The 288,358-nt window shown below is 39.0% G+C and overlaps 2 protein-coding genes across 11 annotated transcripts in view; both read left to right on the plus strand.

Moving 5' to 3' along the window:
- Positions 1-32,041: 32,041 nt before the first annotated feature.
- Positions 32,042-160,170, plus strand: LOC114471970 (retinoic acid receptor beta-like). The gene is made up of 8 exons (XM_028460976.1): positions 32,042-32,354; positions 48,952-49,100; positions 83,387-83,528; positions 115,604-115,764; positions 138,670-138,846; positions 149,459-149,663; positions 154,433-154,591; positions 158,842-160,170. Exons 1-8 carry the CDS (start codon positions 32,198-32,200, stop codon positions 159,081-159,083), a joined length of 1,392 nt encoding a protein of 463 aa, XP_028316777.1. The 5' UTR covers positions 32,042-32,197; the 3' UTR covers positions 159,084-160,170.
- Positions 160,171-184,831: 24,661 nt separating this feature from the next.
- Positions 184,832-288,358, plus strand: part of thrb (thyroid hormone receptor beta) — a 174,857-nt gene continuing 71,330 nt past the window's right edge. For 2 of the 10 annotated variants that reach the window (XM_028461382.1, XM_028461383.1), the window contains exon 1: positions 184,832-185,301. The gene's annotated coding sequence lies outside the window, so the exon portion shown is untranslated. Of the gene's footprint in view, positions 185,302-284,077; positions 284,097-287,983; positions 288,045-288,358 lie in introns of those variants that run through there. The other 8 variants (XM_028461381.1, XM_028461378.1, XM_028461385.1 and 5 more) reach the window with 8 other exon arrangements.

Below are 288,358 nucleotides of genomic sequence, written 5' to 3' on the forward strand. Positions count from 1 at the left end.
AGATTGTTTTACAGTGAGGGTGAGATGTGAAGTTGTAGAATATATTGTACTTATTAAGTTGTGTAATCAAGCTAGTATAGTGACAAGTGTGAAGCTTAGCTATAATGGTCGTGGCTGTGGACAGGGGGAATGAGTGAGTGGTAGTACCTAAAGCAGGTATTTGGGATTAACGTGTCTAACGTTAAGCCCAGTATGAGTTTTATCCCACATCCCAAGGTGTGCCAGTGCATCGTATACCAGTATATGTGCAAAAGACTGCTACCGCAAACCCAGGAACTGCCCCGGGCCCGCAGATGCAGCCAGGGAGCCCCAGGCCACCCCCCCCACGGATAAGCAACCCCCCAGACGCCCCCAAGATCCCAGGCTGAGAGGCAGCCACCGCCCCCACACACATATCCGAGGAAGCCCCTAGCAGCCGAGCACCCAGCGCATCCCGCCACCAACCCCAACCCCCCCGCCAGCATCCCGCCTCCCCACCCCCACCCACACCCAAGCATCCGACCCCCGAGGGGAGGGCCCAGAGAGCCTCCCACCCGAGACCCCAGCAGCAGAGCCAATGCCCACGCCCAGCAGACGGCAGGAGCTGCGCCGAACGGGCAGCCAGCGGGCACTCGCCGGTGGGCCCAGAGCCAGCAGGGATCAGACCCCAGGCCAGAAGGACCCGGAACGGAAGCAGCACCAAGAGCAATGGTTGTGGAAATGGTTGTCCCACCCTCCGGGGGGTGGTGTGTTGAGGTGTAATTAAAATTGGAGGGATTAGTAGGGCAGCCAGAGGTGGGAGTGCCGCCCCCGTGCCACTACTTAGTAACACAGGCGGCGGCCCTCTCCACCCCCAGCCCCACCACCCAGCCCCCCAAGGGTTGGGTATGTGAGTGTGGTGCAACAAGTGGGTGAGCCAGACCAACTGGGAGTGAGTGATGTGAAGTGCCCATGTTGGAGGCCTGTCTGGTAGGAGCCCGGCCCATCCGCATGGCGGGCCACCGGAGAGGGTAGATGGCACAGACGGGCACTGCGGGCCCTAGGGACGCGCCGAGCAGCACAACCGGAGACCCCCCTCCTCCCGCTCCTTTGCCTGCTCTCTTGTTGGGTTGGCCGTTGGGGGGCTCCTGTCGACCTGGGGTGCTGTGGCTTTCGCCTGGGGTGCGGGCTGGCTTGGGGGTGGGCCAGTCGGGGGGCCTGGGGTGGTGGTGTTTGTGGCTCCTGGCCGGGAGGTCCGGGGTGGGGGTGGCTACTGCTCTGGGGTGGCGCTTACATCCTGGGTCGCTGGGTGGCAGGGTGTTGCTGTTGGTCGCTCCGCCTGCCCGTCTGGCAGCTTTGGCTTTGTTCCCTGGAGTGCACCATCGCCGGGGATGTCGCTAGCACGGTTGTCCTCTGGGCTGTGCTGGCGTCGGGGGGTGTCTCGTGTTGGCCCGGGGGTGGCCTCCAGGGGGAGTGGGGGCTCTGCTGGCGGCGCTTACATCCTGGGTCGCTGGGTGGTGGGGTGTTTTGCATTGATACAACTAAATATATTACCAAAACCAATTACAAGCAAACCACATTAAAATTATGTTATGTTAATATATTCTAAAATCATGCAGATATGTTACAGTGCCAGACAGCATTCTACAGAGGACTACTAAGAGACCAAGCGCCCATACTACTGGTATACTATAAGTTATTAGTACATTAGTACATTTTCAACTGGAAAGAGATAAACTGATAATGATGCTCAATTCTTTGTCATCATTATCATGATTACCAGATTTAAACTTGTAAATGCATCATGCAAACAAAAACTAAATGCATCATGTTAAGAAAAGTGCTACAAACTAGACAGAAGAAAAGCCACATTTACACTAATATAATGCACCAAAAACCACCATATAGCATAATTTTTGCAAACATTTCCGGGGGAAAATCTGCTCTGCTAAATAACTGCATTATTTCCCATATCCACTCTTACATTGTATCACCATGTAATAAATGTTTAAGCTTTTGTTTTCGTCCCTGTCTCTCTTGTTGTGTCATCCTGATAATGTTTTGTGATAAGATAACATTTGTGTATGATGTTGTGCAGTTTCTTTATCAAAGTGCTTCTCTTCACAAACTGTCACATCCTGCATTGTCTTATCCTACAAGGTGAAACACTTTAACGTAAAAAAAAAAACTTACAAATGTAAGGACGGGAAGCTTTTTTTTGCTGACCACGCTTTACATCGACTGAATTACTTTGAGAGAAAAAGTCATGTCACTGCAGCAAGAAGTGTCTTATTTTGTGTGTGGAGGGAAAGGGGGAGGCCTGTTGGTATCAAGCTGAGTGAGGTTACATAAAATAGTTTTTAACCAAGAGTAACATCAGGCTCTGCTGGAATAATTTTGCATTACTTACTCTTTGTTGATGAAGGATTGTTCGGACAAAGAATTAACTATTTTTTTTTCTTTGAAAAAATCATTTTAACAATTTCTTATATAAGTGTGTGTTTCTTTCTCTTGTGAGTCAACAAACTTTGAATTATTCCTATAGATTTTTTGTTATTCTTTCCATACTTTTCCACATTCATTTTCAGTCTTCAGTGGATTCAGGTTGGAAGGATGTGGACACTATAGACAGTTTAATGACCTAACATGAATGTTTTTTTTTTACAATAAGTGGGAAAACAAAGATGTGCAGGTTAAGAACAGACTGGCTCCCTCCCCAGGGTTAGGGGAGGTTTGTTTTTAAGCCAGGCTCTGAGCTGTTGGCTGGTGGTGGGGGGTGCCAGCCAGGTTAGATTTTGATGTTCTTTTGTGGGGGGTTTGTTTGGAGGGGTGGTGCTCGGGGGCGGGGCCTTGGGCGGTCCTTCAGGGCTGGTGCTGTCGGTGGACTGGTGGTGGCGGCGGTGCCAATGAAACTAATAGCAGTAATAATTATTTAATAATTTCCATTCATTGCTCCACCACCTCACCTGACTATTAAAAACCACTGGGGAATATATGATATACTTCTCTTTAATAAAATCTATATGCACGCACATAAAGACATAAACACGCACTCACAGAAACAAACATATCCTTATATACACAGGCCATCTTTTTGTTTTGTTTTTATGTATACTAGTACAGTGCCCGTCGGAAGTATGTATTCATATAGTGGGCGCTTAAGTAGAGTTGTTCATTATGGGCATAATAACAACATACTCTGTAGCATTATAAAGGGGTATATTTGCGGGTACAAAGTAAAATAGCGTGTGCGATTTCCCTGGTACAATTCTATGGGACATGCGCAAGATAAACGTGTTTGTTTTTTAGTCATTTTAATATTTTTTTCGTTTGGTGTATTTTTCTGTAATGTAAGTTTTTTAGAGTCATTTTGTGTGTTTTTGGAGCCTTTATGTATATTTTTGTGCATTTCTGTTGTCGTTTTGTGTGCTTTTGTATAAATATTGTTTAGTTTTTTTGTTTCACGTCATTTGTGCATTTTTTGTATAATTATTGTTTTTTGTTGCAGTTGTAGTGTGATTCTGGAGTCATTTTGTATTTTTTTTTAGTCTAGTTTTTTGCATTTCTGTTGTGTTTTGTGTATTTTTTGTATAAATACTTAGTTTTGTGTATTTAGAGTCATTTTCATATTTTTGTTGTTTGGTGTGTGTTGGGGGGGGTTCCATTCTAAATTCATACGCACCAGTCCATCCACGTGTACCTGCCTAACTTTCACTAAACTTCTCTATTGTCAGTAGTTAGATGTAGTGGCAGGTGTGTCATGAGAGAAGCTGCAGTAATCAGGTGACCTTCACTGTGTAGCAACATGTAAACACTTAGATCTGACTCAGAGCGTAACACTACACTCACTACCACCCCATGGACGGGTGTCGTGACACAGACTGTAACCGGACTAAATGGTGGTCCGTTATACAACTTCCGGGTGAGGTCCGCCCGGTGTAAATAGCGAACGGTCTAACTATCATGAAAATAAACGTTTCGAAATATCATCACCAAATAAAGAACAGTAAAAAAAAGTATTTTTCCTCAAAAGGGAAAAGAGAAGTCCACGGGAGCTCACGCACGCACCGGAAGTGAGCTGTGCGCTAGCGCCCCCTCACACCTTGAGGTCAAAAGTTGAATAAGTTTCATTTCAGGGCCGTCCAGAAGTGATATAAAACTAAAATAAACATTTTGAAAGGACCAAATTACTCCAAAATAACAGATACTCACACTTGGGGTATTTGGAACCCGTCGACCGAGTTTCAGGTCGAACTGGCACCACGTCGGGGAGATATTTGCTCCACACACACACACACACATCCACACAACCACACAGACCTCCCTTGAATTATAGTATAGACGAGTACAGTGCCCGTCAGAAGTATGCATTCATGTGGGAGCATTAGGGGTATAATTGTGTATTTTTGTATCTTTCTGTTGTGTTTTTGTGCATTTTTTGTATTATTATAGTTTTTTGTTGCCATTGCAATGTGATTCTGGAATCTTTTTGTGTATCTTTTTTAGTGTAGTTTTGTGCATTTCTGTTATTTTGTGTATTTTTGTATAAATATTTAGTTTTGTGTGTTTTGAGTCATTTTCATATGTTTGTTGTTTGGTGTATTTTTCTGTAATGTATGTATTTTGGAGTCATTTTGTGTGTTTTTGGAGCCTTTTTATATATTTTTATGCATTTCTGTTGTCATTTTATGTTCTTTTTGTAGAAATATTGTTTAGTTTTTAGTTTTATTTTACTCATTTAGTAAATTTTTATTATAAATAGTGTGTGTGTGTGTGTGTGTGTGTGTGTGTGTGTGTGTGTGTGTGTGTGTGTGTGTCAGCCATCTCCTCCGTGCGTTATGTATCACACAATAGTAATATAATACTGTGTGTGTGTAAAAAAGAGAGACCCGAAAGTACCACAAAAAATAAACGTTTTGCAACACCAAAGTCGCAAATCTCTCTCAACGGCTCTGTGTGAGTTCACCATGGACATCCCGATGTAGTGCACGCACGCACGCGCATCAGCCGTGTGTGTGTGTTTGTTTACATTGTTTACTTTCTTAGCACATAGTAGAATATGAGAAGAAACACTCACCGTTGCGCAGAACAAACAATAATCATAGTGGACCCATCCGCTCACAAAAACGTTACATTCATCTGTCTGAAGAAGCAGAATGTTTGCGATAAGGTAACGACCATCAGCACAGGCACCGCCCACACTCATGGAGACGAAGGAGGAAGTGAAGTCTGTGACCCCAGATTTAAAGTAAGTTTGGAATCACGGGAATAATATTAAATAACTATGAAATATTAACTTAAATGACTTTTAGCGGTACAAAAACCTTTTTAATATCGACCTTTTTTTTTTAACCCAAACAACAGCAACACGGTGACGTCATGAACCCGGAAACCGGAAGATGACAGATACACACACTCGGGGCATTTGGAACCCGTGGACCGAGTTTCAGGTCGAACTCGGAGCGCGTCGGGGAGATATTTGCTCCCCACACACGCACGCACGCACACACACACACAGACCTCCCTTGCTTTTATAGGTAGATTACGTCAGCCACTGCTGGTTACAGAAAAACTTAACATTGACGCTAAAACATTTTGCAAATACATCTTGAGTCACTGTCAATCTTTACTTCATACAAAACTACAGTACGCAGGTTAAATCAACTATTCATCAGCATGCATGGCTATACTGTACACCCCCTCGACCAACAGAGAAAGTCCAGTGCCACCACTGGATAAGTTTGAGTAGAGCCCTGATAATAATAAAGATGATGATAAGAGTATAATAGTATTAGCGAAAATAGTAATAGTAATAATAGTAATGATTATAATAATAATATTAATAATAATAACCGTGGCTCAGGTGGTAGTGGGTCGTCTTCTGATCGAGAGGTTGGGGGTTCGATCCCAGTATGTGTCGAAGTGTCCTTGGGCAAGACACTGAACCCTAAGTTGCTCCCAGTGGTCGACTAGCGCCTTGCATGGCAGTCCTGTCCCACTGGTGTGTGAATGTGAGAGTGATTGGGTGAATGAGCTGATATGTAAAGTGCTTTGAGACTGCTTCAGTGTGGTGATAAAGCGCTATATAAAATCAAGTCCATTTACCATTCCATTTAATAACAAAGTAATATAATAAGAATCTAATAACAATAATACGATAAAAAACATTAAAAAATATTAAATAATGACATGGTAATATGATAATATAGCAATGCTAATAATAGAATGAGAATAAATATGATGATAATATAGCAATGCTAACAATACAAAGAGAATACCAGTAACTCTAATATAAAACATTAATAATTAAAACGGAGTTTAAAAATATAATGGTCATTATAATAATGCCAATAACATTAATACAGTAGCAGTACAATTATATAATAATAATAATAATGGCAATAACAAAATTACAAAGAAAATCCAGTAACTAATACAATAATAAAAACAATAATAAACATAAAATAATAGGATAATAGCAATATTAATAATAATACAATGAGAACACCAGTAACTATAAGATAAAAGAATAATAATAAAAAAAAAGAATATAAGAATAACAATAACAACAATAAAGTAGTAGTACAATTAGATAGGGATATAATATTAATAGAAGTCGTAATAGTTATAATAATAATAGCAATAAAATATGAGAATCCAGTAACTATAATACAATAATAAATATTAAATAAGGTAATAGCAATTATGATAATACATTGAGAATACCAGTAACTATAAGATAAAACAATAATAAGAAAGACGAATATGTAGTCACATTATTAATCTCTCCTTCTTTGGATGCAACGTCTAGGTTTATTACCTCGAGCACCATGTGATAAGCTTTAGCTTAGCTTAGCTTAGCTTTCTTAACTTCCGACATTAGAACTATGTGCATGTTAACACGGACTTTGCGGGTTTTTCTGCTATAAATGACTTTACTTATCCAGTAGCGATGTAACGATTAATCGCAAGGCAGTTAAAAATCGATTAATAGGTATCACGGTTGATATCGATTTTCTGAAAATTGAATCGCAGTACTTTTTTTAACCAGCAGAGGGCGCTATCCACAAGTGTAGGCGGCGGGCGGAGTCTGCTAATACTTTCTTTCTGGCCGCCTTCTACTCTTAAATATGTTAATAAATGATTCATTACCCCTTTAGCACCGACAGAATATCTGTAATATTACTTGAATATCTGTAAAAGTCACGTTTTTCTATTAGCTCTGTCTGCTAGCATAGCTTCTCTTCTTCACTGCAAGATATCTGCATGCCAACCGACCACTGTGTTACCAGCGCCCTCTGCTGGTCCAAACAAATATGACGTAAATCAGTGTAATCACGGTTTTTTTTTTTTTTTAAAGTCCAATTGTTAAGGCACAAAATACATTTTCAGTTGCACTTTTAAAAAGAAAAATAAATATTATGTAGTTTTGCATTGTTTATTATAGAACCAGAATTTAAATTAATAGGCTTCATTTTCATTTGTATTATTCCTTTATTTATTTCATTCAAGATTTATTTTTAGTTAAATTGCATTGTTTTGAATAGTTTATCAAGGGATTCTTTTGACAATGAAAAATAAAAGGAAAATAGTACAGTATTTTCTAGTTTTTTTCCCAAAAAAAAAAAAATTTGTCTACAGTCCCATTTTGTAAAATAAATCGTGAGAGAATCGTATCGTGAACCCAGTATCGTGAATCGAATCGTATCGGGAGTTGAGTGAATCGTTACATCCCTATTATCCAGCGTGTGATGCTCTGCTCCGGAGTAAAAGCCTCACGTGCTTCTGTTTTGCTTATGTGGTGAAAATATGAGCGTTTATAATGCTGTGTTCACGGATAAACATGCATGTTTACTTACCAGAATAGTACGTCTACAAACAATAATCATAGTGGAGCCGTGTTGTGGACCCTTCCGCTCACAAAAACGTTACATTCGTCTGAATGTTTGTCAGCACAGCCTCCGTCTACAGTCATGGAGACGAAGGAGGAAGTGAGTTCGTGACCCGAGAATTAAAGGAAGTTTGGAATAACTGGAATAATATTAAATAACCATCAAATATTAATTTAAATGACTTTTAGCGCAAACTACGACACGGTGACATCATGAACCCGGAACCGGAAGTAGCGCGCTCAACACTGCGCTCTAACCCGAAGGAGCCGTAATTATAAAATAAACGTTAATTTGACAGTTTTGCGACACCAAATTACTCTAAAATAAGATTAATTAACGTGGATGCCGATAGATTTTTTTTTTTTTTAGGTGTGTTTTCGGGGCCGCCCAGAAGTGAAATAAAATTAAAATAAACATTTTGAAATGACCAAATTACTCCAAAATAACAGATACACACACTCGGGGTATTTGGAACCCGTCGACCGAGTTTCAGGTCGAACTGGCACCGCGTCGGGGAGATATTTGCTCCACACACACACACACTCACACACACACATCCACACACACACACACACACACACACACACACACACACACACACACACACACACACACACACACACACACAACAGACTTCCCTTGAATTATAGTATAGACTAGTACAGTGCCCGTCGGAAGTATGCATTTATGTGGGAGCATAAGGGGTATATTTGCGGGTGCAAAATGTGGGTGTAATTTTCCTGGTTTAATTCTGTTGGACATGAGCATGATAAATGTGTTTGTTTTTTTTTTTTGTACTCACTTTTATATTTTTTTGTTTGGTGTATTTTTCTGTAGTACATGTTTTTTGGAGTCATTATATGTATTTTTTGTATCTTTTTTGGTGTAGTTTTGTGCATTTCTATTGTTATTTTGTATAAAAATTTAGTTTTATGTTTTTTGAGTCATTTTCATATGTTTGTTGTATTTTTCTGTAATGTATGTTTTTTGTGCATTTTTTGTATAATTATTGTTTTTTGTTGCCATTGTAGTGGTCCTGGAGTCATTTTGTGTATTTTTGTATCTTTTTTGGTGTAGTTTTGTGCATTTATTTTGTTATTTTGTATAAATATTTAGTTTTGTGTATTTTGAGTCATTTTCATATGTTTGTTGTAATTTTCTGTAATGTATGTTTTTTGGAGTCTGTATATTTTTATGCATTTCTGTTGTCATTTTGTGTACTTTTTGTATAAATATTGTTTAGTTTTTTTGTTTTATTTTACTCATTTAGTATATTTTCTATTATAAATACTGTGTGTGTGTGTCTACATCCATCTCCTCCGTGAACACGCATCAGCCGTGTGAGTGTGTGTCTACAGCCATCTCCGTGCACGCACATCAGCTGTGTGTGTGTGTGTCTACATCCATCTCCGTGCACGCACATCAGCTGTGTGTGTGTGTGTCTACATCCATCTCCTCCGTGCACGCGCATCAGCCGTGTGTGTGTGTGTCTACATCCATCTCCTCCGTGCACATGCATCAGCCGTGTGAGTGTGTCTACATCCATCTACTCCGTGAACACGCATCAGCCGTGTGTGTGTCTACATCCATCTCCTCCGTGCACGTGCATCAGCCGTGTGAGTGTAAGGGCTTTTCCACCGGGCAGGAGCTGGTGCTAACTTGGAGCTAGCGCGTGTTTTGGCTCTGGGCCATTCTGTTTCCACCAACATAGCTCCAGCTCTCGGAGCCAAAAACCGGGGCTACGCTGGCCCCACATAGCTTCTGGTCTACAGGCCAGCTCTGAAGTGGGCGGGTGGTAGGCGGGGTTATCGACGGACCTCCAAAAACGAAAAGTAGCCATTTTTTAAGCTGGCGTGCGGCTGGTTGCGTTAGCGCAAATCCGACAAAAAACATTTAAAAGTGAGTCCAAAGTAAGTCCAAGAAGACAGAGCAGTGGTCAGAGGAGGACAACATTGTTTCCTGGTACTGTGCATGTCTGAAGAGGTTCAGGGGAAGTGGACGGAGCCCCACGGACTGAACAGAACTACAGACACGGAGGAGCTCGTCCTGTAGAACTGTTACTAATCCTGGCAAGTTTGATTTCACCCTGTTGTTAAACTACTACCAATATGAGCTTGCTACAATATTCCCTCATCAATATGATGAACGTTACGTCTAACGTGGCGCAGGCTAGCCAGTTAGCTGCTGGTTAGCTAGGAAACCATAACAATACTTTAATATTCCTGAAAGCAGCAGCAATATATCATTAACCTGTATTCAGAACTTTCCTTATTGTTACATAATGATCATGTAATAATATTACTGAACTATGTGGTGACAACGTTTCAGAGTTGGATTTAAAGGTTCATCTGTAGCTCAGCTCGTCTTCATCTCAGAACAAATCCAGTAAGATTCATTCATTCTATGCAAACATGTACAATATTTTCTGTTGGTCCATCCTAAAATATAATTTGTTTATGAACAAATGAAACTATTACTAAGAACTAATATAGTTTTCTATTCCTGGAAAAAACCAGGCACATTCTTATTCAAAAAGCATTGTACACTCTTTATTGTACAATTGTTTTACTATATTTGAGTTACTGTCTTGAAGTTTGGGGAAATACATACATGACGAACATCCAACCGTTATTCATAATGTAAAAAAAAAGATCCATCAGACATAACGCAGGATACAGAGAACACACACATGGATTATTGTTAAAAACTCCAGATTTAAAACTCCAGATCTCATCAAACTCAAAACTGTCCAAATTATTTATAAAACAAGTAAAGGTTCACTTCCAAAAGCGTTGCAGAAAAGATTTTTAGAGAGAGAAGGGGAAAATAATTTAAGAGAACTACCTTTCAAGATGAAATATGCTAGAACAACAGTCAAAAGTCAGAATTTTTTGTGGCCAAAGTGCATGGGTCATTTGTTCAAATTGAAAATAATTTGATCATTGCATTGTGGGATGTGGAGTCTTGTAGATGGATGCATAGAAGTTATTTTCCTTATTTCTTTCTGTGATTTCTGCCAGAGTGACCTCCCAACATATTTCTGTTTGTTTCACTGAAAGTCGATGCAAATTACAGTTTTTTTTTTAAATTTTTTTATTGCTAACAAGCATTGGTCGAAACTGAAGTCACATGTTCAGAACTCCTAACTCCTATTACTCTCATCCCAAAAAGTGTTTACCACCAACAAAACACTTCATACACGTCTCACAAGAAGCTCATTCAACTACAACACTACCAAATAGTCACTCTGAGCTCACTGGCGTAAATAAAAAACGCTGAAGTCCAGACCAGAGAATACAGCCCATAAAGAGAAGGAACATTTTGGTGGACAAATTTTCCCGTTGCACTTACCGGGAAAGGAGAAATGCTGGTGTGTGCAGTATTTGGTTACGACTATCAATCATCTTGCTATGCAGATTCAGGCATCGACAAGGAAGCGGGTGTCTACGTTACCATGGCAGCCATCGGATGCCTTTAACCTCATCAAACCAACAGTTTAAAGTGCTTTTTCTTGTACCTTCAACTGCTAAATCACCTCTCATTCCAATGAATAGTCTTTCAGTGAACCCGTATCTGTCATTTGATTAGAGGTTCCCTTTAAAGAATATCCATTTTGGAAAATTAAAGGTAAAATGATTCAGAGGAAACTATGCACATAGACACATGCAAATCCCACATATAGGTGTCCTACTAAAATGACAATAAGAGAGAGTAAAGTTGATTCTAAAAGAAAGATGGACTGCCGCCCTGTCCAGTGTGTACCACTGCCTAAAGCCCAATGAGAGCTGGAGACAGGTGTTAAGAGCATACCTGTCGAGTATCCCGTTTTGGCCGCGAAACTCCCGTATTTACCCTTCTTTCCCACCATCGTCCCGTATTAGTATTTTCCCGTGAATATCCTCTATACCATATTAATGAAATAATAATTAAAAGATAAATAAATAAAAACATTGCTTTGCCTTACTAAACTGAACGCTGTCAATCAAAGAACTGCTACCTGAAATGGCCTGAGTGGTAGTTCTCGCGAGATTAGTGCCGACAGCAGTAACAAACCCAGAAACAAGTCAGAAGAGAGATGGATGAATGAAGACTTTCCAGATTCTTTTGCCTTTTTAGTTCAACGCTGGTGAGGCTGTGGGCCTCAACAGTAGGCACCAGTAAACCCCTGCTATCCTGAAAAAAGGAGCTAAATGGTCAGAAAATGGATGGACAGGTGGATAGAAAAGAAAAGAGGAAATAAAGAAAAAAGGGAGAACAAAACAAACGACAAAAGAAAGGACGAAATAAAGCGTGTAAAAAATGACGAAAGAAAGATGGAATAAAGGACAAAAGAAAGGATGAAGTGAGGTAAGAAAGGACGACAATACCTTAAAAGTAAGAACTTTTTTTCTTTAGTCTTTCAAAAATAAAGCCATTTTAATTTTTGTCACTTCATTGAAGTGTTTTTTTTTTTTTTTTTAAATACTATGAATCACTGAAAAATATTTCTTAGCTGCAGACATGGTGACTCCCTTCTTCTTTGTTTAAGTGGATTCGTTGCTGCCCCCGCAGGTCGGCAAAGGAAGTGTTTGTGAGGTATAAACAGTCTATGGTGTGGAACTGTCTGGATTTTTCAAAAATGGTGTCTAGTCTCACACTGACAGGAATTGTCAGTTTCACAGTAACATTTTAAATTTTTGCACTTTAATTAAGGAAATAGTATAATAGTATTTATTTATTGTTTATTTTATTTTAACATTTAGTTTGAAACTTAAAAAGCCCATACAGAGTTGAAAGTAAAACAAATAATAAATATGATACAAATAAATAAATAAAACTGTATTAATTAAGCATTTTTTTCTTTTCAAAATATATTGTATCCATCAGCGAATCGAATATTTAGTATCATCCCACCTCTAAGTACAGCACAAAAACAATACTGCAGTGCCAGCTGTTACTGACATATTCAGCTGCCGCCGTGAGCACACTCTGAAATCATGGTTTGCTGAAGAGAAAAGTGAATAGAAAGTAGAGCTGACACTGTGGATGAGTTTGACAAGTTATTCACTTAATGGTAAGGCTGGAGTGCAGTGTGCTGGTAAAAACAGCAGCCGCTGTCCGTGTGCACTCCCCGAAGCTGTCAGGCTTTGCCCGGCCTTATTAAATGATCAGCTACGATGTGTCTTGTCACGGCCTGGTGAGTTTTGGCAGTAGCCGCCTCCATGGAGGGAGCACTTGTGCTAGAAAGCAGCTTATCTTGATTGATGGCTTCATTATCACCTTCTAATTACAGGTGGATTTTCAGGTGTATTCATTACCTGCTCTCACTGGGGCTATGTGTGTGTGGGTTAGTGTTACACCAGCTGAACTGCAGGGGGTCAGCTGGTGTGTGTTTCAGCTGTGCTGCAGTATTCATGAGCCATGCTGGGATCAGTGTGCTGAGCTGGACTCACACAACATGCTGCTCTACCATTGCACTTTGGGCTCACCATCATTTTAGATGTTTGCAGTACTATAAATGTATTATAAATAAACATCACCATGACTACACATCCTGTGATGGGGATTAGTACCCTGGTCTTCATTAAAAGTTATTTTTAAAGCTGTAATAGGAAACCCGCCCTCCACGAATTGAATCAAGCCTTGCGGCAAAACATATGGATGTAAAGATGGGTTTTAATGCAGACCTGATAATGAGCTTTTCCTTGTAAACAGGCATGTGAAAACAAACAGGATAGGCCTCCCTTATCCAGAAGGAGCAGTTATTGGAAAATTATTTGACAGGAATGGATTTCAGGAACTTCATTATTTTACAAGGCAGAGCTTAAAACTTTTATTTGTTAATCCTTTTAAACTCACTTAAAGTTGCAGTATGTATGTTTTTTTTTTTGGCTAAATTTGGTCAAAAATCCATACAAACCTTTAATCATAATGTAATTTAAAGTGTTCTGAGAGGACACTGTACCTCTTCTCCTGGCTATGTATTCAAGCTTTAGAAAACAAGGGCCGTGATGTTCTTTTTTGGTCAATCAGAGATCTGTTTACAAACCAAGTGCTTCATTAACTCTTGTGGGCGTTGCTGTTGGTTCCTCGACAAAAGTCAATTGCCGTTTACTTCCTGAATATACTGAAGCCCCCACTGAAGTTCCAGCAGGAAAAGTTCCCATCGGGGCATTGGGCACAACAGTTACACGGCAAAGCTAGCCGAAAAAAAGAAGAACGATGTGGAGAGGTGACAGTCTAAAGGCACAAACACTCGAAATGGACTCATGGAGGTCCGTGCGGACTCAAAGCAGGCGTCCACACCTTGTACTGGCGTCAAAGGGAGAGTGATAACAGACGGAATATATCGCTTGTAAACCTTGGACACATCTAAGGTGGAGAGAACATGCACAATTAATTTGCTGTGTGGACGTGGAGTGGTGTAGGTCTGCTCTGACCTGCAGCTGGGTTACCTCGTTATCCCCCTCAAGTGACGAGACTTGCGTGATTTGAGCGACTAGGTCAAGTCAATTAAGTTGATCATTTAAACCGTAAAAGCGGAGCTGTCTATGATAAGTGCTGTATACATACAGCCGGAGAAGAAGGAAAAGAAGTTATCAGACCTCTCTCTCTCTTCTGTCACTGCTTCTACACACACGCACGCACACACACGCTGTTCCCTGATCATTGCTTCAGTGGAGCGATAAAGTGATGGAGTGACCAAAAAGCACCACTTAGTGAAAACTAGTAGCAAAAGCTTTAGCTCCATGAGCATATCACAGCCTGTGTTCATGTGACTGCCGTAAAGTGATACGTTCTCCAGGCATTCTCCAGGTCATATGATCTGGCCAATGATGGTCCGTCTTCTCCAAACTTACATGGTCGGTATTTCAATAGGGCAGCCCCACTCTGCACTCATCTGAGCTACACAAGGAGGCTATTCCTGTGCTGGGGTGCAACTGAACAAAAGACTCTATCCCCCATGGTTCGGAGCTTAGTAGTGGGGACCTGGAAGAGCCGGCCGCAGGATGATCTCAGGGTGCGGGTGGAGCTTTGGAGAGGGATGAGTTCTTGTAGGTATGATGGACCATGGCTGCTGATACATTTATGGATGAGAAGAATTTTGTATTGAATATGGAAGGGGACTGGGAGCCAGAGGAGGGAGTATAAAATGGGATTGATATGCTCATACGTGTGTACTTGCATTAGGATTCATGCGACACTATTCTGAATGTATTGTATATTTTGAATGTTTTTAGAGGTGTTCCCAGTATAAAGTCCATTACAGTAGTCCAGTCTTGAGGAGACAGAGGCATGGGCACATTTTTCTGCGTCGGAGAGGGTGAGGAGTTAACAGATCTTGGAGATGTTTTGGAGGTGGTAGAACAAGATCTTTTGGAGGTTTTTTATGTGTCGTCGAAGGAGTTGTTCATCAAACCTGACGCCAAGGTGGGTTATGGAGGAGAGAGCAATGACCTGGCACTCGAAGGAGTGCTGGGATATAGAGGAGTTGGTGATCTGGTGAGGGGTGCCAACAAGCAGTGCCTTTAGTTTTACTACAGTTGAGCTGAAGGAAGTTGCTGCTCATCCATGCCTGTATCCCATCGAGACAAGCAGCAACATATGAAAGGGCCGTGGAGGAGTTGGGGCAGTTCTGATGTACAGCTGTGTGTCATCAGCATAACAAAGAAACTACAAGTTGTGTCTTAAGATGACATGATCGAGTGGAAGCATGTATGGTATAAAAAGGATAAGGCCCAGGACTGATCCCTGAGAAACACTGCACGTACCAGGGAGAGGTCTTGACTTGCAGGCTCCAAGCGAAACACATTCGGTCCTGTCAGAGAGGTAAGATCTAAACCACTCCAGGGTGCTGCCTGACAGACCAACTGTATTGTGGAGGTGGTCTAGGAGGATTGTATGGTCTACGGTGTCCTACGTCAGCTGCCATCAGCAAGGCATCTGTTACCCTAAGCAAAGCTGTTTCCGTGCTATGGGCTGAGCGAAAGCCTGATTGGAACTTTTCAAATAAGTTCTGGCTCTTCAGATGATGTTGGAGCTGTGAGGCAACAACTACATTTAAGCAGTAAGGCAGGGAACACATTGCTAATTCAACGTGAAAAGAACCATAGTAAATCATACAGTTGATCCTAAGTACTGGGTGACTCACTTACTTTTCTTGCATCCCTGAGCAAACTGCGAATACTGGTAGGCAGGGGTGAGATGATATACTGAGTTCATGATATGATACAATAGCCGATAATCTCATTTCAATGGGTAGCGTGTAGTAGAGCGTGTGGCGTTTTATGTGATAAAGAATTTTATTGTTTTGGGAGAATTAACTAAAAACACTTCAATGCATCCGTCAACAGGACTCCACATCCCACAATGCAATGCACGTAACTTTTTAGTCCTTACAGTGGAGATCAAAACAAACTTTATACCTTTCACATCTTTTTTTTTCAAGCGAACAGAGGTGCAGGTTGACTCCTCCATTGTGTCCTGGATTGTGGACTACTTAACTGGCAGACCACAGTATGTTTGCCTGCAACACTGTGTCTGATAAAGTGGTCAGCAACACCGGGGCCCCTCAAGGGACTGTACTCTCTCCCTTCCTCTTCACCACCGACACCACGGATTTCAACTACTGCACTGAGACCTGTCATCTCCAGAAGTTCTCAGACGACTCTGCAGTGGTTGGTTGTATAAGGGAGGGGGACGAGGTGGAGTACAGGACTGCTGTGGACAGCTTTGTCACATGAAGTCAGCGGAACCATCTACAGCTCAATGTGACAAAGACCAAGGAGCTGATTGTGGACCTGAGGAGAACCAAGAGGGCAGTCAGCCCTATCTCTATCCAGGGGGTCAGTGTGGACATTATGGAGGAATACAAATACCTGGGAGTGGTGATTGACAATAAACTGGACTGGGGGAAGAACACTGACTCCCTCTACAGGAAGGGCCAAAGCCGCCTCTATTTTCTGAGACAGCTGAGGTCCTTCAACATCTGCAGAAAAATGCTGAGGATGTTTTATGAGTCTGTGCTGGCGAATGCGATCCTCTACGCTATTTGTTGGGGGAGCAGACTGAGGGTCGCAGACACCAACAGACTCATCCGCAAGGCCAGAGACATTGTGGGGATTAAAGTGGACTCTCTGACAGTGGTGACAGAGAGGAGGAGCCTGTCAAAGGTGAAGGCCATCTTGGTCAATGAGTCCCACCCACTCCATGATGTGCTGGTCAATCACAGAACCACCCTCAGCACCAGCCTGATCCAACCACGGTGCTCCACAGAACGCCACAGGAAATCATTCCTGCCTGTGGGAATCAAACTGTATAATTAATCACTGTAACCTCACAGCTTGATTATTGTAAATATCTAAATCATATTTGTATATTTGTATTTTTTTTTTTGTAAATATCTGTATTGTATTTGTATATAACTTGTATATTATTATATTATTATTATTATTATTATTTGCAGTGAGGGTGAGATGTAAGGTGTAAGGACGTGCTGGTGACGTGTGACGTGCTGACGTATCGATCATTTCCTGTTTACGCTCTACCGCTGCTTGCAGCTCTACCGCGCTTGCAGCGCTCTACTACTGTGTTCTGCTAACTCTAATCAAACTTGTTGTCATTGATATTTTAGCCTTGAAAACACTTGTTTTAATTTTTTACCGTAGAGTTAAACGTACGAAGGTTAAGTAAAAAGCAATCTCGCCTCTTATAGGCAGTGTAATCTCCTTTAAACTTCCTTTTGTCCTTAGCTTAGCTTAGCTTAAATTTAGCACCTATGGCTTTTCTCTCCTCTCCTCCGCTCTCCTGCCCGGTGTGTCAGATGTTTAGTTACTCCTCGTCCTCCTTTAGGGACAATGGTAGTTGCATAAAGTGGAGCGTACTGTTAGATATGGAGGCGAGGATCAACAATCTGGAGAAGCGGTTCCGCACCCCTGATACCAAAACCGAAGCTAGCAAGCAGGACCTAGCCGGTGCGGACCGTGCCAGCTCTAGCTTAGCCTCCCCCCCGGCCAGCAATGAGTGGGTTACTGTCCGTGGTAAGCATAGTCGAAGGTCAAAAAGCCGCTCGGGACACCACCATGTTCACGTCTCAAACAGGTTCTCCCCCCTCCGTGAGGACAACACACTCACCGGGGAACAAACTCTGATAATTGGCGACTCCATAGTGAGAAACGTGAAGCTAGCGAAGTCAGCGGGCATCGTGAGGTGCATCCCAGGGGCCAGAGCGGGCGACATAGAATCAAATCTAAAGTTGCTGGCAAAGAGTAATCGTAAGTTTGATAGGATAGTCCTCCATGTTGGCACTAATGACTCCCGACGTCGTCAGTCGGAAGCAACCAAAGTGAACATTGAATCAGTTTGTGCTTATGCTAAAACAATGTCGGACTCCGTAATTTTCTCTGGTCCCTTACCAAATCTGACCAGTGATGACATGTATAGCCGCATGTCATCATTTAACCGCTGGCTATCGAGGTGGTGTCGAGAAAACGAGGTGGGCTTCATTGATAATTGGAGATCCTTCTGGGGAAAACCGAGCATCTCTACTATCAGAAAACATGGCACAGTCACTGTTATGACATCTCATGAATGAGACCATGTTACAGAGGTGGAGTCCTCCACGCCCCTCTGCACTTGCCTTAGGACAGTTTCCCTCCCATTGCTATTATGATAGCTGTGTTCATCGCCATGGCAACTGTTGTGATGGTGGTGAATATTATTTTATGGAGACGGTGTCTGTCCCTCGACCCATATTTCACAATGATTTTAACATAAAATCAAATAAAAGAGCTATCAATTATAAAAATCTGAAAAAAATTAAAATCTCAAATCTAGAAACACCAAAACATAAAACCATTAGATGTGCTCTATTAAATATTAGATCACTGAGATCCAAATCTCTACTAGTAAATGACCTTATCTCAGAAAATAACTTTGATTTATTCTGTTTAACTGAAACATGGCTGTATCAAGATGAATATGTTAGTTTAAATGAAGCCACTCCTCCCAGTCATTTAAATACTCATATGCCACGAGACATAGGCCGTGGAGGTGGTGTAGCAGCTATTTATCATTCCTCTCTCCTAATCTATCCTAAACCAAAGGCCAACTACACTTCCTTTGAAAGCCTGGTTCTAAATTTATCTCATACCAAATCAAAAACCTGCCAGCCAGTCTTATTTGCGATAATTTACCGTCCTCCAGGCCCTTATTCTGAATTTCTATCAGAATTCTCTGAGTTTATATCAAACTTAGTCCTCAGTTCTGATAAAATACTGATAGTAGGAGATTTTAATATCCATGTGGACAAAGATAGTGATAGCCTGAGCTCAGCCTTTATGTTCCTAATAGACTCAGTTGGCTTTTTTCAAACTATTAATGAAGCTACTCATCGTTTAAATCATACTCTTGATCTTGTTCTAACATATGGCCTTGATATTAATGAACTAAAAGTCTACCCTGAAAATCCTCTGCTATTAGATCACTTTTTAATATCTTTTAACATTATCCTAGAGGATCTCGCACTGTGCAATAAAATAGTTACGAGTAGAAATCTGTCCAATAGTGCTGTGGCTAAATTTAAAGAGGCCATTCCTGCTGCCTTAAACTCAGTGCACCATCCAATAAATAACTATGATATTAATTATAACCCCTCTCAACTGGATCTGCTTGTCGATAGCTCTGCTAGTCTACTAAAATCCACCTTGGACTCAATTGCCCCATTGAGGGAAAAAAACTATTAAATGTCAGAGGAAAGCTCCGTGGTTTAGCTCTGAAACTCACACACTCAAACAAACAACCCGAAAATTAGAGAGAATGTGGCGCTCCAATAAAACAGAGGAGTCACGAATACTCTGGCAAGAAAGCCATAGTAAATACATGACAGCCTTACGACATAGTCGATCTACATACTATTCCTCACTAATTGAAGAAAATAAAAATAATCCGAGGTACCTTTTCAGCACTGTAGCCAGGCTAACACAAAGTCAGAGCTCTATTGAGCCCATGACTCCTCTAGCCCTCAGCTGTGAGGACTTTATGACATTTTTTAACGATAAAATTCATAAGATTAGAGATAAAATTAGCCACTCCCTGCCTTCACCTGGGCCTGCTGTACCATTAAATGTAAATAGGCCTAACCTAAACTGTTTCACACATATAGGACTTCAGGAACTTAACTCTATTATTTCATCCTCCAAACCATCGACCTGCCTTTCAGATCCGATCCCAACTAAGCTGTTTAAAGAAGTTATTCCCCTAGTCTGCCCATCTTTGTTGGAGACAATAAATATATCCCTATCAATAGGCTACGTGCCACAGTCCTTTAAAGTAGCTGTAATCAAACCCCTTCTCAAAAAACCTACTCTTGATTCCAGCACTTTAGCAAACTACAGGCCTATATCTAATCTTCCTTTTATTTCAAAGATTCTTGAGAAGTTGTGGCGGCTCAGCTCTGTGAATTTCTTCAAAACAACAGCCTGTTCGAGGACTTCCAGTCAGGTTTTAGAGCTCAACACAGCACAGAGACTGCTTTAGTTAAAGCAACTAATGATCTACTCTGGGCTTCAGATGAAGGACGACTCTCAGTGCTGGTTTTATTAGATCTTATTGCAGCTTTTGACACTATAGATCACTATATTCTACTAGAGAGATTAGAGAAATTACTTGGAATCACAGGGACTGCCCTAAACTGGTTTAAGTCCTACCTATCTGATAGGTATCAGTTTGTACACGTGAATAATAGGTCTTCTGTGTACACTAAAGTAAGCTGCGGGGTTCCTCAGGGCTCTGTGCTAGGTCCAATCCTCTTCTGTATCTATATGATCCCCCTTGGTAATGTTATGAGAAAATACTCTGTTAACTTTCACTGCTATGCTGATGATACCCAACTGTATGTATCAATGAAGCCAGGTGAGACAAATCAGCTATCTAAACTTGAGGGCTGTCTAAAGGACATTAGGGCCTGGATGGACCAAAATTTTCTTCTTCTCAACTCAGACAAGACTGAGGTCATTCCACTGGGCCCACGACACCTTAGAGAAACCTATGCTAGCCTAACTGCCCTAGATGGCATTACTCTGGCACGAAGCACAACTGTTAGAAACCTTGGGGTTCTATTTGATCAGGACTTATCCTTCAACTCTCACATAAAACAAACTTCAAGAACTGCCTTCTTTCATCTCCGTAACATTGCTAAAATCTAGATCTATCCTGTCTCAGGGCGACGCCGAAAAACTAGTCCATGCTTTTGTTACCTCTAGACTGGATTATTGTAATTCTCTTTTAGCAGGCTGCCCGAGCAAGTCGCTTAAGACACTTCAGCTGGTTCAAAATGCTGCAGCACGTGTACTGACTAAAACTAGGAGAAGAGATCACATTACTCCTGTATTAGCCTCTCTGCATTGGCTTCCCATAAAATATAGAATAGAATTCAAGATTCTTCTTCTCACTTATAAAGCCCTAAATGGACAGGCAACAGTCTATCTCAAGGAGCTTGTAGTGCCATACAATCCCCTCAGAACACTACGCTCTCAAAATGCTGGAGTACTCGTTGTTCCATTTGTCTCTAAAAGTAGTATAGGAGGAAGAGCTTTCAGTTATCAGGCCCCACTTCTCTGGAACCATCTACCAACCACGGTTTGGGGGGCAGACACCCTCTCTACCTTTAAGGTAAGGCTCAAAACATTCCTCTTTGGTAAAGCATTTAGTTAGGAACCAGCTCATAGCTCATAATTATTAAGATGCAATAGGCATAGACTGGCGGGGGGGGGGTCTGGCATGCTCGGTTGGAGAGAGGTTGGAGAGGGCGTTAAGAGAGAGGTCATTTAGGCTAGAGAGGGTCCCATTCCTCTCTCAAACACTCCCTCTATGTCTGCTTCTTCCCTTGTGTGTTTGCTCCTGTACTCCTTCTGGCTTTTGTCTTGCAGGTCCGTGGGATCCTTAGTGTGGAGTTACAGAGTCTCAGCGGCTCTGTCTCCACCCTCTCCTCTGCACACACCCAACACAGCATAACGTGGATGGCTGTTCATCATAGGAAAGGGATCCACACAAGGTTCCTGCTGCTTAACAGAAGGTTTTCCTTGCCGCCATGATGAATTCATGTTGGGTGTGGGATACATATGTATGTGTATATACGTATATATGCATATGTGTGTATCCATAAAATGAAGAGTCCGTCCTTAAGACTGCTCTACTGTAAAGTGCCTTGAGATACCATTGGTTATGATTTGGCGCTATACAAATAAAGATTGATTGATTGATATTATTATTATTATCTATCCTACTTTATTTTTTACTACTGTAATGTGTTGGTATCTGATCCCTATTTTAACAGTCTTTTACTTAATTATACACTTATTTACTGTTTATTCTTTCTTTCGTCTTTGTTAAATGTTTTATTCTTTTGTTTGTGATTTTTTTCTGTGGTTGTAACATAAGCAATTTCCCCCTGGGATGAATAAAGAAATTCTGATTCTAAAATGATATTCCATTCATTGATATGAGGCCTACACATCTTTATCTGATTAAAAAATATGGTCTCCAACAGCTTTAAACAGTACCTGTTGTCTTGTATTCAACAAAAAAATATATGCATATGCACTGTCCCATTGGTGTGTGAATGTGAGTGTGAATGAGCTGATATGTAAAGCACTTTGTGACTTCTGTCTGTGAAAGGTGCTATATAAATAAACATTACTTACTTACATTTATCTGAAAAAAAGTATTGAAGTACTTTTTTGCACGGTTTTACATCCATTGACACATTCATCGCACTTCACGTCATGTACCATGTATCATGCATCCAAATACTTTACATGTAAAGTATGTTTGTTTTATTGGTGCATTGATCCCCACATGGAGTTATACACTTTTGTAACCATACAAAATCAATAATAAATACTTTATAGAACCCCAAGCTATGGCTGGATGATCCCAGTTTGAGAACCACCGTCCTACAGGTTTCGAGCTTCTGCTGTAGAAACAGCTTTGTTCCAGTTGTATGGTAATTACTGAGCTGTTTATATATCATAGAGATGTACGATTTTAGCTTTTTTGCTGATATCCGTATGTCAATATTGTCTCCACTAAATTCACATTGTCAGAGGAAGTTCACGTTGCCTGGATTGCCGCTACCGGGGCCCCACCCTGGAGCCAGGCCTGGGGTTGGGGCTCAAGAGCGAGTGGCTGGTGGCCGGGTGTCTGGCCAGGCAGAGCCCGAAAGGATGACGTGCCCCCCCCCCCCCCCCCCTCCCCCGTAGACTCACCACCTGGCTACAGAAGGGACGTGGAAAGTCACCTTTTTGGCGGGGAAAAAGCCCGAGCTTGTGTGTGAGGTTGAGAAGTTCCGAATAGATCGGTCTCACCTTGACACATAACAAGGGCTCTCGAACCAGCCTTCTTGACAGGAGTTGGACTCTCTTCCACTCGGGCGTTGCCAATGGTGAGAGGTGTCGTGCCGACTCGGTGCCTGTACAATGGAGTTTATCTGGTAGATGAGAGGGTAGCCTCCCTCTGCCTTCGGGTGGGGGTACGGATCCTGACTGTTGTTAGTGCCTGTGGGCCAAATAGCAGCTCAGAGTATCTACCCTTCTTGGATTCCTTGGAGGGAGTACTGGAGAGTGCTCCTTCTGGGGATTCCCTCGTTCTGCTGGAGGACTTTAACGCTCACGGGGTTGCTTGGCGCTCCGGGGTGGTGCTCTTTGCTGGGGGGCGGCTCTAGCTGTTCTGGTGGTTGAGGTCGGCATCGGTATCTGCCGGCTGGCGGGTGGGTGGGTTCTGAGCCTTTGGCTGGGGGCTGCTGCTCCGCATTGGTTGTGTGTCGTTGCCTCTCTCCCGCGGTGGCGGCCACCGGTCGCTCTTGCGCCGGGGGGGGGGCATTGCCTCGTGGCTTGCGCTGTCCGGTGGGGGGTAGGGACTGGGCTGCTGTTCTTGCACCGTCTGGGGCTGTGGGGTCTTGCTGGGTTGTGGCCTGTTCGTGGGCTGGGGTGAAGGGGCGCCCCCCACGGGAGTTTGGCCCGGGGGCTCGCCCTTGGGGGTTCCCTGTTCTGCGGTGGTGCCCCTGGGCCCTGGCGGGGGTCTTCCGGGGCGGGTGGTGCGGGCCACGCCCTGCCATGCCGGGTAGCCCCGGCTTGGGCGGCGCCCTATGAGCCGGGCTCTGCAGTGTGGCTGGGCCCTTTGGTGGGGGGGGGGGGGGTGTTTTGGGCTCATCGTGCGAGCAGCATCAAGTTAAGGCGATCTGGTGCGCTCTGGGGTGCTTGGTCGGTGCGCCTGGGGGCCGGCGGGGCAGCTTGCAGCATGCCCTTGGTGCCCTCGGCGACTGTGGGTGTGGTCGCTGTCCCTGGGGGCGCTGCTCTCGGTGCTGCTTCCTTTCCGGGTCCTTCTGGCCTGGGGTCCGGTCCCCGCTGGCTGCCCGTTCGGCGCGGCTCTGGCCGTCTGCTTGGCGTGGGCCTTGACTCCTCTGCTGGGGTCTCAGGCGGAGGGCTCCCCGGGCCCTCCCCTCGGGGGTTGGGTGCTTGAGTGTAGGTGGGTGGGGGGACGGGATGCTGGCGGGGGGCCTTGTGGTTGCGGGTTGGGGTCGGTGGCGGGAAGCGCTGGGTGCTCGGCTGCTTGGGGCTTCCTCAGATGTGTGTGTGGGGGGCGGTGGCTGCCTCTCTGCCTGGGATCTTGGGGGCGTCTGGGGGGTTATTCGGCCGTGGGGGGGTGGCCTGGGGCTCCCTGGCCCCCACTCTTTCTGCTGGCCTGGCTGCATCTGCGGGCCCGGGGCAGTTCCTGGGTTTGCGGTAACGGTTTTTGCACATATACTGGTATACGATGCACTGGCACGCCTTGGGATGTGGGATAAAACTCATACTGGGCTTAACTTTAGACACATTAATCCCAAATGCCTTTAGGTACTACCACTCACTCATTCCCCCTGTCCACAGCCACCACCATTATAGCTAAGCTTCACACTTGTCACTATACTAGCTTGATTACACAACTTAATAAGCACAATATATTCTACAACTTCACATCTCACCCTCACTGTATAACAATCTATTCTTCCCCACCCTTTTCATTTCCTATCTTGAGTCTCTCCTCCCTGCTCACTTTCCTCTCCCCCTCCCCCTCCACTTAGGTGTAACACAGCTCTCCCTTTTTATATTCTCCCTATAATAAAAGATTTCTTACCCTTCCTTCTGGAGGGCTGGTGATGGTCACAATTAAGCAATAAAATAAATCAATTTATTTTATTGAAAAAACAAAACATGCATTGCTGTCTCATAATGATTGCACTTCTTGTAGTGTTGACCTTTGACAGCATGTGCAGACAAGGAAAAAAAAAGAAAAAAAGGATGACTTCTGGATAGCTCCGAAGAGGTTCTGGGCCATCATCCAGCATCTCAGGACGTGGAAGCAGTGCACCATCAACACTGTGTATGGTGCGGATAGTGCGCTGCTGACCTCGACTCAAGACGTTGTGGATCGGTGGAAAGAATACTTCAAAGACCTCCTCAATCCCAACGACACGCTTTCCAATGAGGAAGCAGAGCCCGGGAGTGGACTCTCTTATCTCTGGGGCTGAGGTTGCCATGGTGGGTTAAAAGCTCCTCAGTGGCAGGGCCCGGGGGGTGGATGAAATTTGCCCGGAGTTCCTCAAGGCCCTAGATGTTGTGGGGGCCGTCATGATTGCCATGACTCTGCAGCATTGCATGGACATCGGGGGCAGTGCCACTGGATTGGCAGACCGTGGTGGTGGACCCCCTTTTTAAGAAGGGGGATCTGAGGGTGTGTTCCAACTATAGAGGGATCACACTCCTTAGCCTCCCTGGTAAGGTCTATTTAGGGGTACTCGGATCCAGGTGGAGCAATGTGGTTTTCGTCCTGGTCGTGGAACTCTGGACCAGCTCTACACCCTCAGCAGGGTCCTTGAGGGTAAATGGGAGATTGCCCAACCAATCCAGATGCGTTTTGTTGACCTGGAGAAGGCATTGGACCGTGTCCCTCGGGCATTCCTGTGGAAGGTACTCCAGGAGTACTGGGTATCGGACTTCCTGATAGGGGCTGTCATTTCAGAGCTTGGTCCACATTGCTGGCAGTAAGTCAAACTCGTTTCCAGCGAGGGTTGGACTCCGCCAAGGCCGCTTTTAGTCACCAATTCTGTTTGTAACTTTCATGGACAGAATTTCGAGGCGCAGTCAGGACATTGAGGGGGTCTGGTTTGGGGGCTTAGAATTGCATCACTGCTTTTTGCATATGATGTGGTCCTGTTGGCTCCATAATGACGTGACCTTCAACTCTCACTGGATCGGTTTGCAGCCGAGTGTAAAGCAGCTGGGATGAGAATCAGCACCTCTAAATTGAGTCTGTAGTTCGATCGGAAACGCCGTATTCCTTAATCATCAAACTCTAACTCCCACGAATACCTCTGGGTTTTGTTCACGAATGAGGGAAAGATGGAACCAGAGATCGACAGGCGGATTGGTTCAGTGTCTGCAGTGATGCAGAGTCTGCACCGATCCGTCGATTGACGTTCCTACCCTCACCTATGGTCATGAGAATTGGGTCCTGACTGAAAGAACAAGATCGCGGGTACAAGTGGCTGAAATTACTTTCCTCCGTAGGGTGGCTGGGCTCTCCCTTAGAGATAGGATGAGAAGCTTAGTCATCCGGGAGGGGCTCGGATTAGAGCCGCTGCTCCTCCGCATTGAGAAGAGCCAAATGAGGTGGCCTGGGCATCTAATTAGGATGCCCGCTGGACACCTCCCTCATGAGGCGTTCAGAACTCGTCCCTCTGGAAGGAGACCCCGAGGAAGACCCAGGATATGCTGGAGAGACTATGTCTCTCGGCTGGCCTGAGAATGCCTTGGGATCCCACCAGAAGAGCGAGATAAAGTGGCTAGGGAGAGGGAAGTCTGGGCCTCCCTGCTAAGGATGCTGCCCCTGCGACCTGGCAATGATAAGCGGAAGAAAATGGATGGATGATATACAAACAGATGCCCTTCACCCAACCTAACGTTAGGTCACGTTTTATATTTCTATCCCTGTGGAAACAACAGGCTAATCCTACTTCAAATGTGTTGCTCTCCAGAAATAAACAGCACCTGTGAAAATTAAGGAAAATAATACAACTTTAGTTATGTAAAAATGTCATATTTGTTTTTAATATGTTGTCAGCACCACATATCGGTTTTTCAATATCTGTGGAAAAACCGACACCGATGTCAATCGATAACAGATCTCATTGCCTAATATTTGCAGAGAATATCACCCATGGCTGTGGGCTCAGTAGTAGAGTGGGGCGTCCAGTAACCGAAGGGTTGGGGGTTCGAATCGATGAATGTTGGTGGTGGTCAGAGGGGCCGTAGGCGTGAAATAGCAGACACACTTCTGTTAGTATGGCCCAGGGCAGCTGTGGCTACAATGTAGCTTACTACCAGGTATAACTAATGTGAGTAGTGTGAATTGTTAGCAGATGAAAGCTATTCAGCAGTATTGCTGTGTAATCCCAGGTTCAGAAAATAAGCACCAAAAACTGACGGGTGCCTGGTTTTTATTGAACACGCCTACAATCAACATCTGACAGTCAATCAGTCATTAAATAAAATAAAAATGAAAGTTGCCTATAATAAATCAAAAATGCTTTGAGGCTCCTTGAAAAAAAGTGTGATATAAATCTAAGCCATTATTATTATTATTATTATTAAAGGTGCAATCTGCTCTATCCCCCTCCCTCCCTGCTGTAACAATTACAAATCAAACATAATGTAAATCAAGCAGCAGTAATTACCTTTCAAGCAGAAAAGTCACCAATTCCATCTTCTACTCCTCCAGACCATACACTGTAAAATCACGGCGCTCTAGCTCCGGGAAAGGGGCGGGGCCTGTGAGCAACAGCTGCCAGGCAGCCCATCAAACACAATCCTGGCTCTGATTGGTTCTTTTTGCTCGGTCACGGTGCATTCTGGCAGTCTGCCAAAGGCTGCAGGAGCAGTAAGGGAAACTCAATCAGACTGTTTTCACACAAACTACTAGTTTGATGTAAAGCTGTCCTTACATTGTGACAGCTTTAGCAAATATGACAAAAAGTCACTTTTATAAGATTTGCAGACTGCTCCTTTAAGTATGTAAGAATGTAATTGATAATTTTTTTCATTTTTTTTCTTGGAAAAAAACATTATATGATATTTTTATTGCACATCCAGTGTTGTCTACGTATCATATTAAGAACTCTGTGTATTGACCCACCACTAATATTTATCACAGGTTATCAACAGGATGTATGAAATTTTCCATTCTTGGTGTGATTAGACGTTGCATTTAGAATGACAAATATGAGGTTTACTTGACATTTCTTTTTAAAAGCTAAAGTTGGTGATTTGCTATGAAAAACCATGTAAACTTGACATGAAAACATAAATATCTTTATTTTCAAACAAATTAAATGATGAGCTTTAAGAAAAAAAACCCAGATATAAACATTTATCTCACAAACATTTAGCTTTCAAAATGAAATGTTCTAATTTGAGGAATGCAAATGTTGTTTATAAATTGAAAAAAATCATATCACAAATATTTAGGCTTGACCATGTTCGACTCTCATCAATTATACAGAAAATGTGTGATTTTGAAACTTGAAAAATGAAAAAGTATGTGTAAAAAAACAGTGATAAGAAGTTGTCTCTAAACAGACTTGTTGGGAGTGTGTGTGCTGAAATGTGTTTAAAACATTAAAATATGTGATTTATAAAGTATTTTATGGCTAATGATAAAATGTTTCTAACCCCTGGAAGAGAAGCTGCAGTGTTTTAAACCATCATTATTCCATGTTGGAGCGGAGCCTTGTTAGAGCCTGATGTATAACAATGACCTAAAATGTCAAAAACTTTTTTTTTATACACACATCAGTAGTTCCCAACCTTTTTTGGGCCGTGACCCCATTTTGATATCACTAATTTCTAGCAATCCCAAATACAATTTTGTTTTCCCTCTAATTAGTTTTTGATCATGTTTGTTATGAAATATGGCTACAAATACATAGTGGCCAGGATTAGTGCACAAAGTGACAAGATGCACAGGCTCAGATATGTTTTATAATGCATTTATTTATTTTTATTTTTCTGCATTTCATTTGAACTACATTTATATTTGAGAAAGTGACATTTTACAATACAGTTGTTTAAGATTTTGTGTTTTAATTTGAAAAACAAAAATAATTTGAAAAAATATTTTTAATCAGTAATAATATTACTAGACACTTCAGGAGAGTAAAACCAAGACATTCTGATTATTGAGATTCAGTATTTTTAGTAATTTATATATATATATATATATATATATATATATATATATATATATATATATAGTATGAATTTGTTACGCAAAAGCATAATTGCTGCATTCCTGACTCAGTCTTGCTGCAATATATTACAGCATATACAATAATTTAGAATCATCAAAGTGCAAAGAATTCATTTTATAGTACAACACTGATTTACCTGACAGAAATCATTCAAACTTGAATGATAAGATGTATTTTATGTAATGCTCATTGTTGTTAGTATTTTGTATGTATTGAATGAGCTTCTTTTGTCAAGTGTCTGAAGTGTTTTGCTTTTTTTTTTTTTTTTTTTTTTTTTTTTTTTACCTTGTCTGCACATGCTTTCGAAGGTTAACACTACAAGAAGTGCAATCTTTTGACAGCAATGCATATTTTATTATTGCAATTAAATAAATTTATTTATTTCATTGCATAATTGTGACCGTCACCAGCCCTCCCTAGGGAAGGGTAAGAAATACTTTATTAAAGGGAGGATGTAAAAAAGAGAGGGCAGTGTTACACCAAGGTGAGGGGTTGGAGGGGGGTGGGGAAGTTAGCAGGGAAGAGGGATACAAGATAGGATATGGAATGGGTGAGGAATAGTTTTAAGTGATGCGATGTGAAATTGTGGTTGTGTATATTGTGTTTATTGTTGTGTTGTCAAGCCAGTTTGGTGACCAGTGTGTGGTTTAGGAATAATGGTGGTGGCTGTGAACAGAGGAAGAGGTGAGTGGAAATTCCATAAAACAGGTATTTGGGAACAACGTGTCTAAGGTTGAGCCCAGTATGAGTGTTATCCCACAGCCCAAGGCCAGTGCATCCATGACAAATGTATTTCCAAGTACCGCCACTGCAAAACCCAAGAGCCGCCCCCGGGCCCGAAGAAGCAGTCAGGCCAGCAGCAAGAGCAGGCAGCCTAAGGGCCCCCGGCGACCACCCCACGGCCAAGCAGTCCCCCGAACGCCCCCAAGATCCCAAGCCGAGAGGCAGCCATCGCCCCCCCATACACACCCGAGAAAGCCCCAAGGAGCCAAGGACCCAGCGCACCACGCCACCGATCCCACCCCCAACCCCCAGACCCCCCACCCCATCGACCCCCCCACCCCCCCACCCCACCCCCGCGCCTAACCCCCCGAGGGGAGGGCCCAGAGAACTCCCTGCCCGAGGCCCCAGCGGAGGAGCCGAAGCCCACACCCAGCAGACGACCAGAACCGCGCCGAACAGGCAGCCAGTGGGCACCCGCCGGCGAGCCCAGAGCCAGCAGGGGCCCGACCCCAGGCCAGAAGGACCCGGAACGGATGCAGCACCAGGAGCAGCCCGCCCAGGGAGGACGACCACACCCCAAGCCGCATAAGGCACCAGGGGGCCGCTGGGAGTCTCCCCGCCGGCCCCCAGGCACCCCAACCTAGCCCCCCACGGCGCCCCAGATCACCCTTCACTGATGCCGCCCGCGCCACGAGCTTCAATTCTTTTTTTTTTTTTAAAGCCAGGGCCCCCTCCAAGGGCCAAGCCAGACCGCCCCGCCGGGATGTGGCCCCCTATTCCGGCCCCCGACACCCTACCTCACGGGGCTGAAGTGTTTTGCTGGTGAGCTACACTTTTGGGGATGTGAGTATCTGTTGATCTGAGATGCATGATGGATATGCAGGCTGTGTTCAGAGTTTTGAACATGTGACTTCAGTGTAGATCAATGCTTGTTAGCAATTGAAGAAAAGAAAAAAAACACTGAAAAGCAATAAACCCTTTAATCCATAAATCATTGACTGACTCTGTGATGTAATACATTATTACACTATTAGGGGAAAATGTTCTGGCTGCTCCACAATGTAATACCTGAAACTTTTTACGTTTTGGGCTCAGCATCTTGTTATCATATTATTGACCAGCTGTAACATTTTGGGTTTTATTACATTTTTTACAACTCGAGTCTTGTTCAATTTTGGGTTGCTGTTGCATATCGAGCTCTAACTATGGAGGACCAAACCCACCAAAATTAAAATTAAATAAATAATTAAATAAACGTGGGAAAAAAGGAAAAATTAAAATTAAATACAAATAAATAAATATAAGTGGGAAAAAATACAAACGTTGAAATATAAATACATCATTAAATAAATAAATGCAAAGAAAATGAAAAATTAAAAAAATATTTAGTCAAATTATTGAACATAGATTGTTAAACAAAAGGGGAAAAATATAATGTACTTTTATTTTACTTTTATTTATTTAATCATTTATTTTATGTAAAAATGTTCTTGTTTTGTTCTTATTGCTACTTTTTTTTTTTTTTTTTTTTTTTTTTTTTTTAATTTTGGCAGCTTTGGGACAAGCCTTGTTCTTTGTCGTGCGTAAAGTGCAGTAGCAACAGTCCTAGCGCACAGACACACGTTGCTGTCCCACTACAACTGAAACTATGGGTTCATACTTCCCATCATAAACATTGTGATGGTTTGGTGTGCAGGTTCTCCTCCTGCGCTTCTTCTCTCCGCCTTGTTCTGCGCTGCGGAGCCGCAGTGATGTCAGCCCGCCTGGGTCATTTGAAGGTCAGCAGCCCGGGATGGGTTCACTCAAAGTTCACTGGCATATATTAGGCAATTCAATCTTTCATTCTCTATGGCAAACCAGTTGGGAATGAGCCGCGCGGGGGGACGCGGAGCCGCCGATTCGTCATCACGGAGGGGATCAGCGCTGCTTTTTAAACGCGCTCCTGCTCTTTATGGATAATAGAGAAGAGAAAAAGATCCTCCGGTCCGGGAGGCTTCCCGCTGCTGTCTGTCGGTGCACCGGGACCAGGACCGGGTCTGAGGCAGTATCAGTGCAAACATCCCAGAGAAGTCCCGTCACACGGAACAGGAAAATGAGCGATTTGGTCCCAAATTAGTGCTGATCCCGGAGCAGGACGAAAGAAAGAAGAGCTGAGAATTCTCCACAGCGAGAGGAAGAAGAAGAAGAAGAGGAGGAGGGGGAGGGGGAGCAGAGAGGAGTTTGATGGAGTTGTTGCTCATGTCGGTGATTTTTCTCCATAACGCACTGCACAAACAGAGCTGAAAGACGGGACGCCGACATCATGTTTGACTGCATGGACGTGCTGGCCGTGAGTCCCGGACAGATGTTGGACTTCTACACGTCCAGTCCGTCCTCGTGCATGCTGCAGGAGAAAGCCCTGAAAGCCTGCCTCAGTGGACTGGCGCACCGAGAGTGGCAGCACCGGCGGAGCGCACACTGTAGGTCACAACTTATTCATCTGCTTCTCCTCATTCTTCTGCTTTTTCTGCTGCTGTTACTGTGATGATTGTATAATTAACACAAAATATAATAATAACAAGTTGCCTTAAATAACCCTCAGTGGGTTAAAAAAAAAAAAAAAAACCTCAATCTATCACCGTAGAAATAGAAATATTAACATTTTGACAGAGGTTTCAGCTTTATTTTAATTTTGATAGTAAAAAATATAAAATAAATTATTATGACTAATGTTATATGGTGAAAATTGCCATATACTGTAGCTGTTTAGTTTTATTTATTTATTTATTTTATTTCCTGGCTTCGTGCATGTTGCGCCCGGTCTCGGGCTGATGGATGTCCGGGCCACAGGCTGACAGCAGAGCGACCTGCAGCTCTGACACTGATTTAGACAAACGAGCCACTTGTTCTCTGTGAGATCACAGGCCTGCTGTCACACTGTGACTGATGCACTTGTTTAGAGGATGATGCTTTTAAAAGGCAGTGCAGCGATTTCTGGGAGTTGTGGCTTTTAAGTAAAAAAAAAAAAAAAAAGTTGCAATGGTTAACTCTTCCTCTCTGCATGTGCAATAAAAACCTGCTTTTGTGTCAATCCTCATCTGACAAAACTCTCAGTGGCTTCACCTCAGCCTCTGCTCAAGGGCACTTCAACCCAACAAGGGAGTGTGCAACCTTTAACCTGCAGAAGAAACTCAAATGCAGTAATGAAGTGGTAGAAACCTGCAACCACACAATGCCCATGTTAGACTGTGTCGTTTTGAAATACTATTCTCATTAAGCTTAGGGACAACCTGTGATCATTTTAGATCATAAGAATAACCTGCTGCAGTAATATTTACATTTACGTACATATTCACACCTAAATATATGTTCCTTAATGTTCACTGACCTCGTAGAAATAAATAAATAGAATTTACATTTTGTTCCTACTCAAGTCATCTTCAGGTTGGTTTTTAGCTTCATTACCAGCCAGGAAACTTCCACAAAGATCATTTTCTCACTATTTAATAAGAAACTTCAGGGACATAGATGAATTTAAAACAGGTCAGATTTGTATAAAGTAATGAATAAATAATTACCCAGCAACATCCAAAAAAATTCATAATTAGCCTGGGGAACATATATATTTTACGAGAGAATTATAATTTTAAACAGCTTACCATCTATTCAACTCTAAAGAAATTAGAGTTTTCTGTTTATGGTGCTAAATTATGGTATACAAATTAAAACTATTTAAAAGCAACTATAAACCAACTTCTATAGATAACCAAAACTAATTTGATACCTCTTTTTTAAAATGATTTATCTAGATAGTTTGTATTTAAGAATAATTTATATTTAAGTGAAATTTTTTATTAATGATTGCATGATTTTATGGTTTAGGTTTTTATAGATAATCAAATTATATATTGGCAAAGGGGCTTTGCTTCAGTTCTTTCAGAACATGCACTTCATCAAATTGTACCTTTTTAACTTTTCTCGATTACATTTACTGTTTGTTTTGTGCATGTTTAAGGAAAAATCGAATTAAAATCAAAAACTCTTCTGCACAAAGCATTTATGTGTTGCCTATACACGCTGTATCAATTAAAATTCTGTTTGATCCCTGCAGACAAATTGATTTCTAGTAATTCACAAAATATATATTTTTTTAAATATCATCTAATCAAGTTTTATTAATTCATACTTTTGATCCTTTACATTTTTTAAAAATCAGATTCCCATGTTTATGCAGCATTAAGCGCTCAGCGACAGGGCCGTATGCAAAGTTTCAATACCTGAGGGGATTGTTTACCTTATTTTACAAGAAGACTGAATATTTTTTATGCCATAAAATTAGATGTGGTGAATGTAGTGCAGATTTTTATTTTTGTGGCTGTTTTTTTGTTTGTTTTGTTGTTTTTTTAATAATGGGGTGTTCATCAACGCTCTGATAGTCGCTTGCACACTTGCAATTATTTTTCCTATCAGAAGGCACCTGATAAAAGATCCTTGATCATGTTTAAGATTTAAAATAAACACAGTGTTATCAGTGAAATTAGTTTTAGAGTTACACAACAAACCAAACCAATTAAAGGGAGTCTGGCTTACGATGTAAAGCATGGCGTAACATATTAGGTAAGTTACCTTTAAATAGTCTAAAACCTGTTGATTATATTCTATTTTTCAATTTTATATTTATTTCAAACGTAGCTAATTTAGATTTTTATCACCATTCGTGCACTTCATATTTTCACATCCAAACAGTTATAAATTGTTTATTTTAAATGTTGTTATTAATGCACAAGAATAGAGACTATGTAAGGACTATTTTTCTTTTTTGGAAAAAAAAAAAAAATTAAGTTAATGAATATATTCAAAATGTGGTTCAGAGGCAGTTTAAAGTACCGATAGCATTTTCACCTGTTACAGTTGATTTTTACTTTTATTTATTTTTATTCAATGATAAAAGCATATTAAAGTAATGATTTAAACCTAAAAGTCATATTTGTTGCCAAATGTTTTATTCTGAAAAACTGATAAATGTGTGTATTTACCAATTTTGGTGTTTAAAAATCCTCCCCTCTCTTTTTAAGTCCCTACGCTGTTTAGGAGGAAGAGTTTTAAAGCATTTATGTTGGGCAATCCACAAATAAAAATATTTAAATAATCCTTATACATACCCTGTAACTATTAAACTCAGGATGGAACCGAGCCTTTGTTTCAGGCCTTGTTAGCTTCATCAGCCTTCATCAAGTTGAATATAGACGAGCCAACATGGCCTCTCAGTTAACATAATGTTTGCTTTACATCACTGCAGCCATTTAATTTTCAATAAGCCATCAAACTATACCCGAGCGGCTCGCTGAGGCGCATGCTTTTCATTTGCCGTGCAATTGGCGCCCATGCTAGCCTTTTTACGCTGGACTCGTGAGGTGTTAAATGAGAAGAAAAACCACTGCGTTGATCTTTGACTTTCACTGTTTCACAGCTTTTTTTCTCACTAAGAACTGATCCTGGGTGTGTATAGCCCCGCGCCGGCCTTTTGTACCCCCCCACTGCCTGGCCTGGCCTTTCCCTGTTTGAATGCGCCGCTATTTGAATAAGACTTAGATTTGAGAAAGACTCTCCCAGGGTGAATTTATTCCTTTATTTATTCAGAATAATGGAAACCTCCTGAGTGTTAATTAGCTGAATTGACAACAAGCGTACCATTAATGCGCTTCCTCTTCCAGTTTGGATGTTAATTAAGAGCGATCAAGGAGCTCCTTTGCACAGATAGAACAGGGGCTGGATAGCTCATAGATAGCTCATGGATAGCTCCAACCCTGCACCAGTTCTCATCCCATTACAATAAAAAGCCTCAATTATAAAGAAATCTAAATCATTTGGTCCCGCCTTGGTTACCCAGAGAGCATCTCTACGCACTATTGTATTTAGTGCAGCTGTGAACTATTTCCCCTCTCACATCTGTTTGGTTGATTTATTTTTGGAGTTTTCACTTAAGATAGAAAATACTTTGTGTTGGCTTTTCATTTTTTTTTCCAAATATTCAAACACAAACGATAAAAATGGAAAGTAAAACAAAAGTGAATGAGTCTTATGCCTGATACTTAAAATGTATTTATCGGTTGTATTAAGAAAACCTAGCTGTAATGTAATGTATAAACATTTGTTATATATTTATGTGTTGTAATGAACAAGTGGTTCAGAATGTTTCGACTGCTTTTAAATCTAAAAAAAAAAAAGCTCTGGTTCAAAGACATGTTTAGCTGTTGGTGTATTAGTTGAACTGGTGACCATTTTACCTGGTGACACGTTGTGGCAAATTCATTGCATATCCAATGAAACGCTGCGCAGAGTTTTGTGCAAAACCTGAGGGTGATTGTCCAGTTGTCGGTAAATAAAGGTTTTACAAATTCTGTTTTGGGACAATATTACACATTTCCAAGGTTTTTGTTGTTTTTTTTTATAAATTGTAAAATTGATAACAGGACGTTTAATTTGCCTTGTCTGCACATGCTGTCGAAGGTCAACAGTAGTATAATTTTTTTGTGACAGCAATGCATGTTTTATTATTGCAATTAAATGAATGAATTTATTTTATTGCATAATTGTGACTATCACCAGCCTTCCCTAAGAGAATATGAAAAGAGAAGGAAGTGTTACAACTAGGTGAGGAGGAATGTAACAGGGAAGAGGGAGTCAGGGTAAGAAAATGGGAGGGGTGGGTAAGAGTCGACTTTTTTAAGGCGAGAGTGCAATGTGATGTTATCGTTGTGCATATTGTGTTGTGTAATCAGTTAAACCAGTCTGGTAACAAGTGTGGAGAAATTGAAGCCGGTGACACAGCACCCAGTATAATGGTGGTGGTGGTGAACAGAGGGGAGGAGTGAGTGGTTATACCTAAAACTGATATTTGGGATCAACGTGTCTAAGGTTAAACCCAGTACGAGCTTATCCCAAAGCCCAAGGCCAGTGCATCCATGACCGATGTCTGTGCAAGAACCGCTTCTGCAAACAAAGGCGCCGCCCCGGGCTCGAAAGTGCAGCCAGGCCGGCAGCAGCAAGGAGCCAAGGAGCCCCAGACCACCCCCCCACGACGAAGCAGCCCCCCATAAGCCCCAGAGATCTCAGGCCAAGAGGCAGCCACTGTTTATTTTTGGTAGTAATTTAAATCCTGCCATGGTTCCCTTGCATACATGTACACATTTTAAAAGAAAGAGACCAAATCTTGCTCAATTGGAACTTAATTTATTTTCCACAAAGATATCTAAATAAAATAAAAGGTTTGTCAAAATGTCAAATTATTTCATAAATAAAATAAAACCTATTAATTCAATTCAAAATAAAGAAATTATGAGGCTCTAAGTATAGTTCACAAACTCAAAAAAAGTGGCATGCCAAATGTACATAATAGGTAGAAACCACAACCGGAACTATAAAGTGGCTGGGCGTTGATCAGAAATGGCATGACTAAGAACATATGGATGATGTTTAATGTACCTTCATAAACTGCTGACCTGAAATCAGTACAGTACTGTGATTTAAAATACCATTTTTTAAATATTTTACTTAGTAACGGTTGAGTGTATAAACATAATGAATTACTTTACCTTTTTAAAACGTACTTAAAGGTATTGTGGACGATGTTTAAAAAAAGAAACGCCCTCTCCACATTTTGAAAAAAAACGTGCATGCACAACACGCCTACGTGTGCGGGAGAGCGTGCACGAGCCCCGTGTTCCTCGTGCTTTGTTTACGAGTTGGTGTGGACATCGATCATACAAGCTTACCTTACAAAAGAAGATTTGCACTTTTCCCACTATGTCAGACTCATCACCGGTAAGTGAAAATCCATTTTCAAAGGACCCGGTGCTCACCGGGCACGAGCACATACGACGGCCTTTTGTGAACATGATTGACAATTAGGAGGACCAATAGTCTTGATGATCCACCCGGAAGCTAAACATCGTCTACTATACCTTTAAGTACAAGTAAAATGACTGATTTAGAAATATACTCAAAAAAGTAGAAGTATCCATAATAGCAACTCAATTACAGTATCATGAGTACTTGTAATCCATTACTTTCACCTCTAGTTTTATTGATATGGCCAATCAGTGTTCATGGCATTTTTGTGTGAACTTTGGGAGAAAAAAATAAAGGGCATAATGCCAGTTCTTAAATCCTCAACCAAAGTGTTTGGCTTGCAATAAGCACAGGTATTATCCAGTTTAAAGCCTGTTTATCCTGTTCCAGGCACTGCAGCATATCCAACCTTACGCATAAATATACAGCAGTGCTATAAAAACATTTCTTTAACTCACTAAACTACTTCTGGTAAAGTCAGAATCATTCAATGAAACAAGTGATAAAAAAAAAAAAAACTGTTGTAACGTGTCGTCTCAAGCTACATTCTGCTAGCCTGGAATCCATTTTAATTTCCTTGTATTATGTAATGCTTAATACAGGCGATAGTCTGGAAGCACACACAAGGCGTTTGAGTTCTGGGGGAGGCGGGCGGGGGGCTCTTCTTCTTGTGGTTTCAATGATATATCCAAGTCTTTTAAAACAGAGCAGAGCACAGCTGCTTGGCGCAGGGGATATGACAATTTTTCTTGTATGGCTCTGACTGGCTCAATCTACTCTGGATCGAGGAAGTGAGCAGAAATGACAGTATTAGACGCACTTTCTTACAAAAAGTAAGAGAGTGGGTGTTGCTTTGCCAGGCTAATATTCTACGCCCCGTTCAGTTCAAGTCCAAGACAGAGAAGAGCAACTTCTACCACAATCTGATGCTCAGATTAGCAACATTCATGTCAGCATTTAGGATAATGACCAATCTCAAGGATTCAAGGATTTTAAATTATCATTATGTGCATGAACATGTACATAATGAAATAAGATTCCCAAGTTCCCCATTAAGCCCTTGACGGTCATTCCATGTCATTTCAACAAATTTTAGGACATCCCAAGCAAATCATCTCAGGAACTACATCACATAGGAAACTGAAATTTGGTATAGTAATATAGCTCCACCTACTCCCTCAGAATATGAAAAAAGATCTGCTATACATCCTATGTGGTAGATATGCCAGCCCCTCAAAATTTGAAAAAAGTTTGTCTGTGTTTAGGTCTGGAACATGTTTGGGCCTTCAGTAAACTTACTGTATCATATGTCTCAGCTCTCTGTAATTTGATCAACTTTGAGCTATGAACATAGACTGTTCACATCACTAATGATTAGTTACATATATGCATTGGTTCTTGGGTCTCTTGAAATCCGAAAAAAATACTTTTTTTTCCTTTGTTTTACTATTTTCATTAGCCCATAACTGCATGTGGAAAAATCTGATCTCTGGTTTAATTTATAGTTTAAAGGTTACTCTTTCTTGCAATATATGCAATAATTGTTTTTCTGATATATATATATATCAGAAAAACAATTATAAATAAATAAAATAAAATAATTAATTAATAGAGTAAAGAATGATACTATCAAAGAATAGAAAAAGACCAGTAATATAAATAGAATATATATAAAAATAATACAAATATACAAAACAAGCCGAGCATTAACACGGAACAACAAAGGCTTTGTGTGTTTTTTGTTGTCACGTAAGATTTTGGAGTCATTGTGTGTATTTTTGTTTAGGGTTTTGTTTTTTATTCTTACCTCTTATAAAGTGATAGATTATCTCATCCTCAGCTTTATCTCTTCTATTCATGTCTATCCCGGTCTTTGTCTCACAGTTTTTATGAAAGGTTTTGCAGGCTTGTGCACACCTGTTGTGTTCTCTGCCACGTCTTTCCCCTCAGTGACCCTGGGGTCATCACAGGGTCAACGGGGTGAGTTCAAACACATGAGCACCAGTGAAGGTTAAGCCACAAACAGCCTTTCCATCAGGAACAGGATTTTAAGAGGCTGATGAAACGCAGACCCTCACCTCTCCTCTTCCATTTCCTCACCAGACGTCAACATTATTTTTCTTTGCTTTGAGTGTTTAAAGCTGTTCCTGGTATTCCTGGGTGGGGTCCATCAGAGCCAGAGTAGAAACCTAGCCTCCAGTTCGCTGTACTCTCTGTGAACTCTGACCATTTCCTCTGACTGGGCCCTCGCTAAACTAGCTGTACACTCAGCACTCTCATGTAGAGAGAGCAAATCCCTTTCCAGCTGATGGGAACAGGGAGGAGGAAGAGGAGGAGGGCACGAGTCATCAGCTGGGACTAATATTCCTCCACACAAACGCATAATCTTTCAGATTGGAAAATAATCCCTATGCATAAATTAAGGTTGGGTGATATATTGAGTTTTTAATAAATATTGATATAGTTTTTTAAGAGATATAGCATAGGTTCTATATCGTAATATTGTTTTTTGTCTTCTGTAGAGCCGTCAGTATGCCTTTTTCTCCTCTGTCTATCTTAACCCCCACCCCCCCCGCTCTGTTCCTGAGTGAAACTCAAACCACGCGCTGACCAAACACCCCCCTCCTCCTCTCACTCACCTCTGCAGCCGCAGTGACAACATTATGAGACACAGTCGAACGAAGAGTAAATAAAAAATGAATAAAAAAAAGAATAATGGTTAAAAAAATTGGAAATGATTTGGCGTCAGAGTGTCACTGTGTGCGAGTGAATAAGTGCATACACACTACACGTTTATTGTAAGCAGGGGAAACTCGAACTCTGCTTCTATTTGGTGGTAATAGAAAAGTAACATAAAACTCCGTCTATGAGCTCAGTACAAATCAGGAAGTAGGCAGGTCTGACTCAACTCTGACCTTACGTTACCATGGCTCCCTTACAGGGACAGTCAGAAGGCTATCAACGCATGTGTTAGTAGTGGTAACTGTTATATTATGATACTTTGACTAATAGTATCTGATAAATTAACAATTGTCAGTAATAATAGATAAATAATTTATAAGTAATTGTAATTATTTAAAAAAAAAACTGCAGCAGTTTGGTCAGCTGAAGTTGTTTTTAAAATGTGCATAAATGCACATAATTTGTGTTTTTTTTAATAAATGATAATATTGTTCTCTACACTTATGTTAATAAAGGTCACTGTGTGACATTTGGCATGTGGCTTTAACTGTCTTGAAATATTGTAAAATAATGGTTTTTGAGAGTTACTGTGGGGTTTGCCTCTGAAAAAAGAAACTAACAGGTACGCTATGCTATAATAGTTAGGAGAAACCCCCATTACATCACAGAGAAAATTTCAATATATATGGAGTATTGCCATTCGATTGTATGCATCAAAGCATCATCTCAAGGCAAGCGCAAAAAAAAAAAAAAAAAAAAAATATATATATATGTATATATATATATATATATATATATATATATATATATCATGATATAGCTTGAAAATATTGAAGTGAATGTAATGGGTTCCTGAAATTACTATAATTTAGTTGCTTTTATGGGTTCTTTTACTTTTTTGAGTATATTTCTAAATCAGTAATTTTACTTGTACATAAGTAAGTTTTAAAATATGTGAAGTAATTTGTTACATTTCTACAACCCAACCGTTACTAAGTAAAATATTATTTTTGTTTTAAAATGACCAACAGACATTGTGAAACTACAAAAAATGAAGCCAGACAGCAATCAACTGCATCACATCATCGCCGTCCAACCAGATTAAACGTAATGCACAGCACCAAAACAGCATTAAATGCCGGTTATTTTCTCAGTTTCAGAGTTGAATTTTTTTATTTTGAATTACATTAATTGGTGCTATTTTATTTTAAAAATAATTGTATATTTTGACAAAGCTTTTATTTTATACAGATACCTATGTGTAAAATAAATTAAGTTCCAATTGTGCAAAATTTGGTCTCTTCCTTTTTGAGTTTTACTATTTTCAAGGGAACCGTGGCAGGATTTGTTACCAAAATAAACATGGGGGGTGAAATTAACTAGCAAATTTTACTTTGAGTACTATTTAATTGAGCTACCTTGTACTTGAGTATTTTATGTATGACATTCTTGTACTTGAGTACATTTTCAAGTTCAGTACTTCTACTTCTACTAGGATATATCAGTGAAAAGAACAGACACAAATAATTTGCAGTGAGGATGTGGAGCGTCTTTCTGCTCTGATCAGCTGCTGCTTGTGCGTGAGCCTCTTACTTGTCCTCACAGCAACGAGTGATGCGTGTTTTCATGTCTCTGAAACATCAGAAAACTTTCCAGTAACACAAGAAGTCCCTATATTTGTCACTAGTCTCTATGAGTGTGGAGTGTCTCACTATTCAACATACTTCAGCTTTAAGTGTTTGAATAAAGAAATGTTCAATAAATGTTGATGAAATGTTAACAAGAGATGGTTTGAGGTCTTTGTTGTATGAATAGTAGCATTGATCAAGTGATGTTAAATAATCGTTACCTGAAAAATTGATCTTTGGAATAATAGAAAAAATAATTGTTGGATTAATCGTTTGGGACAGCTCTAATCTCTAAGAAGTGTTTTTACTTCATTCCGATATTTTTTCTTTTGTTTCTTTGCCAGACAAGGATGACTTGATGTAATTTTTGTTCTGGTTTTTTATGGTAACAATACTCTGTGAGACATTCAATCTCTTCAGTTTCCGTGAAAAAGCCAAAATTTCAACATCCACCATTGTTTTGCCAACAACTTTCAATCCGTAAAAGCAGCAGAAAAGTCACTTTGGCAGAGTTTTTTGGGCCACACTGGAATCAGTGGTGGATGAGAACAACTTTTGGATTTAAATAGAGATTCAGTTTAAAAAAAGGTACATTTACATTTTTTAAATTAAAGTGCAGCAGCTTTAAGTGTTTGAAATAGAGAAAAGCAAAGGCTTACATCCAGTGGCTGGAGCTGCTGTGAGTGACACATCATGGTACGCTGATCTTATTATATGATGGAGACCTGATGAGATATGCACGTCCTGAACTCTTTATCTCATCAGTCAGACAAATCCTGATTTAACCCTTTAATCCTCACATGTTTTGATGAAACAATCCCCTCACTTCATTTACTGCTGCACACACTGGGTAAGAGATAGCATTTACAACAGAATAAGGTTCCCTCAGTTGTGCGTAACTGTTTTCCATGTCTCGGACTGGCTGTTTAATGCTCAAATCCAGTGTGAGCTATGTGTATCAGCTTGTTGCTGGTGCCATTGGCCTCAGTCCTAGTGGACAGGCCAATCAGAGGGGTTGTTTTCTCTAGTCTTTTCCCCCCATTCAGCTTGCAGCCTCCACCGGGGAGTGTGTGCTTTCCTGTTTGACCCCACCGTCAGGTTCAGCCAGGGGCTAAGGGTTCAGTCTGCTGCCTCTGCAGCCACAAATGCTTCCAGAGGCGGCGTGTGCACCAGTCTGTCACCAGCCTTTATTCCTCTAATGGAACTCTGTGTGTACGTTAGCATGCAGCTAAGTCCACTCGCAGTTTTATCACGCAGAAAATTGAAAAAGGTGCATCTACTCTATCAGGTGCATCCAATGACCGCCCCCACAATGACACACACACACACACTCAGGTGTAATGCATCTGCCTTTATGCATCCCATCTGTCTGCAAGTGGTCACACTGCTGCTCAGAAGCAGCCAGAAGCTTGAAATAGACGGAGGTGCTGGATTTAGGTGCTGTTGTCCTCAGAGTGGGACCAAAGTCCTTTTCCTCTCCATATAGATGATGGTCACCACCTCCCTGTTAAGGCTGATACTCATTGTCAGTCCTCCATTTTCCTCGGCAACAGAAGTAAATAAAGTAACGTGTTGTAACATGTTCATTACTGTGGTACACATTTAGGAAACTTGCAACAAGATATCCAAATCACACAAACAATGGCTCCAATAACACACAACATGTGGAAAAATACATGAAATGACAGGACAGTATACTAAATAAGGACAAAAACACAAAAAAGGTTAGCAACAATACACAAAAATAATTAAAAAAAATATACAAAATGTCAACAAAAATACATAAAAAGCTAACACAAAATAACTAAAATACACAAAATGACAGGGAAATATACTAAACAAAGACAAAAAGACAGCAACAATACACAAATATAACAGTAAAAGATGACAACAAAATATAAAAAATGAATTCTAAAACACAAAAATGGCTCCATTAACACACAAGATGACAAAAATACACAAATTACAGGAAAATATACTAAACAAGGACAAAAACACAAAAAACGAAAGCAACAACAGGATGATAGAACTCCAAATTACAAACATATATCAAATGGGGACAAAAAAACACAGCAACAATACACAAAAATAACGGAAAAATATACAAACTGAACAATTGAAAAAGAAAAATTTCAAAACACAAAATGCACAAGAGCACTCAAAATGACAACAAAAAATGCACAAAATGACAGGAAAATATGCCAAACTACAGAAATACACAAAAGAACTCTCCTACCACACAAAACAAACCCAAAATATATTTATAAAAAGACTAAAATTTACAATATGACAAATAAACTTTTTCTTGTTTCCTGTGTTAATGCTCAGATTGGTTATTATTCCAAATGTTGACATGAATGTTAATAATGTGGCCCTCAAATCAGATACAATCACATTTTGTGGTGTCCGCTGTGATAAAAGTTGTCCATCTGTCTCTCTACTAAATGCAGCGCAGTAGTTAACATGTGATCTCCTGCTGGGAAAAACCTTTCATTATGTGTGAGGTTTACATTTTATCCCCTAGTTTTCTCTGGATGCTCCCGCAGTCTTATCATTAGCAGATGTTTATGTTTAGATTTTGTAAGATGAAACAGATAAAAATGCTAATAGTCTCAGAAGTAGCACACATGCTATAAATAAACACAGATATTTCAACAAGTTTTGTTTCACCAAAATCAATATAACTTTGAGTGTCATTACCAACTAAACAAAGATTTTGATACTGAAATGAAGGTTTTTTTGTTTTGTTTTTTTTAGAATTTCATGAGAAAATGGTAATAGTTCCTTGTCTTGTACTCACTCATGCTCTCTTAAGGGTTTTCATTGTACGTTTTTAGGGCCCTATAAAATCCACATTAACGGAATCGTGAACGGAATCACAGAATTGACCAATGAAAACTGTTGAATGCGGAAATTGACAGAATGTTGATGAAATGTTGTTACCGTAAGGGAAGGAACGTTTTTGCCGGGGACTACTCATTAGGTGCACCACCCGCCCCCCTCCCGTCCTGGCTGCTTCAAACGCCGTATAAACCACCCGAAGCTAACAAAAAACTACACAACTCATTCCTCACTCTAAAATACGGAGCCGCCATTGCCCGCTTAACTTTAATGTGTCTGTTTCTGTTTCTTTCGTGAAGCGCAGTGGTGCCCCGTGAAAACATGGTCAACTTCACCTGCTCAATGTGTTTAAATAACATCTCATCAGAGCTACAGAAGATCTGTGGATAAAGTTGTTCTGTTGTTGTGGACGAGACCATCAATACCAGGTATTGTAGAGTCTGAAATGTCGTAGGTTAATGATAACTTCTGATACTGTAAAACATTCTGACCCTTAGTGATGAAATAACTGATGCATCCTTGCATTCATTTGTTTTTGTTTAATCATTACGGTCTGGAATTATGCCATCAGGATCATTTAAATTAGGTTAATTTAAATTAAGTAGATCAAAATGTAATCAATAAACCTGATCAGATTCAGTAAACCATTGATCCCTGAGGGGGAATTGAGTGAAATTATTGCCGCTGTCATACATATTTATAAGCCATGTAAAGAACTAAAAAGCAGTCAGAATAATCTATGTCACTACAACTTATATATACCTTTTAATTGTATCTTGCTCATTATTTTAAATATTTTTTCTATTTTTGACATACATTTTAGTTTAATTATGGCTTTCTTTTTATTTGTTTCCTCACAAGAGTTAAAAACTAATATTTTCTGAAAAATGTATTAATATTGAAAAAAAAAAACACAAAAAATGGAATATAAAAACATTAATGTGGAAAACATTGGAATTTGGAAAAAAAATAAAATAGATTTTAGAGGCCCTACGTGTTGTGAGAGGTACAAAAAAATGTCTGTTACACCTCCTTCCCTATAAGATGGTTTTTTGTGTCCCATCTTTGGCAACGCTCCAGTACACTGTCACACTGTGCATCTGCTTTATGTGCAAGCTGCTCCTGCTCTCTGCCAGCAACACAGGACAAACCATTTGGAACATTCGGGCCCATGAATCGACCCGACTTCAGTGAAAACATGGGTCTGTCCTCAGCACTGAAACCAGACCTCGCTGCAGTCATTGAATAAGCAAAGAAAAAAACCCTCCAACATGAATGTGTTGAATGCCTCTTGAAATGGAGAGCATCAAAGTCGGTAACATGACATCAAGTCTTTAAATGTTCCAAATTTAAAGAAGTTTCCTAACATGGTCTCAGAATAATTTTCTAAGCTTGATAAGAAGGAGAACTGATATATTTCAAACATGGTTTTGTTGTAATTAACCTCAGTGTTCTCACATCCGTCCTCAGGGCTGGTGCTGTGTGCGCCACAGACTTGTTGAGTCTCCCCTCGAACATGGCAGCTTCGTCAAATGCGAAGCGGCTAATTTGCCATGCAAATAAAAGTAAGACAGGGTGAATGTAGTGGATGATTAGATTAAACCGACAGGGAATTCCATGCAGGGACGAGGATCCAGTAATTATAAGAACTCGTCTCTTACCAAGAGTAATTGAGTTTACTCTGATGAAGTACGGAAGAATGTAATCTAATCTGCTGACATGCTGTGGACTCCACTTACTATATAGATTTACTATATAGGTTTCTCTTTCTACAGGTGCAGATCCTTTTTATTACCGGTGTGCTAAAAGCGTGAATATTTCAAACCACTTGGTTTTGTACTATTTTTACACAAATTATTGTTTTTGTTTAATGTGTGGTGGTGATTCCATTTAACTTACTGTGTACAGTAGGCCATGTGTATCATCAAAGGACAAATTACCTTTTGTGCTGTGATGATTTTGTAGATGTGAAAAATAATTTTAAGTAAGGGTGTCCTGATCCACTATTGATATCAACAAAAAACAAGTGTCACATTATATCAGCCGGCATCTAAAATCTGCCATATAATATTGTTTTTTTGGATTTATTGAGGTTGTTTTTCAGGATCGTCTAATTCATAGTTTTTCAGTAATTATGTTTGTAACTAAGGATGCACTGACCGATCAGTGTCGATTTCCTTAATTTTGGGGGATTTGTGATTGGGCCGATCTTTGCATATGAAACTGATCTTTTCTACTTCCAGACAGGTCTGCAAGTCAGCCACTGGTGCGTATGTGTGCATGCGTCTGCCGGAGCACGGTCAACTTAGCATGTCGACAGTTTGGCAGTATTACACAAAAAAGAGCAAAGGATCGCAACTTACCAGTGTCATGCTAATTCATGTCATTACCCGTTGGCTTTTGAAAATGATAAACATACTGCACTTAATTTTTTTGTGGAATGTTTGACTTTTAGGAGATTTTGTCCTGTAAGTAATTTGGACATTTTTTCTTTTTGCACGACAAGGAAACTCAGGACACTTTATTGGTGGTTTAAGATGTTTTATTAGTTTGTCCTGTAGATTATTATTTTATCATCTACCTCAAACCTTGTGATTTTTTTGCTGTGCACTTTTTGACAAAGAGCAAGTAAAAAGTACATGGCTTACCGTCACCAAACCACAAAGGGTCAGTGGTTTACTATATGTTAACATCTAAAACTTGTATGGAAGAATAAAAGCTAACATGTCATACGTTGTGTGAAATAAATAATAGCATAAAACATCACTATTCACCAATCACAACTTGTGAAAAGCAGTATTTTTAATTATACATGCACACATGCACAAAATATATTCCATAAAATATCAGCCCATGAAGAATATGTAAATGTTATTACTGAAGCAGATTCTAGTGATGATGTATTCAATTTATTTTGTGTTTGTACAGAATCTGTTTATACTTTAAGTTGGGGATTGTTTTATTTATTTATTTTGTTGTTTTTATTTGTCGTAATTGTTATCATTACTGTGATAAATACTAGAAATTATTGGCATAAATGTTTTAGTCCATATCATGTCTGGGAGAGTTTCACCCTTGACACAATAAAAAAAAGCTTATTTGCCCCAAACAAAATGTAAAAGATTATCGCAACTTAGAGCAAATAATTGTACAATTTATCATCTTATTAGTCGATTAATCGTTTCAGTAATCGATGACTTGTCAACTATTACAACAGTCATTAGTTGCAGACCAATTTCAAAAATGTGAAAAATTAAAAACTAAAGAAAATGATGTGATTTAGTATTTATTTTAAAGTTCTCATTCATATCTGAGATAACTATCTCATGTGCAGTAAACAAGTTTGTATTGTTTCACAGGTATTGTTTAATGTTTTACAATAAAATAAGATTGGAACATTCAAGGTGTATGCTTTCCTATCTGTAACCCATTGGTTGATTATAGATGGGTCAGTTTTCCCCATACCTACTATTACAGACTATTGTTCTCTGTTTGAGTAATATCACTTTATCAAATATTTTCTATCATTCCACTCCAAGGTTTTGATCTCCACCAGTTTGTTGACAAACGTTCATGTGACCTTAATTTAGGAAAAGTTTTGCGCATTGCTGTATGTGATCAGGAACGTCGTAGAAGAATAAAGAGACAGTGCCAAAGTGGAACATTTTGTCTAAGAAGTGTTTTTAATTCATTCTTACTGTGATTTTTGGTGTTTCTTGGCTAGAGGAGTGGCTCACTTGACACCATTTTTGTTCCACATTTTTCAAGGTAATCCTCATTATATGATGTCACTACGCATAGTATTCGGCTATTTCTGTTTGCCAACAAATGCCTTGTTTATGGTAGAGATTTAAAAAAAAACCCATCAATTGGCAATTTCAACCTTCCACATTTGTTTGGGAGTAAATTATCTTTGATTTATTGATCTACGAGTCCTACACTATGTTTATCTGTTAAAAATGATCATTGCCAGCAGCTGTAAGGCTCCTCTCCGCTAGTCCCTTTACAACAAATGTTTTATGATAACCTCATTTGAGAACAACCCACTGAGTGTTTGCTTTTGTGATCCCTGCAGCCATTGAAACACAGAGCACCAGTTCTGAAGAGCTGGTCCCCAGTCCACCATCTCCACCACCCCCTCCCAGAGTCTACAAGCCCTGCTTCGTCTGCCAGGACAAGTCCTCTGGATACCACTATGGAGTCAGTGCATGTGAGGGCTGTAAGGTAGGACCAAACCTCCTCACATCAAACAGTTAAACTCCCCTATTCAGAAAAAAAGGCTCTTGTAAAATAAGGTTGGACTGAGATTGTTCTTTGTTATAATATATATATATATATATATTATTTATTGAAAGTACTTTTTTGGAATCTAAATGATTCAGATGATAACATTTTAACTGAATGAAGTAAAAAAACAACAGTACCCATATCTCGATATTTTCCCTGAAAATGGTGGTAGACATTATTAACTCAATATGGTTTTACAAGTAAAACAATACTGGGTGAAAGTCACTGGAGAAAAATGCCACAAAGGGTCATATATTAATCAGTAGCAGCACAACACCAACATTTTGTACCACTTTTGACTTTTTTCTTCATTTGGGACAAAATGTGTGGTAAGTTCTCTAGTGTGGCTGCTTTCAGGGCAGGTTTGAGTTGCTGAATGCAGTTTTTAGAGCACTGAGCCATTCAGTGCGTGGCTCCTTTAAGACAGTCACAAGAGTGTACAACACTCATAACTGAGGGTGTTAAATGAGGCCAGACATCTGCACTATGCCTTCAACGCCACTTTTCTGCTTTAGCACCATCTTTGCATTCTTCTAAAAACTAGAAACTTTTTTGAGATGACCATTTGTCAACAAATCCATTGTTTGTAATGGAGTCAGTCATTTTGACTGACAGTGTCACAAAAATCCCTGTAAACTGGAATTACAAGCGTTGAAATCTAACATCCAAGTGAAAAGTTAGTTTTTAATGGCCCTGCTGTTGGAAAATGGCCATAAATGAACAGCTTTGCTTACAGTGTAGTTGATATACTCACTCCATAGCAAGTGGTCAGGGTTGTGAATTACAATCTGTCAAACAACATTTTTAAAATGATGACAAATATTCGGTTAACAAGATCTACTGTTGGGCACACTGCCTTCCTGTATCACCACTGGCTGTAAAATGGTTTTCCCTTTTTACCCCATGAACCACGACACTATCTATCTATCTATCTATCTATCTAGATAGATAGATAGATAGATAGATAGATAGATAGATAGATAGATAGATAGTGCCGCTAACAGCATTAAAAGCTGTAGAAATGTCCACACGACTGCAGTTTTCTTGAGGCAGCACACATGTCCACACTCTTTTTAATCTTGTTATATCCAAACGTTAGCATAGAATAGGCTGTATGTCGGGTTCTGTTTGAATACAAACTTTTTGTACATGAGGATTCTGGTTCTGCCAATTTATAAAATAAATTATACACGTTTGAGGTTTAACATTTCCATAACTATTAACATTCAAGAAAACTATATACAAAACAAGTAAAACAAAGTATTTTGCAAAATAGTGCAATTTAAAGCTTGTAAACTCTGTATAGCTAAGTGTACTGTCAGAAAAGGTTAAATAAAAATAATAATAAAATATAATATTATGGGAATAAAAACAATGGTAAGATTAAACAAAAAAAATAGAAAAAACTACAACTACAAATCAACCCAAAAACATACTTTTTTAATGTTTTGTTGAAACTAAAAATGTACTCGTCTTGCCTTGGTGCGGGTCAAGTCATGAATCATGTCCTTGTTAGTTTTTCACCTATGGTGTGGTTTCCAGGTGGTGAATCCTCATAATTTATGAGGATGGCCACTCAGTCAGTGCAGCAGCGCTATATGAAAGTGATGATTTTCTTTTTCTTTTCTCGTGCTGCCCCCTAGAGATTGCCACCCTGGGCGGTTGCCCATGTTGCCCATATCAAAACCTGCCACTGACCATCTACAGTAACTCACTGCATTACTGAGTCTTGGCGAGTGCTCCAACCTCTATTTTTTCTTTCTTTGCTAGTTTATCTAACTGAAGACCAGAAACACCCCACACAAGCTGAAGTATTGGTGATACTGTCCCATCACCCATTAACTATTTCCATATCAAATGGCAAATTTATTTAGCCTTTTTTGGATTTTGCCTGTGACGTCTCTTATATTCCGTACAGGAGACGTGCAGCAGTCAGTCAGGGTAAATCCTGTCTGACTGATGTTTTCTCTCACCCATGCAGACTACAGATTGTTCTCTCTTCCTGGCCTCTGTTAATGCAGCGCTGGTATGTCTGGAATCTTTTGGAATGTTTGGCCCAGGGGGAGGTGATGATCAGCTCACTTACCAGGACCTGGGTCAAACCAAGTTCTTCAGTCACTCCCATGTCTTTTATGTGGCCAATAGAAGCCTCATCATAAACCCCTCATCATAAATGCCAGTCTGTACCTTTGACCCGATAGCTTCAGCTTTAAACTCTATAGCAGTGTTTCCCAAACTTTTTGCAGTCGCGTACCCCTTCAGACCTTTAATTTGAAGCTATGTACCCCTACTCCTGCATACTTAAAAAACATGATAATGTAATGTCATATACAACGTAGCCGACAGTGAAATGTGACTGAATTTTACCCAACCATGTTAAGGAATAATATATAATAAAATATAATAATAATCTGTAAATACACAAGGAAATAACTTATTGAGAACTATAACTTTTTGATTTACAGTAGTTCCTCACTATATTACAATGCATCTTTCGCGGCCTCAGTGTTTTGCAGATTTTTTTACAGTGCAATTTTGGATGCATTTTTTTTTTTACAGCGTATGAATGCACATTGTGTTCTGCTTCCTGAATGGCTAATGCTGCGTTCGGTGTTGATAAATGTGATGATGATCGTCTATTTGTTATTTTAAGTTTAAGTTAAGTTTGTGCAAACTCCTGAATGTATTTGTCTTGGCCACATCAGCAATTTGTGTCAGTCAAAAAAAAGGCATTAATTCATAGTTGTTTTTTTTTTAGTGTCAGCACATTCAACAGACACCTCAATGATGATTTTAGCACATTGTGTGTGTGAGAACGTACACACCGAGTTGAAATGTAAAATTCATTATCAGTGTTGTGCTAGTTACTGAAATAATGTAACTAGTTACCGTTACTAGTACTTCATTCACAAAGTAACTCAGTTACTATTTTGATCCCTTCGACCAAAAACTAATGCGTTACTGGAAAAAGTAACTTTTAGGTTCCTTAGAATTAAAGAATGTGCTATTTTTTGGGGTCATTAGTGTCCGTACAGCTTCATATCAGTGCTGTATTAATAAAATAATCCAGTGTTGATCAACTCTGTGGTGGAGCAATAGTGGTTTAGGAAGCGGGCTTGTAATCAAAGAGTCAGTGGTTTGAATCCCTCCTACCCCTACTGCTTCTGTATTAATATTGCTTTGGATAAAAGCCTCTGATAAATGACATTGTATTGTGTTTCTAATCCTTTGCATTCACAGAACTAAACTCTGCTCAGTATTAGTCTTTACAAACACCAATCTGACTGAAACAAGTATATTTTCAATGCCAGTTTATTTACCTGAGACCAGCAGAAACTGAAAATGTTACAATGAATTTTGAAATAAATAACACAAAACAAGCTGAATATTATTCAGAATCAAAGATCAAAAATTAAAGTGGCTTTACCATCATAAAAATGTTTGTGTTTAGCAACAATGTACAACATAAACACAAAAAACCTTCAAAAATAAATAAATGAAAACAATCTGAATTTACATTCAGAATACATTTTGACCAACTCTGCTTTATAAAAACCGCTATAAAACAATAAATTATGTGCATATTAAGCACAAAACAGCTGCTCCAAAATTAAAACAGCAATTTTTCAACCTTTGCTCAGTAAAGTAAAAGAAGCTGTAAGCATTCCACGTGCAGATTTTAATTCTTATAAAAATAAATATGGGGAAAAAAATCAAAGCATTTTTCTGAGCTATACAATGCAATGAATAGGACATGGTATCAGGCTATCGAGCTGCTGAAAGCAGGTGGCTCCACAGTATCGACAGGCTACATGTTTACAACAACATACTGTGCAATAGCTTTGCTGATCTGTCCCTGGCTAACAGTCACAGTCCGGTAAAAATCTAGCCGCTGTTGTTTTGGTGCAGAGGCTTCCCTCACGTCCACCAACGCAGCGTTAGCTTAGAGGGATGAAGGAAGATTGGTAAAATAATGCCCACATTTCCACTTTGAAAATCTCATCTTGCTCTCACATTTACTCGCCATGATTAGCGCACGTTACCACCGACAATGCTTCTTCTTCTTCTGTTTTACTGTGGTTGGCACGGCATCAAGCAAATAAATTTAGCACCACTGTAAACAGGAAGTACACTGCATCTAGCCAAGTAATGGCCAAACACACCATGTTGTAAATATAACTGAGTTTATTTCTTTAAAAAATATGCGTTAGAGTACTAGTTACTGTAAAAAATAGCGGTGGCGCAGTTTGTAACGCGTAGTTTGTAACGCGTTGTTTGTTTGTAACGCGTTGTTTGTAACACGTTGTTTGTAACGCGTTGTTTGTAACGCGTTGTTTGTAACGCGTTGTTTGTAACGCGTTGTTTGTAACACGTTGTTTGTAACGCGTTGTTTGTAACGCGTTGTTTGTAACGCGTTGTTTGTAACGCGTTGTTTGTAACACGTTGTTTGTAACGCGTTGTTTGTAACACGTTGTTTGTAACGTGTTGTTTGTAACGCGTTGTTTGTAACACGTTGTTTGTAACGCGTTGTTTGTAACGCGTTACCACCCAACACTGCTCATTATCCATTTAACCAGTTTGGACCGGGTACAAAAAACTCTGAACTGTCACAAAAACATTCTTCTTCTTCTTCTTCTTCTTCTTCTTCTTCTTCTTCTTCTTCTTCTTCTTCTTCTTCTTCTTCTTCTTCTTCTTCTTCTTCTTCTTCTTCTTCTTCTTCTTCTTCTTCTTCTTCTTCTTCTGTTTCCATGGGGAGAGCTGTTGTATGCAGTGTGACAAGTCCTTTCCATTGAACAGATGCAACCAAGCATGCAGAACAGCTGTAAGCTTTGAGCTCACAAGAAGAGCCCTTTACTCCCCAGTCAATGTGCCAATTAGAGCCACAAATGGACTGAAGGACAGACAAAGAGTGAGTGTGTGATTTTTTTTTTAGTTTGAACCCCAGAATCTTTTTCTCAAAGTTCACATAATACACTCAAATAATAATATATTTCAAATGATTACTTTTCATAAAAAGGCAATATAAAATAATCGCCTCATTCAAAAAGCTGCAATGTATTTGATTGAGAATTCAGCTAAATTCCCCAAAATCTTCTAGAAAATACCAAACAACATGCTGTGTTGTCTCACCTTAGTTGTTTTTTTTCTTCTGTTTTTGACGGATTGCTTTACTCAGTCCTCAGTGTTGTGTTGTGAAGTCTGTGTTGACTTTGGAGGCTTTTCTTGACTTTGAGTCATTACAAATGAGTCTGTGATTGTTGCATATGCATGTGCATCTGGAGGCCCATATGCCTCTTTGCAGATTTAACAATTCAAATGAGGAGATCAGATAGTACAGAGGCTAAAAGTGGACTGTTTAAAATTGGTTGTGTTTTATTTATTTTTTTTGTTGCATTACCTTTGACCTCTTCTTTTTATTTAACCGAGAAGAAAAACAAGAGTAAATGTTAATTTTATCCTGCTGATGATGGGTTGTTGCCAAAGTACAAAAGTACAAAATTGACTGTACATTAAGTCATTTTTGTGACTCTTTCACGAACTCTGAGAGACTGGGCTGACACATACAGTACCATAAGTAATAAATAATGCAAGCTTAGATCACTTTTTAAAAATGACAGAGATGAACCAACTATAAACACTGCATATGTATTACTGAGTTTTCCTTTCTTGGACTGCCCAACATTATAGAGATGAGATAATCGTACATGGTCTGATAATAATTGTAGCTTATGTCAAATTGTTTGCAATTATCACGTACACCTGTACTAACAGCAGTTTAAGTTCACAGTGAGAGAAATCAATTATTGTTATATATATCATATTATCAAGACATTAAAGGGTACCTGTACCAAATTTTGATGTAAAGCTCTATCAAAAGATTATATATAATATTATTGCAATTTTAGGCAAAAATGGAAATGTTGCCTGAGCTGAAACCTGAACTCACAATTTCTGGCAATTGGATATGTCACATGTAGACCGATCAAAAATTCAGTCAAAACAAGAATCCGAAAATACATATTGCATCTAGACAGCATGGAGATGTTGGTAATTTGTTTTAACAATTAGATATTAGCTCCATAATTGGAAACAATGATATCTAAAAATGCTATTTTTTATTTTTTTTATACCTCAGATGCTTGTAGTAGTCACATCAGCCTGTATTTTAAGGTATGAAATCATAATTTCAAACAAAACTACTTTAAATGTGTTTTTTGGATTAAAGTGCACATATTTTGTTTATTGATAAAAATGCTATTTTTAGATTGCTCGCATGAGAGCGAAATTCAGAATGCGGTTTTTGACATAAATGTTTACATTAATGTTTATAGTTAAACATTTTGAGACACTGTGGGTTAAATTTTTGATATATCAAAAATCTGTGTGTATTGTTTGTGTTGTGCTGTAGTGAGATAATAAGAAGAGATAAGAAGAGATGATAATAATTGTTACAGTTTTTGAAATAAAATAGTTATTGACTTAATTTGAAATAGATTTAAATGTGCAAAAGTTCCTTCAGTGTTGGGGCTACATTTTGGTGGAAGTTGCTAATCTGTAGCCCATATGGTTGATTTGTTATGAATTTCTACATTTTTCTTTAACTTTAGAGGCTTGCTGTAGCGCCACCTTTAGGGCGATTGCCCTGTTTTTGTAGTTGAGGCATTCTGGGATGGGACTGGACCTTTGTGCAAAATTTGGTGATACTTTGCACAAGAAAGAACATGCAGGATAACAATATTGCTCACCTCAGATGCTTGTAGTCGTCACATCAGCCCACATGGCTGCTCCCCATGATTGTATTTTAAGGTATGAAATAATAATTTCAAACAAAACTACTTTAAATGTGTTTTTTGGATTAAAGTGCACATATTTTGTTTATTGGTAATACATAAAATGTATTTTACATGTTATATATAGTATTGTTTCAGTGCTAAAGTGCAGGCTTACTAGCTATATTGATTTTGGAATAATTTGAATTAAACATCCCGACTTCCTATTTTTGTCAGATTTTTTTAGTTTGTTTATTTTTATTTTTCATCATGAAACCTGAAACTTACCGTCAGAGTTAGCACATAGAGCCAGAGGTAAGAAAAGAAAAGATGTTCTCTCCAGTGATTTACTTTGTGAATGCAGAACAGTTGAGGAAAAATACCCATCCTCAGGTTGCTTTGCATAAGCCCTGACATGTCCAGGAAGAGCAAAGGCATCAAATCTGTACGCGTGTCGGCAGCACTGACAGGTCTTTGGGGACCAAGACAAAACTTTGAGCCGTGAACAGCCCTTGTGCTCTCTTTTCTACTTGTTGGGTCCTGAGGCATTGACACAGTGGGATTAGTTTGATGGAACTGGTTTGACAAGCGAGAGACCATAACCTCTGCGAATAAAAACACACTTCTAAATGCTCACATTGGAAAGAAAACCCTTGCTCTCTCTCTGAACCCCCTGCCCTTTCTGCTTGGGGTTTATTTCCCCCCCTCCCCCCCACCACCCTCCACCCCACAAGTAGAGAGACAGGTCCACACAGAAACTTCAACATGTACTACAACTCTTACCTTTCAGGGTTTGCATCTTCTCCATGCCTGTGTGGGTTCTCTCTGTTTGCTTATTTCACCACAATCAACGTCATGTGAATGTTTAAACTGTATCTTTACTTCACACATGGCAAACTGGCAGCCCGGAGGCACTGGCCACAAAGTCAATAAATGGCATTGTATTGCAGAAATACAGTTTGCACAAGTTTGCCTTTTGTTATTTGTCAGTGGCTTTACTCCTTATGTTGATAGTGTTACTAATTTGTGTTTTGCTTTTGTGATATATTGATATATTGGTTAGATACAGTATATCGAATATCAGCTTTTTTAAACCCTCAACACTGGCCCCAAAACTCCCACATTGGTCAGGCTTTACAGTTACTACATGAGTCTATTCTGGTCTAAACTTGTTTCAGTAAATCCACACGTGTTTGAGGCGTCTTGCTTAATAACAACGGTATTATTATTATTATTCATGATGGAACAGTGAATTATTGAAGACTTTTTGTCTGTGTTGTGCTCAAAACCACAGCATCTGAGACCATGACTTGCCGAGACCAGAATGCACTGAGATCAAGACAAGACCAAGACTTTGGGGAGTTGAGACCAAGACAAGACCAAAGCCATAAAAATACATTTCAACAACCATGACGGTTGAACAGTTAAAGAACATTCTCACTTTAGTTTTAGTTTCTTTTAAATACATTTGCCAAACAAAAAAAGGTGCCTGCAACAGCATCAAAGCAGAACATGTAAAAATCTCAAATTGGTTTAACTAAATTATTGGGAAAAATTAACTCATATATGTAGTAAAAAGCCACTGATAAGTCCAGAATTATTTCAAGTATCTGAAAACAAGATTTGTATTTGTTGTACAGTAAGTGTTTAGAGGTATTTCTGACGAGGTCTCTGACTAGGTTTTTGCAGGTGTAGGCATGGGCCGATAACAAATTTTGCTGGACGATATATTGTCCCACAAATTATTGCAGATAAATTGTCGAATTTTTTTAGACCAAATTAGCCACTAATGTAATGATAACATATCATAATAATACAAGTACACCCTTTCAAATGCAATCAACTTGTATTTCTAATTAGTAGTTTTTACAAATGTAATTGGAATGTCAAGATAAAATAAATCAATTAAAAAAAATGACTCTTTGTCTCTGTTAGCAAAAAATTGCACTTTAATAAATATCACAAGCAAAAACAATAAAATAGACCATGTTTCTGTTAAGTAAAAAAAACACTTCAAATGCAAAACCACACACAACCAAAGCAAAAAATAAATGGTTTATCAATTCACTATCAAAAAACTAAATTGCACTTGCAATAAATATGAAACATTGAGGCACAGAGGTATATAGTTATGCATTCCTTAACAGGTAACACTTCCAATACAGTTAGAACTTTTATAAACAAAAATGCATCAGAAATGCTTCAGCTGTATTTAACATCAAATGCCTGAAAAAGTTCAGTAACAAAACAACTAAAAATTCAAGCTCACCTGCTTTGGCCACGCCTCCACCTTTCACTCCTGCTTGTGTGCAGCTTTGTGAAGGTTAGAGTCATCACAGGGCAGGTTAAAGCATGAATTGAAGATATTTATCATTTTTCCAACACCTTCTCCGTAATGTCACATTAATGAAGTTGAAAAATAGCAAAAATCAGTGCTGGCCTTGACGGAAAAACCCCAATCCGGGCTTCTGAATCAGAGATAAGACCAAGACCTTTAAAATGTGGTCTGGAGACCAAGACCAGTGTTGTAGTACTCGAGACCGGTCTTAGTGTATACTGTGATTAGTTTTAGGGTTGAGTGTTAGGTTGACTTTGATGTGAACCTCTGCCTTCCATTCTGACTCCTCATCATTAAGCCATACATCCACACTGCTCTTCATCTCTTTATTTACTCACTGCTGTCAGCCGCTATTGCAGGACGATGATGACAAAGATAGTGCTTTCATTGACAGTTCACTGCAGCAGTAGAGAACATGGATCTACTGGAGCCTTTCTCCCTCTGTCACCGTAATCCATACAACTCCTCTGGGCCATGACGCTCACTCCATAATGTGATTTGTCAATGTTGTACGACATAAAAGGAGCCTGAGCACTAATAGAGAGAGAAAAATCAAACAGAGGGTCAGCGTGGCAGAGGCGTGACAGGGAAAAGACATGTTTGTTGTGCCACAAATGTGCTCTCTTCAGCTTAGAGAGCAGTGTGCTCTGCTGCAGTGCTGCAGGAGCTGCTTTGTCTCTCCTCCAGGCAGTATGTGAGTTTGAGTGCATCTTCTAAAAAAAATACTTCAATGGTTCTTGTAAAGTCAGCATATTTGAAGTGTCCTTATCACTGCTTTAAAGGGAAATTTAAACACTAATCTACATTCACTTTTAAATCACAGGATGGAATTGTTTATTATCTTAGCAGCAGCAAAGTGTCAAAGTACCGATCTTTATGAACTTTGATTCAGTTATGTCAGATGGGTTCCTCAATTATCCTGAATTTCATCTGGATTGGATATGGATTACACATTTCCTCAAGATTTTTATACATTTTGGACCTACGGTATGGTATGATAACTGCCAATATCTGCTAAAGGGGATATTTGATGCTTGGTGGAGGTTTGCGCTCTCCGACTGCTCATGGTATTTATTAAATTTGATAAAAGCAGTAATTTTGTTGTAAAGAGGAGAGCAAACATCGTGGTCAGCGCTTGCTTGTCTGGATACGAACCAACATGTCTCTATTTCAATACACAAAGATGTCTTCTAAGCTTCTTCTAAGTAGAGTTTGAGATGGAGAAATAAGTGTAATGTTCTTGTGTCATGTCAACACTGTAGTTATGTGTAGCTCATTAACACGGACCAGAGGCGCGCCAGGCAGTATTAACTGGGGGGGCATTAGGAAAACTGCACAAAAACACTCCGTTTCGAGTAGCATCTAAACCCCCCCCCAAGTCACATTACTGGTGAATTGAAACGTTATTAATACATAAATAAATCAAAAACCAAAGAATGGATGTTACGTAAAACATGCACAGATGTTGTGTAATAAATCTACTGGTGCCCCTCATTTCTTATGATCAACTTCTGTGTGTGTTGACGGCTACTGTTTGCGGTATTTATAACGTGCAAATTGTTTTTTTACGACCCTAAAAAAAGCTGTAATTTTTTTTTGCAAAAGTGTCAAATGGTGGAAGTTCTAACACCTATTGTTCCTCTCACCTGCCTCACAGTTAATAGTCGGTCACTTGTTTATTTGGATACTATTTGGATCGTAACACCGTGAAACAAAACTACTGCGTGAGCAGATTTTTACGAGCTAAAACATCCACAGAGTTAATGAAAACATGAGCAGGACCAGAAAACTGCTGAAATAAATCCTAAACAGTTCTATAGTGTGAGGAGACCTGGTCCAGGACCTGTGGAGGGAAACAAGGTGCAGCGGACTTCAGTTCTCGCTCTAATTTCTCCATAAATATCACAAAAAAAAAAAAAAACAGAAAAATGCTGTTTATCTGGTATTTGTTTTTTCTGTATTTCTGTTTTGGTTTTAAATCAGAAAAGCAAAACAACCACACTGTTTATTTGTTATTTTGATTTGGTTTTAAAATGGAATAACCAAAGAACAAAGGGTACTAATGCTATGTAAACAGCCACAAAAACAAAGTTAGCTCGCTAACATACCATATGAAGTGGTCGCTACAGCATCAGCAGCCTGGGGGGGGGGCGAATGCCCCCCTCATGATGCCAACACTGACACAGACCCATACACCATGACACGTGGCTACACATCAGCAGCTTGAATTCAGCTTTTAGTCTGTCAGTGCACTTCATCACGACTGTACTTGGTCTGCGTTATAAAAATCATTGCTTAGATGGGATTAAACCAGCTTGAAATGTACAAAATGGTGCACGCTGCAATAAATGCAGAGAACAGGAAAGGAGAGCAGAGTTCATAGTCACTTTAATAAAGCAGAGAAGCTGCTCTTCATCAAGAACTGCAATGCACTTTGTGAGACAAGATATTTAATTTGACTCTCTTTCAGCAGCCTATTCAGTTATAGGCCTCTACAATATTATTTAATGTATGTGTGGGGTCAAGTTAAACATTTTATTTTATATTTTGCATTGTTGGATTGTCAGTGCAAAATACATATTTTCATGTCTTTAATTGATTTATTCTTTGAAGAATAAATATTAAATTATACAATTGCAATGTGTTAATTTTAGTGAGATTAGTACACATTCAGAGCTATAAATACAATGGGACTAATAATTTGCATAATTAATTAGTTCAGTGTTTCAGTTTTCGGCCTTGGTTTTTTCATTTTTGGTTCCAGCCAAGAATTAGCATTTTGGTGCATTCTCAATTAAATGTTTTTCCTATTGTAATGTAATGACTGAGTGATACAGTCTGTGCCTGGCAGTATGAGATGAGACAGTTAACCACAGACTGGTAACGTCCCATCAGAGAGCGAAGCGGTCCCGAGACGCTCCGATCACCCCTGGTGCCCCGTTCCCAGGTCTGGGTCGGAAAGACGAGTGCTGAATGGTGAGAAGAATGGAGCCACAGTGGGGTGCCTGTGGAGCACTGAGTGATCTGAAACCAGCATTTTCCCCCCTGCCTCGTCTTTTTATGCCTCTCGCTTGGTCTCCGGTTCTCTGTCTCTGCAGCTATTGAGAGCAGGCTGGGTGAGTCACACAGAGTCTCTGTGTAGCCATCTCTTCTTTTTTCTCCTCTTGTTCTCTCCTACGTTTGACTCGCTCACTTCTACTTTGCTCTTATTCAGGTCTCCTCTCTATCTCTTGGTCCATCAGTTCTCCTCGAGTGCTCAGCTACATTGATAAACACTGATTGGGTTTCGGGATGGGGAGGTTGAGACGAATGGCTTGTTTTTTTGTGATCTACCTGTTGACTACAGCTCTGTTTGGGCCTTATCAGTTTTTGTCTCACATTTGCCACAGAAACAAAGAGTGTCTCTGTTCAGCCAGGGCACCATGTTTCCCACTTGTTCTGAATTTTCAGCTGACATGGCAGAATAACTAAAACATCCTGTTTCTCATGACCCAGTCACAGTCAGCTTTTACCTTTGACAAAACTCACATTGCAAACACAGTCAGTCCTTAATCTTCTCACTGCAACTACCAGAGCTTGAAAAATTCATCTGGCCTTCCTACAGACTGTAAAATAGTTTAAAGCGCTCCCTCTGGCCTGATTAAGAATTATTTTTAGTGGTTAGCAACTTATTTCTTATTTTGCATTGTACTGTGGGATGTGGAACCCCGTGGACAGATGCAAAGTGTTTTTCTTCATTCTTACTGTATATTCTTCTTTTTCTTCAGCAGACAAGGAGGACAGTGATTTTCTTGACTCAATTTTTGTTCTAGTTTGTTCATTGTCTTTTCCGTGGCACCGCCTCACTACTTAAGACATACAGTTCAAATCTTTCCATGTAAACCCCAAAATAAACATTCACCATTGTTGTGTCAGTGTGTGTCTGACTGCGGTTTCAGTTTGGACCGTGGAGCAGAAGGGAGATAGGAACTAATCACCAGTAAAAAGCCCACATAAACTCTGGAAAACAAACACTATGAATAAATAGTTGCATCCCTGGTAAAAATAGTAGCTCTAACAACAGGTAAAATCATAAACTACTGATATTAAAGCCTGTACATGCAGTACGGGGACGCATTTACTCCGCCTCCGGGTCCTAGTGCCAGCCGTCCGGTGAAGCCTGTTCCTTTTACCACGTTTACTGAGGTTCGTGTGTGTTTAATAAGTCCGTGTGTGTCCGTGTGAAAGTCTGCATGTTTATGCTTCCGTCCATCCACTCTTTTCATTATATCTATGTCTTTTAAGGCTCTTATTAAATAGTCTTGCTGGAGTCCGGGCCGCCGCCATCGTAGATTATGTCGTCACCAGCGCGTCATCGCCGCAAGTCACGCAAGCGCAGAATGACCCAAATAAAGAAATAATAAATAAAGAGGTCTTGTATTTGTCTATTTTCTTTTTAAAGTGGTGTTTTTTTGTGGCTTTAGACTCCAATTACATTTATGTATATAATATGTTCCCCACAATATAAACAAGTTCACAATATAACTATTTTTTATAGTTTCTGTTTCCAGTGTACCCAGAATAATAATAATCTTTCTCAACAAGAATTGTTGATTGATTTGTCACATGACTGCTCCAGGGTTTGAGTTTGTTTTATTTAGTTTCACATCTGCCTGTAGCTCTTTGTTTTTTAGACTGATGACAACTTGTTTGTAGTTTTATTTCGGTTTTCAAGTTTCAGTTTTACAGTTACAGTTGGGGACTTTTATAATTGAATACTTTAGTTACATTACAGCAACCAAATTAAACTATATCAACTAAGTGAATTAAAAAAATGGCCTGTGTAAAGGTTTTTTCAAATGAAAATATTATCCTGTGAAATCTGTGACCTGTTGACCTGCACAACTCAAGGAATCGGAATCGAGAATCATCTAGAACAGGAATCGAAATCGAAATTGAGAATCAGAATTGTTAAGATCCAAACGATGCTCAACCCCTAATTTCGAGTAAATGTTTTTTTTATTTATTGATCTGGCCTACACTATGGCCACATTTCATTCTGACACTTCAGAGATTTCCCCACTGTGGGATGAATAAACAATACTCATAATTCCAGAGACACGCCATTGTGCTACTGACGATACTTGAGGTTTACTTCAAAACAAGAGCTCTATTTCCAAAAGCGCTAAAAAACGAATGAAAGACAAGAAGAGATGCCATTGTTTTGAAAAGGGGATGTTTGATTTTTAGCTTGAAGCTGATCCCAGAACCATTTTACATTCAATGGGACAGTTGAGTATGACTAGTTTGCCCACCGTGCATACTTAGGAAATGTTTCGATATAGTATATGTCCGGATATTTCTCACGTACCTAATCATTTCATAATATCTAGCGTGAACCCACCACATACTATTTTATTTTATTTTTATTTTTTTCACTTTCTCACTTTAAAATAATCTTCCCCACCCTTTGCATTTCCTACCTTGAGTCCTCTCTGTTCCCTTCAACCTTTATTTGCAATAACAAAACATGCATTGCTGTCTTAAAAAGATTGCACTTCTTGTAATGTTGACCTTTGACAGCATGTGCAGACAAAGAAAAAAAAAAGCTACATACTAATTTTGACGTCAAGCTTAGTATGAGTAGTACGTCAGTATGACATTTGCAACACGGACGTTGTTTTTATCTGATAAAAATTGATCGTCACAAGCAGCTTTAAGTTTCCACCAGCCTCCAGAACAAGAAAACGACCTCTCGACCATCTGAGCTATATGTATGTAATCAATAGCCGCGTCTGGTTAAACCAGGTAAACATCTCTCTCTCACACACACACACACACACACACACACACACACACACACACACACAGACACACTCTGGTGTACACTCCACTTTCCATGGCAGTGATAAGATGTCGACACGATTAAGAGGGAAAGCTAATCCACTGCCCTCCTCCCTCTCTCACTATTTGGCGAGACTGAATGCTCGGGCAACACAAAGTGTTCCTGAGTGTAGGAGGTAGGGCCCGTGTGAGTTGGACGCTCAGCGGATGATCGGAGCAGAGGGGGGGAGGGACGGGGAGGGAGAAAGAGGAGGAGGCCAGGTGCACAAGAGGTTGGATTGTCAATAAATAATTAACGGGCGCCACTTTCGTTTTTTAATCTGTAAATGAGAAGGCCTGCAATGGCGGTCTGAGGCTCTGACACCTTATCCCTGGCCCATTAAGATAACAAGATGTTGGATATCGATCTGAGTTAAGGTGCAGTTTATCAGCCCAGAGAGAAGTGGCCAAACCCCCCAGGTGGCCGAGTGTGTGTCCCCTGATTCACTGACGTGACAGCTGCGGAGTAGCATTAGCACACTTCTGCTATGAGACGTCTGCAGTCATCAACATTAGGATGATAAGGACGCTACACGGAGCTGTAAAATGACACCCTAACACACCATTAACGATCCCGATTCATGTGGTCATTTTGGTTGAAAGTTTTTGTGGTTGTGTCTGTATCAACTGGTGTTTTCTGTGTGTTTTCCGTGTTAACTTTGTATGGTTTTTCCCTTCACTTTAGGTCATTTTACCCTCATGGCATGTTGTTTTCTCTCTTTTTTCTGATAGTTTGTATATTAAATTGTAACTAAATTGTGTGTTCATTCTGCTCTTAAGCAGGATATACAATTAGGGCCGGATTCACAAAGATCTGAAATGAATGTAATAAATGGTAATCCAGTTGCTTCCCTAAATCCTTTAGTGATGCAGTTTCCTCACCTGCTGTGCAGAATTCACTAAGATTGCATCAATGATTACTGCACGAGTAGAACTGGTGGAGTCTGCCTCTATTTAAATCAGCGTTTTGCTCGTTTAATGTGGAGACGTCAGTGTGCACAAGCACTGACTTTTGCGGACGTTACATTTGAAGCAGATGGACTTCTCTGTCTGCTGCACAAACATTTAATAATGTAGAAAACAAAATAAACAAACACAAAAAACTTTAAAACCTAATAATATTTTTTCAACTAATTTAATGTGGCTGCTCCATTCGGTCCTGTAACTTTGCTCTGATCAGTGCATGCAAAATAGGCAGATTAGGAGTTAATACAGCCACACAGTCTGTAAATCAGTCTGCATTTTTTAAAGATGAACTACTGACCATCATCCAGCTCAGGTCTCAGCAGGACTGTGTCACACACACTCTTATATGTCACCAACAGTGATCATGCGTAAATTACGCATCTGATCTGCTGATTCTGGCCTGACATCAATACAACACAAGACTTTGACGGTTAAAACATGAACTGAAAGAAGATCAGTGGAGCTGTGAGTCTGATGCGATATCGATCCATGGTCATATCCATATATCCATCTCTCTCTCTCTCTCTCTCTCACACACACACACACACACACACATTTGCACCTCGTTCTCTGTTCTCGTATTTTCAGGTTCTACAACTATCATCACAAACTGTTCAAGATTTCATGAATCGTATTGCGTCCCCTCATTCATTTATTTGCATTCACTCCTCCCATATTTTTGCTCCCCCTGGGAGATCTGCCTATACATATTTATCAGAGGGAAATGCGCTAAATGGAATGAGAGCCCATTTGGAAGCGCATCGGCGGCGCACACCTGATTCCTTGGGGTTTGTACTCCTTATTAGCCTGTGGATTAACGTTTGCACATGTTTTAATACCACTAAACCTTTTGTGAATCTGGTCCTTAAGGTTTTATCTCTCACAAACCCACACTTGAAGATTATTTGATTTGAAGTCATCTTTGATCATACTGTGTGTGAGCTCCGATAATCGCAACGCATGCACTCACGTGCACACATGCGCGCACACACACACACACACACACACACACTCAGACTGCAGTCGCTACAGTCGCGTTCAGAAAGCACCTTATACAAATCCTGCATGAACAAACAGAGCAAGCCACGGAAATAAACTACTGAGGGCATTTAGGAATTTAAAAAAAGAATCGGAGGAGTTTTGTTGTATAATTATTAATCAAGTTTAATGATTACAATTGCCGTTTAAGAGCTAATTATCTCTGAATAAACTTCAGACTCCAGTAGGGCTCCTGCAATGACGGCGGTCTCCTGTCCACAGCAACTCAATGTTGTCTGAGGTCGCCTGCGATGATGTCGACCCATCATGTTGAGGCAGCGCTTGCCTCGTGGAGGACATGGCCAAATCAGCGGGTGCGTCGCTGCGCAGCCAAGCAAGATGCTCTAAGCTGACACGTGTGGGCTCTTAGCACTTTGTTGGAGACCCGCTGGGGTCACCTGATGTTTTTGATGGTTATGAGAGCCCCACTATCAAAACCATCTATTCTTGCAGCCAGAGTCTAGTTCAAGGGCCATATCTCCAAGCCATAGAGCAGGATGGAGAGTTCCTGCCAATTTACTGCCGCCAGAGTGGTTTCCAGAGAGACTGCAGAGCTGAAGCAGCCCGGGCTTTTCTTTGAGTAATGGGCCTCTTTTATCTGGCTGTAGGATGTGCTGAGCAGGATGGTATTGTCGGCATACTCCAGGTCAGTCAGATGGTAGCTGCCAAAGGACACTCCGGGCACCAGTTCGCAAACAATGGACATCTGATGGTCAATTATGCAGCTGAAGAGATCAGGGGCTGCCACACAGCCCTGCAGGACGCCACTGGAGATGGGAAACCAGTCGGAGTCTGTGCCATTAACATGGAAACAGCTCTGCGCGTTGTTGTAGAGTAGCTTGAACAGGGCAGTTATCTTGGGTGGTGCTCCATGGGTCTGTAGGATGCTCCATAGTGAGGTATGGCAGACGGTGTCAAAGGTGGTCTTCAAATTTATGAACCCGATGTAGAGATGGCAATCGTACGGAATTCATAGCTTTTCTTTATTAGCAGACGGACAACAGAGATGTATTCTGTAGTGGAGCGGTTGGGCATGAAGCCAGCCTGCTGGGGACGGCGGCTGCTTCTGATGGCTGGGAGAGTGAGCAGGATCCTGGTGAAGAGCTTGCCAGGGATGGAAAGTAGAGTGATACCTCTTTGATTGCCGCAGATGAGCCTGTCACCCTTACGCTTCCAGAAGGGTAGGATGACGCCTCTGGTCCAGTTGCAGGGGAGCCTCTCTGTCACCCTCACGTGGTTAAAGATGTGGGTAAGCCACTTGGCCATGCAGTCCCCACCGGAGTTCAGTAACTCGGCGGTTATTGCACATATGCCAGGGGCTCTTTTGTTGTTGAGTTTTCGTCGAGCAGCTTTGACTTCTTTGGGTGTGACAGGGTCTGTTCTACAGGCGTTGCTGTGGGCTGCAGCATTAGCAGTAGCAGAGATGGTGGGTTCAGCCGGGATAGTACCGTGCTGTAGAAAGAGGCTGAAGTGCTTTTTCCAGCTTGTGAGACAGTCCGATTCGGTGGTAATCAGGTTGCCACTTCAGACTACAGGATAATATTATAGAATAATCTTATGCAACATATCATAATCTGGTGTTTGTCATCGTTGTCAGGACAAAAACAGCCAATTGTTTTTAACCCGATTGTGCCCCATTATAAAAAATATCAATATCAATATCTCTCAAACTTGCTTTTAGGTGAATAGAAAAATCCTATTGCTATACCATATATGCTTGTCATGGTTTTAGATGCAATCCAAAGGTTTCCAATAACCAAATAATGAAGTATAAGATTCTGTCAGGATTAGTTCGAGTTGCTGTTTTAGTTCCCTTTAGTTAGTTTGGTTAAGTGTTTGGGTGACATGTGTGTGTGTGTTCTGTCTCTGGTCCGTGCCTCATTTGTGTGGATGTTGTCGGGTTTATGTCGTATGGCTGAGGTGTGTGTTTGAGTTTAGTTTCAGGGAAGCACGGTAGTGCGGTGCACTCCGTATTTGGGTGCTTTGTGCTTTCAGGGGTTAGTATGCGTGTGTGTGTGTGTGCGCGGATGTCTGTTGGTGGTCGTCTGTATGTTTGAGTTTGCGTTAATGTGTGTAGGTGCTTGTTTTGGTTTTGGGACGGCACAGCTGGGCCTCTGCCCGGCACCTGATTCTTATTTATTTTGATTAGTTTTTGTATTTATTGGAACTAGTGACACTGCCTCGTGTCAATACATCATTTTATGTTAGACCAGGGTTCGTCAGTCAGTTTGAGTGTCTTCAAGTCAATGTCAAGTTTAGTTCAGTTTCGGTTTCATTTTCGTTTTGCTGTGCTTCTCCTAGAAGTCCGTTGGTGTGCATGTGCGCTCTCCACTTTTATTCCTCAGGAGGTCTGCACAGACTTGGAGTTCCCCCCACTTCGGGGGGGCAAGCTTGGCAAATACTGTATAACCACTTTTGTGTCTGCCTGAGTCCCTGCATCTGGGTCCTACCACTTGTTTCTTCCTGGTTGTGAAAGATTCTAAATCAAATGTTGTGAAGCAGCTAATGTGTACCTGTAATCCCACTGGCAGGTTGATGGCATTCTTGACAATGAAAAAACAACAACAAAAAGAAAAGTAATTGAGAAAGAATTGAAATAATAAATCAACAATTGATTAAAAGTCAAGTGTCCCATATATTGTTTCTCAATGCAGTTGTGAATTGTGAATTTTTTCAAACCAACTTTCTTCAAAACACAAAAGAAGCCATTAAAAAATATTTTGGTTTAGCCCAAAATCTGCTTGTACAGCTTCTGTGAATAATATGCAGACCACCCTGGTAGAAGCACTTGAACTCTTGTGTTATGAGGACCGAGTGCTGCAGGGGGATAAGCTGAGCCAACCACAGCGCTTGTCTTCATCCTCATGTTGGTCCAGTGATTAATTCTCAGTGAGGGCCCCACAGCGGAAACCTGTGATCTGATCATTCATTTGGCCTAACAGCAGTACTTCCCACCCTCCCTGCTGCATCCCACTCTGGTAAACACCTCTGTACAACACTCAGCTCAAGGGTGACCTTTGATGGCAAATATATTATATGCTTCAAATGAGTAAACACACAGGGCTCATGCTGGCAAATGGCTGAGCGGTCTGTGGTCAATGCAGTTCCTCTGGAGGCAGGGGAGAGTGCAGTGAGAGGAAGAGGAAGAGGAGGGTGACAAATCCACTGCAGAGGAGGAAACACTGCAAGCAGCGATGAACGGGCGTCCCACAACCACACCCATGTTGGGAAGTGGCGCACGTTGAGGTGTGTTGCATGTCGGGTTGTGGCAGAAATTTTTAAGTGTTGGGACCAGTGACGTGCCGTCAGGGTAGGCAAGGTAGGCAGTGCCTACCCAAGGGTGAATTGATATTTTGATTATTTGTTTTAATTATGATATAATTATAAATTATTTTTTTTCCATTTCCAATAGCCTACAGTACCTATAAGTTTGAAAGTGTCCGCATTTTGTGCGTTTCATAGCCCAAATTACTAAACAGCGCTATTTCCTGGAACAGCTGCACAGTCTTTTTTTTTTTTTTTCACTCCGCTGTAAGGCAGAAAGAGGCCACACCCCTCCCAAAGGCACGTTGCTGCTCTGCCTCCGTTCTCATTGCGTGTTTTTACGTATTTACGCATGCGCAGTCAGGTCCCCAAGATGACAACCATTTACGTGCAAAGGCAGTGTAGAGAGCTGCCTTTGCACGTAACCGTGCTATGCTAAATGCGATACGTAAGTTCACAGTACATTAGTGAAAAGATGCCACGTGACTGCTGCTGCTACGTTCTCTAGCTCGTGGGAGGGATAACATTACAGGCAGGATGATAGAGAAACTTTTTTTTGAGGAAAAACGACAGCATTTAAAAAATGGGAGACCAACATCTGAGTTACCAGAACTTCAGCTAAGGTAAGGTCAGAACATGTTTCATACTTTTCACAGTGAATGGAACAAAAGGAAGGATTGACTTTGTGGTTACCCCTCACTGAGGCTGTTCTGAGTTGTTGTAACCATTTTCTCTGTGTTTCTGTGTTTTTAACACAAACAACGGATGTGCTGCCGTATAATGAGATATATCTTGTTGGGAGAGTATGGAGGCTATATTAAATAATTGTTTATGTTTCTTTAATGGTGTTTATGATGTTGATTTTGTTAAATGGCTAAATACTTGTTCATGTGAATCTTGTTGGGTTTTTTCTTTCTTATTATGAATTTTATATTTTGATAAGCGCATTGAGATGACTTTGTTGGAAATTGCTTTATACAAATAAAAATGATTTGAATTGAATTAACACTTGCCAGAAGAAACATATTTATTTATTGAAGGATATGCCCCTTGAGATGGAACATCTCGTTTTCGAGGGGGTCCTCAACTTACATAAAGTGACAGATACAGCAGAGCAGACAATACAAGAATTCAGTATTTCAAAAATAATAAATACAACAAAATATAGATAGACACACACACATACACACCCACACACACACAGTATACATTTAACAGTTGATCAAAACAGTAAATATTTTATACAAAAATAAATAAGTAATAATAGTGATATCATTAATAGTAGCTATCTAATGATAGTAAAAACTTTCATTAGATTAAATGAATAAAAAAGGTTTCGGTTACATAGCCTATAATCAAAAACAGACAGATATTCTGGAGATGGAGGACAAGAGCATTTTTGAACAGAGACAGAGAGGTTAGAGAGCGGATCGATAATGGGAGAATGTTCCAGTCAAATGCAGCTTTATATTTGAATGAAAATTTACCGACTACTTTTTTGACTCTAGGGACAACAAGATATGGTTGATCAGCATGACGCAAACTGTATGACGATCTGAAAGGAATTATATATTGTTTTAAATAATCAGGAAAACTTAAATTAATACATTTAAATCTAAATAATAGCCGGTGAAGCTGTCGTCTAGATGCCAGAGAGAGCCATGACAAATGTTCATACATTTGGCAGTGGTGAGTTCTGAAGGAACACAGACACAATCTACACAGACTATTGTAAGTGATATTAAGTGGTTGGAGAATCGTGGCAGTGGTGTTTTGCTAAATAATATCTCTGTAATCAATAATGGGAAGAATCAATTGTAAAATTATCCTTTTTCTAACTGAGTAACTAAAACAATTAACTGATTGATAAAGCAATTTTAAGCGATAAGAAATGTTGTTTGTAATAGTTTAAATATGAGTTTTAAATGACAGTGAGGAGTCTAGCCATAGACCAAGATATTTAAACTGATCAACAACTGGGACTGGTGACAAATCAGAAAAAGTAAGTTTATTCTCATTGGCTGAGATTGGGCGAACCCGCTTCTGGAACAACATAAAATTTGATTAAGAGTTATTGAGTAATAGTTTATTAGATTGTAGCCAGGATTGAACTGCATTGAAGTCATACTGAATAGATTGATTAATATCTGAGATATTAGATTTTGCAGAATAAATCACGGTGTCATCAGCATAAAGTTGGATGTTACAGTCATTGCATGCAAGAGGGAGATCATTAATAAATATTGAAAATAAAAGTGGGCCAAGAGTTGGAAAAATATCAAATTTTTTGCCAGTCCTAATATGCGTTAAAATTTTAAAGAATTTTTAAACGTGTTTAGTCCCTCAAAAATGCAATCACTTTTTTGTAAGAATAATAATAATTAAATTAGGGTGTGTTGTTTCTTGGGCCCTAATTAAAACTGCATGCCAGTGACCATCACACCTGCCATGCCCATCCATCATCTTCAGTGGTAGACTTAGCATTTTGGGGACCCAAGGCAAACTTTTGTGTAGGGGCTCTCCAACTTGGCTATATCATGAAATATTTGGCATTTTAGGGGTCAAGCAGCATTTAGTATGAATGAATGAATACATTGTATTTGGTTGTCCATTCAATGCTGAAGCAACTTGCTTATATGAGCCCTTAACAATTTAAACTATTTAAACATCTGTGGCATAAGTATGTTGGATTTGACTTGCTAAGTTTGGACCTACATTAACAAAGTATTTATTGAATTTGTTTGCAATTTCTTGCACACAATCTGTTTTTTTGCCATCGTCTTTGACTATGTATGTCAATGGATCTTTGTAATTATGGTGATCAATTACATTCAAAGTTGATTTAATGTTAGATTTATACTTTTACAAGTGTGCTTAATAGTTTTGCTTCTGCCGTCTTATAATGGTTATCAACTTTTTCTGAATTTTCTGGATACCTTTAAGTTTACACTAATGTTTAATTTATACTTTCCTCACTGGACAAAAATAATTATAGAGTGGCATAAATGTATTGAGAAAAGCATTATATGAATCATTTGCATCTTCAACATAAACCTCATAGTAGTATGCTCATTTGTTTCGTAGTATTGCATTTTTTTTTTTTACACTGTCTCCCCAGCAAACACATTTAAACGTGTGTGTGTGTTAGGGTTGTTCAGTTGGACCCATAAACAAACACAACACCCAAAGTGGGGGTCGACGTGAATTTATTTAACAAAAAGTGTCCTCTTGGCTTGGCTTGATCCTGGGAGTGGCTCCAGAGCAGGCTCGGGTACTAGAGGAATAAAAGTCCAGAATCAAAAATAAAACTTGGCAAAAGGCATAGACTTCATGATATCTCTAGAGCAGAAGTACCGCAGCATAGACGGAACAATCCAACGATGAGTGGAGGTGAGTCTGAGGCTTTTGTATTGCAGTGATGAGTAATTGGAGCCAGGTGTGCCTGCTCGGAGTCTACGCCCCACCAGGACCAAGCCTAAAAGAAAAACAAAGAGCCACAAGAGGGAGACAAAAACAGGCACATATGGCCAAAAACATAACAGGACCCCCCCTCAACGGACGCCTCCTGGCGTCCTACCAGGCCTGTCAGGGAACCAGCGATAGAAGTCCCCCAGTAGACCAGGGTCCAGGATAAGGCAACGAGAAACCCACGGCTGCTCCTCAGGGCCATAACCCTCCCAATCAACAAGAAATTGGAATCTACGCTCTCGGCGGCGCACATCCAGGATCCGACTAACCGTGAAGGCAGGGTGACCCTCAACAAGCCGGGAGGGAGGCGGGGGGACGGCCGGAGGCCACAAAGGACTGGACATGACGGGCTTGATCAAGGAAACGTGGAACACAGGATGAACTCGTAGAGCAGCGGGCAATTTAAGTTTGACAGAGACGGGGTTCACAATCTTCTCAATCTCGTATGGTCCCACATACCTCGGAGCCAGTTTCTTGCAGTCCACTTGGAGGGGCAGATCACGGGAAGAGAGCCACACCCTCTGTCCTGTTTGGTAGACCGGTGCTGCCGTGCGACGGCGGTTGGCAGTTTGCTGGCTACGAGCTGCAGAACGTGTGAGGGCAGAACGGACGGTATTCCAAACGGCTCGGCACCGACGAAGATGGGCCTGAACAGATGGGACAGCCACCTCCCGTTCTTGTGCAGGAAACAGAGGCGGCTGGAAACCAAGAGAAGCCATGAAAGGAGAGAGTCCAGTAGCAGAACTTGACATGGAATTGTGTGCATATTCAACCCAAGGAAGAAAAGTGGACCAAGCAGTAGGATGGCGGGCTGTCACACAACGAAGGGCAGTTTCGAGACATTGGTTTGCCCTCTCTGCCTGACCGTTTGACTGTGGATGAAAACCTGAGGAAAGGCTGGCTGATGCTCCAATGGCCTGACAGAATGCTCTCCATACTTGTGAAGAGAATTGAGGTCCACGATCCGATACGATGTCCACAGGGATCCCGTGTAAACGCAAAACATGTTGGACTAACAAGTTAGCCGTCTCCAAGGCAGATGGGAGTTTGGGAAGGGGGACAAAATGGACTCCCTTGGAGAAACGATCGATAATGGTTAGGATAACTGAATTACCTTCGGATTGGGGCAGGCCGGTAACAAAGTCCACCGCAATATTAGACCAGGGTTGTGAGGGCACCGGACGAGGATGCAGCAAACCGGCAGGAGGCAAGTGAGATGACTTGCTACGGGCACAGATATCACAAGCAGACAAACTCACGGACGTCAGAACCCATAGAGGGCCATCAAAATCTCGGTTTAATGAAGGTCATAGTGCGTTGGATACCTGGGTGGCAGCAGAGCTTGGAGGAGTGGCCCCACTGGAGAACTTGGGAACGAACTGAGGCTGGGACAAAAAGGCGATCCCTGACCGGGATCCGGCTCCGAGCGTTGGGCCTCTGTGACTGTGTCTTCAATCTCCCAGTGGGCAGCAGCAACCACACAGGAAGGGGGCAGTATGGTGCCTGGAACAGATTCAACAGGGTCAGAAGTGTAAAGCCGGGACAAGGCATCAGGCTTGCCGTTCTTCGGTAGGTCAAAGTGAAGTTGAACCTGCTTAAAAAAGGGCCCAACGTGCTTAGCGGGGGTTGAGCCTTTGTTCTGACCGGAGGTAAGAAAGGTTCTTGTGGTCAGTCCAAATGATAAAGGATTGCTGCGCCCCCTCCAACCAGTGTCTCCAATCTTGGAGGGCTGAAACTACAGCCAATAGCTCACGGTTACCTATGTCATAGTTTCTCTCCGCCTCAGAAAGCCTCTTCGAAAAAAAAGCACATGGGTGTAGCTTGTTGGTCTCAGCAGAGCATTGGGACAGAATGGCACCCACACCTAGATCGGATGCATCCACTTCCACAACAAACTGTCGACTGGGGTCTAGATGGATGAGTACAGGTGCAGTGGTGAACCTCCGTTTGAGCAGGTCAAACGCACTCTGAGCATCAGAGGTCCAGGTGAAGGGAATGGAGCTCGAGGTAAGGCGAGTGAGCGGGGCGGCAACTCTGCTGAAATCCTTGATAAATCGCCTGTAAAAATTAGCAAAGCCCAAGAATCTTTGTAAGTTCTTTCGGGATGTGGGGGTAGGCCACTCAGCCACAGCCTGAATCTTGGCTGGATCCGCTTTCAATTTGCCCTGTTCGATAATGAAGCCCAGAAAACTAACAGTGGGTCTGTGAAATTCACACTTCTCCGCCTTGACAAATAATTTGTTCTCCAAAAGTCTTCTCAGAACAAGACGGACATGCTGAATGTGCTCCTGGATGTCCCGGGAGAATTTGAGGATGTCATCGATGTATACAAAAATGAATTTGTTCAGCATGTCACGCAAAACGTCGTTGACCAGGGCCTGGAAGACAGCGGGAGCATTAGTGAGCCCGAAAGGCATTACCTGGTATTCAAAGTGTCCCAATGGCGTATTGAAGGCAGTCTTCCATTCATCGCCACTCCTGATACGCACCAGATGATAGGCGTTGCGTAGATCCAGCTTGGAAAAAACAGTGGCCCTGTGCAGAGGCTCAAAAGCAGAATCAATTAAAGGCAGTGGGTACTTGTTCTTTATCGTAACATCATTAAGCCCTCGGTAATCGATGCAAGGGTGCAAGGTCTTATCCCTCTTTCCTACAAAGAAAAAGCCAGCAGCAACAGGTGAGGAGGAGGGCCGAATAAGACCGGTGGCTAATGAGTCATGAATGTATCTCTCCATAGCCTCCCGCTCAGGTCCAGACAGCTTGTATAAACGGCTAGAGGGTAAAGGAGCACCAGGGAGAAGATCAATAGCCCAATCATATGGTCTGTGTGGAGGAAGTGAAAGTGCCTTATCTTTACAGAAAACCTCAGCCAAATCATGGTATTCAGATGGTACAATGGAAAGATCCGGGGGTTGTGTCACATTTGGGATATGGGTATGCACAGGAGAGATAGCTGAACGCAGACAGTTGGAGTGACAAAACACGCCCCAGGTAATTGAGCCCGTAGACCACTCAAACTGTGGATTATGCAAGGATAGCCATGGTATTCCAAGAACAATAGGAGCTAGAGGAGAAGGGAGAACATAGAGCCTAATAGTCTCCTTGTGATTTCCTGAAAGAATGAGCGTAATAGGGATTGTGCAATAAGTAACATGAGCTATTAGATGCCCATCCACAGCCTTAATTGTCCTGGGTTTGTCTATGGGCTCGGTGGGAATGCCAGTCTGCTTCACAAAATCTGCATCAACAAAATTCTCATCAGATCTGGAGTCTATTAAGGATATCACAGAAAATGGCTCACCATTGTACAAGACTGAAGACTGCAGCTGGATACGTTGTGGTGGGGGTTTCATGGCTCATCAGGACCCCCTGACTCACTGATGAGCTACATCTTTTGGCAGAAGGCTACATTGGCTCCGAACGTGATCCGAGCCCCCACAGTAGAAACACAAACGGGACTGCAGGCGACGCTGATGTTTGGCAGGATCAAGACGCAGACGTTCAAGCTGCATTGGTTCCTCAGTGGTGGAAGATTGTGTCTTGCTTGATTCCATCTCAAACTTAGGGGAAGCGGGTGCTTGGGGATGAAAACTAACTTGATTTCTTCATAACTTCATTTCGGTTATAAACTGCTGATACGACTGCAAAATCTCAGATTCGCTGTTCCATATAGCTGTAGCCCACTCAGCCGCCTCTCCGGATAGTAACCCAATTACATAAGCAATACGTGATCTATCAGAAGCATATTTCTGGTGCTGCTGTTCGAAGACTAGATCACACTTTAACAAAAAGCTCCCACAGGAACCAAGTTCCCCAGAGTATGGTTGAGGTGTAGGAATATATGGCTCACGTGCTGTTCGGAGAGTAGCAGGTTGAGGTGAGTCAGAGGCCTGAGCAGGTGGATTAGAGGTGGTCGGTGTGGCAGCAGGTGAGGCCAATTGAGCAGTGACTTGGATCAGCTGGGTTTGCACTTGCGTTACTTGTGTGGAAAGTTCTCCTAACGCATCAATCACCTTCTTCAATCCCTGGTCATGGCGTCCAAGAGTCTGTCCAAGCACAGTGAGGACCTTGACAATGGATGCTGGGTCGGTTGGATCCATAGTGGTTGGATTGTTCTGTTAGGGTTGTTAAGTTGGACCCATAAACAAACACAACACCCAAAGTGTGGGTCGACGTGAATTTATTTAACAGAAAGTGTCCTCTTGGCTTGGCTTGATCCTGGGAGTGGCTCCAGAGCAGGCTCGGGTACTCGAGGAATAAAAGTCCAGAATCAAAAATAAAACTTGGCAAAAGGCATAGACTTCATGATATCTCTAGAGCAGAAATACCGCAGAATAGACGGAACAATCCAACGATGAGTGGAGGTGAGTCTGAGGCTTTTGTATTGCAGTGATGAGTAATTGGAGCCAGGTGTGCCTGCTCGGAGTCCACGCCCCACCAGGACCAAGCCTAAAAGAAAAACAAAGAGCCACAAGAGGGAGACAAAAACAGGCACATATGGCCAAAAACATAACAGTGTGTGTGTTACCGTTTCATGTTAAGGCCCTGTTTACACGACAACATTTGCTTCGGTTTACTGAATCCGAATAAAGCTTGAGCCCATTGCTATACAACATTATTTAAATCCATGCCCAGTGTGCACATGTAACACAGCTGAGAGAGCAGCTTTCTACATATGTGACACACACCTCCACGAGTCATTTATGCATTTTGAACTTCATGTATTCATGTACCAGAGGACAGACGTCCATTTAAATGGACTAAATGGTAAATGGACTTGATTTTATATAGCGCTTTATCACCACACTGAAGCAGTCTCAAAGCGCTTTACATATCAGCTCATTCACCCAATCACTCTCACATTCACACACCAGTGGGACAGGACTGCCATGCAAGGCGCTAGTCGACCACTGGGAGCAACTTAGGGTTCAATGTCTTGCCCAAGGACACTTCGACACATAGTCAGGTACTGGGATCGAACCCCCAACCTCTTGATCAGAAGACGACCCACTACCACCTGAGCCACGGTCACCTCCTCATCATCCATGTGTGCGCCTTTCTTATGCAAATCAAAACACATCACCTTACCGTCTATTTAGCGTGCAGCTTTCGAGCCGAGTCCAACCAGAGTCCGTGTTAAAAAGATAGAAATTAAGCCCGACTCTGAGTTTGGGCAAATGCGATATATAAAGCTCTATGTATGAATGCAGCTCTGTGATTATGGTCAGAATCTGGTGCAGGCATGAAATACGTCTCCGCTGACACAAAAAGGTTTCCTGTTTACATGGAGACGGCGTGATGACATAAATGGAATAGCTTAATATCATGTTGAGCGGGGGGAGCGTAAATCAATATAGGCAATAAGGTAATCAAAATAAATTATGATTGCCTTATTGCAAACAACAACAAAAAACTGTGAGGCATCAAAATTTTGGGAGTGGGCTCTCGGGGACCCCTACTAGTTAGGGGCCCAAGGCAAGCGCGCCCTTTTGCCTAATGGTAAGTCCTCTGATCATCTTCCTGACAAATGATCATCCAATTGTCCAGAGCATTTCTAAACATTTTGGACATATGAAAACTGTCATCACAATACATAGTCCAATGAAATAAATGCTTTTCTATTACCACCAGGGGGCAGTAAGACTTTTTGCAAGAATTGTCACTGAAGACGGAACACGCTCCCTGTTCTGCACATGACTTTGGGTTTTGATTGAATACGTTTTGGCTGCATTATTCCAAAAAAATTTTAAAGTGGAAATTATAAACACTGGAGGAGGAGTTTGCATTTAAAGACAGTGTGGTTTGGCCAAAAATTTAGAAAAAATGCCCACTAAAGTCAAAATTGCGGAAAATCAAATGTTACCATGTTTCTGGACTTAAACACAGCACATATGCACACTTCTGTGTCCACCACCACCCTGAAACGGACAGAAGTGTCCGGTATGAAAGTGAAAGTAAATGGGAGCGCGCAGTTCCTCTTTAGGACTCTCCCTTTCAACATGTCCGATAAACAAATAAAACAAGTGCGCACATACAAACACACACAGGCGCTAACAGCAGATGCTGTCCTCACTTTCAGAGCCAGTAGACTAGGGAAGAAGTCTGGCGCTCAGCCGCTTCGCTCCAACCGAGAGACATTTTGGCCGTTTGCCCATAGGTTCTTACATTTGTGCACAAAATTGAGTGAAATAAAGTCGTGTCACGTAAAGCAAACAACTGTTCGGTCAAAATATCAGCAAAGCCTAATTTTATATTTAGCAACCCATAGTAGAACTCTGTGTTTCTTTTTTAAGAAGAATTTGTGTATTGATTGAATTTATTAAGATTTTATTTTATAAAGTCTGTGTACAATGACATACAATCTATCTATCTATCTATCTATCTATCTATCTATCTATCTATCTATCATTATGATTAATTAAGGTCAGGTATTAATGAGTAACACATTTTTTATTATTTGATTCACACTACTTGTGTGTTGTTTGTTCCCTGTGTGATTTATTACTACCTCCATTCTTCATCATCGTTTACTTGTTTGTTTGTTTGTTAGCAGGATTACGTCAAAAGCACTGAACAGATTTGAACAATTTCTATCCAAAGATAGACCTTTTTTTGGAGGGGATCCGCATCAATATACTGATTCTGTATCATTTTCTAAAATCAAAAAATCTTTACCAAAAATAATTTCAAAAATTCATACCTCAGTTCATAAGTGACTGATCTTTATGACATTTGATTCCGTTATGTCAGGCTGATTTTTCTATTATCCCATTCACACCCAAATTGCACATTTGATTTTGATCATTATTATTATGATTATTTTTTTTAAAAGGGATACCCTTACATTTAGACCTAACTATATGGTTATTAGTGGAGATAGGAATTAAAAATGTTAAGTGATCATGGTACCTGATCAACATCTGTGTATTTAGGTCTGGATTTTTGCATTTAGAAAAATGCAATATTTTGAATAAATAAAAATATCATGAAGTACAAACTGCAGGATCTCATGCTTCAGAAGTCCTAGAATTTTTTTCAACATTTTTAATATAATTTGAGATATACTGGAGAAATTGCAGTTGTTGTTTTTTGTTTTAGTTTTACTGGAGTTCTGCCAAACTATTTGCCATTAGAAGTGACAGACATTGTGTAAGTATGAGCAGAGAGAAATTACCCGATTATATTGGGAACCTGTGAAAATACGAACACAATCTTTGACTAGAGTTCAACACGCCTGGGCTAGTCAGTCAGTTCCAGGTCCATCATTCTGTGTGAAGTTTACATGTTCTCCCTGTGCTGTTTCATGTTGGATTCCCTTGATAAAACATGCTAGGTGTGCTCGGTTCATTGGCATCTCTCATTCTGACATAGAAGTGTGTGTTTTGGTGGTTGTCTGTATGAATGACAGCTTACTTCAGCTGGGAGAGGATCCACCAGACCCCGGGACGCTGGATGGGATAAAATGACTACAGAAGAAAAATGAAGGGATAATAAATCTGAATCCATCTTGTTGAAGAAAGGGAAAGACTTCCAGTTTTCCAAAGTAAAAGTTGCATTCTTCATATGGTCTATAGGAACAAAGGTAGATTTTTCTGTACCAATGAATTCAACATTGACTAGACGACCTTCAGACGAGTCTTCAGTGTAGCGTTTTCTCATTGTGTTGGTTCATAAACTTGATGTAATCCATGTATATCCATAATGTGTTAGAGGAAAGTTTAAATAAGGATTGTTGCAGGTTGGCCTTGACCTGCCAGCAAACCTTCCACAAGTAGCTGCTCTGCACAAAATGCCATTTTGTCTTTTAATGCATTGTGTGCTAAATGCACCGTACACAATCTCCAGCTGCTACGGCAACAGTCAACGCACACACCACAACCCCCAAACAACGTGTCACTTATTTAGCACACATGCACACACACACGCACACACACACACACGCACACACACGCACACGCACACCCGCACACACACACATTTTCAAGGCTAAGTGACCTGTACCTTCACAGCTTTGAATGACATAAGTAGCTGAGTAGCCTTGAGTTCTGCACCCAACCCGAACACACTTTTATCACAGCTGATGGGGGATAAAGGCCGCCTCCATCTTCATCCATCACAGCGCACAGGTAGTGTCTACCAACTCACTCAGCTTACATCAGCCAGGATAAAGGCCTCTATTAAGAAACTGAATAATGCCAACAGAAGGGAGGTGACCTCAGTCCGGTCACATGCTGCCACAGCTTCTTTCCTATTGGCTGTTTGTGGCTTGTATCTATGGCCCAGTCGTTGACAGATGCTTGAGGCTGAGGTGAGATGGGCTACAGAGTCAGCCGTTTCAGTCCTGTGATCTAATCTGTTACCCATCATGCATCCCGCTTCACTAATGAAAAGGCAAAGTCCCATCCGTCACCGACGCCTACGGTAAATGGAATTTTAACCCCCGTCTTATACAAAATGAAGCTCCCCAGGCAACGCCTGCAAACGTGCAAAATGCCCTGGATGATGTATGGTCATTGCTAAACACCTCGCAGCAATGATAAATTAATGACATGGAAGGAAAGATCAGGAGGGGCTAACATTCCCAACAAATACACCTCAGCCGGAAGAAGAACATGGAAGGCTTGTGCTTGGTTTGGTCAGGATAACGTCAGACAACAATGAATTCATACGTTCACTGTACGCCCACCTTTAAGCGGGCGGCCCTGTAACAAGATCTGAAAGACCACATAAATCACTATAAATCTTACCGTTATCAACTGTACAGCACTTTTCCCCCTCTGGAATTACTAACATTCCAACCTCTTTCATTTTATAATCTGTATCAGGTCACAGACATTCCCACCTGCAGAAAATCAATAATCATGCAAAAGCAAGACAAGAAGCTACATCAGTCGATTTGTGAAGCAAGTTTGTAGAACTGTCAATAAAATATTAAATTGATAAAAGATATCATTATTTATATTTTTTTTAGCCTGTCATTGTATCTTTTATCTAAGAAACCTGTCTATGGAGAAACCCTGATCACTGAAGCTAAGGTGATTAGCTAGCTTACAACTAGGGACAAATATTCTATCACAGTTTAAAATGATCTTTTTCGTGCTGAAGATTACCAACTCATGGCATAAGTACTGATCACTTCTCTGATTTGATGATAGTTTTGTTGGTTTTAGTGACAAAGTTTGGTCAGATGAATCAGGCTTTGGTTTCCCAGCAGAACAAAGGCTGGCTCTACTATCTCAGCAGCACAGATGATGGTTTGATCCAGCATCAAGTACTTACAATTTAATTCAAGCCACATCTTTCCAGACCTAATTTAACTTAATTACCACAGTTTTTTAAATTAATTTAATTTTAATTTAATTTAATTTAATTTAATTTAATTTAATTTAATTTAATTTAATTTAGTAATTAAAATCCAATGAGCCTATCTTTTAAAAGTAGGACTTGAAGATATTCAATATTAGCTTTGTTGCTGGTACGCCAATATTGTCCAACACTATTTTTCCAATATTAACCGATATCAATATTTACGCAACCCATTCCACCCAACCTAATTTAATATGATGTCCCACTGCATTCCACAAATGAATATCATCTGTGCAAAATAAGAAAACTTTGATTGAAATAGCTAGCGAGTTAGCATTATCTTTGCAGTTAGTCCGTGAGCTAGTTAAATATGTATAAACCAGGGAACAAGTATTTATATTACCATATGAAATGACTGAAACACATTGTAAACACTGCTTATCCAAATGCACAAGTTAGCGCTTTAACACCATAAAAAAGGGAGAACAACAGCGCTTTTCTGTTTTTCAATATTGGTGGAAAAACTGATACCGATGTCAACCAATTATACCTTTTATGGAAGATATGGATCATATCGTAATTTTTTTGTAGTTTAAAAAACAACCAACATTTTACATATTGGTAAATAAAATGGTAAGGTCATTTTTTAAAAGAAGTGACAGCAATATTTTGCACGGTCCTTGAAGCTCTTTCACTGACACTGTTTGTTGGCTCTATAAACCTTCATAAACTCAACTACATTAAATGTCTCTTATGGTGAACTTTTGTTTAACTCAATGTCAATGAAATCCTTTGTTTGAAAGACAAGTGAAAATCCAATGTCACCTTGTGGAGCTGTGCCGCGGCGCTCCCCGCTAACAGCTGAACCAAACGCTTTGGTTATGCTCTCATTCTGCAACGGCACATTTACTGTTTGATACCCAGAGGTTCCTCCTGCTTTGTTCCTAACAGTGCTGTGTTCCTCAAATTAAATCCAACATTTGAAGCTGTGCTGAGCTCCCAATAGGGACACACGTCTGTTGATTCTTTTCGTTCTAATGACAGTGAAACGAGAGAACATCCAGTCTATTGTTGCACAGACTGTTGTGACCATAGGAAATGTAGCAGCAGGAGTATTTCAACAGAGCATAGGATCAGAAAGAAACAAGGTTACATTTAAGAGAGCCTGCGTGTTTGAACCTCTGCTGTCTGTCTGCTCTGTGTCTCCTTAGGGTTTTTTCCGCCGAAGCATCCAGAAAAATATGGTGTACACGTGTCACCGGGACAAGAACTGCATTATCAACAAGGTGACGAGGAACCGGTGTCAGTACTGCCGCCTGCAGAAGTGCTTTTCAGTCGGAATGTCCAAAGAGTGTAAGTTTCTTCTGTTGACGTGAAAGGATGTGAAATATTGTGCATTGATCAGCATTAGAGATCATGGGTTTGAGTCCTGCTAGTGGCCTTTCTGGGTTCTCTGTCCAACTGGAATCCTACTCACTATTTACTGTTCCAGTATAATAATATTACAGGCTTGTGTTTCTTAGTAAGTAAATCTCTAATTGACTACATTCATAGTACCATAGTCATTTGGCAGTGAAAATAGAAATAAACGTATATACTATGGATGGAAAAAATATCGATTCACTATCTCTCATTTTTTTTCTTCTTTTTTTTGTAGCGATATTGAAAATCAATTATTCTCCCCAGAATCAACTTATATTATTATTATCATGTGCATTGTTGGGTCATAGATTAACACTACCTGTAGTGCAGTGCACTTTCATGTGCCGTGTAAATGTCAGAGCAACTGATTGACTTGTGATGTGCATTGTGTTTTGGAACTATGACTCATATACAATGTTGGGGGTAAAGGTGCGTTCACACCAAAAGTCGACTTCAGCAACTCTGGCAACTAGATTACATTCAAAATCAATGTAAATGTCAAGCAACCCCCTTCAAGAGACGCGACTTGCGCAATTTCATTGACTCAATCGTGCACCCTGAGTCGCTGGAAGTCACTCAAAGTTGAAAATTTTGAACTTTTCAAGCGACTTTGAGTTTGTTGCAACATCCAATCAACAATGAGTTTCTCCCTACGTCACTCCCCTGGTCATCACTTTCTGCGGCTGCAGCGAGAGGGCTGTACACTTCTTTACCTTGCTGGGGCCAAAAATGAAAGTGGCATACTCCTTGAATAAGCCTTTTAAATTCAAAGTATATTTTGAGTGAACTCATCCTTTAGTAATTCTGTAAGTTAAGCATTTAAACCGTAAATACAAGTGGTGCTGTTTATGATAAGTACTGTGAACCTGTGGCCGTAGAAGAAGTGTGCAGCCCTCTCAGTGCAGCAGCCCTCTCAGCTGCCCCCGGCTCTGCAGACACATACTATTCCCTGGTCGTCGCCATGAAGTGATGAAGCAGTCAAAAAGCATGACTGTTCAAGCGACTCATCACTATTTAAGCAACTAACCATAACATGTTATAAAGTAACACGTGAGTGATTGTCGACAAAATTAACACTGGCAGAGTGAGGTGATATCACGGAGAATACTGGGAACTAACTAGAACAAAAACAACAAAAGTAGTGCATGGCACGAATAAAGAAAAAAGCTGATAAAAGCAAGCAAGATCGTTTCAAAGCTACAGCAATAACAATGCCTTAATGTTTTTAGGTGCTTGTGTGTTACTGTTATTGATCGTCACACTTTATTGAGACTATAATATTGATATGCAGCAACAGGAAATTCTTGGTATTAAAATAATCAAATGAGTGACAAGAGGTTTTCATTTAGCTGCTTCAGGTTAAGGACAGTGTGTTGTTGAACACTGGGCCAGAACAAGTGTGGGAAAGACCGATTATAGAGACTGTATTCAGCCTTGTTTACAGTACACAGTGAAAAATGAGTTTCCAGTATTAGGCTGTGAGGAGAGAATGGGGTATTAAATGCAAATGAAGTGTGAATGCAAATGATCTGAGGCTGTGAAACTGCACATTATGTTTTAAATTAGACTCTGACCCAGATTTTATATTTGCTTTTGGTTATCTCATTTGTACAGAGTTTTCTACTTTTCACATTAGAAATAAAACAGAGCCACATGATGCGTTTCTATATCATTGCATTAGTGTGTAAATAGGCAGTGGTATGCACTATGTTAGACTATAAAAATTAGGCTAATGCTGTCCAATGATACATGGGCAACTGGTGGGCTGTGGGCCACAATACAAAAAGTAACACAAAGTAAAAACAACAAGACACAAAAAGGTTTCAAAAATACACAAAATGACTCATGAAACACACAAAATGACCACAGACACACAAAACAACCACTTAAACAGATAACATGTCCACAAAACACACACAAATGACTCCAAAGACACACAAAATGCCAGCAAAATGACAGAAAAATACACAAAACAAGAAAAACAAATAACAACAAATGATTATTTTGAGTATGTGTTATTACTGTGAAGTGTGATATCACCATCAGCACCTATAGAGGATTTACTGTATTTACAATAGTTATCTTTATTCTTTTCATTGACAGCTGCATTCTTACACTTAAAAAATCAAATTTAATGTGGAAGTAATCCAAGTAATCAGACTATGGTACTTATATTGAGTAGTGTAAGGGATTACATTACAAATTACATTTTTGGGCATGCAATCTGTTATCTGTAACTGATTACATTTTGAAAATAACCTTCTTAACACTGGTTGTTGATAAGATCTGAGCGAGTGTAAAAGTCCCGCCTCCTGACCAATCAGTTCTCTTGGTAAATGACCTGCCCATTGTTAGAAGATCCTGGTTGGTGCAGGTCTGATAGCTGCATTTAGGAAAGAAAGATTATTTTAGTCGGATCACTTTAGACAAATTGTTTTATTTAGCATGCAGTTTAGGTTTAAGGCTCTGGTATAGGACCTCTTTGCCCTGCGTGGAAAGTGGAAAATTAACAACACATAAAATTAGTTTAACTATCAATCAATCAATCAATCTTTATTTGTATAGCGCCAAATCATAACCAATGGTATCTCAAGGCACTTTACAGTAGAGCAGTCTTAAGTACGGACTCTTCATTTTATGGATACACACATATGCATATATACGTATATACACATACATATGTATCCCACACCCAACATGAATTCATCATGGTGGCAAGGAAAACCTTCTGTTAAGCAGCAGGAACCTTGTGTGGATCCCATTCCTATGATGAACAGCCATCCACGTTATGCTGTGTTGGGTGTGTGCAGAGGAAAGGGTGGAGACAGAGCTGTTGAGACTCTGTAACTCCACACTAAGGATCCCACGGACCTGCAAGACAAAAGCCAGAAGGAGTACAGGAGCAAACACACAAGGGAAGAAGCAGACATAGAGGGAGTGTTTGAGAGAGGAATGGGACCCTCTCCGGTCCCTCTCTAACCTAAATGACTTCTCTCTTAACGCCCTCTCCAACCTCTCTCCAACCAAGCATGCCAGACCCCCCCCCCCCCGGCAGTCTATGCCTATTGCATCTTAATTATGAGCTATGAGCTGGTTCCTAACTAAAAGCTTTACCAAAGAGGAATGTTTTGAGCCTAACCTTAAAGGTAGAGAGGGTGTCTGCCCCCCGAACCGTGGTTGGTAGATGGTTCCAGAGAAGTGGGGCCTGATAACTGAAAGCTCTTCCTCCTATACTACTTTTAGAGACAAATGGAACAACGAGTAGTCCAGCATTTTGAGAGCGTAGTGTTCTGGGGGGATTGTATGGCACTACAAGCTCCTTGAGATAGGCTGGTGCCTGTCCATTTAGGGCTTTATAAGTGAGAAGAATAATCTTGAATTCTATTCTATATTTTATGGGAAGCCAATGCAGAGAGGCTAATACAGGAGTAATGTGATCTCTTCTCCTAGTTTTAGTCAGTACACGTGCTGCAGCATTTTGAACCAGCTGAAGTGTCTTAAGCGACTTGCTCGGGCAGCCTGCTAAAAGAGAATTACAATAATCCAGTCTAGAGGTAACAAAAGCATGGACTAGTTTTTCGGCGTCACCCTGAGACAGGATAGATCTGATTTTAGCAATGTTACGGAGATGAAAGAAGGCAGTTCTTGAAGTTTGTTTTATGTGAGAGTTGAAGGATAAGTCCTGATCAAATAGAACCCCAAGGTTTCTAACAGTTGTGCTTCGTGCCAGAGTAATGCCATCTAGGGCAGTTAGGCTAGCATAGGTTTCTCTAAGGTGTTGTGGGCCCAGTACAATGACCTCAGTCTTGTCTGAGTTGAGAAGAAGAAAATTTTGGTCCATCCAGGCCCTAATGTCCTTTAGACAGGCCTCAAGTTTAGATAGCTGATTTGTCTCACCTGGCTTCATTGATACATACAGTTGGGTATCATCAGCATAGCAGTGAAAGTTAACAGAGTATTTTCTCATAACATTACCAAGGGGGAGCATATAGATACAGAAGAGGATTGGACCTAGCACAGAGCCCTGAGGAACCCCGTAGCTTACTTTAGTGTACACAGAAGACCTATTATTCACGTGTACAAACTGGTACCTATCAGATAGGTAGGACTTAAACCAGTTTAGGGCAGTCCCTGTGATTCCAAGTAATTTCTCTAATCTCTCTAGTAGAATATAGTGATCTATAGTGTCAAAAGCTGCACTAAGATCTAATAAAACCAGCACTGAGAGTCGTCCTTCATCTGAAGCCCAGAGTAGATCATTATTTACTTTAACTAAAGCAGTCTCTGTGCTGTGTTGAGCTCTAAAACCTGACTGGAAGTCCTCGAACAGGCTGTTGTTTTGAAGAAATTCACAGAGCTGAGCCGCCACAACTTTCTCAAGAATCTTTGAAATAAAAGGAAGATTAGATATAGGCCTGTAGTTTGCTAAAGTGCTGGAATCAAGAGTAGGTTTTTTGAGAAGGGGTTTGATTACAGCTACTTTAAAGGACTGTGGCACATAGCCTATTGATAGGGATATATTTATTGTCTCCAACAAAGATGGGCAGACCAGGGGAACAACTTCTTTAAACAGCTTAGTTGGTTTGGAGGATGAAATAATAGAGTTAAGTTCCTGAAGTCCTATATGTGTGAAACAGTTTAGGTTAGGCCTATTTACATTTAATGGTACAGCAGGCCCAGGTGAAGGCAGGGAGTGGCTAATTTTATCTCTAATCTTATGAATTTTATCGTTAAAAAATGTCATAAAGTCCTCACAGCTGAGGGCTAGAGGAATCATGGGCTCAATAGAGCTCTGACTTTGTGTTAGCCTGGCTACAGTGCTGAAAAGGTACCTCGGATTATTTTTATTTTCTTCAATTAGTGAGGAATAGTATGTAGATCGACTATGTCGTAAGGCTGTCATGTATTTACTATGGCTTTCTTGCCAGAGTATTCGTGACTCCTCTGTTTTATTGGAGCGCCACATTCTCTCTAATTTACGGGTTGTTTGCTTGAGTGTGTGAGTTTCAGAGCTAAACCACGGAGCTTTCCTCTGACGTTTAATAGTTTTTTCCCTCAATGGGGCAATTGAGTCCAAGGTGGATTTTAGCAGACTAGCAGAGCTATCGACAAGCAGATCCAGTTGAGAGGGGTTATAATTAATATCATAGTTATTTATTGGATGGTGCACTGAGTTTAAGGCAGCAGGAATGGCCTCTTTAAATTTAGACACAGCACTATTGGACAGATTTCTACTCCTAACTATTTTATTGCACAGTGCGAGATCCTCTAGGATAATGTTAAAAGATATTAAAAAGTGATCTGATAGCAGAGGATTTTCAGGGTAGACTTTTAGTTCATTAATATCAAGGCCATATGTTAGAACAAGATCAAGAGTATGATTTAAAAGATGAGTAGCTGCATTAATAGTTTGAAAAAAAGCCAACTGAGTCTATTAGGGACATAAAGGCTGAGCTCAGGCTATCACTATCTTTGTCCACATGGATATTAAAATATCCTACTATCAGTATTTTATCAGAACTGAGGACTAAGTTTGATATAAACTCAGAGAATTCTGATAGAAATTCAGAATAAGGGCCTGGAGGACGGTAAATTATCGCAAATAAGACTGGCTGGCAGGTTTTTGATTTGGTATGAGATAAATTTAGAACCAGGCTTTCAAAGGAAGTGTAACTGGCCTTTGGTTTAGGATAGATTAGGAGAGAGGAATGATAAATAGCTGCTACACCACCTCCACGGCCTATGTCTCGTGGCATATGAGTATTTAAATGACTGGGAGGAGTGGCTTCATTTAAACTAACATATTCATCTTGATACAGCCATGTTTCAGTTAAACAGAATAAATCAAAGTTATTTTCTGAGATAAGGTCATTTACTAGTAGAGATTTGGATCTCAGTGATCTAATATTTAATAGAGCACATCTAATGGTTTTATGTTTTGGTGTTTCTAGATTTGAGATTTTAATTTTTTTCAGATTTTTATAATTGATAGCTCTTTTATTTGATTTTATGTTAAAATCATTGTGAAATATGGGTCGAGGGACAGACACCGTCTCCATAAAATAATATTCACCACCATCACAACAGTTGCCATGGCGATGAACACAGCTATCATAGTAGCAATGGGAGGGAAACTGTCCTAAGGCAAGCGCAGAGGGGCGTGGAGGACTCCACCTCTGTAACATGGTCTCATTCATGAGATGTCATAACAGTGACTGTGCCATGTTTTCTGATAGTAGAGATGCTCCCTCCAAAGTAGGATGGATACCATCTCTTCCTATCAGGTCGGTTTTCCCCAGAAGGATCTCCAATTATCAATGAAGCCCACCTCGTTTTCTGGACACCACCTCGATAGCCAGCGGTTACTAGAGTAGTTGGCTATGAACTAATAATATACACGGGATGCTGGTTTGGGGAGCTTTAGGCATACACATATATATATATATATATATATATATATATATATATATATATATATATATATATATATATATATATATATATATGATGACAAATAAAAATAGGTGAATTATCTTTTTAAAATATACTTTTTTTTAAAAAGTAAAAACATCTTGTTTAGTGTCTGTCTAATGTTTTTTTTTTTTTTTTTACTTTATTCATCTAAAAAAAGTGAAAGGTGAAGGTACAACGCTTTTTTTTTAAGGAAAAAAAAAGTTATTTACATTGTTCCATCATTACAAGGTTTCAAACAGTTTTAAACTACACTTCAGCCTCGAGGTGTGGAAATATATTAAAATGTGAATGAATAATAATAATAGTAAAAAGTAAATAATTCATGTAATTCAGGGTTTTTGAAAGCAAACAGGTAATTCAACATCACTTCCGGTAAATAAAAAAATTCACTTCCGGTATGTTCTAACCGTACTAGCAACCATAGCAACGGGATAAAGCATGATGAGTGTTTGTCGAAACGAACAAACTACAGATCCTATACATAAACCGAATGGACAATGTGAAAGTTAGGGGAACATTTCTCACTAGAAATGTCAAAACAATTCTAAAGCCACAATCTACCTTGAAATATGTCTAACGTCAGCCCGTTGAAAAGTCTGGGTGGAAAAAACTATAAGAATTAGGGATGTAACGATAAATTGTAAGGCAGTTCAAAATCAATTCATAGGTATCACGATTCACATTGATACTGTGAAAATTGAATCGCAGTACTTTTTTTAACCAGCAGAGGACTATCTAGAAGTGTTGGTGGCGGGCGGAATCTGCTATTACTTTCTTTCTGGCTGCCTTCTACTTTTAAACATGTTCATAAATGATTCCTTACCTCTTTAGCACCAAAAAATATCTGTAATATTACGTGAATATCTGTAAAAGTCATGTTTTTCTATTAGCTCTGTCTGCTAGCATAGCATCTCTTCTTCACTGCAAGATATCTGCATGCCAACCGACCACTGGGTTACCAGCGCCCTCTGCTGGTCCAAACAAATATCTAATGTAAATACAGTGAAATTACTTCTTTTTTTTTTAAAGTCCAATTGTTAAGGCACAAAATACATTTTCAGTTGCACTTTTAAAAAGAACTATTATGCAGTTTTGTATTGTTTACTATATAACCAGAATTTAAATAATAGGCTTCTTCTTCATTTGTAAAAAAAAAAAAAAAAAGGACTTGATTTATATAGCGCTTTATCACCACACTGAAGCAGTCTCAAAGTACTTTACATATCAGCTCATTCACCCAATCACTCTCACACACCAGTGGGACAGGACTGCCATGCAAGGCGCTAGTCGACCACAGGGAGTAACTTAGGGTTCAGTCTCTTGCCCAAGGACACTTCGACACATAGTCAGGTACTGGGATCGAACCCCCAACCTCTCGATCAGAAGACGACCCACTACCACCTGAGCCACGGTCGTATTATTCTTTTATTTATTTCATTCAATTATTTTTAGTTAAATTGCATTGTTTTGAATAGTTTATCAAGGGATTCTTTTTACAATGAAAAATAAAAGGAAAACAGTACAGTTTTTTCCCCAAAAAAATAAAGGAATATTTTTCACTCATCATTTTTCTACAGTCCCATTTTGTAAAATAAATCGTGAGAGAATGGTATCGTGAACCCAGTATCGTGAATCGAATCGTATCGGGAGTTCATTGAATCGTTACATCCCTAATAAGAATCTTACGCTGTAAAGAGCATCATACCTAAAATGCTTACAATATTGCTTGTGGAGAAATGTTGCTATTACATATTTTGTTGTTCGACTGGGTTGTACATTTTAATGTTGATTTAGCCAGGCCAGATCACACATAGTGTGTACATCTAGCTTTGTCTGAGCCAATTGGGGGGCACACCAGGCTGGATGGCGCTGCCTCGGATGAGCGACCTTGTGGAATGACACACAAGTGGGTTTCAGCTTGGTGGAGTCCATGCTCACCCACAAAGACTGCAGGGCTGACAGATTGAGTCATCTACCACACAGAGGCGGCTGGAGGCGGCCTGGAAGCTGAGCGTCAGAACCTCTTTGCGGCGGAGCTGAGGCTGGTACAGCTGCGGGGATACTGAAGCAATGTCCCTCTTCTCCGTGGCTTTCTGTGGATGGAGGTGGTGGAACAACAGTGTTGTTTTTGGTTTGAATTGTGGATTTTAATTATTCATATTTTAAAGAATCCTTCCTCAATTGTGACATAAATTGCTGTCCACAGCTTCTCTGTGTTTGTGATTGGTCTGATGCTGCAATCTCAACCGGAATTGATAAGCTGGTCATTCTTTGCTTTTGGTCAAATTTTTCAACTTGGAGGACGGGCATTGGGAGAGGGTCTTTGGCTGATTGGATCTGGCATTTCCCTGATTTATCGCAAAAAATGGATTACGTTGCAGCAATATTGGAAGCCGCTTGTCATCAATGGAAGGGGCTGAACTCGCAGAACTCTGAGATGAATTCTACCGTGATGAACTTTAAGAGGAGTGGAGAGTTGTCTCAAAGGAAATTGAAAAATTTCTTCTCTTATCTCTCTCTACAAGAGCCTAGTTTGGATTTTGCCTGTTTTACCTCTTCTTCCTACCCATTGTTTCATATTTCTCATCAAAGAAACGGAGCGCTGCCCAGTTTTGGCTGCTCCCCTGTACTCCCGTACCTGTTGCCCCATGTGATATGTTATTGTCTTTCATGTTTCTTTGTCAGGATGTATCTGAAACTGAATTGCCCCTCGGGGATAAATAAAGTTTTTTTAAACTGAATCTGTCACTGGAGCGTACACGTAGCCAGGCTGAATGTGTATATTTATCTTCGTAGTACAGCTTCTCTCTGTCAGAGAATGTTTGGTAAGGTGAAGCTAACGGAGAAATATCAAAATTTACTTATCCAGCTTCGTAGTAGTGGCCCTACAAGTTGTGCACTTTTGTAATCATACAACATGAATAACAGGATTTTAACATTTAAACATGTTCTAATCACACAAATGTTTTACTTTATTTCTGATTCCAGTTTTGAGGAACAAGTGAATTAATTGTTGACATCATCGACCATAACAGCGTATCCTGTATTTGGAAATCTTTGGCCCACACTTTTATTTAGGACCTATACTACGAAGCTTGATTTCCTATTATACGTAAATTAGCGGGATCTCCTGAGTCTTTGCTGCCGTCTGCTGGCTGCAACAGATGAGCAGCAAACGGAGGTGGTGGGGATTGCTGGACTGCATATTGCACTGAAGTCACGCAGCGGAGCAGTTTCAGTGCAGATATGCATCCAGTGGAAATCCAGGTTCAGTACATGATAATGCAGACCGCTCTTGTCGCTGGACCCTGGACATCTTACGGAGCTAAATCACCATGATAAATTAGGCTGAACAGCAGGGAGGAGAGATTCAAGGTAGAAAATGGAAGGGTGGGGAAGAGTTGATTATTATAAAGTGAGAGTGAGATGTGAAGTTGTAGGCATGAGGCTTAGGTATAATGGTGGTGGCTGTGGACAGAGGGAAGGAGTGAGTGGTAATACCTAAAACAGGTATTTGGGATCAATGTGTCTAAATTTAAGCCCACTACAAGTTTTATCCCACAGTCCAAGGCATGCCAGTGCATCGTAGACAGATGTATGTGCAAGAAACTGCCACTGAAAACCCAAGCGCTGCCCTGGACCCAATGGATGCAGCCAGGCTAGCAGAAGGATGGGGGCCAGGGAGCCCAGGCAACCCCCTCCGGCCGAGCAGCCCCCAGCCCAGAAGCGGATCCGCGAGGGCAAGAACCACTGGCCGCGCCCCCACACACCCACCGAGCACAAGTCCAGGAGAGGCCCCTGCATGGGTAAGGCCCCATTGCGCTCCCCCATCCCACCCCCGGCAGATGCCACACACCACACACCGGCCCACGCAGTCTACCAAGTGAGGCAAGGAATGATGGATTTTAATTCTTTATATTTTTAAAGAATGATTCCTCAATTGTGATGTAAGTTGCTCTCCACAGTTTATCTGTGTTTGTGATTGGTCTGACGCTGTAATCTCCTCCTCTGCCACTAGAGTGCGCACATATCCAGGCTGAAATCAACTCGCTTAACTTAGCAAGTTGTAATCGCAATTCGTAGGACAGCTTCTGTCTGACGGAGAATGTTTGGGTAGATGAAGCCTGCTAACGGAGATAAATCCAGGTAATAATTATCTAGCTTCGTAGTATTGGCACTTAATCTGTAGATTTAATCAAACCACATGAATGAGCCAAACAAACACCAAAGCATTGTGCGATGACATGCTCCTCGTGTGGCGAGGACACGGACCCCCGGTGTGCCGCTGTGTCCCCTGTCCTCCATCTGTTCCATTGTTATCTACCGGAGCAGTTTGTATTTCACAGGTTATTGACATCCTTTGATTGCATCAGCATTTATAGCTCAGGGCCACTTCACGCTGCATTGGCCTCAGCGGGGTGGGGCTCCATTCCTTTCCCCTGTGCTGTTTCACACCTAAGCAGAGAACATGATGTCTTGCTGTCCTCAGGCTGTCCCCCCACAGGGCTGCTGATGATAAGTAGAACAGAAGGTGATGCCATGGCATCCTTTGCTTTCCACTCCAAAAATATCGACAGGTGATAGTCCAACTCCGTAAATGAAATGCTCTTTTGTGTCCATATTTTGTTTGATTTTTTTATTGGATCAGGAATGCAGCATGAAAATGAGTTAAACAATAAAATTCATACTACTTGTAATGACATAGGCAGAGAGTACAGAGCAGTGATGAACCACTGACAGGTGAACACTAAACTTATCAGTGAACAATGACACTTGTAATTTCTTCCTAGCTCAGGCAGACACAAGTGGTTTCCTTTGACGGGTTTATTTGAAGCTTCTCCTCTTACTCCCTATAATTCACCGTGAAAACTAAACAACATGAATAAAATTATCAACATATGTCAAAAAATATAAATGTGGAAATCCATGGTCAGTACATGCCAATGCAGCCAATGCCGCTTGCCCACTCTTGTGACGTCATCAGCAGTCGCTGGATCCTGGACTAATCTGGCAGCCCGGACACATTTGGTACTTACACCGGCAAGTCCCATTTCTCCTTTCCTGGGGCCTCTTTTTTAAAACTATGCACTGTGCATAGGTGAGATCACTTCAGCTATTGTGAAACACAGGAAATGCATTTGCAAGATAAATATTATTGTTTAATATATATTAGTGCTGACTTTTTATCGCGTTAATTGCGATTAATTAGTCACAGAAAAATAACACAAACAAATCACCGGAGCTCTTCCATATGTTCTACCTCAATGCTAACATGTAGCAGCTAGCAGGGACAACGGCCCTGGTCTGAGCAGACAGTGTCTCCATTCCACAGTGGACCAGATGACAGGGTTCAGAGCCAAAATGAATAAGTCCATGAGTGACAAATGAACTAAGTCAGTGGATAAATGATTGTAGTGGACAGTCGACCTCTCTCGGTGGTAGAGGATGTGGGCGGGGCTAGAAGCGCTGCTACAGATAGCATCGTTTGCTATGTAGAAAGACTATTTCAAAGTAAATTCATCAGCTTCATCAGTTGCTCTGTTTATTTTATGCAACAGATATTCTAACTATTTTACACTGTTTTGCTGTTTTTTTTTTTTTAATAATCCATAATGCACATTATGTTAGCAATCAGTGATGAACCCCATTCATTGATTCAGTCACGTACCAAAATACATTCAATTTGAAAAACGTGGCTTCTCATGTCAAATATTGTTTTGAGATTAATTTAGATTAATCAAGATTAATTAAAAAGTCTCTAATTAACACATTTCTGACTAAAATTACGAACAGTGTTCATCTATCGTATAGCATATCGCTCAATTGATTATTAAATTAGTTCTGAAGGATTTTAGTGTTTGAGTTTTTTTGAACCTTTCAATATAGTCAGTGTTTCTTCATTGAGTTTCTGCCAAGCTAAAAAGCGTTGACTATCTATACTATAATGCAAGAAAGGTCTGTGTGTGTGTGTGTGCGTGCGTGGAGCGACTATCTCCCAGACGCGGTGCCTCTTCCACCTGAAACCTATTCAGCTTTTGACCTCAGAGTGTGAGGGGGGCCATCTATATCTATTTCACTACACAGATCACTTTCGGTGTGTGCCAGAGCTTCTGTGGACTTCTCTTTTGAGGAAACACTTTTTTTTACTGTTCCTTATTTGGTGATGACGTTTCAAAACGTTTATTTTCATGTTAGTTCGCTATTTAGACCGGACAGACCTCACCCGGAAGTTATTGACGGCAATGGTTGCTGTGTTCCCTGCAGCATGTGTGTGAGAGAGAACCAACAGAGGAGGTTAGAGTCCCAGGTAGAGACTCTCATACACTATCGATCACCGTCTACGTGAGATGCGTGCAGGCGTGTACACGTGTACAGGTATGTAAGCGTGAGTGCATTTAGTCCGGAACAGTCTGTGTCACGACACCCATCCATAGCACGGTAGTGACTGTAGTGTTACGCTCTGAGTCAGATCTAAGTGTTTACATGTTACGTAGACGGTGCTACGAAGGTCACCTGATTACTGCAGCTTCACTCACGATACACCTGCCATTACACCTAACTACTGAAACTAGATACGTTTAGTGAAAGTTAGACAGGCAGGTACACATGGATGGACTGGTGCGCATGAATTTAAGATAAACCTAAAATTTGTGTGTTCACACTCTTTGTACATGAGGCCACGGGTCTCTAATCTAGAAACTCGGAGGTCTTCTTTCTGTGAGGTAGAAATAGAACCACCAACCCAACACCATGCTGCCCTATGTAACGAATAATGTTATATAATGTAAATGTAATAATAATTGTTTAATATCAGACTTTAAACAAACAGACTATAAATCAATAGTAATATCAAGTCAATAGGAAAATAGGAACTCATCTGGTGGTCTGGAGATGACACCCAGTCATTATGAGGAGTCTAAGGTGTGTGCTATTTATTCACTTTGATTTTTTTTTTTTTGATGTGGTAAGCTTAAGTATTAAAAGAGAAGGCAGGGCTTTTCATTTGCTATTTTTTTAGAATTTGGTATTTGGTTTCAGTACGTAAGTAATTTTTTTATAAAGCGCTTTTCAAAGATAAAATCACAAAGTGCTGTACAGAACAGGATGGCTGTTCATCATAGGAATGGGATCCACACAAGGTTCCTGCTGCTTAACAGAAGGTTTTCCTTGCCGCCATGATGAATTCATGTTGGGTGTGGGATACATATGTATGTGTATATACGTATATATGCATATGTGTATCCATAAAATGAAGAGTTCGTCCTTAAGACTGCTCTACTGTACAGTGTCTTGAGATACCATTGATTATGATTTGGCGCTATACAAATAAAAGACTGATTGATTGATTTATTGATTGATTGATTGATTGATTGATTGATTGATTGATTGATTGATTGATTGATTGATTGATTGAACTGTGGAGAAATAATAATAATAATAATAAACAAGTGCAACAATAGCATAATCAAACATGGGTGCATATACATCATAGGAGCAGCATCATGAAAGGATAATAACAATTTAAAATCCAGTTAAAAAGAAACTTTTCTGAAAGTGAAGTCTTCAACAGTTTCCACACAGTTGAGCTCCTGGAGAGACTGGTGCAGGTTATTCCAGAGTCTGGGGGCCACATCTTGGAACGCCAGGTCTCCTAGGGTTTTAAATTTAGTTTTTGGGCTCTTTAGGAGACCCTGACCTGAAGATCGAAGTGTAGGGGCACAAGAAGTCCGAGATATATGGAGGGGCCTGGCCATGTAACACTCGGAAAGTAAGAACTAAGATTTCAAACTATATACTGTATATACTATTCAAACTTTAAACTGCGTGACCTTGGGGTTAACATATCTGACTTGTCTTGTTGCTTACGTATACTTGTTTTTGTCAGCTAGATTTGGTCAAGATCAGATCAGAACTTCTTTGTCCTTGTCCCAGAAAAGAGGCCCGGAAGTTGAAAGGACCTCCATCCAGGTCTGAACTATATAGGGATAATTAATGTAAGGTTATTTAATATACAAGGATTTTGATTATGTCTTAAAGACACAATAAATAGGAATACTCCACACTGACATTTAACACTAGTTTTCAAGCGAATGTAAACACTGAAAGAAGGAGCAGGAAAGAAGAAGAATAAACATTATCATTCAGTGTGTGATACTTTCTGAAGTGTTTTTGACATTAAACACTAGAGCTGGAGTCATGAACAAACCAGCAGAGATCTCCACCCACACTGCATGTTTTGTGCATTCTATTTAAGAAAGCGATCACTCTCTTTGCATTGTTGGGCTGTATCTGCTCATGCTCGCAGTCATTTGGACATGTGTTGATAATTGATTGCTCTGACTGAGGGTGTGGGTGTGAGCTTGACTTGCCAAGTCGCTGTCTCCTTAAATAACATCTTGTGGCTCGCTGGCCATGTGAGGACCTCCATCTTCACTCCACCAGTTGTGACTGTTATTGTTTCGGCAGATAACTGCCTCCAGTGTTCAGCCTGGGATGTGAACAGATTGAACAGACACAAAGTTTTAGAGAACCAATAATCAATAATGTATTGATCAAAAGCAGGAAAACCGAATATATATCATTGACGCAGCTGCGGCTCTCTATTGGCTTACAAATGAAGATTCCCAGCAGAAGCGTGGAACTCTCATTCCCACGGGTTTTGTCCAGTTGTTATCTCTCAATCATCCCACATGGCGTAAGGCATAACTTTCAGCCTTTTGTTGCAATGCGAGCAGGCTTTCACTGCTCTCTGCATTGTCTTCTGTCTTTAGCCGCCAGATGGCGTGCATTATGTTCTAAGCATGATGTTGAAACTTCACATTTGTAGCCATCTCAGTGACAGTATAAACACCCTCAAGTTTGTCTCCAAAGTTGAGTACTGAGAGAAACTAGTAGTGTATGCCAAGCCAAAAATGTGATTTTTACTTTTCGTTATTCTCTTAATTAGTATACATTCAGAGACCCCAATCATGGTCTTCATTCATTTGAATTCAGTGACCGTGAGCACTAGGGTCGGGTAGGCAGGGCATTGCATATCGTCACCACCAATGTCGACACCAATGACAATTTCATGTTTCGGCTGGCAAGTGTTATTCTAACAATATCATGATCATAAAACACCATTAAAGGAACTTAAACAATTATTTAATATAGCCTCCATACTCTCCCAACAAGATATAGCTCATTACACGGCAGCACATCCGTTGTTTGTGTTGGAAACACAGGAACACAGAAAAAATGACAACAACTCAGAACAGCTGGTTCATCCACAAAGCCAATCCTTCCTTTTGTACCATTCACTGTGAAAAGTACAAACAATTTTCTGACCTTTCCTTTGCTGAAGGACTGGTAGCTCAGGTCTTGGTCTCTCATCTTTTAAAAGCTGTCATTTTTCCTCAAAAGAAAGTTTCTTTATCTTCTCTAGCGCTGTCATCCTGCCTGTAGTGTTATTCTGCTTCGAGCTAATGCTTGTTTAGGCAGATATCTGCTGCCAGTGTTCAGCCTGGGATGTGAACAGATTTAACAGACTCAAAGTTTTAGAGAACCAATAATCAATTATTTATTTATCAAAAGCAGGAAAATGGAATACTTATCATTGACACAGCTGTGGTTCTCTATTGGCTATTTTACAAGCGTGAAGATTTCCAGCAGAACTGTCTTTCCCACATTGTCCAGTTGTTATCTCTTGATGGCATAAAGCATAACTTCCAGCCTTTTGCTGTAATGCGAGCGGCTTTCACTGCTCTCTGCATTGTCTTCTGTCTTCAGTCGCCAGATGGTGTGCACTGTGTTCTAAACTATACTATGCTGGGCTAATGCTATTGTTAGCCCAATGCTAATGCTAGGTTAATGTTAATGTTAGGTTAATGCTAATTCTACCTTAATGTTAATGCTAGATTTATGTTAATGCAAAGCTATTGCTGTCTAATGCTAATGTCACGCTAATGCTATTGCTAGGCTAATGCTAATGCTAAAACCATTTTAGATATAATATGTCAGCTGTTTTTCCACCAATTTGCACCAAATTTGATCAGACTTAACCCCGATCCCCAACATTGGGATACGCGACCTTGGGTTGCCAACCCTGGCTACTTCTTTGAACCCTAAGACGCCGCTCACAGCTTTAATTTTAGCTGTATTTTAGACCAGGTCTGGATTCGATTGATGTATAACAGAAGTCGGCAACTTTTATTACAGCGGGGCCACAAAAATGGGTTTGTTTGATCAGAGGGTCAAAGGGTGTTTATATAAATTCTATCATTCTGTGTATTTTTTGTTGTTGGCGTACTCGTTTTGAAGCATTTTGTGCATTTCTGGAATCCTTTTGTGTATTTTTCCTGTAAAATATATTTTGTATCTATAATATGTTTTTTGAAGTCATATTGTCTGTGTGTTATAATTTTGCAGGTTTGCAGAGTAATTTTTTTGTGTTTTTATAGTATTTTTGTGTAATTTTATTGTCATTTTTTATATTTTTGTATATTTTTCTGAGTAATTTTGTGTATTATTGTTGTCGCTTTGTTAATTTTTGTAGTATTTTCTGTGTTTTTCTCTTGTCTTTTTCTGTATTTTCCTGCAATGTTTAAATGCTTTTTGTTTTTTAATGTGTTTTTGCTCTTGTTTTGTATACATTTACTTTGGGGGACGTATAAAATTTGACCATGTGTCAAATTTCATAATGTTTTCATCAAGTTTTGCCTTTTGTCATTGAGGAAAAACATTAAATATTGTGAATCTGTACAGTATAATAGTAGATATTTGATGAGTAAGTTAGCAGATCTTGTGAATTTCACCTTTTTTCCTCATGATTGTCATTTTTTATCATGAATTCAGTTTTTTCTTATGCTCGTTTTCATTAAAAAAGCATAGGGCAGGATGTATGAATCAGACTCCATAGTGACACCACGGTGGTTAGTGTAACTGCAGTCATCAGCCAAGCTAGCACAGCGGCGTGCAAAAGCTGTTTGTTTATCAGCGGAGCACAGCTGATCTTGTGGATAGAGGATGGACAACCAACCGAACCCTGACGGGACCCGACAGCACAGGACGGGTCGAGTTCGGACAGATATTTAGAACTGGTGGTCGGGTTCGGTCACATAGTGTCATTTGCGCGCAGTCTGAAGTGAGTGCAGTAGCAGCCACAGCTGATGTAGCTCTGAAGAATGCACAGTGAGAGCTGTGAGTTGCGGGGCAAGGAGAATGGAGCAGAGGACAATTATAAAGGAATACATTGTTGAAACATTAATTTTACTGCACAATAGCATGGATTATCTTTATCTTTGATATATGGATTATACAAATAGATCTGATGGATCTCTTGCGTGTGTCTTGTTTGTGTTTCTTCGTGCGCTTATCTAATGTTGACATTAACAGTTTGTTAATAAAACTGGTGCTTACCACCAAAACAAACGTACAGACCCTTCAAAAATAAAAACACAAAAACAGAACCCATCTGTTTTTTACTGTTGGGTCGGACTTGGACGAGAAAATGTGGCCCAATCCGCACTCTAACTGTGACACGGTTATTTATTTACTCCTCGTTCACTGCAAGACCTGTGCACATGCCTCTGCGTACATCTGTGGACAAGTACACTCATCTACTTCATCTACTGTATATACTACTAGTGTACTAAGTATATACTTTTTGTCCACATTTTAATTCATAAAAGTATACTTTTATGAACTACGAATTTTTTATACTAGTTTACTTGTTGTTATACTTTAAGCATATTTATAAGTTTGCCTAACATATTATTTGTAGCATACTATCTATAAACTTGAAATATCCTTCATAAAGTTAACTCATTGCAGTCTACTTACTGTACATACACTAAACTGCAATGAACTTGAGCCATAATGTCAAGTCAAATGTTTCTCTGTTTTTGAGTATGTTTTTAAGGTACATAAAGTTAATGCAGTTGAGCACACAAACTGTTTACTGTAAACTTTTAAACTCCAGCACTATATGATCTTTAACATGTAAATTTATAACGGGTTATACCTCAAAGCAAATATGTGTAGTGAAAAAGTTCTATGTTCTGCTAAATTAAATGTAAGCACAATGACTTGACCTTATTCTGTACTTGGATCAAGATACTAAATATGAATACTTTTGTGGTAAAAAGAAGTAAAAAAAAAAAAGTATACTAATGTACAAGTATAAGCTTTTGTATTAAAGTACAAGTGTAAGTCTAAGTTCAATTTACTTATACTGAAAAGCATAAAGAATAGTATAAATATAATTCATTATACTTTTCTCAAGTATATAAAACATAGTATATAAAAAGTGTACTTCAAGTATACTGCCTCAGTTTTAGTATAAAAAGGTATATATGTTGTACACTTGAATAAACTACTTTATGCAAAGGGTCCCACAGTCTTACTCAAAGAGGTTTGTCAGTACACTGTGTCAGTGAAGATTAAAATGCAGGAAGTGACCTGAAATAATGCTGACTCACTGCTTCTGTGTATGACTAAGATTCACTATGGCTTGCGTTTTTTTTGTGTTTACATGATCATGGTGTATGAGACCAGTGTTTGGCATATGAGGACAGTCACCTCACCCCAGTGTGTGTGTGTGTGTGTGTGTGTGTGTGTGTGTGTGTGTGTGTGTGTGTGTGTGTGTGTGTGTGTGTGTGTGTGTGTGTGTGACCCAGTAATGGTTTATAAGGACAGAGTGAAACATACAAGGTCATACAGTAAAATACGTATGTATGTCACATCACAGTTTTACATTATTTTAAATATTGGCATAAATAAAAGCAGTTTTAGGATCAAATTTCACCATGTTTTTATCAAGATATGTCTTTTTATAGAGGAAATACAGTAAATATTGTGAATCTGTACAGTAATGTTGAGATGATATTTGATGAGTGAGTTAGCAGATCTTAGGAATTTCACCTCACGATTGTCTTTTTTTATCATAATTTAAATTTTTCATCGAATAATTTTACTTTTTTATCATGCTCGTTTTCATTAACTGTTATTTATTTATTGATAAGAAGAGGTGTGTTTGCATATTGGAGCCAATTCATAAAGGCTCGTTCATTTTGGAGAAGACTGAGAAGACTGCAGCATGGAATGAATATACATACTGTACATCTTCAAATATAAAGGAAAAGATAATTGGTTAGTAAGATGAACTGCAGGATTTTATTCTTGATCAAAAAAGCCAAACCACATAGGAGCAGTGTTGTGCTATGAAAAAATTTAACTAGTTACCGTTACTAGTTACTTCATCCACAAAGTAACTCAGTTACTATTTTGATTACTTACACCAAAAAGTAATGCATTCCTGGAAAAATTACTTTTGAGTTACTTCGAAATTGTATTATTTTTTGGTCATTAGTGTCCGTACAGCTTCATATCAGTGCTATATTAATAAAATAATCCACTGTTGATCAACTCTGTGGTGGAGGAATAGTGGTTAAGGAAGCTGTCTTGTAATCAGAGGGTCAGTGGTTTGAATCCCTCCTACCCCTACTGCTCCTGTATTAACATTGCTTTGGATAAAAGTCTCTGATAAATGAAATGTTATTGTAACCAACCCTACAGTTTCTAATATTTACATTCACTGTACTAAACTCTGCTCAGTATTAGTCTTTACAAACACCAATTTCACTCAAACACTAAGTGTTCTTTCAATACCAGTTTATTTATCTGAGACCAGCAGAAACTGAAAATGTTACAATTAATTGTGAAATAAATAACACAAAACAACCTGAATATTATTCAGAATCAAAGATCAAAAATTAAAGTAGCTTCAGCATCATAAAAACAGTTGTGTTTAGCCTTAGAATGTTCCCTTACAGCTTTAGGACAAAAACTAGCAACAATGTACAACATGAACACAAAAAACCTTCAAAAATACATAAATGAAAGCAATCTGAATTAACATTTGGAATACATTTTGACCAACTCTGCTTTACAAAAAGTGCTATAAAACAACCATAAATAATATACATATAAAGCACAAAACTGCTGCTCAAAATATGTGGTATAGTACTTACATTGGCAACATCTGGCAGGGGGACAGCCAATGTAAATCAGCCTCTGTTTTTTTATGTTCAATGTTGCACATTGTCCCATTAAAATAAAATAATTGAAATTGAAATCTGATAGCAAATGTTCTTTAGAATAGTTACATCAATATGTAAGGCTACACAAAAAATTTAAGACTTCAAATTGACCCTGTGATTAGCATCGGTTATCGCGCCAAAAAATCCTAATAGGAGCACCTCTAACATTTTTATGGGTGAGTAAGGCTCCAACACCAACAACTGCTGCATTTGCACTCAATTTTTTGTGTTGTCTTACAACAGCTTGTGTTTGTCAAGTTTCGTATTCTTCCTCAACATGCCAAACTTGAAAGGCCTAGAAAATGCAGATAACTCAGTTCCTTTTCCTTTTCTTTTTTGAATTAATTTTGTTAATTCAGAAGGAGGTTCAGTTTCAGGTTCATAATCTTAACAAATCATAAAGGAAAAACACAATTACTATAATATTAGCTTTCATAAACAATAAGAAACAAAAATAAACAATCCATTCAAGAAGCACGTTTACTATTACTTCACATGCTGTTAGAGATTTTCCTCATGCAGCCCCATACGTCAGTGGAGAGAGTAGACAGGAGTCCAGGATGTCTTGCATTGAAAAGGTTTATTTACTTGATCAAGAAGTGAATGAATCATCAGTACACATTATGTTCTGATGCTCCCTTCAATTCTGAAGTGTCTGTCCTCTGGGGACACAGCTCACAGATAATGCCATAGGTTTGAGTCATGCCCAAATATGGGCCGGTCCAACACATTTACAATATACAGAATTTAGTCTACTGGTCTATAGACTAAACATTACTTCGATGCCAATCAGGATCTTCTAAACACAAGGTTTGGCGTGGCCTTGTCATGACTGCAAAGCCTAGATTGTCCCAGCAGGGCTTGAGACTGTGACCAAAATGGTCGCATATGCGAGTATATTTTCAATGTGTGCGAGTAAAAAATTTCTCTGGTCGCATCTGTGCGAGTTTGTATAGGGTGACGTTATTTTATACGGTGTGGCTGAGTGCTTTGTCACGTCCCACAGAGTGCACTTCTCTTTCTCTCTTTCTTCGCGCTGCGGGATTACCGTAAAACCATCTATGACCGAGGATTTTGAAGTGACGGCTGGCTTGACCGCAGTGCTGCAACTTTGCTGTGGGTAATGTAACGGTGAATGCACCGAGTATAAACACCATTGTGCTCCTTTGGAGTGCGCACGGTCCGCGAACGGAGCCAGGAATAACGAGTCCTTCACTGAGAGTTCGCTCACGTTGAGGGCAGAAGTAAAAAGGAAGAACGTGTTGAGCTCAGTGATAGAACGTACACCCTCATCAGAATCATCATGGAGGGACCAGAACTGATGGACTATGATGCCAGGCCAGATGTTGAGCTGTGGTTCTCCCAGAGCAAGGGTCTGCAACCTGCGGTGCTGGGGCCTAATGTGGCCCTTTGACTCTTTTGCAATGGCTCCCTATAGCTTTAAAAAAAACTGTTGAAATAAAGTTCTTTTTTACAGAGGCTATTAATGATAAATGACAAATAAAATCAAGATATAACAATTTGTTAACTTAAAATAAATCACATTGTGCAATGACTGAGTTTTAAATGTGTTATCAAATTCAATTTTTCTTTTTGTAGCCTTTCAAATACATGAACTAAAAAAACTTTTATAACATTGTATATAACATTGTGTTCATGTAAACTGAGATGTGTAAGAATATGAAGATGCAAGATACTGTTTTATTTCTTGATGTCAATTTATTTTGTTGTGAACTATTTTTAAGTTGCCATTTACATGATCAATATAAATCACATCAAATGAAATCAAACATTATTCTATGTAATTTTAACTGTATATAATTTAATACACTGTATTGTCTTCATTGAGAAGGTATTTTTTGGCTCCAGGAGGACTTTAATCCAGGTGAGATGAGGTCAAATGGTTCCTTGTAGAGTAAAGGTTGCAGACCCCTGACCAGGGGAAGAGGGTTAGGAGACCCCACTATAAGAGCTCTGAATTTAATTCCATGGGGTAAAGCAATGCAGATGCTAAGTTGGTTATGCTACTTTTAACTTAATTCAAGTACAGCATTTCTGCAAAATAAAAAAACAGAATACATGTAACCTGTTGTTATGATTTGCTGTTATTTTTTTTAAAAAAGTTGTCTTCTTTTAAAATTATATAATATAAATTACCTGTTATTTCAGCCAATGCTCGTTGCAGAAAAATTTAATATTGACACAAAAACATTTAGCAAATATGTCTCGAGTCAGTGTCAATTTTTACTTCATACAAAACTACTGTACACCAGTTAAGTCAACGATTCATCAGCATGCATGGCTATGCTGTACACCCCCCCCCCCCCCCCCCCCACCCCCTTCCCCCACCCACACACACACACACACACACACACACACAAAAAAAACGGTACGACCAAATTCTGTGCTGGTGCGACCAACTGAGAAAGTTAGTCGCACCAGTGCTACCACTGGAAGAATTAGTGTAGAGCCCCGCCCACTGCATATTAACAATGGAAAATTCCCTAACACGTGCTGCTTAGAGTAAACAAAAGATCAAACAATAGCTTGGCGTCTAAAGCCACTATTCTCTCTCATAATCTTGAAATTAATAAACAAATAATGCAAACAATCAGCGCATGATGAGCTGCACACATACCAACGCTGTCGGTTGCAGTTTTGGTTTCTCGCTGCTCAGCAGCCAGAGCAGACTGAGAAGGATCTCCTGCTAGGGGGACAGCAGCAGAGAGCATCAGAGGCATGGATCAGTTTGCTTTGACTTGTAAAATATGTTCACCTTGCTATTAACTTTTTTATTTTTTATTTTCCTCATTTGAGATGTGGCTTGTGAGGGGGAGGGTGCAGAGCAGCAGCACCACCTCCACACTTGTGCTACATAAACAGGCCTTGTAATGTTTGTCAGTCCTCTTAAACCATAACCTGGTTTGTGTTTGTGTGCTATATTAAAACAGGCCACATAAACACTGTTGGTTTCATAAACCATGTCCTCATAAGCCTGTGATGTGTCACATATGTGTGTGTGTGTGTGTGTGTGTGTGTGTGCGTGAATGCGTGTATAATTCAAGGATGGTGTGTTTTTGTGTGTGTGTGCGGAGCAAATATCTCCCCGACATGATGCCTGTTCCACCTGAAACTTTGTCAACAGCTTCCAAATACCCAGAGTTTGTGCATCTGTTATTTTGGAGTAATTTGGTCATTTCCATATGTTTAATTTTATTTCACTTCTGAACGGCCCAGAAGTGAAACCTATTCAGCATTTGACCTCAGAGTGTGAGGGGGCGCTAGCGCACCATTTATATCTATTCATTACACAACTCCTCACCCAAACCGACCATATCACAAACTATCTGGTTCTTCAGACAGAGGAATGTAACTTTTTTGTGAGCGGATGGTTCCACAACACGGCTCCATTATGATTAATGTTTGTTCTGTGCAAGGGTGAGTGTTTCTTCTTTTATTATTATATAAGTTAAGATGCTAGCAGCTACAATGTAAACACACACACACACACATGGCTGATGAGTGTGCGTGCCGGGATGAAAATGTTGAACTCACACAGAGCCGTTTAGAGAGAGTTGCGACTTTGGTGTTGCAAAACGTTTATTTTTCGTGGTACTTCCGTGTCTCTCTTAACAACCTTCGACGCACGCGTGTGAGGGATAACACACACACGCACGCACACACACACACACACACACACACACACACACACACACACACACACACACACACACACACACACACACACACACACACACACACACACACACACACACACACAGTATTTATAATAAAAATATACTAAATGAGTAAAATAAAACAAAAAACTAAACAATATTTATACAAATAGTACACAAAATGACAACAGAAATGCATATAAATATACAAAAAGGCTCCAAAAACACACAAAATGATTCCCAAAAACATACATGACAGAAAAATACACCAAATAACAACAAACATATAAAAATGACTCAAAATACACAAAACGACAATGGAAATGCACAAAACTACGCCAAAAAGGATACAAAAGTACACATAATGACTCAAAAAATCATACATTACAGAATACCAAACGAAAAAATATAAAAATTAGTAAAAAACAAACACATTTATCATGCGCATGTCCCATAAAATTGAACCAGGGAAATCGCACACGCTATTTTACTTTGCTTCCGCAAATAAACCCTTTTATAACACTGCAGAGTACAGAGTATGTACACCTCTTAGTTTATCCAACCTTCAAACATATTCTCATTTGGCCATAATTGACAACTGTACTTATGCTCCCACATGAATGCATACTTCCGACGGGCACTGTACTAGTTAATTTGAATTACAGAAATCATCTTAACCTCAGCAAAAAACACTTTGTTCAAGGTCATTATAAAAGCATTACGCATCAGTATATATGCATGCCAGAGTACAAACATCAGCTTAAAAAAAACTAGATTGAGAAGGACAACTTGTTTGTGCTTCTTATAGATACAATTTGTAAGAAACATTTGGATTGTAAAATCTTCGGTACTTTTTTCTTTTGATTACAGCAAATCTAATAGGTGTTATCATAAAGTACAGTTTTCTCTACTTTAGATGATTTTTGTAGATTTAATGTTCTACTACTAATTCTAATGATCTTATTGTTTTCTATATTGTTTTATTATTTCCAGTGACATTTCTAAACATGTAAAACACTGATCTGCATTGCAGGTTGTTCTATAATTCATTTTGAGGTTAGTTTATACAGTCATTATGGGGTTAATCATTCTAAAGTATATGTCATATGTTCATTGTCTTTATTTTAACCTGTGTTTCAGAATGTGGTGTATAGGATTATCAAAGCGGTTAGGTTTCTTTTAAAAGCTTTTGTTATGTATTTCGGGCTGTTTTCTTTGTATGAAGATCCTTTTGTGTTTTAAGATTGATTGGTTGAATACATTGTATTATACTGTAGATATTTAAAAGAAGGTTATATATATGATTTAATTATAATTATTCTGAGATTTGAACTGTTGTTAGTCTACTTGGTTTGGCCTACTTGTTTTGAGACACTGTTTGAAGGCCATCTCACAGATTGATTATCTGGTTCGCTCAAAGTTATTGTCATCTATTGTTTTGGAACTCAAACTATCCTAAGGATCCAGACACAAAGACAAGTGGACTTAGCTTTCTTTTGTGAACAGTTTAACTGACCTTCATCTTTTAAAATTACCATTATGTTAAATGACGGACACACTTTGTCACCTCACAACCAGAAACAACACACTTGCCAACAGTCTGTGGACCATCCCCCTTTTAGCGCCATTATCTACCCCATCCCCCATTCCTGAAGAGCAGCTCTGCTTTTGTCTGTTTGTTTTGTCCTACGTCCCCACGGGTTATAGGGATTGTGTCCTGCTAAGGACTTTAACGCTGACATGGTAAACAGAAGCATTAATCTTTCTATTCTGTCCAGTAGAATCACTTGTGACACCTGCAATATTTTTGCTATCTCAAATTCTTTTAGAATGATGAGAAAGTCTGATTAGAAAGCAAAAAAAGTTGGATTTAAAAGCTACCTGTATTAGTTGTGCATATAACATGAAATGTGTTTAATACTAATTAATGTATTACCAATAAACAAAATGGGTCATTCTCATGAAACCAATACAATACCATGTCCGTAAATATAAAATGTATTGGATTCAGAAATAAGAGAAAGGGGTACTTGAACAAAACAAGTTTGAGAACCACTGGTGTAGGCCACATAGATCAATAAAGATCATTTGCTGGGAAAAAGATGTAAAAGTGTCACCTAAAAGTTTTTTTGATCTCCACTGTAAACACTCTCTTATTGACATTTTCGGAAACATTTTCTGAATTGCATTGTGGGATGTGGAGTCCTAAAGACGGATGCAGATTAATAAATGAATATGAGCTACTACACACCAGATTGTTTTTATTCTTTATATTCCTATTGAGTTGAAAAGATCAGACCCAAAGTAATTTTTTAAGTATGTCCAGAGTTCAAGTCAGATAAAAGCATGGCTATTATTTCAAATATAACATTTTTTGTTTTTTTCTTTTCGAAAAATGTATTGTATCATTATCGCAAGCCCCCATTATCATCTTCCATGTTGTATCTTGAACTCAGTGTATTGTCCCAACCCTAATATTAATTATGATACATAGTAAAACACTATTCTTATTTTGAATAATAAAGAGACATCTAAAAGGTTCAAGAAAAAACAACTTCTGAGTTTGTTGCTGGTGAAGGTGTGTATTTGGTACCCATCTCTCCCTGGTTCTAGCATGTGCCATGTGTAGGTTTGGGTAAAGGCCTCTGGTACTGTTTGTCTCCATAGGTATTTAATGTTGATGCTGTCAATGTGTGCAACAATGAGTATATAATACTGGCTCACATCAAGCACTATTAAGTATATAGGTCACAGATGTAGGTCAAACTGTGCGACGCAATTAATGTCAGCACATTAGTGCCGCCTCTCAGCAATGATAATAATCAATGCACAGCAAGTGCACCTTTCCTCATTCTGATGAATCCCAACACTTCAGCACTGGGAAGGCAGGAATGTACTCAAAACACACTGTGCATGAGTATTAAAGATGCACGCACAGCATATGGTGCCTAAGGTTGCGTCTGATGTGACTCTAAGAATGATGAGTGTTAATGCCGCCAGCTGCGTAGAAAGTCTTTCTGCATCCGTACGCCACTGTCTTGGTGCAAACCACTTTAATCAGGAGGGTCTACTTAGAGTAGATATGTTGTGTTGGTGGAATCCCATCTGTGGTGATTATGGAGCTAAGCACTGTAATCGGTCAAAAATACATCCATTCTCAACAGAAACACTCAGTCTGCTCTTCATGAATGTGTTGCTGAAGGGAAAGGTAGTGGTTGGTGGTGAGTACCTCAAACTGGATTAGAGAATATAGATTGCATTGAACTAACAGTCCCTTCCTGGTATAGAATCCAATGGATGTAATCCTCTTTATGCAGCCAGTAAAAATACATTTCCTAAGGTATTTATAGAACATTTTTCAACCTGCATTTGTAGACTTTTGTATCAGCTGAACGTATTACTTCAAACATACAATAGTTTGACTGAATAAAACAAGACGAAGGGCAGCTACTTACAATACCTGGCAGAGTTTACACTATGTTCATTAATTAATTGCAAAAACACATATGATTATTAGATTATTTTACAGAACAGGACAAGAACATTCAAGTGTCTTCAAAATAGCAGAAAAAAACACCAAACCATGGTCATTGAGAACTTCATCGCCCCCTACAATTTATACAATTTATACATTTGTTTCTCCATTACATGTGGAATGTAAGACAAACTACTAATTGTAATAAAAATAAAAACATTTGTGTTAATGGGAAAAAAATTAGCATAATCCATTCCAAGATTATTGTTATAATCATTATTGTTCGTCATCACTGTTTAGTGATGATGGTAAAAGGCTTGATTTTATATAGCGCTTTATAACCACACTGAAGCAGTCTCAAAGCACTTTACATATCAGCTCATTCACCCAATCACTCTCACATTCACACACCAGTGGGACAGGACTGCCATGCAAGGCGCTAGTCAACCACTGGGAGCAACTTAGGGTTCAGTGTCTTGCTCAAGGACACTTCGACACATAGTCAGGTACTGGGATCGAACCCCCAACCTCTCGATCAGAAGACGACCCACTACCACCTGAACCACGGTCGCTCATGCTGATGCTGATGAACACTGCATCAATAAAATACTAGAAACCACTCATATCAATCACAGCAGTCGGTTATCGGAAAAATGAACTTTTAAAATCTGTGTTCCGTAGTGCTTAAAGTATTTCAGAAGTACATAGGCTTTGTGGCTTTGCATTGATTAGCAGTTGGTGGTCAGTGTTTCTATTTTGTATGTTTAAATAGCTCACGGGCTAACCGCTAATGTGTTGTTTGATAGTTGATAAGGATGAGTTATGAATTGTTGTTTACTATTTTGTATATGTTTAAATAGCTCACGGGCAGTTGATAAGGATGAGTTTGATACAAAAGTCTGTAATGACATAGATGCGGTGGCTCTAATCAAAACTGACAGAAAACTAAGCACAGAAAACACCTTGGATGACTGAGATAAGTGCAGAAATGTGAAATCTGATTGTAGAGCTGAGCATAAATTTAGAACAACTAAACTCCAGATTTATTTAGACCAGTAAAAACACCAACAACTCTCACACATTGTTTTCTGTAATTGAAAAACTCACAACTCCCCCAGATCAGATTGCCCCTGAATTACTGTTAACTGGTAAATGCAATGACAAAATACAATCAATAAGGTCAAACTTCAGCATGAACCAGCAAAATAACAAAAAATCTTGTTGAACAGCTTCAACCACTGAGGAATGAGTCAACTACAATGTTAGTTTATTACAGTAAACGCAAAAACAATAGAAGAATCTGTTCAGCAGCTAAATCTATCCTTCTTTAAAACTGTTGTAAAGACAATTGTGACTGATGTGTGGCAGATAATTAACTGTGCATTCCAGTCAGGCACCGTACCAAAATCCCTGAAAGTAGCTGCTGTGAAACCGCTGTTAAAAAAGAGAACACTGGATGCCTCTATACTGGCTAACTATAGACCAATCACCATCCCTCCATTCATAGCCAAGATCATTGAGAAGGTGGTCTTCAACCAACTTTCTTTCTCATCACAACAATGAAACAGCTCTTATCAAAGTGATCAGTTGCACAAGGTTGAACACTGATTTAAGAAAATTGTCTGTTCTCATTCTGTTGGATCTCAGTGCTGCATTTGACACTGTGAACAATAACATTTTGTTGCACAGATTGCAAATGTCGTTTGAACTAAATGGAAAAGTACTGCAGTGGTTAAAGTCTACTTGAAGGAGCGAAGTCATTATTGTGATGGTCTTCATCAAACATCTACAGCTGTTCAGAACACTGCAGCTTGGGTCTTAAACAAAAAAAGAGGTCGGAGCACATTAGTTCAGTTTGAAAGTCTTTCCCCTGGCTCCCAGTCAGCCTCAGAATAGACTTCAAAGTTCTGCTGCTGGTGTATAAATCTGTGAATGAATTTGGTCCAGAATACATCAGTGAGATGTTAGTCAGGTATTAACCCAGCAGGTCTCTCAGATCTATGGACACAGGTCAGATAGTGGAGCCTAGAGCTCACAGTAAACATGGTGATGCTGTGTTTAGTTGTTATGCTGCAAAGAAGTGGAACAAACTGCAGCAGAGCTGAAGTCAACATCTAATGTGAACATTTTTAAATCCAAGCTAATTTTATTCTGTATTATTAATACTTCACAGTAAACCTTGTTTGTTGTGGAGTTCTTACATCTGTTTAACTGCTTGGATAATTAGTCTTGATGACGACTGAGGCACAGACAGCTTTAAAAACCAAAATAACACTTTTTCCATCCAGTGGAGCATCACATTAAAAGGAAGCTTAACTGTTATTTCCAAGGAGATAAATATATAATGAGATGTAAAATTAAGTTGGGGAGGGATCTGTGCATCTATTGGTAACAGTTAATGTCAGAGATTCAATGTTGGACAATATCGGCATATTGGATACTGGTGTCACGGCAAATTTGCGGTTGACCTCATTTGGAGACATGATTTATTGCTCTGGTTGAATGATGGAGTCCAGGCAAAAACTTAATATCAAACATATCTAATTACATATATTGTACATAGAGCCCTAGATTAAGTTTAACTGGATACATTTTTTAGAATTGACCATAATGGCCCTTAGCATAGTTTAAGTTGAGTTTTAATTGTGTGAAAACCATTGTTGCCAACTGTGATTAACTCATTCAGTGCCACCCAAAAGCCTTATTCTAAAAAAAACCCTGTCAGTGACTTTAAAGCAATTGTTTTTGCTTTAGTGACAACTCTAACATCTGAACATCGTTTCCTTATATAAAACAAAAAAAAAACACTGAGACTGGGCTTTTGATGGCATAATTATTATTATTTATCTATCTGGGTCAGAGTTGAATGGATTTCTTACTGTATTTTGGCGTTCCTTCAAGTTTCTCTCCCGTCAGTCTGCACACACGCAACTTCCTCTTCCTCCGGACATGCAGAGTGTCACTGCGTTCCTCGTTTTTTTTTTTTATTGTTTTATCTTACCATTGCCACACTATCCATGAGTTCCACACATGCTCTGGTCGAGTGTGCGCTGCTGGGAAAGTCAACTCTGTACATAGCGCCATTTTCTGTCTCATAAATGCCTTTCCTCCTCTTCCTTTTAGCTCTGTTGAGCATGGATGATCTCTCATCCAAAGATGCGCTGCTAGCTCCTACGTGTCACCTATTTTTTTGCTATCTGGCTCACAGGCTGGGGGTATTTTGTCAATGGCGCTGAAATGACGAGTTAGCTCGTCAATGGCACTGAGTGAGTTAAAAAAAAACAATATATTTACCTTAAGAATCTACTAGGTGGCTCTAGTAGTTGGTCATTGCTATATTCATTATATCATTGTGCTCTACAAGAGCTTTTGAAGAAAATAACATGACAAAACCTCTCATTTTGCATTTGATCTTTTGAAAGAGCTTGCTTTTGAAATTAATTACAAGTACCCTTTAATTGCTTATAAACGATAACATTTGCTTAAGTCTTTCTCTTGGTAGACACTGCTCCAACTTCAGACTCCTTAGTCTACTGCACATGGTGAAGAGAAATGCAGCTGGTTTTTTATTAGCTTTAAAGGTGCAGTCCGCGACTCTCAGATCCCTCTCTCCCCCTCCCTCCCCGCTGCTCTCTTGCCCGCCTCCACACTTTCCAAAGTCCCTTACATAGTGACAACTTTAACAAATATGACAAAAAGTCACTTTTATAAGGGTTGCAGACTGCACCTTTAAGGTGGGAAATGGTTTTCAAAAGAGCTTGTTAGACGAAAATGGTTATAACTTGTATTATGGCTTCAAAAGCTTAGAGTCTCTAAATTAATGCTTATGAATAACATTCTTTTCAAAGCTTCCCTTTACATTCTGTGTCTCACGAGGGCTAAAGACTCTGTAGGCTTCAAAATACTGGATGGATATTCAGGATTTATGAAAAGATTATAATCGACAAGGAAAGACAAATGTGGTCTGAAAGAGAAGGTAACTATGTTTGAAATGGCTACTTCAATCATCTCATTCATTTGTTGAGTTGAGCTTTAACAGCCACTTTTATCCCTTTTTGAGACTTTGCCAGCAGTTGGAAGTAGGTCGTTGGAGCTGTTGCTCAAACTTTCTGTCCTTATGTAAGCTTTCAGTTTCTAAACTTGGCAGCTTGCCGTGTCTCCTTAAAGTTTTCACACTAGTCTTCAAGCAACAGAGTTCTCTTGCTTTTCTTAAGCCAGTCTTCTACTTTCTTTTCGCAATGTCTACATTTAACACAATCTACTCTTTCGATTTGCTAATCCAAATCCTTTGTTCCCCCTCAGCCGTTCGAAATGACCGGAATAAGAAGAAGAAGGAGAACCCAAAGCTGGAGTTGGCGGAGAGCTACGAGCTGACACTCGAGTTGGAGACCATGATTGAAAAGATTCGAAAGGCCCATCAAGAAACCTTCCCCTCCCTCTGCCAGCTAGGCAAATACACCACGGTGAGTCCTCCGACACAGGAATCCTTCTGGATCCATTTAAAGGATGAGCACCATAGCATAGAATTAGTAGATTTTGTGGTCTTTATTTTATAGAAGATATTGTTGCTTGAAAGATTGTCACATTAGTGATTATGGTTCTTTCAAGCTCCTATCAAATATTTGGTTGGTTGTTACTTTATCATGCAGAGTACCAAATTGACGTAATGTCTCTAATACATATTTTTAGGTTTATTTAATACATTTTCTGTAACTCAGAGATGAGGTGAAGGAAATTTAGCAACGTCAATACATATCAACCTCGCACAGTTTTCAGAATTCCATTATTGGGAAGATTGTGGGGTGTGTTTTGAACAACTATTTCTTTTGTGATTTTCTGTTGAGTTTTGTATGTTTGCTTTGTACCTTTGTTCTAAAAGTGTTGGTTTGTTTATTACCTCTGTCAAGGAGATAATATTTTCACCAGCATTTTTTGTATTGTTTGTTTATCTGTTAGCAGGATTAAGTCAAATGCACTCAACAGATTTTGACTAAATATTAACCAAAGATGGACTTTACATCATGGAAGATTCCATTATATTTTGGTGGGGATCTGGATCAATAAACTGATTGCGGTTCAGTAAAAAATAAAAAAATAAGAAGTTTAAAGCGACCTGAGCTGAGCCTCATTAATATATGTGTGGGAACAGTTTCTGTTCCATCCTCATCCACATATGACAGCTTGTTTCACTCTGTAGTGGATCAATCTGTGACTTTACGTTGGACATAGCATGAAAATAGTTGAATCACTGTGACCAACGTGGACAGAAGTCTACGTCTGTCAGAGTTTTAGTTAATTAGTTAAATCTAATGTTTCACCTTATTGGGATGCTGCACTTATTCCAAGGTTAGAAGCGTGTAAGAGGAAAAGGACTTACACACACCGGAGAATGCGCGTAGCCAGATTTGAATGGGAACGCCCACATTTCAGGGCTGCTCCACCTACAGTGCGTAACTGGGATGAAGGCGCGCAGTGACTGACTTAAGTACAGGGGGAGAATAGCGTGGCTTTTTGGACTTAAGTGCATGGGAGAATAGAGCCCTTAGCGCTTTCTGGTTCTGGTTATGTTTTCAGTCAGGTTATCATTGGTTTTCATTGCAAAGTTATATTTGGATCTTAATTTACTTTTTCCTGCCTATGTGTCTATGGGTCAACGTTCCTGAATTGGTTTCTAACTAATCGGCAGAAAATGGCTAGTAGTTATAACGTGTCGGACAATTTGAACCTGATATAGATCTGCTCCTTTACCGTTTTACCTTGCTTCACATGGTGTGCTAAGCTAACCAAAACATGTCAGACTCATCACTTGAATGCAGTTCCTTCACATTCTCAAAGAAAAAATGCATGTATACCATCTGTAATATATAGAATAAGACTGGAATAAGCAGAGGTTTCAATTTTGTCTTCTAAATTTTCAAAACACTGTGACATCTTTTTCAAGCTCTGACAACAAGCCTATTGTAGCGGAGGCTAACCAAAACATTTCTGAATCATTGTTGCCATGTAGAAATTCTGAAATTCCTGAGTTACCCTATACATGTGACCCACTATATAAGAAACTTAAGAATCCCATCATTACTAACAAACATTTAATTTCAAAAGTTCTAGGCACAGTTCATAGTTCTATTTGGTGAGCAATGATGACTGGAGCTACCAGTGAGACAAACCTAAGAACAGCAGTGATTTTTCATGTTATCCAGTGGATCCTTGTAGAATAATTATTTATTTACTTGAAATTTAAGATGATAAAAAGTCAAGAAAACCATTGTGAGAGATTCTTAAATGTCCCAGTCTGATTAGAACATACTTTTCCAATAGAGGTTAACCTTGTCAGCATTTAGAGAAGGCCTTTTTTAACTCATTATTGTGCATATTCTGTGAAGCATCGGATTGGCCTGTGTTGTATTTCATCATGTGTGCGGTAGTTGCCAATCAACTTTGAAAATTGCACTTGTTTCAAATTCCTGCTCCGGTTCTTTGTTTGGCGTGGAACGGCTTTAGTTGTGACACAACTTAGAAATGCTCTGTCACACCCACATCCACTCCCCCTTTTCCCGCGTTATTAGGATGTTTCTCAAAGTTATTACGTCTGCCAAGGATATCTCAAAAAGGTCTGAACAGATTTAAATGAAATTTGGTGAGCTGACCATGTCAAAAGGAAGTACTTGTTCAATTTTGGAGATAATCTGGACAGTGCTGTAGATACAGTACCTCTAAATTTGGCAGAGGATTGCTTTCTCTGAGTGCTCTTGTGTTCTATATACTCTATATACAGATTCCACTCCGCTGCACAATGGTAACAACACATATTACGCAGCCCTAATATATATTTTTACGTGGTGCAGGGAACGATTATTTCCTTGTGCTGTTTGGTACAAAATGTTTTTGTGCTACGTTGCGGGATTCATGTGGAGATGCTGAGAATGAATTGCAAACCCGACATGTCAATGGGATTTATCATCTCAACCATAACCCAAGCCCTAGGTGAAATGTTGTAAGATGTGATCTCATGAAATAACTTCAAATTGAAACACGTCGAATGTGGCAGTAATAATTTTAAAGTATAATGCTAAAAATGTCCCCGTCTTTTTTGCTGTTTATACGTACCGCGTTATATTTTCTCGGAGACAAGTGATCATGTGACCAGGTACATCACGTTCTGACGTGTATTTGCGGAAAAAGTTTTTCCATGGCTCTTTTGCGACATATTTAAATATCTGAAATACCTCCTCATGAAAGTGTCAAAACGTTTTAGCTATATTTGAGTGCTTTTTCGAAATTCAGGTGTTTCCATCACGTTTTTATTGCACTATTTAAATTTTGAGCATTTCCAAGGGTATCGAAACCCAGCTACTGCCTCTCTCATGCCATTCTTTGTTCTGTCCTCGCTAACCTTGTTACCTTTTTATTTCCCCCTTACTTTTTGATATGTTTTCCCCCTACTAAAGGTGTTCAACTATTTAGTTTTGTAAGAAAAAACGTGCATATTTATGATGAAAAGATTGCACATCTCGTGTAGACCAAAGATGAAAAATGCAGACGTGGGGTAAAATAAAGAAAAGAAAATTCAGGAGCCTGATAAAGAATGAAGGAGAGAGTGAAAGGGATGTTTGGCTGGAAGATTAAATGTTGAAATATCCGTGTAACACTTTGTAGCAGCGGCAGCTCTGCTCCATGGAGCACATAGATGCACACAGGCAAGAACAGTTGAAGGGAGCAAGACAATGCTCGTATTTTGTCAATTTCTCAGGTACACAGAGCATCTTCTGCCCACAGCTTTGCCCTCATTGATGATGAGTTAAAAATAGATTTCTTGAAACAGTGACTGGGGGAAAAAGCCACTTGTGTTGATGTTCCCCTTTGTCCATCCTTTTCTTTTCAGCTGTTTTAATAAGAAGTTGTACCCATTTCAAATATTTTTACTATGCAATCCTTATGTAAGGGTATGCAGGATCCTTTTCATCCTCTGTTATTTTGGAACAGCGTGAGATTGAAAAGAGTTGTCAGCTTAAAAATGGGTCAGCTGCAACAGCGAGTCCTCATCAGGCAAATCCGAGCAAACCAGACAACGAGGAAGCTGCCCATCAGTTTTCTGACACAACTGAAAAATGGAAAAACTGCAGTGGATCCAACTTTGCTCATTATCTGCTTCTATAAATCAAGTAACGGATTTGTGAGACAGCGCTAAGCTTGGTGTCAAGGAAGCTTTTGGAGGCTTGTGAGGGCTTTATTAACCCAACCTTCCTTCATGCATCCTTGTCCGAATGTCAAGGCTGTAAAGTCTCCTACACTGTCCAATGTTACATTAAACAGGTGGCTGAGGATGTAACTGGATAACAAACGTGTTAAGCTGTTATGACGTATTCTCACATTATTTCAGCCTGTTTTTGAAAGTCATCTGAAGCATACAAAATGTAAAATTATTAACAGCAGTTGATTATGTTTACCCCACAATTTCAGGAAGATTATTAGCCCACAACAGAAATGTGTAAACCATTAAAACCGAATCTGGCAATTTTTGAAAAGGAGTCCATACTTATGCTGCGTAGCTGACAGTAGCTGTTTCCATTACAGTTTTTAGCAAAATAAAAGCAATATTTCAAAAATCTATGTATAAGTTTAATTGTGCTTTGAACATGTTTTCATTGAAGGTCGTTTCGGATCCTCGTATACCTGTGAAACCAACTCATGAAAGCATAAAAACTGTTTCTTTGAAATTCAGGTATTTCTATTACATTTTTATTGTGCGTTTTAAATTTTGCGCAATTCCAAGGATAAATGAAAACTCAGCTAGTGTCTAACGTGTTTGATTTTAGACTGACTTACATACAGATTACACTGAGCAAGCGAAAGATGCGATTGGCCCCGTTAACATGGGAGCTTTAATTCCGATTAAAGTGAATTCCTCTTTAAACTGACCTTGCAAACACTTCATAATGCAAATGTAATTCCGAATTAAACTTAAATCCAAATTAGGTGGCTGGTTTATTCCGATTTTAATCCAGAATTAAATAATTCCTCTATCTTGTTATCTTGTCGTTCTGCGCATGCGCGACGTGCCGCAATGACGCGCTGGTGATGACATTGTCCAACACGGCCGCCTGGACTGGAGCCGAGACCATTTATTTTATAAGAGCCTTAAAAGACATGGATATGATGAAAAGAGTGGATGGACGGAAGCATAAACATGCAGGCATTCACACAGACACATGGACTTATTACACACACACGGACGTTGGCAAATGGAACAGGCTTCATTGAGGCATGAACTACCAGAGCTTCACAAATGATGCGCGGATTGTCATAAAGTTTATTTTTCAATAATCGTCCTGAAGAGTGGCGATAGAACAGCTGTTGCACTAACCACTGGCTTTGATTGACCAAAGTACGGTGTTCTGCCTCCTTTCTCCTCTACTCTATCTCTGTTCTCTTGCTCAGCCGACCAAAGTGAAACATATGTTATTGTCGAGCTGCTGCTTCAAAACTTCAATCAAAATAAAAGTGAAAACGTGTTTTGTGTTTTCACAAATGTATGTGTTTTTTTTATGTTGTAACTGAAAAGAAAAAGGTTTGTTGTGTTTTATTACATCACTGTCCAATCTGAGCCTTCCCAATCCCCAGACCTAAAGCAGATTTGAATAAAGCCAAATAAACTGGTTTTCCATGTAATCCTCAAGTTGAAATTACTATTTCCATGTAGACACGAAGCAGAACCCTTTTATTCTGAATAATTTAATTCGGAATAACTAATTCCAAATAAAAAAAAAACATATGTAACCGTGACCAATGACACATGCTCATCTCCGTGGAGCATTTGTGACGCATGGAGGGAGGGCTCTATTTAATCATAAAGCATGTTGCCCATTTTAGAAATCTTATGACACCTGTCACTCATGTGGAATACTTATCAACTGACAATAGACTTCAGAGATCGGCAAGGGAAGAGCAGTTAAGTCGGATCAATTTGGCATAGAGTGGAGTTATTAGCTATGCACAGCAGCTGTCATACTGCACTGCTAGCTAACGTACTGTAGTTCCATCATATCTGTGTGTTTCCCCCTTTTCTAGTCTGACACAAAGCTTCTAATCGCTGTAAATCGTCTCTTCTCCACGCTCATCCTATTCCATCTCCCATGACACAGTTCTTTAATTTTGTTTAAATAAACATCCCGCATTGAGGTAAAATCCACAGCTAAAAATAGAGTTGATACCAAAAAAAAAAAAACACATTGGCCCCAGTGTTTGCAGTCTCTCAGACTGGCATCTGGGCTTTAGATAAAGCCATAATCTGGATCAGTGGTAATTACGCTTGCTCACAGACTGTGAGAAGTCCCTCATTATTACAAACAATTGGATCCTGATGCGCCTTTTGAGTCCTCTTCATCAGAAACAGTAGTGCGGCTCCCGTGCCCCTAGATTAAGTTAAAGGTCCAATAATACAGCAAAATATTCAAATCCTAGTCTGCTATGATTTAGGAGTTCATTGCTGGGTTAGCTGAGATAACTGTGGATAGTGAGAGGGCTTAGCACCACATTGAATAATGCTTCATTGAGAATGATGTCAAAGAAAAATTACCCTGGCAGCTTCAAAACATGAGCGCTTGGTGGCTAACAGAGGCTGCTCGTACACTCACAATGTATCAGAATGTATTTTACACATGTATCATCGCAAGGGGATACTTTTTGTAATTATCAAAAAAAGAAAAATACATCTTAGTGCTGTATAATGTGAGACTAGTATTCATTCAGATGAATATTTTTTACCAGGAATGTAAAAATGACAAAATTCTGGCTGATAAATCATTGTTTACCATGCAGGGTATGGAAAGCCATTTGAACAGAAATGTGGTATCAACCACAGTTAAGATCTACTAGGACTCAATTTTGGTTTACTAATGCACAATGACAATTATTAGTGAAGTATAAAGTGTCACTAGTACTACTAGTAAGCATTATATGCTAATAAGGGGGCAGGGAAAAGAGAATTCAGGCTTACCATTGGCTTTCAAAAACATCACAACCAATCAGGAAACTGGATTTGGTTATAATCCCTCATACTTCATATGCGTTTAATCTACTCGTACTACTGGCAGTAGTAAATCTTTTGGCTTTTCTAGTACTACATGTAGACTAAAAAGTAATAGTACAACTATTGGTATTTTGTGTGAACATTTTTGTTGTTGTTTAGGAGTTACCTTGTGTGTTTTTGGTGTCATTTTGTCTATTTTTGTAGTCAATTTGTGTATTTTCTTTTGTGTGTGTGTGTGTGTGTGTGTGTGTGTGTGTGTGTGTGTGTGTTTGTATGGTCCCCGGGCTGCCAGTAGCCCATGCCTGTTATAGATGCATCTCTGCTCCGCTGCTCACAATTAACTTTACAGAGTAAAGCTGGTTTAAAATAATGAACCCAAAAAGAAAGGTTCTAATTGTTCTCTTTGCTATGCAGAGGAATATTATAGGCAGAGATTATTCCCACGTTGCTTTAAATAGCTGCGTTCCCCTTGGATCCTGGGTAGTATTTTTACCCTGAGCTGTGGAAGTAATTAAAGCTCAATCATAATAACTGAACAGCAGAATCAAACAGTGTTTGTTTCCATGAGCTTTCCATAGATCAAAATGCCACAGTCACAACAAAAACCTTTTAAGTAGTTCAATACTGTGGCGCACCACTTAGGGTTGAAAACCGCACCTTTGCTAAAAGTGAATTCTTTTTTTCCACCCTCGTTATTTAAAAAAATAAATAAAATGTGGACCCTCTGGACTCCCCTGCATCTAAATTGACCTTGTCTAGTAGAAATGGTTCACAATAACCTGCAATTAGCATCGTGATGGTCTTTTTTCAAAGCATTGATGATACAAATACTGTATGTGAAGACCTCACTTTTTAAATGCATGCTTTCCTATTGGACCTTTGCTAAAACAGGTGACTGAAATTACAGAACTCTCTCCTGGTCAGTTCTGATCAGACAGCCCTAAGCAGGCCAGATACCATCGTACACTGATAGCACACACCAAGGTCTCTGCCTGAAGAGGCTCCACTCTGTTATGACTACCACTATCAGCAACATACGTAACACTGAGAGCAGTGAACATCAGCAGATTCACTGAGGCTCACACGCTGATAACTGGTTAATCTCAGACCGGTCTGTTCCCCAAAATTTTTTGTGTCCGTATCTGACCAGCAACCCTAAAGCTTGACTCCGTGTCATTCAACAACAACAAATGTACAGAAGACACTGAATTCACGTTCGGCAATGGAAAAACCAGTATGAACTTTTTCGTTGTTTAAAATCAGCCCCCAAAATGCACGCTTTGGAACAATATCACACATTTACACACTGTTTTCCCCCAAAAAGATGGCTGATTGTTCTAGCGAGTGAAGCAAAGGGACAAATATGTAATAATTTTGCTCAAATTCTTGTTCAAAATGTCATGCTACATGATCACGGCAGCGTGGGATTTTGTGCAAAACTTGAGGGTTAGTCGATGGTTTTCAATAACTAATGGAAAAAGCTATTTGACCCTAAAGGGACTAAACCCTCACTTACTTGTTTTGGGACAGTATAAGGCATTTTAATCGTATTTTTTACGTAAAAGCTGAGTGTCTACCAAGTGTAATGACCGGACATGTCAAATTTCTCGCAATTTAACCTTGCGTGGTTTCAGAAATACTCTCCTGGTTTCCATAAGCCATCTGAAGCATATAAAATGTACAATAAATAACAGCAGTATAGTCTGTGTTTGGTACAATTTAAAGAAGTTCAATAGCCATTGAGGTCATTTAAACAGAGAACGACGATGAACCACAAATGGGTAAACTGATGCGAAAATGACTCTGAAAATACTCAGAAACGAAGTTGAGGAACTTTTGAAAGGGAAAATCGGAGTCCATACTAATAATAATAGAATCAGCGAGTATGCACATAATGCACGACCTCACCAATTGCTGCACTGTTCCTGTTTTTCGAAGATGCTTTTATTAAGCTCAAATGTTGAAGAGAAAACACTCAATGTTTTCTCAATCTAAGTATGATTTCTTGTCCATAGACATTAGCCATCTATTGAATATCTTGAATCTATTGTTGTAATACCCTCGGGATTAATAAAGTATCTATCTATCTATCTATCTATCTATCTATCTATCTATCTATCTATCTATCTATATTATTAGTAGTAATTCTACTAAGATTTCATTAGGTCTTAAAGGGGCCATATCATGCTAAATCCACTTTTTTAGCACTTAAATGCATTTTGTTGTATATTTAGAGTGTTTAGAAGTACAGAAAAGTTGAAATTAGTCTCCTCAGGTGCTCCATTGATATCTTTATATTCTGTTTTGGTCATATTTTTCTGTGTTGATTTTTTGATTCTCTATTACGTTTTTTGAACAATGACGTCACAGTATTTGCAGCAGAACTGCCAAATTAGGACATCGACTCCAGGCCCAACACTTTGAGCAATCCGCCATTTTTATTTCTCGCTTTTATTTTGTAGTCCAAGATCCAGGATGCCGAAGTTACGAGAGGAGAAATCAAAATGTTCGGTTGTTGGATGTAGTAACCCACACACTTCATTACAACGTCTCCCAGCATCAGAACCTTTTCAAAGTGCCTAGTTGAGTTGTATTTTTCACGGAAATGTACCCACATCTGTGGGTAAGGTCATTTTTGTGTGCACGCAGCACTTCAAGGATGACTGCTTCTGCAACCTCCGCCAGTATAAAGAAGGATTTGCTGAAAGACTTTGTCAGATTGAGGGTTCAATTCCTTCTATCTTTGGAGACGACGAACAGAGCACTTCGGTAAGCTGTAAATAACGCTAAAAAGTGTGATGATAAGACGTCCCTTTCATTGTTTTGTTAGCATTAGCAGTTGCACCGTATTCATATGTTAGCGCTGTGTGCTCGTTTTAGATCCTTGATGATTTGGCCTACGTGATTTAATTTAAGTCTAAAGTTTTCATTAGTCATTTCATTTTGCCTTTTTGTCTCCGAAAAGACTGTATTAAAATGCATTTCGTGACGTTAGCTTGGCGCTAGCGTTAGCTCGGTGCTTGTGTTAGCTCACTTGTTAGGGTTCTGCAGGTTCATCATCTTGATTTTCATCTCGCTCCGCCGGGTCCGACTCTGGCTCGAACATGTAAGGCTGGATGGACAAGTATTCCGTTGTTGACATTTTGTAAATAACGTGTGAATAAACATTTTCTGCGCCACTACATAATCGTATCTCTTCTATCAAACTACAAAAATGGCCGAACAGGGTGGAGTTGAACCGAGTGTCACCTCTGCAACCTGGAGAGGGGGCGGGGTATGAAGTGTCTCATTTGCATTTAAAGAGACAGCACCAAAACGAGTTGCTCTCAGAAGCACATTAGAAAAGGGGCCTGTGGAGCTATAATAATGAGGAATTCAGACCCAAGCATTGCAGTTCCGCTTTATTTAGACCACAACTGTATGATTTATTAAAGGGATCGTCCACTGTTTTTACTGTTTTGACACTCTGATGGATAAAGTTAGAGAGTGATCACGGACACACAAACCCTGAGGATAGAAGCCCTTTCGGGTGGGAGGCCTTCAACAGTCTGTGATTTATGCACTAACTTCAGATGATCTAAAAAGCAGGCTGATTTAGGGAATTATCTGCTCCCCTCCCGTATCCTTTCCCCTCACACCCAGAGGGAATAACAAGATAAGTTGCTTTAATATCAGCTGCCGCCGCCCTCTCCGACATATGTGCACTGAACAAACATACCCTCACATTCACTGACGCACACACCCCCACCTCCTCAAACTGAACGTCAATCAGTGGAATGTGCTTCCATAATGCTGTCCTGTCAACTGCAGCTCATTGACTGTGATTTAAGCATGGCCCTAATGTGGCTTTCACCTAACCCCTGTTCATATTTAATGATGTCTTTCTCCCTCTGCTTCTCGCTGTCTTCTTTTGTCATCCTCTCTCTTTCTTGGGAAAGTCCATATAAAGGGTAGTTTGATTGTGACAGTGACCAGACCACACTAACACCATCCAGGATTAAACAGATTTGGTCTAAAACCTGATCCAGCTGTTCTCTGCACTTGATTTTGCCATTAACCCTAGAACACTTTTGATAAAATATAACACATTGTGATTTTTACCTGATATAATATACCCAAAAAATCATCAAAATATATCAAAATATGACAATACATGACAAATTAGAGTTGTGTTTTTTTATTTTCAACTATGCCATGCAAGCATGACTCTAAAAACATTAACCAAAATTATTGAAAAATTAGGAATGTAACAAAAAAAAAGGTTCTTAGGGGAAAAAAAATGGAACTTGATCTTTGGTCCACCCATTTCTGGGGCATTTGAGGCTTCCCTGGTGAAGACCTAGAGGCGGATTCACAAAAGGTTCAGGGGTATTAAAATGTGTACAAATGACACTCCATGCGCTAATGGGTACACACACACACGCACGCACACAGACGTTCCTTGCTTTTATAGATAGATAGGATTCATTATAGCACGTTTAAAAAAGCTGGGAACCGAGCCAGATAAAAGTGAGAGGTTTATCAATTTTACCACCCAAGTACCGATAACATCAAAAACATTTAGGAGCAGGGAAGTAGGAACAATGACCACAGGGCTTGATGAGGGTTTCATCTTTCCTACTAAAACCTGAACATGTGGAGGACCATGAGCTCACAGGGGCTGATGCAAGTACAAGCTAACCAAGGGAGGAGTGATACTGTCCCTAATGTCTTGTACTTTGTTTACATAAAAGTTTTTTTAAAAATTGTTAGTCATCTTGTGTGTGTATAGGCACATGGGACAGTGAGGGTGCAACAGGATTTTCAATAGTACTGAACAAGACCTTGGGGTTTCTCTTGTTTTGCAAAACAAGATTAGTGGAGTGAGCAGAGGGAGCGCACTTTATTAGTTAATTTAGCTCCATTATCTTTTATTTAAGATTGAGTCTATGCACCACTAGTTTAGTGGTTTTCCACAACTGTTCCACTTTCCGGCAGCTTCTTCTAAAGCTAAAAATAGTTTCATTCATCCAAGGACAAGGTTTCTTATTAGAGCCTGGATTATTTTTAACTGGTGCTACTGTGTCCAAAACAGTCAAACAGTGGCTATTGAAGTTTATCATAAAAGTGTCAACATCATCACAACTAGCAAAGGTAGTTGGGTCAAAAAAGGCAGAAAACCCACTGATTGCTTCTTCATTAAGAATGCGTATCTGCTTTTTCACATTGGAAGGAATCCATGCCAGTGTGATTGACAGATTAAATACAATGCAGCAGTGGTCACTTATTTGTAAATCTTCAATACTTAGTTGGTCAATTTTTACTCCAAGAAAAGCCAAAATCTAAAGTATGACCTTATGTGTGCATTGGACCCGACAAATGTTGCACAAAGTAAAAAGAATCCATAAGAGATACCAACTCAGCTGCCATAGGACAAGAGGCGTTATCAACATGGAGATTAAAATCACCAAGGATTAGAACACTCTCTAGTTTAACAATAGATGTCATAAACTCAGATAATTCATCTAGAAATAAACGAGCAGGCCCAGGAGGTTGGTAGACTAAAACACAGTGTAAAGAGTGTTCATTTCCAACCTTACATGTCTGTAGCTCTAAGGAGTTGTACATGTTCATGTCTAGCAGTCTGTAGCTTAAAATATCCCGGTATACGAGCGCCAATCCTCCTCCACATCACATGAGCCGTGGAGTTCAAAACACAGAGCAGTCTGGAGGGCACAGCTTATTTAAATGAACGTGCTCATCCTCCCATTGCCATGTTTCCGTAAGGTACATTATATCCAAGCTAGCGATCTGGCATTCTGCACGCCGAGGCGTAGAGTTACTTCCTTGTCGACCTGAGGAGCGCTGCGGTGCAGCGGACAAAGCCTTCCGTGATCCACACCACGGGGCCTGGAGGGTGTCTATGGAGCAGCGCTTTGAGCGGCAGGTGACGCAAGCCGATGACCTGGCATCCAGGAGCAGTCCCAGGATTTTACCTCCAGAATGTCTTTATCCTCAACAGGAGTCCACCACGTTTACAGCATTTTTTGATAAGCTTCCTCCAGGAGACAGGTGAGTGCAGCAGGTAGGCAGGTACTGAGGCCAAGTGAGGAAAGAGTCCGGATGATTGGTCCTCAAAGTTGTACCTCATGTGATCGACGGTTGTTCGCTATCAGCGCAGTGATACTTTGGCACAGAATACCGATCAGTGTGGCTACAAACAAAAATTTCAACAGAGCGGGCAAAGAGGGCAGATGGCAACCGGTACATGCTGGTGCTATCTTGTCCCTATCCGGGTGAACATTGTGGACTGGCCTACTACTTTTTTTTTCTGGACATCTCTCTGCGGTGCTGAGAGTCACTGTGCAAGGAGCTCCATGGATGTCGCTCCTTCTTTCTTTCCATGTTTTAACCGTCAAACTCATGTCACGTTGATGGCAAGGATGAGCTGGCTAGAATCAGCTGATTTGCTGCATAATTTAAGGCTCACATTTGAGTGTGCCTGACACAGCACTGCTCAGGAGCTCAGACCTGCTGGATGATGGATGACCCATGGACTGATAAGAGCAATGTTACAGGACCTGACGAAACAAAATTAGTGGGGGGGAAATAACATTTGGTTTTAAAGTTTATTAAACAGCATTTGTATTTGTTTATTTTGTTTTCTACATTAATATTTGTGCAGCAATTCATCAAAGCTGGACTTCATTGCTGCCTCTGTTTTTCCGTATAAATTTAGCACGGCCCACAACCAGGTGGTAACTGTCAAAGCTTGTTGCGCAGTGATATTTGTGAGGAGACAGGGCAGGGGAGAGGAAAGATGACCAAGGAATGGCATTCTCAGACCTCGAGTAAATATTTTTGGCATGAATGAATTCACAATTTTAGTTATTACAGGTTTAGAGCTGCTACAGTTGACTGAATTTTTTTTGTTCCTTTTACAGAGCACATAAGATCTTAATTTCTGTCACGACATAAAGACTATTTCAACCAAAAATTGCCTACCCTAGCTTTAAGTCCAGTTTAAGTCATCTGCTGGTGTCGGCCCACTTTTTCTTTCTTGTTTCTGGAATTATATAAATTTTTGGCTTTGGTTTTTGTATTTTTCATTGTATTTTTGTGTATATATTAGTAGTTGTCTTGTGTGTTTCTACAGTAAATATGTGTATTTTTGTTGTCCTTTTGTTATTTTTTCTGTGATTTTGTGTTGTTTGCTATCATTCTGTGTGTTTTTGGAGTTATTTTGTGCATTTACTTTGGGGGTTGCACATAACCAGATGGTCTGCCAGTTGCCCATTAGTGAGGTAGTGTCTGAGGCTCTAACCAATGACATTAATGGGAGGGAAAACCTTATAACTTTACCTTTAAAAATAGGTTTGGATGATATTGTTAACAGTTCATCTGAAACTTTTATTTCTAAAAGATCTTGTTATACAACTTTGCCTTAATTTGTAATCTTGAGATGTTAGAGAGAGTTGAAACACTGCTGACAGAAATATTGCTTCTTTTTCCATCAGCCAATTAATGCAGTCTCTATTCGACTCTGTGTAGGAAGTCAAAAGTGTTCCATTTGTCTGGGTTCCTGTCTGAAGCTCCTGGCCCTAATGTTTTTCAACTAAAACAGAAAGAGACACAGAAAAATGTAGATATCGATGTTAACATAAAAGACTAATTTACGTAACACCCCTGTGACGAAACGTAAGAGAAGTCTACTTTTGCCTGTTTCTTTTAAAAGTAGCAAGGCTGGTGGCTGTGTGCTGCTTACAGTTAAAATTAAAAAAAATGGGGACTTTAAGATAACAGCTTTTTCAGGCACACTTGAATATTCTCTTTGTCTGTGTTTTGACGTCTGGGGTTATGTAATAACCTGTGTTTTGAGTGTGGTGTGTAATGCTCTGATTAATGTAATATTTATTTGTCTGCACAATGGGTTCTTTGACTCTCAAAGCCAACTGAAAGAGCTTTTCATTTTAGGAAAATAAAGGAATCAAAACAGAAACATTACAGACAACAAAGTCAAACTGAACTACAGCTATCTGCATATAAGACATCCAAACTAAGATGAACGGGGGCTCGCTGGAATCCCCTGACAGGACAACAGGTGTCGCAAGGCTTGGACCAGAGGCTGTTACATCCTAATTAAAGGCTCAAATACCTGTCGGATGATTACAAAAAACAGATTAATGAGCGCAGAGGTGAAGTAGAGTTAAACTGATATTATAATCACTCTACACACGATCAAAAACAATTATTTCAATCATTCTGAAGGAGCGGAAACATTAATTACAATGTTGGAACTATGGCTTTTTCCATGTTTTTAATATTGACTATATTATATTCTGTCTACCTACACATTGTCAAAATGATTGGATCATATGCTGCCAATGTTAATATACCATGAAAGACAGAAAAAAATGAGAAAAACACAACATGTCATTAGACAAGTTACACAACAAAACCTAGAGACTCAATAATATAATAAACTCAAGGTGCTTTCACACTGGTTTTATTTAATTTAATTCAAATCAAGGCAAGGCAAGGCAAATTTATTTGTATAGCGCATTTCATACTCAAGGCAACTCAATGTGCTTTACATGATAAAACATTCAATTGTTTAAAATCAATAGGAACATTTAAAATCATCAGTAAAATCAATTAAAATCATCAGTAAAATCAATTAAAATCATCAGTAAAATCAATTAAAATCATCAGTAAAATCAATTAAAATCATCAGTAAAATCAATTAAAATCATCAGTAAAATCATCATTACATCAACATGACTAAAAATCTCTCTCTCAATCATATGCAGTAGAGAAAAAAGTGCCTTTAACTTTGATTTAAAAATGTTCACATTAAATGCTGACTTCAGCTCTGCTGGCAGTTTGTTCCACTTCTTTGCAGCATAACAACTAAAAGCAGCATCACCATGTTTACTGTGAGCTCTGGGCTCCACTATCTGACCTGTGTCCATAGATCTGAGAGACCTGCTAACATGTCAGTGATGTATTCTGGACCAAACCCATTCACAGATTTATACACCAGCAGCAGAACTTTAAAGTCTATTTTGAGGCTGACTGGGAGCCAGTGTAAAGACTTTAAAACTGGAGTAATGTGTTCTGACCTCTTTGAGGTCAACTTTGATGGGGAACAGGTCTGCAAATTAGCCTTTGGCTACATGGCCCATGGACATGGCATCGGTTGCAATTTTTTAAACATGTAACAATGCTCTCTGTTCTGTCCCTCCTAAATAAAACATTATGTGGCGCAAATTACAACAAGTCATCCCATAGCGCTTATCAAAATATACAATTCTTAAGAAAAACCCAACAAATTCACATGAACATGCATCAGCTAAAGTGGGGAGAAAAAAACTACCTTTTAACTGGAAGAAATCTCCTGCAGAACCAGGCTCAGAAGTGGCACAGGGACAGAAAGAGGAGAACAGAACAGGATAGAAAGATAGAACATTAGAGTGTCCCTGACGAGTTGAGCCGCAAACCACAGATCAAGAGCCGCCCACCAGAGACACATCCAACTCGGTGAGTTTCACTGCCTGCTGAAGCAAAGAGCTGTGCTCCTTTTTCTCCTTTCATAAACATAAACCACCAGTGAAAAAAGCCGGTGTGATTTGTGGCTAATGCTATGCTAGCTCAGTGTCGACTTTCAAAGATGAAAACTACAGAGAGAACTTTTACCTGCTACCACCTCCTTGCTGATTCTCCTCCAAATCCTTTCTAGTCCGGTCCCGGTTATATAAAGGCCGTGTCATACAGCTCCAGGTGGTCACACACAGCTTTTACTCCATGGTTGAACAGACCGGTGCCCATGTTGACGCCTGACGTCATTGTCAACAAAGACTGAATGGCCTTTGTCATATGAAACAGTCACAGGAGTTCAATATTTTCAACTCTTGCGGATGTGCGGATATGCGTAAAATGGGAGTGCGCTCGCACGGCCAACGCACTTGACGTGCGGATCAGACCGCACCGCCGCACAGGAAAGTTTTTGCATCCATCCATTGACTTTGTATGTAATCTGGACATACGGACATGTCATGATTCATCCGGTGTGAACGCAGCATAAGCGTGCTCAGAAACTTCTGTCTTCTCCATTTGTTTTTCCACAACATTCAACAATAGAGCAGCAACAAATTGCAGTGCTTTTGGTTGTTTTAAAGCCCCGGGGCCTCATGTACAAAAGGTACGTATGTACAGACACATCATGTGTGTATTCCTGTCTGTCTCTGCGTGTGCGCGAGCGTGCATGTATTTTTTGTTGCGTGTGTGTGTGTAAGCGGCGCTGTAGTAGTTGACAGTAGCATCAGAGAAAACTGTCATCTGAGTCAGCTGTGAAGGGGGTCGTATCAGGCGTAGGAGGGAAGCGGCGCTCTTAGCGATTGACGTATTGGGCTTTATTACCAAAGCATTTTACATTGAGTCACATTTACCAGTTACACATTCTCACATCCTGTTTGATGCTCAGATGGAGGACAGAGACAAACATTAAGCCTGATGTGCGTGATCAGAACGTCATATTTTGTGAATATTATAATATTAATATAATAATAATTATTATTATTATCATCATTATTAGTAGTAGTATACCATTTTCTGTCTCTTCCTTAAAGGTGCAGTCTGCAACTATTATAAAAGTAACTTTTTGTCCTATTTGCTAAAGCTGTCACTATGTAAGGACAGCCTTACATCAAACTAGTAGTTTTGTGTGAAAAAAACAGGCTCATTGATTCCACCCTGCTGCTCCTGTAGCCTATGGCAGATTGCCAGAATGCACTGAGCAAAAATAATCAATCAGAGCCAGGATTGTGTTTGATGGACTGTCTGACAGCTGTTGCTCTCAGTCCCCGCCCCTTTCCCGGAGCTAGAGTACCGTCTTTTTTACAGTGTATGGTCTGGAGGAGTAGAAGATGGAATTGGTGACTTTTCTGCTTAAAAGGTAATCACTGCTGCTTGATTTACATTGTTTGATTTGTAATTGTTACACTAGAACTCTGTAATGCATGTGTTGTTCATGTGCACGCAGCAGCCTCCGTGTGGGCTGCTGTAAGTGACACTGTGTTGTTGCTGCTGCTGAGGTGTGTGCACATTGAGAAAGAGAGAAGCGCTGCAGTAATATGCTTTTAACAGAGCATGTTATATTACTGTGATGTTGCTGTCGGGCTAACGTTAGCTTGTTAGCTCCTCTGAGGGAGGGGCTTTGGAAAGTTTGGAGGCAGGGCAAGAGATCAGCGGGGAGGGAGGGATCTGAGAGTTGCGGACTGCACCTTTAACCTTCTTCCCACTTCCTAACACACCCACAATCAAGCATTCAGCAAACTGTGTTTGTCTATATTAATTCAAGTATCTTCACTGTTGGTCTAATAATTTTAACCTGACCATGGTGATAAAATTATCAGCGGTCCTATGCCTATTCCTATCTTGTGGCTCAGAGAATCCTCTACTTGACATTTTTCTAAAATCCTGTAGGGAAACAATCATAATTTGTGGATTGAGTGATTTATCAAACTATTGATGACTCAGATTTTACATTCAAAATAAAATTGACAGCGCATTTAGGAATTGGACCACAAGACGGTTAAATATAAACTAATATTCCAGCCACAAGGAAACTTTCTCCAGTTTTGACACATCAGGAAAGAAATGCAGCAAACTTTTTTCTCAACAGCCTCCAACAAACTAAACAAGAGAGCACTGAATGCATGAGTGGGAAGTGAGAAAAGGAAGGAAATGTTTTCATTTCTGTGGATGGTTGGGAGAAAATGTGCCGGCCAACATGTAACAGAACCTGGTTGAGCGTGTGACATGAATTCTGTCTGAAATAAGTTAAGATTGTATTTTACATTTTATGTTTATGTACTAATTTTTTTGTTGGGTTTTTTGGTCATTTTTGTTGTCATTTTGTTTGTTCATTGAGTCATTATGTGTGTTTCTGTTATCATGTTTGTTCTTTTGAATGTCATTTTCAGAATTTTTGTCAGTTTCTGTACTAGTACAGTGCCCGTCCGAAGTCAGTATTCATATAGTCCAGGGGTCTGATACCTTTACTCTCAAAAGAGCAATTTTTCCCCATCTCACCTGGATTAAAAAAAAAAACATTTTTAATAAAGACAACATAGTGTATGAAATTCTATGCAGTTAAAATTATATCAGATAATGTTCTGTAAAGAATATTTTTTAGATAATGTATTTGAAGGGCTACAAAAAAATAGCTTGAATCTGATAACACATAATGTCAGTCAACACATTCTAATTGCTCATTTCTTGCCACATATCAAGCATGCATATTCAGCCGGCATGTTGGCAGTTAAATTAATCTGTCCCCACACAATTAACATGTATATTTACTTCCAGAATAGTCATTTATTTATTTTTTTATTTATTCAGTTTATTTCCGACATGGTTACATTCACTTTTTTTTTTTTTTACATTCTTTTGTACATGCCGAAAAAGGAGACGAGAGAAGCAGTTTGCTTATCTGGGTCCCATCCCCTGTTTTACCATCGCAAATTTACATGGGTTTACATGTCTCTCTGGTCAAACATTCTTGAGTTGTTCTGAACAGTCCTTTCTTGTGTATTCTCATCTGTAGTCAGTGTTGTCTTTTTTTTTTTATTCCTCTTCCTCTCTATCGTTGTTCGTGTTGGCCTTGTTCCCTGCCAGACGTTGTTAGCATTCCTCCAGTTCAAGAATAGTTCTTTTTTGAATAGTTTTTTTTTTTTTTTTTTTTTTCCCTTTTCATCCATAATGTCACCACTCGGGAATGTCTCTTTTGGACACACAAGTTTGCAGCTTGTTTTGTCTCTACATGAAGGTTAATCCAGCTGTTGTTAGTTCTATTGGCAGTGTTGTATTTTCCACTGTTAGATTTAACTTGTATAAACACATTATTATATCTTAGTTCATAAGCAAGGTAGTAATTTCATTGTATTATATCTTAGTTCATAAGCAAGGTAGTAATTTCATTGTACAGGAAAAAGTGTTTCTAACTGCACATATGACAATAAACACTTTGAATTTAAATTTAATGTAATCCTTAATCACCCCACCACCTAGCAATTGAAATAAATAAATGACAGACCTTTTTTACTCTTGGTTTCCACATTTAATTCAGTCTCCGTAAAATAATCACAGTAGTTTTGTTTCCAGTGTTTATATAGATCTGGGTCCATATCCATGATTACCATCAGTAATGTTGTTGTTTAGGTGGATCCTTCGTATTTTCCCAAGTCTTCCATCGTTTTGATGAGGATTGGTTTTCCGTCTTCTTCTCCGAGAGGTGTGATGTAAATCCTGCAGTTTCTTGTCCAAGTCTGCACAATTTTTCCTCCTTTTTTTATTTGGCGTGCCTTCCATGCAATGCTTGCATTTTGTTTTGTCAGGTTTTCATTGATGTACACCTTCATTCCCTTGAGTTTATTTCCTTGCTTCAGTAGTTCTCCTTTGAATTTCATATTCGTGAAGGTTATTTTTACAGCTCTGTTATCATTTTTTTTTGGCAGGAGATGGCAGGAGTTGATGTTGTCAGGGTTCAGGACAATGTCCTTCGACTCCAGGTAGTCAATGACCTGTTGTTCAATCGATTTTGTTTCTTCGTCACTCGCGTAACTCCTGGGTTTTATCTTTAGGCCTGTGATGATGACATCTTTCTCTCTTTCCTTTTGTTCCAGCTGTTCAACCCTGGCGTTCAACAATTTTATCTCTTTAGCATTTCTTTCATTCTTTTCTTTCAGTACCTTTGCTTCGCTTTGTAGGTTTTCCAGTGAGTTTTCCAGCGTCTTTTCCAACGACTTTATCTCGGCAGATAGGTTTCGTAGACCCTCGCGTATCATCTCCTTGACCTCTTCCAAACCCGAATTGGGTTCTGAAGGGCCTCCCTGCGGTTTTTTCACCATTTTCCTTCAGTCTTGGGCCCAATTTTTCAGGCTGTTCAGCTGTAGCCAGCTGTAGCCAGCTGTAGCCAAGGTCGTGTTATCGGAGCGAATGAAAAACACGTCTGCTCTCTCCAAAGACCAGAGACAAATGACAAATTTAGTTGACTTAGTTGTCTTACCAGGGATTTAAAACGTAAGGCTAACCACAGGTGCAGGGAAAGTTATTGGTCTGTAGATGTTTCAGGAAGTAGGAAGGTGACAGTTATTTCACAATGTGATTTATTTTCGGTTGACAAATTGTTATATCGTGATTTTATTTGGTGTCAAAATCATTAATCATTAATACCCTCTGTAAGAAAATAATTAATGATTTCAATATTTTTGAAAGCTATAGGGAGCCATTGTAAAATAGTCAAAGAGCCACATGAGGATCCGCAGGTTGCAGACCCTTGATATAGTGGGAGCTTCAGTAGAGTAAAGTCAATTATGGCCAAATGAGTGTGTTTGAAGGTTGGATGTACAAAGAGGCGTACATACTCTGTAGTGTTGGATGCAAAGTGGCTTGTGAATTATTTTGTCTTATTTGTTGATATTTCTGTTGTGTTGTGTCTGCTATGTACCATGCATGTGTCCGAAATAAAGTTTGATGATGATGATGATGATGATGATGACAAATTTGAGTAATTAAGCTTATTTCTGTGTAATGAGTTTTTTTTTGTGTATTATCATTTTTTTCTGTATGTTTGTGTGTTTTTCTCTCATTTTAAACCAAGGAAGAAGAATTATTTCTGCTTTTTATGTTTATCTGTTGTTTCCTGTGTGTTAATGAAACAATGTGTTTAAAAAAAAAAGAATAAATATTGTTTATATTTGAAGGTTTTACTACAGCAAACATCAAGCGTGCAGCCGGTAGTTTGTCACCAGGTAACACGGGCACCAGCTGAGACGGAACTTGGTTCCTATCTTACTTCTGCTTTCTGGGTGAATTTGAGAGATCATCAGTTTAAGAATAAATATTGTTTATATGAACTTCAATAGCTTCCACACGTAAGTTGTCTAAAGATGCTGATAATATCAAGCCGGAGTGTTTGACCCTCTGTGGGCTAGAGGAGTTAGAGGTTGTAAATGAAGAGATTGGTGCGCTAGCGCCCCTCACACTGAGGTCAAAAGCTGAATAAGTTTCATTTCTGTTTAACATTAATGTGCCGTCTGGGCAAAATAAAATTAAAATAAACATTTTTCATCACCAAATAAGTCCAAAATAACGGATGCACACACTCAGGGTATATGGAAGCAGTTAAAATGTTCAGGTCAAACAGACACGCATCATTGAGAAATTCGCTCCACAAACACACACACACACACACAGTCTTGTAATTAATAGAAGGATTTTTGTTGTTTTTTTGTGTATTTCTCTGTTATTTTTTGTCATTTATTTGTCATTTTGTGCCTCTGGAGTTAGAATAGAATAGAATAGACCGTTATTGATCCCCAGAGAGGAAAGTCACACGTTGCACCAACACAACAGAATAGCAGACTGTGAGAACAAAAGTAAATACTAACATAGGATATCAGTGCAAATATACGATCGCTGGACAAACATGAATTAGAAAATAAAATGAAATAGTAAAAATTTAGTAAAATATTTTTTTTTTTTTTTTTAAACAATTGCATAAAAACACAACAAATGTCCATATGACAAGGAATATGGATTTTTTTGGATGTGTTTCATGAGTTATTTTGTGTATTTTTGTTGTCTTTTGATGTTTTTCACCTTACTTTGAGTACTTTTCTTCTCATTTTGTGCATTGTGCTGTCGTTTTGTGTGCTTTTGGAGTTATTTTGTGTATTATGTTGGGCTTTATGTTCTTTATGTTAAATTTTTTGGGGGCTGCACAAAATTAGACCGAGGAATGCACGTGGCTACTAATTGATCTGATGTGGGTGACATGTTTCAAAATTGGACAACAAATAATAGAAAATGACTGTCTGCAGCTGAAAAAAGCCATCAGGATAAAACGGTGTGAGCATTAAGGAATGGATTAATGGATGAAGTCATTCCAGACTTCTTCTTGTCGTTCCTGCAGCAGGTTTTTATTGCTCTATGGCTTACACGCACACACACACACACAGTCACGTTGGTACAGCTCCTGGACTGTATAGCAGTTTTATGGCAGCTCTGGCTTCAAAGCACAAACTGTCACAGCTCTGTTTCTGGATTCCTATCAGTGTGAAAGCATCCCACTGTCACTGTTGCACTCATTACTGCAAGGCCTGGCCTGCCTGCTCAACAACAGCCATCCTGCCAGTGTTCCTGAGAACCTTTTTTTATTGTATGCAAGTGAGACACACGCAAAGCAGAGCGAGCACATCATTAGCAGCCATCTGTGCCATGGCAGAGGAAGCTGCCATTTAGCCTGACCTTGCTTTGCTTTGGCTGAGCTGGGTTTTATTTTTTATGTGCTTTGCAGAACTCCAGTGCAGACCACCGTGTGAGGCTGGACCTGGGCCTGTGGGACAAGTTCAGCGAGCTGGCCACAAAGTGCATTATCAAGATCGTGGAGTTTGCCAAACGAGTGCCTGGCTTTACAGGGCTGACCATCGCAGACCAGATCACACTCCTGAAAGCTGCCTGTCTGGATATTCTGGTGGGTGTTAGCTTAACACACACACACATTCGGTGCTTCAATCATGTATTAACCATGATCACTTTCAGATTGGGGAAATGATTTATGTGGATTTGAGATGTTGGGGTGAGAGTCAGTGAATGATGAAGAAGGGCAGTGGTTCCCAAACTGGGGGCGTGATATCATAACAATGGGGGAAATGCCTTGCTGAACAATGAGCATGAAAAAGAAATGAATTTTGAAGAAGAATAGTCACACTTTTTAACTTTTTCAATTAAGGAAAACGTTTGAGAACCACTGATGTAGAGGAGGAGTTTGTGGTCCAGATAACTCAACAATCAATGATTGCTGTTATCAGTAATAGGCTGAACATAATATATTCTATCTATCTATAAATACAAGGAGTGTGTGGGTGTGTGTGTGTGTGTGTGTGTGTGTGTGTGGAGCGAATATTTCCCTGACGCGGTGTGAGTTGGACCTGAAACTTGGTCGACGGCTTCCAAATACCCCAAGTGTGTGTATCTGTTATTTTAGAGTAATTTGGTGAAGCAAACGTAAAAGTAAATTTTAAGACTACGGCTCCCTCGGTAAGAATGCGGTATTGAGTGCGCTACTTCCGGTTCCGGGTTCATGACGTCACTGTGTCGCAGTTTGTTTGGGTAAAAAAAAAAAAGTTCAATATTAAAAACGTTTTTGTACCGACACGGCTCTACTATGATTATTGTTTGTTCTGCGCAAGGGTGAGTGTTTCTTCTTTTATTATTCTATGTGCTGAGAAAGATGCTAACAACTACAATGTAAACACACACACACGGTTGATGCGCGTGCGTGCACTACACCGGGATGAAAATACTGAACTCACACACAGAGCCATTTAGAGAGAGTTGCGACTTTGGTGTTGCAAAAGGTTTATTTTTTGTGGTACTTCCGTGTCTCTCTTAACAACCTGCAACGGATTATGTGCAAGACGCGCGCGTGCATGTGTGAGAGACAATGCATGGAGGAGATGGATCTTGACAGACAGACACACACATGCGCGCACACACACACACACACACACACACACACACACACACACACACAGTATTTATAATAAAAATATACTAAATTAGTAAAATAAAACAAAAAACTAAACAATATTTATACAAAAAGTACACAAAATGACAACAGAAATGCATAAAAATATACAAAAAGGCTCCAAAAACACACAAAATTGCTCCAAACAACATACATTACAGAAAAATACACCAAACAACAACAAAACTTATGAAAATGACTCAAAATACACAAAACTAAATATTTATATAAAAATACACAAAATAACAATAGAAATGCACAAAACTACACCAAAAAAAATACAAAAATACACAAAATGACTCCAGAATCACGACAATGGCAACAAAAAACAATAATTATACAAAAAATGCACAAAAAGACACCAGAAAGATACAAAAATACACATTATGAATCCAAAAACATACATTACAGAAAAATACATCAAACATAAAAAATATAAAAATGAGTAAAAAAAAAACAACAAACACATTTACCATGCACATGTCCCATAAAATTAAACCAGGGAAATCGCACACGCTATTTTACTTTGCACCCGCAAATAAACCCCTTTATAACACTACAGAGTACAGAGTATGTACACCTCTTTGTACATCCAACCTTCAAACATATCCTCATTTGGCCATAATTGACAACTGTACTCCCACATGAATGCATACTTCTGACGGGCACGGTACTAGTTACGTAAATTTAAGTTTGTGCTTTGTGAACAATACAATCATAATATGCTTTATTCATATTGCACATCATGTTAACACTAGTGATGAAAATAATGAACTCAATTTAAATTGGAAAAACATTGCTTCTTGTGTCAATTATTGTTTTGCGAATAATTTAGATTAATCAAGATTAATTAACTCATTCAATGCCAGCCATTTAAAAAATTTCTACCCCCCTCAGTGCCAGCCATTTTAGAGCATTTTGACTACATTTTAAAGATCCACAGAATATTTTGTCACCAGATTCTGAAAGATTAAAGTCTCTAATTTCATCACAAAAAATATTTTTTTTCTTCTGTAAACATCAGTTGAATAGAGGCAAGTTTCACACAAAAAGTGACAAAAAGCTGAGAAAACAGATTTTTCTGAAAAAAACCTATTAGTGACTTTGAAGCCATTTTTTTTTTTTGCTTTAGGGACACCTCAACATTGGTTTCCTTCTATAAAACTACAAAAATAACACTGAGACCGGGCTTCTGATGGCAACATTATTATTATTTCGCTATCTAGGTCAGAGTTGAATAGATTTCTTACTGTATTTTGGCGTTCCTCCAAGTCTCTCCCCGTTAGTTCCCACACACGCAACTTCCTCCTCATCCTGGACATGCTGAGTGTCAGCGATTGCCCCGTTTTTTTGATCGTTTTATCTCACCATCGCGACACTCTCAATAATCCACTTAGTTCCACACATGCTCTGGTCGAGTGTGCGTGGCCGTGAGCTTCTGGGAACTTCAGTATCAACTCTCGTAGCGCCATTTTCTGTCTCGTAAACTTCTTTCCTCTCCCTCTGAGCTGCTGCCACCTACATGTCACCAGTTGGTTACTACATCGTGGTACAAGTTAGATTTTCACCGGAGAGCTTCGTCACACTGTCTCCTAGCAACCCCAGCCGAAAAACACAATTCACGTCTATAGACGTGAATGGCACTCAATGAGTAAATTACAAAGTCCCTAATTAATGTATTGTACTGAGATTGTAGGGTTTAATTTAGGACACTGATTTAAACCTCAGGACAATGACTTAAATCCTCATCTTTATAAATGTTGGATAAACAACAAGAAAGAGACACGTCATTGACTGTTTTTAAAAGTTTGTAGTGTTTGGAGTTTTGCATATACATTAGTAATCGTGCTGTGAGCTAGTTTCCCTGCTTTTCTTCTGTCGTCTAAATCCTGCACAAATATTCAGAGATAAACTGAAAGCCTTCCCTCCAAAAGTCTTCTGTTATATAGCTGTGATATAACTCTGTTACATAAACACACCTCTTTTCCAGACAAGGAGAAGTCTGCTGGAGCCGTTTCAAATCTGTTTTCTTCTTTTGTCTGTCAGCGTGTAAGAATCCGTCTATAAACTGGGCAGCAAGTCGATATTCTCACATCTTCAGGAGACTGGTGGGTTTAACCTCCAGCTCGGCTCCCATTACTAGGGTCGTCGAACCTTATCCGATGACCTACTCAGCCAGCCAATGGAAAGTCAAGAGGCTGTGATTAATTGATCCCGCCAGTCGATCCAATTCCTCATGCAGAGCAGCCGTCTGAGAGCAGATTAGATTATACACACAGACATTTCTCAGCTCACTAATCTTTTTTAGGATACTCATCTGTTTTCTTTTTCAGGAAGCTAAAATCTTTTATTTTTGGCAGGCGCTCTGTCTGCGTTGGTTAATGATGCTGAGCATGTTTTTTTATAGAGTACAGATGTGGAAATGTCTCCAGGCTGTTTGTTATTTAGGAGTTGTTAAGTAGAGCGATGTACTGTACTAATGTAGTCACAGTAATGGGGTGGAAAGAAGCAAATGGCTGCATCTCTTCTGCTTTGCTCTCAATGGAGCACATTACATTTATGATATTCATTACTCAGAGGAAGAAGAAGAACGATGGGGAAGGTGAAGGAAAGTGATTGCATTCTACTCGTTTTACATGGTGACAGGAAACTCGCCCAAAGCCTTCTTCTTCTGGCGACCATGGCTCAATGGTACACTGGAACGTTCAGTAACCAAAGGGTTGGGGGTTTGAATCTCGCTCCATCCAAGTCATTGTGTCCTTGGGCAATGCTGGATCATAAGACAATGATCCAGCCATCACCCTCTGTCCAAGCTTGATTGGGAATGGGCCACACCTGGGTGGAAAACATGAGGTAGCTAATCAGTCAGAAACCAAGCACAGAGACATCACTGGGGGTGGAGCCACAAGCAGGAATACCTGAAACACAGAGACAAGAGTTAAACACAGGAGGCCAGACTCAAACAGAATAAACAAAGACAGAATAACTGAAAAAATCAAAAGGGTTAAATAACAAAACTAAACAGAACCGGACAAGAAGACCACACATGACAACTGTTTTCACCTTTATTTTAATTGTAGTTTTGAAGCAACAGCTTGAGAATAATGCACTTTGGTCCACGGAAAAGCCCAGTAAAACTCTGTAAAACAATATCAAGGAGTAAATAGTTGCTCCCTGGTAAAGATAGTAGCTCTAACAACCGTTACAATGATAAATGATATTACAGCCTGTACAGCAGTATGTGGACGCTAAAAGTGCTATTTGGGCTTCATACACATGCCCAAAGTGTTTTGTCATTGATTCCCTCAATCATTAGTTAGAGGGTGATTTGCTCCTTTCTGACTGCAGGGCGAGCCCAAACACCCTGCTCCAATTTAATGACGCGTTCCCACTTTGATGACGAATTTGACACGGCACTGAGCTGGAGAAGCCACGCCTCCAGGAAGCTCTCTGCCGTGATTGACATGTAAATAGACACGCCCAAGAAGGTGAGCATTTCAGAATCCTTCATGCAGTGCTATGTATGTATTTTCTACAGTCTATGTATGTATCAGTGAACGCCCCGCCCCCACGCTCTGTCTCGTGTTTATAAAGCAGCATGAGCTCGGCTACGGAGTGGGTGGGAGGAGGGCGGGCCGTCCTCTGGCCCTACGTCACCGTGCGGGGAGGAGGAAGTCAGTGTCCCGTCTATAGACACGCCCACTCATGAATATGCATAAGTAGCCGCAAATCAGCCTGTTTGTGTAGAGTTGCTCAGAAAGTGACTTTTCAGAGGCTAAAACTTGGAAAACAGGCGAGTTTGGGAAAATAAACCTCAAATACAATGGTTTTGGGTTCTTAGAACAATTGGAGATGGGCATGACATGGGACCTTTAATGTCCTCATGTTTATGCCTCCGTCCATCCCCTTTTTTCATTATATCCATGTCTTTTAAGGCTCTTATTAAATAGTGTCGGCTCTACTCCGGGCCGCCATGTTGGATTATGTCGTCACCCAGCGCATCATTGCCGCAAGTCGCACATGCGCAGAACAACTGGAATTAACTTAAAGCGGCTTTAAGTGTTGTTAACTGTTTACAAGAAAGAGGAATTATTTAATTCGGAATTAAAAATGGAATAAACCAGCCACCTAATTCGGAATTAGGTTTAATTCGGAATTAAATTAGCATTAGGAATTAAGTGTTTACATGGCCAGTTTAAAGAGGAATTAACTTTATTCAGCTTTAAAGATGAATTAAAGCTCCCATGTAAATGTGGCCATTATTAACATTCATGTCAGCAATTAGAATAACAATGACCAATTGGAATAATAATTCAGGAAAGAACAAAGGGTTTGTGTGTTTTAGTTTTTTGTGATATTTGGACTCATTTTTGTATAATTTTGTCCCATTTTTTGTGTTTTTGGAATCATTTTGTGTAGATGTGTAACAAAATAGTTAACTCAATATGATATCTAATATAATATGGGCCTCACGATATGATATAAAAAATGACAAAAATTCTCAGTGAAGAGAAACAGATCTTTGTTGTTTGAAAACTTTGACTGCAAAAGTTGGAGACTGTGTGTGAGAGTGTTTTGCTTCACAAATAAAGAATAAAAAGAAATTTACAGTACATAAAATATTTTGTTATATACAGTACATTTCCACTATAGGTACCCTTTAAGTTAGATTCTTTTTTTTCTCTCTACTTGCTCTCAACAAAGGCGGACGCTTACCCCTCTGCTTCCTCCCTGCCCTCATCTGCTCTGCTGCTGCTTCGTCTGTGCTGTCTTTTTGTCTGAATCTAATAGGAGCCTCTCTCTACATCTATATCCAAAAACTAAAATTATGGAATTATGGTCTCTCAATGCAATCGACCAAATTTTTTTGACAAAGAGAATGGGCAGAGGTGAGCTGGCGGAACGTTTGCAGCGGGATACACAATGGACTAGGGGGAGAAGTGGAGGGTCGTGTGCCTGTCCATCCTTTCCGTTGAGGACGTGGAAGACTTCTACATTATTGGAATTATGGTAGCAGGTATGTTGCTGATTGGAGCTGGCAGTGTTCTGACCTATTGCAAAGTCCGGAATATGTCGGCAACTGTTTTGGAAAGGCTGCCAGTCATTTCTGATGGATTGGGCAGGGCTCTCAACACTCTGACTAATGCGATAAACAAACTAGTTGTTAAGGACGCTGGCCTTGTAATCAGAGGGTTCCTGGTTCAAGCCTCACCTGGGCCATCACTGTGGGATGTTGAGCACGTCCCTTAACCCCGAACAGCTCCCCAGGCACCGCAAAATGGCTGCCAACTGTCCCCAGGGATGGTTAGTGAATTTCTCCATTGTGAGATCAATAAAGTATATAAAATTAAAAATTAAAAAAAAAGGAAGCAGGATACTACTTTGGATTGTTGGAATCTAACTTGGAGAAATTGAATGCTCAGCTTTTGAGATAAGGCCACCATATTGGATTACTGCTGAGCAGCTGCACGGAAAATTGTAGGTGCCAGGTGGCCAAAAACAAATACTTTATCTACATTCAGCTCCCCACGCCAGCTGTTGAAGGCCGATTCATCTACTCACCAGGATGTTGTGTCGACTGACGCTTCTCCCCTCCTCCTCCTCCTCCTCCTCCTCTCCCCACCACCACCACCTTTGTTTCTAAACTCAGAAACTAAGGTCGTTTAACATCATCTGCTACTGGGCTGAACTGTACAGAATGACGCGAATGGATCATGTTTCAACGCCATCTTTGGCCCCCATCCCCTCTCCCTCCCACGCAGTGGCTGCTATGTCAAGTTTTGTTTTAATTGTTCTCATGGGCTTATGTGCTGAGGAGTTTTTTTTTCTCCTAGTCCTACACTCTGCGCCCCTATGGGAACTAAGTGTAGCATCTGCCTTTTTTCCCTTCTCCTTTCCTCCTGTTTTCCATTTTTCATCAAAGGATACGAGGCGCCGCCCTTGTGGCGAGCCACAGTTCTCCCGCTCCTGTCCTCCCATGTTATATGTGATTGTCTTTTCATGTTTCTTGAATGGGATGTAACAGAAATGCAAATTTACGCTTTGTGGAACGAATAAAAGATATCTCATCTCATCTCAACTCATCTCATTACAGGGAGGTCCTGAAAATTTCATGCTGCATTTTGGACCTGCCAAAGATTGGCACAGCACCGTTCAATGGACACGTTGGCTTGTATCCAGCGCGCATATTTTTGTCATATTTCAGCCGGGTTGTTTTTTTGGTGCATCACTACACATAACCAACTTATGAGTCTACGGAGCATACGCGGCATTCGCCATCTTGTAGACAATGCAGCCTCTGAGCTGCTATGGGATGCAGGAACTTGAAACTGCATCCCACTTGATTTTATTTTGTGAACCTTTGAATTTTATATTGCTTATTTCAAAAAATGTTCTTAAGTTCCTTATTTTATGTGTTTTTGGCTTAGTGTTTTCTGAGTCATTTTGTTTGTTCTGTTTGTTGCTTGTGTGTTTTTGAAGTCATTTTGTGTGTTTACAGTCATCTTGTGGGCTTTCTGGTAAACGTGTATTTCCGTTGTCATTTTGTGTATTATTGTTTTCATTTTAGAAATAAGTGAAATGACTAAATTGCTGTAACAGCTCTGCAGAAATGTACAGCCAAATACAATCCCTTCTTCTGCCAACTTGTTGCAGAAACATGAACATTAATGACAGTAAATATGAATAGGTCTGGGTCAGTGGATGGGCTCTCGAAGTTTAACGTTGACCTTGTCATACTTGTCAGATGTGACAAAGCAGTGGCTGGAGCTCCCAGGGACTTGGAGGTGAGAAGTTGAAGGCTGACTGCAATGACTTCCTGGCTCTCGCTCAACCATCAACATCCGTTCACAGACAAATTTTCACATTTTTCTAGTGAAGGGCGTCGTTGTTGTGCACAAGGACTGCGTAAGGGAGTGTCAGAGGAAAGATCAAACACTCTGTGTATGTGTGTGTGTGTGTGTGTGTGTGGCGTGTGTGTGTGTGTGCGTGTGTGCGTGCGTGCGTGCGTGCGTTTCTCTTTGTGTAAGTGCAGGGCTGGCCAGTGCGAGTCACCGTCAGTAGCCATGTTTTATTCTGTTTCATGTTGCAGACCTGCCTGCCACTCACTGTCAGAGTCAGCCCACTCAAATGGCTTCAAAGGCAACTGCAGGCCTGACATCCAGAATCACTGGCTTCATTAGCAACATATAGACAAACACACACACACACACACACACACACGCACACACATAAACACACAGGCTTTGTAAGTTCTTTTTAAAGTGTGAAAGGTCATTGTTGCAGTTGTTCCTGCATCTGATATCAATCAGAAGAAAACAATACTCATCTTATTGAACAGCTGGTTGATTAAACAAAAAAAACTATTTAACATAATTTTGTGCATTATAATAATAATAATAATAATGCACTGGATTTTACACTTTTCAAAGACATTTAAAGCACTTTACATTGATGTGCATTCTTCTTTCACTGCACACACAGTGGTGGTAATGTGGGTGAAGTGTATTGCCCAAGGACACAATGACAGATACCACTAGAGCAACTGCCACCCCACTGTAGCACCTGAAATTCTCAGTAGTAATGATGAAATGTAACACTCAAGAGCTAATGATAACTTACTTTAGTTTTCTGTTTGCATTTAGAGCAGTCATTGGCATCTGGCAGACAGGTGGCCACATGCGGCCCTTCGTCTAATTTTGTGTGGCCCCCAAAAATAAATGTGAAAAATAACACCAAAAACACACAAAATGACAACAAAAAATTACATAAAAGGACAACAAAACAAGAACATTGTGCTAACTTCTGGGATTTATTTGGTGTGTGCTGTACTACAACACTGGCTAACTTCTTACTGTGTAAATCACCATGGTAACTTAGGCTGAACACCTAAACTGGTCTGGACCAGGTTATGAAGTGGATAAGATCTGAGTGAGTACTAAAGTCCCGCCTCCTGTCCAATCAGATCTCTTAGAAAATGACCTGCCCATTGTTCGAAGATCCTGGTTGGTGCAGATCTTACAGCTGCGTTTAGGAAAGAAAGATTATTAATGGATAAATGCAATCCTGTCCTTTACTGATGGCATCCTGTAGGAAAGATATAGATTTACATCTGATGGACTGATCTACAGTCAGCTGATGAAGCCTGTGTAGAGACATTCTCCATATCGCGGATGGATGAAATAATTTATTCATTCTTTTAGTGCTAGGTGATATGGAAAAAATCATTTATTACGATATGGGCTATTTTATACTACGATAACGATATATATCACAATATACCACAACAAAGATAAAAATAGATTTATATTTCAGAAAGTGAAAGAATGCAGTTGTTTAAGATTGTTTTGTGTGTGTGGTGTTACAATTTAAACAAAAATAATAATTAAAACATTTTAAACAGTTTTTTGTCTGTATTTTTTTTTTATTGTTATAAATTAGACTTTTCAGGGGACCCCATTTGAAATCCAGGCGACCGCACATGGGGTCATGACCCCAAGGTTGAAAGAAACTGCATTACATTGTGTTTTTTTAGTGTGCAGGAGTAGGGGGTACATGGCATTAAATCTCTGAAGGGGTATGGGACTGTGAAAAGTTTGGGAACCACTGACTTAAACAATTTATGGATTGAATTAATAATTAAATTATGAAAATACAACTAGATCTGTGGGCAGCTAGTATCACAATTCAATCTTTGCCATAACAGGTAAAAAAATAAATAAATAAATAAAATGAAGGCGAGTAAAACTTGTTCAATAATAATGTCTTGTACGTAGGCTGATCAAACATAACACAGGTTAACCAAACTAATTTCAATTCACAAATATTTTTGTTGTTAGTATGAAAAAAGGTATTTTTTATTTTTGTTTATCACTTACATAAACTTATAATATGCATTGCATAAGACAACACTAATACATTCGTCTTAGCCTATTTAATGAAGTATTTGCTTAAATAATTGATAAAATTAGGTTTGAAATGATAGAAACGTTGATATCCTGCTTCATAGTGCAGCTGCTCTGTGATAGAGAATGTTTGGTTAGGTGAAGATAACGAAGAGATATCCTGGATATACTTATCTAGCTTCATAGAACAGGCCCAAAATGATTCCAAAAACACATCAAATGGAAACAAAAACACAAAATGACAAAAATTCACAAAATGCGCACATGCCCTTTGTTGTTTCCTGTATTGATGCTCAGACTGGTCATTATTCTTAAATGCTGACATGAGTGTAGATGATATGGTCCTTGTGTGGCCCCCACTGCGATAAAAGTTGCCTGTCTCTGATTTTGAGGATAGGTTTTATTTATTTTTAAATTTAAAAAAAAGCCCCCAAAGGGCGATTAGGCAAACTTTCCTGCGTTCTTTTATCAAATCCATGGGGTCTATCTCCCCAGCAGCTCTAGTATGTTTAACAACTTGTCAGAAATGTAAGAGACAATGTTCACTCTAAAACAAGACTTTTTTTAATAACCCTACTTCCAGTACGACATTGTATAGTTTGCTGTCCACCTGCTGACTGATTATTTCTCTATGTTCTTTACTTGTTGGTCAGATCCTGCGTATCTGTACGAGGTACACTCCTGACCAGGACACCATGACCTTCTCTGACGGACTCACCCTCAATCGGACACAGATGCACAATGCTGGCTTTGGCCCACTCACCGACTTGGTGTTTACTTTTGCCAACCAGCTGCTGCCCATCGAGATGGACGACACGGAGACAGGCCTGCTCAGCGCCATCTGCCTCATCTCGGGAGGTGGGAGAACTCGGGGAACAACGGGGGGTTTGGGGGGCGGCTTCTGTGAGAACTGCGTAAAAATCATATCCACTAATATAAAGTCCTAAATAGGGTTTAATTTTATTAAACTAAGTTGTCTAATATTTGTTATCTGCAGTTAACGCTGATGAAGACAATCATTTTTTAATCAGATAAAGACAAAGAGTAAGCCTCATGGGTCAATAAAGCCAAGATCATTTCCTAAAAAAAAAAAAAAAAAAAAAAGAGATGTAACGGTTGCAAATTCCCAACACTGAAAGTTGTTGGTCAGAATCTGACTGAAAATGAATGTCTAGCAGAGTGAAGTGATTTCACAGGGAATACTGGGAACAAATTATGACAAAAATGGAGTCAAGCCAATCACTGTCCTCCTAGTTTGGAAAAGAAACAGAAGAAATCACAGTGAGAATAAAGGAAAAAACACTTATATGCATCTGTCTACAGGACTCCACATCCCACAATGCAATGCACCAAACTTTTCTGACAACATCATTAAGAGTGTTTACAGTGGAGATCAAAACAAAATTTTCAAATTTTTATCAAGAAATCTATCTATGAGGGCTAAAAAAAGGTCTCCATCTTTAAACGACGTTCAAACCTTGTTTAAAAATTTAAATAAAAATAATAATTATTAAAACATCAAATCATAAATACATTTAATAGTTACATTGCCAGTTTGGTTTCTTACAATTATGTATTAGGGCCACATTAAAATGAAAATAAAATCTGAGCACTGCAAGATTAAAGTCATATTTTGAGAATAGATTTGCAATTTTATGAGAATAAAGTTGTATCTTTAAAAAAAATTCCCTGTTGAAGTGAACGCAAGTAATAGCCCTGAAGTTGACCATTTCCAGCCAGTTCCTCCACCACTAAAGAGGATATTTGATCCTAATCAGTCTGGTTCTTTAGATGGAATAAATGATGATAGTATTTCACCATGTGTGAAACCTAAAGAGAAATATAATCTCACTAAATGCTCCACATTCTCCAGAATGCATGAGTGACTGCAACACACACAAGTTCCTGTTTGTATTTCAAATTTATTCTCATAAAACTTTGACATTATTCTCGAAATATTACTTTTTTCATAAAATTACAATTTTGTTTTCAAAATATTATTACTTTAGTCTCATAATGTGGCCCTAATACGCCATTGTAGGTTTCTAAATAATTAGTGGCAGATAAGATTTCGCATTTTGTCGAGATTAAAGTTGAAATTTTGAGAATAAAGTTGAAATATAATGAGATTAAACTCGAAATTTCGCAAATAAACTCAAAAAACACAATATTGTGATAAAAGTAGAAGGTTTGGGATTAAAGTCAAATCTACGGAAGTTGACTTGGGCCAATTCACCATATGACAACAGTCTCCATCAAAATGTTTCCGTAGCTCCTCAATAGCCACAGACAGATTAAATGCTCCACCTATTCCAAACTTGACTGGTTTTTCCTTCTGAACAGATTACGTTTTTGGTAATATTTCTTCAAAGTCCCAATGCAGTCACAATGCAGTGTTTATGAGCTAAAAGAGAAATAATCTCTTTATTATTAAGCCCAACTATACAGTCATTGATACACAGCATTTTGTAGACGACTTTGACCGGCTATTTGATGTCATATGGTAAATTGACCCTCATCAGCTTCCATAGGTTTGACTTCATTAGCAGACCGACTTTTATCACGATTTTGTATTTTGAGTTCATTCTTGAAATTTCAACTTTAATTGCGACTTTATTCTTGATTTGCCCAAAATAATTTTCTCCATCAAAATTGGCCGTTATTGTCTTCTGTACATTTACCATACATTCTCATATAGTAAGTTTACACAGAGGATACAGTAGCTACTGCAGAAGATCCAGAGAAGGGAGTAAAGTAGTGCACACTCATGCTCAGCAGCTCTTTATTCAACACAGTCAGCCCAGATTGATTCCTCCTGTGAAATATTGAGTGGAGCAGCTCAGTTTGGGATCAAAGCAGAGCCAGGCTCCACAGGAGACAGTAAGCAGGTCATCCACAGGTTGCTTCAAGTGAGGCAGCAATATTCTACCAAACATGGAGGAGAGCGAGAGCCAGTGCTAGCAGCACGCCATCACGCCACCATCACATCATCATCCCCTCTGAGCACACGCCCACTGATGGTTCTCCCCCTAGACACCCAAGGCATGACACACACACACACACACACTCTCTCTCACACACACACACGGTCGTTTCTTGTTAACACTCTGCCATGACACGCCTTCGTGGCTTCTGGGGTTTCATTAAACGACAGTGTTTGTACTTCTACTCTAATATTACACGCTCTTGCGTAATCCATGACAAGTACAGAGTGAAGCACTTGGACTGTTGTTTCAACAGCTCCTAACTTCCATGCCCACACTGCCGCCTTGTGGCCTGACGCCGTAATGCACATGCCTGCATCGGAAACACACTCAAAGCTCCTGAATTATAACAATAAATAAATAAATAATAAAGTTACACTTCTCAGCCATTAATAACAATAATAAAGATAGGGGAAAAAAACGTTTTGCCATTGAGGCACATTCTCATTTTCCTTTTTCTATAAACATTTAAGCAAAGAAAATGTAATGCTTCCATTTATATTTTAGTAGCTCTAGTAGTAGTTGTCATATTAATATTCAAATAATACTTACACAACAAGGGCGACCGTGGCTCAGGTGGTAGAGGGTTGTCTTCTGATCGAGAGGTTGGGGTCGAAGTGTCCTTGGGCAAGACACTGAACCCTAAGTTGCTCCCAGTGGTCGACTTGCATGGCAGTCCTGTCCCATTGGTGTGTGAATGTGAGAGTGATTGGGTGAATGAGCTGATATGTAAAGCGCTTTGAGACTGCTTCAGTGTGGTGATAAAGCGCTATATAAAATCAAGTCAATTTATTTACAACTGAATTAAAAAAAAACTACATCTGTTGAACATTCAAATTATGACATTTATTTTTGTATTTTATTGTCAGGAAGCACTGAGAGCATTCCATGAAGTTTACATGACATTTATTTATTTATTGGCAAAACATGTAATCTAATTTCTTACAACTTGACACAGCCCGTCATTGGTTATTGACCAACAAAGAAGTTATTAGCAACTTATATGAAGTAGAAAAACAGATCAATATCAATACTTAAATGTTGACAATAAGTCTGTAAAACTACTGTTCAGTCAGTTAGCCCTTACTTTTCTCTGCCTTCAATAAAAAAGGCTGTGGAACAAGTTATCAGCCAATCAGAATTGAGCTGAGCATCCTGAGCTTAACGGATGAAATCGGCATAAGTTCTGCCAAAACGTTATGAATCAAATTAACTGACAACTGTTTTTTGTTTGGTTTGTTTTATCCTCAGTTGTCTGGTCCTCTCCTTATAGATCTACAGAACATTCTAGTTCAGGAAGGGGCAACTTTTATCACAGTACAGACCACAAAAATGTGATTGTCTGATCCGAGGGTCACATTACTAACATTTATGTCAGTATTTAAGAACAATAACTAATTTGAACACACACACTTTCTACTGCCAATCCACCAATGTCTTACTCCCTAAACATAGATTATTAAATTATGACTAAATGTATGAGTTGGCAAAATTCCCACTGCTTAGTGCTATGGTCTGTTTTTCTCACCCTTTTCCTCCTCAACAACACCAGAATCTAGGGTAGAATCTAATTTTAGCATTTTTGCACCTGTGAGTGAAGGTAGTGTTGTACTCAAGACCACACTACCTGAGACCAAAACTAGCTTTGGACAGAATGCACCAAGACAAGGCCAAGTCGAGACCAAGTCAATACAAAGGCCGTAAAAATCCCATTTTAACACCAGTGGAAACAACAGACCCAATTGATCTGTAGTGTGGAGGGAGTGTCTGTTCTGATCAGCTGAGATCGACTCCTGCTGGGCTGCTTGTGTTTGAGGAGCAGATGTGACTCTGACCTTCTTACTGTCACAGCAGCGAGTGATAGGTAGTTTTCTTTTTTTTAAAACCTCATAATAACACATTTCCACATCCTGAGTGTGTGATGTGCTAACCTGTTGCACAATATCACACATAAAATAAGGAACAACTGGTACAACCCAGTACAAATTAGCAGCAGCTACAAGAGAAAATCAGAAACAGTTCTGCTGCTCAGTTCAGGGTTGCACGGTATAGCAAACACTAGATTCACGAAAATTCTTGTTGGTTATTGGGCGACTTCTTCTGGTTGGCAGACTGGGTATCGAATGTAGGAATCGAAATTCCAGAATTTTAACTACTCCAGGAGAATCATAAAATTAGTGTTTTATAATGTTTCCAAGTTCCTCTGTTGCCTGATGTTGAAGTCAAACTACTTTCATCTGAATTATTCCAACATTGAAACTTGAGCTGTAAATAAATGTATTAAATTAAGATAATAATCTGTGTGTGCAGAGTGATAGCCTGTGGGAACATGCACAGGTTTTGTTCTCCCTGCTGTTTAATACACCACTGTTATCACAATAGAACAGCACTTGTCAGAATAGGTTGCAAGGAGTTTTCAGCTACACTTATCTAATTGTACCCATCGCTGTAGTGTGTGCTGGCTGCCTGTGAGTGAATTTAATGAGATTAAGTCATCGTCCTAATTATACCAGGCTTCATGCTGTGAGACAAGGATTAGCCCTATTTTTGTCTCCATCAGATAAAGTCAGTTGGGTTTGTCGCTACATAGCTTCAAGTCTGACTCTGTGCATGTACGTGTGTGTGTGTTTGTGTGGGTCTCAGATCGCCAGGATCTAGAGGAGCCCTTTAAGGTGGACCAGCTCCAGGAGCCTCTGCTCGAAGCTCTGAAGATCTACGTGAGGAAGCGCCGACCCAGCAAACCGCACATGTTCCCCAAAACCCTGATGAAGATCACGGACCTGCGTAGCATCAGTGCTAAAGGTGAGGAAACACGACATCGGGGTGGACATTGAACGTGTATATGAAAATAACTTTCTAAGTGTTAATAGACAACAAATTTAACTGGAAACCTCAAGTGAACCAAGTAAGACCTAAAATCTTAAGATGTATTGGAGTATTTAACAAAGTAAGACACTTTAACCTTCAGGTCTATGAACATTCTCTACTGCACAATGGCCATTTACATGAGAGCTTTAATTCCTCTTTAAAGCAGAATCAAAGTTAATTCCTCTATAAACTGACCTTATGTGTTTACATAATTCCTAATGCTAATTTAATTCCGAATTAAAGTTAATTCCGAATTAGGTGGCTGGTTTATTCCATTTTTTAAATTCCGAATTAGATAATTTCTCTTTCTTGGAAACACTTCACTTGCCCAATTCCACTTTAAGTTAATTCTTGTTGTTCTGCACTTGCTCGACTTGCGGCGATGAGGTGCAGGTGATGACATAATCCAAGATGGCGGCGGCCCGGACTCCAGCCTAGACTATTTAATAGGAGCCTTAAAAGACATGGATATAATGAAAAGAGTGGATGGACGGAGGCAAAAACATGCAGACTTTCACATGGACACACACTGACTTATTAAACACACACGTACTTCGGTAAACGGAACAGGCTTCACCAGACAGCTGGCACTAGGACCCAGAGGCGGAGTAAATTTATCCCGTACTGCATTCACAGGCTGTAATATCACCAGTTTATCATTTTACCTGTTGTTAGAGCTATTATCTTAACCATGGAGCAACTATCTATTCCTGGGGATTGTTTTCCAGAGCTTTAATGGGCTTTTTACCGGTGATTAGTTCCTGTCTCCTTCCACTCCACGGTCCAAACTGAAACCGTGTGTTATTGTCGAGCTGCTGCTTAAAAACTACAATCAAAATAAAGGTGAAAACAGTTCTCATGTGTGGTCATCTGTGTTGTAGCTGACAATAAATGGTTTGTTGTGTGTTTTTCCTGATAGACGTGACACGTCATATTCGTCCCCTGTCCAATCAGAGCCTTCCCAACCCCCAGACCTAGAGCGGAATTATCTAAAGTTGAATAAACCAGATTTCCATGTAAACCTCATTTGGGAATTACCATTTCCATGCAAACGCAAAGCAGACATCATGTAACCATGGCCATTAATACTGCCTCATTTAACTTTTTGTTAACATACAACTGCATTATTTATAATATCAAAGGCACGAAAATTCATGGGCCTGGTGGATCAAAAAACAGCAATAATTATATTCAAAACTAGTAATAACTTCCCTCCAACTACTTCCTCCCCACAACTTTGTTGTGTTTAGCTTCACAAATAAAGAATGAAAGCAAATTTACCAATTAATTTTTTTTTAATTGTGATTATTTCTCATTTCTGTAACATAAAAGTTTTGAAAGCTTTTGTGTCAGGGCCTTTATACTGTACTTTGGACTTTCCATTCATTAGCTCCTCTTTCAGTACTGCACCAATGTTTTGGCCTATGTGTGATTCAAATACGGCTCATGTTTGGAGCCTGCAGCTTTTCGTTTCCCAATCATAGTGTCAATGGTGTGAACTCTAACTGTTATGTAGCAATGAGTAGCACATGAGACAAAAACAGGAAGTCGAAGCCTATTGGCTGGGTGCACCCGGCTATCGTTCCCATTTGTATAGGGGTCTATAGGACGAAGGATGGACTTAGTAAAAGACTAGTTAGGAATTTTTTTCAAAAGAATCACACATAAACAGATTTCTCAGAAACTCCGGATATTAGCTTTAAAGAAGGAGAGAGTAACGTTGCTCAAATTAAACAGTGTTATTATTTATGAGGTTCTACATGATATATCATACAAAACTCGATACATGTGCTTTAAATGGGAGATATGCTTTAACATGGAGGGATAGACTTGCTGGCAGTTGTAAATCATGAAGTTAGATAACAGGTAGAATAGAATAAAAAGGATGAAAGAGGATTAAAAGTAGAATATGGCAATAAAAGTCACTTTGTCTGATGGACTGATAGAACGCAATAAAAAATAATAAAAAATGTTATTAATTAATGACTTTGCATTTAATTAATCTTGATTAATCTATATTAATCGCATAACAATATTTGACAAGAGAAGCAAAATTTTTTCCAATTTAAATGTATTTTGGTATACAGTAGTCCCTCGTTTATCGCGGGGGTTACATTCTACAAATAACACGCAAAAAGCGAAATCCATGAAGTAGTCAGCTTTATTTTTTTTACAATTATTATCCATGTTTTAAGGCTGTAAAACTTCTCACCACACACTTTATACACTTTTCTAAGACAGGAATTAACATTTCTCTCTTGTTTAAACTCTCAAAGTCCAAACCTTCATGGATTTTAAAACATAAACCTGTTTTCAAACATACAGCACTTCAGAGTCATACTGCTAGCGATCAGACATTGATGCCGAACGCATTCAGAGTCTTTGTTGACAATGACGTCAACACAGGCACTTGTCTGTTCACCCATTCAACCATGGAGTAGAAGCTGTGTGTGACCACCTGGAGCTGTATGACACGGTCTTTATAACCAGGACCAGACTAGGAAGAATTTGGCGTGGAGGAGAATCAGCGAGGAGGTGGTAGTAGCAGGTAAAAGTTCTCTCTGTAGTTTTCATCTTTGAAAGTCGACACTGAGCTAGGATAGCATTAGCCGCTAATCACACCTGCTTTTTTCACTGGTGGTTTATGTTTATGAGAGGAGAAAAAGGAGCACAGCTCCTCGCTTCAGCAGGCAGCGAAACTCACTGAGTTGGATGTGTCGATGGTGGCTGAACGCAGCATTAGCCAATCAGGACACAGAACACAATGCGCGTTCATGCGCTGTAAACAATGTATTCAAAATTGCACTGTAAAAAAATCCGCAAAACACCAAGGCTGCGAAAGTTGAACCGCGAGGGACTACTGTATGACTGAATCAATGAAAACAATAAATGAGTTTAAACAACAATTGTGTTTATTATTTTCATCACTGACTGTTAACATAATAATAATATAAAACAAACCTGGATAAAACAGTGTAAACAATTTGGTATGAAATAAACATGGTTTATTTCATACCAAATTTATTTTTCTATTCAGTGTTTTTTGTTTTTTTTTTGTTTTGTTTTTTTAAGGGGACATATTATGTCCACCGGCACACAAAATGTGAAATAAAACCATCCAGTCAGTGTAAGTCTTATAACACAGAGAAAATTGCTCTGTTACAAGTTTTCCTGTTTGTGACGTCACAAGTTAAATGGGGAAAGAAAATACCCTCCTCTCCGCTGTTAACTCCACCCATGGACTCCACCACCAACACCGAACGTGACTGCAGTCACTTCAGTCACCCGTGATGAGTCACTTGAACGTAGTGGTGGTTTTTGGTCACTTCATCGCTCCAGTGAACTGTGTGTGTGTGTGTGTGTGTGTGTGTGTGTGTGTGTGTGTGTGTGTGTGTGTGTGTGTGTGTGTGTGTGTGTGTGTGTGTGTGTGTGTGTGTGTGTGTGTGTGTGTGTGTGTGTGTGTTACGAAGTCGGGTGACGAGGAGAGCGGGCTGACCACTTCTTCTCTTTAAATGATCATCGTACAGAGTTACTACAGGATGAGTTAACTCAGAATGTTGGCTTATTCCAGAAGTTAACCGCTTTAATTTTTCCCCAGAAAGTTGAGGGAGCCTCCCGCTGCAGCCCTGGCTCTACAGACAGTGAAGGATGGGGGAGTTATCACTTGAATAGTTCAAATTTTTCAACTTTGAGCAGCTAGGTCTGATCATTTACATTGATTTTGAATGTAATCTAGTCACTTCAGTCGCGTTTGGTGTGAACGCGACCTTTAGTGTGTGTTGCCCTGTGGAAGACGGGCTGAGAAGGGGGAGGTCTATGCAAATCCAGAGACACTTGTTTTTACAGGGTATTAAACCTCTTCTGTTGCTTAATTCATGTTATGTTTTGAACACAGATTAGTCATTTAGACCACAGGGAACTGTTTTAAAAGGTGAAAAATGGGTATATGTCCCCTTTAACTCAAATTAACGCCCACGAAGCCCAGCAAAAACTTTACCTCTGGTTCGTCCATCTTGTGCGTCTTTATTATGGGTATACTGGGAACTCATACAATGAGAAAAGCTGTTTTGAGTGAAAAAAAATTCATTAACTGCATTATTTATTTTTGCATTATTTTTCTGTAAGTCCTAGTTTTTTTCTCACTGCACAAATAAAAAGCTAAATTGAAACCTACTGTTTTGCAGGAGCAGAGCGAGTCATCTCTTTAAAAATGGAGATACCGGGCTCCATGCCACCACTCATCCAGGAAATGTTGGAGAACTCTGAGGGCCAGGATGGTCAGAGCAGCAGCAGCAGTACTTCAGTGGAGGCGGGGGCGAGCCCCAGCAGCAAAGGCAGCCCCACCGAGGCCACGGCATCCGAGTCCCCAGAGTCCTCAGAGACTGAGGAAGCTACCAGGGCCACGCCGCCTAGCGACGAACCCTAGGAGGTATCTAAGGGTGCCTCACAAAACTCTCTTTGACGTTCCTTTGCACAAAAAAAGAACAGCTGGGGGAAAGTTGCTGACCCCGATAAAGCGCTTCATTCAGACTCCTTTGCTCAATGTTATGTTATCTTCCAACCTTCTTCCTATTTTTCTCTCCCATTTTCCTCATTTCTCTCCTAAAAAAGAAAAGCGTCAACACGGAGGCCTCAAAGGATCAGTGCTTTGTTTGTAATCTGAATGGAGCTCTTCATTGGCTCTGTGTCTCTGGACAAGGGACTGCAGCGGGAGGTCAAGGCCCTCGCACTCCACAGATGATTCTCCTCAGGTCTCCAGTGTAAATTATTATCTGCATGATGGGCGTTCGATAAGTGGTTCTCTCTCTTAGAGCTTAGATAACTGTTTCTATGATGAATTTGTGGTGCTTTTTCATTGTCTTAAATATTTGAGGCCCATTAAGTTTTAAAGCTGGACTAATTGTAAGTCCCTTAAAGTAATCTAGAATGTTATTGCATTAAGGATATCTAATATTTTTATTTGTTGATATATTTAAAATGTTTTGTTGACTTTTATAACATTTATTAGTTCATGTCTCTACATGAATGCGTGTACATCCACACGGCCTGAATGCAAAGCTTCTCTTCATCCATATCGACAGTCGCGTCTGTTCCCCTCCAGAAGGGAAGCACAACAGCAGAAGCCTTTGATACACACTCATCAGACTAATAAGCATCCTGTTCCCCCCTCAGGTCCTGCCCTATGACCTCTGCACAGTTCTAGTTAAATTCATTCATATTTGTCAATAAAATGCAGCTCTTTTGACGGCCCTCAGTGAACTGGTTTTAGTGACAGAGATTAACCACTCTAGCTCTAAACCTTTAAATAACACCTCAGGTTAACCAAGATATTGTCATCATTTTCAAGAGTGGTTTTTCAATTCAAACTCATTTTGTATTATTAATTACTTTACAGTCTAATTTATCTCTGCATTTTCACCTATTCTCCTCGATTAACCACTTTATACATTTCTTTCATCAATACATTGATATTACAGCTTAACACTTGCATTGAGCAGATTCATTCATTCTCACACCACGTTATCACTATTAATAAAGGTAGTAAAAGTTGGTAACACTGGAAATTTGCTGTTGGGTTGCTAATTCAATATTAGCAAATTTCCAGTGTTACCAACTTATTAGCTATTGCTTAATCGTTATATTTTGTGCTTTTCAGAACCCCTTAGCAACTTTTTTTTTTAAAAATGACAAGCGACAAATTTAGAGATTTCCTGACAGTCCACTGTGAATAACCACCAGTAGAACCGTAGTTCTCTCCCACCGTCACAAACTTCCAGCTGACGATGGCATCATCTAGCGCAGGGGTTCTCAACCTTGGGGTCAGAATCTCATTTGGAGTTGCGAGACACTGGGAGGAGGTTGCCAGATACCTTGAAGAAACTAAAAATATTTTTTTAACAATTTGATCTCCATTTTTGCTTATTTTTACCCTTTTTCTACAACTACACCAAACTTGCCATATTTTCATCGCTTGTTCTTGCCATATTTTTGATCCTTAAAATGCATTTTTGCTACATTGCTCTAATTTCTGCCACTTTCAATGCCTTTTTGGCTCTTATAAACCCCTTCCACCACTTTGCCAGTTAAACTAATTGTTCCAGTGTTGACACTTTGAACCATTTTACCACTTTTTCTGTCTGTTTTTGGCCACCCTGTGACTTGTAACTTTTAACCAATTTCTGTGGTTTTTAAAACTTCATTTCGCCACCTTTTCAACCACTTTTTGTCACTTTTAACATATTTTATTTCTGGTTAAAACATCTGTAAGATGACTGCATACTGTGGTGCAAAAAATAATAAACTTCTTGGATAAAAGTAGATTTTATTTAGAAAAATAAATACATGTGGTTATCACAAATTCATAGAACAATGGACCATCATTTTGCTGACTTTATGGATGGACCCCAAAAATCCCCCTTATAAATGGCCCTGTTTCCACATGACTGTTCTTCAATGTTCATGTCTGTGTTCAACCACCTTCAGGTACAGTGGGGGTCCCCAGTGTCTGGTGCCTTTTTTGGGGGGGAGTCACAGGCTGAAAAGGTTGAGAACCACTGCTCTAGCATCTGTAGCGATGACTACAACAGTGGCACAAACTAGTTGTTCCCTGCTAGTAAGGGCTTCCACTTTATCATGGCTTCCTAAACAGCTTTTTCACTACATGTACTTTGTGAAATCCGTGCTGGAATGTCAGTCTGATGAGTGTGTATCTAGCAGTGACAGCATTTCTTACCAGCTGCACATTATCTCTGCTATGGCCTTACAAGCAGAGCTCTTCATGCCGCTTTCCTCTCCTTTTTTCAGAAGTGTCTTGTTTGAACTGCTTAACAAAGGGGAAATGCAATCCTTAAAACACTCTTGAGACTGAGCTGCAGGAGTTGGAATGATTGTACATTAATGTAGAAAGCACATAGTGGAGTGAATTAGCCTCATGTGTTAACGCCTTGCTCTTTAGACTTAATGGTGTAAACTACACTTAATATTGCAAAAGGAGATTCAAGTTGACCTGTCAACCCTCATTCTGACAAGTACAGTCATGTAAAGCTTCTCTTTGGATTGTTGCTAACCTTAGCTCTACATCTCATGGGTGGGGAAGGGAATTGTGTGTCTTAAGAGTTGGATGAGGGTTTTTTTATTTTTTTTTTTAATCTTCCTAAAGAACCAAGATCACTCATTACCTCATCGTACCTGTTGGCTAAACCATTGTTTTGTCTCTCAGTGCGTTTACATGCACATAGCTATTGAGCTATGCTAACAGGCTGATTAAGGACCTTTCGTGTCTGAGTATACATGCACACAGCTACTGAGCAGAGCATATTCAAGTAGTTCTGGTTGAACCGATGAAGAAAATACAATTTTCATCTTTTCATGTATTTCAAGATGTTCATCTCCTTTAGCAAAAGATGTTTTTCATGTCCGTCTAAAAGTGGGTCTTATGCTTTTAGCCATCCATCAGTATGTCTCTTTGTTCAGGGGACAGTTGCTGGAGAAAAAGTGTGTCAATTAAGCTCGATCGTCAATTCCATTAACTGCGTGTGTTAATCATGCTACGAATTCCAATTACAGCTGAGCTAACTGTACATGAATTTAAAAATCCAGTTACTATAGGATTAAGCCATTTAACTGGTTTTCTCATGCTGCATGTAGGGCCTCCGATTTTCTGTGATCGATGGAAAATAGGGAATTTGATTTTCTGAATTAGAAATTCCAATATTGTTTTTGATTATTGTTTTTACAAAATCAAGCTAAAACACCGCACATCTACACACAGTTTGACTTTATAAATGGGTGGTCAGAGAGACAGAAATGTTGCAGAAATTGCTGAAAATCTGACGTAATATGTGACTAAACTTTCACTGACATGTTTTGGGTTTTTTTATTGGTAATGTCTAACTTTAAAAAGCGTAGCAAGCAGCTGGATGTCTAATCTAAATCTCGGGTGATCTCAGTGCGTGCTTGTTTCGGCACATTTCATCTATAGAATTAGTAACAATAGTTAACTCCATTTGCTACAATTTCGATAATTTTCATAACCTGTAGGGACATACGATTAGGGAAAGACGACAAAACAATTAATATGGAAATATATAGGCTGATTCTTTCATGACAAGGAAATGGGTCAACTCTGAAACAAAATACCGGAGGCTCTATGCATGTAAACGCACTGAATCAGTCTCTTTTTACAGTGCGGATGCAATAGAAATGTAGCACTTAAATATGAACATACAGTTAGCAAAGTAAGAAGAGTTTGCAGAAACAACTTTTTAAACTGATACTGTCATCAGTGTAGTTAATGAAGGTTCAACAGTTTCATGTTTTATCTTAAAATTAAGTTTCTGATTTTAAAAATATTACTCATAATGCCAATCATGTTTACATGTCTAGAAGTAGAAATTAAAAATAAGCTAATTTAAAGATCATTCAAAGAATGTATCAGAATGTAACATTAAAAAACTTGAATATGAGGTTTATGTTTTGCTATTTAATTACTTTTTAAAAATTACTCAAACTGTATGCAGTAGAAAACGCATCCCAACATGAGTGGCAACAGGCTAAATTAAAGTACTTATGATAGAGTCAAAAATCCTAATCTAATGAATTATAAATTCCTGGAAAAGTCAATGTTTTCCCTCTTAATAGTAATATAATTTATACAAAATTTTCAACTTATTACAGTAATAGATGTGTCAAAATCTAATGCTTTACTGCACTACAGAAAAAATGTGACATTATCACAAAAGGGAATGTTTCTATTTTTGTGCGTGTCAACACAACCTCAGCGTACTTTTTATGCTGTGCAACATGACTTCCATGCTCATGTTTCAATTGGAAATTACATCTTATTGGAACATTTAATTCAGTGTTTGGGTTATGGATAGTGCAAGGTGATAAATCCCATTAACAAATATTGGTTTGCAATTCGTTCCGAGCAGCTTCACACAAATTCTTGCCAAAACATTTGTGTCACACAACCCAGTGACGAAGTAGGCAGAACGGTGTAATGGTGTAATACCAGTCCATGGTTTTATTCCAGAACACAAAGTCACTAATGAACAAAACCTGATGGATAGGAAGATGCCGCAGTAAAGAACGAGGGTGAACAAACACAGAAGAGCACTCAGAGTGTAAACCTCCGTCAAGGTTAGATCCGCTCACCAAATTTTATTTACCGTATTTTCCGAGCTATTGAACGCACCAATGTATTGGCCACATTCCAATAATTTTACAATATTCACTCACGACACAAACCCCTTGACAACACTGAGGGCCTGTACTATGAAGCTGGATAAATATATCCTGGATATCTCTCCATTAATGGGTTTCACCGAACCAAACATTCTCCGTCACAGAGCATCTGTACTACAAAGCAGGTTATCAACACATTCACTTATGCGAGGTGAATTCAGCCTGGCGCCGTGTGTGTAGTGGAGATTGCAGCATCAGACCAATCACAAACACAAACAATATGAGTAGAGCAACTTACTGTACATCACAATTTAGGAATTTTTCTTTAAAAATATGAAGAATTAAAATCCATAAAAGTGTGAGCTTATGCAATATTAATCCATGGGATGATAAACGGACAGCGCTCTGATCAGTTTCCCTTTAAGAAGTTAGCCAGCTTTGTAGTGCAGGCCCTGGGAACTAGGAATCTAAATGTTGTACAAGTATAAACAAACATGGACTGAGAATTGTTATTAACAAACGAGGCTAAACACAAAGACAAACCAGCAGACCCTCACACAAACATTTAGTGCAAGCAGCTCAGACAAAAACATGCAGGAATTGTGTTGCCATGCACGAAACTGTTCTTTAATCAGCCCCATCTCACAGAGTTCATGAAACCATCACAACAATGACTAAGCACAAAAAGAAAGTTGTGTTCGAATGACAGTGTCACATTTCCCTGTTGAGATTGAGTTGGAGAACCGTAAACACATCGATCCTGACACAGAAGTTTGATAAAGGAGTAGTTCTAAACACTTTAGTCTTTTTATTTGAAGAAATCCTTGTTGGTTTCAGTCTCATAATCAACTCCTCTTCAAACTGTCTGATCTATTCTGCTGACTCATTGGCTTCTCTTTGATGTTGAACAGCTAACAGAGACATCGCTTTGAGGCAGTGAGGGATTCTTGGTCTCAGAAGCACACTTTATTTAAAAAAAGAAAAAAACATCTACATCTCATCTTAGCTTTGAAATACATATCATTAATTAAACCAGAGCCGTGTCAGTTTTTACTTTGCTTGTTTGAATGTTATTGATGTTATGGGATCTGTCAGAGGAATTATATGCAGTGTTACCAAACACTTTTTACTCAATGTATGAAGAGAAATGCTCCTTCCTGGTTCTCTTGCTGTCTTGCTCTCCTGGGGAGAGATTCATAGTGTTTTCTTTTTTTTTTGTTGATCTTATTTTTTATGATTTGGTTAGAAGCTGGAAAGTTTGCAGCTGAAGAATGTCCACATCCTCCCCTTGACGCACTGGGCCAGCACATGAGTGCCTGAGTGCTGTGGGAAACTCTGTTTGTTCCTTTAGGAAACCACTACACAATGCTGAATTACTCTTGTTTGTGTTGAATGTTGTACCTGTATTGCTATGATATCCATTCTACTGCAGAGATGTATAAATGTTGTGTGCTTTGCGTTCCAGCTGGCAGCTCGGTGGAGAAGACATTTAGTTTATTGTCATTAAAAACATTACCTCATTTTCAAAAACATTTTTTTTAATAGAAGAGGCAGAACTAAGCATCCAGATCATGACAAAATAACATGTTTGCATTCTTCAGAATGGTATCAGAGAGATGGGAGACATGGACAACAGTCACCTCAATAATGACGTCACTTTTGCGTTTAAATGTGATCCCAGCTGCCACGTTCCAATGTGTAGCCAGGAACCTAATCAGCTGTCGTCAATCACTTACTCCTAATCAGCTGACAGCTGTTTGCTCATGTCCTTCACTCTGGTTGAATCAATGTAAGTTTTTCTGAATGAACAGTTTAGTTGTGTCACATGTTCAACATCCCAATTCTCTCCTGTGAGGACAGCGGAAATACAACAGACTGCTATCAGGTGCAGGCACTAAAGGTGGTTGTTAAACTTACAGGACCCCCACCCCACCCGACCCCCCTCCCTCCTGTTGTAAACGTATACTGAGATGATCGACCCACAGACAACCCACCACTTTTCAAACAGAGCAGTAGTGCTTGTAAACCAAGGCACCAGTGCCTATCTTCACTGTGTGGAAGTGAAGCCAAATCACACCGGTCCTCGGTGCTGTAGTCATTCATAGACTTTATTATTATTCATCTGTGTAACAGTCAAGATGAATTTGACATGGCAATAATAAAAAGGCTAAAATATTGTACCTTGAGTTCTACTGCAAAGCCCTAGTTGTTGAGCTAGTGAGCTACATTTTGATATTTAGCTTATTTTCAATCTCAAAGCAACCAGACCAAGATAATAATAAAAAAAAAATCATGCACCAGAATTAATCTGAATTGTGTTACCTTGAATAAAACCACAGTGTTTATGTAATGGTCGCTAGTTTCAATCCAGAGTAAATCTTATGAACATCTGAGGCCAAGAAGAGAGGCCTTTATAGGCCTAGACTACAATAAATAAAACCAAATGTGCAAGAAAAGAAAGCACTTGATGGGCTTTAACAGTAAATATGTTGTAAATGATTTGATAAGTGAAATCACGCAGTAAACATATCTGCCCGGCTGCATGCTAGCAAGTAAATAAACAGCATGGTTAGGAAAAAGTTGGATGAAGTGTGCTTCGCTGTGGGTTTTTTATGCCTTTCTTCATTGGTGCAGGGTTAAATAGTTACTTAATGTCAATAATTAACATCAGAAAAATGTCTAAAAAGACCTCATAGTCTTTTTTGGCTAACAGCTAATTCATTTGATAAAAAGCCGTAGCACAATTAGCCACCAGAGGGTATCAATATGTAGGGATATGGAAAACTTCAAATGCTGACATACAAACCGAACTCATACACTTGTTAGCATTGCTAATGGAATGTTAGCACTCATTGAAGTTTACTCTTTGTTAGCAGGTATTTGGCATGACGAAAAGCTAACTGCTGCTAAGTGTTCAGTTTTAAACATCCAGATTATAATACTCCATATCAGCAGTTGGAAATTGTTACTGTAATCTAATCAGAAACATGATAGCAGCAGTCTGGACTGTTAGCCACATAGCTAGCCTAGTGATATACAGTCACTTGGTTGGTCCATCTGAGATTGTTCTTGGTAAATATCACTGTGTACGCTGTCATTGTTTACCCACCAGTACCAGTACCACCATTCAAATGCAGTGTTATGTAGACTTTTTACCCTGGTCCTACCAGGCGCAAGGTCCCTTACGCCCTTCTGAGCTTCGACCTGTTTCTGCTCTGCATTGAGAATTTTGTCTTTGTATATTAACATATGCTTTTAATGTTCATATACTGTCTAACTTGACAAAACAATCTGTCCTGGAAAAGTAATAAAATATATTTATTTTAAAATACCTGTGTGCTTATACGAAGTTAATTAAAGGTAAAGGACAAAACGGTAGTTACAGATGTGTTTAAATGTGTTTGGGTTGAAAATGTAGTAAAGCAGAATGATAAACTAAAGGAAACTTTTAACGCTCTTCTTTTCATAGAGAATCAACTGTCAACAGGTAGCTTTAGTCCAACCAGGCCAGTCCTGAATCAAGCATCAGTAATCATCACACTATGCTGCAATCACATTCCTTTGTTCCTGATAAATCCAGACCACGATGAATTCCAGTCAGAAACAGAAAAGAGTCAATCTGTGAGTTTATCACACTCTCATGATCAAAAACACATCAGGAGACAAATCAAATGTTAGTTGTTGTTAGTGAGCCCATATCATTCAAATCCATTCATCCACCACACACTCATCACTGCATCAATCAGAGAATAAGACAGATGATCCTTTTCAGAAAATTAAGCTGTTGAAGCAGCTCAAATAAAAAGCACATGCATACATCCATCATTCAAAAAGACAGTGCAAACATGTGGACATCATTAACCGTGTGAATAGACTAACCTAATAGCAGATGGGATAAAGGTCCTTCTAAAGCTGACTTGCACTTTGGTGCCATCAGTCTGTGACTGAAGGTGCTGTTGTTAATCACCTCCAAGGCGTGAAGGGGCGGGAGGGGTTACTCATGATTGCCTTGAGTTTTGTGAGTTTCCTCCCTTCTGCCACCTGCTGGTGGTAGTTCATTGCTACCCAAAGACTCCGCTTTGTTTAGGCTGTTCCTATCAGTGTTAAGGCCCTCTACCCAGTAAGCTATGGCAAAGAAAAAGGCGCTGGATACTACTGTGCGATACACGTGCCGGAGTAGAGGTGGACAGATGCTGAATGACCGGATACACTGATTCTGTGTGATTCTTCCAGTCCAGTTTGTCATCCAACTGAACACCAAGCTACCTGTGGCTGGGGACCACTTCCACCTCAGTGCCCCTGATGGAGATGGGTGTTGGTTATGCTCCTCTCCTCCTCTCCCACCTAAAATCCACTTAATTGGTTTTGCTGGTGTTGAGGATTGTGCTCACTCCAAACCACAAACTCCTTGATGGTTTCCATGTACTCGTTCTCCTCATTCCCCTTGATGCCTACCACCACTGTATCATCTGAGAATTTTTGGAGAAAGCAGTTGTTGGTGTTGTGCTGGATGTCTGCTGGAGGGATGGTGTAAAGAAACAGTGCCAGCTCTGTTCCTTGGGGTGCCCCCGTGCTGCTTGTGATGGTGTCTGAAACGCAGCTCTGCAGACGCACGAACTGCGGACTGTGAAAGGGGAAGTCGACGCACCACTGGACCAGAGATGTGTCCACCTCCATTATCCTCAACTTCCTGCCCCAGCAGCACAGGACGGATAGCTTTGAATGCACTCGTGAAGTCAAAAAACATCAACCTCACCAAGGCATTTGCAGTATCCAGATTTGTAGAAGTCCTGTGCAGCATATAGATGAGAACATAGTCCACATTGATGTTTTGTTGGTATGCAAACTGTAGAACGTCCATGTGGGGTGCTACACTACTATTGATGTGAGGGAGGATCCACCTCTCTAACACCTTCATTATGTGAGAGGTAAGGGCTATGGGCAGCTAGTCCTTGTTTTCCGTGGGATGACTTCTTTGGCAGGAGGACTAATCAAGATGTCTTCCACAGCTTAGGGAGCTTCTGAAGGCACAGGCTCATATTTAACAGGTGTGCTAAAATCTCCCACAGTTCAGCAGAGCAGGTGTAAGGAGCTCAGGACTTATTTTATCAGGTTACACTGCCTTGCCTGGCTTCAGTCGGTCCAACTCCCTTTTTTACCTGAGCCGGAGAGAATGTGATAGGTGGTGCTCTGACTGAAGAATGAGAAGAGGAGTTTGGACAGGGAGCAGATGGTGAAGACAAGATGGTAGAAGGAAGGAGGGAAGCAAGTGGGCAGTAGATTGCGTGGGACTGTCGAACATGAAAAATCTGTTGAGATTATCAGCCAAACTCTGATCTCCATCAGGCAGTCCTCCTTTCCGCTCCATCCCTGTGATCTTCCTCATGTCATGCCAGCCCACACCTGCCTCGCTCCATCCTGTTGTAGTTGTTGTTCCAATTTCTGACTACAGGCTTTTTCCCTCCCTCATCTCAACCTTCAATTTTCTCTGGATTTCTTTAATTCCATCCCTGTTGCCCCACAAAAGCCCTTTTCTTTTCATTTAGTACGAGCTTTCAGGTTGCTGGTAATCCATGGTCTGTTTAACAAATAGAAGTGAATTACTTTAGATGGCATGATGTTTTCATATCAGAAATGTATATAATTTACCGACACTTCACAGAAAGTGTCCCAATCTGTTGTTTCAAAGCAACATTTCAGAGCTTCTATTGTCTCGGGATTCCAGCATCTTATTGTCTTATCTTGATGGTGACAGGCAGTGTTTTAGGTTGCCGGTTCAAGCCTCACCTGGGGCCATCGCTGTGGGATGTTGAGCAAGTCCCTTAACCCCGAACTGCTCCCCAGGCACCGCAAAAATGCTGCCGACTTCTCCCCAGGGATGGGTTAAAATGCAGAGGGCAAATTTCAATATATGTGTAACTACATATACAGTACATGACCATTAAAGGCAAAAAAGCCCAATTTAATTGAATTTAATTTAATTGATTTAATTTAATTTCTATTATACACAACACACTTTGACGTGTCTTTATCCACGGGAAATAAAGCATCACTGCACATTTCTGTGGAATCTTTAGCTACAGATAATCACCATCATAATAGAATGATTAAGATGTTTTGAAGGTAAATAAGTTAATATGAGTGGAGGGAAAACTTGAAGATAGATAAGATATATGTATGTAGATAAAATACATAAACTGGCAGCAGTGGCTCAGTCCTTTAGGGACATGGGTTGGGAAATGGAGGGTCGCTGATTCAAGTCCCGGGTGCGGACCAAAAAAAACAGAAGTTCTGGTAGGTGGAGAGATGCCATGGCACCTCTCGAGCACTGCCAAGGTGCCCTTGAGCAAGGCATTGAACCCCAACACTAGGGATGCACCGAAATTAAAATTTGAGGCCGAAGTTGAATAAAATATAAACGCTTGGCCAAATCCGGTTGTTTTGTTTTTCACTATTTTTTTTTAAATAATGCATAAATAGCCTAGAATACATTTTTAGTTTTCTTAAAGAAAGTAAATGTTTATTGAACATTATGACATTTTTTTAAATATTCCAGTAGCCTTTACTTTTCATAAAAAGCACAACAAAGTTTTTCATTTATATTGGCCTTTCAAATAAAACAAAACATGCATCCAAAAACTAAAGTGCATTAAAGGGGAGGTATGATGAAAAAATTCACTTTATAATGGTTTTTCTACAGTGATATACATCCTTTAGCCTCATTCAGAGGGACAGAGTTGAAAAAGTTATGTTTCCTCCCTCCCTTGTTATTCCACATTTTGTAAAAACAAAGTCAGCTTTAAATGGGACAGTTGGATTTCCCCCACGTTGGTAGGTAACGTCACCTAACACGCCTCCTAGAATGTGAGCTCCTCCCTCTCCAACTATCCAACAGCTAAAAAAAACACTGCTGTTTAATATAGAACTAGTACAGTGCCTGTCAGAAGTATGTATTCATGTGGGAGCATAAGGGGTATATTTGCGGGTGCAAAATGTGGGTGCAATTTTCCTGGTTTAATTCTATGGAACATGTGCATGACTTCATCATCACTTTCATATTTTTTTGTATGGTGTATTTTTCTGTAACGTATGTTTTTTGGAGTCATGTGTATTTGTGTATCTTTCTGTTGTCTTTTTGTGCATAAATGTTTGCTGTTTTTTTTTTATTTAAATTTTTTTGTAATGTATGTTTTTTTGGAGTCGTGTATTTTTGTATAATTATTGTATTTGTTGTTATTGTAGTGTGAATCAGGAGTAATTTTGTGTATTTTTCTGTGAATGTATGTTTTTTTGAAGTCTAGTACAGTGCCCGTCGGAAGTATGTATTCATATTGTGGGAGCTTAAGAAGAGTTGTCAATTATGGGCATATTATAACATACTCTGTAGCATTATAAAGGAGTTTATTTGCAGGTGCAAAGTAAAATAGCGTGTGCAATTTCCCTGGTTTAATTTTATGAGACATGCGCATAATAAATGTATTTTTTTATTTTTTTATATTTTTTTGTTTGGTGTTTTTTTCTGTAATGTACAGTGCCCGTCGGAAGTATGCATTCATGTGGGATTATAAGTATTTCGTTTAGTGTATTTTGAGTCATTCTCATGTTTTTGTTGTCATTTGGTGTATTTTTCTGTGTTGTCTTTTGTGTAATTTTTGTATAAATATTTAGTTTTGTGTATTTTGAGTCATTTTCATATTTTTGTTGTTGTTTAGTGTGTGTGTGCCTGCCTAACTTTCACTAAACAGGTGGGCTTCACTATGTAGCACCATTTACTGATCTGACTCAACATTACAGTCACTACCACTGGGTGTCGTGACACAGACTGTGGTCCATTACACACACACACACACACACACACACAAACGTAGACGGTGATTGATAGTGAAGCGCACCTGATCAGTGTGTGTGTGTGTGTGTGTGTGACTCTCTACCTTGGTCACAAATCTCCTCCGTTGGTTCTCTCTCACACGCGCTGCTGACAAATGTGCAGCTTTCAACGAACACAGCAGCCATTGCCTCTGTCCGGTCTAAATAGCGTACGATCAAACTAACATGAAAATAAACGTTTCGAAATGTCATCACCAAATAAAGGACAGTAAAAAAGTATTTTTCCTCAAAAGGGAAAAGAGAAGTCCTCGGGAGCTCATGCAAGCACCGGAAGTGAGCTGTGCAGTGAATTAGATATAGATGGTGCGCTAGCGCCCCCTCACACCCCGAGGTCAAAAGTTGAATAGGTTTCATTTCAGGGCCGTCCAGAAGTGAAATAAAATTAAAATAAACATTTTGAAACGACCAAATTACTCCAAAATAACAGATACTCACACTCGTATTTGGAACCCGTTGACCGAGCACGCACACACACAGATGTCCCTTGCTTTTTAGTTAGATATATATTATACTTTATTGCCATATATGTAAATACAAACTGCACTACTGGACGTCCAAACTCTCTGCTGCCGATTGTGTTGGGAGTCACTGCTTGGAGCCAAGAACCCACTGTTTACACACATCAGCTGTTAGCACTTTGTGCTAATGCTACACCAGTCTATGCAGCGAGACCCGGTATAGTGTGAGGAGGAAACAATGGGGATGTTTACGGATTCGTGGCTCACAGCACTAACAATGGACTCGGTTGTGGAAATGGACAGTTTCCAACTTTTACTTGGTGACGGAAGACAGACAAAACTGGCTGTGTTTGTGTGTGCAAAGGAGGAGCTGCTGCTGTGCTCCTGCAGCAATGCGCACACACTTTTCCGACTCAAAATCACTGCACATTGTTTGATTGCATCATTGATAAACTTCATTGTAAAGTGACTTTGAGTACCCAGAAAAGAGCTATATAAAATGGCACTGGCTATCCTTACAGTTTCCGTATCAATATACTGACATTCTATCCATACGCAGCGCCCCTATTTGGCCAGTTTAGGTCATGTGAAAGGTCAGTCATTGGTCAGTTTAGGATGGGTGACTAAGACTGAACCTTACTCTAAAACTAACCCTAAAAATTGTTGAGATATTGGGTTATAACCAGTAGCGAAACAAATCAGAGCTGGGCCGGGGGCGGGGCAAATGACCACCTTTTAAAGGTACATTCCGCAACTCTCAGATACCTCTCTCCCCCTCCCTCCCCGCTGCTCCTTTGATGATCCCACATGGGGTTCATCAAATTGTCTAATCAAACCCACAAATAAATAGTTTTGTCATTTTCTCCTTTTACAGCTTTGCAATAAATGTAATTGTTATTTAACAAATAATCATCAAATGTGTCCAAACTATTATTGTATTTATTTATTTAACTATCATCAATTTATTTTTCTATTTTAGCAGTTTGGCAGTGATAAGCATAAACCACACCATAGGTGAAAAACTAACAATATGTGGACATGATTCATGACTTTGCCCGCACCAAAAAAAGACGGGTACGTTTTTATTTTCAAAAAAACACTAAAAAAGTGAAACCCAATTTAGGGTGTGTTTTTGGGTTAATTTGTAATTGTAGTGTGTAGTTGTGTACAAAACACATTATTGAGGTTGCCCGCCGGCGTCTAGGGAGTAATTTATGTCAGAACCGCCACTGTGAGCTGTGGGAATAATATCCCTCCTACTGTATGTGTTGCAGTGCATCATCTGGACGCTAGATGGCAGTGTGTGTCCGGGTCAAAGAAGGCAGACTGCAGATGGACTTTTCCTGTTTGTTCTTCACATATCAGCCATTTTTTCAGACATGAACTTTAACCTTTCTGACTGTCAGTGCCTGATCCTTTCAGATCCTTTCAACGCATGCACATAGACTCAAAACCATGAGTTGTGAAAAAATATGGAATCTTGTGCCGGCCCTAGCCTCTTAGGTCCCCGAGGCAAGATTTTCTTTTGGTGGCCGCTCGTATGGTTATTTTATACCAAATAATTGATATTTACAATATTGTTATAATATTGTTATTATCAGAATAATTTCTAACACTTGTACAGTGGTCTTCACTATACCCACAAAGATGCTTTACATAAGGATAAAACATGAGCAAAATTACTTTTACAGTCTTTTTTCATTTTGATAAAAGGGTTTCACGTACACACATATAAAAAAAGGGAAGTCTGGGGCTCGCTGCCGAGGATGCTGCCCCTGCCACCCCGATCCAGATGAGCGGTAGGAGATGGATGAATGGATGATTTATCAGGATTTTATTGGTTCATTCCTCCACAGACTTAAAGCTGCAGTTTGTAGAATCTTCCCAATAAGCAGACTGACGCACCATAACCACAAACACCAGTGAGATGACAGCATATGAACATTGGAACGACCAAAGTTTGTCTCATCGTCGACTAAAGCCAGATATTAATCTTTTCTATCCACATTATTTTTCAAAGGTACATTATCATTTATTTGAAACGTTTACCAAATTAATTGTCTGAAACACTATGACAAAATATAGCATTAAAATACATTTTAATAACTGTTTTGTACTGTAAGAGCATACAATACCATTAATTTTGGGGGTATTGTAATGTTTATGTGACATTCTGACATTCTTGTTATGTGTGCGTTCGTTAAATTAACCTGACCCGACGACGTCCAAAAAAGACGTCTTCTCAACGTTGTTTCAACGTTAACTTGCTCAGTGGGTGCTCGACATTAATTATTTCTTAAAAAGATTGCAGAGCATAAATGTTAATAAAGTACACTTGGATATATACTTAGTGACTGTGAATAATACTGAATAATGATTTTTAATAAACAGAAGCACATGCACACGCATGTGTCTGTGACTGGCAATTTAAATTTCATATGTGAAATTGCTTCAAACGTTGAACGTTATATCAAGGTCCAGATGAGGTCGTGGTCAGGACGTCAGATGCCGACGTATTTTGAATGTCACGTGCAGGTGAGGTCCAGACAGACCTATGTGTTATGAACGTGATCTGGAGGTCCGTGGACATCATCTCAAAGCGCTGAAGAAAATATAAAGTCCATAGTAAAAAAGAAGAAAGCACCCAACAAGATCCACATGAACAAGCGTTTAGCGACAGTGGGAAGAAAAAACAGCAGCCATCCGCTTCGACTGATTGGGGTTAGCGAACAGAGGGACAAACAGTATAGGATAGAAGGATAGTCTATCCGAGTGCTCCAGACTAGATGAGCCGCGAACCATTGATCAGCCCATCCAAGTGTCCCAGATTAGTTGTGCCCTGAGCCATCGATCAGGAACCACTATCTCCAGCATCAAGACACCTGAAACAGAAAAGAGAGCGGAGGGCGAGGAGAAGGCACAGACTGCAGGAAATATATATATATATTTGGGGTGGATATCAGTGTAAATGGTGTGAAGGAGTGTGAGCAGTATGATGGGTATGCAACAAGGAACAGAAGTGGGGGGTTGTCTACAACCTGGCACAACCGTGTCCCTGGACAAAACATCTCATTGCAGCCCATTGGAGCTACGTGTAGATCGTGGATCGTGTTTGAATATAATGTTGGTGTTCTACTATATAATCTTAGTTCTTAGTTCCTATTTTTACGTTTAGAGCTTTTTTCCTAGTGTTCAGGCTAACGCTATTATACCGTATATGCTTTAGCAAATAAGTAGGTTTTGAGTTTACTTTTAAAGGTGGAGAGAGTAGCAGCCTCCCGTATTAAGACTGGGAGCTGGTTCCAAAGGTGAGGCGCTTGGTAGCTGAATGATCTGCCTCCTGTTCTACTTCTAGATACTTTAGGAACTTCCAGGAGACCAGCAGACTGAGAGCGGAGTGATCTGCCTGGACGATAGGGCACTAACAGGTCTTTAAGGTACACAGGAGCTTGATCATGTAGAGCCTTGTATGCTAACAGGAGGATTTTAAACTCTATTCTAGATTTTACAGGAAGCCAAAGAAGAGAAGCCAATACTGGAGAAATATGCTCTCTCCTGTTAGTACCTGTTAATATTCTAGCTGCAGCATTCTGAATTAACTGGAGACTTTTTAGTGAGTTACTAGAACATCCTGACAGTAGGGAGTTACAATAATCTAGTCTAGATGTTACCAGTGTTGGGAACGTTTCTTTAAAAAAGTAATTAGTTATAGTAACTCACTACTTGTTCAAAAAAGTTACTGCGTTAGTAACTAAATTACTCTATAATAAAAGTAACTTATTACCAAGGAAAGTAACTATTTGCGTTACTATTAAAAAAAAAAAAAGTTGCTAAATGTCAAAGAATTCACATTTTTTAGATGCGTGTATCGTGAGGTGCTTCATTAAATTGAGTTGCTTACAACAGATGTGGACAAAGTCTTCACTCCTGGATATAATGAACACTTCACATGTACGTTCTTGCCTTTAACCACAATTAATTTAAAGTAGTGTTTGTATCGTCACCTTAAAAATGTCAACTTTTCATCAAACTGCTCCTCGCTCGCCATCTCTATTGCTTCATCCAATCTGCTCTGTGTGTGTGTGTGTGTCGCGGGTGCTGGCACGTCGCCTGAGCCAATCATAATCGCTCACCTTGTTTTTAACCCGCCTCCTCTTACTGGCACATGTGTAAAACACTGGCTCTGATTGGCTACCATGAAACATGACGCAGCCTAAGCCAATCATAATCGCTCACCTTGTTTTTAACCCACCTCCTCACAACAGTCGAGTCAGAAGCCAGGGATGCTTTCGGACAACATTTTATTTAATCAATGCATGTAACGCACCGCATTTAACGTTCAGTAACGATAACGGCGTTGTAACGGCGTAAAAAGTAATTAGTTAGATTACCCCGTTACTGAAAAACAAACGCCGTTACCTAACGCCGTTACTTTAAACTAGCATGCCCAAGGTTTTCTTACTCCTGTTGCCCTGCCCAGAGGCCGCCAAATGACACTGATTTGCCACTCAGTGGGCCACCTCTCTTATGTAAATAAAGCCATTCGATCGGAATGTGCAGCTGGGCAGTGACAAACTTTGGGGGTTGGTGTAAATGATGGCCAGTGTTGAGAAACCAGTGTTTCTTCCACGTAGATGATGTTTGTTAATCCAAATAACATTATATGGAATTATTGGATAAGAATGGCCAAATTAATATGAGCCATGTGTGTTGTGATCAATTAATAAACCACAATAAATAAAATTAGAAAAAGAAAAACAGTAATAAAGCAACCAAGCTCCTGTTTCCTACTCCTGTATTTTCACTATTTACCTTTATTGTTTTTGTGCTTATAAATCAAATGTATTGTTGCTATTTATGGTAAAGCAAGATTTCCGAGTGTGAAAAGGACTGTTTGAGTTCTCACTTTAAAAAGGTAAATTCACGAGGTCCACCATTCACTAACCAGGTCCATGAATTATTTTATTAAGCTATTATTTTACAAATTTGAAGAAAGTGCACAAGATGCACAAAGAATCAATGCTTCAACAGGGAAAAACAATCTCAATCTCTGTTTACATCATCAGTTATGCTGACATTATCCCTCTTGACCTTTGACCCAATGCGGAAGTACTGAACCATAGTGAAAGTTTGAAAAGGCTTATCGTGTGTGCTTTGTGGAAGGGTGGGCGAAGGTGTGAACGATGATGATACCTACGCCCACCCTTCCACAAAGCACAATTCACCTCAAGGTGAATAAATAGCCAACTCAGGGCAGATATTTCACTGACTCTGGTAACTGAGAAGCAAGGATGTCAAAAGTTTACAGCTCTCAGCAGGCTTTGGAGATGATCCTAAATGACGCCAACCCCTGTGACTCCGATGGAGAAGAAATATCCCTTCAGCTGAGTTCTGACTCTGAAATTTCTTCCGGTAAGATTTTCTAAACATCCTTTTTTTTGTTTGCTGATTATGGCAGTTGTGTTTTTAATGTTTCATTAAACGCCGTTATTCCAAACACTGGGCATAATACACTCAATTGATGGTCAGTTATAAGATCACTCACTAAGAGGGATTTAGATTAAAGCAATCTAATATTTAATAGTCCACATTTAATGGTTTTCGTTTCAAAACAAAATTAAAATAACAAATAAATGTTGTGGTTATTTTGTTTTCCTAATTTAAAACCAAAACGGAAATACAGAAAAATCAAAACTAGACAAGAAACGGTTTTCTGTGGTGTAATGAATCTACTGGCGATCCTCTTTTATTGTGATCAACTTCCGTGTGTGTTGACGGCTCAAAGTGAGCATCTTGTTCCAAAAACATCCAGACTGAATGAAAACTGGTGCAGAACCTGAAAACTGCTGAAATCAGTCTTAAACAGTCCTATTGTGTGTGAAGACCTGGTCCAGGACACCAGGTGCAGTGTAGTGGTCCTGTTTGCTCAGAATGTGATGTTCTGAAGCTCTCGCTCTAATTTCCCCTTAAATATCCAAATATCTCACAAAAAGAACAGGATTTTGCCATTAAGATTTTGAATTTGAAAACAGAAAAAACACTGCTTATCTGGGTAACGTATATGACATGTTATATTAAAAAAAAAAAAAAAAAAAAATACTGATTAAAAAAAAAAGAATGTGTATTGTGAAATTTGTCTCCAAAATTTGTCTGATCTAAACCTGCTGTAAAAGGTTGTAAAATAATTCAATATCAGGAAATGAGGCTTTTGTTCATTGGCGTGGGCTATGAAGCAAGTCAAACTATTGGTCCTAAATGTGTGAAAATGCTCCAGATGACATAGAGTCTCCTTGTTCATGCTGTTAGTGTTGGAACAGAAACAAATATTTAAAGGGATCCTCCACTGTTTTTACAAATGTGGCCTAAAACCTTTGAAATGTCCTGATTAGAATATCTATGCAGGGCTCAAGCCTGCGACCAAAATGGTCGCATATGCGAGGATATTTTCAGTGTGTGTGAGTGTGTATGGATGACCTTATTTTGGACGGAGAGGCTGAACGCTCCATCACGTCCCACAAAGTGCATCTCTCTCTCTCTCTCTCTCTCTCCGCACTGTCGGTGATGCAACGGTGAATGCACTGAGTATAAACACCAATGTGCTCCTTTGGAGTGCGTGCGGTCCGCCAACGGAGCCAGGCATAACGAGCAGCAGTAAAAAGGAAAAACGTGTGATAGAGCGTACACGCTCATCAGAACCAGCATGGAGGGCCCAGAACTGATGCACTATGATGCTAGGCCAGATGTTCAGCTGTGGTTCTCCCAGAGCAGGGGTCTGTAACCTGCGGTTCTGGGGCTTAGTGTGGCCCTTGACTCTATTGCAATGGCTCCCTATAGCTTTAAAAAAATATTGAAATAATGGCTATTAATGATTAATGACAAATAAAATCAAGATATAACAATTTGTTAACCTAAAATAAATCACATTGTGCAATGACTCAGCACTTTCCTACTTCATCTCCTGCAACATCTACAGACCATCAACTTTCCTGCACCTGTGGCTAACCTTAAGTTTTAAATCCCTGGTAAGAAACTAAACCAACAAAAACACTATTCTGGAAGAAAATAGAGATTTTAATAGTGTGGGAACAGATTAATTTAACCACCAATGTGCAGGTTAAATATGCATGTTTTATGTGTGGCAAGAAATGAGCAATTAGCATGTGTTGATCACATGATCAAATTCAAGTTACTTTTTGTAGACTTTCAAATACATTAACTAAAAAAAACTTCTGTATATAACATTGTGTTCATGTAAACTGAGATGTGTAAGAATTTGAAGATGCAAGATACTGTTTTATTTCTTTTATATATATTTATTTATTTTTAACTGTTTTTAAGTTTCCATTTACATGATCAATATAAATCAAATCAAATTAAATCAAACATTATTCTATATAATTTTAGGTGAGATGAGGTTAAATGGTTCCTTGTAGAGTAAAGGTTGCAGACCCCTGACCAGGGGAAGAGGGTTAGGAGACCCCACTATCAGAGCTGGACCCTCTGAATTTAATTCCATGGGGTGAAACAATGCAGATGCTAAGTTATGCTATGGTTAAGGTAATTCAAGTACAGCCTTTCTGTAAAATAAAAAAAAAACAGAATACATGTAACGTGTTGTTATGATTTGCTGTTATTTAATTTTTTTTTGGTTACGTCTTCTTTTAAAATTATATAAAATAAACCTCAATCTTTACTTCATACAAAACTACGGTACGCCAGTGAAGTCAACTTTACATCAGCATGCATGGCTATGCTGTACACCCCCCCCCCCCCCCCCCCCCCCCAATTAAAAAAAGGGTGCAACCAAATTCTGTGCCACCACTGGAAAAGTTAGTGTAGAGCTCTGCTATGCCTAACAAAACACATTATTTTGCACCATATTTGTTTAATTAACTTTTAAAACTGGGACTACTTTACCCTGTGCGCCGCCATGTTGAAATGATGTCATTAGTGACGTGTTTAGCCTCTTTTATGCATTGAGTTTCAGCATTCAGGATCATTTTGAATCCTGGGTGCAGAATCCTATGCTGCTCAACGCAGCAGTGATTCACTGCTGATTCTAATGAGCAGCAGTGAATCCTGTTGCCTTTATTTACACGCACACTGAGCTCTTCTTTTAATGGTGTCCACGAAACAACAGAGTGGGAACTGTCGCGCCTTGTGGCCACAGATTTTTTTGGATCACAGTTTTAATTTATCATCTCTCAGTAAACAAAAGAGGTTTACATCTTTTTTTTTTTTATGTTTTACTGATTTTTAGTGCAACCCAAAGCAGAACAAGTTGTCATTTTGACTGAAAAAGCTGCTAAATGATCCTGAATGCGTAAACTCATACAGAACTCAATGGACTAAAAGAGGCTAAACACGTCACCGATGACGTCATTTCAACATGGCTGCGCACAGGGTAAAGTAGTCCCAGTTTTAAAAGTTAATTAAACAAATATGGTGCAAAATAATGTGTTTTGTTAGGCATGTATCTTCTAATAAGGACATTTCAAAGGTTTTAGGCCACATTTGTAAAAAGAGTGGAGGATCCCTTTAAGGAGCTCCAAATAGCTCACTTAGCTCTTTGAGGCCTAGCGCTAATTTAAAGCCTGTTGTCTATTTGACCCTGAAGCTCTTTTGCTCTCATAAAGCCTCTACAAGAGATACAGACCTGAAACTTGAACTCTGAGGTCATATTATCATATAATGGTGGTCTCATTTCACAAACCCCTCCAAAACCTGGAAGGGAAAAGCCCCACCTATGTTAGTAGGTTTTCTGGGACAGTGCAAAGGCCTCTTTGTTTTCACTAATGATTTACTTGATCCATAAGGTAAAAACTGATGTTTGAAAATGTTTGCATTGACTTCAGTTGTACACAAAATTCAGTTTTTGACATTTTACAAACATCATCAACAATTACTCCAAAACGTTGTCATTTCTATTTTAAATGGACATTGAAAATGTATTGTATTTAGCAAGAATTTGCAAGTTTACATTAACATTTCTGATCAAACATCTGATGCACTGTTACTCAACATTTGATGAATGATAAATGTGTGTAGATGGTTTTTGTGGGACAGTCTGAAGATGAGCTGCTGACAGTTTGTCAACTGAGAAAAATAATTGTTGGAGGAGATATGTTTGATAAGTTTTACAGTTGGAAATGTACTTCATTAATTTCTGCAGTGATGGGGGCCGGGCTACATTTTGAGGAAAGTTGCAAGCTGAGGCTACCTGATAAGGGGCTGGACCTTTGAGCAAAATTTGGTGATTGTTTGTGAATGAGAAGTAGGATTTCCTCAAAAGAAGATGATGCAGGATAACAAAAGGTTCCCAAGCTGTCTGACCCCAAATGACTCCAAACACACAAAGCGACAGAGAAATACAAAAACCCTTTGTTCTTTCCTGTATTAATGCTCAGATTGGTCATTATTTTAAACACTGACATGAATTTCCTGCTTTCTAAGTATGAATAATACATTTGTGCATATAAACGATTGATTTCTGAACAAAAACAGTTGGCCCCTGAGGCAGCGTGACTTAGAGCCTGTGGCTCGTAGTGTAACATAGTAGAACGTTGCCCTGTCACATTCCCTTTGAAAAAGATAACAAAAGCCATCAACTTACAGCTCCTTAGCACAGTTGGAGCATGTCCAAGGTACACATGAAGTACATCAAAGTGAAGGTAAAATAAGGTGATAGCGTTCCAACACGCTGTACGCTGAACACCAGGCAAAGTTCAATGAAACCTTTGGCAAATAGTCTGCCTTTACACTGTCAAAATATGAGCAGCTAACATTATTATAAGGTCAAATAAATTAAAAACATTTTAAAAAAAAGAAAAAGGTAAAAAAAAATATATACTGTATATATTTTCTAAATAAAAATAAATTGTGATAACCGTGATCAAAATAAATAAATTGTGATATATCTTAAATCAATACAAGATCCTGTGGTCTGAGGTATGTTCAGAGTGAATTTGTCCTAAAAATCAGCTCTGAAACGGATCGGAGCCGACAATCGTAAATATTAAAGTTGTAAATGGTAAATGTACTGATTTATATAGTGCTTTATCCCCACACTGAAGTAGTCTCAAAGTGCTTTACAATATCAACCCATTCACACATCAATGGAACTGAGCTGCCATGCCAGGCATTGGTCAACTACTGGGAGCAACTTAGGGTCAGTGTCTTGCCCAAGGACACTTTGACACATCGACTGGTATAGACTGGCATCAAACCCACAACCTCTTGATCGGTAGCCCATCGTGTTCAATATTCACGACCAAAACTCCTCGTGTGTGTGAGGTAAGACAAAGAATCCTGACTCATAAACCTGTGATTTGTGACAGAATGTAGCCATACTGCATTCAAGGCAACTCTGAATTTCCCAGTTAAAAAATCTGATTCCCGAGTTTAACCAAGTTTGGCTGTATGGCTGACCACTATAATATTAGATTTATTTTCCCTCCTTTACCGAGGAGGAGCTCCGACTTAAGGCGGAGCTTCAAGTCACTTTTTCAAATTGGAGGTTGGAAAATCCAGTGTGTGTGTGTGTGTGTGTGTTGAGATTATCAGAGCTCACACACAGTACGATTAAAGCTGTTCTATGTGTGGTTATGTATCTTCTTGTGTGGAGTCTGTAACAGATCAAACATCTCTGCAGATCAGAGAATCCTGATGTGTGTACCATATGCTTAAGGTCTTTCTTTCAGGTGTATAATTTGGGGCTTGCTCAGATGTTCCTACAGTGTTTTCTCTTGGTTGTTTGTTTCTCCACCTGCTTCTGTCAACCTCTGATGAGTTATGATGTTCACTGCTGAGTCCACTTTGCTCCATGTTTCTTCAACTTAGAAAGTTCTTTATTCATCTCTGTTGTTTGAGAGTTTTTCTCTACAGACTATTTGTCTTCCTAAGTGCTGGGAGCAGCCTGTGCTGTGAATGCATGTATCCATCCATCCATCAATTCATCCATCCTTCTGTCCATCTGTTCATCCATCCATTAAGTTCTGAGCAGATCCCCACTAACTTGGTCCACCAAGGGGGTCACCAGATGCCTTCAAGAAAATGAAGAATATTTTCAGAACAATTTGAGCCCATTTTTGTTTATTTTTACCTTTTTTCTACAACTACACCGATTTTTCGTCACTTTTTCGTGCCATATTTTTTCTCCTTTTAATGCATTTTTTTTTACATTACTCCCATTTCTGCCACTTCATCAAAGTTCAATACTTTTTTCTGCAAATTTTTCCACTTTTAAGACATTTTGGGCACCTATAAACCCTTTCCATCACTTTCCCCAATGTCACATATATTGATCCATTATTGTCAGCTTATTTTTTTTTGCCAATTTAACCACATTCACGATTTGTCATGCCCATTATTTACCAGTTTAAAGTCATTATTCCTACTAATTGTTCCAATATTGACACTTAAACCACTTTCTCTCTCTATTGTTGGTCACTCTAATTGGCAACGTTTAACAAATTGCTGTGGTCTTTAAAACCCCACGTTCACTACCTTTCCCACCATTTTTGGTCACTTTTAACCCATTTTTATTTCTGATTAAATCAAGGATTTACATATTTAAGATGACTATAAACTTCCTGGATAACAGTGGACATTATTCAGATGAATAAATAAAAATGGTTATCATAGATTCATAGAACAATGGACCATCATTTTGCTGACTATGGATGGACCCCAAAAAAGCTCTCCCAGTACCCCATTTCTCTTATTTCTTAATCCAAGCACCCCCTTTTGTCTGACTGCTACATTTTGCTTAGAAAACTATTTAAAAACAATTATAGAGCATAATGATGGAATGAATGAGTGACAACACAATTTATAGAATCTCATTTTGTAAATAAGCGGAAAGAAACAGTATTTAGTGCAGTGGTTTCCAACCTTGTTTGGATCGTGACCCCATTTTGAAATAAAGAATTTCTGATGACCCCTTTTTTCTAGAGTGAGTTTTTGATCAGGGTATTTATTTTCTTTTACTATATTTTAGTTGAACTAGATTTATATTTTACAAAGTGAATGTACAGTTGTGTAAGTTTGTCTGTTGTTTTAATTTAAATAAAATAATAATTACATTTTTCAGAAATTTCAGGCGACCCCACATGGGGTCCTGACCCCAAGGTTGAAAAACTTGATTTCCTCTCTCTCTCTAGTACCCCCTGTAGTGCCATCGCGTACCCCCAGAGGTACACGTATCCCCATTTGGGAAACTCTGCTCAAGAGTAGAACTAGTTTAGCACTGGATGAGCAGTGGCTACAATCCACTGGGTTTAATTCAAGTTCAGATTTACAAGGAGAAAAAAAACAATAGAAATCTGCTTCCTTAAGATATTCATTTTTTTAAAAACGCACTTTAAACAACTTGTTGTTTAGCAAAATACATTAGCTGGAACAAAGTTGCTTAAACGTTCTACACACACACACACACACACACACACACACACACACACACACACACACACACACACACACACACACACACACAGTATGTCCTTTGATTGATTGATGAATAAATTGACATTAGCAACATAAATTGATTTGTATGAAAATGAAAAACGAATTTAAAAATGAAATTAAAAAAAGTACATTGAATTTTGGCGCACACGCACGCACGCACGCACGCACCCGGGCTGAGCTCCATGTTTCCTGTACTGTTCGCTCTCCTGTAACAGCAGCAGAGTTTAGTAATAAGGGCGAGGCGTCTTCTGGAGGGTTCCCGTCCGTCACACAGCTACAGTTGGCCTGTTCCCCGTGTCTGTCCGTCACTCCTTCCATCCGTCGTCTCGTTTTTCTTTTATTTTGGAAGAATTCCCTTTTATTTTGTGTTTTCGACTCCATGTTGAAGTTTTCCGTCGTTCAGTGCGTCGTTTATTACACGCGATCATCTGGCTGGTTTGTTGCAGACGCGCACACACAGACACAGGAAGACGCAGACGCGGACACGCACGCACGTACGCACGCGCCCGTAGCCTGATTTGCACCGGCGCGGGTCATTCCAGGTTAAAGCCGTCAGACAAACACCGGCTCTGCTGCGAGAGGAGGAATGCACGGCTACTGGAAGTCCTGCTGCTGACATCTGGACCAGAGCTCCGTCCTTCATATGCGGTACGTTACGTTACATGACGTTTATTTCTCTCACTTTAATCATGACACTAAGCTGCTGCTTTACATGCTTTTATCAAACCACTGTCACCCTGTTTGCTGCACTTTTAAAGCTCGTAATAATGTGGATTTACATTATTTATTTGCTTGTTTACGCTTCCGTTTATAAGCTTTCTTGTGCTTGTTTTATCCTGATACATTTTTATCGCGTTAAGTAACAGACAGTTCACAGCGCCTTGCACACGATTTAAAGTTTGTAGTGTTAAATAAAATATGTGTGACAGTTTGGGCGACAAACAGACGAGCAGAGATTATTTCATCATTAACATTTAATTCAATCAAAGTCGCATTCGCTTCCTAACGCTTTTTGCTCTAAGCTGATTTTTGGAATACTACAAATGTATATTTTCAAAAGTTGACGTTTATATCCGTGTTTCTTTGTTTGTTTTGATTAACTGTGATTTATTATTATGATTTTACTGAACATGAAATGTGTTTCTAAGCTGTTTTCTGTGCATATTCTGTTTGTCCACTTTTATGGAGACGTAAAGAGCTGTTTTCCTACCTTATTATTTCGTTTCTCTTGGCTGTCATTCTTTTTAAGAGAAGGAGACTCTTGCATAAACATGTATTTTCTGCTTTTCCTTCCTTTCATTTTTGCACATGAACTCTAATAATTAACATCAGACCTCCAACATTTGGACTTTATCCTGAAAGGTTTTGTTTGTTTGTTTAAAGTTTACATGCTTTTCTCATGTGAAGAAATGTGTTGTGATTTTATGTGTGAAGACAACATCATCAGGATTGATCAATCCACTTATTGATTGCTTGATCGATTGATCAGCTTTTGAAGTTTGTGGTGTTTACAAATTATGAAATCAAAAACATGTTATCAGCGCTTTCTGTCCAAGCCATGGTTGATAACTGTATCATATACTGGACTAAAATATGACCTTTCCAAAAGTGAAATGATAGACACAAGAATCAAACCAAACCAAGAAGTGACGCCCCTGCATTTGTTCATTTCGTGACATGCATAGAAAGCTGACAACTGTTTTTAGGCTTGACTAAAAACAACCAAACCAACACTTAGTGTTAGAGGAAGGCAGCCTCTGTGAGAGCTGGGGGCATTTAAGGTTGGCGTGCACGGCTGTTCGCAGCACTGCCCCATGTTTGCAGCCCATGTGTATTGTGATAGTTGTAGTCTGCTGTAGAAAAGCAATCTGTGGTTTGAAGCATGAACAAGGGCAACACATTTAATCCAGTGGTTTAAACTGATGTGATTTGCTGGAACTTGTTCGACTTGCCTTCAGAATGGAAACGCCGTCCTTCTGATGGCTGAGAAGTCTGAGCGACTTCTCTTAAAAAGATCCAGCTTCACGATTGTTAAATGTACCATGAAAAGGGAGTTCAAAGGATTTTATTTTATTGCTTTGGCAATACATAAAGTTACTTTCAGTGCAACGATTTAAAGCTGCTGGAGACGATCATTTTTTTCAGATAAAGACATAGTGTAGGCCTCATAGATCAATAAATCGAAGATCATTTGCTCCAAAGATGATGGAAAAGGTTAAATTGGCAGCTGGAAAGTTTGCTTTGATCCCCAGTGTAAACACCGTTTGTTGACATTTTTGGAAAATACTTCCTGTGGTTGCCCCAGAAACTCTGACAAAGTGACTTCCCAACAAGTTTCAGGTGTTTTCACTGAAAGTTGTGCAAGAACAGTAGCAGATGTTTATTTTTGGTTTACATTGAAGGGTCAGAAACTGTCCAAAATTGAATGTGTGGTCGGTTGAGGTGATATCACGGGGGATACAAGAAGAACAAACTTGAACAATGGTGTCAAATCAATCACTGTCTTCCTTGTTTGGAGAAGAAATACAATAAATCACAGTAAGAATGAAGGAAAAACACATCTATGCATACATCTACAGCAGTGGTTCTCAAACTTCTTTGACTTTAATACCCCATTTCTCTTTTTTCTGACTCCAAGTACTCCCTTTGTCCGACTACCACACTTTGCTCAGAGTTCAATGAAAAAACATCTATAGAGCATAATGATGGTGTGAATAACTGATAACACATTTTAAATAATCTCATGTTGTAAATAAGTGGAATTAAACAGTATTTAGTGACTCCTGAATAGAATTATTTCTACAAATTGTCAAGGGACCAAGTCTGACCCTTGTATTTTCAGATAATTTTCTAATCAAGATCATTTCATTCATCATTATTGTGATGAAAAATAACATAAAACCCCCCTCTTTCATATTGTCATTCAAAGGCAGGCAGAGAAATGATAGGGTAGAAAGACCAATAGGGTAAGGATATGGGATGTTTTTCTTTTTCTATAATACAACAATTTACTTTAATGGACTTGGTAAATGGACTTGATTTATATAGCGCTTTATAACCACACTGAAACAGTCTCAAAGTGCTTTACATATCAGCTCATTCACCCAATCACTCTTACATTCACACACCAGTGGGACAGGACTGCCATGCAAGGTGCTAGTCGACCACTGGGAGCAACTTATTGTTCAGTGTCTTGCCCAAGGACACTTCGACACATAGTCAGGTACTGGGATTGAACCCCCAACCTCTCGATCAGAAGACGACCCACTACCACCTGAGACACGGTCGCCCAATCTAACAGTTAAAACTTTTTAATATCTGGAATTAGGTTTTGAGTTTCTGTTGGCAAATTCACATTGACCTTATTGCCTTGGAGCCATTTCTGTCAACGATTGCATGCTTTGGCACGTTTCCTTCCTGGAAAATAACTCGACAAGCTGTGGTTCCTTCACTGACTGAATCAGTTTGTCTGCTAGGACTTTTCCAAACTTTGCTTCTTTTACTTGACCCTCAATTTATCCCAGCATGCAGTTGACTTTCATCAGAATTACTTTTCTTTGGTTGATTTTTAAGGCTTCTGTACAGCTCTAAAGAAACATACTCAATGTTATTGCTTCACTGAAATTTGAAAGTAACATCAGAGGATTTGAGTCATTGTGTTGGTGGATCCGCAGCATTAAAAAAACAAACAAAAAAGGCTTCAACAAATGGCCCACGCACATCGGTCTCAAAAAATATAAAAATATTGCATCAGAAAAGCTTTTATTTTTGAAAACATAATATTAATTATGAACAAATTTCAATATCGCAAACGATATATCGTCAAAAACTTTCTTATTGGCTACTTTATTTTGTAACTTATCATTGCTATCGATTTTCAAGTGTTTTTTCAATATTTGTGAAATAAAATTTCTACAAAAATACCAGTAAACCAGATAAAATTACTGTGACACCAGTTGAAGTATTACACCCTCAGGTAAAGTGCTTCAAGCCTGTGGTTGTTCTTCAGTTCTGCTATAAAAATGGCTTCTTTCCCCTGAAGTACGTGAACTAAGTTCTAAGACACTTTATATTTTAAGTAAACTTTTGGTGCTAAATAGCTAGCGCTAGTTGGCACTAATTAGCTAGCACTAATTAGCTAGCACTTGGCTGACTCTTCCATGCTTCTTCGGGTATCCATGGCAACAGTTCAATAGTGGAACTAAGTGCAGCGTTGCTTCATTAAAATCAGTCCTGGTGCAAAAGAGCAAAAATGAGAGCGACTGCTTCGCTAACACTAATAAAACGACTCATTTTCTGACTTGGTTTAGTCGTTTAATCAGTAAATCATATCAGGTCTTTAGTCAACTGAAAGAACTGAGTGCAAAACAGCTGAAGTAACCCAACTTAATCCCACCATTATTCTATGAATAAATTGATTGAATGAATGGACATAAAAGTAAGGGTTTGCGATCTGATGATATTAGATCGTTAAGGATTACAACATGACAACAATCTCCGAAATCACGGAAATCGTAGACACGTGCACATTTTGACCCTCGTAGTGCCTTGTCTGCATCATATGTCTGTGTTCCATACACAGCACATCTAGAGGGTTTTTTTCTCTGCCAAATCACACCATTTTCTAATCAGGATGTCAGCATTACAGTCACTGAAGAGCTTAAACAGGGCAGAAGTATGTTCTGCTCCCCCCTCCCCCCTGTCCTAAATATTTATTTATGTTCATCAACTCAGAGCTGCCCTGAAAGAAGCAACAATACATCATTTAATCACATTTCAGCCTTAATAAAGGAAAAAAGTCAAAAGTGACTCAAAAAGTTGTTATTGTGCTTCTAGTGATTAATAAAAGGGTCTTTGTAGCTCCACTGACTTTGACCCATTATTGTTTTTCTTGTAAAACTATTGAAAAAAAAAAATTGAGTTTACATTGCTTATAGCCATTTTGAGGAAAAATACAGAGATATGAAAATGGTCCATATCACCCAGGCCTAATGTAACCATAGCAGTAACGTTTTATCTTGTAAAGGATATTAATGTTCAAACTGTGTGAAATGAGGCGTTCAAACACTGTTTAAAGTAGGATTTTATTAATATGAGTGTGTTACCTCAATAAAAAATAGAAATCATGAGAGTGATATGCTACCTTGTTATGGAGCAAGTGTTGCTAATGCTAATGCTACACCACTTTAAATGGTAATGTGATGTTCATTGTACTTGGAACTAGTTTGATGAATTGCTTACATACAATTTTGAAAATAATTTGAAAATGGCCTTGTCTTAAAAGATCTTTTATTCCATTTTTTCATTTAGGATGATGATTTAGGTTGGTGAATTGGTGTGTTTTATTGGTAAATAGCTTTAAAATAGTCTAAAATCGTGATTGTGATTTTACAAAGAAAAAATTGTGATGTGATTTTTTTTCCCATATCACCCACCCCTACCTAAAAGTCATCTTTTTTTCCCATGCTCATTTTAATGGCATGTATTTTTATTGACTTAACATTCACATCATGGTTTAGTTTAAAATTATTGCTAAGATAACACGTGGCTTTAAGAACCTTCCACACGCAAACATAAAACAAAAGCAAACTTGTCATTCAGGCAGAAAAATCCAATTCAAATTCAAGAAGGTCCAAAAGATCAGAATACATTGGGCATATTTCTTTAACAGTCTGGACTTATTTCAGCCACTGCATGTGTTTTTATTTATTTATTTATTTATTTACAGAATAAAATAACAAAATAGGCTTCCAGCTACCATCCCACCCCAACCACTCCCCATACATTCATACCACAATCACAACCACAATATAAATAGAATATAAATTTTTAAAAAAAGGAGCACAACGCAAACAAAAATTTATAACACAACAGAATGAAAAATACAATAACATCAATAGCACTAATCAAAAATCAATAAACAAAATTCAACAAAATTACCAAAACATTTATAACATGTCAAAAGGCACACCTTTAAGAAAGTGCACTTAACTCAATTCAAAATATGAATTTACAAAACTTTACTTATTTAGAAATTATGATAAAACATGGCTGGTCTTTCAGAACCACAATGATCCCAAACACATCGTCCGGGCAACAAAGGAGTGGCTTCGTAAGAAGCATTTCAAGATCCTGGAGTGGCCTAGTCAGTCTCAAGATCTCAACCCCATAGAAAATCTTTGGAGGAAGTTGAAAGTCCGTGTTGCTTAGCGACAGCCCCAAAACATCACTGCTCTAGAGGAGATCTGTATGGAGGAATGGACCAAAATACCAGCAACAGTGTGTGAAAACCTTGTGAAGACTTACAGAGAACGTTTGACCTCTGTCATTGACAACAAAGGGTACATTACAAAGTATTGAGATTAACTTTTGTTATTGACCAAATATTTATTTTCCACCACAATTTGCAAATTAATTCATACAAATCCTACAATGTGATTTTCTGGATTTATTTTTCTCATTTTGTCTCATAGTTGAAGTATATCAATGATGAAAATTACAGGCCTCTCTCATCTTTTTAAGTGGGAGAACTTGCACAATTGGTGATTGACTAAATACCTTTTTGCCCTTCTGTATTGTGTAAAATGTGTACGATAAAATAATGTCTATTTAAAAAAGTTACAAAAATGATTTGAAATGTGTCCTGGATCCTGGTGGACTGCTCAAACTGGGATAGCTTCATTTCTGAGCTCTTGTTTAAGGTTTGAGTGGATATGTTTGTTTTATTCAAACCTTTATGTTTGTCTCAAAATCCTCATTGCTCTATGTCTCGCTTACTTTTTCTCCATAATGTGATCTTTTTTTTCTTTCTTCCACTTTGGTGTGTGATGCTCACATCTATGTCTCTTCTCTGAGTCACAATGTTTGGCTCAGGTGATGCACAAACCTGATTGGTTGAGCCGTGTCACGTGGGATGCATTGGGTTTGAGCGTTTCCTTGTCAGCTAGAACATTACAGTAAAAATGTGCCATTTGGCGACCCCTGAATTAAGACATCAGACAGACTTTTACTGCAATAAGACAGTTGTCATCAGCTCTAAAATCATCCACAAATGAGTTTTTTGTTCATTCAGTGTCAGCACAGCCTGAGGCCTGGACTGTGGTCCCTCTCCACTGCAGCCTGGAGGCTCCGGTTAGAGCTAATATGTTAGCATAGCTTTGCCAGACTCAAGGTTTGATGCGTTCCAAACCTGTCTGGTATGACGTTGAAAAGGCAGGTGTGGCATGATACAGCAGGAGTCACCTTGATGACAGAATGTGCTTAGCAGTGAGGTTTTCTCTGTTTTCCAGATGACATGTAAGAAGAAGTACAGAATGGGTGAGATCCATTGAAAATTCAACTCTGATGGTTTATGTTATCTGAAAATCTAGGAACTCCGTATTTCTGTTTCAGAATTTCTCCAATGCCGTTTCAGAGTTTACCCATTTCCACATCAGTTATCCTTTTGCTGTTTTTGATTCCGTTTCATTTACTAGCTAAAAAACTTTCAGAAATCATACCAAACATGCTAATTATGGTAAATAGAATCTACTACTCTTATTAATTTTATATTCAAATGCCTCAGGTGACTAACAAAAGCTGGAAGGGTTAAGAAGATTGTGCAATTAAATTAAATAAATTAAAAAACCCTGAAAAATAGCCTCAATAAATCCATCAAATATAATATATAATATAATTTTGATACTGATATTGGATTGATATCCGATATCAATATCAGATTCGGACACCTTTGATTAGTGTTACTGTTGGGAAAATGCAGCTTATAATAATTGCCATTTGATTTATTGAGTTTTTTAACTCTGCAAAATCTGTAGGGTTGCCAGATCTGCTTTGCCTAACTATGTACTTTGAATGATTTATTTCTGTGAATTTTTTGTACGAGAAGAACAGCATGATCTTGCTTCTATAATTGCTTTCTTTGTTTAGTTTATACAGTAAAACTTGTCAAACTGAACACTGTTACTGCTTTGAAGTTGGCAATTAGTATCTGTTCTGGTTCATGGACACAGTTATTGAGTAAAACACTGTATGTTTCTTGATGTTCATTGAAAAATTGGTTCTCAGTCTTGGGGTCAAGACCCCTTTTGAGGTCATGAGACACTAGGAGTTGGTCACCAGATGCCTTCGAGACACTAAGAATATTTTTGGAACAATTTGAGCTATTTTTTGCTTATTTTTTTCCTTTTTCTGTAACTACACCAAACTTGCCACATTTTCATTACTTTTTCTTGCTGTTTTGATGCATTTTTGCTACATTACTCTAATTTCTGCCACTTCTCCATAAAATGTCAAAGCTGCTCATTTTTTTCCACTTTCAAGACATTTTCGGCACTTGTAAACCCTTTCCACTACTTTTCCACCTAATGTCGACATATGTTGATCCATTATTATCATTTTAACTTTTTTCTTTTATTTATTTATTTTTTCCCATAATTCAAACTTTTTTTTATCATGCCCATTATTTACCAGTTTTAACTAATTGTTTCTACTTTTTAAATTACATTACCCTAACCCCCGCCTCCCCCATTTCTGCCACTTTTAAGCCAATGTTGACATTTTAAACCCTTTTTTTCCAGTTTTTCTTTCTGTTTTTGGTCACTCAAATTTGCAACTTCTGTAGTTTTTAAAATCCAATTTCACCACCTTTTCCACCATTTTTGGTCACTTTTAACCCATTTTGTTTCTGATTAAAACAAAGATTTACATCTTTAAGACATACCTGTCAAGTTTTGGATTTGAAAATAAGGGAAATTTTCTGGTGCCCACTACGAGCCGTCCCACCCGCCCAACCACGCTCCAGTATCTCTTATATTTTAATATAGGTGTACAAGAAATGTAAAATACCCACTTATCAACCACTTACTAAATACAATTATGTGATTATAATCTGGTAGGTCGACCTTTATTAACATTGAAATGCTGTGAACATTCCTACTAGGGCTAGTGATATGGACCAAAACTCATATCTCAATATATTTTCTCAAAATGGTGATAAATGATATAAATCTAGATAATTTTATCAAATTAAGTCTGACCAGAAAGACAATTCTGGGTTAAATTTGCTGATGCAAAATGCTACACAGGGACATTTATTAACAAACAGATGCACAATATGTGCCACTCATTAATCATTTAACTGAGCTTTACATGTTGTTCTGAGGAGTAAAAGCAGCGACTCCTAAAACTAGTATTTTAATACATAATAAGCTATAATATATACATATATATGAAATATTATAGTTTTCTATATCGCCAGAATCTCGATGTATCGCCCAGCCCAAATTCCTAAATTATAAAACAGCCTTAATAAATGTGTATTCGAAGCACATGTGTTTATTTAATATACTTACAGTGTATATACAAGTCAACACGTTGCACATTTACTGTTAATTTCACGTTGCTTGTCTTGACGTAAGACATTAACATTTTCTTTTCATTAAATATTTTATTTTAATTTTTCATGATCACTCGTGGTTCTCTGGTATTCACTAATGACTTATTAGACACATTTATTACAGACTTTACATCCTTTAACACTTTATAAACAGTGTATATTTGTGGTGCTTGTGATTGGCTGATTTTTCATGGTGACTTACGTGGTTCCTTCCGCTGTGGTAGACGTTATAATCTCAGTTATTAATCTAACAGAACATGTACGTTATAATCTCAGTTATTAATCTAACAGAACATGTAACTGTGTCCCATCCTGATGGTCTTTAGGAAGATAAACTCTGTCACATTTCACATTTTACACCAGTTCTTTGTTTTTTTGCCGGAACGTCTTCATTCATCATCTCTGTTCTGAGTTGTTTCCGGGTGTGTTGCCGCTGTCAGCACTAATCTTGCGGGAACTATCACCAAGCCAGGCCATTTCAGGTGGTAGTTCTTTCAAGGCTAGTGATGGCGTTCAGTTTAGTAAATCATCTTTTATTTATTACATTAAAATACGGGATATTTACGGGAAAATACTAATACGGGAAGATGGCGGGAAAGAGGGTTAAAATACGGGAGTTTCCCGGCCAAAACGGGCCACTTGACAGGTATGATTTAAGATGACTAATAATATTGTTATTATAGTATATAAACATCTTGCATAGCAGTGGATATTATTCAGATGAATAAATAAATGTGGTTATCACAGATTCATAGAACACTGGACCATCATTTTACTGACTTTATGGATGGACCCCAAAAATCTCTCCCCTTATAGATGGTCCTGTCTCCACATGACTGTTCTTCAATGTTCATGTCTGTGTTCAACCACCTTCAGCTACAGTGGGGGTCCCCGGTCTCTGGAACCATTATTTTGGGGGGTCGTGGGTTGAAAAGGTCGAGAACTGCATAAGACCACATTTATAAATCATAAACTAGTATAGCACACAGTATTGTTAAAACACATTTATCTGTGTTGGAAAATTATTAATTTAAGATTATACACTGAGTGCGATCACACTCTCCCTTTTTCCGTGGGAGGAGTTGAATGTAAATTGGACTATTAAAGTACAATGACATCCCTAAAGCACCATTATGGTCGTGCATAATCTGCTCTAAACCTCTCTCTGCAGTCATTCTTTGTGTGCTTATCATTGATCAGTTAATGCAGAACTCCTCACTCAGCAGGGGAGTGTCCACTCATGCACTCTCTTCTAAAGCTTTTGGCTGCTGTGAGGTCAACACTAGTGACATCACAGCACAGCGCTGTGGCTACGGGCTGCTTCCTCGGAGATGGACTGAGTCTGACGCTAGCTCAGATTTATGTTAAAGCAGGATTACAAATGTCACACTAACAGGCTAAAGCTGTCAGATTAAGCATCACAAATCACAACGGAATTGAATCAGCGCTGTTAACATGGTTGTTTATTTTTAGAGATGTTCTATATTGGCTTTTTGCTGATATCCTATGATTTGTGGCTGCTGATATTGTCCATATTGTCTAATATTAATATTTGTTAGGTTAGTACCCAGTCAGAGCCATAAATGCAGCGGTACTAGGTAGGGCTGGGTGATTTTGCCTTAAAAAAAATCTCAGATTTTTTATAGAAATGTTTGTGTTCCGATTCGATTTTTATTTATTTTTTTCTGATGTACTTAAAAATGACTGCAGACATCAGATATATTGTCATGATTGTCCTCAAGAGTTAAAATATATAGAACAATCCCAAAGTAAATGAGGCTCTGACATTCAATGATTTCAAGCTTTAACAAGTTTAAACAAAAGTGCAGCTGCAACTTCACAGTAACTTAAATTTTCTGATTAAGAAATCAGATAACTACATATTCTATAACATATAACATTACAATTAAAAAATTATGAACTCTTCCCTTAGCATGTCAGCAAAGTGCAAATAAAAAATTAAACATGCCTGTGACACACATATAGCCTCGTCAAAGGGTAAACACATGTAAACAAAGAGGGGGCTGGCTCACATCTAAATGTGAAAAAAGTCAGAAAAAACTGTGGTGGGAAGAAATAAATAAATAATAATAATAAGAATTATTTTTTTATTTTTTTTTATTTTAAAAACTCAAATTTGCAAAATAAAAATTGTTTTTATCTACAAAATCGATTCATCGATTAAATCGATTTTTTTGCCCAGACGATTTTGGAAGATAATCTTAGTTCAATTTTTTTCCTCAATATTGCGATTGCGATTTAATATGCAATTATTTTTTCAAGGACCTCTTGTTATGTATAAACAAATAATGAACATCATTCTGTTTATTTTTGAACATTTTTAACAATATGGCACACAAAATAAATGAAAAATACAAAATAAATTGTTCTAAATAAAACACTATAAATGGATAAATAAAACAGTAAAAAAAATACTGTATAAAGAAACTTTTATATTAACAAAACACTAATCCAACTATCTAAACATTACAAATATTCAAATCAAGCATATCAAACAACTTAACAATAAAAAATTGTGCTAAAGTAGAATTAGTGGCTGCGACTGCACTGGCTCGTGACAACAAGGCTAACTATGTTGATTTACCCTTGTTTTGTCATAATAACTCGCAACGTTTTAGCTGTAAGATAACATAAGATCGCAAGTAACTATTCCAACTAAACGTTGCCGGCAGCCGAGGCACGGTAGCGGCCGATTTGCAGGGAAACCTACGCAGCCGAGGACTGCTACGCCGAGACAACCCAGCGGCCCACAAAGCAGCGGGTTTGCCTGCCAGCACTCGCCGCCTCTGGAGCAGACGGCAGAAGGATGGCTGCCACGGAGAACTATCGGCTAAGCTAAAGGCTAATCTGTGGAGAACCCTGCACGGCGCGCACACACACAACTCAAAATCACAATAGCTGCTTAAATAGCCTTGTGTTTTACTGTAATGTGCTGTTTTTTGCCTTTGCGAGGCAAAGAGGCGAGCTGTGTTTACAGTAGCCCCTCCCATCAGTCAGCTCCGCATGCAGGTTCTTAAGGAGGACTGACAGGCAGCACGGCAGTATCAATGCTTGTCTGAGGCTTGAGGATTAACGCAACCTTAAAAATACCGGTAACGGGACCGATAAGGATTTAGCTTGTCGGTCCACAATGAAAAATTAAAAAAATTAAAAAATCGCAGCCTTTGTGATTTAAAAAATTGCGTTTTATGATATCGGAAGACTATCGCAAATGCGATTAATCGTTCAGCCTTAGTACTAATAAATGGCAGAATAATTTATTTTGGAGTTTCAGTTTTCGGGCTTGGGTTTCTCATTTTTAGTTTCGGCCAAGATTTTTCAGACGCTCCCCCTCCCCTCCTGAACGAAACTTCTGTGGAACTCTTTGTGACTGTTTTCTCCATAGAGACCAATAACAAATGTAGGGACTTTATATTGTGTTATTGGATAGTTTTGTGATGATTTAGAGACCTGAAAGCACGTATCACTCTCTGCTGTGAGGACAGTAAGAGGCTCACAGCCTCTTACTGTCGCACCTCACACACAAGCAGCTCCACACTGCAAATTCATTTTTCTCTGTTCTCTCCACCTTAGATAATGTTCCTCTTAGGTTTACATGCTATTTATCCCGTCTGTTATCACTCTCTCTGACTCTGTATTTGGGGTAGACTGCGCACGAACTGAAAGCGGATCGCTCGCATTCCGCCACACATACAGAGGAACCTCCGCAGAGTTTGTTCCTCCTCAACACGTTTGTGCCTTTATTCTGTTGCTTCTCTACCTCGGTCTTTTTTTTTCCTCTTGCTTTGCCGTGTAACTTCTGTGCCAAAAGCCACGATGGAGATTCCTTCTGGAATATTTACTATCACTTTTGTGAACGTGCATAGACTTATGACGAGCAGCTCGAGCAGCCAATAGTAACGATTAAAACAGCTCATGGATCGCTCTGTTGGTAGAAAGATCTCTGATTGGCTGAAGTCCATCGTCACACTTCTGGATTTCTAAAGCTCATTTACACAGCCAGGAGAAGGAGAAGAGATTCACTGTCCACTCAGAACACTTTGGATTACAATATGCTCAAAGATGATGACCAAATAACTCCAACAAAAACTCACATACTGCAGCTTTAAAGGGGACATATCATGCTAAATGCACTTTTTTAGCCCTTAAATGCATTTTGTTGTATATTTAGAGTGTTAAGAAGTACAGAAAAAATCAAATTAGTCTCTTCAGGTGCTCCGTAGATGTCTTTATATTCTGTTTTAGTCATATTTTTCAATCTGTTTCAATTTTTCGATTCTCTATTACGTTTTTTGAACAATAACGTCACAGTATTTGCAGCAGAACTGCCAAATTAAGACATCGACTCCAGGCCCAACACTTCGACCATTTTTATTTCTCGCTGTGATTTTGTAGTCCACGCTCAAGGATGCCGAAGTTACGAGAGTCAAAAGTTTGGTTGTTGGATGTAGTAACCCACACGCTTCATTACAATGTCTCCCAGCATCAGAACCTTTTCGAAGAGACTGGTTGAGTTTTATTTTTTATGGAAATGTACCCACATCTGTGGGTAAGGTCATTTTTGTGTGCGTGAAGCACTTCAAGGATGACTGCTTCAGCAACCTTGCTTAAAGACTTTGTCTGATTGAGGGTTCAATTCCTTCTATCTTTGGAGACGACGAACAGAGCACTTCGGTAAGCTGTAAATAACGCTAAAAAGTGTGATGATAAGACATCCCTGTCATTGTTTTTTTAGCATTAGCAGTTGCACCGTCTTCATATGTTAGCGATCCTTGATGATATGGCCTACATGATTTAATTTAAGTCTAAAGTTTTCATTAGTCATTTTATTTTGCCTTTTTGTCTCCGAAAAGACTGTATTAAAATGCATTTTGTGACGTTAGCTTGGCGCTAGCGTTAGCTCGGTGCTTGTGTTCGCTCACTTGTTAGGGTTCTGCAGAATCATCATCTTCATTTTCATCTTGCTCCGCTGGGTCCGACTCTGGCTCAAACATGTAAAGCTGGATGGACAAGTATTCCGTTGTTGACATTGTGTAAATAACGTGTGAATAAACTTTTTCTGCGCCGCTACATAGCCATATCTCTTCTATCAAACTACCAAAATGGCCGAGCATGGTGGAGTTGAACCGAGAGGGGGCGGGGTATGAAGTGTCTCATTTGAATTAAAAGAGACCGCACCAAAACGAGTTGCTCTCAGAAGCACATCAGAAAAGGGGTAGAAAAGGTGCCTGTGGAGCTATAATAATGAGGAATTCAGACCCAAGCATTGCAGTTCCGCTTCATATAGACCACAACTGTATGATTTATATGTAAAAAGGAAGGATTTAAAACCATGATATGTCCCCTTTAATGTAAAGCCCTGAATGCCACCAAGCCGTTTCATCTACAATAGTTTAAAAACTAAAAATCCCACAATCCTCTGACTGCTGTGGATGGTGGAAGGAGCAGTCACTGATCCAAAAATGCTTCAGAACAGGGTTGTCAAACTAATTTAAGTCCAGTTTGGTCTCAAGTGGTCCACAGATTTTATGCTGTAAAACGAGTAATTTCAACATTATTGTGCATTAAACATTAAAAAGGACTGAAATTGTGCAATACAAGCACTGGGAAGACTGTAAACCCCTGCAAATATAGTTTTCTTTACACAATGATTTATGTTTTCACTATCATTTGTACTTTCTCCTACGGGCTGAATTGGATGCTCCAAAGGGTTGGATTTGGCCCGCGGGCCTTGAGTTTGCTTTAGAATTAAGGCCCATGGTAAAACAGTTGATTATGTGTATGATTTTATTGAGGCAAACGATAAGGATCATGTCTTTACAGATGTGTCAAAGAATCATACAACTGGCCGCACAGGAGACTCTGCTGTAATTCCCAGGGAAAGGTTAGAACTGGGGAAAACAATGACCAGTGGTCGAAGTGTATTCTCAGTAGAATTGTTTACAAGTATGAAACAATTATCAGTATGTTTAATAACGAGTATGACTCCATTAGAGTGGGTGGAGCAAACCAGTCATGTGATGCATTCAGCATTTTCTTTGTGCAAGTCAGAGGTGAAGGAGAGGAACTTGACAGTGATGTAGTTCATATTGTTTGTTGTAGAAATGCTTCTTCCTTTGAATCCAGATCGAAGGTTTTTCCTTATTAATGAGTTAATAATGATCAGTATGGAGTGTCCCTCACTTCAGGACAAAAGTTATCCTTTGTGCTTATTTCACCAAAAAAAGAAATGAGAAATCACAATGTAAATCCAAAATGCATGATGTACTGCCTATTTGTTTGTGTCTATAATGAATATTTCTTTGTGGTCCCAAACACTTTTGTTTAGGAGAACATGTGCTCCTTGGGAGAAATGTCAGCAGAGAGTCTGGCTTATTTCAAATGACATTTTCAAAGAAAATTGAATCGTGTGTAAATGTCAAATGTTTGTGTGTTTGATGTTTTTTTCAAAAGTGCGTTTTTGTACTTCTGATAAAATTATTCACTCTAAAAACTTTGTTTGATAAATGTACAGATGTAGAGTTTATTGATTTCAGGAAAACACTAATGGTCAACGTAATGTGATTGAATTGATTTAATTAATAATGTCCTTTAAAAATGTGATAATAAATAATAATAGAGGGTTTTATTTATAATAGCTGTTAACCTATAAAGTTGGTATTTTACACGAAACTGCACTTTTTTGCTGCTGCCATATGCAAAATCCTTATGTTTGTAATGTGACATTTGATGAGCATGTCTTTATTCTCTGCATTTTTAACCGTTCAGATTTACAGTTTGTAGTCACTAGTGCTGAAACTATTTTTGGCGTCAAACTGCAAGATAAACAAGGTTCAGGTGTTAAAATGTTTTCTAAAAATATTTTTTAATTATTTTATAATAATAATGGACATTATGCTTTAAATTTTCAATTCAATTTTGTAAGAATTCTTTGGAGGTGGAGACGGACAGGAACAAACACACGCCTGTGATCAGATGCTTGAGTCTCATTCACAATACCAGACCTAGCCTTGAGCTGTTTACTAACTTTTTCCACTGCAGGCAACGAGACAACGGAAAACTCTCCTCACACCAGCTAACGACACTAACAGTCTATGACTCAATCAGGGTAAATGTTCACATTTTTTTGTTTATTTTGAAAATACAAAGTGAACCTGAAGGATTGTTTCAATGTCAACGGTTTACATTTAATTTGACAGTCAAAAAAGGGCCATTGGTACAAACAGTAGGCATCAATAAATACCAAATTATTGCCCAGTTTTTGCTTAGTGTGAATAAATGGCACACTGAATTTATAGACAGCCTTTAAAAAATATACGAACTAAAATTATTATTATTTGTTTTTTTACACTTTTGGGCAGTGAACTAAGTGTTGCAAACCTCATCCACAGAGCGACACAGGACAAAGTTGCCTTTTTATACCTTCAGGCTTTAACAATATTAAAGCGTTTTCACTCATTTGAAAGTAATCACTCTTAGTAATTGCCCAGTCAACACCTTCTTGGCACAACAGAACCAAAAACTGTTAATAGGCAATACATTACACTTGTTGACATTTGACAATGTGCACCAATGGTGTGCCAAGACAGTGGTTTGGTGCTCCCTAACTTCCATGTCAAAGGCAGGACAGTCAAATTCACTTCAAATTAGGGATGTTCAATATTAGCGTTTTGCCATTATCTTATAAGCTAACATCCAATTTCCAATATTAATGCAATATTTACTCAGACTTCATCCGACCAAATTTTAATTTGAAACCTTTGTTGTCCCCGAGGGCAAATTAATATGGAAGCATATTTGGACCATAATTCAATTTGAAATTGATCAACAAAAATGCTTTTTCATTTTCAGAATTTTAATTCATAAATAAAATGAATAAATAATTTTCACTTTCTTCTTCAAGGTTGCTCATTTTGTAACTTAAAGGGGCGGTATTATTTAAAAATAACTTTATAATGGTTTTGCTACAGTGTTCTCATTCAGAGGGGCAAAGTTGAAAAAGTTCTGTTTCCTTGTTATTCCACATTTTGTAAAGAGTCAGCTCCAAACAAGTAGTTCCATTTTTAGTATGTGTAATGTCGCCTCGCATCGCCATTGACATGATCAGTGTTTGTGACACATTGCGATGCAGCAGTTGGACAAAACAAATGATTATCACCTTAAATGCACTACTCCTGTATAGGGCCAGGACAAAATATGTGCGCAGATGCGACGTCTGACCAAAACAAAGGTGGTGGCGCCAGAGAATAACTTATGTGAGTGGTTCCTTTGAGTTTAAAAAGTGCAAGGCAGTGAAGGCACGCACTTGTTCATCGAAGGGAGCTGTTCACCGTAACCCTCGTCCTTTATCCCGGGTGTGACTGGACGGCAGTGCATTGACGCGACAAGGAGGAAACATGAGACATCAGCGGCAGCAGCAGCAGCGCGCACACACACACACACTTCTTATGTAAAAGGAAAGTAATTTTTTTGTTGGAAAAGCCCTTTCTGTATTAGCGTTTGGAATTTTGAGTTTAAAGCTGATATTCTGAGTTTCTGAGAGGACGTCTCGATGTCCCGCCCTCAACAGCTACACTTGCTCCCCCTTCCTCTGCCATCTACCAGAAGCCACGCCTCTACTTTTCTGCACGCGCATCGCGGAACATAACTAGGTTGCATTGGGTCGCATTGATATAGGTCTATGGGTCAGGTAAGAGCCAAAATCATATTTATCTGTTTGCTGTTGGCCTTTTTTCTGGGCACAGTTCCATTCACTTTGATTGACAGTCTCAAAAAAAGGAAGTCGAAGCCTATTGGCTGGGCGCACTCAGCAATCGTTTTGTATAAGGGTCTATAGGACGAAGGAGGGACTTATATACATTAACTCATTCAGTGCCAGCCATTCTCAGATTTTTTGCCCCCCTCAGTGCCAGCTGTTTTTGACCATTTTGACTGATTTTTAAAGACCTACAGAATATTTTCTACTATGACACTGGTTTCTGAAAGATTGAAGCCTCTACTCTCATCAAAAACAAATCATTTGTTTCTGGCTCGTTTCGTTCTTTTGTAATCAGCCGTTGAATAGAGCAAGTTTTACACAATCTTCAGTTTCAGAGCAAAAAGCTGAGAAAAAAGCCTTTTGCTAAAAAAAAAAAACCCGTCAGTGACTTTAAAGTTATTTTTTTGCTTTAGTGACAACTTTAACATCTGAACATTGTTTCCTTATATAAAACAAAAAAAACACTGAGACCGTGCTTTTGATGGCAAAATTATTATTTTTCTATCTGGGTCAGAGTTGAATGGATTTCTTACTGTATTTTGGCGTTCTTCCAAGTTTCTCTTCCATCAGTCTGCACACACGCAACTTCCTCTTCCTCCCGGACATGCAGAGTGTCACTGCGTTCCCCGTTTTTTTAATTGTTTTATCTCACCATCGCCACACTATCCATGAGTTACACACATGCTCTGGTTGAGTGTGCGCTGCTCTGAACTGTACGTAGCACCATTTTCTGTCTCATAAACGCCTTTCCTCCTCTTCCTCTGAGCTCTGCTGAGCATGGATGATCTCTCATCCAAAGGTGAGCTCCGAACTCCTATGTGTCACCTATTTTTTTTCTATCTGGCTCACAGGCTAAGGGTATTTTGTACACCCCCTCCTTCCCTCTCCTCCTCCCAACACGCAGCGATGACCCGTTTAGCCATGGTTGTTGATGATTTTATCTCACCATCTCAACATTATCAATAATCCACTCAGGTCCACACATGTTCTGTGTTAGTATGTGGAGCTGTGAGCTGCTGGATACGTCACAATATCACTCTGTAGCGCCATAATCTCACTCGTTCCTGCATCTTTCCTCCTTTGCTGGGTAGCATCAGTGGCTAATCTCTCATCTAAAGGTGTACTGCTGCCATCTTCAGGGCACAGTTGGTCACTACAACACCCCACAGCTTAGATATTGATGAGGGACCTCCGCCAGGGTGTTTTCTAGTAATCCCCGTGAAAAAACGCAAATGACGAGTTATCTCGTCAATGGCACTGAGCGTTTGGATTTGAAATGACAAGTTTTCTCGTCAATGGCACTGAGTGAGTTAAAATATATGGTCTACTGTCTACCGGTGGTAGACCATAGTAATAGACTAGTTATGTATTTTTTCACATTTCAAAAGAATCATACATAAACATAGATTTCTCAGAAATATCACCTTTAAGAAAAAATATGAGTGGCAGAGTGTATTACATTAATTGGTTGTTTTCATGTGAATGAATAATTAAAAGATGCACTTTATTCAGTAAGCATGACCTATGTGTTTTCAACATAAATCTTACTCATGAATATGCATAAGTAGGCCCCCAAACAGCCTATTTTTAGAACTGCTCAGAAAGTCACTTTTCAGAAGGCTAAAACTCTGGAAAACAGGCGAGTTTGGAAAAATAAACCTCAAATACTTTGTTGTTCGGGTTCTTAGAACAAATGGAGATGGGTGAAAAATAGCATAATACCGCCCCTTTAATTAAAATGATAAGTTAAGTTTTTATTTTCAAATGATGAAATTCAATTTGAAATGGAAAATTTGAAAATTAAAATGCATTAGCAGAAAGGCTAATATTGGAAATTTGCATCAGTGGCCACGGTTACGTGATGTTTTTTTCTTTCGGAATTAGCTATTCTTAATTAAATCATTTGGAATTAGTGTTCTGCTTCATGTTTACATGGAAATAGTTAATTCCCAAACTGAGGTTTAGATGGAAAACCGGTTTATTCGGCTTTAGATAATTCCATTTTAGGACTGCGGGTTGGGAAGGCTTTGAATGGACAGTGGGTGAACATGACGTATAACATCAATCGGGAAAAGACACATCAAACCTTTTATTGTCGGCTATAACACAGACGACCACACATGAGAACTGTTTTCACTTTTAATTTGATTGTAGTTTTGAAGCAGTAGCTCAACAATAACATACAGTTTCTGTTTGGACAGGGGAGTGGAAGGAGATAGGAACTAATCACCGGTAAAAAGCCCAGTAAACCTTTGGAAAACAATCACCAGGAATAAATAGTTGCTCCCTAGTAAAGACAGTAGCTCTAACAACTGGTAAAATGATAAACTGGTGATATTACAGCCTGTACATGCAGTACGGGGACACATTTACTCCGCCTCCGGGTCCTATTGCCTGCCGTCCGGTGAAGCCTGTTCCGTTTACCGAGGTCTGTGTGTAAATGTGGCCAGTGACTTTGACCCGGTCTTGTCTTTTTGACAAATACAAATATTGACATATTGAGAAATATCAAGATGTTATTTTATTTTTGTATCACTTGGTTTTGATCTATGTATTTACTTGTTTTTGAACTAGTACAGTTCCCGTCGGAAGTATGTATTCATTTTGTTGTTTGTCTCTATTTTTTCTATTCTTATTGAGTTGAAGAGGTCATACCCAGAGTAAATATGCAAGTCTGTCCAGAGTTAGTCTTTTAGTAATACTGCATTTTTTTGTTTTTTGTCCTTTCCAAAATATTTTACAGTTTCATCGCAAACTTAGTGTATTAGACAGTTGTTCGTGGTGTAAAATTTGGCAATAATGTACACTAGCATAAGCATAAACAACTGCTAACACCAAGTACTAACACAGTAAGTGAGTGAATGAGTGGGAGGTCCTCCTCTGTTCAGTCCTGAAGACATGAGCCTTATGTCTTCTCAGATCTCACACTTTGTCTTTGAAAGGGTTCATCTATCAGTCGTGGACACTGGTGGACTATTTTGCAGCAGAAGGCGCTAGAGGAGTGGCTGTGCCCTAATTATTATAAAGGGAAGCTGTAATGAGTGTCAGGTGTATGGCGCTGGAGAACAAACCTTTTTTTTACCAGGTTTTTACCTTGCTAACGGCACCGTGCGGAATGGGAACATCGTGTGGAGTTTACTGTTTTTTCATACCCTGCAATAACTACAGCATTCTGGTTTTTGGACATTACATATGCCCATCTCTACAATAAAGGGATTGACATATCCGACTGGACATCATTGCCTTTGGTATTTCATTTTCTTTTTGTTTTTGGTTACAGTAGCATCCACTCAACACAGCACGCGTTCGCCAGCAACAAAAACGCCACTATAGACACGTACAGGGATTTATGACATTTCTGTGTTAAAGTGATGAAACAGTCTTTGTGTGTTGGCTAGTGACTGAACTGTTGATTAAACAAATATCATCTTTATTCAGTCTTTTCTCCAGGTATTCTAGCTTTCTCCCTTAATCAACAAACATGTACGTCAGTTTAATTGGAGTCTTTATTTAGTCCTGACCTTGTCATCACGATTCATTAATAGGAACATTTTAACTATGTCAACAAATTGAAAGCAGCTTTTAAAAGAAAATTAACTTTGATCAGTCATTTTTGAAAGGTTAATGTCAGTTTGTCATTTGCAAGTAAAAATTTGCAGATAACCTCATCCTTCACAAGGGTACTGTACGCTTTATCAACAGCCGCTCTCATTATGCCTCTCTCTCATATCAAAAGCAACATTTTTCTGAAGAAAAGGGTTGTAGTGACGAGGAGCGTCCCGATCCGATAATGATATCGGATATCAGTCTGATATCAGCCAGAAAACGAATATCGGATTTTAAAATCGCTGATACTGTATATATTATATTTAATTCAATTATTCAATTGTAGAATGCTGTAGATAATGTTGGAGGTTAAATGTATGTAACCAATTGGTTAATAATAAATGGGTCAGTTTTTTCTCATACCTACTGTTGATGACTATTGTTCTTTGTTTGAGTAACATCACTTGATCAAGCCTTTTCTAACATTCCACACAACAAAATAAGTAATAAAAGTATGTACTGTATGATTCGTGCTGATATTGGATCGATATCGGTATCGGTCCATATTCAAGGCTGCAATTGGTATCGGCATCATATCGGAAGTAAAAAAGTTGTATCGCGACATCCCTAGTTGTGACACAGAAAAGTGACTCATGTAGCTTAATGAAAAACAATGAATCAAATTACGATTAATACTCAACTCGAACTTTATTTATAAAGCACATTTAAAACAACCAGGGTTGACCAAAGTTCTCTGCAGATTAAATCAGAATCAGAATCAACTTTATTGACCAAGAGTGTATGAATACACACGAGGAATTTGTCTTGGTGACCTGTGCTCTCTCAGATAGTGTAACATTAAATAATAACAATCAACTAGAATAAAGAAAAATAAATTAAAAAAAAAGAAGTATAAACATAAATATAAGAGTAGTTAGACTAATATGTGCAAACTAAATAAAATAACAAGATAATAATAGTAATAATAATAATAATAATAATAATAATAATAATAATAACGAAATAAAATAAAAATACAATAATAATAATAAGATAATAGTGCAGTAGTGCATTGATGAGTAGTGCAGGTGAACATTTAAATGAAAATATTATTATTAATTAAAGCGACACAACTGACAAAAATCACACCATCAATGGCTAAGATATAGTGTTAAGATACATAAACATAGTGTAAATATATAATGGAGAGAAATTAACTGGATTTTGCATGTCCATTTAACTTTGATTAACAAAAAACAGAGAGAAGAGGTGTGTCTTGTTCACCTTTGGTTTTCTACCTTGTTTTGTGTGTGACCAATAGCAGCTGACCAGAGGATCGGAATGATCAGGCAGGCACATGGTAGTGAAGAAGCTTGGTCAGATACTGTGGTGTTAGGCCATTAAGAGCTTTCAAAACAAACAATACAATCATAAAATGAAGGATGCACCGATCGATCGGCCGGCCGATCGATCGGTGCATCCTTCATTTTATGATGATGATGATGATGATGATGATGATGATTTCCCTTATTTTGGGGGATCGGTGATCAGCCGATCCTTACATATGAAACAGATCTTTTCAGTTGATCTTTTCTACCTTCGCAAACGTCTTAGCAGTCTGGTGGTTTCTTTAATGCTGACTTTGTAACAGACTTTGAGTGTGGCATTTGAAGCTAGAAATCAAGCTATTGCTAAAGCGAAAGCTAGCGGAGCAAACAGCCAATGGGCTGCTGTTAGAGCTTATGAGGAGTGAAAAGAGCAAAGCGACTACGAAGAAAACAATGGAGTTCATGGCTTTGGATATGAATAAAAAGCTGCCATTATTCATCAAGTGACTGAAACAAGTTACTTGAATACAAAAAATCCTCAAGGCAAAACTTGTGTCTCGAAGCATCGTTACCTTCCTATGACGTCCACCATACGCGCAGGGACCGCACACCACTAGCATGTCATCAATGCGCGACAAACATTCTGCATTTAGTTGGCGCCATGGCGGAGAGTAAGCGACAGAGAACGTCTATAGTCTGGAAACATTACATCTTCAAAAATGAAGAAAACAAGGTGCAATCGTGTGTTAACTGCAAACAATACCTGGCATACCACAGCAGTACGACTTCAATGATGCAGCATCTGAACCGAAAGCATCCACAGGCTGCTTAAACAGGCGTCACTGAAACAAGGTAATGTAGTGCTAATTTAGGCCTCGGCCGATAATCAATAAATAAATAAATCAAACTGACAATGAATGAAAATTAACACAGAAGTTTTCTAGCCTCGATATTTTGACATATGCATATGTATTTGGCTATGCGCCTGTTGGCTGCGGCTGCAGAGGTTAGCGGATATTAAACAGCAGATAACTCAGTTTAATAATTTCTCAGTTCACCTGCAGCATAATTACTCTAAAATATTATACGACCGCCAGGCAATCTTAGATTTAGGTAAATCAAACAGTTTTAGTCCGGTAGATGCGGCAACTCTAGCTTCGAATTGCTACAGCGGCTACACCCAGCGGCCTGTGTAGCAGCGGAGCCTCGTACCAGCGATGTCCGCCAGCGGAGGAGACGTCAGCGGTGTGATCAGAAGCACATGTGCACACACAAACCGGGGTAAAGAGTCTTTAAATCCTTAAAAAGGTAAGGTATTAAATTTGATGTAGCCAAATTTAAGGCCTTAAAAGTTTTACATTCGAGAAAAAGGGCATTAAATTTGAGAAATTGTAGCAATAAATATTGTGTTACGCTTCAGTGCCTGTGCTCTGATGTGTTGTGGATTTTAAACACTGTCTCTGATCATCACTGTGACAATTCTAATAATGTCAACAGCACAATATTTTGAAGATAGAATAGAAATACTTCATTAAGCATTAATGAAGATCAAATAATTTTCTCAGATGCTAAAAACATAATTCCAGTGTTTGTCAAACACATACACACAGGTTTCTAGGTTACCATAGCAAATAGGCTCACCCCAGAAATTATATATTATTTGTTATTAGTTAGTTAGTTGACTTAAAGTTGTTATTTAATTGTTGGCTCTGGCACTTATAAACGCTACATGGTTAAATTGCAATAAATGGGCTTAGTTTTTTGAGAAACAAAAGCTTGATCATTTTACAGCCACATCATTTTTGTTATGCATAACATTTTTAGTTGCTTAAAAATGCAAAGAAAATTATCCGATTGATCGATCGATAAAGTGCTAGATTAATCGATTCCAAAAAGAATCGATAGCTGCAGCCCTACACATGATGCACTTTATTATTTATGTAGAATATTTGACTTTTAGGAGCTTTTATCTTGAAAACTGTTGCATATTATTTTTAGAAAAAATTCATTATTTTTGCACTCCAAGGAAACTTAAAACTCAAGACACTTTATTGGTTCTCTAAGATGTTTTTCTAGTTTGTCCTGGAGATCATTATTTTATCATCTACCGCAAACCCTGTGATTTTCTTTATTTGTTAAACCAAAATCCTGCTGTGCACTTTATTTTCAGTTTAACCTGTTGGACACGCTTATTTTGTTTGTAAAATGTGAATAAAAAGACTAAAAGAAGTGATGTGTTTTAGTAGTTTAGACAGCAGTGTTTTAAACTTTTAATTTATATTTGAGATAACTACCTCATGTGCAGTTAAAACAACACATTTGTATTGTTTTGTGGATATTGTTCAATGTTTTACAATAAAATAAGATTGTAAAATTAAAGTTTTATACTCTTTTAAAAAAAAAAAAAAAAAAAAAAAATTGGGATCAGCCAAAATCGAAATCGGCAGGTCAAGCTTTTAAAAAAATTGGTCATCGGCAGTTGTTGCAAGAGTGAGTGATCCAGACTGAAGTGTAGTGCTTTGCCGTAATCCAGTTGTGTGTTTATGAAAGCATGGGTTACAGTCTCAAGATCCCTACATGGCAGGTAACCCTTTACTTTGGATAAAATCTGTTGGGGTTGTAACCGGAGGGTTTCAGGTTCAAATCCACTGTGGGCCATCCTTAAGCAAGTCCCCTAGACCTAATTGCTTACAGGACTCTATTGAAAAAGAGATTATTAATCGCAATGATACTTTCCTGGTTAATTAATGGTTAAAAAAATTAATGAGCTGTCCTGGCGATCAAGTTTCAAATTTTATACCAAGATTCCTTACTGAAGACTGGATGTTTGGTGCAATGGGGCCCATAAAACCTGCTGGAAAATCTGTTAGACCACATCCAAACATTATGATTTCTGTCTTTTATTTCATTTAAGAGTGAAAAGGTTCATACAGAATAAATGTAATTTGAAGTTACAGTAAAGACAGGTAAATCTGAACATCATCGGCATAACAGTGAATTCATTTGTCTTAATTTTTTTAAGGTGACCCCAATGGCAGCATATACAGTAAAGAAAGAAAAGAATTTGGCCGAGGATAGTGCCTTGGGGAATCCCAGAGGGGAGAGGTTCTGTGGGTGAGGTGAATTCCCCTAGCTGAACAGAGAAACTCCGATCAGAGATATAGATAGACATGATGAACACCCAACATAATGAATTCATGTTGGGTGTGGGATACATATGTACTGTATGTGTATAGACGTATATATGCATATGTGTGTATCCATAAAATGAAGAGTCCGTCCTTAAGACTGCTCGACTGTAAAGTGTCTTGAGATACCATTGGTTATGATTTGGCGCTATACAGATAAAAGATTGATTGATTGAGATTGATTGATTGAGATAGACTGGACCTATGAGAGAGCAGAGCCCGTAATGCCCACCCACTGCTTCCGTCGTGCCAAGAGGATCCCATGATGAACAGTGTCAAAGGCAGCTGATAAGTCAAGGAGCACTAGCATAGCAGGGTTTCCTGAGTCAACAGCTACCACCAGATCAATAAAAGTCGTAGTCATTCCGTTTCTGTCCTACGTGCTAACACAACATTTTATGCCACTTTTAAACCATTAGAGAACAACACATAACATTTTATAAACACATTAAGCTTTTTTTATTAACCAAAAATAATGCCTCAAAGCACTCGATGGATATGTGGAGCCTCTGATTTACCGTTTCAAAATTTCTCCAGTTCTGTTTAGAGTTTACTAGGCATGCAACAATCCTCAATAATATATTGAACCGTTTGGTACGGCATCCACGGTTCAATACTGACTTGTAAACTGCGGTTATTTATTTATTAAAGTACAGTAGTAGTATTACAGTACATATTAATGAACATTCAACAAAATGTAAATATGCCAGATTATAGCCAACGGCTAATTTCCATCTGTTGTCCCTAGACAGGCTGATGTAATGAAATGTCACACTTAACAATGAGACATGGCGAGACACAAAACAATATACAAAAGGATTACATACAGGACAAAGAGCATAGGGACCATAAAATACAGTAACTTTTCATTTAAATGGAACACTGGGATCAGAACAACTACACTCTCAAGAGAATAGACAGGATGCTGTAGGGCAAAGAAAAGGACAGGGGAAAGAAAAGCAGTTCACTTCCACATACTCAGAGTTGGTCAGTCACAGTAGTGCATACAATAAATTTACATTGAGTTTCATTATCATAATAGTTTATTTAAAGTGCCACTGTGCATTGCAAATAGCCCTGCATTGCCTTTTAAGAAAAAAAAACAATAATAAAAGTATATATATTTAAAGTGCTATAGTGCATTGCACATAACCCTAATGTGCTTCTTTCTCTAAGATTTTTATTTAAAGTGCAATAGTGCATTGCACATACCTGTAGGAGAACAAGGGTAGTTAATAATGGGTTATATGAATGAGAATATTAATTATGATTATTAATATTAGCTCAATGAATTACTGGGTGCCACCTCTTTAAAAAGAGGAAATGTGTCTAAGTTTTTCTTTCGACTAAACAAAGTAATAAATCAGGGAAGTGGATTCTAACAGCAAATCTACACCATCATCACAGCTTTAATGAATCAGAGGAATCAAAGATTAAGTTTAACCTTTTATTTGCATAATCCAGTAAGAAACGAGAACAATGCGGTGATTAAACCATGATGAAATGCATTTCTAAGTTAATAAAGGTGAGGATTACATGTAGTAAAGTGAATCACTATTCTAAACTAATCTAGACTAACTATTGTAAAATCAAAGAATAAAATCATAACAAAGAGGGAAGACAGACGGGGGGAGACGGACAAACATATATGTGGTGGATTGTGAGTGGAGTGTAAGTATGGGGTTGTATTGTAGTTTAAGTGAGTCAGTTCTGCTGGTCCATTGTTCACTGGTCCATACCTTGAGATGCGGTCTGGTTGGACCTGGAGACGTTCTGGGTTTGCAGGAACAACGTCTGTGTAGCAGTATAGCTGCGCTGGCGTGCCGCCGTTGGGTTCTGCTTCGTTAAACAGCAGTGATTCTATTGGCCGATCCACAACCCCTTCTGGGATGATCGCAGCCGGTTTCAGACTAAGAGGGACCACGGTTTGGTCCACGATTCAGATGTTGGAAGGTCGGCTTTCAGGCACGTTCTTTTGCGTCTTAGGCTTTCACTGCGAGCAAGGTTCTTAAAAAGTCTAACGGATGCAACTACAAATAAAAGAAAAATGAAATGAAAGACTGGAAACATGAGGGGACACGTGTGAGCATGAACGTCCACGTCCAAAACTAAAGTTTCGGGCAGCGCGTCTTTTTTTAAAAGAATTTGGAGACGCCTTTTGGAGGAGGTGTCTTGGTTGATCATTCTGAGATCATATCGGTGATTGGTCAATGTCTCTGCTTTCAGCTTGTGGGTGTGTCTCAAGTGTGGGTGTGAAATGGAATGACATAGACAACAGAGGGAGTTCCTAAACAAGAAGAAGGTCTAATAATTAATTCCACATTTTTCAAAACATCTTTTCAACATCATATCTTAATATATCATCTATAATGAAACAGTTAGATACCAGACATGGCTGAAAAATAGCATAGTTAGTACTTAATAAACCTGAATGTCACAATTCGGGTTAAGGAATTTTCTTTATCATATGGTTAACGTTCAGTACCTTGAACTAAGCTTTGTGATGTTTTCTAGTATTTCAAGCACCTTTTAAATGATAAACATTTTAAAATAGCATTCTGTTGGTTATTGAATTACATGAAAAGAGTGGCATCGGACAAACAATAATCCTTTCTTTTGTGACTTTCCAAACAAGCACATGTTCTTTGTTCTCATTTGAGCAGGAGAGTTAGTGTTATTCCAACGTCCTGTGTGACCAGTGGTTTGGGTTCTGGAGGTGTCAACATCAGCAGGGGGTCGGAGCCCAGAGTTTGAAAACTTAGCATGTAAACATTGACTGACTGTTTCCTTTTGATCATAATGTAGCAGAGAGGTGATATAGGAGGAAAACTGTTCTTGGATTCTCCTGTTCCTTTGTTCGGACAGGAAGAGGGAGAAGATCCCCCTGTGGGGCACGTTTGCATTTCACAATAGGAGACGGACTCTCTGACTCCATTGACTGGTGAAACTAGTGTCCTAAGTCAAAGATCAACTTGGAGGGTTTGGTTCCCTACATAGCCCTAAGATGCATTATAAAAATATTAGTTTAAATCACTTGTGGTCACAAGTCTAGGTTGATCTGAGCCGCTCCTTTAAATGACTTTTAAAAGTGTTAAAGCTGGGGGTTCCCTCACTGTGGTTGGTAAACTATTCCACTGAACACTGCGTTTGTAGGACAGGACGTTTTGACCAAAGGTAGTTTTTCTCACAGGCACCTGACAGTCACCCCTGCTTATGGCCCTAGTGGCTCCACATATTGTGTCTCTCTTTTGCCTGTGTGCCTGAGTGTGCCTGTGAGTCACAAAGCAGGGATTAGGATAACCTGCCACGTGAGATAATAAGCCAAAGCGCTAAAGTTTGGTGACGCTGACCGCTGACCACATTATTTACTTTTAGCACGGCGAGCATTGAGGAGCAGCTACGTCTTTAAAGTCAGCGATGTGGGAAAATTGCACTTTCATTGTCGAGTTTAATGACAAGGAAGAGAAAACGGTGACCAAAAAATTTGGGCTGATGGTATTGTTGCATCCCTAGAGTTTACCCATTTCCGTATCAGTTTACACATTTTCATTTTGTTTGTTTCATCATCTTTCCCTAATCAGATGTCATTGTAGGCTACTAAACTTCCTAAAATCTTGGCAAACATGTTTAATATGTTTTATGGAGTTACCTATTGTTAATTTCATATTGATACTCAGCAGAATTGCACCAAAACAAGACACACTGAGGTTTTGTGTGAGAGTTACACTGCGAAAGCTAACATTAGACCATGGTGGAAATATGTCATATTGTTCTAAAACATGTCGGTGAGAGTTGAGTCCATATGATATAGCTATTTGCATTTTAGAAGGTTAAGCCTGTCATACCATGAAGACAAATTACGTATGAATGCATATAAGGCTACATTGAGTGTTAGATTCCAATTTATGCTTGATTTTTTTTAAAGACATTAAAAAATAAATAATGAAAAAAGCCCATTATTACATTTCTGTTTCAGGAAGTGATTTCTATATTTTTCGTGATCATGGAAAATCGGAGGCCATACAGTAGCTATGGAATATCTGCAGGATATAATTGTCTACAGGGACCAACAAACTGTATTTATAATATAATATATTCAAAATCACATGATGAGAGCTGGATCCCATTGGCTCTTTCCTTAAATGATGCAACAGTGATTCATAAAATGTCAAGTGACCTTTAAACTTGGACGGAGAGGGCAGTGAAGAGAAGCCAGTGTTGGATTATTGTGACATCAGCTGTTAAAAGCAGCGAGGATCCCATCTCATCTCATTTTCTGTAACAGTTTTATCCTCAGGGTTACAGGGTGTACTGGAGCACATTCCTGGAGTCTTACATTGGGTGAAAGGCAACACTTCCCACTGGATAGGTGCAGCAGTTTATCACAGGGTTTGTCACTGCCTACTTGGTGTTGACAGAAACTGTAAATGCTACTGCAGTCTTCTTAAAATAAGCTTTCCAACCAACAATTTCCTGAATAATGCCCAAACCCTGTAATAAAGTTTTTATTCACCTCAGTGCCAAAGCATTAATTAATGCGTTCATTCTGTACTGTTGGTCATGTGACAGCATCCATCTGTCATCTGGATGGATTCTGTCAGTCCTTAAAACATGCATGTGAGACATTTCCATTTTCATGTTGAGACCCAGTTTTAAATAAGGAGAGAGGAAATTAAAAAGGGATCGAATTGTTTTTTAGTGTCAGAACATGAAGTTTTTCACAATCCTGGTAAAAATGCAGACCAGAAAACGGTCAAAAGGATCTTTGTCAAAAAATGTCTTAGACCAGTTTAAAAGTAGTCAGTGGTGTATTAACAAATATAGATTATTTTAAATGAGTCATTTATGATGCTAAGGCTAAATGATTGTATTGAATCACATTGGGACACTCCAATGTTAAGGTGCAGAGATGCTTGCTGCACAGATGTGGTCTGAGTTAGCATGTGCTAGCTTCTACTTCTTCATTCTGCAGTGAAATGGCTGACAACAAGTACATTATTTATCCACTTTTTCCAAATGTATCTATGGATAAAGCACCTTTGTCTCTAATAGTGAGCTGCAGAGGTCAGAATATAAAGCCTATTCACAAAAAGCTCCAAAAGACAGGCTGCTGTGTGTGCTTCAGTTATTTCAGTGAATACCAGTCATTTGTGAGCCGCCTCAACTTTTCCAGTTAATCATTCAGTGAATATATCAAACATAAAACTCTCATATGGACGCTGAGCTGGAATACAGTACTGTAGATATGAATAAATTAAAATCTGAATAAACTTAAGAAATACAGGTTTTTTTAATCAAATTCCAAATGATCAAAAAATGTAATTAAAAATGATAAACAATCTGACTTTTATTATTTGTTTTTAAAACTAAACTTCTGTTTCCAGAGATGGGAAGAGAGAAGTCACAATAAGAGAAATAGGTGGTCGTTTTTTTGGATTTTTTCTTTTGCTGAAACAATTTTGTGTCCCAACCCAGACATTGACCACCTCTGTTGCTGGTGGACAACAAACTAGTCAAGGTTTTTAACTAGTTTGCTTTTTGTTCACTTTTGAATTTCTGTCTGATGAGTCCGTCACAATAACCGTGGTCCGCTCTTTGGCTATGGAGAAAGTCTTTGGGTAAACAGTGCAGTGAGCTTTGTAAGGTTCACTATATACCTTTAAAAAGCATAGGTTGTATCTTTTCTTTTTTCTTGTTGGGGTCAATTATATTAGTAATCGTATGATGTAAAAAAACAACTGGCATTTACAATTTAATTAAACGCACACCTGTGGAACCCTGTTACAGTTCTATGGCTTAAATATATGTAGTTAACAATTATTTAAATATGTTTCACATCAAGTTTTCCTAATACCTGGATTATTTTATCATTTTAAAAAAATTCAATCTCGGGGTACACTGACAGAAAAAAGGTTCAGACTCCCACAGTAAAAACATTAATACCAATATTTTCATGGTTAAGGAAGCCTAACAAGTAGGGGTGTGAAAAATCAATATCACGAGGTAATGGTTACTTGGAGACTTCTACACAGTAGTTTCAGTGAAAAGAAACTTTATTTTATGATTTATGATGGCAGTGGGTAACACTGTTTTTTTTTCAGTGAAAATGTGCAAAAACACTAATAATAAATAGAATGTTTTGAAGCAAATAGTTTTGACTCAATTTGTCCTCTGAATGATCAATATCTTCTGATGAACATATACAGCAACTTGATTTTTCATCTCGATATTTAATTTGGATATTAATCAGAATCAGAAATGTTTTAATGGCCATGTACAGTTTTAAGGACAGTACAAGGAAATTGTCTTGGTAGTTGGTGCACAAAACAAAAAAAAAAAAAAAAAAAAAAAAAAAAAAAAAAAAAACAAATAACAACCCAGCAACAATAATAATAATGATAAATATAAAGGATGAGGGATAAATAAAGGATAGATAGAGAATAAAGGATAAATAGGATAAATATGTGGGTGGTGGCAGAGGGAAAGAAACTGTTTTTGTGTCTGGAGGTTCTGGTCCTGATGGACCGAAACCTCCTTCCAGAAGGGAGAGATTGAAACAGTTTATGACCGGGGTGGGAGGGGTCGGCCACAATCTTTCCTGCACGCCTCAAAATCCTGGAGGCGTACAGGTCCTGGAGGGAGGGCAGATTGCAGCCGATGACCTTCTCTGCAGAGTGGATGATACGCTGCAGTCTGGCCTTGTCCTTGGCCGTAGCTGCAGCGTACCAGATGGTGATGGAGGAGCAGAGGATGGACGGGATGATGGAGCTGTAGAAGTTCACCATCATCTTTGTTGGCAGACTGAACTTCTTCAGCTGCCGCAGGAAGTACATCCTCTGCTGAGCTTTTTTGATGAGGGAGCTGATGTTCAGCTCCAACTTGAGGTCCTGAGTCCTAACTGGGTAGAATATCGCAAATATATTGCGATATCAATATCAATCAATCAATCAATCTTTATTTGTATAGCGCCAAATCATAACCAATGGTATCTCAAGGCACTTTACAGTAGAGCAGTCTTAAGGATGGACTCTTCATTTTATGGATACACACATGCATATATACGTATATACACATACATATGTATCCCACACCCAACATGAATTCATCATGGCGGCAAGGAAAACCTTCTGTTAAGCAGCAGGAACCTTGTGTGGATCCCATTCCTATGATGAACAGCCATCCACGTTATGCTGTGTTGGGTGTGTGCAGAGGAGAGGGTGGAGACAGAGCCGCTGAGACTCTGTAACTCCACACTAAGGATCCCACGGACCTGCAAGACAAAAGCCAGAAGGAGTACAGGAGCAAACACACAAGGGAAGAAGCAGACATAGAGGGAGTGTTTGAGAGAGGAATGGGACCCTCTCTGGTCCCTCTCTAGCCTAAATGACCTCTCTCTTAACGCCCTCTCCAACCTCTCTCCAACCGAGCATGCCAGACCCCCCCCCGGCAGTCTATGCCTATTGCATCTTAATTATGAGCTATGAGCTGGTTCCTAACTAAAAGCTTTACCAAAGAGGAATGTTTTGAGCCTAACCTTAAAGGTAGAGAGGGTGTCTGCCCCCCGAACCGTGGTTGGTAGATGGTTCCAGAGAAGTGGGGCCTGATAACTGAAAGCTCTTCCTCCTATACTACTTTTAGAGACAAATGGAACAACGAGTAGTCCAGCATTTTGAGAGCGTAGTGTTCTGGGGGGATTGTATGGCACTACAAGCTCCTTGAGATAGGCTGGTGCCTGTCCATTTAGGGCTTTATAAGTGAGAAGAAGAATCTTGAATTCTATTCTATATTTTATGGGAAGCCAATGCAGAGAGGCTAATACAGGAGTAATGTGATCTCTTCTCCTAGTTTTAGTCAGTACACGTGCTGCAGCATTTTGAACCAGCTGAAGTGTCTTAAGCGACTTGCTCGGGCAGCCTGCTAAAAGAGAATTACAATAATCCAGTCTAGAGGTAACAAAAGCATGGACTAGCTTTTCGGCGTCGCCCTGAGACAGGATAGATCTGATTTTAGCAATGTTACGGAGATGAAAGAAGGCAGTTCTTGAAGTTTGTTTTATGTGAGAGTTGAAGGATAAATCCTGATCAAATAGAACCCCAAGGTTTCTAACAGTTGTGCTTCGTGCCAGAGTAATGCCATCTAGGGCAGTTAGGCTAGCATAGGTTTCTCTAAGGTGTCGTGGGCCCAGTACAATGACCTCAGTCTTGTCTGAGTTGAGAAGAAGAAAATTTTGGTCCATCCAGGCCCTAATGTCCTTTAGACAGGCCTCAAGTTTAGATAGCTGATTTGTCTCACCTGGCTTCATTGATACATACAGTTGGGTATCATCAGCATAGCAGTGAAAGTTAACAGAGTATTTTCTCATAACATTACCAAGGGGGAGCATATAGATGCAGAAGAGGATTGGACCTAGCACAGAGCCCTGAGGAACCCCGTAGCTTACTTTAGTGTACACAGAAGACCTATTATTCACGTGTACAAACTGGTACCTATCAGATAGGTAGGACTTAAACCAGTTTGGGGCAGTCCCTGTGATTCCAAGTAATTTCTCTAATCTCTCTAGTAGAATATAGTGATCTATAGTGTCAAAAGCTGCACTAAGATCTAATAAAACCAGCACTGAGAGTCGTCCTTCATCTGAAGCCCAGAGTAGATCATTAGTTGCTTTAACTAAAGCAGTCTCTGTGCTGTGTTGAGCTCTAAAACCTGACTGGAAGTCCTCGAACAGGCTGTTGTTTTGAAGAAATTCACAGAGCTGAGCCGCCACAACTTTCTCAAGAATCTTTGAAATAAAAGGAAGATTAGATATAGGCCTGTAGTTTGCTAAAGTGCTGGAATCAAGAGTAGGTTTTTTGAGAAGGGGTTTGATTACAGCTACTTTAAAGGACTGTGGCACATAGCCTATTGATAGGGATATATTTATTGTCTCCAACAAAGATGGGCAGACTAGGGGAATAACTTCTTTAAACAGCTTAGTTGGGATCGGATCTGAAAGGCAGGTCGATGGTTTGGAGGATGAAATAATAGAGTTAAGTTCCTGAAGTCCTATATGTGTGAAACAGTTTAGGTTAGGCCTATTTACATTTAATGGTACAGCAGGCCCAGGTGAAGGCAGGGAGTGGCTAATTTTATCTCTAATCTTATGAATTTTATCGTTAAAAAATGTCATAAAGTCCTCACAGCTGAGGGCTAGAGGAATCATGGGCTCAATAGAGCTCTGACTTTGTGTTAGCCTGGCTACAGTGCTGAAAAGGTACCTCGGATTATTTTTATTTTCTTCAATTAGTGAGGAATAGTATGTAGATCGACTATGTCGTAAGGCTGTCATGTATTTACTATGACTTTCTTGCCAGAGTATTCGTGACTCCTCTGTTTTATTGGAGCGCCACATTCTCTCTAATTTACGGGTTGTTTGTTTGATTAATATTGTATTGTGACCCAAGTATCGTGATACGTATTGTATTGCGAAATCCTTGCCAATACTCACCCCTACTAACAAGGTAACCAAGAGATGAGAAACAGATTGGATGATATTTTTAATGTATTATACAGATGGGTCAAAACTGACCCATCGTCGTAAGACAAGCTAACACGAGAGAAAGATTACGTTTTTATGGTGTTATTTATTCAAGGCTCATTAATTGTAATTGAGAATGTAATTGTAATTGACTTTCAGGAAAACTAATAAAATTATAATTTTAATTGGTAAAAATGCTTGTCATCGTAATTGGGTTGTAATTGAGCATGGGTAATTGAAAATGTAATTGTAATTGAAAAATTTAATTGACCGCTATCCTGGAGTGTGCCGTCACCTCTTTGGTTGCAAAGCAGGAAAAGGCTGCAATAAGATTACTACTACATTTTTATTTCATAGAAATATCAGACAAAGTGGTTCTCAGACTTTTTTGGCTCAAGTCCCCCCTTCCACCGACTACAACATTTTGCTGATAGAAAACTGTTTAAAAACAACTACAGAGTGTAATGATGGAACGAACAAGTGATAACACACATTTGAAAGAATGTCATTTTGTAAATAAGTGGAAAGAAACAGTATTTAATGCATTGGTTCCGAACCTTTTTTTGGACCGTGAGTCGTGATCCCATTTTGATATCAAGAATTTCTGGCGACCCAAAGACAATTTTTTCTGGAATTAGTTTTTGATCATGTTTGAGCTCATATATTTTTAGATGAACTGGTTTTCTATTTCACAAAGTGAAAGTATAGAATACAGTTTTTTAAGATTGTTTTGTTTTCATTTAAAAATTTAAAAAATCTATTTCAATTTTTCAGCAATTTCAGACAACCCCATTTAAACTCCAGGCAACCCCACATGTGGTCCCGACCCCAAGGTTGAAAAAGACTGATTTAATGGCTCCTGATTCCTATAGTTTTTTATCATATAGACTGAAACTTTCTACTCTCTTTCTCTCAAGTACCCCCTGTAGTGCCATTGCGTACCCTAAGGGGTACACGTACCCCGGTTTGAGAAACACTGCAATAGGAGAGGTGATGTTTCTATATTTAATAGGATGGTTGGCAACCCTTTTCACAACACTTCATCTGCATACAGAATCTTTCTGGAGCTTCTATTGACTCCCTCTGATTGGCAGGTGTCTGTAACCACTGCTTTAGTGACGTTCAAGCTCAAACTGTGACTGGGTCGCGTAGGGACACAGTGGTTTGAAGCTGCTCCAGCTCCGCCCATGCTCGCCACCCTCAGCCGCTCGTGCTCCAGCTCTCAGCATTGAGCACAAAGGTGTTATCCAGATGTTTGAGTTGTGTTTAGTCTGACCAAGTGGTTGTGGTTTGTATCTGAGCCAAAATGGATTGTCCAATGAAACCTATGTACATCTGAGTTGTGCTGACAATCCTAACTGTCAATGCTGAGGTTGTGTTTCAGCCAAACCGTGTATTTATTTTTGAATTTTCTTTTTATTGAAACATCTCAACATACAATCATCATACAACAGGTACAGGATGACTAAGTCCTTTTAACTTTTAACAACATCCTCAAGAAATAAAAGATGAATTCATGTCATTCACTGGCTTACATCATGACCAGTTAAACCAGTGATTATCAACTGGTGGGTTGGACCCAAAAGTGGGTCGCAGACCTGTACTGGGTGGGTCGCGGACAGCAGGTCTTTTATTTTGAAAGAAACTTTTCTTTTGACAGGCCTGTTGTGAAATGCTTGTTGCACGGGCAAATATATAGATTTATGTTTAAAAAAAATGTTATATGGATAAATAGGATTCAATTTGGTTTGTTGAATTCTTAAAAAAAACAAATGGTGGGTCGTGATTTAATGACGGTGGCAAAATTGGGACGCAGGGTGAGACCAGTTGAGAACCACTGCGTTAAACCATCAGACCTTTACTATTTCCTGTTTCCAGTAAGTCAAAACAGCCGAAAAACGAAATAAAAAGTCCTTTGTACCAATGGAACCAGGGTGTTCCCTTTTTTATTGCCTTTTTCTTTTCCTCTCTGTTTCTTTTATGATCATTCCTGCGATGTATCTCTTTGACAAAATCAGATCTAATCAGTTGCACAAATTTTAACCAGTTTTCCTGAATTTTTTTTAATTTTCCCAAATCCAGTCTCATGGAGCAAGTTAACGTTTCTATCACATATTTTGTGCATAACTTCAATCCAGTCGTCAACCATTGGTACCTCCTTCTACATTCGCTTTTTGGTAATTGTTTTCTTACATGCCGTCATCATTATTCTATAGATGGGTTTATCCCCGAATCTTGTAAAACTAATGTCCAGTTTCCCCATGTGCCTTTAATGTAAGTGGGAGGTCTACATTCCGAATTTTGTCCACACACTTCTTAATCTCTCAGTCAAACTATTTAAATCAGTGGTTCTTAACCTTATGGACCTGAACCCTCAATGCATTCACCTGGGTGAATAAAATATGACGACTTCACCTTGATTTCAGTGAGCGTGGTGTTCTTGTATTTTCCATCTCCATGCAACTTTAGGAAGTGTTCCTTTAGTTTTGCCAGTGCTTGAATGGAATTGGCTAACTTGGCTTTGCAAACTATGCATTGAGGGCGCTGACTCCAAATCACGTTCCTTTATGAATCAATTGTTTGTCCAACCACTTTCTTTTTTTTTGCTCGACATAGTTAATTATTATAAAGAGACTGAGAGACAAGGAATATCACAAATGACGTGATCAGCTGCAGGGAACGATTTACAAAATCCATATTAATCCAATAATTTACCCAAAATCTGTGCAGCGAATCAAAAGGCCGCAAGTAAACTCCTGTTAAAAAAAGACCTATTTTTATTTGCCCTTATTATTTGTGACCCTGGTTCAGTCCAGTTCTTCTGTGCATGCTAGTGCATGAGCAGAAACAACACAAGTTAACTTGTGATGACCTCAGATCAAGAGCAAAGATGTTCTGACTGAATAACCTTCAAAAACATGTCAATTTCATGTATTTCTCCTGCTCTTCCTCAGTATTACATGTTTATCTGGTAAACTTGTTGTGTAGCGAAAGAGCTTTTTACTTGTACTGACAAACTAATTCATCATAGAAATTGTTGATAATAAGTAAAGGAGTCCCTGTTCTGTTGTAGACCAACCAAACCAGCAGATGACCATGGTTTCATGATGCCTTTTAAAGCTGGTGGACAATAATTTCTTATCAGATAAAGACATAGGAACTCATTTATCAACCATTAGTATGTTCAGATCTTGGAGAGTCTGTCACTTGGTACCAGCGACAACTGGTGATCTCCCGCAGTATTGCATGAGTTACAAGTTTAAAAAAATTACAGATTACATTTGCTACATGTGTTCCAAAAGTCCTGTGTACAGAGACAGCCACTAGAGTGTCCCGGTTCGATGACACACGCATACGGATGTCATTACAGACAAACAGATTGTATTAAGCACACACTGTAATTCTGCACACACGGATATAAACATATGCATACGGATCAAGGAACAGACGGATTGTATTACAAGCTCACCAATAGTTTTTTAACAATAACGCCCCCATATATGACACAGACTACACCCTCATGCCTCACTTACATGTTTTGGTACCATATCACAGATGTCCATCACTCTAAGAAAATAAAAGTTGATTTTACTTAACTATGTTATGTCAACCGGTTCCACACAACTGCATTGTTTAAAATGGAAAGGTAAAACACTATTAATGTGAACAACACATATTTAGTAAATCTTAACTACGTGTCTTACTTTAAAGCTACATTATATTATTACATAGCAAAAACACAACATTATGTTGGATTTACATACACAAAATTAGATTTATTTAACATTATTGAGTTCAATTAACTTAACACAAAACAACATTATGAATGTGTTTGATTTGTGTTAATGCTACACCTTAGTTGTAAATAAATACAATTAAAGTCACTTAATTTCAATTTAGCCTTTATTAAAATTTGGCAACATTCAAGGCATTTACAAATAACCGCATGTGTATATACACAGTCACATAAAACAAGCCTGCTTATGAAATACATAAAAATACTCTTGACCCACAAGGTTCAGTATAGAGGGCTTTCACAGCACGTCATCAACCCGAAGTCTCCATTTTGGAGGTAAATAGCAGGATTCCAAACAGTATGCAGATGGGCAAATCCCGAATTTCGAGAGGAAACAGTGAATTATTGTTTTTGTCTGTACTAATTGGTCAGACAGTGAAAAACATGTAGTTTTATAGACTGCCAAAAGTTAGTACCAATTAGGGATAGCAATGTCTGCGTTTTACAGTCAGTAGAATTACATTAGTGACATGGTCAACTCACCGTTGTTGCTGGTGTATAAGCAAACACCGCCGCCCTCGTCTCCCGTCTTGCATTTAAATCCAGCTTCAGGTCCAGTTTTTCCTCCAGGAAGCGGACTTTAGAAAGCAGGATGGAAGGAAGCACAGTTCTCTTTTTAATGTCCGTTCCCTGGAGAACAAAATGTAGACATTGCTCTCCCTGATTTGTTCTAACTTTTGGTAAATGGTAAATGGACTAGATTTTATATGGCGCTTTATCACCACACTGAAGCAGTCCCAAAGCGCTTTACATATCAGCTCATTCACCCAATCACTCTCACATTCACACACCAGTGGGACAGGACTGCCATGCAAGGCGCTAGTCGACCATTGGGAGCAACTTAGGGTTCAGTGTCTTGCCCAAGGACACTTCGACACATAGTCAGGTCCTGGGATCGAACCCCCAACCTCTCGATCAGAGGACGACCCTCCACCACCTGAGCCGCGGTCGCCCTAGTCTATAAAACTACATGTTTTTCACTGTCTGACCGATTAGTACAGCCAAAAACACGACAATAGTTCACCATTGTCTGCGTACGGTTTGGAATCTTGCTATTTATCTCCAAAATGACGACTTTGGGTTGATGATGCACCGTGAAAACCCTCTATATGATTTAAAACCTCAAAAGCAATAGTGTGCGATGTAGGCTCTTAAGTAGGCCGTCAGTTGCTGAACATTGCACAATAGGAAAAAAAAAAAACCTGTCATCTCTATTTTAATGTCCATTTAAGGCAAGACACCAGAGTGAAAACCTCAGTAAGAAAAATGGTCTCACGCCATTTCCTGTCACCTACAAACTGTTCTGGGATCAGAAGTTGTGTCAGAGCGTTCAGCGCCAGCCATCATATTTAGAGGCCACGACATAATGGGATCTGTCTATGAGTGTGAGACTCCAGGGCCTGCTCCCTATGGCGCTGTGGACACAAATATCTGCATGTCCAGTCACAAATGTCCTCCTGAGGAAGGCACAAAGATACCAGCCCCACGGTTCACTCTCTTGAGCTTGGAAGCATCTGCAACGCAAAAGCTCCAAGATTCTCCTTTGGACTGCATCAGAGCACATCTCACCCTTTAGCGAGAACATAACGGGGAGTGCAGAATGGGAACTTGAATAAAAGTTGAGAAAAATATGGGAAGGGGAAAATTTTTTTTTTATTATTTTAAACATCAGACCAACTCAATAACCATCACTACAAATCTAAGTCCAGTTCGTATCGACAGCCTTGATGGCACACTACTCATGTAGTTTGTTTTTGAGGACTTGAACCTTAGTGGAGAGCTTGTTCCCATCCAATCACATCATCACTTTTTGAATGAACTCAAAAGTGTATTGCAGGCCCTTGGGATAGCTCAAGTTTAAACAGTAGATCAAGCCAAATCGGTTGGCACAGCCATTTGCCACATCTTTCAGGTCCTCCAGCACTGTGCATCCTTCAATGATGACGTCAACATCTGCAGATGGATCTGTTGCCACCGCTCGCTCATGTCGCACATTGTACACGCTCAAAACCACTTTCTCCATTTCTCCTTCTGCACCATCCTAAAAATGGCACAAAGAAACAATATTGATTACACATTACTGTAATTTTCACACAATGCAGCTCTGGAAACAAATTAAAAGACCACTGTACATTCACCATCGCTTCATGTATGACAGCAATGTAATTTTTTCCAGAGCAGTATGTTGTAGAATAGTTATCGCAGCTGTCAACCTATATTTTGAAGAAGAAGACATAAGTTGTATTGGTCTAAAAGTCCCATTTGTTTTCTGAAACAGTTGTAAACAAGAATAAAAAAAATCAATGTATCTGAGAAGAACCATTCAGACAAGACAAGATTCTGGAAAAGATAGGGTGTGTGTGTGTATGTATATATATATATATATATATATATATATATATATATATATATATATATATATATAAAAAAAAAACAGGCCTACAAGTTTATAAAGTTCGTAATTTAAACCTGAATCACTAAATCCACCAAGTTATTTATTATCTCTCCTGAACAATTCAGCCAACTCAGGAAGAAGCCACCTTGTGTTCTGCTGAGTTTTTGTTAGAATTTCTTTCCGTTGCTCAGTTTGGTTTCCTGCTGCATGATATATAATGTTCAGTTTACATTCTGCAGCATTGCTTTTTCTTTTTGGTGGCATTTTAATGGTGCTGTGCTTTATGGTTAAGCTGTGTAATTTTGCTGTTGGTACAGTAGTAGTAGTAATGTAGTATTGTGACTTGTCAGGGCGTAATGGAAGCCCAGGTTGCTTTGATAGCAGCATTCAAGTCATCTGCATTGTTGGGTCTGGGGTCTCTCACCTTCCTCTTGACAATACTCTATAGATTCTCCACAGGGTTCAGGTCAATCGAGCACAGTAACATGGTCATTGAACCAGCTTTTGGTCCCAGAACCCCCGAGAGCGCCTGAGCCACAGGTTGATTACCTCCATGCCACGCTGCATTCATGCAGTAATTCCTGTAAAAAGAGGCCCAGCCAAGTATTGAGTGCATAGAAATGAACATGCTTTTCAGTAGCCTTACATTTTTGTTTAAAATATTATTTTTTTTCACTGATCTCACGTAATATTCTTATTTTCCGGAACACTGAATTTTGGGTTTTGCGTCACAAGCATTGATACTGCCGTGCTGCCTTGTCAGTCCTCCTTAAAAGCCAGATGCGGAGCTCAGCTGACTGATGGGAGGGGCTACTGTAAACAGTGTTCACCTTGCTTCATGAGTAGGTGTGTCTGTTTTACGCTATCAGTAAAATTACAAACACATGGCTATTTAAGCGGCTATTGTGTTTTTGAGTCCGAAAAGTGTGTGCCGCTGCAGAAGCAGATGACTTGTGTGTGTGTTGGGTGCGCAGCGGGTGCTGGCAGGAAAACCCGCTGCTTCGTAGGCCACGGGCCGTCCAGTCGTTTACCCACACATCGGCCGGCCTGCTACAGTGCCTCGGCTGCCGGCAATGTTTAGTTCAAGACTCGAGTAGTGACTTGATCATATATTATCTGGCAGCTAAAACGCTGAGTTAATATGGTTAAAAAATAATATAAAAATACAATACCAATGAACTGCATGCATGAGTATGTAGCTAGCTTACCGTTTTCAAAACTCTACCAAAACACACAAGTGTGATTAAAAACACTGAGAACACTTAAATAGGTTAACACAATATCAATTTCACACTGTATTTTTAAGGAAACATTTTTACTTGCGACGCTCCATGTGCACAACCAGTGCACATGGAGAGCAAGCTGAGTCCAGGTGCTTCCAGAGTAGCTACTGCGCATGTCTGAGAATACGTCATATTGTGTGCACGTCTGATATAAGTAAAATGGTTGTTTGACATCTATTACTTTTAAATTAATCCAATGAAACCTGGTTATTTTTAGAATGAAAACCTCAAAGTTAGTGTAATTTTAACACAACAAAAGTATATATTATAAACAGCATCACTAAATCATTTCTTAGAGTGATGATATTTCTTCTATAAAATGGGTGGATGAGTGTAGCAAATTTCAAATTTTCACAATGTACTGGTAATCTCGCTGTGTAAACTCAATATCATTTTGCCATCCCCGATAAGATACGGATACTACTGCTTTGCATGTTGGCCGATATTGATTTGATTAGTAATCAGCAAAAATCATGATTTTTATATTGTAGTTTGGAATGTTAGAAAAGGTTTGATCAAGTGATATTACTCAAACAGTGAACAATAGGTATGAGAGAAAATCTGACCCTCTCTACTCTGATTCTCTACTTGCACCTCCCTCCGTTCCTCCGGGTGAGATGCAGGTGGAGGAGAGGACCACAAAAGGGTTGTTGCACACAAGAGTTTAAAGCCTGTAAAAATGTTCAGACACTTAAAAACTAAACACCCTGCTATTGCTGATACTGAATACAATCACCGTTCACTGCTGCATCCACCTATAACTGCCAGCCAACATGCAGGATGAACTGTCAAGTTCAAGCTTTCTGAGTTCTGGATTTCAGTAGAGAATAAATATCCAGGATATCCAGCCTGACTCTACATATCCATGTGAAAAGACTTTCTCAGCACTGACGTATTTTAAAAATAAATACAGATCACGTCTTAATGTGGAGAATGATCTCCGAGTGGCCGTTTCTAAAATTAAAGAATTGATCTGCTGTGCTCCATGCACATTGCCCACTCATTTCATAAGGTGTGATTATCATAATAAAATTTTGCAGCGCAATAGTGTTCAAATGTTGACCCACTGCAACGGTTTGTGGCTATTAAACCTACCTTGACAAATTGTTCTTATAACATGTAAATCAATTCATGGATGTCATGCTGTTCTTCTCTTTTCTGCTGCTGTTAAGCCCATGTTTGTTTGAGGTAATCAAATGCACGAGTCCTGTGTGCATGTTTCCTTATGTTCTAGGTTACCACCTGGGATAGTGAGGGTCGGCAGTCTCTGTGACTGTTATTTTGGGGGTCGCAGGCTGAAAAGTTTGGGTACTCCTGCACTAGAACATGTTGAAATAAGACTGAGGAACTTTAGCACTGTTTGGATGTTTAGTGTTGAGCATATGCGACTGGCTAAGTATAACAAAGATTTGAATGTAGAATGGAAAGTTTTAAACTTGTTCTTTCTACATGCATGTTTCCTGATATTTGTGTTAGCCCATTCAAAGTTGACATTTTGGCAAAACAAGCTAGAACTAATGTGCACTGTGGTGTAGTTGAAAAGCAAAAGTTCTCTGACATTTCCCTCAGAGGGACCCCTGTGGTACCAAAAACAGAGCTGTTGATCACCGAGGTCACTGTGCAGCATACAAATTTAAAGTTCAGCCAGCAGAGCAAACTGTGCAACTCCACACACAAACACACACTTGTACACAGAGTGGAATATGTGGCAACTTGGATGAATGTTTCCCATCTGACTGAAGGGCATGTGGCTGGCACTGACACTGTGGAGGTAGCGCACGCTGGAGCCTCGTCCAACACCAGGCTGACCTTTTCTTTTTCTGAGCACTTTGTCCCTCTTTTCTACACGACCCTCTGAAACTAATCACATGGTCGGCTTTCAGCTTTCACCTCAGGCTGTCATCTAGGGTGTTCTGAGATTATATGCACCGCTTATACATAACACCAGAGATGGGCAACTTTTCTCACAGCACTTATTTATCACAGTAATTGGCTGATCCGAGGGCCGTATTATTATTAATTGATTGGAGTAATGACCAATCAGAGCATTAACATCTGCACACCTCTTTTCAATTGAGAAATCCCTTAAATAGGAACTACCTGACAAAGTGAAGTAGACCAAAATATCCTCAAAAGCTATAGACATCATGCCGAGATCCAAAGACATTCAACAAATGAGAAAAAAAGAAGGAAAATATTCTGTCGACTGACGAGACAAAAGTTGGACTTTTTGGAAGGTCTGTGTCCATTACATCTGGCATAAAAGTAACACCACATTTCAGAAAAGAACATCATACCAACACTAAAATATGGTGGTGGCAGTGTGATGGTCTGGGGCTGTTTTGCTGCTTCAGGACCTGGAAGAATTGCTGTGATAAATGGAAGCCTGAATTCTGCTTTCTACCAAAAAATACTGAAGGAGAATGTCCAGGCATCTGTTCGTGACCTCAAGCTGAAGCGATCTTGAGCTCTACAGCAGGGCAATGATCGAAAACTCACCAGCAAATTTACCTCTGAATGGCTGAAGAAAAACCAAATGAAGACTTTGGAGTGGCTTAGTCAAAGTCCTGACTTCAATCCTATTGAGATGCTGTGGCATGACCTTAAAAAGGCAGTTCATGCTCGAAAACTTCCCAATGTGGTTGAATTACAACAATTCTGCAAATACTGTATGAGTGTGCCAAAATTCTTCCACAGCGTAAAACTCATTGCAAGTTATCGCAAACATTTGATTGCAGTAGTTGCTGCTGAGGGTGGCCTAACCAGTTATTAGCACTTTTTTTCACACATGGACTTGTAGATTTGGATTTCTTTCTTCCTCATTAATCAAACCCTTCAGCGGGTCTGGAGATCCCGCCAAGACTGACCCGGCCAGCAGGTCAAGCCCGTCGGACCCCAAGGGCACCCCCCAGGGAGACAGAGAGCAAGAGGAAAGAGCGGCAGAGAAATACGCAGGCCCCCATCACCAGGGCCCACCCACATGTGCACGGATGGGGCAGGAAAGCACTACCTAACAGCCCGGGGACCAGTACATTCGAAGGGACAGCATGCTCGCGCAGAGGCACCCAGACACCCCGGCACCCCACTCAAGCCACCCAGGCAAAACCCTCCCCACAAGCTCAGGGAGGGCCAGGTCTACAATTGGATTAGTGTATCAGTGAAGAGTGTTGCTGGCAGTCGCTTGCAGGCTAGATCATCAGGCTAAAAATTAAGTTTTGATCCATTTTTTAAAAAAATGACGCACTTCAAAGCAGGTTATTTTATTTTTTCTGAGAGCAGAAATTTCCATGGAAATTAATTCTATGAGGAGATTTTGCCATTGGTTGATGATTAAGGATTTTTTTAAATATTTCCAATTAACTAATATTGTTTTGTTTATTTTTTTTTTTTGCTATGGCGAGTGCCGCAAGGATGGATTGAGATTGGTTTGCTGGAAGATCAAGCCTCATCCGGTCTCCTATCAGACAGATTTGGAGATAGAGGAATCCTGCAGTCCAAAATGAAGGACAGTTTTTCAGTATTTAGAGACTAAAACTGCTGTACTGGGGAACAAAACCATAAGGCATATAAATTGGAATCAGCTGTTCACTGGGTGCACTGAGAGCAGATGTCTGTTGGGGAGAAGCCCATTTTATGCATTTTTTGTTGGGTAATGTGGGATCTGTGGAGGACCTTGTATAGAATTAGCTTAAGGTTTGTGTTTTTTGTCATCTTAAAAGTATTACAACAAATTCTGTCTACAAATTAGTGTTCATGGTGATTGAGAGTTCAGCCTCCCATTTAGTGACTGGTAAGTGAATAGAGTTAGTGTTCAAGAGTGCTCTGTATATATTTGAGTTTTTTTTTTTTATTTTGTTGAGATTTCTGGTGACCCGTTTTTTAAAAATGACAAACCATCGTGACCCAATTCACAATAGGCCTCTTGATCAAATTGTCTTGATCACTGTGCCTAAACACAGATCAACCTCCACCAGGAGCACTTTGCCAACCTTTCTCTGTATTCTGACTGTCAAAGGTAATTCTATGATACACATTGAGCTGCCGTAATTAGCCTCGTAGATCAAATTATTTAAAATTGATCAGCTCTAAAATACACTAATTATCATTACATTAACATAAGTCAGTAGGCAATGCAATCAACATAGAATGACTAACAATTGCCAATTAAGCCTAACATTAGTCCTTTAACTAATAACAATTTTTATGAATCAAACAGATTATGATTAAATTAACTGTGTCTCAAAGCTTTATGTCACTACTTCTTGTTTTTGCTTTGCAGCATCTTGTGCACTGAGCGTGACTGAGCACCTGTCACATTTATGGATGCAGTATGAATAGTAACTGTTCATACTGCATAATAGGGACTAGATTAAATTAAAAAAAATCTCATTAATTAGAGACTTTGTAATTAATTAATCTTGATTATTCTAAATTAATGGCCTAATAATATTTGACATGAGAAGCAATGTTTTTCAGTTTAAATGGATTTTGGTGTATGACTGAATCAATGAAAACAATATTGTGTTTATCATTTCAATCACTGACTGAATGAATTTAGTTTGAAATAGTCTTTCTACATAGCTGTTGATAAGTTGGGTCAGACGATGTTATTTGTAGCAGCGGTTCTAGCCCCGCCCACATCCTCTACCACATAGAGCAGTCGACTGTCCACTACAATCATTTATCCATTGACTTTGTTCATTTGTTACTCATGGACTTATTCATTTGTCCGTGCTAGCTGCTGTATGTATAGCATTGAGGTACTAGCTGAGACTAGAAGAGCTCCGGTGATCAGCAAACTGTTTCTTGCACAATTTGCACAACTTAACTTAACGCCCCACAAAACATCATTTTTTAATTTTATTTAATTATTATAATTTTTAAAATATTTAATCAATATTTTTGTCTATTTGCGTGATATTTCAGTGGTGGTTACAATGCTTTCAATGTGTTGCAATGATTATTTGATGCACTTGATTTTATGATGGCAGTCTGTAATTTCTGCAATATTTATGTATGCATAGACATTTTATTTTCATATAATCTGTTCAGATCAGTGCTTAAACTGACACAATAGGATAAATTATTTTTTCTTATTTTTGTGCATTATCAGTTACTCAGGGGGACTTATCCTTAATGTTCTCACTTACAGTTGTTACAATGTCGTCATGGTTACATTGAGACTTCTACACAGTAGTTTCAATGAAAATAAACTTTTATGATGGCAGTGTGTAACCCTACATTTTCTATTTTTCAGTGAAAATCTGCAAAAACACTAAAAATAAATAATAAATAGCATGTTTTGAAGCCAATAGTTTTGACTCAATTTGTCCTCTGATTGATCAATATCTTCTGATGAATTGATTTTTCATTTCTATAATTAATTTTGATATTAACTCGGTAGAATATTGTGATATCGCGATAACATTGTATCGTGACCTATGTATCGCGATACGTATCGTATTGCAACAGCCTTGCCAATACTCACCCAAACGAAACACAGGGACGACTTCTCCTCAGGCTCTCCCGTTTTGTGTTATAGTCTGTGCGTCAGTATTATGGGTATACTGGGAACTTGTTCAATGAGAAAGGTTCTGCGCTGTTTGGAGTAAAAAAAAAAGCGATTAACTGCATTTTTAGTGTTATTTTTCTGTAATTAATTAAACACAATTAACGCGATAAAGTCCCAGCACTAATTATAAAGCATCACAACAACATGACATGGTGATCCATCAGCTCTACTGCCATAGAAGTGTGGTGGTGGACTAACATGCAGATTCCAGACAAGCTAACAACAAAGTTACAGAAGCTATCGCTATTTCGGAGCTGACGTCCTATTAGTTTAGAGGTGGATCAGGTACTGAGAGAAATGGGTGAAGCTTATCATTTACCCACGAGGAAGACAAAAGCACTCTATATGTGGCCCTAACATGTGACCGTTTTTGGGCAAGTGTGAAGTGAACGTACAGTATTTCTGCCTAATGAACCTTATTGTGAGCGTGTTCATTCTGATGTTTGTGAACACCGCTCAGTGTTTCCCACAGGACCAGATTTTTTTGCGGTGGTGGGGGGCAGAGAAACAAGGAGTTAGAAATAAACTTGAATTAAAATAAGTGCATTTTAATAACAATTGGGCTAATGTCATGCTGCTGATGCGTAGTCAGGATTTTTTGGAGCCATATGTGTCAGTAGTCAACATGACAGCAACATAAATAGCACTTGAGAGTGTAATTTTAATTGTTTTCGGGTGCAATGATTAGTCAACATTGTCAACAAAAATCGATAACGGAATTAGTCACCGACAAATGTAACTGTCGACAATTGTCTGTTACATCATCACCCGTTCTTTTCAAGCTGTGGACGGAGCCGAACATTGTTTTACATGAGAAGTGGCTCATCTCACCGTTCACCTTCTTTGAAGAGAGTGTCATATCCATAGAGCCTTTCAAACGAAAACCTATAAATGGACTTTAATATACGGGGGAAAATACCACATCTGGCAACACCTGGAAGCACAGAGTCAGTCACCTGCTGCTTTCGAAGTACCTTGGAATTCAGACGTTGGAGCTGTGAATGACGTTACAGCCAAGTTATCAGCAGCTCTACCTCAGAATCTGTATTCACAATTAATAAGGCATCTCTGTATGATCACTTAAAATAATCTTAAAAGATCACATCTTCTGAACTTTGTTAACAATATGGTACAATTTAAAATGGTCTCCTTGATGGTTTTACTATTTTATTTTGTAGAACCTGAACTAGAATCTTACTATGGTAGTACATGTAGAGAGTGAAAATTCCTTTTTTTATTTATTATTTTTTTCCACCTTGTCTGCACATGCTGTCGAAGTGCAATCTTTTTTATGACAGAAATGCATCTTTTGTTATTGCAATTAAATAAATGAATTTATTTTATTGCATAATTTTTAACCATCACCAGCCCTCCCTAAGGAAGGGTAAGAAACATTTTGTTAAATGGAGAATATAAAAAGAGAGGGCAGTGTTACACCTAGGTGAGGGGGAAGGGAACAGGGAAGAGGGACTCAAGGTAGGAAAATGTAAGGGGTGGGGAAGAAACGAGTGGAAGTGAACTTTCCCAACCCTGATAGCCACATATTACTGGCTATCAGGGTTGGGGTCAATTATAAATGTAATTGCATAATTGATAATTTATTACAATTATTGGCTTACACACATACAGGTATAGTTAACAATAAATAAAATGTGTTCCCACTGTCTGTCAGTGAATCTTTACACCCATACAGATGGTAAGGGTTAGGGGTTGGTGGGTTAGAGTGACGATGTCATAGAATTGTATTTAAATGGGGCAATACAATTTCACATAGTGACAATACTGTGAACGTATTTGACATTTTTTTACAAATAGTTAATGTAAAGATATTAAAACAACACTGTACACACATACAATTATCACTGACAAGCATTCACAGTACACCAAAATGCTTACTACAGATATACTATATGACACCATTAATTGGACATTTTGGTCCTGTGTGGGCTGTTTTTAATTAGTAAAAAGTTGTAAAATTGTAATTGAACTTACGTAATAAGCCTTTTCACACTCTGGGGGGGTCATAGGTCGAGAGGGATATAAACGTAAACAACCTCGTTCACTCTGTTGATATTTCCAACTTAACAGTGTTTGTAATGTTATTCCAGAGATTTTTAGTGTTTTAACAGTGTTTATATTATTAATATTACACATATGGACTTGGGGAGGGACCAGGGCTTTCAGCTGATGCCACGTTCGGCCCGATCCCAGCACTTTTAAAAACCAATGGAAGCAGCTCAGCAGCAGTATTGAAGCGAGGCAGTCGCCTCGCTTCCACACAGGTGACTCCTGGTGCACAAAAACACAGACTACCTGGGTCTCTAGCGGGCGGAATTCAGACTCTACCCGGGAATGGTCCACATATCAAGATTCTTCTTCTCACTTATAAAGCCCTAAATGGACAGGCACCAGTCTATCTCAAGGAGCTTGTAGTGCCATACAATCCCCCCAGAACACTACGCTCTCAAAATGCTGGACTACTCGTTGTTCCATTTGTCTCTAAAAGTAGTATAGGAGGAAGAGCTTTCAGTTATCAGGCCCCACTTCTCTGGAACCATCTACCAACCACGGTTCGGGGGGCAGACACCCTCTCTACCTTTAAGGTTAGGCTCAAAACATTCCTCTTTGGTAAAGCTTTTAGTTAGGAACCAGCTCATAGCTCATAATTAAGATGCAATAGGCATAGACTGCCGGGGGGGGGGGGGGGGGGTGTCTGGCATGCTCGTTTGGAGAGAGGTTGGAGAGGGCGTTAAGAGAGAGGTCATTTAGGCTAGAGAGGTACCGGAGAGGGTCCCATTCCTCTCTCAAACACTCCCTCTATGTCTGCTTCTTCCCTTGTGTGTTTGCTCCTGTACTCCTTCTGGCTTTTGTCTTGCAGGTCCGTGGGATCCTTAGTGTGGAGTTACAGAGTCTCAACAACTCTGTCTCCACCCTTTCCTCTGCACACACCCAACACAGCATAACGTGGATGGCTGTTCATCATAGGAATGGGATCCACACAAGGTTCCTGCTGCTTAACAGAAGGTTTTCCTTGCCGCCATGATGAATTCATGTTGGGTGTGGGATACATATGTATGTGTATATACGTATATATGCATATGTGTGTATCCATAAAATGAAGAGTCCGTCCTTAAGACTGCTCTACTGTAAAGTGCCTTGAGATACCATTGGTTATGATTTGGCGCTATACAAATAAAGATTGATTGAAGATTGATTGATTGACATATCCGAGCACTTTTGTAAAACCAATGAAAACCCACATTCCTTCTCCTAAGCTTTTAGCTTGTGATTGTTATGCATTTTTTTCTGTATTTACCTTTATTATTGTTAGTTTCTTTTTTCATTTGTGTAGTTGTTTTAACAACTGTAAAGTGTCTTTGAGTTTTTGAAAAGCGCTTCTAAATAAAATGTATTATTATTATTATTATTGATGGGACAAGTGAGATGAAAGGATGTGTGAAAAGGACAGTAGGAGTTCTCACTTTAAAAAGGTACATTTTCACACTAAACAGGCCGATAAGTGCAAGCGCACTGATCAGCTGATTGGTCACTTTTTAAAGCTCGTGTGCAGCATCAGCTTTAGCAGCTAACTTGGCATTTCTGGCTTGGAGACCGATACCAAGTTTCCCCAAAAATATTTCAAGGTATCAATGCTCTTATGGTAAAAATGATCTAAATCTATGTCAGCTAAGGCAAGTTTATCCCTCTGGATTATTGAACTCATGCAAAAACTGAACGAGATTTCCGAGGGTGTGAAAAGGTTTATCGAGCACATAATTGTAAATGACTTTCAGGGGGAAAATAATAATTGCAATTGAAAAAAATGCGGGTCACCGTAATTGTAGTTGAATTGTAGTTGAACATGTAATGAGATAATTGAAAACATACTCGTAATTGTAAAATGTAATTGACCCCAATCCTTGATTCATTTGAACAAAAATGTTATTTTTTTTTGTCTATATTCTAGTGAGACTATTATTATTATTTTTTTTTTTTTTATTTTTTTTTTTTTTTTAGTGTGACTATTAGATGACAGCAAACTGACTAAGTCCAAAGCAGACCTGGAACTGGAGTCTTGGGTTTGTTTGGGAGGTACAAATCAGAACATGATGAGTGTTTTTACTCACCAGCATACTAACCACACACACACACACACACACACACACACACACACACACACACACACACACACTTACACTCATTGTCCTATTACACAGTGGAATTATTAGATAACATTCTCTGTGCAAGAGTCACACGCAGTTTTTCTTTTCCAAAGCTTTTAGTCTTTGTAGCCCCATGTGGGCTTAAACACTGCACGTCTCTCCTTTGTACCTACGGGAAAACTGCTAGCTGTGGGGTGGACTGTGATCCTGTAGTAATCAGGAGTGGATTGATGTTGCTATGAGGAGCTTATAAACACCTTGGCTGCCAGTAAATAGTCTGCCATGTGTGTGTTTTTTTTTTTTTTTTATGCTGGAGGGAAAGTTGAAAAAGGGTCTCCAGCTTTGAATGTTGTTGAATAATTCATGGTGATGGAGTGAAAGAGCTGTAAAAGCCTTCCATCCTCACTGTTCTGTCCTCGGCTCTGCCACTCTGTGGACTTCAGAAAGGAGTTGGAATACAAAAGTATTTGAATACAGTGTTGAGTATTTGTACTAAATGTTTTCAGTAGATCAGAGCTAGCAAAGGGAACTCTTCTTGCGGTGTTGTTGTTGCTGTTGTGACTCACTCGGTCGTAACATTAAGGTGAATTACTGCTAGATGTAGAAGAACGGGTTCAGCAACTAATGGCACCAGGACATCGAGATTGTTTAATGACTGAAGGTTTTTACACAGGAGCCAAAATTACTCAAAGACCGATAAAAATGTCAACCAGTATCAATATCTTCTTTCGTCTTTCTAGTCATGGATTATTGACACGATTAATCGACTAAACAGATTACAAATCGTACAATGATTTGCTCTATGTTGCTACAATCTTTTAAATTTGGCTTGGGGCAGATTACGACAGGTAAAAACTATTAATAAATAAATAAAACAATTCCCAACTTAAGGTGTAAACAGGTCCCATACAAACACAAATTAAATTGAATACATCATCACTAGAATCTGCTTCAGTAATAACATGTACACATTAAAAATAGCTACAATAGCTGCTGACTCAAAGATGTTATGGGATATTTTATGGAACATGTTTGCGCATTTGGGTCACTCCATTAGTGTTATTGTATACAATTCATTTATTTCCTCATTTATATTAAAATTATTTTCTAAACAAACTAAAAAGCACATGAAAAGCAAAATAACTCCAATAGTGTTTTTACTGCTGCTGAATCTAGTTTATTTTATATCTGATAATGAGTTACATAAAGTTATGGTTGATAAATACCTCTCTGATTTCCTATAATTAAACCAGATCAGACTTGATGATGTAATTATTAATATACTGAGAGCATTACTAATGGGATATTCTGGTGTAATAATCACAATATTTACATTACTGTCTAATGAGACCAGCTTTGTGTGACATGTTAGCTTTTATCCTTCTATAAAAGTGTTAAATCTGACCATAAATACATATTTTTACTAGTCTCTTCCTTTCATGCAGTGGTTAGCTTTAGCACTTAGCCCAGTCCTATGTGTTGGTCTCACCGCTGTTACCGGGAACTCCCGATAACAGCGCTGAGCTCTCTGTAACAAGGATATATTGTTACCAGTGGGAATGTTTATTATGATATACTGTAATTTCCAGGCCGCATTGCAATAATTTAGCAATTTTTTAAGAAAAATCCGCACAAATGCAGCCGCCTAACATAGGCCGCACCCTATTGGCTGATGAGGGTGCCGTTCAGACAACTAAGTCAATCAGAAACGAGCAGGTTGGCTGGCTGCTGTACTAAGGTTAGGTTGCAGGTAAATGGCCGTGTTTCAACTGATAAGTTTCCTTTACTACATGTAGTCTCCTCCTCACTCCCCACGTCTACATATCAGTCCATTTACAGCTTTTTATGGTCACTTTTTACTGGAACCAGACTGATACACCGCTTCGTCCGCTCTTCTTACCGTGAACTACCATGGAGCGATCACAGCGAGTCGGACTCTGAGTATGGTTTCACATTAGTTTCAAAATCTTCACGCGCTCGCATAAAACCCGTAGTTAGTGAATGGGCATGCGCTTGCGGTCCCTCCATGAGGTGGATTTTCGCACGTTTATATGCACCGTCACTTTCTGCCCACTCTTGGTAACGCCATGCATGCTCCACATCACTTCCTGCTTGCTCGCGTAGCAAAATCAGTTTATCCACCAGGATCAACCCCTCAAAGCTGAGGCACTGGTTTTTTTTCAATGCCAAACTTCACTGAAGGAGAAAATTTTACCTGGATGCAAATTTTTTTTCATTTTCTTTTATATATTTTAATTTATATTTTGTTATGTGATTGTAAGCTTTTGTATGTTGTTTCACATTAAATTTGTTTCGTAGTTAAGGTAGTTAGTTAAGGTAATTTTTAAATAGTTAAACATGTGTTTTTGCACTTTCTAATTTATTTTATTTTTTATCACTCCATAGAGTGTATAAATAAAGGTGTATTTATACAATAAACATTTGATATAGTGCATGTATTTTACATTAGTAAGTCATATTGTGCATCATTTTACATTATTGTTGGTAATGAATTAATTTAAGCACCAAAAAATCTTAAAGAGCCACTTGGGAGCCAAAAGAGCCGATTCTCTAAAAAGAGCCTGAATTCCCGTCACTAATCGTTACTGAACAAATCCAACGTGGTGATTTGGTAACTTCATGCTGTAATGCTACTATTACAAACTGACTTTTACTAAAGATGGAGCAGAGATCAGAACAGCCTGGATCCAGGCTGTAATGATCTCTATTCTGTCTGTCCGTCCTCCTTACGGAGGTGTCTCCATCAGCCTCAGAGTTGTTTCTCCGTGTTGTTGCTATGACGATGCAGTGTGCATCATGACGAAATGAGTGATCAGAATGATTATGTGCAGCAAAAATGATTTAATGTTAACAATTTCATTGTTCCACCTGGTCTAATGTAACGGAGCTCTATTTTGTGGCAGCATGAAGCTTATCAAACCGGATAAAATCCACAATTTAGCCGCATCATTGTTTAAGCCACAGGGTTCAAAGCGTGAGAAAAAAGTAGCGGCTTATAGTCTGGAATTTACGGTATCTCCCTCTAATCACGTCCGTAACGTGCATGCAGCTCTGAGCAAAGATATATGGAAGGTGGGATGAGCCACTCCTCATGAAAAAACAATGTTCAGCTTGGTCCACAGCTTGAAAAAGACCATAAAAAAACCTATTCAAAATAAAGAAACAAGTTAGGTTTAGCCTGCCGGGAACAAGAAAAGCCTGGCGGCCCCCCAGGCCGATAAAACACTGGGAGAAACCCTAGAGCTATAACACATAGCACAACATTTTAAACAGAATTATGGGCAGAATGTGTGTCAGTCTTTCTAGACATTCAGTCACCTGCTTTTTGGTAGCAACCGTGGCTCAGGTGGTAGTGGGTCGTCTTCTGATCGAGAGGTTGGGGTTCGATCCCAGTACCTGACTATGTGTCGGTTCAGTGTCCTTGAGCAAGACACTGAACCCTAAGTTGCTCCCAGTGGTCGACTAGCGCCTTGCATGGCAGTCCTGTCCCATTGGTGTGTGAATGTGAGAGTGATTGGGTGAATGAGCTGATATGTAAAGCGCTTTGGGACTGCTTCAGTGTGGTGATAAAGCGCTATATAAAATCAAGTCCATTTACCATTTTACCATTTACCATTTTAGTAAAAAAATAAGAAATAGAATAGACTTTTATTGTCGTTACACAGTGATATGCAACGGAAGTGGGTGCTCAGGTCAAAATACAAATAGAATAGAATTTAATTGAATCGACCTTTATTGATTCCCAGAGGGAAAATTCACGTGTTGGAGTGCCACAATAGAATAGCAGAGAGTAAAAAAAATGAATGCCAACATAGGATAATAGTGCAAATAGGAGGAAGAGGGAGATGAGTTAAAAAAAACCAAAAAAAAAACAACTTCAGGATAGGGATTTACTGCTTGCATAAAATACAAATGCTATTTACAGAAAATAAAGAGATGCATAAGATAAAAATGAAACTTAAAGATATAGATTAAATAAAATGTGATGCATTTCTGTATCATGTTGGGACCTAATTTTAAATAAAAAGAATACAATTGGATTGCTTTTTCCGTTTCAAATTGTGCATCTTTTTTTTCCGTGATCACAAAAAATTGGAGGCTCTGCTTTAGGAATGTAAAGATAAATTGTAAGGCAGTTAAAAATCGATTCATAGGTATCACGGTTCACATCGATGCTGTGAAAATTGCATCGCAGTACTTTTTTTAAACAGCTATCCAGAAGTGTTGGCGGCGGGCGGAATCTGCTACTTTCTTTCTGGCCGCCTTCTACTATTAAACATTCAGAAATGATTTCTTACTCCTTTGGCACTGAAAGAACATCTGTAATATGTGAATATATGTAAAAGTCACGTTTTTCTATTAGCTCTGTCTGCTAGCATAGCATCTTTTCTTCACTGCAAGATATCTGCATGCCGACCGACCACTGGGTTACCAGGTCCAAACAAATATCTAATGCAAATACAGTGAAATGACTGGTTTTTTTTAAAAGTCCAATTGTTAAGGCACAAAATAGATTTTCAGTTAGACTTTTAAAAAGAAAAAGAACTATTATGCAGTTTTGTATTGTTTACTATAGAACCAAATTTAAATTAATAGGCTTCTTCTTCATTTGTATTATTCCTTTATTTATTTCATTTATATTTAGTTAATTTGCATTGTTTTGAATAGTTTATCAAGGGATTCTTTTGACGATGAAAAATAAAAGGAAAATAGTACAGTAATTTCCCCAAAAAAATAAAGGAATATTTTTCAGTAATTTATGTACAGTCCCATTTTTTAAAATAAATCGTGAGAGAATTGTATCGTGAACCTAGTTACATCCCTACTCTGTTTAACTTGTTGATTTACAAATACTAGCAGGTACATACTTTACACATATTGATGATACAGTATTGTTCTTGTTGGCAGGGGTCAGAAAAAACTGTTAGTTTTTCATGTTATTCTTAATCAATCCATTTACCCTGTTTTTCTATCTTTCTTTGTGCGCCAAGAGGTCCAGTGGTCAGCTGGTTATCTCCATCTCCCTTTGTGTGTGTGTCTGCTTTACACACAAAGAGCAGAGCAGCATGCTCGTCTGTGGCTCAGTGTATGTGAGGTCTCTGCACTTTCACTTTCATTCTCTCTCCACTTCTCCATAGCTCATGTGTTTTCCATCTTTCTTTGCATTGTTTTTGTTTAGCAGAATGTTTCTGTCCACTTCCTTTTCCACTTCCACCTGTACACACACACACACACACACACACACACACACACACACACACACACACACACACACACACACACACACACACACACACACACACACACACACACACACACACACACCATCTGTAGTCCTTCCTCTAACCGGAGGATAACCTTCATTTGCTCTGCCCTGTAATGTGATAACACTCCACCCTCACTTCTTTCTTTATGAGTATTAGTCTTTTACCTTTTTTCATCCACTCTTCCCAATTTGCTGAAACTGTCCAATAAGAATATGCAGATAGAAATAAGATAAGGACCATTGTCTTGCACTGAATCAAATGTCTTTGATTGCTTAGCATTAGCATTAGCACGAGCATTAGTTAACACTTCTCTTTAAAAAGAAGAGTAGTAACTTGTCTTCTATTTCAAGAACAGACTGCACGTCTTACATCTGGTGATGCACCAAAATTGGCCACCAAAACATTTTTCTCACCAAAACAGGCCGACTGAAACAGGATGTTGTCAAGATGTGAGCAAACACAGAGGTCAGCACGCGTTTGTCTGGAAATGGTACAACTTGTTCACGGACATTCAGAGCCATAAATGCAGTTATTTTGGTGTTTCGGTTTTCAGCCTTGGTTTTCTCATTTTTTGTTTTCGGTTTCAGCCAAGAATTTTTATTTCGGTGCATCCATATTTACATCCAACGCTTGTTCAGACCTCAGCATTCTGTTGATAGTACTGATGAAAAAGGTAAAGCTCTTTTTGATTAAGATGCTATTATTTAGTTTTTAGACTTGAGAAAAGCAATAGCCATAGGAAATAATTAGGCCCTCATTTTTGTACTATTAAAGTTTAATTTCTCACAGAATTAAAAAAAACAGAAATTAAATACAGATAATGTTTTAAACCTTTGGGAATTTTGGGAATATTAAAACGTATAAACTTCTCAAGGAGATTATTTGTTGGCAATAACTAGAGATTGAGAGTAATAACTATATTTAACGTCCCTATTAAGGGCCAACCTTATTTTTTGAAAAATCCCTGTTTTTTCTTGTCAATTCCCATGAAACTTTGAGCATTACTGAAATTTTGCAACCTTGTGCGTTTTAGTTGAGTTATTTTCACATGGACGCTAATAATATGTATGTTTGAATATATATATATATATATATATATATACCTACATGACACATACTGACATGTACCGACTTTGCTTCTACCAATCCTCATTCTTCTGATTTTAGCAACGGCTGTTTTCAGTCTAAATAATTTAATTTTGGATTCCATTGGATCTCATTTGTTTGTCCAACACTTCTCAAACATGCTTGACAAGATTTGGATCTAATCATTGCAAGGGTAAAGTCTGTGTAATAAACGTATCCATCACACTGTTGCAGAAGTATTTGGATGTGTTAAAGATAACATCCTCTCATTGCAGGTGTTTGTTCTGCTAGCTGTAATGTTTAGAAAAGCAAAGTGTCTTTGAGCTATCCTTGATTGAATAGTAACTAATGTTTGCAGAAGGTTTTCCCCGGCTTCTTGTTCTGTATAATTATTCTTTCTCAATTGTCTTGTTTTAGGGTTTACAAAAGTTATTGTTAGGAGGTTGCCGGGGGTTAATCTGGCACCAGATGTTGCTCATACAGAGAGTGGTGAATAAGGTCGTCTACTGTGATTTTCATGGAATTTAGTTTGTTTATTCAAAGGATAAGCTATTGACATGCTCTATCACTAAAAGCACCCATCAATGACTTCTGTTGTGGCTTATCTTTAGAATAATCTGATAGAACTAGGGTTGCAAAGTTACAGTAAATTCCATGAAAACAATCTTATATTTTTGGAGAATATTCAAAATTATAAACTTGTCATGGGACTTATTTTTTGGAATTAACTGGAAAATAGATAGAATTTTAAATGTGTGTCATATCCAAACATAATAATTCACATCCATGCAAAATAAGACAATTAAAAACATTTCAACAGATGTATTTGTAAGTGTAACTTTACACTCTAGTTCATATTCTATATGAATAATTTCTATATATATATATATATATATCTAGTATATAAATTAAAAAAATATTCAGAACTCTATTTAAGTTTTGTAAGAATCTTTTCTTTTAGGTCTTGATAAAAGAAATTGAACGTCATATTGTGATTTTAACTCGATAATAATCATTTTTATTTGTTATTTTTCTTCTCAACTTGATCAGAATTAGAATCAACTTTAATGGCCATTTATGTTATACACACAAGGAATTTGACTTGGTGAACTGTGTTCTCTCTAACAATGTAAACATTAAATAATAACAACCAACTAGAAAAAATATAAACAGTGGTTAAAGACTAATATGTGCAAGACTAAATAGGTAATAATAATAATAATATTAATAATCATAATCATAATAAGAATAATAGTGCAGTGATGAGTAGTTCAGGTGAACATTTAAATTAAATAGTATACGTATATGTACATGTACATGTACATTCAAGTGACTGTTTGTTCCAGAGTTGTTACATGTTTAGATCCAGAGTTATTTCACAGCAACAGGTCTGACACTTTTTGACTGTTTAGCGTTGATCAGAGTGACACTAATAATAATAGTCCTGGGGGCGTGGCCTCAATACCCCTGCAATAAGTCGTGTGCGGTGTGCATGTGATTGGGGAATAACAGAGTAAACTTGCATTAAATCTGGTTGGACTTATACAAGACAAAAAACTTGTGGTGCGTTTCAAGAGGGAACCTTTGTTATATTTCAAAAGCCTGGGAGAAAAGACAGATTACATTATTCAAGATTGAACTGTGCCAGGAGCCTGCAACGTTGTAATGTTATGAAATGTTAATGTAAACCACTGCAACTGAACTTTTCGGTGTCTTATAAACCCATGAGGGTTGGGCACATTGTGTACATGACACAAAAATAAATTCAATCAATCAATCCAGAATAATACAGTACAATAATACAATATGACGGGATTAATAGAGACAGTTAAACAATATTTAACATCTCTGTTAAGGGCCAACCTTACATTTTCTAAGTTCCCATTAATTCTTATTAACAGAATGTTCCCAACTTTGAAAATTCACGTTATTTGGCAACCATAGATGTTACAAATGGCAAAAGGCGTTTTTAGGGCAACATTGTATTGCAACCACTAAATCTCCTTCACACACTGAAACTTTTTTTTCTTTAACTGAAGTTGCAACAAGATTGAAAACCAACAAGAATCAAAGCTAATCAGGGGCAGATTTTAGATTTTATCCACAGACTTACCAGCACTGTAAACCCTCTGAAGACATAGATGCATTTTTCAGCAGTGAGTTCAAACTGTTCGTTACCAGCTGTACGTTTCCTCAGAAACAGTTGGCGCACAAGTGGCCTACTCAGCACTCAAAACAATCAGAGAATAAGTAGCTTTTACTGCCCGTGGGTCATAAAGTGGGAAACTCGAGTGTGGTTCTTTCTCATAATGTGCTTTTTCTTGTTTTGACAATATTACATTTACAACATTGCTGCTTCGTCGATCAGTTCAAGTTTCAAACTTAAGCCTCAAAACCTTCACCTTCTATTGCAGCACAGACTTATTTTCTCCTATTTCTTCATAATATTAAACTAAAGCTTATTGTGTTGTTTCTGGTTTGGTTTGATTTGCTAACTTCTCAAGACGGACACAACCACCACCTTAGTTCTATATCATAGATAAAACGAATACTTGAATGAAATACCAGTGTAAGCTTTCCCTAATCAGATGTCATTACAGACTATTAAACCTCCTCAAATTGTGCCAAACATGCTGAATACAGTTAATGGAGTCAACTATTGTCATTCATTTAAAGGCACAGACTTTTTGACCTAAAGAGTTGACCCATATGAGTTATTTTAAATGATTCCGCAGGCCAATATACAGCACTTGACATTATCAATGCACCGAGCGGGGCTTCACTCTTGAAATAACGACTATGTAAGTTTGGAGCAACGGATCGTCTTTGGCCAGGTCATGTGACCTGGAGAATGCCTGGAGAACGTTTCACTTTACAGCAGACACGTACATAGTTTTCACGTGATGTCACAACATACGCGCATTTCCCGACCTGGCGCCATTGCTGTGATTACCTGAAATGAGTTTGCCTCTGTTTACAGCCAAAAGAGCACAATATGGTAGTTTCGTGTTGGTTTAATGGTGCACTAATTGCCGCGATAGTTCAGTTAAACGTGGATTCTTTAGTAAGGGAAGTCGGCAAGTCAGATCCATAACTTCGGGATAAGGATTGGCTCTAAGGGCTGAGGTGCAAAGCAGGGCTGGGCTCGCGCCACAGCTACAATTTATGGGCTGGAGGAGCAGCCGCCACCGCCGCACTCTTCTGCCCGCTGCCAGAGACCCGGTACCTGACCCGCCTCGCAGCATCGGTGGCACTTCCCCCCTACGCGCTGGCCTCGCAACCGTTTTCGGCCCCCTTTGCACCGTGGCGAGGCCAGGGAGCAGAGGTGGGAGTGTTGGGCCTCCGGCGGCGGGAAGAGGAGGGCGGCGGCGGCTGCTCCTTCATCTGCGGCGCAAGCCCAGCCCCGCTTTGCACCCCAGCCAATCCTTATCCCGAAGTTACAGGTCAACTACTGTCTGCATACACAATCAAAAGACAAAGGGAGGCTGGCCTGACTGTTGATTTTTGTGACAGTGCTGCAGTGCTTGTAGCCACTAGGGGCGCTTGACTTGAATGTTATCTGTCTAGCGCCCCTAGTGGCCAAAAGTTACTCAGTGTCCTTTAAGATGATTTTTCCACTGTAAACATACGCTGAATGCACGCGCCTAAATTGTGCAAGATTTTAACCGGGAAGCAGGTTTGTATTCAGAATGGTCACTTGTTCGATTCCAACTTGGGCTATCAGTGTGGGATGTTTAGCATGTCCCTTCTTGCTCGTGTTGTACATCACTTTTGATAAAAGCGTCTGCTAAATTAAACCACCTGACGAAACAGAGCAGGAGAGATATCGGTCCGATATCAGCCAGTAAACGAATATCGGATTTTATCGGATTGCATCTACAATTTCTGATATCTATTATATTATAATTATTCAATTGCAGAATACAGTGATGTTGATAGGTTTTCAATGTAGTGAGTCCACGGGACCCACACGTGGTGATTTGAGTGGGTCCCTGCATGGGAAATTCAGTGGGTCCCCAATAAAAAAATTATTTATTTCTATTTCTTATATTCTTCTATTTCTTAAATTGTAGTGTTAAACTCTCTTAATGGTGGTATGATATAGCTATATTGAGCAGATGTATTCATGGATGTTCAAAATGTATCTTAAATTAAACAAATACAATTCCAAATCTGAAAAGATTATTGCACAACAACTGTCACATTGGTAGGTTGTATTGCACTTTTGTAGCAACATAAAAAAACACCAAAATAAATTATTAAAATTCAAATGAAAACAAAATGGTGTCTGTTGTACAAAATACATTATCAATAAAGGTGCTGATTTTAACACAAACAAAACTATTTCATCACCATGACAGAGTCAAGAAATAAATTGTCACCAAAATAAAACCAAAATTTTCTTGTCTGAAGATCAACTAAATCTGAGTCAATCACTATGAAACTTATAGCACAAAAAATTAACTTAACTAACAGTGCGAAGTCTGTTGAGAAAAATAAAATGATGCAGATTTGTTTGTGGTGTATTATAAGCAGCTAGTTACCTGGCCAGTTGTTGTAGTGGCTAAACTAGCATGTACTGAAAGAGATCATGTCTGCGCTGAGTTAATGCGTAAAGGGGTCCGCTGATGGCTAGGTTTCTTTTGCTAATTACTGTGATTTTAAACGTAAGTTGTTGTTCACAATGTATCGTACCAAGCAACATCACTGCTTACTACTAAGAAGTTCCTATCTTTGACTGTTGAAATGAAATCTGCGTTAACTGGCGAGTTGTTGATGTATTGGCTAAACTAGCATGTACTCAAGGGGTTCATGTCTGCGCTGCGTAAAGGGGTCCGTTGACGGTTAGGTTTCTTTTGCTAGTTACTAGGGGTGTAACAATACACAAAAATCACCGTTCAATACGTACCTCGGTTTTGGGGTCAAGGTTTGGTTCATTTTCGGTACAGTATGGAACAAAATGCAAAACATAAATTTGCTTGTTGTTTATTCGAAACTTTAGTAAACCAACAATGTATTTAACATTATGCAGAATATGAAAATAAAGTTTAAAAAAATACAATACTTGTAAAGTGCTGCCTGGTAATAATAGTATTGTCAAACAAAAAATACATTAAATATTATCAAAATAAGCTCCTCACAGCTTGTTAACAGCTTTTATCCGCTGCTCTAAAGACTCTGATGGCACTTGTTATAGCTTTGGCCAGATCTGAATTGCTAGGTAGAGGCTGCTTGAATGTCGAAGTCAGCAGCGTTTGCACTAATGACGTTTTCTTTCTTGTCGCAGTAACATTCGCACTCGGGTGGTGCCATTTCAAGTGAGTTAGCATGTTCATCGTGTTCCCGGAAACATACCCGATACTGTTGCTCACTATTGTTTTCTGTTGGAGTAACATCACTTGATCAAGCCTTTTCTAACATTACACACTACAAAATAAGTAATACAAGTATGTATTATTTGTGCTGATATTGTATTGGATCGATATCAGTACCGGCCAATACTCAAGGCTGCAATATTGATAGCGTACTGGAAGTGAAAAAGTTGTGTCGGGACATCTCTAGTAAAGCGATATTTTAATATTTTTTGAGTTTAGGAATGCACCGAATATTCGGTGGCCGAATATATTCGGCCGTATATTGCAAAAAAAGCCACATTCGGCCATTGGTTTAGTGAGTTAAAAGCAAGGCCGAATAGTAGCGTGTGACTCAATGACGCAATCAGACAACGTGCAGTGTTTTTGAGTCGGAAAAGTGTGTGCGCTTTGCTGCAGAAACAGTAGTAACAGCAGCTCCTCCTTTCCGCACACAAACACAGCCAGACTCTCTCCTTTCTGCTTACCGCTTTCTGTCACCGCGTAAAAGTTGGATGCCATCCATTTCCACAACCTAGTCCATTGTTAGCGCTGTGAGCCACGAATCCGTGAACATCCCCATTGTTTCCTCCTTACAACATACCGGGTCTCGCTGCATTGACTGGTGTAGCATTAGCATGGAGTGCTAACAGCTGATGTGTGTAAACAATGGGTCCATGGCTCCAAGCAGTGACTCCCAACACGATCGGCAGCAGAAAAAGTAGTGCAGTTTGTATTTACATATATGGTAATAAAGTATAATATACAGTATATTCTATATTAAACAGCAGTGTTGTTTTAGCTGTTAGATAGTTGGAGAAGGAGGAGCTCACATTCTAGGTGGCGTGTTAGGTGACGTCACCTGCCAACGTGGGCAAAATCCAACTCGCCCGTTTAAAGCTGATTTTTTACAAAATGTGGAATAACAAGGGAGGGAGGAAACAGAACTTTTTCAACTCTGTCCCTCTGAATGAGGCTAAAGAATGTATATCACTGTAGCAAAACCATTATAAAGTGATTTTATTCATTATACCTCCTCTTTAATGCACTTTAAATTTTTTTGGAACGCAATTTTTTTTTATTAGATGGGATCATATATTTGAACATTTTTGTTGTGCTTTTTTGAAAAGCAAAAGCTACTGGAATATTTAAAAAATGTCAGAATATTCAATAAACATTTACTTTTTTTAAAAAAAAAAACATGTCTGAAAAAGTATTCTAGGCCTTTTATGCACTAATAAAAAAAAATAGTGAAAAACTTAGCAACCGTATTCGATATTTGGTATTCGACCAATCGTTTATATTTTATTCGGCTTCGGCCACTTCGATGCATTCCTATTTGAGTTTGATGTTGTATTCTACATTTATTTATTTTAAAAAGAGTAATTCTACCTTGAAGTTTACTTAAAGAGATGCAGTTTTTCAATTTTTCTAATTATATTCTGTTCATTTCTACTCCCTTTTGTCCTTCAATTAAAATCAACAGTTTCAAATCAGATCCTTTTATACTGGATATTTAGGTCATAGTAGTGCTGTGGACTTTTAGCTCCACATTCACGCCCAAACATTTTTAATTTACGTTTTGTATAATTCTAAGATTTGTGGCATATTTATTTGCACTATAAAATTTGCATAAAGGTTTGTGTATTCTCTATCTTTAGTTTTAAAATGTGGAAACCAGCATTCAGCTTCATGTAAACCTTATTTTCTACTCCTACTATTCAGCAGTTAGCGGCAATGTCACGATTGATGTTTAATACTTTTCCAGTTTCCAATGACAGTCCAAAACATGTTTGTTAGGTACACGGGACCCAACAGTGTTAAACTGGTTTTGGTCCACGTCCCACATATGGAACTATTTACTCAAAAATCTCAGATTTGTACAATGTAATCAACATTTTAGAACAGCCAAAGCATCCAAAAAACCAAGACAAATATCTGCAACTAAACAAGATGGTGTTATATGATCAATGATCCACTTTCACTTTTACTTAAGACCTTGACATGCCTGCCCCCCCCCCCCCCCCCCCCCAAAGGTTGGATTCATTCCCACACGCATAACGTAGTAACCGTGGTAAATTAGTAAATACACTGATCTCAAACATGGTGCCAGATTAAAAGAAACTGATCCTTCAAAGAAAGACAGTTGGAGTGTGAGGCCTGTTATTGAGTTGTGTGTTATTTTTTTTTTCTTGGTTTTGATTTACCTGTGTACACGCAGGTGAGCAAACTGTGGATTACTGAATTAAAATAAAGGGAGCGGCCAAAGTTGAGGCATGTCATTAAAATCTCCTTTTGTGAGGTTTACTGTTACCTATAACTCATGCTCCAGGTGACAGGCGAGGTGTTTTACTTTTGTCATCTTTTCATTACAGCTGAACATAAAAGCGGATTAGCCTCAAACTGGAAGGTTGAAGTCTCCAACGTGACATCTGATAAACTTCAGACACAACACTGTTGTCTGTTGATGATGATGCATGATATTGGGTTTTTTGGCTAATATTCGATGTTGACATTTTAGACAAGGCAAGGCAATTTATTTGTTGACTGCATTTCATACACAAGGCAATTCAATGTGTTTTACATGTTTAAAAAGTGCAACAGACAACATTTAACAGTAGCATTAAATCAGCAGTAAACACCTCATTGGCCTATTATTAAGATATTTGCACCCACTACACACACACACACACACACACACACACACACTCACCTAATTGATAATCAACATACAAAATTATTTTTACATACTCATGCTGTCCTGCTGGCAAATACAGACATAAGACAAAGCTGAAAATGATTTAACATCAGTAATAATTCCTTGTACATTGTATGAAAAATACTTTAACTTACATTATATAAACATGTCATGTTTACTCATTAAACTCATATTTTAAACATTTTAAACCACACAATGAAGATACTTGCAGCCTGTCCCACTTAAAATAGTTACTTTATATAAACATCAAAAATCTAACTGCTTAGAAATGGGAGAATTCCATGAATAATTCTGCTTTGAGATCATTGACTGTCTGATTTACAAACACTCCTGCAGTTTGCTCCACACACAAGACGGCAGCACTCAGTCCCGCCTCTCCATGGGCGATGAGGCGTCTATGTTAGTGCTGCAGCTATCGAATATTTTTGTAATCGAGTATTCTGGCAATTTTTACATCTATTAATCGAGTAATCGATGTCCCCCAGATAATTTTTTAGATTTTACCACAAATTTAGCAATTTGGAACACTCTAAATAGTACAATACACTATTTTCTTCAAGCCTAAAAACATTTATTTACACCGCTTAAGTTGTGTTTTGTGAAAACTTACATATATGACATAAAAGTACCTCAAATTTGCAAAATATTAAGTACAATATAAAAAATAAAAAATTTTTATGCCATTTTCTGAATTTAAAGTTAGTTAATTCTATTGTGACATATTCCCCAACTGCACTCCATTGCTTAATACATTTGACATTAACATTAGTAAATGGTTTAAACCCATTTCCTATTTAATACAACATGTACTAGTGCAGACATAAGCAACTGGCAGCTCGGGGGCCAAATGCGGCCCTTGGTTCAATGTTATGTGGCCTCCAAAGTAAATGTACAAAATAACAGAAAAATACACGAAACAAGAGCAAGATAACACAAAAAATTACAACATTGCAGGAAATCACTGTAAAAGACTAGAAAAACACAATTACTCAGAAAAATATACATTACAGAAAATGACAGCAAAAGTACACAAAAAGATAGAAATACACAAAAATGCAAAATGGCAGCACAAATACACAATATGACTGCAAATAAACATACATTTTATAGGAATATTTTTAGATTGATATTTTTACATGTAAATATTCACAAAGCTGCTGCAATTGGACATTTATTTTTCATTTTTGCACTAGAAGGAAACTTAAAACTCAGGACCCTTTATTGATGCTTTAAGATGTTTTTTCTAGTTTTGTCCTGTAGACCATTATTTTATCATCTGCCCCAATCCCTGTGATTTTCTTTATTTGCTAAACTAAAATACTGCTGTGCACTTTATGTTTGGCAAAGAGCTGTAACCAGTTGGACACGTTTAGTGAAAAATAAAAGACTGAAGGAAGTAATATAATTTAGTATTTTGGAGAGCAATGTTCTAAACTTTTTATTTATATTTTAGATAACTACAGTGGATATAAAAAGTCTACACACCCCTGTTCAAATGCCAGGTTTTTGTGTTGTAAAAAAATGACACCAAGATAAATAATTTCACAATTTTTTCCACCTTTAATGTGACCTATAATCTGTACAGTGCAATTGAAAAACAAACTGAAACCAGGAAGGGGGAAAAATAAAAAACAAAAAACTTAAGGTGACCTGGTTGCATAAATATGCACACCCTTAAACTCATACCGTAATTTCCAGACTATAAGCCGCTACGCTCACGCTCTGAACCCTGCGGCTTAAACAATGACGCAGCTAAATTGTAGATTTAAATCGTTTTTGCTCGCGAAGAATTATTCGGATCACTCATTTTGTCATGATGCACACATCGTCATAGCAACGATACAGCGACATGTTGTCAGAGAGACAGCGAGAGCGCCCGTTGCAGCAGCAGCGTGGATGAAGTAATAGTCAGCCAGTTTGTTATAGAAGGATAAACAGCATAAAGTTGTTAAATCACGGTGTTAGGTTTGATCTGGACTCTGAGGCTGATGGAGACGCTTCCGTAAGGAGGACGGACAGACGAAGATCAGATACAGACTGTATCCACGCAGTTCTGATCTCCGCTCCGTCTACAGTTTGTAATAGTAGCATAACAGCATGAAGTTGCCAAATCACCACGTTGGATTTGTTCAGAAGCGATCGTGTCTGTATTCTGACTCTGAGTCCGACTCACTGTGATCGCTCCATGGTAGTTCACGGTAAGAAGAGCGGACAAAGCGGTGAATCAGTCTGGTTCCAGTAAAATGTGACCATAAAAAGCTGTAAATGGACTGATATGTAGACGTGGGGCAGTGAGGAGGAGACTTAAAGGGGACATATCATGCTAAATCCACTTTTTTAGCCCTTAAATGCATTTTGTTGTATATTTAGATTGTTTAGAAGTACAGAAAAGTTCAAATTAGTCTCTTCAGGTGCTCCGTAGATATCTTTATATTCTGTTTTGGTCATATTTTTCAATCTGTTTCGATTTTTCGATTCACTATTACGTTTTTTGAACAATAACGGCACAGTATTTGCAGCAGAACTGCCAAATTAAAACATCGACTACAGGTCCAACACTTCGAGCAATCCTCCATTTTTATTTCTCGCTTTTATTTTGTAGTCCAAGCTCAAGGATGCCGAAGTTACGAGAGGATAAGTCAAAATGTTCGGTTGTTGGATGTAGTAACCCACACGCTTTATTACACCGTCTCCCAGCATCTTCATATGTTAGCGCTGTGTGCTCGTTTTAGATCCTTGATGATATGGCCTACGTGATTTAATTTAAGTCTAAAGTTTTCATTAGTCATTTCATTTTGCCGTTTTTGTCTCCGAAAAGACTATATTAAAATTTATTTTGTGACGTTAGCTTGGCGCTAGCGTTAGCTCGGTGCTTGTGTTAGCTCACTTGTTAGGGTTCTGCAGAATCATCATCTTCATTTTCATCTCACTCCACCGGGTCCGACTCTGGCTCGAACATGTAAGGCTGGATGGACAAGTCTTCTGTTGTTGACATTTTTTAAATAACGTGTGAATAAACATTTTCTGCGCTACTAGACAATCATATCGCTTCTATCAAACTACAAAAAATGGCCGAAGGGTGGAGTTGAACTGAGTGTCACCTCTGCAACCTGGAGAGGGGGTGGGGTATGAAGTGTCTCATTTACATTTAAAGAGACAGCACCAAAATGAGTTGCTCTCATAAGCACATCAGAAAAGGGGCCTGTGGAGCTATAATAATGAGGAATTCAGACCCAAGCCTTGCAGTTCAGCTTCATATAGACCACAACTGTATGATATACTGTATATGTAAAAAGGAAGGATTTAAAAGCATGATATGTCTCCTTAATGTGGTAAAGGAAACTTATCAGTTGAAACACGGATACTTCCGTGAAACTTGAGTACAGCAACCCGCCTACCTGCCCGTTCTGATTGGCCGAGTTGTCTGACGGGCACCCTCATCAGCCAATAGGGTGCGGCCCTGTTAGGCTACGGCATTTGTGTGGATTTTTCTTAGAAAATTGCTAAATTATTGTAATGCGGCCAATAAAACAGTGTGCTTTATAGCCCGGAAATTACGGTACTTTGTTGCAGCACATTTGGCTTTTATTACAGCACTCAGTAGGGATGTAACGATTCACTAAACTCCCGATACGATTCAATTCACGATACTGGGTTCACGATACGATTTTCTCACAATTTATTTTACAAAATGGGACTGTCAACAAATGATGATTGAAAAATATTCCTTTATTTTTTTTGGGAAAAAAACTAGAAAATACTGTACTATTTTCCTTTTATTTTTCATTGTCAAAATAATCCCTTGATAAACTATTCAAAACAGTGCAATTTAACTAAAAATAAATCTTGAATGAAATAAATAAAGGAATAATACAAATGAAGAAGCCTATTAATTTAAATTCTGGTTCTATAGTAAACAATCCAAAACTGCATAATAGTTCTTTTTCTTTTTAAAAGTGCAACTGAAAATGTATTTTGTGCCTTAACAATTGGACTTTATTGCACTGTATTTCTGTCAGATATTTGTTTGGACCAGCATGGTCGGTTACCATGCAGATATTCTAGTAGTGAAGAAGAGATGCTATGTGCTAGCAGACAGAGCTAATAGAAAAAATGTGAATTTTACAGATATTCACGTAAAATTACAGATATCCTTTCGGTGCTAAAGGGGTAAGGAATCATTTATGAACATGTTTAAGAGTAGAAGGCAGGCAGAAAGAAAGTAGTAGCAGATTCTGCCCGCCACCTCAGCATTTGGACAAGAGAAAGATAAAGATATAGCGCCCTCTGCTGTTTAAAAAAGTACTGCAATTCAATTTTCATAGAATCGATTTTTAATTGCCTTACGATTAATCGTTACATCCCTAGCACTCAGTCTTTGTGGGTAAAAGTTTATCAGTGTGGCATTTCTTGATGAGGCAATATTTGCCCACTCTTCTTTACAAAACCGCACCAAATCTGACAGATTGCGAGGGCATCTCCTGTGCACAGCCCTCCTCAGATCCCCCCACAGATGTTCAATCGGATTTAGGTCTGGACTCTAGCTGGGCCATTCCAAAACCTCAATCTTATTCTGGTGAAGCCATTCTTTTGTTGATTTCGCTGTGTGCTTAAGGTCATTGTCGTATTGAAAGATAAAGTTCCTCTTCATCTTTAGCTTTCTCACAGAAGCCTGAAGGTTTTGTGCACACACTGCCTGGTATTTTGAACTGTTCACCCTGACTAAGGCCCCAGTTCCAGTTGAAGAAAAACAGCCCCAAAGCATGATGCTGCCACCACCATGCTTCACTGTAGGTATGGTGTTCTTTTGGTGATGACCAGTGCATACTTGTCAAGTTTTGGATTTGAAATTAAGAAAAATTTTCAGGCGCCCGCTACGAGCCGTCCCACCCGCCCAACCAAGCTCCAGAATCCCTTATATTTTAAGTAAAGTGTACAAGAAATCTAAAATAGTCACTTGTCAACCACGTACTAAATACAATTAGATAAATAGAATCTGGTAGGCCTACCTTTGTTGACATTGAAATGCTGTGAACATTCCTACTAGGGCTGGGCGTTATGGACCAAAACTCATATCTCAATATATTTTCTCAAAATGGTGATATATGATATAAATCTAGATAATTTTATTTCAAATGAAGTCTGACCAGAAAGACAATTCTGGGTTAAATTTACTGATGCAAAATACCACACATACTCATTTATTAACAAACAGGTGCACAATATGTGCCACTTTTAGGTTTTTCTCCTGTACGGGACAGCACGTGTGAGTGAGTTCTGTAGTGTAGCTTGTTATGGGGAAGGTCTGGGTTAGAATGCACTCATTAATCCATCTAACTGAGCTTTACATGCTGTTCTGAGAAGTAAAAGCAGCAACTCCTAAAACTACTATTTTGATAAAAAAAATAAGCTATAATATATATATGTACTGTATATCTATTGATATATGCAATATTGTAGTTTTCTATATCTCCAAAATAGAAAACTCGATATATCTTGAATCTTGGTATATCACCCAGCACTGATTCCTACATTATGAAACAGCCTAATTTAAAACATAAATGGATATATGACGCATATTTGTTTATTTAATATACAATATACAGTTTATATACATGTCAACACATATTTACTGTTAATTTCACATTGCTTGTCTTTAGGTTAGTATTTACATTTTATTTTCATTATATATTTTCTGATAATTTCTCGTGGTTCTCTGGTATTCACTAATGACTTATTAGACACATTTGTTACAGACTTTACATCCTTTAACACTTTTTTAAAGCAGTGTATATTTGTGGTGCTTGTGATTGGCTGATTTTTCATGGTTCCTTCCCTCGTGGGGAAACATGTAACTGTGTCCCATTCTGCTCTTGGGCTGCAGCTATTGATTCTTTTTAGAATCGATGAATCTAGCACTTTATCGATCGATTAATCGGATTTTCTTTTTTTGCGTTTTTAAGTAACCAAAACAAATAATGCAAAACAAAAATGACATGGCTGTAAAATGATTAAGCATTTGGCTTTTATTTCTAATTTGGCTCCAAAACTAAGCCCATTTATTGCAATTTAACTATGTAGTGCTTATAAGTGCCAGTGCCAACAATTAAATAACAACTTTAAGTCAACTAACTACTAACAAATAATATATAATTTCTGGGGTGAGCCTATTTGCTATGGTAACCTAGAAACCTGTGTGTTTGTGTTTGACAAACACAGGAATTATGTTTTTAGCAGCTGAGAAAATTATTTAATCTCGTGCTTAATGAAGTATTTCTATTCTATATTAAAATATTGTGCTGTTGACATTATTCGAATTGTCACAGTGATGATCAAGGCAAGGCAAGGCAAGGCAAATTTATTTATATAGCGCATTTCATACTCAAGGCAACTCAATGTGCTTTACATGATAAAACATTCAATTGTTTAAAATCAATAAGAACATTTAAATCAATAAGAACAATTAAAATCATCAGTAAAATCAATTAAAATCATCAGTAAAATCATCATTACATCAACAACATGACAAAAAATCTCTCTCTCAATCATATGCAGTAGAGAAAAAAAGTGCCTTTAACTTTGATTTAAAAATGTTCACATTGGATGCTGACTTCAGCTCCGCTGGCAGTTTGTTCCACTTCTTTGCAGCATAACAACTAAAAGCAGCATCACCATGTTTACTGTGAGCTCTTGTCTCCACTATCTGACCTGTGTCCATAGATCTGAGAGACCTGCTGGGTTCATACCTGACCAACATGTCACTGATGTATTCTGGACCAAACCCATTCACAGATTTATACACCAGCAGCAGAACTTTAAAGTCTATTCTGAGGCTGACTGGGAGCCAGTGTAAAGACTTTAAAACTGGAGTAATGTGCTCTGACCTCTTTGTTCTGGTTAAGACCCGAGCTGCAGCGTTCTGAACCAGCTGTAGCTGTTTGATGCTCTTTTGGGGGATTCCTGTCAGAAGACCATTACAATAGTCCAGTCTGCTGGAGATAAAAGCATGGACCAGTTTCTCCTGATCTTTCTGAGCCATTAAACCTTTCACTCTGGAGATGTTCTTTAGGTGGTAGAAGGCTGTTTTTGTGATAGATTTGATCTGACTGCTGAATGTAAGATCTGAGTCAATCAGAACACCAAGGTTTTTGACTTGGTCTTTAGCTTTTAAAGATCGAGACTCAAGATAATTGCTGACAGCAGTCCTCTTTTCCTTGTTACCAAAGACAATCACCTCCGTCTTGTCATGGTTTAGTTGAAGGAAGTTTTCACTCATCCAGCAGTTTACTTTTTCTAAACAGTCACACAACACCTCAATGGGACCATGGTCATCTGGGTTCAGTGATAGATATAGTTGTGTGTCATCTGCATAGCTCTGATAATCAACCTTACAGTTCTGTAAAATTTGTCCTAAAGGAAGCATGTAAAGGTTAAACAGAAGGGGTCCAAGAACAGATCCCTGAGGAACCCCACAGGACATTGGTAATCTGTCAGATTCAAAGTTTCCAATGCTTACAAAATAGCTTCGCTCCTCCAAGTATGACTTAAACCATTGCATTACTTTTCCATTTAGTCCGACCCATGTTTGCAATCTGTGCAACAAAATTGTATGATCTACAGTGTCAAATGCAGCACTTAGATCCAATAGAATGAGAACAGATACTTTTCCTGAATCAGTGTTCAACCTTATGTCATTGATCACTTTGATAAGAGCAGTTTCAGTGCTGTGATGAGAACGAAAACCTGACTGAAATTTATCAAATATTTTGTTGAATGTTAAGAATTGACTCAGTTGGTTGAAGACCACCTTCTCAATGATCTTGGCCATGAATGGAAGGTTGCTGATTGGTCTATAGTTAGCCAGTATAGAGGCATCCAGTGTTCTCTTTTTTAACAGGGGTTTCACAGCAGCTACTTTCAGGGATTTTGGTACGGTGCCTGATTGGAATGAGCAGTTAATTATCTGACACAGATCAGTGACAATTGACTTTACAACAGTTTTAAAGAAGTTTGAGGGTATTGTGTCAAGGCAACACGTTGATGGATTCAGCTGCTGAACAGTTTCCTCTATTGTTTTTGGGTTCACTGTAATAAACTCTAACATTGTAATTGACTCATCCCTCAGCGGTTGAAGCTGTTCAAGCTTTTTGTGATTTTGCTGGTTTGTTCTGATGTTTGACCTTATTGATTGTATTTTTTCATTGAAATATACAGCAAATTCATTGCATTTTCCAGCTGACAGTAATTCAGGGGCTATCTGATCTGGGGGGGTTGTGAGCTTTTCAATTACAGAAAACAACGTGCGAGAGTTGTTGACATTTTTGGCAATAATTTCAGAAAAGTATTGCTGCCTTGCTTTGAACAAGCCATCATTGAATTTTCGCAGACTTATTTTGTATAGTTCTAGATGAATTTGGAGTTTTGTTGATCTCCATTTACGCTCAGCTCTTCTACAGTCAGATTTCAAATTCTGCATTATCTCAGTCCTCCTCCAAGGTGTTTTCTGTGTGTTTGGTTTTCTCTTAGTTTTGATTGGAGCCACCACATCTATGACATTACAGACGTTTCTATTATACTCATCCAGAAGATCATCAACTGTCTCAGCACTCAATGTTGGTGTCATTGCTATGGCTTCCATAAACTGTGCACTTGTGTTCTCATTTATGTACCTTTTCTTTAAACACACATAACTAGGGGGAACAGATGTTACAGTCTCTAGGTCAAAAAAGACACAGAAATGATCAGATAGAGCTAAGTCTCTTACATCAACAGCAGAGATATCAACACCTTTAGAGATAACCAGATCCAAAGTGTGACCTTGAGTGTGTGTCGGACCAGTCACATGTTGTGTAAGACCAAAAGTATCCATTAAAGCATACAGTTCTTTGGAAGTATTGTCCATGTTATTGTCTACATGAATATTTAAGTCACCTGTTATTATTAAAAAGTTGTATTCAGTGCATACAACTGACAGCAGTTCAGCGAACTCATCCATGAATTCTCCAGAATATTTTGGGGGTCTATAAATGACTAAAAACAGAACTCTTGAATCACCCTTCAGTAAGAATGACATATATTCAAAGGAGATAAAATCACCAAATGTTATTTCTTTGCACTGAAATATTGATTTAAAAATGGCAGCAACTCCACCACCTTTCCTGCAAGTACGACACTTATTTAAATAAATAAAGTCTTGTGGCGCACTTTCATTGAGAATAGTATTACTGATACCATCATTCAACCATGTTTCATTAAGAAATAAAAAGTCCAAATGATGTGTCAAAATAAAATCATTAATTATTAGTGACTTGTTAACAAGAGATCTAACATTAAGAAGAGCTAATTTTAAAGACTTTACTGGAGACACTGGTGGACTTTTTGGATGACATGTTATAGGAGTCAAATTTTTATCTCTATAAAGCTTTTTGCTTTTCTTTAATTTCACAATTTTACCTGTGTTACCTGTCACCACAGGAATTAAAGAAGCTGCATTAACTCCATAGGGCCCTGACTTTTTCTGGTTGTTCCTAAAAATAGAGCTATTGCAGTCTGGACCCAGCACACATCAGGCCTGTGTCGCTCTAAGTTGAACACAGCTGGCCTGAGGAGAAGAGTGATCCTGAGCCTGGTATCTTCGAGGAGGGATGGGTGGTGCAGATTGACCATGGTGGGGTAAAGGGTGGGGTGTTAGTCTTGTGCCAGCCAGAACCAGCTCGTTCATCTGGGCAGTTAAATCCAAGAAGGCAGGGATAGGAGAGAAGCTGGATGAGGTGGAAGTAGGTGAATTTTGGGGTGAAGCAGGTGGGTCCTGAGATGCGGGGGTTGGGTTGACCTCTTCATTTTGGCGATTTTTATTTCTTGCTGGAAGCTCATTGACTCCATGTTCTTTCCTTGTTGTTTTGTTCTCCGATGGTACATGTTGTCCTCTGTCTTTATCAGAACTGATAGCAGTGTGACTGGTGAAGTAAAACAAGTTGGATGTGAAGAGTTTTACTCCAGCCTTGTTTAGACACAGTCCATCTGCTCTAAAAAGATGACGACGTTCCCAAAAAATAGGAAAATTTTCTATAAAATTTAGTGAAAGGGCAGCACAAGCCGAAGACAGAAATTTATTCAAAGAGTAAATCCTTGAGAATTTCAGATCTCCTTTGCGGACTGGAGGTATCGGGCCACTGATGAACACTTTAGGCTGTATACAGCTCACAGTTTTTAGCAGATGGGTGAAATCCAGCTTTAACACCTCAGACTCCTCCTTGGCTAAATCATTTAACCCAAAATGAATCACAACATTTTTCAAATGTGGGTAATCTGCAACGATATGCAAGATTTTGTCAGCCAGGTCTGATACTGTGTCATTAGGTAAGCAGATCACTTTCACGTTGCTGCTAAACATCTTCTGAGCATCTTTAACAGAAACATCTCCCACTATCAGTGTGTGAGGTTGTTGCTTTGGCCTACCATGTCGCTTTTGTTTTCCTGAAGCACTTTCAGTCTTCGCAGTTCCAGAAGGTTGTGTGTTGACCTCATTAGAGCCAGATCCTAGGTCATTCAGCAGTGGGGCGAATCGATTACCCAGTTCTACATGAAACTGGGTTTATGACTTGGTGATACTCCTGCCTTTAGCAGATGTCCACTTTTGTGCCTGGGCAGACAAGGGAGTTGATGTTGAGGCTGCAGTCTGCGAAGCCAGTGCAGGCCAGTCCGTCTCATTATTGATATCAGGGCGCTTTGCTCGGCCCGTTAGCCTTTGAAGTGGATATGACTTTTTCTTAGGCTTAGCTCCCAGAGTATTCCAGGGAGGACTCGCACCTGTTGGCTTATCAACGGGAACAGGATCCTCCCTAGGCCTGATAGCTTTGTTAGCACGGGCTGGTAGCGAGTTAGCTTTATCCACTCCGCTGTTTTGAAACAGCGGCACAGTCGTATCATTATCATATCCACAGTGTCCATTAACCTCAATGTTTACTTGTATTCCTCGCACTGTAGTCTCCAGTTCAGTAATCTTTTGGAGAAGACTGCTGTATTCTGTTGTGGAAAGAGCCATTCTTCTGCTAGTTAGCTTGCTACTTGTAGCTAGCTAGCTTGCTACTTAGCTTTCCAGTTGAGCCAGCAAATAAAAAAGCAGTAGATGATTACCTCAGAGCCAGAGTCAGATGGTAAATGATAGAGTTTGATGTTGAGGTATCGTATCATTTCTCAGAAGAAAAAGTTCATGTTTAGTAAATAAATTCCTCTGTGAGCTCCGCTCTGCTCTTTTGCTGCTGTCTGCTCAGCTGCCGGAAGTCTGCTTCTAGATCAGAGACGGTGTTTAAAATCCACAACACATCAGAGCACAGGCACTGAAGCGTACCACAATATTTAATACTACAATTTCTCAAATTTAATGCCCTTTTTAAGGATTTAAAGACCATCTACCCTGGTTTGTGTGTGCACATGTGCCGTGCATGCTTATGTTCACACAGCTGACATCTCCTCCGCTGGCAAACACCGCTGGTACGAGGCTCCGCTGCTACACAGGCCGCTGGGTGTAGCCGCTGTAGAAATCCGAAGCTAGAGTTGCCGCATCTACCGGACTAAAACTGTTTGATTTACCAAAATCTAAGATTGCCTGGCGGTCGTATAATATTTTAGAGTAATAATGCTGCAGGTGCACTGAGCAATTATTACAACTCACTGAGTTATCTGCGGCGCGCAGCCAAATAAACATGCATATATCAATATATCGAGGCTGGAAAACTTCATTTTCATTTATCATCCGGTAATTTATTTATTCATTGATTATCGACCAAGGCCTAAATTAGCCCTACATTACTTTTTCAGTGACGCTTGTTTAAGCAGCATGTGGATGCTTTCGGCTCAGATGCTGCATCATTGAAGTCGTACTGCTGTGGTATGCCAGGTATTGTTTGCAGTTAATACATGATTGCACCTTGTTTTCTTCATTTTTGAGGGTGTAATGATTCCTGACTTTATATGTTCTCTGTCGCTTACTGACTGGTGTGTATAGTGCGCGTCATAGGAATATAACAATGCTTCGAGGCACAATTTTTGCCTCAAGGAATTTTTGTAATCAAGTTAATCGAGTAACTCGATGAATTGTTTCAGCCCTGTCCTACTCCTCCCCTTATTCAAGATATTTAAACAAGTTCTTTGTTTTTTTGCCAGAACGTCTTCATCATCTCTCTTGTTTCCCTGTTTGTTGCCGCTGTCAGCACTAATCTCGCGAGAACTGCCACTCAGGCCATTTCAGGTGGCAGTTCTCGCGAGAATAGTGACAGCGTTCAGTTTAGTAAGGCATCTTTTTATTATTATCACATTAAAATACGGGATATTTTTGGGAAATTAGTAATACAGGACGATGGCGGGAAAGAGGGGTAAAATTTGGGAGTTTCCTGGCCAAAATGGAATACTTGACAGGTATGCCAGTGTTGTTTTTGAGCCAAATATACCTTCTGGAATTATGGCCAAAAAGTTCAAACTTGGTTTCATCAAACCATAACACATTTTCCCACATGCGTTTGGGAGACTTCAAATGTGTTTTTGCAAAAGTAAGCCGGGCTTGGATGTTTTTCTTAGTAAGATAAGGCTTCCGTCTTGCCACCCTACTCCATAGCCCAGACATATGAAGAAGACGGGAGATTGTCACATGTACTACACAGCCAGTACTTTCCAGAAATTCCTGCAGCTCCTTCAATGTTGCTGTAGGCCTCTTGGCGGCCTCTCTGAACAGTTTTCTTCTTTTTTTGTTTTCTTGTCATCAATTTTGGATGGACGTCCTGTTCTTGGTAAAGTCACTTTTATGCCATATTTTTTCCACTTGATGATGACTGTCTTCACTACTGGAATATTTAATTCCTTGGAAATTCTTTTGTACTCTTCACCTGACTGATATTTTTGAACAATGAGATCCCTCTAATGCTTTGGAAGGTCTCTGAGGACCATGGCTTGTGCTGGAAGACGTGGCTACAAAAATGTCAGGAAAAGCTACTAGAACAGCTGAACTTTATTTGGAGTTAATCAGAGACACTTTAAATGGTGACAGGTGTGTGCTGACTTTCATTTAACATGAGTTTGAATGTAATTGGTTAAATCTGAACACAGCCCCGTCCCAAGTCATAAGAGGGTGTGCACACTTTTGTAACCTCATTCTCTCAGTTTTTTATTTTTACTTCACCTCCCTGAAAGGTTTCAGTTTGTTTTTCAATTGCATTGTACAAGTTATAGGTCATTAAAGGTGGAAAAAGTGGTGATATCATTCATCTTGGTGTAATTTTTTTTACATCACAAAAACCGGGCATTTGAACAGAGGTGTGTAGACTTTTTATATCCACTGTACCTCATGTGCAGTTAAAACGACACGTTTGTATTGTTTTGTGGGTATTGTTCGATGTTTTACAATAAAATAATATTGGAAAATTCAAGGTGTATGCTCTTTTAAAAAGTCAGGCTTTTAAAAAAATTGGTGATCGGCCAAAAAATTGCAATCAGTGCACCCCTACTTCTTTTTTCTGGTCCAGAAAACACTAATAGGCTGTGTTCAAAATCGCATACTAACGTAAACGTACTCCTCATACTATGTCTGACGTCAAAATGACTATGTAGTGCGTTCGCATTAGATCCTCAATGGAAAGATTGAGGGGCGGATTCAAGATCTGAAATAAAGAGTAGTAAACCAGGTGCGTCCCTAAATCCTTTGGTGGCACCGTTTTCTCACCTGCTGTCCGGGAATTCACTCACATTGTGGCACTAATTTACCCTATTTAAATTAACATTTTGCTCATTCAACATAGAGAGGTGAGTGCACAGAAGCACAAAATGACATTTTAAGAAGTGAAATTAGAGGCAGGTGGACTTCTCTGTCTGCTGCACAAACATTCAATAATGTAGAAAACAAAATAAACAAATAAAATTGTTGTATTAATACACTTTAAAACCTAATTTCATTTATTTAATGTGTCTGCTCCGTTAGTTCCTAACTTTGCTCTTATCAGTTCATGGAAAACATCACTCCATAAATGACGCAGCTGATCAGCTGATTCTGACCTGACACTCCTCGCCATTAACGTGACACAAGAGTTTAACAGTCAAAACATAGAGAGGAAGACACAGGAGCTCACTGGAGAGGTACGTCTGGAGCGACATCCAGAGCTCTGCGGATTGTGGGTGCCGTCCTGGATCCCCGGGGTGTGGACCTCTTTTTAGCGCATGGAATGACATTTGCACACATTTTAATAACCCTAAACCTTTAGTGAATCCCCCGAGTACGCAAGAAATACCCAGATGTATACTATATTGGGACATTTTTTAGGTATGCACGGTGGGCACACTAGTCATACTGAACCGCCCCATGATTGTGAGTGTAATGTAATATCGTCCTGGGAACAGCTTAAAGCTAAAAATCAGACATCCCCTTTTCAAAACAAAAGCTTCTCTTCTTGTCTTCCATTAAATTTTTAAACTTTTGTAAATAGAGCTCTTGTTTTGAATTTTGGTCAGTAGCACAATTACAGGTCTCAAATCAAATGATCACATGTTGATATTCTACAGAGATATTTATCCTCAGTGTGTTTCAGTTTTTTGTCGTTGAGGGTCCCAAATGCATCTTGGGAAACTTGAAAGTTGCATCAGTGGGAATGGTCATCATCCGAACCAGACTTTATAGTACATAGTAGAAAATATATACCGTAGTCGGGAGCTTTACCTCTCACTTCTTCAGTTATGTACTGTGGTATGTAGGTATGGTAGTAATTTGCCTGTGTACTACTTGAGCATGTTCAAACCAGGCTTGCAACATACTGTAAAAGCTTGGACACCTGGTACCGTCCTTTGCTCTCTGCGGATAAATACTGACATGCCTGAGGTGAATATATTCAACTCATTTTACTATTAGCTGGACGGATTCAAGAGTAACTAACTCAGCAGCTTAGAATAAAAGGCAGCAGCTTATAATAATGCTGACGGACGGCTGTGTATGGCATGAGATAAGAGTAATAATCTACTATGAGTGCAGTAAATGTGTCCACCTGTAAGTAGAATGAACATTAGACAGACTGGATAAATAATGAATTGCAGTATAATCACTTTGACTTATTTTGTCTTCCAGATTCCTGGACTTATGGCTCACTGAATTCTTTTTTCAGTAGGAAAACTTAGAAGTGACAGTAAAGCATAACATTTATAATTGATTAGATGCACGTTTCAAAATCTGGGAAACATTTGTTTTATGATATTTTCTAGGGATGCACCGAATATTCGGTGGCTGAATATATTTGGCCAAATATTGCAAAAAAAAGCCACATTTACCAAATAGTAGCGTGTGATGCAACCAGACAACATGCAGTGATTTTGAGTCGGAATAGTGTGTGTACGTTGCTACAGAACCAGAGCAGCAGCAGCATCTCCTCCTCCTTTCCACACACAAACACAGCCAGACTCTCTCCATGTTTGGGATATTGATCTGGATCATTCCCAAAATCGAATCACTTGTTTCTTATCCTATTTTGGATATCTTCTGAAAGTTTCATCTCGATCCGTCCGTTCGAAGGTAATAAATAGTCAGTATAACATATTTTTCAACCATAACCATTTGTGTATTTCTGGTTATTTTTCTAGTAATTTTCAAAGCACCTAAATATTAAAATTGTACTTGAGGACAGGACTTTAAATCTGACGTTCCTATTCACTGCAGAGAATCAATAAATGGATGTGCTATCAAAGACAAACTTACAGGTTTTGTTTAAATGCATCATGTATCCACATTGTCTCACACTTTCTGAAGCTGTCTGCTGGAGCCAGGCTACACATGCAATCAAACAGTGCATGTTTCAGCTTGACCCTGCTCACGCTCTCATGGGCCTGGATATGTCTAGTTTTAGCAGCGCACAAGTCGGGTCTTGCCTTTCATCCACTTTCTTTCCCCGATTTGATGTGATTTCACACATCACGTAGTTGCTTTCACAGGTTGGCATCATGACTCAAGGGTTAATCTCCCTGACCTTGACTGGAGCCGAGTGTGCCATGTAAACTACCTCTGCTTTGTGCCCTGCGTCACATGCTCAGAAGTACTGCAGATGTCATCGCCAGATGTGAATTAAACTGGGACCTCCTCCCAGTGCCGTTTTTAGAGCTTGTTTACCCATGAGGACACAAACACAGATGTGTAAATAAAGTGGGCTTTAGGAAATGCCGCCGGTATCTTTAGAATGGATTTCTGTAATTTGTCACCAGCCTCCTTTACTCACAAATAACACCAATTACAAATTAAGAGCAAAAGCTTAGTGCAGCGTTTTTCTACATTGGGGTTGTGACCCCATGTGTAATGCCTCAAAAATTTAAAAAGAGGGGTCTTCTTCTTCTTCTTCTTTTTCTTTTTTTTTTCTTCTTCTTCTTCTTCTTCTTCTTTTTCTTTTTCTTTTTCTTTTTCTTTTTCTTTTTCTTTTTCTTTTTCTTCTTTTTCTTTTTCTTTTTCTTCTTCTTTTTCTTCTTCTTCAGTTTAAAACAGTTTAAACTTTATACTTTCACTTTTTCAAATATAAATATATATAAAAATATGGGAGCTGACACATATTGTCACTTTGTGCACTAATCTTTACTACTTTGTATTTGTAACACATTCTAACAAACATGATCAAACACTAATTCTAGAGAAAAAAGTCTCTGGGATCGCCAAAAATGTGTGATATACATGGGGTCATGACCCAAATAAAGGTTGGGAAACACTGGCTTAGCGTATAGATACTAGATTAGGGATCCAAACCAGGAGATAGTCTATCACATGTGTTAAACTCAAGGCCCGTGGGCCATACTCGGCCTGCAGGAGAAGTAAAAGAGAAAACATGAATCATGGTGTAAAATACTGACTAATTCAGTTATATAGATATCTCAGTCCATCCAAATACACACATTTAATGAAACTCCAAAGTATTTACAGGCCTCACAGTTTTCCAATGCTCATATCACAAGGTGGCTGTCAACTTTAATCACAAATTATTGCAAGAACTCTCATTTTTTCCAAATCCTCATATTTTCTTCAAATTATTCCACGTTTCCCCAAAAAGAATGAAAATTTGTCACAAAATCAAGGAAATTTAAAAAGAAGTTCCTGTAGCGACTGATATGCATCACTTATTGCTTGGGTGTCTTACATACTGTAGCTTATATAACATTTATATGTTGAAGTACAAACCAGGGCCCAATAATGTTAATAATTTTTGTTTTCCCGCTTTAAATCTGGCCCCTGAATAAAAATACGTTTGACACCTCTGGTCTACATGCAAACTATGGCTCATTGTTCAATAAAACAAATGTTACTGTATTATTGTTATGGTTTGGATTAATGAGTATGTGATATTTATAAAGTTCTGACAAGGTATACCTGCTCTTTGAATGTGTTTTCATTGAAGGTTGTTTTGGAGCCTCGTTACTCTCTTGAAATCTCATCCAATGATACTTTTCTGCTGGAAGATGGACGCTCCAAAGCCTCCTTATAACACTAACATTCCTTTGTTGTTTCACGTTTAATAATTTTAAAGTATAATGCTAAGAAATATCATGGTCTCCTCTTCTGTCCACACGTACTGTGCCATGTTTTCTCTGAGAGAAGTGGTCATGTACGTCGCGTCACGTTACGTGTAATTGCGGTACAAGTGTTTCCACTTCACTTTTGCGATACATTTCAATATCAAAATGTATCAATACTTTAAGTAAGTACTAAGTATTGTATCCGGATAAGTTTTAGTGTAGATACCAGGGTTCTCACCGAGACTTTTTCACAGCATAGAGGGATCGCAAAACTAAAACTAAAGTTATTTTTTTGAAGCTTCATTACTGCCTTATTTTACAGCCAAAAGTTATTTGTTGAATTGATGAAAGTGATGATGAATGTAGTTAGAAAGTTACTCATGCTTGCTATAGGTCGTCCACTAATAAATACTCAGACACTGTATTGACACGAAATAACATTTTATTCAGAAGACTGATTCCAAGACGTGCTTTTTAAATTTAAATGAGGTATTATATGGGACCCACAGTAATATTGAGACTGTTATTGATAGCCCCCCACACACCGATGGACACACCATGGAGAATGATCCTTTACGAGCAGCTTCATGTGCAACTACATGCTACGTCTGGTTAAAGCACACTGTTTATCTTATACGGTGATTACAAAGTGGAGGATTAACGCAGACAGCATCGGGGACAGCTAAGTGGCTGCAGGGGTCCTCGGGGTCCTCTGGTGAAAACAGGCATAGACATATATATATAAAGGCTGGATGTCTTGTTCGCTGTGCTGGCCAATGGAGTCGCACATCCACACTGGCGGCCATCTTGCCTCGGTCAGTTCACCTCCCCATAACATTGTGTAGTAGTGGTGCATGCACTTTTTAAATAACAATAACTTGCTCAATTTTATACCGATTTTCAAACGGTTTGGTTTCTTATAAACGACAGAAGTGTAGTTGTAGTCACTGTACTTATGGATTATTATGTTTTACTTCCGCTCTAAAGTTTGTGATCACCTACTTATTTCCTCATTGGACTTCAGATAGGTGCAATGAATACACACACACACACACACATACACACATACACACACACACACACAAGGTATTTATGTCAAACCATTATATGAGTGACTAAAACTCAGCATACAGAATGGCAACATGAGATATGTCTATACTTTTATAAAAGGAATATATCCCTGGGGGGGGGGCTGCTCTCGGTGCTGCTTCTGTTCATGGTCCTTCTGGCCTTGGGTCCGGTCCCTGCTGGCTCTGGGCCCGTCAGCGGGCGTTCGGCTCATTGGGGCTTTCTCGGATGTGTGTGTGTGTGGGGGGCCGAGGCTGTTTCTCGGGTGCGTCTGGGGAGCTGCTCGTCCATGGGGCGGTGGCCTGGGGCTCCTTGGCCCCCACTCTTACTGCTGGCCTGGCTGCATCTGCGGGCCCAGGGTGGCTCCTGGGTTTGGGGTAGCGGTTTTTACACATACACTGGTCTACGATGCACTGGCACGCCTTGGGATGTGGGATAAAACTCGTACTGGGCTTAACTTTAGACACGTTGGTCCCAAATACTACCAGTCACTCATTCCCTCTGTCCACAGCCACCAGCATTATGCCTAAGCTTCACACTTGTCACTATACTGGCTTGATTACACAACATAATAAGCACAATATTTTCTACTATAACTTCACATCTCACTCTCACTGTAAAATAATCTATTCTTTCCCACCCTTTCTATTTCCTGCCTTGAGTCTCTCCTCCCTGCTCCCTTTCCCCTCCCCTTCCCCCTCCCCCTGTAACACTGCTCTCCCTTTTTATTTCCTTCCTATAATAAAATGTTTCTTACCCTTCCTTAGGGAGGGCTGGTGATGGTCACAATCAAGCAATAAAATAAATTACATTTATTTCATTGCAAAAAAATAAATAAACGGAATATTACTAATTTAACAAAATAATTGTAATTATTACATGTTTAGTTTAAACAAGTAATAATTCAAAATATTACATTATATTAGTAATATTTTATAAATGTGATGATTATTTGCTACAAAAAATGTGTGCAAGATTTCCCTTTACAAATGTATAATCAAGAAATGCTGCATGTTGAAATCCCTCTTTAGAGAACAAGACTACTGTGGAGGTATAGACACTGAGACATCGAGAACAGAGACAAGAAATGACCCAAAAAACATAGTGAAATCAATAATAATAAATAATATGTAATACATAAGGATATTTTACATGATACATGATACTTTTAGAATAACCACATTAAAATAGCTATAAAAATGTGTCCAAAATAAACAGTCAGTGATTGTATAACTGTAAACAAACATATTCTAAAAAACCTTCTGTCAACAACAATCTTGCAATACTATTATTTCAGCGCCGCTGTTCCTTTGTAACAGGACCTTATTGTACATACTTCCACTAAGTAGCTAACAGTTAACCTAAATATAGTCATAATATTGTGATATCTTACAGGCGATCCCTCCGGCTCTGGTTTCAACACAATGGTAATTATATTATTGTAATATATTATCCATAGGCTGCACAAAAGTCTGGCATCTTCACTCAGCTATCTCCTTAGGAATCATAATGTAAGGTGTTATTAACAAACTTTTTTAAAGAGCTAAATCTGGTGGTCTCAGCCTTACACAACTATACTGTAGGGATGTGAATCTTTGGATGTCTCACGATTCGATTCCGATTCTTAGGGTCACGATTTGATTCAATTGATTCTCAATTCAAATATTGATGTAATGCATAGTGTGCATTAACACCATATTTTTCCACCATAAAAAGGGTGGTCTTATGTTAGCTTTAGCAATTGTAGCACATGGCTGGACGTCAAATCTCTCACACAATTTCACGTGATCTCAGTAAATGCTTGTTTCAATACATTTCTGTTGTGTAGAAATATAACATTAAGGACAATATTTACTCTGCTAATCATATTGAGCATGTTAGCACAATTTTAGGAAGATTTTTTATTTGGTCAAAGATTAAGTATTTCCTTGTAAACATTTATCAACAGGTAACAGGTTAGTATGGCTTTTATCAAGTGAAGCAAATATTGAAAAACATTTTAACATAAAAAATATTCTATTCTAAATTTGTGTTCATGCTATCCATTAAATATCTTTGTTATAGAATTAATGCTAATTTGATATGGCACTCAATGTATTTCGCCTGTAGCTGCACAAACAAATTAAAGCCAATCACTTGCTAATTATATATTCTCTGTGTACCTTTTCTCATGTTTTGCTGTTCAGTGCAGTAATAGTGAGTTAACTTGCTTAACATCCTTCCTTTCCCCAGGATGGACGATGCTCTAATAAAAGCTCCAGTTACGTGGGCTCACACACAGTGGTCACCTGAGAATGCTCAAACTCCAGGAGCCTAACATCAAAAGTCATCCAATAAAATGCAACACATTCAACTCTTGCTTGTGTTTATTTTTCCAATGTTGGTTTTTAGGCCCAAGCAATTATTTAAGACAAGTAATACTTCTTTAAAAGGTCATGTTGTGAGATTATTTTATGTGTATTTGTCAAAATAATTTCAAGAAGATCAAGAAGCATAAAGTCTGCAAAATTAGTGATTTCTCATATGATTAATCTGTTTATAGAAAATTGATAGATTATTCAATTACTAAAATCTTTTACTGCAGCCCTAAAACTCTGCTTCAGAGACCATATTTGCAGCGTTATCACATTTTCTCTCACATTTCTAACACCTGATTGCTTCTCATATGAATTACAGTTTCTTTGTCCTGTAAAGGGTTGTGTTTGAGATGATTCCATTATAGTTTTAACAGCATTGGCACTGAATGACAAAGCAGCCACAAACACATTTCCACTGAAATTGGAGCTGCTTTGGCAGAGATGCAGGAGAATAGCTTTAACCACAAGAAGTCCATTTACTGACTGACTATGAGCTAAACGTCTTGAATAAATGCTGCCAGATAAGGCAGGGGTCACCCACCTTAGTAAAACTATGAGCTACTTCAAAGGGCCTCAATCATCTGAAGGGCCACGAGTTTGATACAGGTCCAGTATTTTGCTCTTTCACCCATCTCCATTTGTTCTATGGACCTCAACAACATAGTATTTGAGGTGTATTTTCCCAAACTCTCCTGTTTTCTGGAGTTTCAGCCCTCTGAAAAGTCCCTTTAATGACGCTTCTGAAAACAAGTTGTTTTTAGGGCCTTCACGCATATGCATGAGTGGGCGTGTCTGTAGACGCAGACTTCATGCCTCGCTCTGAGAGGGTGACCACCATTGCAATTTTCTTTTGCTATCCGTACTCTCTTGTTATTGTTTTCAGCCAAAAAACTGCACATGACAGTAAAACACATTGCTATATGTGCGGTTATTGTGATTGTGAGTCCGACAAAAAAACGCTGCTCCACGGTGTGTGTTTATCACATCAGCAGCGAAGTCAGTCAAATGTTTCAAACACTCGCCAGAGCTGCTACGTCTTTTCTTCTCATCCTCACCTATTCTGACCACAGAACTAGTCCATTTCAGATGATAGTCCACTGTTTTCTCCAATCGCTGTGTCGCATTGGGTCACAACCACATCAGATCATGTCAAAGGCAATATGCGGCGGTATAACGGCTACTAAAAATGGAACTGCTCTTCGTGCAACTATAGCACGAGGAGCAGTACCCTGCAGTGCTAAATTGTAATGGTTCCTACTATACTCGAAATTCTACACAAAAGTACTACCGTGGATTACGATATTATCAGTGTCAGTTCCCACTACATAGCGGCTGCCTCTACTCTCCTCCTGGCTTCTCACTACACAGTCTAAGCTCACTGCATGCTATTCACGTGAAAACATACCAACATGGCAACCACTGCAAGCGAACTACACAGCTGCTGAATGATTGGCTGTTTGCCTGTTACTGGTGATGTTTCTGCACGCTGGATCCGCCCGTCTATTAGCCTATTGGCTGTTTGTGTGTTTCTGCCAGCATGAAAGAACTGAGGAGAGCTCCGCTTCAACAGAAACTCGCTTCAAAACAAACAAGCTAAAGTTCTGTCTCGCCTGTCCGCGTGCACGGCTTACAGTCACACACATGAGACAACACATGGCAAATTGCATACATACAAAGGAGGGATCACATCCAATCTCATAAAACACCAGTGACATCACCCAGAAAATGCATACAAATAAAGTTTCCTCAGGGAATCAATTCCTGTTTATTGTATTTTATCCTGTATGATTTATGATGTTGGAGAAGAAGCATTATTGTCAAATTTGTTATCCTAAGTTGACTAGCCTAATTTATTAGTTTTTTTTGCTTATGTGCTTTTGTTCATGTACTCTTATCAAGCACCAACTCTACCTCGTGCACTACGCAGTGGCTGCCCACTGCTCCTGCAGGAATGCAGAGAACACATTTTGTGTATGTAGCTTTACATACAGTATATGACAATAAAGTACAACGTATATTCTATAGTAGTGTTTGCTTTACCTGTGAGGTAGTTTGAGAGGGAGGAGCTGACATTCTTATAGGGTAGGAGGAGCCAGAATTGTCTGGAGGAGGAGTTTCTGCAATGTGACGTCACAATGCGAGAAAAATCCAACTCGCTCATTTGGAGCTGACTTTTTCTAAAATGTGGAATAACAAGGGAGGGAGGAAACAGAACTTTTTCAACTCTGAATGAGGCTAAAGGGATGTATATCACTGTAGCAAAACCTTTATAAAGAGAATTTTTCATAATACTGCCCCTTTAAATTAGAGGAAAGATACTGAATGATGACTAGCAGTAACTTGAAAAGTGAGGAAATACTTCAGTTTCAACAACTAAACTACCAACTTTTAACTAATTATAAAACATTTGTAGAATTGAACAACTATGTAAGATTGTAACATAATCCAAATACCAAATCTGCAGCATCTTTAACAAAGTCCTATCTATGATACTCAAACACATTCATTTACAGAAACTAAAAATAAAAAAAACATCTGTATTAATCTTTGGGAGTTTGTAAATCTGATTTTTAGACGGAGCTCATTTGACACTAGTGCTCGTAAATGGTGATTTGTTTAGGACTATTTTCCGAGGCAGATGACTCGATTTTTGTTTTTTCTACAGAGTCCAAACCAACCGCAGCCTTTGTGATTATGGTGATGAAGGAAGAGGGCAGCCAGTGCAACACAGTGACTCAGCGTCTGGCTTTTAACTGTGTCACACACACAATATCTGTTATAGGATACACACACACTCAACCTCCCAGTAGGAGCCTTTTTATCTTAATGTATTCCTTTTATGAGAATATGCAATGAATAAACAGACATGGACAAACAAAGATTTGTTTTTAGAAAACCACTCACATAAGAATAAAAAACTGTAACTTTTATTTTGATTTGAAAGGAATTCTTTTTCACCTCATCTTTGAAAACTGGTTTATTTCTTTTGTAGTTTTTCCCCCCCAGTAAAAAAGTACATTTACTTAAGCACTATTATCTCCTTTCAGGTCAGCAGTGGCGGAGCCAGATGTTTTTCATTGAGGTGGCCAGGGTAGTGTTGTAGTACTTGAGGATGGTCTTAGTGTCAAGATCACATTTTAATGGTCATTGTCGTGTCTTGGACTTGAAAGCATTTTTACTCATTTTTACCAGCACTGATTTCTGTTATTCTTCTACTATTATTATTATTGTAACGATAAGGAGAAGAGCTTGGTAAAACAATAGATTAAATGGCCGATCAATCGGCGCCGATTTCCTTTATTTTGGGGGATCAGTGATTGGCTGACCCTTGCATATGAAACTGATCTTTTCTACCTCTGCAAAGGTCTGAAAGTTAGTCATAAAGTCAGCCACTGTCCTCTTCAGTTGTGAGATGACTGACAGACCTGCTCACCAGCTCATGTGTGCGTGTGCGCATGCCTCTGCTACAAAGAAGTTACGGAGTAACAAGTCATTGAAGCACGGTTAGCTTAGCATGTCGGCAGTTCAGCAGTAACACAAAAACAAGAGAGCAAAGGATCGCAATTTGTTATTCAGGTAACGTGGAAATAAGTCCTGGTGGAGCTGCAAAAATAACGCTACCTCATTCACCATAAGAGACCACCACACCAAATTAAGCTAATGCTAACGCTAAGCTAGCGGAGCAAACAGCCAATGGGCTGCTTTTAGTGCTTATAAGCAGTGAAAAGAGCAAAACGACTACGAAGAAAATGCTGGAGTTCATGGCTTTGGACATGAATAAAAAGCTGCCACTAATGTACAAGTGACTGAAATATGTGAAAAATGAAAGACGAAGGGGACTGATATACAGTATTTTAGTATTCTGGACAGCAATGTTCTAAACTTTTCATTTATATTTGAGATAACTACCTCATGTGCAGTTAAAACAACATGTTTGTATTGATTCACAGGTATTGTTCAATGTTTTACAATAAAATGAGATTGGAATGTTCAAGGTGTATGCTATGTTAAAAAAAAAAAAAAAAATTGGGATCGGCCAAAATCGGAATCGGCAGGTCAGGCTTTGACAAAAAAATGGTGATCAGAAGTAAAGTGGCCAGAAAATTGCAATTGTTGCACCCCTACAATAGATGTCTTCAATTCATGCGTTAACCTGCCCCGTAATGACTGCAACCTTCCTGATGTTGTGACTGAGTGACACACACTGGTGAACGTCAAAATGTAATTGTTTGTATTTTGTTACTGAACTTGTTCAGCCTGTGAATTTGATGTTATTTACAGGTTAACTGTTTCTGATTAATTAATGTTGAAATTTCAATGAAAACATTTCCCATTGGCTCACTGATTGTTCTTCCTCCTTGGAAATATTTTGGGTTGAATTATGTGTCAGACATGGTTTTTTAAATTGATTTTTTTGGCCTCTGTCTTGTCTCGGTGGCTCGTCTTGGTCTTGACTCGGTCTTGACTCCCAAAAGTCCTGGTCTTTGTGCATTCTGTGTCTCCGGCAAGTCTTGGTCTCGTAAACTGTGGTCTTGAGCGCAACACCAGGCCAGTGTGAGACCATTACTGAATAGGATGGGCGATATGTAGATACATGAAATGTTTTAGAGGTTTTCATCATTACAGTTGTTACTGTAGTTGTTTTATTGCGACTTTGAAACAGTAGGACTGTCCCCATTCCGATGTATTGGATTGTTAGCAGGAAATCACCACAAATTAAAAATGAATAAATCTTATCAGCTTGTCCTATAGTGATAGAATAAATCTCTTCTTTTAGTGTCTTGTTTACCCAAGAAATCCATGTCACTCATGAAGTCGGAAATAAATGTTTGCATGTTTACAAGACCTCGTAGCTCCGCCCTACATGTCAGCTCATTGCTTGTGTTATATTAAAAAGTTTCCATTGATCCTTGTAAAGATTGATCTCCGTTCAGCAGAACCAATTAGAGAGGAGCGGCTCACGTCTAATAGTGTTGCTGTTTGTTCTAATGGTTTCAACAAAGTTTGCACCAAGACACTGAGTATCCGTGATCATATCTCAGCCCATGTATAAAGTTTTTGGAACAAGAGCGGTTTGTATCATAAAAACAGCAATTTAATGCAGAAAGATAAAGTCTAAAGAAAAGGCTAAGCAAAAAATCTACTGAACACTGCATTATTTGTTATTTTGTTTATGTTTTTAAATATACCTCCTGATGCTCAAATGTTACTAAAAGTAACTGATATAGTCAGGTGTTGGATAGATTATTTTTTGTTGTATTGATTGGTGAATGCAGCACAAGAATCCTCGTCTTTATTCGTGTTGAACAGTTTTTTGTTCTTTCCGTAGTTCATGGTATTTTGGTTGATTTGATGTGGATTATAAAAACAGTGCTCAATGTTATGGTAGTTTTTGACACTGTGTACTACTGTAAACACTGTGGGCTGCTCGATTATAGAAAAAATCATTTTAATCACGATTATTCAATTGATTATTTTTCAAACAAAAAATTCTTTAAATACAAATAAAATCCTTCAAACACTAAAACCAAGTATGTTCACTTTTGCACAAAACAAAACACTTCTTGCACGTGATGTGTCTTTGCATCATCAAACCCAAAGTGTTCCCATAGAAGAGAATTTGACTTGTTTGGCTTGTTTACCAAGTGTAATTTGATAAACAAACTTATCTTAGATGAAAATTGGATCCCTGGAACACTGTTTAAAGTTAGAAAGAATAGAAGTAATCTAGTACTAACTTCTTTTCAGATTTATCTTCATTTTCCCCTGTGTCGGCAGCAACCTTCCTTTTTTGCAGTTTAGGTTTTTCAACACCCGATAAATATCTCCACATGTTTGTTTAAATTTTCCGTCTGACTTCTCCAATACCAAACCGTAACAATCATGCTAATGTAAGCACGTAGCCAATTGTTGTATGACACGTCACAACATAGTGTTCATGGGAAATGTAGGATTAATACAACCAGCAGTGTTGCCAGATAGACATTACGTTTTGAAGTCTAAACACACACAAAAACCCTCAAATTTCATGGCAGAAAACAACCCAATCTGGCAACATTGATGCAGTGGTATTTGTTTCATTCTTCACTAGTCAAAATGGCTAGTAGCGCTACAATGTTACCCCCCAAAGTTGACTTTTACCTGCAATTCGCCAGTTGGCGGGTGTTATTTTAAATCCCTGATTACAATTATGTTCAAGGTTTTTTAATGCTTTAAAATACTAAATTTTAAATGCAATCATTTCAGAACTTTCACTCATATTTTAATTAATCTGCTTTGACTTTTATTTGAGTAGTTTTTACGAGAAGTATCTCTACTTTCACTGAAGTAATGAAGTTAAGTATTTTGTCCACTTCTGTTTTTGTTTCAGTGTGTTAATATTTGCTGGACAAAACATCTGTAACGTTTCATTTAAAACATGAAAATGTTCAATAATAAACTAAACAAAGTACAACAAATTGGCTCCCTTAAAAATGAGTTTTCATATGCTTTGCTCTCAGAAAATAAATAAGTTCCTAAAGTAGAAGTTCCAAAACTTCTAAATGGTTAAAGCTCAATAAGAGAGATGAAGGCCAACTTCCAGTTGGTAAACATTAAAGGGTCTCCTCTGAACGTAGTGGGTTGAGGGACCAGCAAGCAGCAGTTGCTTGGGCTAAGCTAACAGACTCGTGTGTCATGGTCATCCTTTCTTTCTCATCCTGTCATTATACACATCCTCAACAGTATCTAGCCCCTTGCTTATGAAGTCACAGATTTCCTCTGCTAATGTGATATAAGCATCCACTTTTTTGACAATTCCCAGTGTGGTGTTACTGTTATGATGAATACATTCATACTGATGGCTTAAAGCCTCATGCTTTGCTTGAATTTATTGAGGTCATCAGCTGAAAGAGGACTTGTTATTTTGTCCTAGTCTCCCTTGCTACCAGCTTCCATGAGTCCTTTGGATTTTTTATGTTTTATTTGACAGACACAATTCAACACACACACACACACAAAAAAAAGTACAAAAGTAATGCTAGTTACCGACTCCTGTCCCTGGCTGTGCCTTTCTACACTACAGTGAAATATAGTCAAAATAATAGAACTTACCCTCCCACAATGTAAATATTGTGAAACATTGTCGTGCACACACACACACACACACACACACACACACACACACAGCTATTAACAAATGGGTACATTTTTGGTTTTCTTCCAGCCAAGACTGAAGCCTACAGTTGAACATTTTAAAATCTGATATAATCTTGAGTAGTTTGTAATGGATTCCACAACTTAGCACTTCTGTAGATGAAGGCAGACCAAATGAAGTCCTGCAGTGTGGCATGTGACAGTTATGATTGATGGAACCTCCGGTTACTGTTATTGCTGTTTTGTCTCTGGATAAAAATAACTGAGTGGTTCAGGTTCTAGGTTATTTTGATGGTGACTAAAGTTTTACATATTTCTAAATCTTTGACTCGCACGTACTGCAGATGGTAAACTCTCTCTGCCAGCAACCACATGTTTCAGTTAGCTTAGCTCATGCTGTGCTCGTGGTAAGGCGGTTGATACCTTTGGGCAACTTAACACAGTTTTCACGGTCCTATAGTACTTTTATAAAGTTGCAAATCAAGGTTTTATCGTTTGCATGAAGCTTTGTTACAGTCTCGTTACACACAGCAGACTGAAAATGTGCTGCATTCCTCAGTGACAGAACAGACTGAGGTTTGAATTAAATTCTAAATAATGACAATTGGTGGTTTGAACGAAATGTTATTTGATCTGCTATTTGATCAAGACAATTCTTCACACACTTCCTCTACATATACAGTGATCCCACGCTGGTCCAACACAGAGCCAAAGCAGCGCTGCTGCCATCCGTGTGCGTGTTGTGCACTGAGTGAATCTATGCGCTCCTGCCTGGTAGCAGCGTTTATCAGTGGGATTATTGAAGGAAAACCAAAAAAAAAAGTTCAGGTAGTAATAATGTGGGCTCTTTAAAAATATTTTTTTTTTTGTTTTATAATCTGTTTTGATCTGTCCTAAATGTGTGTCTGCTTATGCTTAAATGACAGCTGAGTCTTGTGTAATACTTTATTTTCAGACTCAGTCAGACTTTGCTGTTCTGCAGCACAAATCCACACCCTCAGATTATTGTACACAAGGTCAGACCAGACATGAGATCTGATTGTAGCGAATGATCACGTCAGAATTGATCAGTACCAGAGCTTGGGTGGATTTGGTCGAACGCACATTTCTGAATGTACGAACGGTTAATAACTGAGGGCCAATGTGTTTCCAACACTTCATTCAGGATAATAGTTATGGTTAAGCTGATAAATCTAGACTTTACATCGATCTGATCGGCTACATCAGATCGGCCGATATTTAGCATTTTATGCAATTAATGTGATCGGCTGCAATGTCTTAGTTTGCTGATCCGATCAATGACGTCATTGTCATGATTAATCTTTCTGTAGATGCTCCCACTGCATTGTTTTATCATCTCATTTACACCAAAGAGTTGTTTGCTTTACGTGACACGGCTTTATTTCACTCACATATGTGACACTAAGGTTAAAACCTGTGAGAAAATGGCAAAAATGTCTCTAGTTGGAGCGAAGCGGCTGAACACCGGACTTCTTCCCCAGTCTACCGGCTCTGACAGTGGGGACAGCATCTGCTGTGTGTGTGTGTGTGTGTGTGTGTGTGTGTGTGTGTGTGTGTGTGTGTGTGTGTGTGTGTGTGTGTGTGTGTGTGTGTGTGTGTGTGTGTGTGTGTGTGTGTGTGTGTGTGTGTGTGTGTGTGTGTGTGTGTGTGTGTGTGTGTGTGTGTGTGTGTGTGTGTGTTTTATTCAGCCTGAGCATGTTAAAAGTAAGAGTCTGACTCCTCAAACGGAGATTATTGAAACGATTAATCGACTAATCGGATGACAAATCATAAAATCGTACAGTTATTTGCTCTATAATGCTACAATCTTTTAAATTTAGCTTGGGTCAAATTACGACAAATAAAAACAATAAATAAAACAATTCCCAACTTAAAGTGTAAAGAGGTTCCTTACAAACAAATTAAATTTAGTACATCAACACTAGAATCTGCTTTAGTCATAGCATTTACACATTAAAAATAGCTACAATAGCTGCTCACTCAAAGATGTCATGGGCTGATATTTTATGAAACATGTTTGTACATATGGGTCACTCCATTAGTGTTTATTGTAGATAATTTATTTATTTCCTCATTTATAATGAAATTATTTTCAAAAATAAAAAGCACATGAAAAGCAAAGATAACAGCAATAGTGTTTTTACTGTTAAATATTAACCACTGCTGCTGATTCTAGTTTATTGTATATCTGATAATGAGCCACATAAAGTTATGGTTGGTAAATATCTCACTGATTAAACCAGATTAAGCTTGATGATTTAATCATTAATTACTGAGAGCATTACTTATATTATATATTATTATGATATATTATCATATATGATATGATATATTGACATGTGATGTTCTGGCGTAATAACCACTATATTTACATTGCTGTCTAATGGGACCAGCTTTGTCTGTGAACACATGAAATATAATTAAAAAATATTGTGCTTCACAAGTCGGGATGTATGAATAATGGTATAATATAATATAATAGTTTTATATCAAAATTTACTTCACACAAAGTGTGACATGTTAGTGTTTATCTTTCCACAAAAGTGTTAAATCTGACCATTGATAAATCTGTGGCCCTTTGTGGTTTAATGACAGTAAGCTGTGTACTTTTTTCTAGTCTCTTCCTTACATGAATTGCTTAGCGTTAGCAGTTAGCTTAGCTTAGTTAGCTTTAGTCCTCTTTCCTGTTGATAAGTGTTGCTGCAGGTTCCTCTCTGTCACCATGATTGTGGGAAATTTGGGTGAATCTGACGGAGGAACTGGTTCACTTTGTTGGGTGGAAGTCTGGTCTTCACCAAGTACTGGTGTGTGATGTATCGCTGCTCGTCACAGCTCACATATGTGCACTAAAGTTAAAACCTATGAGCAAATGGCAAAAATGTCTCTAGGTGGAGCGAAGCGGCACTTAAATTTGGTACATAAAAAAGTACCGAATTCGGTACCCATCCATTGTTGCCACGCATGAAAATAATTGTCTTTTTTTTTTGTGTCATTGTCACAAACTTGGTGAGAGTGGGCAGGCCAAGTACAGCAACACAGTGACTGACACACTAACTCAGATGTCAACGCACTGACAATAGCTTCCTTACTCCAAACCTCTGGAATCTGGATGTGTGCAGCTGTCTGGCATTTCCTACAGACGAGCGGTTTGTCATTGTTTAAAAGTCAGCACAGTCAGTGCTTTGGAGAACGCTCGGCAGCTCAGTGTCCAACACTTCTTTTCTAAAGGTTGATGATCATCTGCATTGATCAGCATCCAGAGAGACTCAGAATTGTTCTTCAAAGCTGTGACATTGACGACGCAGCCAAGATAAGTGTTGGAGGTCTCGTGGATTGAAATGCCAGAAAGCTTGACCAACAACGACTCCAGTTGTTCCTCTAGAAAAGTCAGGAGTGAGAGTCAGTGGGCGAACATTAGTACTGTATGCTTCTCTGTCCAGCTGCTGGGAGAGATCAGGTCTGTTTTCCTTGTCAGAAATCAATCTTCCAACTGCTGAATGGAGATGAGCCCAGTGTGCACATGAAACCCTGCTGATGTCCTGCCAATGCTTCATGGTTCCACAACCCAAGGAATTCACCCCTGCTTTGACCTGCTTTGACCCCGTGTGCTCCACCATTACCGGCCTGTGTTGCACTTTTTATGTAAAAGCTTGATTTTTCCTCTTCCTTTGTTTGTCTCACCATCACAGGAGTGTGTTTTATGGATTCCCAGAGTGTGTGCGCATGTGCGTGTTCGTGTGTGTGTGTTGTGTAGAAAGCTGGCTGGGTTCCTAGTGACTGAGGGCTAGGCAATGCTCCAGAGACCAGCACACTGACCAATCAGAGGAGGAGTTTTGGAGAAAATCCTGGGGTGCCCATTACTGACCTATTTGCAGTTAGGCAGGCTTTGAAACTCACACAAACCCTGTGACATTGAGGATTGTCTTTGTAAGAAGACACAGGTTAGTTAATCCAATTCAAAACCCACATTTTCACTCTTAATCTCAGTCCTCTTCTCATAACCTTTTAGCTTGTGATTTTCCTCTTGTTTTTGTTTTGGTAATTCTCCAACGATCTTCTTTGAGCTTGGTTTTGATTTTACTGCCTGAAGGGTTGCAGCAAATGGCGTCTTGTCTGCTTACCAAGAAACATCACGGTCCTCCAGTACCATGTGTTTAAACAACACATGGTACTGGAGGTCTGCCATTATAGTTCTTTGTATCTCCACACCCTGCCTGTCACTCCATGTAAGAAAGCCTAATGTTGTTTGTGGCAAAACTAGTGGGTTACAAAATGTCCTTCTAAGACCTTACCTTTGTTAGTTAACTTAAAGAACTGAGATGCAATAAATAAAAATGATATTAAATATTGATATTTCTCCCCAGATTTGATTGACAAAAAAAATCATTTGTGTGCCTTACTTTCCTTTACCTGGTCAATTAAACCAAAGTACTTACTTTAATGATTCCTTTAAACCAGGGATTCTCAACTCGTCTCACCCTGGGACCCACATTTTGCCTCGGTCATCAAATCGCGACCCATTTTTTTTTTCTTTTTTTTTTTTAGAATTCAACCAACAAAAATTTTGTTTTTTTCAAAGATAGCTGTTGAAAACATGCATATATAATCTTTTTTTAAATGTAAATCTATATATTTTGCTGTGCAACATGCTTTTCACAGCATGCCTGTTCAAAGAAAAGTTCCTTTCAAAATAAATGACAAGTCCAACATGACAGACATTAAGTATTATTTTTTTTTATTTATTTTTTGGCCAGCTTTCTGCGACCCACCCAGTACCGGCTAGCAACCCACTTTTGGGTCCCGACCCACCAGTTGAGAATCACTGCTTTAAACAGTGCGTGGCTGATGTTCTGGTGGCTAAAGTTAGTGAGTAATCACAGACTGTTGAAGGACTCCCACCCAAAAGGACTTCTGTCCTCAGGGTTTGTGTGTTTTTAACAGTCTGTCATTTACTCACTAACTTCAGCCACCAGAGCATCAGCTGCACGCTGTTTAAGAGAGAGTATAGGACCCTTACGAGAGCTTTTCTTCTCTGCTTCATTGTCTACTACCAAACTGCAGAGTTGGAATATTATATCAGCATCTTTAACTTTTTCTGTTTTTTAGAGTGACCAAAAGTAGAACAAGTTGGTATTTTGAGTGAAAATGCTGCTAAATGATTTGAAAAGTTGCTAAATGATCTAAAAAGCTGGTAAATAATCTAAAAAGCCGAGTGAATGCCTCACTCCAATAGAAAACAATGGGATGTGTAAAGGCAGTAGGACTGAGTGATGTCTTTAATCACGTGATTTCAACATGGCGGAACACAGCCTCTAAAACTGTAAAGTAGTCCAATTTTTAAAAGGCAAATAAATGAATATGGTTCATAATAATGTGTTTTGTTTGGCATTGATCTTCTAATAAGTACATTTCAAAGATTTTATTCCATACTTGTAAAAACAGTGGAAGATCCCTTTAAGAACAGTTTCATTTGCATGAACTAAAGCTTTTTGTTTAAATATTAGTAATAATAATAATGGCTGTTGACCTGCACTGAGCACTCAGCTTCAACATGTTACATCGCACAGCCTTTGGTACATACTGTAAATGTCTCCTTTTCTTCATTGTTTGTGACCCTTTGTAGCCAGTACATACCATATAAAGTATATAGACTATAAAACTCAAAAAACACACAAAATGACTCCAAAAACACACAAGACAACTACAAATATATAACAAAAATATAGAATACAACAAAACACACACTCCAAAAACACACAAAGTGACAACAAAAATACAAAAATGAAGAAAACAACAACAGAACACACAACTATACTTCAAAAACCTCAACAGAATTACAGAAGACAGCAAAAATGCACAAAACTACTCAAAAACACACAGGACAAAAACAACAAAAAACACTCCAAAAATACAAAAGAATACCATCACATGAATACACAAAATGATAGAAAAATATACAAAACAGCAACAGAAACAAAACGGAAAAGGTTAAACTGACCAGAAATGGGTAAACTCTTAAACAAAATTGAGGAAATTTTACATGTTTGGATCTTTTCAGCACAAAAAAGTAAATGTGATAAATTTGTCTTCTACACATTGTAGCGAACTTAAAAGCCAATAAGGTGCAAAGGGTGATTTTAATGGCAGTGTAAATCTTCCAAACAGGGACTTTGTAGCTGCATTACAACAGAGCTTCTCACTTTCAGCTTCAACAGTGACATGTTGATGCCAGAATACGTTGTGTTTGTGCTCAGATAGTGTGTGTAATGCCCTGGGTTGTGTTTACATCAGTGATGTGACGTGACTACTAGGGACCAATGACAATTTCACATGTTTCTGCTGGCAAGTGTTAATTCAATTCAAATCAACTTTATTTGTATAAAGCAATTTACAACAAAGTCATCTCAATGCGCTTATCAAAATATAAAATTCATAATAAGAAAGAAAAAACCCAACAAGAGCCCCACGAACAAGCATTTAGCCATCTAACAAAATCAACATCATAAACACCATGAAAGAAACATAAACAATTATTTAATATAGCCTCCATACTCTCCCAACAAGATATATCTCATGACACGGCAGCACATCTGTTGTTTGTGTTGGAAACACAGAAACATGGAGAAAAAGACAACAACAACAACTCAGAACAGCCTCAGTGAGGAGCATCCACAAAGTCAATCCTTCCTTTTGTACCATTCACTGTAGAAAATGTGAACAATTTTCTGACCTTACCTTTGCTGAAGGTCTGGTAACTCAGGTTTTAAAAGATGGTAGACCAACACCTGTCATTTTTCCTCAAAAAAAGTTTCTCTATTGTCTCTTGCGCTGTCATCCTGACCTCCTCTGTAGTGTTATCCCACCCACTAGCTAGAGAACGTAGCAGCAGCGGTCACATGGAATCAATTCACTAATGCACTGTAAACGTACGTATAGCATTTAGCATAGCTCTCTACGCTGCCTTTGGACGTAGATGGTTTTCATCTTGGGGAACTGACTGCGCATGCGCAAACACATAAAAACACACGATGGGAACAGAGGCAGAGCAGCCGTGTGCTTTTGGGAGGGGGCTAATGCAGTCTAAACATTTAATGCTCTTTTCATTTCTGCTACATTTTTAGGCTTCTCATGCTTTGTGTGCATGTGTTTTTGTTTAGTATTAATGATCATTATTGTCAATGAAGGAAGGGATTTAAAGTCCTAATCAGTGTGATAGACAGAAATCGCATTGCGTACTCTTATTTTTCAGTGTAATGGCGTCAGGCTGTGTGTAGATGAGTGTAAACTGTGTGAATGTGTTTGTCTGAATAGAGAAGCAGAGTCCGGCTGCTGTGCATGTTAACACTGAGAACATTATGTGCATCACTGGGAGGTTCAGGTTAGGGAAAAAGACCAAAATTTGATGCATCTCTTTGCCTGCTAACATCACTGCCTTACACAACACACACACACACACACACACACACACACACACACACACACACACACACACACACACACACACCTCCCGCTCACTCTGATAGTTGCTGCTGTGAGTGAGCCTGGGTCATATCAGGACAATGTGCCGGCTCGCAGCAATATCTGTTCCAATTTTTATTTTTTATTTTTTTTGACAGCCTCATGCGCGCACACAAAAAATACAAAAAAGACATAATAAATAAATAATTAAAAAAAGGGTTGGAATTGATAACAGCAGATAACAATGTCAAAAATGGTTGAGCAGCACATAAAGCTGCATCATCATGTCTGCCTGCCTCCCGCCCCCAGCAACCCTCCCTACATCAGAAGTGTGCGCCCGTCCTGAGCTGACAGAGCTCCAGATCGCTGCAGTGCATGCTGGGTAAAAGAGGACAACTCAGGACACACGCAGGGACTTTAAGGATACTGCAGTAAGCTGTTCACAATAGAAAAAAAGGAGAAAAAAAAGAGGAAAAAGATGCAGACGAGCGAGGGAGGGAGTCAAATCTACTGGGGTGGAGGAAAAGGAGACAAAAATACCACCAGGATCAGTGGAGGATGGAGGAATTTCATCACATTTGGACAAATAGTCAAATGATGCAGCAGCTTTCTATTCATTTGGTTTGATGGGAATGAGAATGTTTCACAGCAGCTCTGTCTGGATCCACACTCTTCCTCCATGTTTGTGTTTTTTTTCTCTCAGCGAAAAAAAAAAAAGCTTTAACGAAGCTTCTGAGTTTGTGAT

The sequence above is a fragment of the Gouania willdenowi genome, chromosome 11 (assembly GCF_900634775.1).
Source record: "Gouania willdenowi chromosome 11, fGouWil2.1, whole genome shotgun sequence".
Classification (NCBI taxonomy): Eukaryota; Metazoa; Chordata; class Actinopteri; order Blenniiformes; family Gobiesocidae; genus Gouania; species Gouania willdenowi.

What these genes read in the sequence shown, in the direction of transcription:
- LOC114471970 (XM_028460976.1), top strand. Translation starts at nt 32,198, where the DNA reads ATGTTTGACTGCATGGACGTGCTGGCCGTGAGTCCCGGACAGATGTTG. An exon ending in GCACCGGCGGAGCGCACACT is followed by an intron (nt 32,355 to 48,951) that starts GTAGGTCACAAC and finishes TGATCCCTGCAG; the next exon opens with CCATTGAAACACAGAGCACC. An exon ending in CTGCCTGTCTGGATATTCTG is followed by an intron (nt 138,847 to 149,458) that starts GTGGGTGTTAGC and finishes CTTGTTGGTCAG; the next exon opens with ATCCTGCGTATCTGTACGAG.